Source organism: Cygnus olor, chromosome 2, assembly GCF_009769625.2.
Source record: "Cygnus olor isolate bCygOlo1 chromosome 2, bCygOlo1.pri.v2, whole genome shotgun sequence".
Taxonomy (NCBI): domain Eukaryota; kingdom Metazoa; phylum Chordata; class Aves; order Anseriformes; family Anatidae; genus Cygnus; species Cygnus olor.
In genome coordinates this window covers 146,673,320-146,961,677 of record NC_049170.1, presented here as the reverse complement: position 1 = coordinate 146,961,677, position 288,358 = coordinate 146,673,320, and the positions used below count along the sequence as shown (strand labels likewise).

Here is a 288,358-nt window from a genome sequence, read left to right as displayed (position 1 = left end):
TTGTCCAAATACTTTGTGTAGAAAAGCAAAGTAGGAGAGTTGTGAGGTTTTACTTTCAACCCAATGCAAATAGTAGGAGTGATCTGACAAATGCTCTCAATGATTATTTATCAAGCAGGAAAATATGCTTAGGAATAGTTGTGGAATGCAAGACAGAAACAGATTTATCTTTCTCAGCAAATTAAACATTCTCCTTTGGTTTGCAACCCAAAACCACAAAACCAAGCTATATAATAATATTTTCATATGTTGAAAAACCACTTTATTTTCTCTCACAAAGCAGTGATTTAAGGGGATGATGCTTGAAAGATTTTTGCTTTATTGGCTTTGTCTTCCAGTTCATTTTAATTCAACAAGAAAAGGCAAGCAGCTCTTTGCCTTACATTTAAAGATGAAAGAAAAGGGCGTGTACTTTTTTCATGCCTGAGATCTGAAATGAAATTTTACTATCACACCATTTCTCTTTCAAAAGCAGCTTCTAAGGGCTCAAAGAAATGGACTGCACAGGCCTTTTATGTGAGGATTGACTGTTCTGTGTATGTTGACATAAGGATGGTATGGAAAAATATTGCTTTAGGCCTAATGTGTTGAGTGACAGAATCAAAGAATTGCTTTTGAGCCTTGGGTAGCTCATTTTTCGATAAAACATACTAAGTAACATTACACAAACATTGAACTATTAGAATATTTACAAATATTAGTCCAATTTTGCTATCATCCTCTAAGCTAAAGGCTTCAGTATGTTTATCAGCAAACCCTGCTTTCAGTTATTTCAGTATATACTTCATTGTCACTGGCTTACACTGAGTTTATACTTCAGTATTCGCAGTTCATCCCAAGTCCTTGCATGGAGATGGCTAATATTGAGGTGAACTCAGGGTCTGTCCCAGGGTGATGGAGGAGGACTGAGTTTTTCAGTCCTTTCAGAACTGGGGCCAGGGCTCTAGAGGCGAATTTCACGTGATAGGTTGATGGTTGTAGTTAATGATACTAGATTTTGTTTGTTTTGCTAATTATTCTATTACTGATAGCTTTTCATATTCATAGAACAAACAACAACAACAGAAAACAGGGATTGCTTTTTTAAGCTGAGCCTTGCGTTTCACTACCGGTAGGATCACCATTTACAACTGAGTGTATTCTGAATCAGAGTAACAGTTACTTTATTGAGATGAACAAGGTGCTGAGTATCATTGGCTTCCATTGGTTTGGGAAAGTGAAGGATTTGCTTAGGGATTAAAATTGTAGAGGACTGCCTATGTCTTTTGTGTGTATTCCCCAGCTCTTCCAGGAATCTGAGCAGCGTATTTGCTTTCAGAAATGTGTCAAGGGCTATACTTGAAGTACTTGGGTTTCTTGCACCTGCTTCTCGGTAAAAAGCTGTTCCCAAACTTCCTCTGACGAGAGAATCCCCTTTTCATTTGCCAGCATTATTCTTTAACTGAGAAAGTTATTCTCTTTCCATGTGTGTGCTGTCTCTACTGAATCTATAGGTATTGTTTTGACTTGTCAAGCTATTGCCTCTTCATAGCGAGGGTCTGCATTTCCTTCTCATCTTTCTTGACACCTCTTCTGGTCTGAATTAACCTCTCCTAAACAAAGATGAACAGAATTTTATGCAATCTACTGAATGACAAATCCGTAACTTTGGCCAAGTAGACTCCCAGTTCAGTTTCTTAAAGTTTAAAGGGTAAAATGAAGCCAGACTTCAAGTTCCTTAATTCTTTCAAACTGGAACGTGCCTTTTTCTCCACTAAGTGCAAAACAGTCCAATGACAGCATGATTTTGGGAGAAATCCTGCTTTCTGTGCAGCTCTTGGGAAGACTAACAATTCGGGATTAGGAAGTTCTGATGACTGCATTTACATGTGCTCCAGTGGTGCTATTCCTTACAGCAGAGAATCAGGAGTTTAGTCCACCTGTATGTACGGGCATCTAGCTCAGTCAGAGGCTTTACATGACTGAGAATTTGCTACCAACTTGGTCCTGGCATGGCTTAAGAGAAATGTCAGGAATGACATAAAATGCATTTAATTAGCATTTTAATTTGATTCAGGAACATGTTTTTGAAGAGCCTCTCCTGATCATCCTTGTTTGCTGTATTTCAGTTTGCACATCAGAGCAGACTTAGGAGCGCACAAGGTGGATTTACAAAAATAAACTGAATTGATGAAATTAAATCCAGAGACGGACTCCAGAGATGTACCAGATGTGCCATAACCACTAATGCATGCTCAGTCCGTGATAGCAGATTGAAGTTAGTCCCAATTAACCCCTGCCAAATCATGCATAATGTGGATGTCAGGTGCTCAGCACCATCTGTTTTGCTCTGCAAATCTGCTGTAACAGGTGACCCAACTTGCTAATCTAAGCACAACTAGGGGGATGTTTGTCAATGTGTTTTAGGCCAGGGGAAAAGACAATTTAGTGAAGTTCCCCTCTAGTTTATTTTGTGAAAAGAAGTCCCTCATTCTGTTTATGCCAAGTTGCTGCAGTAAAACTGTCAAAAATCCTGCTTACTCACCTTCCACCACCTTTCCTGCTTTTTTGCAAAACTTCTGAAAAACTGTTTTTACTTTGGCACTTGGTTCAAGGATAACTTCAGATTTTAAGGTTGTTTGTTAAAAACCAGAATAGTCACATGTGGTTTCTGCTTTCTGTCTGCATAGAAGACAATCTTGCAGATCTATTATCTGAGTGATATTAAGGGACTTACAGCAGTCTCATGAAGAAGGATGGTATTGGGGATTGTAGCCTAGAAATGTACTTAACAGCATACTAATGGCTGCACTGAGTCTAGGAAAAAAAATAACCAGGAAGAGTTAGAAAAGGGGCTAAAAAGCCCTATACGCTGTCTGCGGCTGGATCTGATGCACAGAGGAGATTTAAGAGAAAGGCAGAAATATAGTGATATTTTTCCAAAACGCTCTTCCAGACTCAAGCAATTTGTGGTTTGGGATTTCCTGATCAAGAGGCGATGTTTGTGTTTTATTGACCTTTATGTGAATTTTCTTCTTTTACTAAGTCCTGTTGCATTTTGCACCCAACCACTTAGGATGTCCTGTGGCAATGAGTTACAAATGTTAACAGTCAAACCATAACAGTGGTGGGTAATCTAGCTCTGTGTTGAAAATGGTGTATGAGATGTTTTGGTAAAATACCAAGACATTAATTACATTTATAACGTTAGTTTGACTGTAAAGGTCTTTAGTTATAATTGTTTACTTAGTAAGAGTTTGACCCAGCGTACATATGGCTCAGGCATGGATTATTGCAGCTATGTAACGTGTTTTTGGGAAGAAAGGGAAAGACAGGTGCGATGTGTTTTTCTATTAAAAACACAAAGAAAACAATGACATCCAAAGACTGATAGTCCTTCTAGTGACACTGATATATTAATCATATTATTATGTTTATTGGTTACATTCATTTAGATGAATAGTGTTCTGCTTGGCAGTAATAGTTCATAGCAGTTTGGTGTTCCAAAGTTAAAGCTTAGCATAGTCTCACTCACATATTGTTCAGGTATGGTTTTGCTCCTCTCAGTCCTTTGCCGTGTCATAATTTTTTTCTGAATGATACTATAATTAAAATTTGAATCAATTCCTCTCTGCAGCTGTGCTGAGTTGTTATTGACTTGCTTCACTTAGCAGTTGGGTCTTCAGGAAGGGAGTGCCTCCATTTTTCCCCACAAAACCCCATGCTCTCATACCCCGATTAAAGAAGTTGAATTATTTTAAGCCGTGAATCATCCCCTGCAGCTCAACCTCTCACTTGCCTCTTATATATGATTTCCAGAGTAAATTGTCACGTAAGAAAAATAGACGAATTATTGTCATTCTTACTCCTGCGTGTTACCAAGGGAAGTTGATCAGCCTTGAAACGGTCCACCTAACCGTTTGGCACCTGCCAGTGCATGAGCAAGAACAGCGTAGGCACAACCTGCGTATCTGGTTGCTGTCCCTAATCATTTTCACAGTTTCATATTTTCAACTGTGTGTGGTACTGTCTTGGGCTTCCGCAGACATCTGCATGAAATGTAGGTTTATCCTTGTCTTTGTGGCATTTGTGCCGCATGTTGCAGTCTGTTGTGATCTGTGAATGGAGTGCATGTGTCCATGAAAGCCTGGGACTCTGTGGGATATTACGATACCTATTCCTGAATAAAAAACAGAGAATAAAACCTGAATGTTCACATCAGTAATTGATGTGATTATCAAGACTTCCTTATTACTAGCGTAATAGCGGTAGATTTACCAAGGGTGGGTGCACTTTTCATCAATGGAAAGCCATTCACTTTCAAAAAATGTGCTGCACCCTCTTGTTAAATAGACTGCATGAAACAGATCCAGTCATTTAAGAAAAATGGAGCTGTACATCATCAGCAAACCTCAATGAGCAATGAGGAATTTCTTACAATGGAAGACACTGTGCATTGAAATCGCAAGAAAAAGTGGATTCCCTACATGTAGAAATAGACAAGTTACAGGGTGAAGGGTAACTAGAATAGACTGTGGGGAGTATCCATACTATCTCCATTTCATTCTCCAGCCTGTCTAGGCATAGCGATATCAAAAGTGGATTCACAGACAACATGAGAATGCAATTAAGAATATTTTGAATTCCTAATTTAGGCATCTCATATTGCTTGGTGCAAATGCTCTGACTTGTGTTAATGCAGGTGAATGATTTAATTATCTTTTCCTGCCTTAATAAGAATTTCATGTAATAAGTGCAATGCTGTGGCAAAAGTGAGGCTCTTAGGTGAAGCCTCTTCAGGAAATTTAGAGTCTAATTGAATAAAAAGAGTTAATTCCACTTATGCTTTGGGGACATCTACTTGGAAAAGAGGAAAATATATTCTTGAAATTGAATGTACAACTCTGTATTAGCAAACTGGGCTTAAAATAGCAGCAAAGACCTTCAAAGCTAGATCTTTAATTTGAATGGATACATAGATTTTTTTTTACTCAGGGATAGTTTACTTCACATTTATAAACCATACAAGTTTTAAAAGGGAGGCAGCACGTACATCCGTGTTCTCAGTGTGAAGCCTGAGCTCCTGGTGAACCCTGCAGAGTAGGGGCTGTACTTAGGGAGGTAAACGAGAGTCCTTTTTTTGGTGGAATCACATAACCAAAGTTTTTGTTACAAGACCAAAATGACGTGATATCAAGGCTGTCTCTACAGAGGGGCAGACCATTAGATCCTAAATCTCACAAGCTAAGCAGACTTGGAGGAAGCAAGAGGGGTTGCAGCTGACACCGGACCTGGTCCTAGGACAGTGTTAAGCATTCTCTACCTGTGGTTTTAGATAGGAATTGAAAGCATTAGCTTGATCTATTCCAGCTCATTCACTTAAGTTCTTAATGCACCTTTCATTAACTGTAGCTTTCTCTACCTTTGTCTGAAGCTGCCCCTTTATACTTGCAGTGACTGGCGTGTTTTACCCCCAGAGCTGCAGCATTTCAGGGAAAGATTAAATGGAAGTTGTTAAAAAGCCACCTATATTGTTCTAGCCATTTGTTGCTGGTAAAAATACATGTTTTAAGGAATCACCCTTTAAATGTATCTGTAGCAGTAGTGCACTATGTTTGTCAGGTTTGTATGCTCAGATACTTCCCATTTCTTTTGCATCCGAAGGGCTTGATACTCAAGAAGGCAAGCGTGGATAATCCCTGCCTTGCTGTACATCAACTATGATGCCAGTGAAACTAGTAGACTGTGTTTGCTGGTACCAGGGGGCAAAGATGATTGTCCAGTGATATTTAAAGGTTGTAAGTGGGAGAAGGATAGCTTCTGCAGTTCTGTAAGAACAAGGAAGTACTTATGTCAGGAAGCTTTGCTGGATAAGGCCCTAAAATTTTCCCATTCTAAGACAGACATGGGAGAATCTGGAAGCTGGATAATTTACAAATGTGAAACACAAACATTTTTTGAAAATAGCAATGTGGATAGACTCACAAAATCATTAAAACATAGGTTTCTTTGAGTCTGTGGTGCCCCAGCGTGACCAATGTTTTCTTTCCCTGTGGCTAGCTCCTGGACATCTCCGTCAAGTGGTCCATCCAGGATGTCTCTCCCCGCAAGTATCTCCATTACGACCCAGGGACATCTCGTCAAGTGATGTGTGACCAGTGCCCTCCTGGGAGCTATGTAAAGCAGCACTGTACAGCTACCAGCCCGACAGTGTGTGCCCCCTGCCCGGATCAGTACTACGCCGAAGACTGGAACAGCAACGATGAATGCCAGTACTGCAGTGCCGTTTGCAAGGAGCTGCAGTACGTCAAGCAGGAGTGCACGAGCAGGCAGGACCGCGTCTGCGAGTGCATCGAAGGCAGGTACCTGGAGCTGGAGTTTTGCTTAAAGCACACGGAGTGTCCTCCTGGATTCGGTGTCGCTCAGCCAGGTACGTTCCGCTACTCAATAAGCAGAGAAGGAATTAGCGCTCTACAGCATGTTGAAAGCTTGTGGTGCTTACAAGATTAGGAAACAAGCTTGTCCAGACGAAGGTGCAGGACAGTAAATTGTAAAGGCAATTGAACCTGTTCCTAGTCTGCTTCATTTGGACCGTAGCCAAAGGAACGTTTCTCAGTGGAATACCCTGCTCCTACTGTAATATATAACTTAATGGCAGTAGCAAATGTAGCAAATTGCACTCTAATGAGAAACATGATGGATTGCCTCTTTTAAAGGAACATTATCTGGAATGTAGTATTTGTGTGTGTGATAAATAATAATGTTTTTCATTGTGAAATCTGCTGTTTCAAGCAACTGTATATCTTGACAAACACCAGGAGCACTAAGTGTTTGACACCAAGTGTATAATTATAACAATATTAATATAGCTCTAGCAGCACAGCAATATGTGGTAATAATTAATTATCATTGTCCTAAGTGGAACTCTTTGGAAACTGTTGCTATTATCATACAAACAGCCATTTCTTTGTCAAGCGGACTGGCACTGTGCTGAATGTCTGATGGGGATATGGAGTGAAGCGGCGCTTTTCAGTGGAGTGTATTCTTCATTCGAGACAACATAAATTGTTAAACCAATAAGTTCTTCTCTCCAAACAAAATACATTATTTATCATTTGGCAAATGTCACGGCACAGTTTAGCTCCCATATTTAATACAGCCTGAAAGAATTGTAAACTGTCATTGTACTGGAGACTGATAACTGCCTGGAGGAGAGCCTTGAGGAAGGGAATACAGAAAATCAAGGCATCTTATACACAAACCTGTAGGCAGCCCATCTCCAGAGCTACAGAACTACTCCCTAATAGTTACACGTATAGAGCGAGAAATCCTAGGACCAGCTGTACATTTTAGAGCTGTGCTGAGTGATAGCTCAGGAGGCCTTTCTCTGGTTATAAACATCACACTGGAGAACATCTTTAATGTAGGGAGTAATGTCACTGCTCCCTGAGTAATTGGTTAAGAGAGCTCTACCCTGATGCCACATCTGCTCTTGCCACCATTAAACATTTCCATGCAGTTCCACTGGCAGCAGCCACATTTCCATGTTATAAACCTTCATTAACCTACGTCATTGTAGCTAGTGGCTTGGGTTAATGAGGTGCTGCTGCCGTATCTCAGCGGCAAGTCAAAAATTACAGAAACAAAGTGCTCAGAAAGCCCACCCAGGAGACAAAGAAAGAAGTAGAAACTGTCCAAGCAACCCTGCAAGCACAGTAAAACCATGCTGCATAAATTTGAATTCCTCAGTTCAAAATGAAACAAACTTTGGAAGAAGATCAATTGTTGAATCGTGTAATTTATTGGAAAGTCGGTTTCCAAAAGCCCATCAGAATGAACCAGCTAAACCTAAGCAGACCTCAAACAAGGAGCGAAAACATTGTAAAAATAATTGCGTCCCCCTGTTTCAACAGTCAGTTTTGGAGATGAGGCATCGACTAAGAATTTAATGGGCATAGACCACGTTGTCTTCCTGCTATACGATACTGTTGAACTTTGGACTGACGTAAGTTCAGATGAAATAAAACCTGAGCATAGAAAAATATGCTCTCACTGCCGCACAGTGTGATTCAGAGCCTCGTTCAGAGCATACAGCATTAGAAATGAAATCCGACCGTTTCCCCACTGCTGGTAGCTAGTGATTACATCGGGCAGATTGCTTGACTTTGGTCATCCCCACTTCTGCATGTAAGTGACTCAGGTTGTGTTCCCTGCTGCCACAGTCGGCCCCGTACCTGGCAGAGCTTTGGGTAGCAGCCCGCTTGGGAATCGGGGCTGCTGCAGGGCAGCGTTATCTCCCTGCCACGCTGCCGCTTCCCCACGGGAGTGGGGGATTCCAGCCAAACTGCAGGGAGAGGTGACACAGCAGACGGGCTGCGGCAGTTTGTGCCCTGAACAAGAGTGGGCAGATAAGCAGCGAAGCAGAAGCTGGCGAGGCGGGGAGATTACTTTGTGCTCAGCCCTGAGAAAGCTGGTGGATTACCCGTTTTATTTCCCTCTTGTGCCACGAAGGTTACAGGGGAAGCTCTGAACAGGCTGATGTACCGTTTGCAGGGACTGTCCTTTCTTCCCCTTCCTCGCTGATGAAACACGTGTCTGTAGTAGGGAAAGTTGCTAAAACTTCAGACTTCTCAGAAAAAACAATTGCTGCCTGCTCAGGTGCAGATGTTGGCTGGAGTTTTGTACAAACCAGAGCCGCCGGCAGTGCCTGCTGGGGAAGCAAACACCAGGGCAGGCGTGCACGCAGCCTTCCCCAGCCCCTCTGCTGTTGGCTGCAGAAATCAGAGGGTTTGGGAGGGTGGCAATGCACAGGGGCTGTGATTTCCAGGTGCACAACAGCTAAAAAATCCCCCTTTGTGTTCACTTACTGTCTGATGAAAGAAGTGGTAGATCAGGTGTATGCAAATACTGTTTATTTCATGGCTAGCTGAAAGCTCAAGACTCTTCTTCTCTGAGGAAATGTCCCAAATAAATAAAATCTACTTAATTGCTACCATTATAATAAGCATCCACATGCAAATACTACCAAAATACACTAGATGGAGGCACATTCATATTCAAATATAGTTTCCAATTATTTGCAAATAATTTTAAGCATGTGCTTAAGTCCATGTTCAATAATGCAGTATTAGATATTAGACCTCAGACACTTGCTTAAATGTTGGCTGAATAACTGTGAATTAAATGAAAAAATAAATGTATGTGTATTAAATATTTTTCCTATATTAGATGATGCTTTCTTTGCTTTAAAAATATTTCAAAGAGCTAAGATTCAAGCCCAGAAAAAAAGTTCAAAACTGTTGGTGAAATTATATTTTCCTGTATAATTTCATACTTCAGAAGTGGAAGTACTTATCAGAGGGTCTTTAGTTGATACTTAGTTGAGTTATTTTTGGCTAGAGCTAAAGTACTCCCTTTGAGTACGGTTCTATGCAGTTATTACAGAGTTCGATTTAGAGGAATGTCTTGTGCCATTGAATTATTTTACGGAGTATTTGTATGGATGAAGTGTGAAAGTCAGACATCATGTAATATCTGAATACACTCAAGTAATTACTGACTTAAAGACCCTTACAGAAGTTGATAACAAGTGCATTTAAGAGTACTGTTTATTCTATTACTTTAACAGTAACATTAATCTCTGAAAGAAGTTTTTTTTTTAAAAAAATTGAAGTGTTTTTTTCATTACTGTGATTCCTTCATAGACTAGATATGTGAAAAACAGAAGCCATCACAATTTTGGGAAGAATATATATGTATTTGTTTATTTTCTTTTTTTTAACCAGTTGAGGTTATATATGATTGGATGCATTGTTTTCCTGTTTCCACAGGTACCCCTGAGAGTGACACTGTATGTAAGAGATGTCCAGAGGGATTTTTCTCCAATGTAACATCATCCAAAGCAGCCTGCCAAAAGCACACAAACTGTAGTGCACTGGGTTTCAAAATAGCATTGAAGGGAAATGCAGTTCGTGACAACGTCTGTCAGGAAAATACAGATGCATCACCTCAGAAATGTGGCATAGGTATGTACCACGTTAAACAGGAGTGCTCTGAAAACATGCCTTTGAGTATTGTTATAATGACAGTATCAGCATTTATGATAAGGATACCTACTCATTTGCCTGCTACAGAACTGGATGTAGTCAATGGAACTTGAGCACAGAGAGCAACAGCACTGTAAAGACTACTTCCTAGTTTTAGTGTTTTTTAAACAGTTTTGCTTAACATCCTTGCTGCATGCCACTTACTCCAGAGACAAGCAGGGCAACAGACATTACAACAACTGACATATTCTTTTTTTTTTTTCTTTTCGTTTCAGATGTAACCCTGTGCGAGGAGGCTTTGTTTAGGTTTGCTGTTCCTACTTTACTCGTGCCTAACTGGCTGAACTTGCTAGCAGACAGTTTGCCTGGGACAAAGCTTAGCACAGAAAATGTCGAACGGATTAAACAAAGGCACGGTTCACAAGAGCAGACCTTCCAGCTTATGAAATTATGGAAGCAGCAGAACAAGGAACAGGATATAGCCAAGAAGATTAATCAAGGTACTGTCTATTGATAGCACTTATATTGTGAGCAACCTTCTAAAGAGGGTCAGATTCCTCCTGGTGAGGTGTTATGCTCTCGGGAGGACCCACAGGGCTTGACAGAGATTTATTGATGCAGTAAGCACAGTGAAGCTGAAGGGAAGCAGGAAGAACATTTTCCTCATCAGCCCAGAGGACTGACTTCTTCCCAGACTTGTAGGCCACTTGGGAGTATGTGGTGTCACAGCCCAGATCCCCCTGTAAGGCTGTGCAATGCATGAAGAATTTTGATCAGGTAGGGAAAATGTTTCCTGCAGTTGTATTTGAGCAGTGGCTGCTGAGGTTAGAGGGAGCAGGATGTATGCAACTGAAAGTACAATTTGCTGGGGTTTTTTTTGTAAAGTGGAGATTGATAGCTTGAACCAGGACATCTATTCGCAGAATGGGAATGCATGGGAATAAGGAATACACAGACATGCATTCCCTTCTTACTTTCTGGTATCTATTTGTTATGCCAATTGACTGCTTTGTTGGTGCTAAATCTGCCAAGACAGGTGTCAAAGCTGAAGTAGTGTTGCAATGTTAACACTGAGGTTATTATGAAAGTCAAGCTAACTTTTTCATGTAAGCCACCATCAACAACCACCACATTTGCATGACCTTTTGTCCATTGGGAATATCTTTGAAAAATGCTGCAGAAATGTATTTTTTTGCCTCTCCTTTTAAATATGTATGCTTATGTCAGATTGTGAAATGTCTAGAACGCTTCAAATGGAAAATAACTATTTTAGCAAAGGCTGTCTAGACATTTCTGAAGAAGAGCAAAGCTATCATTCACTGGAAACAAATATTAGGAGTCCTGTCATGTACACAGAACAGTTTACAAGATAAATTAAGCAAGCTTATGGAAATAAATACTTGCTAGTAACTTTGTATGTAATTTGGGGCTGTTTGTATTTGCGAAGTTAATTACCTTCTTAAGTGCTTTTCAAAATTGGAGCCTAAAAAAACAGTATTGCTGAGAGAATAATTTGAAATAAAGAAAAAATGGAGCAGGAATATTCACTGCAATATTTTGGAAGATTTTTACAGGCCATTGTACAGTTGTCATGCATTATACTTACCCGTCTTTTCTTTTTGCTTTCTATAGATATTGAACTTTGTGAAAGTAGTGTCTTAAGGCATATTGGCCACCCAAATCTCACCTTTGAGCATCTCAGCACACTGATGGCAAGCTTGCCAGGCAAGAAAGTGGGAAAAGAAGATATTGAGCGCACAATGAAACTGTGTCAACCTACGGAGCAAGTTCTGAAGCTTCTCAATCTGTGGAGAATAAAGAATGGAGACCAAGACACCATCAAAGGTTTAATGTATGGACTGAAGCACTTGAAAACATACCACTTTCCAAAAACAACCATACAAAGTCTGAAGAAGGTCATTAAGTTTCTTCAAAGATTTACAATGTATAGATTATACCAGAAACTCTTATTAGAAATGGTAGGAAACCAAATTAAATCAGTGAAAGTAAGATGTGTCTAATTCAAGATATTTTTCATTCTCCACTGACAATTTTTCTCTAATTACTGCCAGCAGTAATTAAACTGGAACGTTGTTTCCCTGCATTATGTCTTACTATTTATAGAAATGCCTGACTGGAATAGCTCTAAGTCTTTTGCAGTGTTCTTGGAGATTTTTTTTTATTTTTTTCTTGTTTGTTTGTATGTTTTTGTTTGTTTTTAAATCACTTTTGTAAAAGCTGTTAACCTGTTGATAACACTAAGAGCCTGATTCAGCATTTTTGCACATTCAGAGTTGAAAAGCCCCACTATAGTCACTAGAGGAGAAAAGAATGCTGGACCTGGCTCTAATACAGTATTTGCTATTTATATTCTTTGAGGTATAAACATTTTTGTTGTACATATTTATTAAGTTAAATGGAAATTGTATGAGACAGAATTTTGGGAAGAGAAATGAAAAGCACACTGTATATTTTCTAGTTAAACAAAAATGATCCCATATATTTTTCTGGCAAAATTTTGTAGCATGCTCTAAAAGTTCTTAATATCTTTACCTTTTGTATTTAAAGAAGTATTATTACTTAGTTTTATTTGTATAACTTGTGGTATCTTTGGGTAGGGATGTTTTAATTTATCCAACGATTTTAACTCAAATGTGGTGAAAATACAGCACGTGACCTGAATATTTAAATATTCTGTGAGGAAGTGAATGTACCATATTTAAGAAGCTGGATTTTTACATAGAATTTCATAATCTTATTTTATAAAACAATTAAATTTTTCAGTTTACTTTTTGACTGGTGTTTTACTTCTGACTCAGAAGTAGGAACTAATAACAAGGACATTCCACGTGGGTTTCGCTGCTTATCTTGGGTTTGGCTCTTCGCTAACTCCCTCCTTGGCCTAGTAGTTAATATGTGAGCCAAGTAAATATTGACCAGCACTAGCTTTTCATAGTCACTGTACAGGTGTAAAAAAAAAATGTAGAACATGTTAAAGTGTTCGAGTTCAGAGGGCCCGGTTGATTTGATGCAATCGGTTACAACTCCCATAGATGTATGTGGCCCAACATCACTCTTGGCCCGGCGTCATTCTTGGAGAGCTCACAACCTTTGCCCTAACCACAGCTTGTAATTTTATGGAGGAAAGATGATGCACAGGCCCTGCCGGGCTTGGAAAGCCTTACATTTTGCCACTATGTTTAAAGGAAGGGAGCACAGAGAGGTCACATTTTAAAAAAAAAAAAAATAAAAAAAAATCACTTACCATTGCCCTCAGTAGCAGAATGAGGCACCTGCACAGAGATGGACCCTCTCTGCAAAAAAAAGGACTCAAAAAAAAAAAAAAAAGGGAACAGACAGTGTATGAATGTTGTTATCAAAAGCTCAGATAATTTTAAGGGCTACTCATCATTCACAGTGCAAGGCAAAGGCTTTGGTGGCTGCAGAGAGAGACTGTACTGTGGTGTGTTTTTTTTTCTTCTTCAAACTACATGAACAGAGCTTACGTATGCAACATGTTCCTTTCCCTTGTGTAAAGGAAGGAAAAGCCATCAGACCTGAGTGAGAAATATTCCTGTATTACAGATGACAGGATTTTAAGCAAAGAATGAAAAAGAGAACCCTGGTAGATGTGATAGGTGCTCATCAAAAGTATTCTCTTACAGAGAGTACAAACACAGCTTTAAAGTATTCGGTTTCATTTTTCACTGAATTCTCACACTATTTTTTGTACCAGAGTGCAACTATTCAGCAATAAACTCCCTTTTATATTTCACATGCTATATATTAGCATTTAATTTATCATGTAACTGAAAAATGGTGCTGAACACAAGAAATCCTGCTTTTGTATTGATTCATTGAAATCAGTTTCATACTTTTACTGTTCTATCATTATATTAACATATAATTAAATAGGTTGAAAGTTGATAACAACAGACTCACAAATTGGAAAAGAGAGCTCAGGTATTTCCATGTCTCTACCAGGTGTGGAAGTTTGGGATGCTGCAGTTATTAAAAATAGAATAATCATGCTATTGCCAGCAAAATGAAGAGGAATCCTACACACCTCCTACAAACATTTCCATCCTAATCCTTCCTATATTAGATCTATTTAAGATAAGAATATAGTAATTGACAGTATACTTACAGTATTAAGTATCAATATGGTTAAAAAATAAATCAGTGGACTTAATCTAACAGCTAATAGGCCGGTGGAAAGCACAGTTGCCTCTCACTCAGTACTTCATACTGTTTTTACCTTTTAATGAAAACATTTAAACTACCATATTGTAACTAATTATGTATAACCCATTATAAATAACATTGTATACGTCTGTCGACCTTCACGAATAACGGTACTACAGGAGATGCTCAGAGCCACAGCATATAATGAGGTTATACTATAGCTACCATATGCTGTGCTTCAGTACAGCATAGCCTTTACTGGTTTTCCTTTGAGACTTTAGCATTAAACTGTTACCCGTGCCTTTTAAAATAGGATTTTTTTTTTTTTTTGCCTAAACATAAAGTAATGTGTTTAATGAATTACGCCTTTTAAAGCTGATGCAGCTAACCAGGTGCCCACGGTCAGGTAGACACTTCTCAGCCAGCTTATGCCTCATTTATCAATTCAGCTTCGCTCAGCTGGAAGGAATCGAACACTTTGTGTTGTGAGCAGGCGATGCTTAAACCATATTCCCTTCCCCAAAGAGCCTCCAGCCCAAAATAGCCAAGACAAACAAAAGCAAGACCCAGGATAATGAGGGAGAGATGAGGCAATCAGAAAGTGGGAGGGTTGCTTGGAAAAAAAATGTTTGTTTGGGGGGTGGTTTGTTTTTCAGGGAAGGTTGCAGGAGGAAAGAGGAGGTGTGTGGTGGGGAAGGAGGGAGAACTGAGGGCTGGGGGCAACCAGCAGCAGCCAGAGCTGGGCCTTGGGGTGATATGAAGAGAGATACTCTGCTCAGGGTGCCCTGACCAGGGTAGCAGTGCCTGCCCTCATCTCAGCCTCGCTTTGGGCCAGACTCAGATGAAGGCAACCATTTGGTCAGCCCCCCCGCTAGCGGTGAGGCTAAAAAAAATATGCTCCGGGTTTAAAGCAGAACCTCGCAATGCCAAAATCTTCTACAACCCTGTTTTACAATTATTTTTTTTAAGAGACTGTCCTGCAGTGAGGCAGTCTCCTGGGTCTCAGAAAATACAAGATGTTTTGGAGTAGGAGGGAAATAAGAGAAGAAACTAGATATTAAGCTCTTTAATCATCTGTGTTTTTGCACTGTGCACATCACCAAGCACAATAGATTCCTGGCCCCTGACTGTGCCTCGTGGATGCTCTCATTGTAAAATTACCAATCAACAATATAGCCTGCTATAGCCTGAACATTTAAAATAACACCTGATTAGATATCGTTTAAAAAATTAGGAGAGATGGATAACTAAGGCTCAAAGAATCAGCCAGGGATGCACATCTGTCTCTAAACAAACACTGCATACACACAAGCACATACGCTTGCACACACCAGCACAACTCGTACCAGGGCTTTGAAGGCTGTGGTGATGAATTCCATTCAACCAACACCCTTCGACACCTATCCTACATGTCCCGGTATAGGTTCATGTTGCCATCTCCGAGGCAGCAGCATCAGATTTGCTTGTAAATCACCTTCAATGTGTCTGAATTTTGAGCCTTAAAATAATTCCAAACTGTGGCTCAGAAATAAGCAAGTATTTATAGAAAAAAAAGGAAAGCAGAAATTTCTGCAGACTACCAGAAACTATTCAATTTTGGCCAAATGTGAAATATAGGCAATACCCACCCTATAAAATATTTCTTTGTTGATACAATGCAGGGAAGCGTAGCTAGCTAGCTAGCTAGACAGATAGGTAGGTAGATAGATAAAAAATAAAATAAAATAAAAATGGGGGGAATATAACTGAAAAAAAATAGAGTTGTACATTTTTTTCCTTCTCCTTAATTAGGTTGTAAAACCAATACTGGCAATAAGCTCAGTAGTGAGGAGGGATAATAAAAATATCAACAAACCTAAGGCCATAGCTGTTGTGGAAGTGACTGTTCCCAGTCGAGTCAAAGGACAAATCTAAGGGCAAGGGCTATTGGAATGGGCTCAGAATTGCAATAAATTCTGTAATTCTATTTCGATATTAATGTTTTGAACTGAACAAAACTTGAGAAAAAGTAGAGCAGGTGAATGCAACATTAACGTAGTTTATTCCACTCATCCTCATCCTCATCCCTTGTATTTATGGCAAGTTTGTGTAGGATTCCTGTTTGTCTTTTCACATTTAAAAAAAGTTCTTTCATACTACCAGGTTATTTTTTTTTAAATCATCCTGACCTTTAGTACCTAGGAAGTTATTTAAAAGGAACCACATGATGAACGATTGTGGCTTTGGCAATATTTTGTATATGAAGAGGGCTGGGTGGGGTTCAATAATGCTGAACAAAGAAAGTTCTGGAGAATACTTTTCTCTTTTTTCTCTTAATCTAAGAAGGGAATCCTTCATCCACCTCTAAATAACTAAGACTGGCAACTAAGACATATATCATTCTGCTTGTGCAGAACTTTGTCAGCACACAAAGCAAGATTTCTTTCTATTGATAGCATATTGATGGGCTGGTATTTGTATTGTGCCTCAGCTCTGTATATGGCACCTAAAGTTAGTGAAATGGTGAGTCCTAAGGGATGAGTAGTCCCACCTAATGCAGTGGAAACTCAGTGTTGGTAAGAGATGGATCAGATCCTTGTGCCGAAGAAGAGAGGCAGAGATGTCAAAGATCAAGGTGCCTGAATACCACAAGGCTTGCAGAGTGAGGGAAGACGAACATAGACCCACATTTTCGGGAAGGGCGTCCACGCTCAGGAGATGTGTCAGTGCTTGAAGAAGGGTGTGTTTTTTGGATTGCAACAAACTAAGTTGAGAGTGGCTGGCAGCAGGTGAAACCCGTCGGGAAGCTGGGCTATTCCGGTCTCCGGGAGGTAGAGAAGAGCAGCTTGGTTTTACGCCGCGTGGGCTGGGAGACAGCACGGGGATTCAAGGAATGGGCAGTTACTGCTGTTGAGAAGTGTTTTGAAAGTCTAACACGACTGACGCGCTGAAACCTCAAGGAGCTGGAGGAACGATGCAGGAAAGTTCCTCTGTGCCTCCAAAGCTGACTCTCCTTCTTGAAATAATCACAGAAAAAGCAAGTAATGAGAAACCAAATATACCTTCATTGAAAGAAAGAGATTACTTTGACAGCTAATGGCCAAGACCCCATGGTGGTATTAGCGTGATTTGGGGCTGACAAAGCGTGCTCACAGGCAAACAGTGGCAGCACCAAGGCAATCTGATGTCGACCTGTAGAAGTGGGGACCCAGCAGTGCCCCCGGGCTCTCCATACCCTGCAAGGGTTCAGACACCCTAAACTTGTCCCGAGGATGCTCAGCCCCGCAGAAAGGCCTGCAGATCTCTGTGCATGGACTCGTAGCCTGGCTCTCCTTCGTGGTACGGTGCTCCCAAGTCACCCCTTTGGGTGCAGGCTGTTGCTCCATGTCCCTGCCACACCTGGTGTTGCTGATGCCACCTCTCCTTGCTCAACAGCGGGTTCGGGCAGGGAGGAGGCAGTCAGGCTTCCTTCCCTCCTCCCCAGCCTCGTGGAGGCTGCTGAGAAGGGGCCCTACCTCAGCCTGGAACAGGGAAAACACCCCAGCCTCCAGCCTTCGCCTGGGCTTGGGCCATGCCAGAGGCTGGGTTCCTATTAAACAGTCGTACAAAAATGTGCTTGCAGGGGCTGTTTCTGTGTTACACAGGCATAGAACAAAGAGCAGGCAGAGGCTGCATTTTTTTTAAGAAGTCATGCAAAAGAGTGCCTGCTAGTGCAGACAGTGAGGACCAGGCCCCACAATGCTCTCCTGCCTCTTCCTCAGCCCTTGAGGAAAGCAACCACATCTGCAGGCTACAAGATGTCCCTCCCCACGTAACCCACCGCTCTACCACCAGTGTGGAAGCTCAGCTTCCAAAAAGAGGACAGGAGGGCTGTGGTGGCTGGCCCTGGTGGCGAGGACAGGGCTTTCAATCCTGAGGATGGAGCTGGTGGGTGCCATCAGGAAGGGTGGGCGCATGGGGTGACACGTGGTCCCCAAAACGTTGTGAGCCTCCAGGACAACCTCAGCGGTCCTCCATGAGCCGCCAGAGGTGGTGAGCCTGGTTTCCCTGCAGTTTGTGTCCACACAGATCTGGAGTGACTCCGCAGAAGTCAACCGCCCCTTGGCACGAGGTCAACGAGAAGAGAAAAGCATGTAAAGCAGAAATCTTATCCCGGAGAGCCCAGGCAGACATCAGTTCTTCAGAGACTGGAAAGATATCTGTTACCCAAGGAGTTCTGGATTCATTTATCAGCCAGAGTAAACAGTCAATTCTGTAGCTAATTTTGTAGCCCTAATATGACAGTAAAGCTGAGACTAGCCCACATATTCCATTTTTATTAATGATACCCTGATGTACAGCATATCCTGATCAGGGGAGCCTAGAAAGTTTTAATCAGCACACAGAGGAGCTCTTATATTGCTAACTTAAGAGTTTGCAGCACAGGACTGAATTTTATTTTATTTTGCCCAGCTGCATGGATCTGGAAGAATTATAAAGCCTACATATTTGCCCTTTTATTTCAAAGATGGAAAAAAAAAGAATCTCTCTTTTTATTTTAACTGCAATAGCCTCAGAATAAATCCAGAAATCCTGTAGAAGCAGCAGATCTCTCCCTGTAGTGATGCTGGGTTGTGGCACATCGCACCCAGTGCCAGCAGCTCTATGTGGGCCTGCAGTGGGTCTGAGGTGCAGCCGCAGCAGTTCTGCCTGAGGATGTACCAACCCCCTTGTTCAGCATGGCACATTCAAATTCAGAACCAGCTACCACTAGCTTGGGGTTTTCTTCAGTTAAACTAGTTGTAAGACATTTCTACATACACACAGAGAAGCATTTAAAAAAGAGTGATTGGTGGGAGACACAGAGGTCTGACTGTCCACGTCACAGCCTCCTTGTTCCTTTAAAGCCACCCTGGTGACACAACGCTCCTATTACTGCTGTTCCCGCTTTCTTGCTGCTCGCAGTTTATTGATGCAATTCCTTCTCCACTCTGGAGAGTAAATGGCTCTGCTGCTACACTGCATTTCACCCTCCTCCAGTCCATGCCATCCTCTTATTGCCATGCAGAAAATCTGCAGAGCATTTATAGAGACTGCAAGGAGCAGCGTTAGCCCCAGAGCCACCACACCTTGAACAACTGAACCTACTAAGTATATTTGGCCACACAAAGCTCCATCAATGCCTCAGGGAGGGTGGAAGTGCCCTCCTATTGCCCTGTGCTACGCTATATTTACAAGCAGCTTTCGAAACTGCAGAAATTGCACCTATTCCCACACAAATCTCCCTGCTCCCTCTGACACCACGGTGAGAGGGTGGTGACTGCAACGTCCCGCAGTGCAATCCCGAAGGGTATAGGGCAAACATGAACACCCACAGACTGCGGAATAAAAAGAGACAGCAACCAAAATGCCTGGGTTATATGAAGGGTAATGACTAGGAAAACCCTTAAGCTAGGAAAATACAGTCCTGTGAAAGATCGTCATTGCTCCCACGGTGCAGGTACTATAAGAGATATTATATGCTCCAGCAAAACTGGAGCAGCAATAAATCTGACACACAAAAAAGGGTCCATTCTGCTGGCTGGTTAGCCCTGCTTAAGGCTAAAATACCACCAAGCCTGTTCAGCACTGGAATTACTTAATCAGCAATTTCCTGGGCTTGCTGTCATGCCTCAGAGATGCCATTCCCATGGAAAGTTTGATGGTAGAAATAAATGTGTACTTCAGGAGTTGGCTAATTAAGCAGTAAATAAAAAGGATTACAATAATAAGAATAAAAATGCCTACAATTCTTCTATAGTCACCTGTGTTCCTCTTTTGCAGGGGAACATTGAGTTTAAAATTCTTGCTCCAGAGAGGTTTTGTTCAACAGGCAGGGTTCAGAGATGCCTGGCGGGAGGCTTGGAGAAATTTCCCCACCTCCTGAGCAGTTCACTACCTTCTTGGAAAGGTGTTCCTTGGGGAGATAATGGGTCCTTGGTCGTCATCTACATATTGCTCAGTCGTGTTTTTTTTAATCTTCCAAATGCAAGGTGTTTTCCAAAAAAAAAAAAAAAAAAAAAAAAAGGCATAACAAGCTGGCAGTGTTTCCCTGAAAAATCCCAAGTACTGAATCTTGTGGGAAAGGATGATGCTGACTCACTGATCCTGATGGCTCAATACCCAGCCCTGGTATAGAGCAGCAGGAGAGCTGCACTTCTCCGGAAGGAAGAAGAAAGCTGTAGAAACAGGAAAGCAAGAGGGAGGGAAAGGCCTTTATGTTTACTTGTGATTAAAGGCACGCTGTAAAACAGGTGAGTTTAAACTCATTTGTCATATAGGTTTTTAGCTGATCTGCATGAATGCATTTTATTCAGGTTCTCCGTGTTGTGCCTCAGGAATACACATTCATTATTAAATTTTTAATTGTGGGTCCTGAGCCATGAACAAAGTCTTCCTCTCCTTTCTGTCCCACCATACTTTAAAAACCATGTAAATCTTCCTTCTCTGAGTAAAAGTGGATGGGAAAACCGTTATTAGAAATGCACATGTTAGTACTGCCCTCTGTGGGAGGTCTTGTGATGCGTGGTGCGGCATCACTCGTGGTGGTGCCCGTCAAATGGCTCATGCACAAAAGTATATCTTCAGCCCCATGCCAATCATGAGAAACAGTGTTTTACTTCTTAAATTTCTTGTTAATTATGATTTAAGGTTTATGCTCAGTGTTACTTGCTTCTGCTGGATTTGTGAGTACTTTAAAGAAAAGAGCTAGCAAAAGAAAATTGTCGCAGGCAAGTAAAGTAGAGCCAGTCTGCACCACAGCCAGCACAGATACCCATCGCTGCTAGAGGAAATGCTTTCAGTATGACAGTTGCTGTCTTCAGATGAAGAATTATAAGGGAAAACGCTACTTCAGTGTTTATTCAGAGTAAGAAAATCCTCTTGCCTCTGGAAAGATGAGCTGAGGAAAGAAGACTGCAATTTTGTCCAGCGCAGACATGCTGAGCGGGGTGACCCAAGATACAACCGCAGCCACTGGGAGTGCTCCCAGCCACCCCACTCCCTGCCTTGCAGCCATTTTCATCCCCGAACACAGCAACAACCAGAGAAATTCCTGCGGAAGCTCAGATTTCAGCTCCACTGGCTTTTCACTTCTCCCTCCCAGGCGAGTGTTTGCTGGTTGTGCTGAAGGGGAATTTTGAGCCCGCAGAGACCGGCACCTGATTGCCCAAAGACTTTCTGGGTGATGTTGATGTGTCTGGTTTCAGTCTGGTCTCACAGATTTTCTGCAAGCCCTGTTTTGGTTCCTCTTTTCTTGTGAATTTCACTGTGAAGAGAAATGTAGCCTTTCAGTGGACGCTGCTCCAACCAGTGTTGCATGGCGGTGTCTCTTGATTTGGGGTTTTATTTCATTAACTGAAAACATAAGAGAGTGGCTGGGCTCTGCAGCCTGCCCTGGACCGACCTGTCTCCTCGTGCTGCTGCAGCTCCACCACTGGTGAGGGGCCCTGGAATGAAAAAGCAGCAAATGAACTGCCAGGTTGCTGGGGATGCAGTTGGCTAGAGGAGAAGAAACCAGGAGGGTTGCCACCAGGAAAAGTGATTTGGGAACTCCTATTGCCAAGGCTTCGTCACTAGTGGAAGCAGCAGGAAGGGAATGCTTGGTGCCTGCTGGCTGATGGCAAGAGCAGAGAAAAAAATCTGAGGTTAGGTCCATGGGTGCCAGTGCTACCTTGAGACCACAGTCTGGTTTCCTTTTAAATGCTGATCAAATTATTGATGTGATAGAAGAAGAGAAGCAATGTATTTCATGTTCTCTACATCAACGACAGTTAACCCTTCTTGCTGCCCAGTCCAATACCTTTGTGCTCAGAAAGATTTGGCACCATGGTTTGCTCGATCATGGCAGGAGAGGAAGCTTTGCCTCGGCTGCGATGCTCTGCTCCTCTCCCATGGGCCTGCAGAGCCCGCTGCAGCCAGGGAGGCAGAGCCTCGAGGGCTTTCAGCATTTCACCCGTGCATAACTTCCCCTTACTCTGTCAGGAAGGGCTGAGGGGATGCCCGTCGAGAAAGCCAAAGGGTTTACATCGTTCACGTGGGAAAATCTGAGAGCACTCTTGGATGCAAAGCCAGGGGTTAAACAAAGCTTTCCCTTCTGAAGGGACTCATCTATGTTAAGTTAAGCAGGCAGTTCTGTTCCCCCCACCCCAACCAACCAAAGGAAATTTTAATATGTTCAACTTAACGGATTTTAAGTAGAAAAAAAAAAAAAAGAGAGAGAAAAATTGATCATTTTCATAATCACATTTTTATTTTCTAAACATAAAAGAGCTGAACTCAGCTAAAATGGAAGGCAACCCACTTGACTGCAGGGAGTGGAAAGGTTCCAGTTCACACAAAAGCTGTCTACGTCTGTAAAATCAGGAAAAAATGAAATGAAGTGTATTTAAACCTTCAGAAATAATTAAATCATGTGTTTATGGTTATACAATGAATGGATAGATTGGATTGCTTAGAAGATGGGGACAGAAATTAAAGTGTTATCTTACACTGTGTATATATCTTGTGGATACATTTTCTGAGATTAAAGCGATGCAGAAAACATTTCCTTTAGCAGGCACTGTCAGGCAATTTGAGGGGCAAGGGCAGAACTGCTTAATTCCTCTGTGTAAAAAGGACAAAATGTGCTGGCCTAAAACTTCCTGCTATGGAGAAAAGCGAGAAAAAACGGGGCCTGAAAGCATGTCTAGGTCGCTGGCTGCAGCAGCTCTCTTCTGTCGACTGCCTCCATCTCCTGCCAGAGAGGAAGGTACGGAGCAAAATGGGGAGAAAGTGGCTTATTTAAGCCAGGCACACAATTCTGCTTTTCCTCGTTTTCTCCTTGGCTTAGATCCCCTTTTTAAAAGGTCCCCAGTTTTTTGCATTATGGCATATTTGACTCGTACAGGTCCTCGCCCTGCTTTCTGCCCCAGCACGTCCCTGTCTTTCTGTGCCGTGCACGCTGCTCTGCGTGGGACAGCTGCGTGCAGCCCCTGCACCGAGGCAGGCTGGTAAATCAAACCCACTAATCGTGACGTCCAAAACAAACAGGGCCCAAAGTTGCCAAGTAAGAAGGATTTTGCCTGCACTTCTGCATCCCTTCAGAAGAGAAGCCAAACTTTTAAGAGAGTTGGCAGAAGGTATTGAAAAGAGCTTTTCTGCCAAGCAAGAGCAACAACGGGGTGTTGGAGTGATTACCTTCAAAAGAGCTCAAAGACAGACATACTTTGCTATTTTTTATTTATTTTTTCTTCACCTGAGTTGCGTTATCCATCAGTTTCTTTCAGACAAAAATTACTTGATTCGTATTCAATCTACAGTGAAAGCAGCTTTTATTTGACATTGTATAAGATTGTCTGTTCCTCAGAAGTGTGGCTCTTTTATGAGGCACAAATGAATGACTGTGACTTCTGTGGAAATTCTGGAAAGAGCATTCGTGAGGAAATCAGTTATTTAGCCTCTTCCGGAAGAAAGGCCTTCATTGCTTAATAACTGCTGATATTCCTGCTTAGCAGCCTATGTGCTTTCATATGGCCTTGAATAAAAAAGGACCTTTACACTTGGACAGTGCAACTCGTCCTTCTTTTTTGCAATAGGAGGAATAGATGGCAAGGAATTATGTAAGGAGGAACGACTTCAGAAGGCTTCATATTAAAAAGAGCTGGGCCCAGACCTATATCCCAAATCTGAGCTACCTTTTGATTCTGGTGCAACTTTGGGGTCCAGGCTTTCAGATCTGCCTCAGTGCCTATAAGGGAGACCAAACTTTCTCTCTTTGCTCTCCCACCCACCCTTGGGTGGGAGAAGAAACAAAACCTGGATTGCTAGTCTGAAGCCTCACCGGGTTCCCAGACAGGGAGAAGCAGTGTGAGCTGTGCCTCCTGCAGGCAGCTCATCCAGCTGCCCACGTGGAGCAGCGGCTCCATGGTTAATAACTCAGAAAATGAAGGAAAGGCAAACAATGTCTGACAGAGGTGAGCAGGATTGCAGAAAAAGGGATTCAGAAAGAGGGGCAGGCAGTGGTGAAGGATTATGTAGGATGAAATGAAATATGGTATAATTAAAGGACAGTGATGTTATAGTATGCTGTGTCCTAGCTTTCACAAGACACATCTCAGGCATATCAGATGCATTTCTGATGTCTGGTTTTATGTTGGTTGAAAAAGAGACGTTCCTAAGAAGGCTAAATGCTTAGAGGTGAAGATCACAACTGCCCCTGGAGAAGGAAAACCTGGAAGAAAGCAGAAGTGAGACATACTAACAAATTGAACCAGAATCCAAGCACAGGAAGGAAAGCAGAACATTTCACCTTCTTTCACCAAAAATAAACAAGCTGAATATGCACTGACTTGGTACTCACTAAATTATACGAATCCTGGTCTGAAGTTTTGACATCCACTTATGAAGGCAGAAAGGCTGCCTATTGCCCTACAGTGTGTCAAAAATCAGGAATCACCTTTCATTAGTAGCTGAGATTGCTCAGTCTCTGCAATAGGACAATACCATACAGATTGTCTCAGTGGGCAGTGGGCACAAAGTGGCACACAGGAGGTTCCCTTGAACATCAGGAAGCACTTCTGTGCTGTGTGGGTGATGGAGCACAGGCTGCCCAGAGAGGTCGTGGAACCTCCTCCTTGGAGACCTCAAAAGCCGCCTGGACGTGGTGCTGGGCACCCTGCTCTGGGTGTCGCTGCTTGAGCTGGGGTTGGGCCAGGGGACTTGCAGAGGGCCCTGCTAACCTCAGCCGTTCTGAGATTCTGTGAAAGCCACTGAGTATGTCCATGCCATGAAACCTGTTGGACCTTGGCCAGAAGGAGCACATACGCCACAAAATGGATAGAGCTATGTCACTGAGGCCCATATCACCTGGGACTATCTCCAGAGAGATTATGGCATGTGTCTGAGAGCCCTCATCCACCGGTGGAAGCAATAATACAACAAGGAGTTGAAGGCAGCTGGACTCCCTTTTCCTCAGCATCTCTGGGACTGGTTTTCTCTTCCTCAGGAGAGTCGCTTGTATTTGCTTTTCAAGCCTGTTCTTGAAGAAAAATTCATCTGTTTATTATAACAAAGTGGACTTGAAAATAGATGGTGTGCATGTATGCTTAGGTCAGAAGTGCACTTGCCTCAGCTGATAATTATTCTGGTTTTTTTTAGCATCAGGGTGGACAAATCTTTCTATTTTCTCCATTGGACAAAAAAAAATAAAAAATAAAAAAAAAATATTTCCTTCCTGTTACACACCCAGAACTCCCAATGGTTGTTATTCTGACAGCACTGCCTACTTCGTTAACACATGCACAAAAGCTTCTTGAAAGCAGACGGATAAATACAGCCAGGCTTTATTTTAAGCTTTTCACATTTTACGAATGTAAAATTTCAGCTTGGTTGTAGCGATCTCTAAACTTTGCAGTCCGTAATTCTTCAGTTCAAATGCTGCCATTCTGATGTAGATCTAATGCGGTCTGTATTCAGCTCAGCACTCAGAGAAGACTTGAAGAGGAGCTATAGATACATGCAGAATAATATCATTGTTTGTCTTGATTCTGCTGTTAAATAATCCTCAATTTTTCAGTTTCAGTGGGCATGTTTTACAAGAAAATCCCTCATTTACTTGTATAAAACACATTTAAATAAATATCTTTAAGCTACTTTCATGTTTTCTTTATTTTACTGAGATGAAGTAGTGATAAAAATGAATTAAGAAAGAAATAATTCCTCACAAAAGCCTTTTTTTCCAGAAAGCAGAAGCTTCCAGAGATTTAAGATGAAGGGATTCTACCTCATTAGGAGGCTAAGTCTTGCCAATCTGTTTACATGGAGAACAACTGAAATACAAGCATTAAGATAGGTTAAGACATCGAGTGAAACAGCTCTTTAAGATGTTACGGAAAGCAATGCCGTGGAGCTTTTGTTCAGATTTCTCTTTATTACCATGTGTCTAATCCTGCCTTCCGGCAAAAGGACCCAAAGCCCAAGTGCTCCAATGTGTTAGAAGGCATTGCTCCCATTTGCCCGGCCATGGTAGGTGCGACCTTGGCTGGACTGCAGCCCCGTGGGACAGGACAGAGCAACCGGGTGGCTCTTGACAACTCTTTGGTCAGCACATGAAATTTAGTTGGATGTGAGGAGCCTGCAGCTCTGTCCTGTCCTGCCTCCAGGCTCAGATATTGGAAGAAAATTAGATCACTTTCCCCATCCCTTCTGCATATTAGTCTTTCCTCCATTTCTCACCAGCTCCTTTTATGAGCTGTATTTAATAACACCGGTGGATGGTTTTTTTAAAACATGCTGTTTTAATGTTTCTTTAACAAAACACAAATTCCCATCAGACATAATTTTACAGTCTTATTACTCATACAAATGTTGAATTCCCCTCATTATTCCTATTGACCTTGGCTTTACTTAAATCCTGGAGCTGTGCATTAGTGCTTCTGCATAATATAAAATCATTTCCCTTCAGTAGGATTTACACTACACTGCTTTAAATATGATTGAATATCTCCTTGTTCTTGCAGGAAAGCAAATAAGGTGTCCTTTGCCTGGCTGTCCATTTGTATTTGTTTCCAAATTAAACAGTCCTCTGATTATTTGCCCTCATGCTGTAGTGCTTTGCATAGCCCATGAAGATCATTTGCAGATTAGAACAGTGAAGTCTGGCAAAAGAAGAGGAAAATGGACTGCAGAGAGCTACAGTATGGAGGGCAAAGGCCACGGACATTTCTTGAAAGTATTTTTCCCCATATGTTCTTCCAACGTAAAATTTATCCTCAGAGGTCAGTGCATGGATGCCCACAGTGTGAGCAGTAGATAGCCTCTGATGAGGTAAGCAGAGAAGAAGAGCAAAGAAAATTGGATTAGAAATGGGAAAATTGGGAAAAGAAGAAGAAAGGGGAGAAAGACCTGCTGCCAGTCTTGTGCAGAAGGATCTGAAGGTCACCAAATGGTTGCAAGAGGACCCCTGACAAATCAGGGTGGGAACAGACCAATACTGTGATTTTGTTCATCAGAGGTGAGGATGGAGCTCAGACAGAAGTGTGACTTGTAACCTTGTCTTACTGCTTGACCACAATACTATTGACTCTGCGTGCTATAAATGCTGCTTCTGCATTTCATTTTCGTGTTTCTCCATACATATATATATATATATATGTATATATACATTATTTTCTGAAGGTTCCAGGCACTACTGCCCTGTCTACTCCAGCAAACTGCACTTAAATGGCAAATCTGCAAATACAGGACAGGCATGGAATTTTCCATTTTGTTAGAAAGTGTGTATTTGTCAAAACCAGCCCATTTCAGTGGGAGCATGCATGCCAGTTTCCTCAGGAAGAATTTTGCTGAGCCTACCTGGAATTTCCAATGAAAACAGCCTGCTCAGTCTCCAAAACAGCCTGTTTGTCAAGGCACGTATCTGGGGTGTGAGAGAGACAGAGTCAAGTTCTTGGCTCCCGAAGGGATACTCCATGTGATATAAAGCAAAATAGCTCCAAAAGGAGAAACTGAGAGCCCTAATTGAGGAAAGCCAATAATGTGGCATGAAGGCACTTACAACGGGGAAGAACAGGCTTTGAGTCCATGTTCTGAATACAAAATACAGACTGCCAAAGTCTGCCACATCCCACATGAGCTCCCTAGGCTCCAAGGTGTTGAATTATGGTAGTCCCTTTCAGAAAAGAACATTAAAAAAACTTCAGTAGCCCCTATAATTCTGAATTAACTGACTTCCATGGGAATGACCAGCATGCAAAATAAAGTTTGAGCTGTGCTGTTAACACATCTCTATCCTACCCATATAACCTTCCCCAATATTCATTGACGGTGCCCACCATGCACTACCACTTTGGGATTTAACACCTTTTTCACATCTGCAAGAACTGAACTCAAGTCAGCAACAAAACTGAGACTACAGATTAAATTACTCTTGCCTAAGAAGACAAGACTTCAGAAACAGCATACACTGAGAGCCAAAAGCTAGGTATATTTGTGATGACAAAACTTTTATGTCATCCTTGATGTTACTAACATCATCTTTTTAGTTAGTGAATCTTTAAACTGTGTTTCACAAATAACTGATTCAAATTTGATTGAACTTAATGGCATAGCTGGCAATTAGTAGTGATGTTCATTTGTTTTCTATTGAGAAGCCCTCAAGAAATGTAGTACAGCTTAATATTTTGTGCCTGTCTGAGACTGAGTTGGCTGTATCTGCATGTTTCTCAGCTCCTTCCAAAATTCAGTCATTTTTTTGACAACAAAACCATCCAGAGGACATCATACTACATTTAGCACTTGCACTATTGTACTCAGCTCCTGGTAAAGTACTGATTGCTATTGTTAAACTCCACATGCCTGCACATCAATGCAAAAAGCTTGTTGCAGAACCATTTTTTTTTCAACAGCAAATCAGAAGTTTATTAATTTTTCTTCACATGCAATTGACAATCCATCTATTCACCATCACAAAATCTTTCTTTCACTGGAAAACCTAGACTTTCCATCGACTCCACCATATTGTCCAATGCATTATCTCCTTATAATATCCATAGCTGAATGTTCAGAGAAGCAGCTGGGTTCTGCAACCAACTGTTAAGCAGAAGGTAGACATCAAGCTTTGTTTCCTTAGAAGATCCAAAACAGTGATTTAGTTTTTCACAGTTTCCTTCTTTCACTCATTTGTCTCACGCTCGCTTTGCTGTTTCTGTTTATCTCATCCACTTTTGTCTGACTTGTTGAAAGAACAGAACTATTGCAGCAAGAAGGAAACAAAACCATTTTCTGATCTGCGGACATCTCTGTTACTTCCCTGGACCTGTAAAAATCAAGATCTCCACATATTCTTTTTTCCCCTCTTTGCAGTCAAAACGTGGTCACAGTCTGTATAGACTATGCCAATTAAAGAAATAAAGTCATGTTTTGAGCCGTCTTGCAAAACAAATATCCATTTCCACAGGAAGAAAGTATTTATTTTTTCTTCCATCTGATTCCTCTCAGATGGAAGAAAAGATGGATTTTCTTCCATCTGACTCTCACAGCATGCCAAAAATTTCCTTTTCAAAAGATACACAAGGTGCATCTTTCTGTGGGCATTTGGACCACACTGGAATCAAGAGATTCACCTAGCACTGGCTGACAATTTCTCCCTTTCTGTGTCTCTGTCAGGAATAAGATGCTAGTCAGAACACCAATCTAAACTGTGTTCCAGAACTATTAAGGAGAATAATGATAGTTTTCTTAGTGGCAGGTCATACTCACTCTTGCAAGAAGACGGAATGATTTTCCTTGAAGCTGTGTACCCAAAGTATAACTAACTAAATACACTCCATCACCATGTGTGTCCTGAAATACAATATGGGCTTTGTTATGTTCTCATTGTAGGTCACCAGTAATGCTACTGAAATCACTGGGATAAGACCCTAAAGGAGAAGGAGGTGCTATGTTAATAATGGATGTGACCTGTCTCATCCTTTTTTTTTTTTCAGAATGCTCTTATTTAGAAAAGCAAACCACTGTATTAACATAGTCTCTTACTCATATCATTTCCTTTGCCTACAGCACAGTATGCCTGGATTTAACAATGGCAGAAAAGGATATGGCAGGCTTTTAACCTTACTGAACCTAGCTCAGGCTGAAGCACTGATTTACTTGGCTTAGCCATTTAATGAGAAATATTCAAAAGCATATGTTTTTATTGTACAGTAACGCTGAATGCAACTGAAGGAGTAAAATACCCCAGAAAGGGAAGTTATTTTCATGGTTTTCCATGTTTTAGGCAGTGTAGCATGGCTCCCAGCTTCACACTTCCTCTCTTTTCCAGAGAGGCTGAAGGGACTAAACATTTCTCATGACCTTTATGTGTTCAGTCTGTTGGCAATAACTGTGGACAGGTGCAACTACCAAGGGGTTCTGTTATAATTAACAAACACACTGGCCCAAGTCTCCACCCAGAAACCTGGGAAAATTAAATATTTTCCCTAGACACCTTAACAAGCAATACTTCCCTTCCCACTAGCTCTTGAAACAAAAGGAATGTTATTGAGGAGAAAAGGGAACCCAGAATTAATTTGGGAGAATATAGTGATCATAAACAGATATTTCTACCAATCTTATGCATACATTCCTGTCCTCCAGCAACTTTGGCAGTCGGCTACCCCCCAACCCAGACTGAACAAATCCCCATTAGACAAATGTACTCTTGCAGATTCTGTTTCTCCCCTTTCCACATACCATTCAGTTTCTCATCAGATCCAAAGATATTTATCTTTTATGGAAACGGTGTCTAATCCATGACGGGTCCTTCACACCCTCTCCTGTCAAGCAATTGCTGCCCAACCACACTTGGGACTATGTGGGTTGGTCTTCAGGGACCTCATAATCCAGGTGAGAATTCAGTCTAAGAAGCTAGCTTGAAGGTGACACCTCAGCTGCTGCTGCTGGCTGCAATGCCTGGACCTGTCCTAGCATGATTAAAGCTGTAGGCTGTGAAGGAAGTTCATCATTTCTGTCCTGTTTCTCACCATGCTATCATACTCAAGCCATCTGGTTCCTCACCTGGGAAAAACTGTAAGAACCCATGTCCCCGCTGGCATTCCTACAGGCATCATCACGTTGTAAAGACAGCAGGCAAGGAGAACCATTGTGTCCCTGCATCCAAATTGCAACTATACAGGTCTAATAAAGCTAAATAGTTAAAATATTTGTGTTGACAGTAAGCGAGGTCTCCTGTTAAATGAAGGATTATTCATTGTCCAGGGCACCAACAGAGAACAACAAAGAATCCATTTTCCTCCAGGATCAAAACAGGTCACTAAAGACGCTTATCTTTTGCCTGATAAGGTACATTTCCTGGCCTTGGCAGAAACGGACATGGCTCCACATCAAACCCAAGAGGCTGGCAGCTCTTTGGAGGCATTTTTCTTTGATAGCGGCTGCTGCATTTCCCTTTCACTCCTACATCCCTTTGACACAAATTCAGCAGCAAAAGCCCAAATGAAAAAGAGAAGCAATGAAAACAGCCAGAACAATGAAGATCACGTGCTTAAAAAGCAAAGTCCATACCCTGCCCCTCTGGGCCATTCTCAGCCCTCCTGCTGTTGCCGTTGCTGGTGGCCCAGCCACAGGTCTCAGGCTCCATGCAGGTGGGTGCTGACTGCATGCCACCCACAGGGCACACAGGCGATGGCACTTCTCATGAGTTGAGCTGAAGAGGCTGCTAGCTTTGAGGAAAGTGATTTATGTAATAATTAGTCATTTAGGACTTCAGCGGGCAAGTAAAGGTGCATGTCCCTTGCTTGCACGCCAACACCGCAGCAGGCATGGTGGTGCCCACTCCAGCTAATAGAACAAACTGTCTTCATGCTTTGAACTTCACCCACCAGCAAACAGGCTCCCCCCAGGAGGGATGAATTATCAGGATGTGAGAAGAGGACTAAGTAAATGTCCCCCCAGATACCTGGTGCTGTGGTGGTTGCATGCCAGTGTGGTTTTTGCTGTTTTTTGTGAAGATCTCCTGCCCAGAGCAAGGAAGTGTGTGGCTCAGCATGCACAGCTGTTGTTCTAACAGACCAGGAACAAAAGGCTGTGAGGGCATTCAGCAGCTTCCATCCCCAGAGCTAACCTCTCTCGCCAGCTGGCCTTGGCTAACCCCATGGGGACACCATGAGTGGTGGCAACAACCACCTACCAGTGTCCAAGCCCTACAAATTTACTCACTCAGCCTGATTGTGCAAACCCTGGCCTTCTTCCCATTTGCACCCCCACACCCTTGTCCCACCCACATACTGCCATTTCTTCCTCCTGGGCCTGTAGCCCAGGTGTTTGTTTCCAGAGTTGGTTCCAAAGCTGAGATGATCCCTACGTACCTTGCTCCTCTCTCTTCTTTCATTTTTCCCTTCCTACACACTGGCTGTCAACCAAATCCCTAGGCCTAACACTCTGAATAAACTAATCTGAGTTTGTGGTAGTAGTGGTAAATCAGATAGACCAATCCAAATTTCCCATAAAACTGTCTTTCCACAACATTTCTTATGTCCCAGCTGCCTCATCTACCACTGGCCCTCCCTGCACAACAGAAAGGGCTGCACGCTGCATCACTGGAGATCCTGTCCCCTGTGCAGCCTCCCCTGGCATCAATCTGAGGACAAGCAGTCAGACGCCACCCAAGCAAGTTGCCTTTTCAACACTTATTTCTCAGTCTAGCTGAAATAGCCCCACAGTGCTCAGCGAGTGCCACGCTTAGTCAAACTGGGATGGGGCTGATGGTTGGCCCTGCTTGAGCCTGCAGCTCTGCAGCCCATCATGAACATCCTAGGGAACACAAATGTGGGATCAAGGTGAACATGGACAGATGTTTAGGCTGGGCATAGGCTCAGGCTGCAGTTGGCCGTGCCATCAGCACCGCCAAAATCAGCCCTTTCTGCAGAGACCTGCTTACAGAGGCGCTGGTCACCACAGTGGGATGCTCACCTGTGCAAACTCTGTAGGCCAAAATTCAGATGTTCCCCCTACCTACAGCTGTGAAACCACTCTCTTGTTTCTTTTTTACAAGGGACTGAACAATTGCTATTCAGGCCAAAATTTAATCCCAGTGCTGCAACAATGGACCATAATGACCTGAAGGTGGTTTGGATTTGCTTTTTGCTGTGGCAAGTCACATGGACAGAGAATAGTGATTTTTCCTTGAGGATCTCAAAGGAAAAATCAAATTTTATTAAAGATACCACGGAGAATGATTGCTACTTTCACATTTTATTGCTCCACTCCACAACAGAAAAATATATGAAACTCATTCAACCACATATCTAGTCATACAAAGGCAATCAAAAGCACATTACAAATAATATATGATTCAACACAGTGCAATATAATTCATAATACAATTCTAATAATCCTAGAAAAAATGGAATTCCACAACCTATCAGATTTTTTCTGACCTGTGTGTAACAAAGATTGGATTAGTTTTTATCCAGCACTTGTTTCTACGAGGCTGGAACAAAACCATATTAAGTTAGTGGGGGGAGGAAGCAGAACTTATAGCATGTGTCTCTGTTTCTACTGTTGCTGTTCTAAATGGAGTACAATAAACCAAAGAAAAGTAAATTTTAAAACAAAAGAAAATTAGAAGAATAAGGAGGCCTGACAATAAATGAACAAGTTAGTAATTTTGTGTGATACTTTTGTAAATTCCAGTGTGTATAGCCCAACAAAATTAAAATCTGAAAGTGGTGGAAAGTGTTCGTGTTTGCCATCTGGCAAGTCTGGGGTCCAAAGACAATCCTAGACCTTATTAAAGTCAGTGGTCTGGCTGGATGTTCTTCCAGGCACAGCAGAACAGATTGGGTAAAAAACAGTAGAAATGGATCACAACAGTTACAGATCCATAAATAAGTATTAATCCACGAGTTATTGAAGAAATTCTTTAGAAATTAGAATCTCTGAAATGCTTAATGTTTTCTTTGAACCAAGCCATAAATTGAGACAAGTCTTTACTTGACAAGTCTATGCTGCTCATTTCCCATGCTGGCAAAGAAATCATTAGGAGGCACAATTTCATGGCTACGGGCCTATGGCCACATTTCAGAAACATCATATATAACTTGTTGGTTACATGGGCCTGTATAGAAGTGGCTTTAAAAATCAGAAAGTGCATGGCAGAGAACAGTCGTTCAATAAGATGTGCAGACATCACGAACACACATTTGAACAGATTTGTGTTTTATGCCTGGTTCTACCCTGTGTGGTGAACTGGTGGAAGGGATACTCAAGCAACTTGCCATGTGCTCTACCAGGAGTGTGCAGATCCCCAGGTCGGAAGGTATTGTGATATTTTTCACTGTTTTGTTGCCAAACTGACTTCTGCCACCCAGCCCTTCTCTGGTGGTGTAATGACTCAGAGGGACTAGTGCTGGTACAGACCGTGAGATGGTCTGTTTGAAAGTCACGTCCTTCATGCAGGGGGAAAAACCTGCAAGACAGATGCTCCTACACTGGAGAGATGGAGGGAAAATAATAGCAGAAGGCAATAGCTCCAGGGAAAGTTAAAACATAGCGACCTTGGTTGGAAGATAGATCAGTGATCCCTGTAGCCTCTAAAAACATCCCAGCATGTTGCTCCAGGGTGGATCCAGCAGAATAAGCACCGTCTGTGTGAGTGACGCAGCTGGACAGAGGCCCATGTGCCAGGGTGTGTGGGTGCCAAGCTGGGAAGAGTAAGGAGGGGTGGGTGGGGGTGACATTTATGGCTGGCGGGCCCAAGGGCACCATTTCATTCCTCACACCCAGGCCCATGCCAATCATGCCGTGGTGGTACCCAGAAAATTATGTTCTGAAGCAAGAATAGAGCCAGCTTAATCCTGGTTAATGCAAAGCCTCTGGTTGAAATGATGTGCACATTTTTAAGACTTTGTTTCAAGCTGCCTAAACCACAGAAAGGGGACATTCTTTATTACCACTTCTCTTAAAGAAAATTAATTTCCATTCCCCCTGAAGCGAACCTTAGGGAGTGAGGAAGAATCACAAGAGCTGATGGGGAAGGCGTTGCCTATGTAACACCACCAAAAATATTCAGTTACTCTGTCCCCACAAAGCCACTGGGTAATTTAAAATAATAAAACATCAGAAAACAGGGCAGCTTACTTCTCTGTAATTTAGAAGCATAAAAGGGAACTGATGTTGTAATTACAGACTGGAATACCAAAAGCCCCATTTTTTAAAGTTGTTTCAGTAAACTTTTAAAATTTCTATTAGACCCTCCAAAGGGGACATAAATGACTTTTTGCTCAAATTTTAAAACTCTGAGGAAAAGATATATATCTGGAGGGGTGGCAGGGGACCTGGCATACCAGAATTGGTTAGTGTGCTACAAGACAGGTATCCATGCTGAGACTAGAATTTGCTTTAGGCAGAGGTAAGCAAAACAAGGAGAGCTTTAGCATGTCTATAGCATTTTCCATCAGGCCAGATCAGTATCTTTACTTTGCAGATCAGCCACTTGAGGCACAGATATAATAAGATCGATAGGAAAAGGGCTGCTGAAGAGCCAGAAACAAAGCTAAGTTAACAAACCTCCTATATTTTTCTTAAAACTACTAATCCTTTGGGTTCTGATACACATAATGATAACCATTCTCCAAAATTAGCCAATATAACCTCAAATATTGCAGGACCATCTCAGCCAGGTGACAGATAGTGTACCATTTCTTTAAACAAATGGAAGGAAACCCAAAGGAGAAGAGGCTTTTCCAGTGAACCTTTTCAGGGAAATGAGAAAGGGAGAACAACAGAAATGAGAAAGGGAGACAACATAACTTTCCAATGAAGTTCTTTGTTCTGAGGTAAGAGAAAGCCACTTCCAGCAGCTGTGTCCTTCCTTGGCAATTCAAGCTGATGGTGTTGGTCATTGTCCATTCCACTTGGAAGGTCAAAAGAGATGGTCTCCTCCCTCGTCTCGGGAACGCGCTGTCTCCCGCATATGCCAGAACACATTTGCGGGCAAGGCTTCTGATTTTCTCATTTCCTTTCCTGTTTTGTTGTGCAGGGATTTTAAGCTCTTGGCTTTGGAGTTCTCTTTTATAGGCCTTTTGCCTTTGTTTATTGTCATTTACTTTTTAGCTGTTTTTGTTAAGACGCCCAGTATCGTTCAGGCATGGATGCCCGTAAATTAACATGCATTATTATTATAATAAAATTGCGTCACTGCTGAAAGCCAAACTGTCCAACATAGATCTCTAAATAGAGGGGTAAGTGAGAGGTTGGATGGTGTTGTTCTCTACAACAAGGAACACAGAAGAAAGTATATAATCTGGGAGGTAGAAAATGTGACGAGGAGATCTACTAAGGGGTGCTCACATAAGCTTTTGGTGGCCTGCAAAGTTCATCAAAAGACCTTGAAAACTCAGATGGCCATGAAAATTCTTAAAACTTTCATAGGAAACTAAGATGAATTATATGCTTAAAAGACTGTGGTTGTCCTAAACTATTGGGATTAAATGCTAAAACAGGCAGCATGTTTTGACTCCCATTTTAAATGAGCCAACCAGCTTGAGAGAGCAAAGACTGTGCACTACCACAATTATAGGGAGAGTTTGCTTATTGCAGCATCTACCTATGAAGTGAAGAGTTCAATGATCAAATAAAACAGGCTGCTCTTTTTTAAAGCTTTTTCTTTAAATATTCAAATGAAATGTTTTCACTTTGGGGCTTTGAATACAGAAAAAAAAATACCCTAGGTGTTATTGCTTGTCATATCTCTGCTGCGATCAACCCAACTCACTGGTGAACATTCAAAGACTTAGCAGTTCTCTTCATAAGTGTGAAAACACTAGGTAGGATCCATCCTGCCCTACTAGTAAACCTCGACATTGTGCCCCAGTTTCAGTACCTGGCAAAGCTATCCCTTAAGTGCCTAATTGTCCGTGAAGTAAAGGAGATGCCTTATAAGGCTTTCAGAAGAATATTTTGAAAATTCTTCCATCTAATATCAAAGCATAATGCTAAGCAAGGAAGATCTCCATCCAAGGGGCCTTCAGAAACCTGCTTCTCTACAAGCCGAGACTTTGACTACACAGGCAATACTGTCATTTTAAAGGTGTTAGATCCCAACATTTATCCCCAAGTTAATTGCCAAAATTATGTAAACTGGGTGCAACTAATGAACTCTTATTACAATTACAAACACTTTCACTTTCAAGGGCCCCCCAGGTGAAGATCCGTATAAAGACTCACCATACTCCTATGAAAAATGCAAACATTATTTCTATTTCCCCATAAGAAAACTTACACACCGAAAAGGGACAAAATGACTTAGGTTAGGTATGCATCACATACTTATGAACTCAAGGTTGTACCTTGTCTTTCATTTCCAGGACTGTCTGCCAAGGAATAAATCCACACCCATAGTCAAATACCAACTGAAAAAGGCTGAAAACACAACTGCTATAATACATTATCCAGGTTAATACCGAACTCTATTTTAGCAAAAAAAAGCCCAAACCAAACCAACCAAACCAAAAAAAAAACACCCTTCACCTCCTGAGCCTTAAGTTCCACTGCCCACAATTTCTTGTGTTAATGTATCTTTTTAATTTATGGTGTATTAATTTTATCCATGGTCCTCTACTTTGTGTAAAAATCCATGAACTGCCAGCAAATTCTACCTCTGGTTGCCTGTAAGTCTGATTTTTTTTCTTACAATTTCTTGGCTGGTTTGATTTTCTATTACAAGTTCTGGTTTTGTTTTATTCTGTTTTTCTTTTTCTCTTCTGTAAAATATCTGATGGTCTAACAAACAGAAATCCTTACAGGAAAAATCTTCCCTTGGAAAGAAGGTCTAAAAGTCAGGTCTGATTTTCATAGGTTTCCCCCCAGATATAGGTAACATTTATTTTTCACATTTATTTTAGCAATTAGGAAGTTATACAGCAGGTATCAGATGGCTGATCTAAAACTATATAATAATGACATTCAGACTCTTTTTGTCATTACTTCAATGGAAAGTCCTAGTTTCAGTTTTGCTAACCAGGAATCACACAGAACTAGATGCTTCTTTAAAAGCCGTGGCTGCAAATTTCTACATGAAGATGTACTTTTTCTGTTTTAACTCGTGAAAAGGTGCACTGTCCTTTACACATGCCCAGATGCCTTACATCACCATATTACAGGAAAAGATGGTTGTGAGCATTGCTTTTTGCTGAGATGGGAAAAGTTGGAGCACCACCAATACAGATTTTAAATATAACATATAAAAGTAACAGTGAAACACATAAATTATTATGGTATTAATAAAACAGATATTGAAGGTGACTGAAAAATAGCAGTAGCTTTTTCAAGAGAAATTAAAATCATGGCTGATTTTACTGTTGCTCATTCCCTGTACGTGCAGCTCTCAGGAGTTTCCATGTAGGTTTCTGTCCGAATCTGTCCAGAAGTCAACCTCAAAGGTCTGTTTTTCTTGTTACTATTAACTTTGATGCAAATCTCTCCCAGCCTCCCTCATTGCTGGGATCTGAAATGGGCAGTAGATTCTGCACTTGGATAATTCCTTCCCTCTGGACCACTGCTTTTGTGTAGGCCATGCTGAAGTGTAGCTAGAAGGTGGAAGAACTGGAGGTCTCTGGCTCTGATCTGGTTAAACCCACATCAAGTTTATAAATACATAAATATTTTTGAGTATGATAATTTGGGTCACATTAACTGAATCATCTGCCATGATATTTTTCCCTTCTACTGAAGTACAATTCAGTTATTCATTTGTGCTAATTAATAATCCCGCAAGAGCCAAAGCATTAGTACATCATTTATTCTTTGCTGCCAGGAAAATTATATGAAGGACTTTGTATTTATTGCTCTATTGCCAGAGGAACTATACTCAAGAAATGGAAAAACAGGGAAAGACAGACTGCCCATTCTGTAAAAGCATTGGAGAATCTTTATTTGTCCTATTTTCATTGTACAAGGCATACATCAGATTTCACTTATCATCTCTTTGAACAAAAACACAGAGCCTTGATGACCAAATGGGAGACTTCAACAAACAAATCTCCTATAAACTGCCAACTCATCTGGAAAAAGAGAAGTCCCTTCCAGGGCTCTTTTCTTTCTTATCTGATATCAGAGTTGTATAACTGCTCTGTTCCTCTAACCACAAGACTTGTTAATGGGGACTACTCAGCAATGGCTTTATCGCAGCTTTGAGATAATGTCCCCAGCTGTGATTTAACGAGGGAAAATACATCCCTCCTGCAAAGATAAACAACGTGAAACTTTCCCGGCAGTGTCCGTTCCAGTCTGGTGGAGAGGACATAGTTCAGTGCTGATTGAACTGCCCTGCTGCAAGCACCTTCTCAGATGCAGCAGCTGAGCTGGGGTGCTGGGTGCTTAGAAACCTTTAGTTTTATACACATGAACGAGTAACTAACATTCAGGTCTGTGGTGGTTTTACAATGATGTGAAGCTGAGCTCCACCATGCCGCTCTCTCGTTCCCCCTCCTCAAAAGTACAAGAGGAGAAAATACGATGAAAAAAGGCTCTCGGGTTGAGATAAAAACAGGAAGATCACTCACCAATTATTGTCATGAGCAAAACAGACTCAGCGTAAGGGTGATTAATATAATTTATTGCCTACTAATAACACACTAGAGCAGCGAGGACTAAAAGCAAACTAAAACCACCTTCCTCCCATTCACCCTCTACTATCCCCTCTCCCTGAGTGGCGCAGGGGAATGGGGAACGGGGGCCGCGGTCAGTCCCTGACACTTTGTCTCCTCCGCGCCCTCACGGTCCCTCTCTGCCCCTGCTCCACGTGGGGTCCCTCCCACGGGATGCCGTCCTTCCCGAACTGAGCCTGCGGGGGCTGCCCACAGGCAGCAGCTCTTCAAGAACTGCTCCCACATGGCTTCGTACCACGGGGTCCATCGCCCAGGAGCAAACTGCTCCAGCACGGGTCCCCCACGGGCGGCAGCTCCCCCCAGACCCCCTGCTCCTGCGGGGGCTCCTCTCCACGGGCTGCAGCTCCGGCCCGGGGCCTGCTCCTGCGGGGGCTCTCCATGGGCCGCAGCCTCCTCCAGGCCACATCCACCTGCTCCACCGGGGGCTCCTCCACGGGCTGCAGCGTGGAGATCTGCTCCATGTGGGACCCATGGGCTGCAGGGGGACAGCCTGCTCCACCAGGGGCCTCTCCACAGGCCGCAGGGGAACTGCTGCTGTGTGCCTGGAGCATCTCCTGCCCTCCTGCTGCACTCACCTTGGGGGCTGCAGGGCTGCTTCTCACTCCTTGCTCTCCCAGCTGCTGCTGTGCAGCAGTTTTTTTTCCCTTTCTTAAATCTGCTCTCCCAGAGGCCCAACCAGCATCGCTTATTGGCTTGGCTCTGGCCAGCAGTGGGTCGTTTTGGAGCAGCTGGAGCTGGCTCTGCTCTGACATGGGGCAGCTGCTGGGCTCTGCTCACAGAGGCCACCCCTGCAGCCCCTCACTACCAAAACTTTGCCACAGTAACCTAACACAGCTCAGTTCATTTAATTGTTCTCGTCTAACTGTTCTTGGATAGTGGTTGGCTGTATTATTATATTACTCTAAACTGCCTGCTTGTTTTATGTACACCTCTTTTACCCATTTGTCACAGCAAAATTAATCAAACTGAAAACTTGCCTAAACATTTATTGAAATGTTCATTCTTATTCAGCAAAGCTATCTATCTATCAAAGTAATCTATTTTCTCGTAAGGAATGATCTTATCCATCCACATGAGGAGCCCTAAGAGATAATGAAACATAATTAATGTAGAGGTTTATGAATTCATTATATAAAATTCTGGCCTGTCAATGGAGAAGAATAGCTCATCCCCACCCCCCAGTGTGTATTTCTGTCTCCCTTGTCTCCACATAAGGCACAAAGATAGCATTCGGGTTGAAAATGTTTTACTTCAATGTCCAAATAATACTTGAATATATAAATATGCGGGTCATTCCTCAAGAAAACAATTTCTTCTACAAGATTATGTAGTATTTGGAAGGCACCCAACTAAGATCTTCATAAAACCGTCTGGTTTTCTGGTGGTTTTGTCCTCAAACGAAACAGATGTGCTCAGGTTTTGCTGCCCTCTGCCAGTGCAGGCACAAGTACTGTGGTAAAGAAAAAAAAAATCTGGTAACCAAACCTTTGATATAGAAAAACCACACGGAGTTGAGTCATAAACTGTGGACACGAGACAACTAATTATGGGTTATGTTAGGCATGGGGAACAGGTTAACTGCTACATAATTACAATTGAGATCGCTGTGGACACAGTCAAGGAAACCCAGTTAATAGAAAGAAGTAAATGAAAATATATCGGTATCTATGAAAGAAAACAAGTCCTGTCTGTTTTCTTTAGTTTCTTCGGTGATTCCAAATGTTCTTGATCTCTTACCACTGCATAAGCATTATACTTATGAAGACTAAACAGGGGTTTATGTTTCACGTTCTGCTATTTTTCACGAGAATAGCAGGGAAGGAGTCACTAAAAGTTTCTTTAATAAGTACCCTGCGTGGGCCACGCTGCCAGTTGAGCGAAACTCCAGATACAAGTGACACAATGCAAACTGGAAATTTGTGAAATGGAAACTTCTGTGAAATGGATTGTCGAGAGGTGGAAAGATGGGTGGTCATACCAAGAGGGATGGTGGTCAAAGGGCTATGGGAAAAGGAAGGGCAGTGGGAGTGGGACTTGTTGGAGGACGACATGGGTGGCAGAGGCCTGTGGCTGTCCCGGTCATCCTGCTGGCTTGGGCAGAGCTGTCTGCTCCAGGGCTACCTCATGTGGAGAAAAACCTTCTGACACCAACAACAGAGCGAGAAAAGTGAGGTGAGCGTCCAGACAGGCTGCATCCCTGAGGCTTCCCTGAAGGCCTGACTCAGACCGGTTTGCAGGCTTCCCCATTTCCTCCTAGGAGGGTGGAAACTTTCATCTTGGTTCCTTTAACTTGCCCTCCAAAAGTACATAGTATTTCTGAGCACACACCTATATATAGCCTCCTTCTTCAATGTCACCTCACTGTCAGAGGCTGTTTCCCGTTGACACCAGCTAAATGTGGCCGTGAAGCTTGAGGTTGAGGTGATGGGTCCCTACCTGGGTGAGTGGGCAGGCAGCCAAATGGACGTCCAGTTTCCTGACCTTACTGTGGCGTCACAGCTTGCACAGTGAGCGCTGCAGGTAAACACTGTGGCTCTTGGGGTTTCTCTGTTTGCTGTGCTGATTCCACTTTCAGTCCCTTTGCAGGGATGCAGTGGGTAAGCCCACAGCACATGCCGAGCACCAGCAGCCGCCAATGCAGGGTATCCCTCTGTCCCACCAGGCATTTCCTTCCAGTTGCAGGCCCAGATCTGTGGCTGGGGACGTCCTCTTGTGCAAGAGACATAGAGGTGCTCCTGGTCTTTCAGGCAGTCACTCATTTTAGGGTTTGATCTGCAGCTGTAAAACCACAGGTCTCCTCTTCAGGTCATCAGTGAGGATATCACAATATCCTTCATCTTTTCCATACAAATTTCTGGCAGTTTCTGGGTCTTATATTCACTGGAGAAGGTGTGCCTGTGTAAAGCACATTGACATCAATATATATTTACCCATTTTAATCATGTCATCCAGTGTGCACGAATCCGTCTGGTGTCTCGCAAGCCTCCATAGCTTTCATTACTGAAAACAACTTAGTCACCAGAAGACTAACTAGCTGATTGCCCACTTCTATCTCAGGCCAATGCCTGAGATAGCACCAGTCCCAGCACTGATCCCTGCCTTTACACTGCAGTTCATTCCCTTTCTGTGCTAAGAAACAGGCTTTCCCCCATGTAACCACTTCTAAGTATATGTCAAGACTTTGCTTCTTGCACTATATCTACTTATGCTCCAACCATTTGTACTGTGGATATTTAGAGTGTGTATTCAAAAAATCAGGGAGTGCTTTTTTGAACACTTATGCAAATTGTGTTTTCCAGATCACCTTTTCAGCAACTAGACTGCAGGCTGTACTATTCCAGTCACTAACAAATTGCTGCTCACCACTCACCAAACCTGTGATTTAGAAAAACAGAAGCACTTGTGATTCCCCTCCACGCAAAGAAATGTCCTGTCTCAAGACCTCAGCCCTCAGTTATGAGCATGTAGAGTTTCGCAGCCACTGCATATTAGAAATAACAACTAATTACAAAACTGCAGAAAGTGAAACATAATTACTAAGGAAGAGTATTTAAATGCCACGATAGTTTATTTTGACAGATGAGCTTGTCTTGAAGATGAAGAATTCCCCGTGGGAGAATCAGCTGGAGAAATAAAGATTCTCAAGTTGCTTTTTGATCTAAAGGCAATTTCTATACTTTTCTTTTCGTCACCCCCTTTGAAGAGAATCATGACTCAGAGAGGCACAGGGTTAAGAGTGGAATGAACATTAAAGGCTCTTGTCACCGCAGCTAGTCTCTGAAAAAGATTTTCAGAGATGCCAAACCTATGATATTTTTGCTGTTTCTCCTGGCAGTGGTGTGATAGGATTTAAAGCAAATTTGGGCCCTGATGGATGGCAAGTGCTGCTCCAAGGGAAAAAATAGAAGAGATGATTTCAGAAAACTTTTATTTATCGTCAAGCAAGGACCATATACATCAAAGTTCAGGGATCCATTTCCAAGCAATCTGACTACACCATGTCAGTAAAAAAATAAAAATAAAAATAAAAATAAAAAATAAAAAAAGGAAAGAAAAAGAAACGGAGAATGCCAGCACTGTGGGGCACATGGGAGATTACAGATTAGCCAGGTTACCTACTGTATAAGAAGAGAAAAGCACCAGTGTATCTTTGGTGATTGCTCTAGTCATTTTATAGTCATTTCCATAGCTAAAGTGCTTGCTTTTGTACCTTATCTTGGCTGGTAAGTTATTCAAATTTTTGTTGGTTCAGCATGTGATAGGCACATGGTCACTGCCAGCTGTATGCTGAGCCCCTAGCTTCATTGCTCTTCTTCTAGGAAAAGATTTTGAAACGACACTCAGCTGCGAATCCATCATTGTGACTCCATTAACATGAGGTAGTTCATAGGCCTTTCCATTTCTTGGTTGTGAACAAGTGCAAGTTAACACATTGGAATCAACTGACTTAGACACACACTGTTAACCTTCCATCAAACCCGAACTCAGTGTGTATCACTGCTAGATTTATGCCATGGGCCACATCTCCCCCTGACAGTTCACAAAACAGCTTAGAACTGGAAGTTTCACATCCACTTCAGAAATCCTCTTATATTTGCTGCTCAAATATTTCAAAAATACATCAGACATCATCTAATCCACAAGCATTGTCCATTTTTTAAGTGTCAAGTTTCTCTCCTTTTACGGTCTTTTTTTAGTTGCAGGCACCCATTTCCTTCATGTCCAATTTAGGTGTGGGCCACTTTCCCAGAACTAAAATGAAGGCATGAGTAAGGAAAATGCTATGCAGAGTATGAGCACTGGTGAGGAGTAGGTGCCCTCCATTACCACCAATGAAGCCTGATTATCAACATAGCAGTCCAGAGCTGCTGTTAAAGCAGATTTATTTTGGCATAGGAGGAAATTATCAATCACTTCTAAAATTGAGTTTCAACTTCAGGGACTCACAGCAAGGAGTAAAAAATACACCTTTATTTATTTGGGCTGGACACACTGAAGGACCTGTGTAACACAGATCTCTCACAGAGGACTGTATGACCATGAGGCCTCCTCCAAAACCTCCTGAAATCACCAGGAGTCATCCCATTAACTTCAGTGGGGCTTTTGGCTGCAACTCAGTGTGCCCGTGTGACTGGCAATGCCACAACAATAGTTCTTACCTTTTATATTTGAGTGGCGCAGCATCACATTATATTCATCTGTGTTGCTCAGACGAGCAAGTTTAGCACGTTGCCCCCAAAGCCACAATGGCACAGAAGCAGCCACCCTTATTTCAAAAGCCTGGATGGAAAATAGAGAATTTGGACCCTTACAGAAAGTACTGCTGGTTCTGCATCCTATTGGCATCTTCTCATGGTGTTTTGTTTTCTCTGGGTAATACTTTTAATTTTCTCCGTATTAGCCATATCATCAGGCCCCACACATGCCTAATGGCTATTTCTGTAAAATAAAATATTGGCAAATGTCAAAGTGATTTTGGAGAAGCTAAACCGTGCAGTTTCTAAGGAAGCATAAAACTTGGTGCATACAAGTGCTTATAGGCTGAACTGCTTTTTTTTCCCATCTAGCAGTAATATGTATCATGCTGAAATTTGAAAACAAGACGTGAACATGGATTAAAAAAAGGTCCTGATTCTTTTTCCAAACGTATTTTCTTATTTACTAAAACAAATGGGTAAAACTATCGTCAGGAAAACATTGTTATATGACCATCGCCCGAATTGTATTCTTACCACTGGATCATAATTCCCTTTTTTTCCATTCCTTAAAAGTTCATTCAGTTCTAACTTCTACAGTAATGTTTATCTAGAGTACCTAATTATATAGTGCAACCTGCATCTGGACTGCTGGTTCAAGGTTATTATAGTTCTCCACAGACATAACAAAAATATTGTTTTAAACTTATCCATTGAGGAAAAATGGCTGCCTTTTACCACTGATAGAAGTATCTGGATGTAAAATAAATTATTAGAACTTTAGGAACACACGACTATCCTCTATTCAGAAGGCTGAATTTCCTCCATGACTCTTGCTGCCACAGAAGTACCAGTTTTTTGCTTCTGCAACAGACATAAAATCTGACAGATTTAAACTAAATGTGTAAGATGCATAAAATGTCAGATTGCAGCGATAGGCAAATAAGAAAGGTGAATTTTATGTATGCTGCCAGTACATGTTTCAAACAATATGCAATGGGAAGATGTGATAAGACTAATGAAATATTAATAATGGATGGAGTAGGAATAATTATTTAATATTTTTTCAGTACTCAATATCTGAAAAAGAAGCTTCTACTTAATCTATACCATAGTGATTAAATGCAGAGCACCATTACTTTTACTACAAAGAGAAAAACTTTTTCTCTGGCAGCAGTAAAAGGAAAGTGGGTAGATAAAACAAACTCTTTAATTCATATGTCCTTACTCATAGGTTTCCCGTCAAGCATGGTTTCTTCTTTATTTAGAATCAATACTAAGTAAGGAAAGGATAAATATATAAATCGCAAAACTCTTTCTGTGGGTGTACTGGTAGCCAAAGTAAATTGTCTGAGGTTTGGAGAGACCTTGTGCTTGTTCTGTATTTGCTCTAAAATGCAGAAGTGATGAAGAAATATTTTGTTTAAATCCCTAGAATGAGGGCTGTAAGGACTGCCTGGAGCGCTGGCCGTGTTTATGACACACAGCATTCCTGATAGATCCCTTGCTGCTTATTTCTGTAGTATTCCCATTCTCTGTGGAGAGGGTGAGGTCTCGCACACAGCCAAAAATGGGAAGTCAAGGGCCTCTGGCTGGGCTCCAGCTCTTGTTTTTGCCATGCCAGGCAAGCAAGGCAATAACTCTGTAGGACTTTCTCCTAGGGGATTTATACTGTGGAGGCCTGATCCTGGTAACAGCTCAGGCAGTTACTCGAGTGCAAAGATAGGAGTACTCCCTTTATAGTTAGCAACAACTTTAAGATAGAGAATGTGATTAATTGTTTTACCACCAGTGGAATAAATTAACTGTACTTTTAACACCACCCCCCAACAGATTTCACTTTTACCCAGGAAGTCACTTACACTCTCTCTGTGCCGGTGCCCTTTTGTGAAATGGATGCAGTAAAATACCTGGGTGGTGGTGTGATAGTGTTGTGGATGTTCACCTTTGTGGCACATCCTAAAAAATTTTGAAAAAGATGAGTCAGAAGTGCAGAAGCTCTGATTTTTTATAATGCTTCTGGCTGGTTGCTCAGGTAGGGCAGACCTCAGATAATGAAGTCATCTGGGAGAAATCACAAGTTTATTAAAGGTATGGTTTAACATTACTTTAAAGCTACTGGGATTTTATACGTGTGCCAATATTTTTTATTCTTCTTAATGATCAGAAACAGCCTTCACTTTTATCTAGGTAAAAAATAGTATCAATATTAAAATAAGTTGGGGAACATGGGAATTGCTCCTCTTAAGTATTTGAAGTATGGTGTGTTTAGCAAAGAGGAAGGTATGAAATACATGTGTATGACATAGGTACTTCTATGCAGCAGACTTCATCAAAGCTGTGAGCTTCTTAAATTCACAGCCACATAAGCCTTACCTTCAAAATCAGGCATGTGCGCCCTCAACACTACCTGGGCAGATAAGCCTGGTCAAGTCACTGTAGAAAACTCCTTCATCCTTCATGAAAGATTTCAACCTATGAGAGGTTAAACATCACCTCAAAACAGCTGGGTGCAGCCAGCTGGCAGGGTCTGACACTTGCTCAGTAAAGAATTGCCAGAAGTGTATCAATAACCTGAAGAGTTATTGTTTGCACTATGTTAATGAATAGTTTGGTTGAAATCTTCCTACCCTTCCTTCCTTCCTGCCTGCCTTCCTTCCTTCCTTCCTTCCTTCCTTCCTTCCTTCCTTCCCCTGCCCATTCTCACAGGAAATGGCAGGAAAATGATCTGAGAGCTCAAGATGAGCATGACAAATGAGGATGACAAACAGAGGGAGAGGCTTTATTGGCTCGGCTCCAAAGGAAATGAAATTACTTTGAGGAATTTTCAAATTTTGCATAAAATTAGCTGGATGCCAACCCACATGTTTAGATGTGGGTCGGATGAAAATTGCTGCCACAGGAGATGTGGAAGGTCAAATGATGAGACAACCCGCTCCTTGTGCTTGTGTCCAACAATGACAAAAATCTGGAAGGAAGTGGTAACGTGAAGGGGGCTATCTGGGATTGCAGGCTGCCAGCACTGGTGCAGTGTTTTTGTTGCACATATATTCAGAACAGAAAGATATAGCAAAAAAATGTCGTAAGATTGATCCTTATGCATGTACAAATGGTTCAAATAAATAGTTCTGGAGTCATTGGGTTTCAAGGGGACTAAACACCAAGTTTGCAAGGCAATTCTTCCTGTAGGAGATAGAAAGCTGTACAGGAGCAGAGATGACATGAAAGCAGTGCCAGAAGAAGCTGGGATGGTGGTGAGGGTGGCACAGTTCTTAGATGACATGGCTCCTGCATTTGATTGAGAGGTGTTAGGAGAAGGCTGCGGCAAATCTCTGCCCAAACTGCTTGGGGAATAAGCACAAGAAACAATTCATCACTCTTGTGTGGAAAGTCTGGGAGAGGATGATAACCTTTCCTACCTTGTTTTAATTAATTATTTCAAACTTTAGAAACAGCAGGAAAGGTATTTGCATTCCACACTGCAGCTCACTGTACACAGAAGAGGGTAAATAAAGGGTATGATGATATTTTAGGATGAAACAATAATAAAGACTGTCTCTTGATTGACAGACAAGACCCCATGTGGACACTACAAGACTTAAAAGCCCCACAGGTCAAAGGGAGCAAAAAAAGAAAGGAAAGCAGAAAGATCTCTGGCAAGTGAGACTGACAGCCAAAGTGAAGCTGGGGCAGTTGATCTGTTCAGGCCTGGGGCACAGGCCTGACGGAACTGAGGAAGGACTTGATTAGAAATGGAATTAGGAATTAGGAAAGAGGGAAACTTGGGATTATGGTTTGCAGATGTGGGCCAGGCTGGAGCAAGCAGGATGCAGGAGCTAGGGACTACTTCATCGGTGTAAGCGGATTCATGAAAGAAAACATTTCAGACCGCTAGTCCATAGGAGGTATACGAATTTCACTCCCACCAAATAAATCATAGGAGACAGACCTAGGGTTGAGATTGTTGTTCACCAACGGGGTGGGTAGGGAGCTTGGGGCTCCATCCACAACACAATCACCATGAAACTAAGTGGGGAAAGCAAAGAGCAGCAGAGCTGAGGCCATACAGGTCCGAATCTCATACGAGTACTTACGTCCAGAGATATCCCACATTTAGAATTCTAGAATTTCATCAATCCTGTTATCGACAGGATTGTGAGAACTGGAAATTGCTTCTGTGAGATGATTCTGTTGCTGAGCCCAAGTTTAAGGAAAATAGCAATTAAAAATTTTTGAACAGCCTTTGTTCCACTCACAGTACAGAACTAATGTAAAACTGAAGCAATCGATCTGACGCAGAGCAGTATTGGGAGCTCCTTGTAGTCTGAGTGAAACCTCTACAGTTCATACACTGAAATAGTTATCAATATTTTTTCATCTCAAGGAAAATGATATTTCATCTGAGATTTTTGTGTGAGATGAATGCTCACGTGACAGCAAGGCAGTCACAAGTACACAGGGAAGGACATATTCATAAATAAAGTAGCGTATTGTCTCACAACTAAGAGCTCTTCCAGGCCACCCTGACAAGCTGGCAGAGTGCAATGGATGTGACATTCCTTTGAGAGTTGCACTTCAGTGTGTACCTGGCTGTTTTTCATGTGTATTCCCTGCTGTACCCTTCAAATCCATGCTCAAAAGCTCCTGAGGACCATTATTGAATTCCCCTGAGAGCAAAGCTGTAAAAAAAAAGAGGAAAGGGATGAAACACCTGCCCCTTGTTTTCCATGTTTTTCTACTTCCAATGTTATTAAAGAATGTGAGAATCATTGGTCCCAAAGAAGAACCAATGTACATGATACATTTTGTTCTTCAAGATAGGAAACAATAGGTTTACTGAAGGAAATTGTCCCCACTTTGTTTTTTCTTGAGTTCCACTACAGAAAAAAAATAAAATAAAAATTTGGAATTTGTTCTTTCATTTTCAAGTGCTCATGAAGTTTTCACGAGGAAAACACAACGCAAACCCTAAAGCATGTGGGTGCGTTGGCAACCCCTTTGGGTTTTAATGAGCATCATGTATATTTTTACTGGGGAGAAAGAAGTTCCTGTGTTTTTTTTCCAATATACCATTGCTTTAGTGGGAGTCAAAAGTGAAGTGAAACCATCGTGTTAACCAAGAGGATACCAAGATGATAGTGTTCTTCGGTTGTTCCCAGCACTAATACCCACTTGAAAGCAGTAAGGAGACCTTATTTCCTTTTTGGGGGGTTTATTTTAGCATTTGAAATATGGCAGATAGCATAATTGGATTTTAAATATCTGATCCAAATTTATTTCAGGGGATTGAGTCAAAACAAATACAAATTCAAGTTTGCCTAGTGCATTTAAAAACTGGCAGCACACGCGTTTCAGGACCTCACCAATTACAGCACTTTACTTATTTCTGCAACAGTTGGCTGCATGTTATTTCTATCTAAAACCGTGTCCCACACTTTCAGGCTTAGTTGCGGGTTCGTAAGTGTTTGTTCTATTATTCAATCATATTATAAAATGAACCACATTTTCCAATAGCTACTTCATGTTCCTTATTTCATTTTTAATTGTGGCATTTCTTCAAACATCAGTTGTCCCACAGGATTTCATTTTTGGACCACTTTTGCAAGCCACTAAAAATGATGAATTCTTGAAGCTTGCAATCTGAGCTCAGTTTAAGCTCACATACCAAAATCTTATCCAAAACCATGTCAAAGAAGCCAAAACCAACCCATACCACTTCCTAGGTCTAAGTTGCATAACGAATAGGTCTGCACCCTCCCATAAAAAATAAACACCCCAGCCTGCTGTATTTTTCATGGACAGAGAGTTACCTCAATATACATGAGGCATCAATATTGTCTTGCACCATGTAAACATGAGCCTTGTGTCTTCTGTATCTGCTTTTAACTCTTGCATTTTAAACCCTCTCATTTCCTGTGGTCTGGTGGTATTGTTTATCACTCAGATACAGGGAAAAAGCATTTGTGATTACTGACAAGTGAGTTTTCATCAGCTAAAACACCTTTTTGACATTTATTTTAATTTTTGAATTTCTAAAGCTGTCCAGGTGCTGCTCATGCTTGTTGCATCATATCCTCACTTGAATGTTAAGGACTCCTTTCTGTCCTACGTTATAACTGTTAGGACATCCCACATTCCCAGATAAGTTTCAGTGTGGCCCTAAAGAATTTACAGAACAATCTCAGGTGAGTAATCCAGTTTTGTGATGAAAAAGACAGACCATTATTACCAAGTCCACATGTGACAGAAACAACCTTCTAGTGAAAGGAGAAAAAGAATGCTGGTGAGGATGGAGGTTGCTGTCCTGTGAGTTATAGTGGCTGGGATCTGAGCGATCATTGCTCTCAAAAAGGTGAAAGAGGACAAACAACCTCATCTACATTTCCTGCCACCACTCTTGTTGTAAATTCTTTTCACACCACCAAAATTAACATATTTTAAATGTTCACATACTGTGACCTGCAAAGCACTTTCAGTGGAATTACTTCTTTTTTCCTAAACTCTCCTGCAATGTTTTTGCTCTGGAACCACAGTAGTGAGTTTGTCATTGGGATGCGTTTGAAAATAGACTCCAGAATAAGACACCCAGCCAGACTCGCTCACTGCCAGAGATGCAGCAGCCAGGTACGTGCGGTGCAGAGCTGCAGCCTCTTCCAGGTGTCACCAGCCACTGCGGAGCTCTGGTGCTGCAAGCTGCCAAGCAGCACACAGGGTCATATCACAGACAAAAAGCAAGCCCAGTTTATGTTTAGCAAGCTGAGTTTGCCGGTCAGGTTTCCGTATAATATTTGAAATCCTTAGCCCACGACTCCACCACGTTTCCATGTCTATATTTTTCTTAAATTTCCCTTCTAGAACACAGTTGCTCACAGAGCTTAAATCCTTATTTCACAGATGATTCACTCTCCTTTTAGGACAAGACACTTCAGCTCTTTCATGAAGGCCAACCAGAGCAAGAGGAGGCTGTGTGTTTTGCTTTCACATCCAGTGAGAAACCATAAATATTTCTTCCCAGACTGTAATGAAGAATATATCATTGCTAAAAGCAAGGCCTGGGCTAGATCCTCCTTTCTGCCTGTTCTGAAATGCCTGTGAGGCATGAAAGAAATGCCCCAGAATATGAAAAGGTCTCTGTGCTCCTGAGTCTAAGAAGGAAGCAGATCCACAGGCATGCACTGATCCCTTTCTAAGGAATCAGTAGAATCCCTCAGCTTAGGAGTGTCTTGGGAAATATCTGTAAATGGAAGATGCAGAAAGAAAAACTAAGAAAAATGCAGAATACAGAGGGATACTGTGCACCTACACTCTGGTTCAGTACTTAGGTCACAGCCCTTTAATATATAGCTTCTTTCAAAGGACTTCAGTGTTCTTTATGATCCTGCATCAGAGAAGTGGCATGGGTGGACGGTCTTCATTTTGGGTGGACAAAATGTTGATGACTGTGACAGGTTTGCATCTGGCAGAAAAGGTCACATTTGCCTTGACATGAGCATAAAAAATTTTCTTGGCCGGAGTTGTTGCTGGAGCATCCAGGTACACACTGAAATGTGTTGAATACTGTGTTACTCCGTCCTACAAGTGGCAGTCATGCTTTCTCCAGAAGTGCTGGCATATATTGTCAGCTCTTCTTGCTCCAGCCCCTACCCAATCCTGTTTGACATGAGTGGTGAGATCTTAGCCAGGGCATAAGCTCATGAAAGTGGTCCCATCACTCGGCATCCAGATCAGAAATGACAGCTGAATGAAGCTGAGAGTCTTCACCAAATTGTATGCACTGAAGTCAATGTTCCTCCCTAATCTTTCCAGTGTCTTCATTCAAAAGCTAAGCCAGAATCAATGGGATATAAATTAATAGGGGAATACAAATTGATTCTAGACTATAGATCCCTTTAATCCCCTCTCCCAAAAGAAAGACTGGTACCAAAAGTCAATAGTCTACATGGTCTTTTTTGAGGCTTTCTGAAGAGCAAAGCTTTGTAACAGCAAGCCTACAAAATCTCTTGTTCAGATGTATCAAGCACTGGTGATGGTTCCATAATGGTACTTTAATCATCAAGTAAGCAAAACATCAGCTAGAGCAAGTACTACAAATTGTACTCCATATCTACACTTACCATAAGCCTGCCCAGGCTTAGAGGAAGCTGAGGATTCAAGGCATCTGACACCAATTCCTTCCTCCTCTGGAAGTTAGAGCTTTCCAATGGTAATTGCTTTGAGATGGCTGAATGGTGGAGTCCTCACTGAGAAATGGGTTCTGGAGGAAAAAAAAGTAAAATAAAATAAAATTGTCATATTGATACTATGGTAAGCTGTTATATTTTTCTATAGCAATATAGCATTTGGTATGCAACTTCGGTTTATAAACCAAGTAAGTTGGCTGAAAATCTCTAAGAAACAGGAAGAGTTATCACAGGCATTTATTTAAGATTACTTTACTCTTCCAGAGACACAGTTACTTGTGAACTTCTAAATCCAGGTAGAACACCACACACTATTGTGTTCTGTAATGAATAGTAAAAATGAGTGCTCAGTAAAATTATTCTTCCATGCTTATTCTTTTTTAATTATTTACAGTCCAAACTTCCTTTTATGTATCTGTGTCTGGTTGAGTGTCTTGCTTATGAAAGTGAATTCCAAACTGAGCCATTCTGTGTGCAGCTGTGCAGAAGAACGATAAATTAAGATTCCAGTAGGCATCTGTAATTTTGATGTTTCTTAACATGTGAGAGCCTGATCTTCAGCTAGCTGTGAAGAGGGTTTTGTCTGAAATTGTAAAGTTTTTTTTGAAAAGTCAACAAAATGCTCTCAGCAATTCCACTGTGTGGAATCATATTGACAGTATGGGCGGGTCATTGACAGGGCTGGAATTTCTACCCAGAGAAAGCAAGACCTGACTGTCACCTTCTGCATGGACAGGCTTTCCAAGGGAACACAAGATGCAGTCTGCAAGCAAACTTCACAGAAATATTTTCGATGCAGGCAAATGGCAGCTGGGTACAATGTCAAGCCTTGATGGTCACGGATCATACGTATTGATTCACTAGTCTCTCTCTCTTTTTTTTTTCTTCTCTCTCTCTTTTCTTTTTTTTTCCCTCACATGTTCCTGAGCTTTTTTTGCCTTATTTCCTCTAGTTCTTTCTTGTCTCAAAGCTTCTCTTTCCTGTTTGTTTGCCTACGAATTCCCATACTGCAACATTATTCAACATAACTTATACTTTCTGTTCCCATTCCACATCTTCCCTGTTTCTGCTCTTTGTCTTCAGTTTCCTTTTTGTTCTTTTCTGCCATGTACATGATCCTTGCTCTGCTCTCATCCTCTCAAAATCAGCTCTGGATCCAGCAAGCCTACATTTCATCATCTTTCTCATCTTGGGGTCTTGTTTCTCCTTCCTCAGTTTTTCTTCTTCCAGACTGACTTCTCATCCAATCTATTCTCTTTTATAATTAACTCCTCATCCCAACAGTGTCTAAAGGTCACTTTAGATCTCAAGATCTATGTCCTTACCCTCATTCTTCCTTGTGACTTTTCATCTAGCAAATATGGGTTTCTTCATCCCTGATTTTGTTTTACCCTGATCTTGCCGGTCTCACTTTTTTTTTTTTTTCATATTGCCATTGTTCTTCTTTACCAATTTTAGGTTCATGTCTCCTTGTCCAAACAGTTTCTCTCTCCTATTTTCTTTTTGATAAAATCCACCAGCTTCCATGCTTTTTCAGCTCAGCTTCTTGGTTCTCTCTGGCCACACATCCAAGACCTTGGTCTTCTCTTGCCCGGATTCAAGTTAAATGGTTTCTTGCTCTCTGTTGATCTGGCAGTGTGTAGGCTAGGATGCAAAAGTCATGTGCCAGCTTGATGCTACTTTTAAAAGCATCTGCAATTAAACCCTTGGTCGGTAAGGCTGCAGAAAACTCAAGATAATGCATTTGGCATGCAAAAGGTAGCACATGCTCAGGACAGACAGGAATTTTGAATAATTTATCTGCCAAAGTCTACCATACTAATAATGAATAGGGCTTAAAACCCACCCAAATATGGGCAAATGCTTATGTGTCTGGCACCAGGATGCCTCCAGCCTGCCAACCTTCAAGTCAAAGCATGGAGAAGCTAGCATTTCCAAAAAAGAATTCTTACAACCAATTCATTAACATTGGCAAAACAATGTCTTTTTTTCATAATCTTTTTTCTGGGAAATAGCATAACCATTTTTGCTGAAACTTTCCAAAAAAAATTTAAGCAGCGGCAGACACCCAGCATAAAAATTTACAAAGTTATAAATAACTAGAATAGGGATTTATAATTAGAAGCATCAGGCAAACTTACACTATGGAGTAGCATAGTATTGATAACAACCATTTTTATTACTGTAGCCCCAAAAATGCTACTCAGGGACCACAACTCCATGTGTAAGAACATGGGATAAGGATATGTCTAAAATATTGTTGTCCCAAAGAACTTATAACTCAAATTTCAGACAACAGAAAACAGATGGGTCCAGACAGATGGGGAATGCGAGGAAACAAAACAAAAACACTGGACAGCATGACTGGCAAATCATCTCAAGGAACCGTCAGTCTAGGTATTGTCACACCTTTTATAGTTCTTTGGAAAAGCAAGAACTTTAGGGGAAATGGGAATTGATCAGAGGATAATGAGGTAGTTTTGCAGATGCTTGCAGAAGCATGGGGTCAGAATAAAAAAAAAAAAAAAAAAAAAAGCATGGATGCATATAAATGAAACTAATCAGCCGTACTGTGGACACCTGGGCAGATGTCATTCAGCAGTGAGAAAGGGCCAACACGTAGATGGTGCGCAGACTGGAAAGCAAGCATCCAAGATGTTACCCTAACTGTTGGGATTGTCATGTATGCCCATCTCTGTGCTCAGAGGGGACTGTGTGACTTCAGGACCCCTATACCTCTTTCCTTTTACATTTTTGCTACCACAAAAAGGAGAAAACACAGACAGTCGGCTTCACTGCTACCTGCATGTCAAGGTTATTATCTTCTGAGGACCCTGTTTCTTTGTCCCACGGGGGATTGGTTGGAGGTAAAATAAAGCTATGAAGAATGTTTTTTATTGATGTGGGATAGAAGTGACTTTGTCGGCTTGCTTTTGAAGCCTGAAACACTCCACCACCCCTAGTATTGTGCTTCAGCCTCCTCCTCTGCAGCATGGAAGGTGGCTGCAGCCCTGGGCTGTTCTGTGAAGGTGAGTGGGGTGTTCAAGGCCCTGAAGGTGTGCTCCCCTTTCCCAGAAAGAAAGCTCCCCTTTCCCATCACCCACAATGGGGGGGGTACTCCCTTGAGACAACCCTCCTGGAGCCTGTCCTGCCAGGTTGGCCATACCTACACCCAGGTGTTGCAGCCATGGGTGTAGCTCAGGCTGTCCTATGGGGCTCTGAGTGCAGAGACTGATATTTCTGAGTGCAGAGACTGATACTTCGGCAGCTGCTGCAAGAGCTGAGATGCCTGCAAGAAGGTCGATAATCCAGGTAAAGCCGCAAACAGCCCTGTTTCTCAGCACAGGTGGATGAAAAGGACTGGAGGGCAGTCTGGCTCGCTCGCAGGCCCAGTGGAGACCAGGGTGCTTTGCTGGCCAGAGCCAGGCAGGGCGATGGGGATTTCTGTGGGATTTGTCCCATGGCGTAGGACGGTGGGCGGCGGGATCGTGCAATGTGAGTGCCATCTGCTGGGCCTGCAAACTGTGCACATAGCTGCACAGTGTCCAGCTCGCCCGCCATCGCCCCTCGCCTGGCCCTGCCATCGCCCCACATCTGCTGTAGCTTCAGCTACACCCGGGCATCTGACACGGTGGCTCCAGGCCCTGGGGGAGCAGGCGAGGGTCTGCTGAGCTCTTCTCAACATGGCCAGCGGCGTCCTCTGCTGCGAGGGCCGCCCTGGTCCCCCTGGCAGTGCCCTCGGGCCTAGCTCAGTATTCCCTTCCCACCCACTGGTGTGCCTGGCGTTTATCCTGTTCAGGGCTTTCAGGTGGCTTCAAGCTGGTTGCAGAGCTTTGCCTGCAAACCTGCAGCATCTTAAGCACCAGTAATTTAGATATGAGTGAGATATCTGTAGTGGACACTGAAGTTTGCCTCTCCTCACATAAAGCATCCCTTGCTCTTTCTGTTGGGTTTATCATTTTTGGCAAGAGGGTAAGTTCTTCCAGAAGCCTAAATCTCCTCTTCAGCAGTGAGGGAGTTTATTGTCCCAAAGCGGTCATTCAGCAGTCCCTGGATTGTGATATTCGGTCTCTCGCTAGCCCTACAAAGTTGTTTCAGTGGGTTATATATATTCCCTCTTAACAGCAACCAGCATCTGGGACCCAAGAGGCTGGCCAAGGCAAGCATGGATCATTGGAGGGGATGGAGCAGTATGAGATAATCTCAGCATTTTGTTCGCATCGGAAAACTGCTGAAGAAATAACATCACCATTCCACTGCCAGTGGCCTGGTGTGACCTGCTTAGCTGCAAATGCTCATCTTTGGCTCGTACTTTCAGCTTCTCTCCACCACACATTCATAAAGTTTCAGCAGAAAAAGATTCAGACCATTTTCTGATGGATTTTACCATTATCCTCATACTGAGTTCACTGGGACAAAAAAGCCCTTCAAGAAAGATTGAGGTGAATAATCCATAACTTTCCTTGGCAATTTGTTCCGAAGACTAATTGCCCTTCCAGTTAAAATTTTATTACTGATTTCTAATTTGCATATGTCTGGCTTTATCTGCAATTCTGCCTTTCTTTCTTTTCTTTTTTTCCTTTTTTTTTTTTTTTTTATAGTAGTTGGTAGAAACTCAATCATATTTTCCCAGTCTTCTTTTTGATTAGCTAAACCGCTTGAGCCCATTACAGTTGTCAGGGTAAGGAATATCTCTTTGACTTTGGCAATTTTTTATTCCTTCCAATATCTTCTCTAATTTTTCAGCATCCATTCTGAAATGTGAAGAGTTGATCTGTACGGGTATTCAAGTTTCAGTCTGATCAGGAAGGCTACAAACAGAGAAAAACCCAAGACCCATGGCTCACCCATTGACATATGTATGACCCCATATCCTTTTCTTGAATAATCACAATGAAAGCTTACACTTGTCTCTTTTCTTGCTTTTCAGCAGTCTTGCTGTTTTTCTGCAAACATTGTCTACATTTCTTCTTCTTGACATATGACTTTCACTTGATTTTAATAAAAGTCAATTAATTTGAAAGGTGTGGCTTAAGAAACGATCTTTTTTTTTTGCCCTATAAGCATTACTTTTACTACAAGAAACACCCCATTTGATTGTAATTCCCAATGACAGCTACTTTATGAGATTTGTGGTGGTAATATGTGAAGTCAATATGTGTACATTCCAGGTAGACATGAGCATATCTTCTTTCCTAATTGTCAGAGGCTGAGTGCTGAGGCACAGCAGTGGTCTAACAATTTACAGCATATGAGCTTTGATGACTAGTTGTGTGAATGCCCTTAGCCCATAGCAAATATAAGACAAAGCACTTCAATGTACACCTCAGTAGAAGATGTGCACGATAGTTTGCACATGTGCTTTTAAACCATTGGGAATTTGTTCAGTATTTCCTTAACCCATGACAAGTCACTGATTTGTCTGAGTCCTGAGTTAGTGATGTGGTTTCAGAAGCTGTTCCCATAGCACCTCTCCAGGACTCTGTTTTCCCTGGAACCAACAAAGTGCAATAACTAAATGGCACAAGAGTTATTAAAATTAGAGAGAGAATATATTTGAAAAGGGGAAAAAAGAATACTTTGATAACATTCGCATCCACATTTCAAGAGAAATGAATTGCATCTGTCTCTTTGGCCATTTTTTTGGTTATGTCTGCCAATAACTCCCATTATCTAGGCAGAGAACATATCTGTATTATGGCCAGAGATCTTGCTTTTCAAATCCATCCTATCCAGGGAGGCTGCTTGTGCTTTTCAAGCCAGTTTTCGCCAATTTTTGTCTATCGGTGTATTATTTATACACTGATGGAGGTCTGAGCTTTTCTCACATGCTGGATCACACTGAAAATTTGTGACAAAGCTTAACTATTTCCAAAAGAAGTATGTAAAACTGCCGTAGACCAGTAGAGGTGACTTACTTTGTTGGAGTAATGGTGCATACCTCTGGGAATCACACTGCTTCAACTAGGTTGATTTCAGATTAAATTAATTAAAGTTGCACCAAAAAAAAAAAATAGATGAGTGCTGAAATATCCCAATGAGACTTTAAAGACTCTTAACAATGATTAACTGCTATTTTAAAACCACTTAACTACTCACCTCTGAGACCTTATCGCACAGATCCTTCTCCATACAGAAGATCCAAACCTCCAGTTTCAATCCCTCCTTTTTATTAATGTTTCTTCCAAGCACCTTTTGGACAATCCATCAATGGTTGTTTCAGACTGTCTGTAATAACTTTGCTCTTCAACAGAGTTCCCGTATGCATCTTTCCACTGTACTTCGAGACAAAAATCTGCTACAAATCACATACGAATAAATGAACCAGGGGAAGTAAAACTGAGAACTTGGTGCAAAGGATACACTCTGTTACTCACCTTGTTAGGACATTCCTTCCCAGCAATAGAAATGTACATTTATTTATTTATTTTTACTTTTCCTTTCTCTCTCTCTCTCTCTCTTTTTTTTTTTTTTTTTTAGAAATAGCTAAGTGTCAGCCATTATTATTGTTACAGCTAACACAATATTATTGTTACAGCTAACACAATAATGAGCTAGGGATGGCAGGGCATGAAGACAGTTGCTAACTAACTACATATTCCCAGTTTGCACCTTTCCAACTTTAAAAATGACTGTTTCTGGTCTATGCTCTAGTCATATCAGTCATTTCCCCACCTCCAGCAGATCTGCACAACTCAGAATATGAAAATGGGAAACTTTCCAAATAGATGTAAAAAAGATTGAAGTTAAAAGGTTATTATTCTCTCTCAAAACATATCATTCTGAAATATTAAACCCAAGTGATAAGCAGGGTGAATTAAGTTAGACTTTCTCCTTAGAGAGTACTAGATCAATTATTTCCTGTTATGAATAGTTTTTCAGCTGCTTGGCAGTTTTGTCAACTTCACTACAGGCAGCCCAAGGCTATGGACATAGGTGAGAGTAAAGGCAGCAATATATTGCTTTCTTCTGTTGAGTCTGCCCTAACTTCATTGCTAGGCACAGGAAGACTCTCAGCAGCTGCAAATAAGACTGATTTTAAGGAGAAAATACCACTCTACCTAGGAAAGTAACAAAACTGCCACTGACCTCTGGGAAACCAAGTCTTGTTTCTTGACAAGTGTGCCACCAGCTAATTCAAATTTCTTCATTTTTAAGGATCTTTTGATGTTGTCCTGCAGGGACAAGGACATTTCTGCGTTACATACTGGTTGCTTTTTTCCTCAAGAAATCATATATCTTCCTCTTCTCTTTCTTCCCTCATGTGTGTGCATTGGGTTAGATTATTGTGAATGGCTATAAACAGCAGCACTTTAACTCTTCTAAATTCTGATTACCAGGAGTCCCTGTATTTTAATCTGAGTTTAATCTAGATTGGACATACATCTTTCCATACTTTTTGATAAAGCTGACCACAAGCTGTTGTGGCCCATGTCTGGAGGTGCCACAGGTAGGGCAGTTTTGGGTGGTAATTCCTACTGGGGTGAGGGGATGATGCTGGAGGAAGGAGCCATCCTGATCTGAACAATCTGTATTTTTGACTCCTTGGAAAGCATTAAGCAATCTGACAGTTCATCCATAATTAAAAGCCTTACAAAGCCAGATCTGTGATAGAGCGACTGCAACACTGAGACATGGCAGCACTTTTTTTGCTGCTATCATTTATATTAACTCCCAGAGGAAAATCAGTTACTCTAATTAGGACTTGTGAGTTTAAATGTCAACTTGTAACTACAGAATACAAAGAAAAGCTCTTCAAGAATAACATCTTTGCTGTACAGAAGAAACCACAGCAAAAGCTTTATGCAATAGGTTAGCCTGAAGCCAGTGGAAGGGCAGGAACCAACCCTTTTAGAAATACCTTTGCTAACATCTGTCTGTTGTAGAATGAATTTGGGACATTGTCTTCTCTTGAACAAACACTCATTATTTGTTCCTAATTTCAAAATATTCTGCATTAAATCTGAGCCTGTGTTCTTCATGTCAATGGAGAAGAGAAAAAGAGAGAGGTAAAAGACATTTCCACTAATTCAACTCTTAAAGGTTAGACATTCAAGAACACAGATATTGGCCTTTTTTTTCTCCCTGAACTCTTCACCTTTCAATGCAATTGAGATATAAAATAAATTACTTAAGAATAATAAGATAAAAATAACTTCTGGTAAACTGCATTTTCATGAAGTGGATGGTTAGAAAAATATTGATGTTTAAACAACTGTAGAAAGAAAATCAATAATGAATGCAGGACTTTGGAGGAAATTCTTTTAAAACAGTATTTTTTTTAATGTCCATTGTGAGGCCAAAAAATCAGTGATATTATTACCTATCCAAAGAGCCAACCGATAGCTGATGTCTTTTGTTTGATTAAATATGATCCTGAAAAAGTTATTAGTCCTTTATTTGATCTGACACTACTTGAAATCAGTATGTGTGGAGTGTAACACTTCAGCCAAATGTGGGGCACACCTTAAAACCAGCAGCAACTAAGACTCAGGAAAGAGGGTGAACTACAATACGCATAGATCTCCCCAAAGCTCTGCAGTTCTATATTCACTTAGCTGAAAAATTGCCATAACGTGCAAATTGTTTGAAACATTTTACTGTAAAGGCTCAGGTAACTATGAGATCAAATTATCCTTTAGTGTTATGAGATTTGGGATATGGATTTCTTGAAACATGCCTCATAGCCATGAGTATGCTACTAATGTACGCCCTTCACTGCTCTCTGAATCTGGGCTCTCACCTGTGTTGACCTGAGCCATTAATTTCCTGTGGTCAAGCATACAAAAACTGCTTCCCCCAGTTTGAATTCAAGATAGATTTACCACTCTGAGACCTTCTCAGTTAACTGGGAAAATCCTAGAGTGTCTCAGCAGATAGCACACCCAGTTATTCAAGGAATGCAAACCAGAGGGTTACGGTAATATACGTTGTACTTGTCCATCCTAATCTGGGTTAACCTAGACATTCAAAACTAGCTATCTGTCACAGAAACTAAAGCTGAAGTATTGCTCACTTTTATTTTCCACCTGAAAATTGTATGCATTGTCAAACACTGTAGGAAAGGACTGCTTTAGAGGATTTGATTCTCAAGAAGAATACCATATTGAAATCTGTATTTTTTTGCAGCTGTGACCTACCAATTCTTTAACCTGGAAGACGGAAGTTTGTTATAACAATTTGGGCCTTAGCAGGGTGGGAACTTCCAGTTGGAATGGTCTAATAGCAAATACTTTCTTGGCAATATAGAAGCATTTTATGGTGAATATGACAACTTTCTTAAAAAATAGAATTGTTTTTCTACAGAAAAAAAAAGAGAAAAGAAAAAGAAAAAGAAAATGAAATATAGAGTTTCAGGTTGGCTTTGGCAAACTTGTTTTTATAACCAACAGCATGTTCCAGCATCTGTGCCCAGGACCCAGAGCTGCCGATGTGCAGGCAGCAGTTCTGGCCCAGGATGACAGCAGTCTGTCCCACGGCAGAAGGGAGGTGTTTAATTCCACAAAGAAAGTGCGGTGTCAGACATAATGTTCTCTTTGTTGTTCCTGTTGGCTAGTTTGTGGTCTGTCCACCTCCTCCCTCCTCTCTCCAATGCTTTCAATCCTATTCTGGGCTGCTGGGCTCTTCCCAGCCATGTATTCAGTGCCCAAGCAACTCCCTGGGGTTTCTGAATTCCACACTCCGAACTGGGCTTTCCTTGCCAACCTACATCCAAATCTCAAGATCTTTCCACCCTGTTTATTTACCCCAAGTTTTAACCTATAATTTTTCCTCTTGCTCAATTTCTTGCTTGTGCTACTGCTCTTCTCTTGGCTTGTAGTTTATTCAGAGCCTTCTGGGATAGTCATTTCCGTATTTGTATTGACAGTCCTGCAGCCAGCTCTGTACCATCGGAAAGCTTTATCCCCTGTGTGCACATACCTTCTTCCAGGTCATTGGTAAGCAATGGGGGCAGTTGAGCCAGCTGTACTAATCCCCAGGTAGCCGAAGCTCGTATTCAGTTTGTCAGAACTTAAAGGACAGAAGACTCTTGAGGAAAGAGCTGACAACAGCAGAAAGAGGAAGGCTGGAGAACTAAAACATCTGTTGAAAATCAGGGGAGAGAAAAATGGAAAAACAAGATTGAGAGAATCAGCAGTTTCAAAGAGACTTTGATACCATGGCATGAAAATCTAAAATAAATAATAATAATAATTAAAAAAAGAAAAAAAGAAAAAGAAAGAAAGAAAAACCAGGCTTAACCTTCCAACTTTCCTGACATGGAGGATCAAAATGGTGAGACATTTCCTACTGAGGTGGTACTCAGTCTTTTGGATATATGCCTCTTCAATCAGCTTGAGACTCCCTAGTTTAGGAACATATTAGAGGTTTCTGATGATCTTTCTAGGCTCAGACATCATCACTGTTGCCAAAATGGTCTCTCAGATTCACAAATGCTGCCAGTACACAGGCTTTCAGCCTGAAGCAAATGTGTGAAAATTTAGGTTGGTTTAACCCTCTGCAGTAAGGCTGACCCAATTCTCATGGCTTTGCATTTGCACTGGGTTAAAATGCCCACGCATCTCCTGTGGTGAGGATGACGCGGAGTGCATTACCCCATGGCATGCCATTTCTGTGGGTGTACTTGCTGTCTTTCAAAGGCTCTATAGGCACCTGGCCCTGGCTGTCTAGACCCAATGGGAACTTTTTACTTGATGTAAATGGTCCTCAGGATCAGTCTTGGAATGACAAAAGAGGCTGCCTTCTGGCTAATTATCTTCTTGCCAAAATACTTATCATCTTCCAGCTCCAAATACAAAATCACTGGGATGAGAGACTGCTTCAGATGCTAGCACGATTAATAGCACTAAACGACTTCTGCACACTTCTGCCATGCAAGCACTGTGCTGCCAATACTGGTCAATAATCACAAAATAAATAAACTATATTTGCACGTGGTAAGATCCAGGTCCAGCCTAAGGAATGTAAATAATTACAGAGGAAAAAAATTTCTCCTTCAGCTGGTTTTCAGGCACATGAGGGGCAAATCTTCTCTGGCAGCACTGAACTGGCAGAAATCTGGTGGACCTTGGTAGAGGCAGGTTTATTATCCTTCACACCTCTGGTCTGGTGGCAGAATTTTAGCAAGGGGTTCCTAAGAGACCCCTCAAAGAATATCCCTGCACGCAGTTCATTAGCTCAGCTGCACCTGAGGTCTTCAATTTTCTGGACAGGGTATGCAAAGTGACTATAAAAACCAAAGGCCATGCCCAAGCTCAGATCTCTGGAGGAAGCCCAGATGGCTCTTCTAAAAATGAAATCAAAAAAGGCCCCTGGCCTAGATGGTATGTAGGCTGATTTTAATAAGAATTACTAGAGCATTTTCTCTCTCAAATTGTGAGAGGATTTTTCAGAACTGAAATAACAATCTGTCACTCAGTTTAAATTTGTTTTTGTCACAAACCACGTGGAACTCAGATGGGAAATGATAGAAATTGACACTGACAACCCAACTTGCCAATTTTCAGGTTTGGTTTTAGTTTAACCTCATATCTTTGGTCTAACCTGTTTTTAAAATCCTGAATAAATGTTACAATTGTTGCAGGAAGGTCAGAGGGAGAATAATTTTAACTGGTTTTGAGAAAGTCAAGATCTGAGCCAAGGCTGCCTGAAGATATAATTCCAAAAAGCATAGCAGGTGTAAAGAGATGCTACATGGGGAGGCGGTTTGTTGTCTCTGCTCTGATACAATGCTGTCTAAACACTTTCTAATGAATGCAAAGGTGAAATCTGGAGAAAAGGAAGTAACAAGTGTTGGCATAAATTTTGAGAAATGGCTGCACAAGAGGTTGTTTTCTAATGTTCATGCACACTCAGGCCAGCAATGAACACTTTCAACCAAAAGAAAAATAGTAAAAATGAATGTGGTGTCTTTCATAATGTATAAGTAAGCTGTGAAACTCATTTTTAAAACATATTGAGGTCAAGAGTTTAGTGACATTAAAAGAGAGATTACATACCATAAAGATAATACTAAATCAAATGGGGTAGAAAAGAATTGCAGGTAATGCACAACCTCCCTGCTGTAGTCACTGACAATTCCTAATTACTAAGGAGAATAATTTTCCCCTCCAGCAGGTCGTTGTGCAAGCGTTCACTAAGGGGTTTCTTGAGGGTCCTGCTCTCTGCCAGGAGTGAATTCCTTGCAACAATGAAAACAAAAGTTATGGTGACTTTAAGTGAAAATGCATGACCTCCCATTCTTGTTCCACCCATTTGTCTTAAGGATTAGTATTTTCTTCTGAAAAGGGATAGGTAGGTAACCCAAACTAGGTGGGTAACCACCGGTAGGGAATGGGACAAACAGTGGAGGTGGATCCTGTCTGTATAAGGTGGATGGTAAAGGGAGAAAGAGATTATTCAGGGCTCAGAATTGTTGTCTGATGGATGCAAAAAAAAATAAATTGTTCTTTAGCTTCTTCCACTGCCTCCCATAAGCAATTCAAGGTCATTAGAAAGGACAACGCTATGCTTCCACATTATCATAAAATATGATTTCTTTCTATGGGAACACATATTAAAGCAATTATCTGCTGAATTTACATACAGAAAGAACTGTGTGGAGGTGGATTACAACAAAAAGTGGCATGGAGGAGATGAAAAGATTCTAAAAAGTAAAATAAAATTTTGTTAAAAGCATCTTCTTCCAAAAAAAAAAAAAAAAAAAAAACAAATCATAGAATCTTTAGACATGAAAAATGAAAACAATTTTTAAATAGAGAATTCCAGTGAAATATTTCCATTACCTCTGTGTACAATTATCCTTCCAGGCAGAGAGGCTAGTAATGAAGATCACAAATGGAAGAAACTGCTGAATGGGGAGCAACGATTCAGTCTGTGAGATCTGGTCTCATTCGTAACTGTTGACTTCACACAAAGATACAACCCCTTGCCAGTGCCCAGGATCCTAACAGTCACGCTTCTAATTAACTTGAACTTCAGTTTCATATTTCTCCTATGATAACAGCATTAACATAAATCCAAGAGATTATATATTTTTTTAACACAAGGCTCGCTGTAGAACTGTCTGGGAGATGAAATTGCGGTAAGTAGTTCAGGAAGTTTCAGTGAAAGATGAGACACTCTACGTGAGAATAAAAGCAAGGCCAGCAGCTCCAAGGAGGAAATTCAATGGGCCACAAAACATTATATTTGAGGGTGTTAAATTGATTGCTAAGTGGGTTAAGAGTGAAATTCCCCTCTTGCATTCAGCACAGCAGAGGTGGAAGATTGAAGCAGCTGCCTAACAAAGGCTGTACTTTTCTCTGAAGCCACCAGCACTGCCTGCAAGAAAGACAAGGGGTGGACTTGCTGCACTTGCACACACAAGGGTGTCTGGTGCCATTTTAGAAGCTCAGAGAAAACCCATCTGCCTCTGCAGTGTACAGGCTTTGGGTGACATCCAGCAACCTCATGCAGGTATCTCAGATGTCCCTAGACCCTTATGTTCAAGCACCTGAGCTGAGCCCCAGAGGTCCATTGACCAAAATGGGAGCAGATGCCTAAATTCAGATGTAGATGATATTGTATGGAGCTGAACCTGGCCCCTGTAATGTGTTATCAGCATTAACTGCTCCATAAGTAAAGGATATCCTAGTAACAGAGTAAGTCGTTGCAAAACAGATTGCGGGATCTCAAATGTCCTCAAATTTTTATGAGGAGGAGCAGTAAATATTTGTTCTGTAAATGAGGTTGTAAAAGAAATTACAGTGTGGATAAATATATCATTTGAATCTGAACCTGTGAATCTCAAAAGGCCTGAGCCTGCAACCTTTCCTCAGTCAAAATTCCTATTGCTGCACGCAGGATGGACTGTGGCTGTAAGTACCACATGGATTGTGGCTGTAAGTACGTCTCGGACTGTGGCTGTAAGTAAGAGCAGAGCTGAGCTCTTCCCGCAGGCACGGAGCAAACCCAGTGAGCACGGTGCTCCGTCTACACAAGGAGCTGGGCCACTGTGCTCCTGTCGGTCAATAAGAATCAGCTCTCACCTCCCCCACGCTGCAGAGCTGCCTCTTTTCTGTCTCCACCATTTACTGGAGCACAAGGAATTGGATTACTTAACCTCTGTGCTCATGCAAGGGAAGAGGAAAGACTTCTCATTCCTCTTCCACTGCTGCGCAGGTCCAATGACATCCTCGCCCCAGGGTGCCAGCCTTGCTTCACTAACTCCTGAATAAGCACAGCCAGATTTGACTCAAAGCTCTCACTACTTGAAACAATTTTCTGGAAGGGGTTAATAAACAGTTTCAAAATTCTATTTCAGAGATATATAACTGTATACCTGGAATAATGCAGAATGTTTTATTTTCAGATGGGTTTGCTCCATTCTCTTTCAATTCTGTAACCTTCAGGGAATAAGGTTTGTTCTAGCTTTTAGCTTATAGATTTTGCGTTTCGTATTCAAGGTTAACTTCTTGCTTGATTAGACACAAGCAAATGCTAGCAGCTGCAGTACCAATGTGGAAATGAAATCCTGCACTGTGTCTGGTCAGAAATGTCAAGCACCTGGTAGTTAATTACAAAGAACTCATTTTGTCTTCCATTAGCAGCACTAAGGTGAGTTAGGTGCTCTTTTGTTTTCATGTTGCAAAATATAAAATGTCATAATGTAGGACATATGCAATAATTTGAAGAAGACTCTTCTTACTTTAAACAGGGTGTGCTACTCTGTTTTTAATTCTTTATCAGCATCATCACAGAACCAGTAGATGAAAGTTCAAGCACTTTGGAAAAATATTTGTATGTAACACTGCAAATGCATGCTAAAAATTCAACAGGATTGGGCAATGTAAAATCTGTATTATGTGGCACACAAGGCCAAAAGAAAATAGAGTACATGCTCATGACCAAGATAAGTGCATATAGAACAACAGTGTTGTGTTTGCCCCAGATTAGGAGCATGATGTGCACTGGTACTGTTGGTACAAGTTGGTACCAACTTGCTGGTACCAATACTACCAACCAATACTACAAGTTGGTCTCCTGTCTAGCCAGCTGCTTGTGATAGTCTCTACATCCTCTTGTTTTCATAGCCCTGAGTTTTTAGAGCCTGTAGGGACATGGTGCATGCCCTGACCACCTAAAAAGTACTGTGGGTTGTGAGACTGACTGATCATTTCCTTCATACTGCACAGGAGATCACCCAACACCTGTGTGAATGGTGTGTCAGAAGCACGGAACAAGTCTGCAGCTCCTAAGAAACCTGAGGTGCTCTGGCTGTGACCTGCTGAACCTGAAGCTGGCTGGTCCCAGAGACTGCCAAAGCTGGGGGTGTTCACAGATCCAGCCCAAGGAAGACTGCTTTCAAGACTGATTTCAGGCTGCTCAGCAGCAGGCTGTCAGGGTTCTCTCTTTTAGGAGCAGGCCATGGAGGGGTGCCACGAAGCCAGGCCAGAAGGGGCAGGTGAAGGCACCAGGCCAGGCACTGGGTGCCAGCTGTCGCGCACAGGCAGGCAGGGCAACCCTTGAAGAGGCTCTAGTGTTGCCCTGGGAGGTATCGTTGGCTTGCACCAGAGACATTTCCCAAGGTCCTGCCTCTGAACTGAGCCTTCATCACATAGTCATGGCCAGCATCTCCAGGGAAATACCACAGTTATGCAGCTGTTTCATGCTCCCAGCTCCAACATAAGCATCAGCTTCAAGTCAGACCTTTGCCTTGTGATGTTTGGTTTACAAATATCGTAGACTTTATCTCCGACTGAAGAGGGACAAACTTAGACTGCAGTCAAAGTAAACACCTTTGAAATGACCTTGTCTAGTACACAGCTGTTATGCATCAGTTTGGAATGAGCTTGACAAGAGGATATACATCGGCTGTGTCTTTTGATGCATGATTCAAGTGCAGACTTGAGAGCCTGTTGGTTGGGAACATTCAGATACAGATCAGGGAAAGAATGTTTTCTCACACAGTTTCCTCCTCCACCTTTTTTCTTTTCTTCCCTTCCCTTCCCTTCCCTTCCCTTCCCTTCCCTTCCCTTCCCTTCCCTTCCCTTCCCTTCCCTTCCCTTCCCTTCCCTTCCCTTCCCTTCCCTTCCCTTCCCTTCCCTTCCCTTCCCTTCCCTTCCCTTCCCTTCCCTTCCCTTCCCTTCCCTTCCCTTCCCTTCCCGTCCCTTCGCTTCCCTTCCCTTCCCTTCCCTTCACTTCCCTTCCCGTCCCTTCCCTTCCCTTCCCTTCCCCTCCCTTCCCTTCCCCTCCCTTCCCTTCCCTTCCCTTCCCTTCCCTTCCCTTCCCTTCCCTTCCCTTCCCTTCCCTTCCCTCCCTTCCCTTCCCTTCCCTTCCCTTCCCTTCCCTTCCCTTCCCTTCCCTTCCCTTCCCTTCCCTTCCCTTCCCTTCCCTTCCCTTCCCTTCCCTTCCCTTCCCTTCCCTTCCCTTCCCTTCCCTTCCCTTCCCTTCCCTTCCCGTTATTCCTTTTTTCCTTTAATATAATTTCCAGATATTTCTGCAAGACATCAGCAATAGCAGTTGCTATGTGGCCAAGAAACTCTGTTAAGAGTCTTTACAAGTCATTCTAGACAAACAGTCAAAAAACATTTTTGGTGCAAAAGGAACATGTGGCAATTTTTTTCACTTAGTAAGTCAGAGTTCAGTTCAACATTTCTTTTTAGCAGTTACCAGTTCAAATCAGAATGAAGAAATACAAATTAATGTTCTAAGTATTTGCCTTTGTATTTGAAGAGAGCTGGTCTTTTAGCAGTTCTACTACAGCACACAGTGCCTTGACCTTTCAGTGAGATGCACAGCTATATACCTCCTCAGCTGGTTGTATAGTGAGGTCCGAAAAGCTCTCATCAGAATTACAGCAGCTCTCAGAGGTCTCCTCAGTGTTGGGAATGCTTCGGACCCCTTCTTTTCCTCGGGAAAATGATGAAGGAAAGATTTAGCTGGGATTCCACTGCAGCGTGGCTGTTCAGGATAGAATGGTAACTCAAAATTGTCTGTGTGTATCAGGGAGCCCAAAGGACAGATTTGCTTTTTGTACCAGAGCTGACATGATCAGCGGGATCGTGTGGGCTGCAGGCTCCGACACGCGGAGCACATGGCTCTCCTGAGACTTGTTCTGCTATTGTGGAGACAGCCTGGTGAAATGTTACTTCTTTTCATATTACTTTGTCCACCAACGCTTTTCCCATCTCCAGAGATCAGAATCTCTCTCCGCTGTTGTGATCCAGATGTCTTCCCCGTCCTGGGGACCAAAGGCCTGCCAGCTCAGTGCCACCTCTGCAGGAGCTGTGGTACAAATGTGTCCTGGTAGTGCTGTACCCTTGAAAGGGTTTACCATGGGTAATGGGGGACAGATGTGACTTTGTGTCACTTCTGGGCTGCTCTAACAGAATCGGCATCCTCACAACCCCCAGGAAAGATGCAACCTGCCTGTATCGCCATGCTGCTCTTGGTGAGGGAGTCAGTCGTTTGTGCTCTGTTGAAAGCAACACTGTCACCCTAACCATGAACTCACCCAAAACCTCTTACACAACCCTTCACTTCCTGATGAAAAGAAATTAAAGCCTTCTCACGCCCCAGCTGCAGATGACAGCTGCTGATGGTGATGTGGGCACCCAGCCCAGCTGGTGGCATGGCCTCCGGGGGTCCCAGGAGGGAGCGCTAGGCCCAACTCCTCTGGGGCCAGCTGGGGCCTGTGGCACTATGTTTGCTGTGCAAAATATACAGCCCTGCTGCAGGACTGATGTTCAGATGATGGTGGAAGTGTAGCACCATCATCTAGAGCTCCATGTAAACCCAGGGAAGGAAATATACAAGAAGACTGTGGTCTGGAGGCTTCTCCCACTGGCGCATGCCTTTCATTGCCCACGGTGGGGAGTTGGCTTCACCCCTGGGCAGCTGCCAGACGCAAGGAGCAGCTGCCTTCCTCCTGCCTGCCCTTTACTCCCTCCTAAAGCAGCATCATACACAGTAGTCTGCAAACAAATAAAGCAAACAACGCTTTCATTCTCATCTGAAACAACTGTGCTGAACGTGACAGCACTGCAGGTAAAGCAAAACAATGGCTTCCTTTCTTAGAGTCGTCTTCGATGACAAACAAGTTTTTTGACTTTCATTATCAGCATCCACACACACTCTTGCCATCATTCAAACCAGATGTCTATTCAGAACACGAACAATGCATGTATTGGTGGTTTCGCAGGAGAATTGTCTGAAGTAAAGTGAGGAGTGGGAGAAAAGAGAATGACCCAGCACACAAGAAGCCCAGGGCTAAATGCTTGGTTTTGTGAAAAGCCTGAAGAAGGGGGAAGATCTGGGGCTAAAAGCTGGGGCAGGGGGGAGGGGGGGGGAAGAGCAGGAGGAAAAGAAGAGCTATGCCATTTCATTTAATCCTTCTGTGCAAAAAAGATGGGATCCAATATCAACAGATGAAACGTCCTAATGAAAATATTTCATGGGACCTAGCATTGCCTAATCCATTGACCAAAACTTTTTGGAGTATCGGCTTGTGGTTGGTGACCTATCACGCGTGTTTCCTGGATGGCCTAATCTACTGGCTTTGGGCCCTGGAGTTCAACTGCATCTTGTTTAAAGCACAGCATACAGCTCTTAGATCCAAGTGATTATTGGCTGATTTATATAAATGTTAATATGAATACAGAGGTAAGGGATTTTCTTTCGCCCACAGAAGACATCAAAATAAATCATAGATGCAAATATTGATGTCTTGGAAAATAAAGCTAAAGTAAACTGTCAATGAGACTTACGTAAATGACTCTAATAATTTATTTATTTATTTATTTTTAAGAGATCTCAAACTCTCAGCATCAGCCAGCTGGCATGTTCAAAGTCTGTCTGTAAATATTAAAAGCTTTTCCCTGGCAAGAGTACCAAAATATTACTGGTATCTCTGGCATGTAATTCAAATAAAGATGAAGTAAACTGTAAATGTTACCACAAAGCTTAAATAGTCCTGATATCTACTAAATGTAGAGCTTCATTCTGCCAGGCTGACATAACCTCAAGTAGTGCTTGAACAACAAAGACTGTGTTGGGTGATTTCCTGTTAAGTACATGAAGTGTTTTCATAAGAGGCATGTTTTTGTAATGTAACTTGGTACTTTTTCTGTGTTGTTGCTGATAACCCACTCCTCTCTTGCTCTTTATGCAGCAAGCCTCAGGCTGGACTGATGTATTACCTAGTTAGGTTTTCCTAAGACTCATCCATGAAGTTTGTGACCTCCTGAGCCTTTTGCATATGAGCAAACAGCACATATGCCAAATATCCCTCGCCTTTTGGAGAAGGTTGACCTGGCAGCACACGTGCTGAAGGACACACTGAGGATTTCTGGTTATGAGGTGGACCTGGATGGACACATCCAGCCAGTGTGAGTACTTTCATTGACTGCCCAAGGCACAGGCAGGGGCGCAGACACTCAGGAGAGGACTACCGTACATTTGGAAATCCTGGAGAAATAAAGCAGCTGCCCAAAGTACATTCAGAGAAGAGTGAGGAAGATAATTCTGGGAGAAGCTGGCTGTCAGCAGCCTTAGCTGTTTCTGGTTCCTGGAAAATGTGTCTTTTACAGCCAAAGGTGAGAATGCCCTGCTTCTTACTCTTGCCGTTGTTGATTAAGCCTGGTACGTTTGCAAAGATGGCAGTTTTCTCATGAATATACTGGTGATGTAGGAAAAGGGTAGGAAAAGCTGGAAAGCTGCTGGCTGCTGGACATGCCTGTCCCCCACCAGCACCAACCCTGTCTGAACTGTGTGAACGAGAGCCTGGCTCCTCGCTGAGGCACCGCGTGTGCCTGGGCTCCTCTGCCACCCCTCGGCTCTCCCAGATCAGCCTGTGTCCGTGCCTCAAGCACAAGCATGCTTGCTTACATTTATGTGGCGAGTCTGGAACTGAGAACCATCAAATTAATCAAGGAGTGGAGTTGCCCACTCTGTTAGTCCAGTGGCTGCGGCAGTGCAGCTAATTGCACACACTCGAGCCTTGGGAGCCCCACTTGAGCAACTGCATCTGAGCAGCAACCTGGCAAACCCCAGCAGAGCTCTCCACTGTGCAGCACTCGACCTGGGTAGACTGAGGCCCGCAGGATTTGTAATTAAATTTTTACAGCTCTGTGATACGGCATAATGAATCAAGCAAAAATTACATTTTTTTTAATTGTTGAAATATCAAAAAATGGTGCCGGTGATGTGGAAAGAATACATTGCCAGGCACAATTATTTTTAGATAAAAAGCAATAGGAGTTGTTGTAAGATTCAGAAGTTTGTTTTTCCTGCCTTTCCAAGCATCGGTTTGGCAGGGTTAGGTATACTTAACACAATATTCCACGGTTAGGCAGAAGGCTAACTTGAGCAATATGGCATCATATTTTTTCAAGGCTACTCAATGAAAGAGCCCAAAAATGTGTCTAGTTTTTTTTTTTTTTTTTCTTCTGCACATCACTAATGTGGAAGATAATAAAATATTTATGTTACATAACAGGAACCCTCCGGTTATGCTTTATTTTTGGAAATGTTAAAAAAAAATGTGCAAGGGCTTCTCTGAAATGAGCGTTTGCTAACTTAATGGGAAATGCGATGTGGATTTAGCAGAAGTGATGAACAAAAGCAGCAGACTGAGGTAGCAAGTGGAGTGCTCTGGAGTTTTGATGTATCGTGCCTTCTGCAAGGCACCATCACGTGGAGGATTATGTGCTTACTGCATTTGCCAGGAGGGCAGTTTTTCTTTTTCCCCACACAAATGTGTGTCTTGTGTATGCTTCTAAGGCTTTTAACTGAGATGGAGTGTGTTTCTGAACTGAATTACCCATGGGTAGTTAATGCTCTGCCAGGGAGTGATACAAGAGATGGAAACAGAGCTCGGTCTGAGCATATTGGTGATGTCCACACTTCCCAAACGAGGCTGGAGGCTGGTTTTGCTGAACTATGGCAGACGAGGAGGTGCAGGATTACCCACTTTTGGTGGTGTTAGAGTTAAGGTGCTTGCTGGCTTTTCTCTCCTGCTGTTAATCCTCTGAGTGCAAAATAGGTGTTGAAATATTCTCTGATAACATCACACCACCGTAGGCATACTTGGCCTTTCCCAGAATGGTGCAAAAATACCACAGAAAGATAAATACAATGTTCCTTGACATTCTGCCTAGATATTTCATCATAGCATTGCTACAAAACAACATTATACTGCACCATGCCATTACCTACCTTCTGACAGGGCATTATCCCAGGTAAGGGCTCAGGTATCCTGCAGATAAATTGGATAAGTGAACAGATAAGGGAAAAAAAAAAAATGAACACTTAGTGGACAAAAGGCTGGCAGAGAGCCTGAATCTCAAAATTGCAGCTGTCAGTGCTCAGGTCAGGCAGAATAGACTCCTGCACACAGTTCTGTGCCATGGTACTGATCTTATTTATTCAATTAACAGCCCTGCAATCAAAACAGCCTCATTATTTGTTATAATTGTGCTTGTACAAAAAGACTACGCAAGACTAAGTGGTTTTTAGCACTAGCAGATTTTTTTTTTTCCTGTTTTAGCATCTGTTCATCTGAGGGCTGCTTGCAGCACACTGCAACTGGACAAACTGGCGGTGGTCAACGGGAAACTCAGATTTTGCATTTTCTCTGGCCAAGGATATCATGCTGGGTACTGATAGCCAGGCTGTGCAGAGCTGCTTTTAGGGATCAAACTGGAAAGCAATGAAGAGAAAGGGATTGTTAGTGACTGCTCTAGATCTATTTATTTATTTATTTTGCCTTCCTCGTCTGTGAAGTATGTTCCCTGAAGCTGCTGGGGCCAGTGTGGTTCCTTCCATGGTTCCTGTGTTGGGATTCAGTCAGCAAAGTATGAGGAAGGTGAGTGGGTGGAGACAGGAGGTTTAAGCTGGGCCTGCTGTTGTACATGCTTCACAGTACTTGGAGAAAATGCTGTAGATTTTCTGCTTATTATTTGAGATCCTGAAGTCTGAAAAATGCCTGCTGTATCCCAGTGTTATGCAAGCAACAAAATACAAAGCCTCAGCTCTGATCAAAGTGTTAGCTTCCCTGCGTCCATAAGGAGCAGTTAGCTCCTAGTTGTTAATATCTGCCAAATATATTAATAGAGAAAACTCAGAAAACTTGCCAAGAGCAGAGTCATCAATCACTGCCCCTGGGTATTGGCAGATGGAGGGTGCGTGGCAGCATGGGACAAGGAGAAGCCAGTGACTGCTTTGCTGCTGGAAACCACCTCCCCATGTGCACTTGCTTCTGTATGGTCATTAAACGGGCTGCCCGTGGTGGCCCTTGCAGATGGTTCAAAGGCAGGTGAAACAAAATGCACAGCTGCATTTGCCCAGCACAGAGGTACAGTGACAAAGGTGAAGTCCTTAGTAACATGCATGGATGCCACAAAGCATGCAACTATTGAAAAGTTGGGGGGCGTGCTGGAAAAGTGACTCATAAAACTGAAAGCGGGAGGATATTCAGCTGTGAATTCAGCCCCTCATACAATATGAAGGCCGCTAGGCATACACGTGGCCATGGATATGCTGTTTTCTGATGAGGATAGCAGTGTTTGAAAAAATATTAAGGAAATGTGTGATGCAAGGCCCTGCTTTGCACCTGCTACTAGAGTACTGGGCAGCAAAGGACAGAAGAGAGCCCCACTCCCCTTATACAGAGTGCACCACGTGGAAGAAATAGAGAGTTAATTGGTGCACAAGAGACAGCTTGAAAAATTCCCAGGCAGCTGAATTTGCTTCTAAAATTTCCAGATGCTGCAAAACTGGAGGAGCCCAAGCATGCTCTGCCCTCTCCCCAGCTTTCTGTCAGTCACCAGCATTTCCCATTTAAAAATATTCACCTCCCTGCTCAGCCAGTGCTATCTGCATTCCTACTATCATCAGCACGCCAGTGTGTGGCTTCAGCCTTGTATACAATTAAAACTTTAAGAAGCTTGTGATACAGAAGGCAAGTTCCTAAATCAAATAAAAATGTTCTCGATTTGCTTCAGACTCGACAATAATTTGTTCCAAATTTCATGCTCTCCATTGGTTCAATTTCCACAAACTCACACTAATTAGCTGCAGAGCTTCTTTTAAATTTACAAAAGCAATCATTCTCCGTGATAGCTCTATGCTATGCCCAACTCCCTCTGAATAGACTTTAATGACATGGTAACCATGGTTACAGTATATAAAATAGGCAGCCACGAAACGTGGAAATGTAACAGTGTAATATAATTTTCTCTGGAAAATAAAGGTTTTTGGCATATTTGCGTTAATTAGGACATCACATTAAATATTTCATATCTGCATTCTTTACGAAAATAAAAGTCACAACTGACAAAATGATTCTTTTCAAAGCAGCAAACAGCACCAATGGAAAAGCATTTCCCCTGATAAAACATTATAACTGGACATCTATAAGTGCCATTCTGGTAATTCGGAGTTAGAGCGTGTTGGAACCGAGCCCAGAGAGCCGCTGCGAGTGGAGCTGCCATATGTCACCGAGCTCAGGCTTTTCATCGAGGAGTGGGGATGGGGAGGAAACAGCAAAATCTCTCGTCTGCAGGATTGAGCGGATAACGGGGGAGGTCTGTGAGCCAGCACAGCAAACCAAGACTCTCACCTTTGCGTTTTCAGGGTTTTTATTTTTTATTTTTTTGCTGTTTTTTATAGCAACTGTTTAACAGGTATAAAACAACTTATTGCACGTAAATCAAGAATTCTGATAAGCGACACTCAGCATCTTTTGTGAATGTTGCTGTCCCCTTCATCAAAGTTTCATACATCACAAAACTCTTTTGGGTGAGGGTTGACGATCCTCAGATCTATCCTCACTTGATCTGCCTCTCCGTGGCAGATCTACTTATGCTGGTGGGCTGGGACATGAACTAGAGCATTTTATCCCTCCAACTTACACCTTTAGCACCTCCGCTCTGGCAATTTGTTGGGAGAAGGGAGGAGGGCAGCCATCCCAGGGGAAAGGAGAGGCAAAATGCAACCCTGCTGTAACTTTTGCCCTAACTGTATCACGTGCTGCCATATAGATGCAAATACAACATGTTGGGTGTATTGTCCACAGCTAGTTTGGAGCTGTAGAGAGAACCTGAACCAGTTTGTCTGCAGTGACCAAACTCAAAAGCTTACTTCCATATGAGATGCTGCTTGCTGCTCTGTCCCGTCCAGGGGACAGCTGCAGAGTGGTCCTGACAAACCTCTCTGCTTATCCTTATTTGCAGCAGTGATGCCATAACGACTGACAAGCATCCTCGGAGTGACAGTTTTCAAGCAATACAAAGGCGGTTACTTTATTTTCTCTTAAAGCATTCATCAAATGACATTAGATAAGGAATGCATTTATATAAACTGGTCTCTCCATGACGAACTGATGCACAAGAGAAAAGATTAAATTAATTGAAAAAATGTTTATTATGAATAGGTCATTTAGCTCTAGCCTCAAGCAAACCGCCTCCTTATCGACTGGACATGGACGGATACTCCGAGTTCAGCTGTACCTCTTGTTCCCTCATCTGTAGCCCAGTGAGAGCAACACAAAGGAAGGAAGATTAACCTTAGAGAATACAAAAGGATGAAAGGTTGGAGAAAATCCTTCAGTTCCATTTAGGTCAGGCTGGCATTCAGCAACAACTCTGTCCAATTAGACAACTGGAGCGGATTTGTGCTTTGTCCCTGTGTCTTGGGCACTCTTGTTGCAGAACCAGAAGTGAAGGATAACATTTTTTCTTCCAGCTCCAAAGCACAGATATAACAATATTGCATTTAGGGAAAAGATACTGGAGTTCGTCTTATTCCTCTTTTTTAATTTCCTGGAGACTGATCCTTGTTTTTTTGTTTTTGACTTTTTTCCACCATGCGACAAGATCAGATTTGGAATCTCAGTTTTGCTTAGCTAGATCTTGTTTTCCTTAATACAATCCTCTGATAAGGACTTTCAAATCCAGGAAAAGATAACAGAGAAAATGTAATTAAGATTGTCATGCATGTGTTCTTGATGACCTTGGATTCAATTTCTGAGATATATTCTGTTTGTGCAGAAGGGACAAAAAGAGCAGGACTCCTTTCTGAATCTTGTGCATTTTGAAACTATTTCTCCTCACAGCACAGAGCATCTCTCTCAGATATTTACAAAGCACCTGTCACCATGGGAACAAAATTAAATAACAGAAAAGCAAAGGTAAAAAAAAAAAAAAAATATTTTCTACTCTTCTATGTGCTTTCAAAGAAAAATGGGACTGAGTAGAGCACCAGCTCCAAACTGCAGTCCCGGTTTGAGTTCAGCCTAAGGGTTTCCAGCAAAAGTATCAATGACAACACGATCTCCCCTTGTCCCTTCCTTTGAAGAGCATACCACCACCCAAGAAATGAAGAAACATATTTGAGAAGGCAATGACATGTCCCAGACTACAAAGTGTCATTCAGAAAAAAAACATGGGGTAAAATCCTAGTCCTTGTAGTCAATGCAAAAGCTAGCATGGATTTATTTATTTATTTTTCCTTTAAAATGAAGTGCAGGCTCAACGTGCTCTCCAATACTCAGACATGAAGTAGATACATGGTGACTGCCAGCTAGCAGCTGGGATTTTCTGGCCCAGCATCACCCCGCTGAAGTCCCAAGGACTGACTGATGTCGGTCCCTGCCCTGTCAGTACGGCTGTGCCCACCTGGCCCAGCTCTGCAGCCCACTGAGAGAGATGGCAAAGGTGTCTCTTACCCAGACGCCCAGCACTGACATGCCTGCTCACTGAATAATGTGTGTCCTCAAACCATTCTGGTGCTCTGAATAATTCAAACCTACTAAAAATATGTCACTTTTAAGCATAATTAGACTGCTATTATCCTTTGAAACTGAGTAACTATATCCAAATTATAATAAAAAAGGACAAAGATATAGAACTGTGATATCCTTCCTAGTTTTTACTGCTGTGTTTTTGAGCTATACACTTCCACAAGCAGTGTGTTCTGCACTCAGTATCATATACTGTGATTTCTTCTCCACTCCCACTGGCAGAAGTGTCAGCAAGGCACATCGTTGGGGCTGGCTGTCTAAAGGTTAATACACATTATTCAATATTATTAACACACAATACTTGTGCTTTATGGTCAAAACCTGTGCTGACCTGATCAGGAGCATTTCCTGAGTGAGGACAACACCGCAGAATTTGATCCACAGAATTTCTGAGGAGACCTTGAGAAGTTCAGTCCACACGGTAAACATCACATCCAGGTCTGTAGTTGTGTTTAAGTTCTCTCTCTTCCCCTGCCAATGTAAAGCTGTATTTTTTATTTTATTTATTTATTTATTTATTTTAAGTAGCTCTGCTGGCAGATATTTTGCAGTTGCTTGGAAAGAAGAAAGATCTTTTTTTAAAAACTGCTGCATTGCAACATTGCTCCTCTCTGGTATTCAACATCCCATGACATGACACAGAAAGCCGTGTCAACAGACCTACCTTAGCGAGCAACCTAGCTAAGCACAACGTGAGTCATCTTCTGAGCTCCAGCTGGCTGATTTGGGAAGAATTTGCAGGTGTGTGTTTGTTTGGATTAAAAGGAGACTATTTCAAGTGAGGACAATGTTTCGTTCCTGCTCCTTACTCCCATATGCACATTTTATTTGTCACTCCTGTCAACAAACATTTGTAAACTAAAAATAATGTGTTAACTATACACACTACATTGCAGTGCTCTGGAAGACATTGAGCTCTCTCTGCTTGCAGCATGAATTTCGTCTCTTGGCTGCCTCCCTCCTTTGGTAGACAGCTCTCTTGCTGCGCCAGTTGGAAAGGAAGACACGTCTCACCCCTCACCCCTTCTCCGTTACTCACCATTACTTTCGTAGTTAGCATTCAGAGAAGAGCAACAGCTTCTGAAAGCCCAAATGTTTTGGAGACAGCCTTGGGAAACCTGGCTTGAATCATCTTTCAGGGCAAATTTGTGAGACCCCATTTTTCACCAACGGAAGTTATGTGCAAGCAAACAACAGCCTAACTGGGAGCCCCTCGGGTTAAACAAACTTGGTCTTCATTTCCAGCACAGGTTTTCTGTGTCAGTTCTGCCGGATAGCTCAGACTCTTCTGGAATAATGGCTTCATTACATATACAGGATACAAATTGTAAACTGCATTTTGTCATCTCAAGAATAAATTACACCCAAAGAGCTACAAAACAGTGAGTGAGAATAAAGTCCAGCACATGTATTTTGTATGGCTTTAGAACGAGCAATATATATATGAAATCATAACCATCCAGGCAGTAAGGTCAAGGTCAACTCTTTCGCATTGTTTGAGCTCTTGAGGTCATGTGAAAAGAAGCGTGATCATTATCCAGCATCACCTCATATTGCATCCAAATATTTTAGTAAAAATCTGATCCGATTATTCACAACGTCTTCCCACTGATCTTCCACAGGCATATGTGAGACGAGCAAAAACAGAGGAGGAAGGAGGAGAGAAAGAAAAGTCTAAAAAAAAACAAGGGAAAATGAATGGGAAAAAAAAAAAAAAGAGAGAAAACTATATTGATGCCAAATTATAATTAAAATGGGATAAATAAAGAAAAATCAGGACAAAAAAAAAGAGAAAGAAAAAACTAAGCAAACAGGAGTGCAAAAATTGTAAACATAATAATAAGAGATGATCATTATTATAGACAGCTGTCTTCTGTTCAGCACAGACACTAAAAATCCTCACTTCTGAAATTGTCTGACCTCTATTTAATTGTACTTTAAGCTTCCAACAAGGTGTCCAAAGTGGAATTAGAATACACAATTATATTCATTTTTCATAATTAGAGCAAAATGACATTCCATTTATATTCTGTTTCTTTTTCTATTAACAAAAGAAAAATAATAATAATAAATAATAATAATAATAATAATAAAGATAACCAAAATGATTGGACCTCTTTGTCCTTGATTGCATCTTCCTTTCTCAAATATAATTTGTTCTTAGGTGGTTTAAGTGCTTGATTAGTTGGGGACCCCAGATGTAGAAACACACAGGATCCTCATTAGCAGAACAGAAAGAGAATTAAGGAATTTAGCAAAGGTTTGCCTGAAATGGGCAGTGCTAGCAAAAGCATCATTGGCTGTAACAGGAATGCTGCATCTTTAATAAGCGAGTAGTGTTGGCAGTTGCAGGACTCGTACAGTGAGAGATACATCGTTGTGCTCTGAGCACTGCTTCCACCTATCCCATTTCCTTAATGGTTCTGATAAGCCATTAGGACCTTCTCTGCTATTCCTGCTTGTCCAAAAATGTCCCTGAGCTCCAACGGGGTTAAGTCACACACTAAGACACAGGGAGATGGGTGGGCACACTCAGCTCTCCTCTCACGGTGCCTAAGACAACTGTACCCTGACTCTGTGACTTGCCACCAGCTCAATGTACGTGTTACACTGGCCTAATAGCAACATTTTCCCATTAAACTAGAGCAGAGATGTCACTTGCTTATTTTCCCAAGGGAAAGAATTTGTTTGTTTGTTTGTTTCCTCTTGACTTTTCACTTGCTCTTTTAACACCTTTTTTTTGGTGGGATATGTTATTTTGGGACAGCGCTAATGGGTCCTTGATTGCAGTTATGCCACTGCTGTTGAAGATAGTGCCCCAAGGTTTTTTTAAAGGCACGTAAAACTGGCACTAATTTTTAAGGCTTCGTAAAATCATACTTGGATGCTAATGTAGTTTCCTGATCTTGTAATTGGATATATGTTGGCAAACCCAAAGGATGGGATGAAGCTCCCCCAATACTTTGAAGGGTGTGCACATTGCAAAGACAGGGTTAGAGTGGTCTGGCTCCTACAAGTAGTGTCAATGAGAGCAACATGCAGTTTCAGAGATGCTTACGTGATGCTCTTCATGTGAGCTTAATTGCACAAGAGCCTGTACACCAAAATCTGGGCTCCTGTTGTTGAATCTATTGGCCATGGAGCTATTATGCTTAATGATAAGGGGGATTTTCCCTCTGGCTGATATCTTTTCACCTTCCTAAGATTTTTCTCATTGAGGATGACATGTGGGAGAAGTCTGGAGGAGAAGGCTCACGAAATCCATCTGAAACCCAAACATTAGAAAAACACTTGCAAAAGATCATTTATTCCAGTAGATGATGCATAATTTAGAAATAATGATTTACAATGCAGACAGCTCACATAGTTACACAGAAAGAAAGAGAATTTTGCAAATGAAAGGAATGAAACTGTACTGCTGTGGGATTAATGGAAAGCACTAAGGAAACATTAACACTGCCTGCAAGAGATAGCAGACAGTTATCATGCTGAAAAGCATTTCTATATTATTTTAAAGGTGCAGCAAAGCATATCAAAAAAAATAAGCAAAGAGGATTGAAGATTATCTTTCACATGTAACATTTAGAGCCGGAGAAAATAGCTATTATTATTTATGTAGCAAAGATAGACATTACAAGATACTTGTGGACATCCAGCAATATTGTTTAATAATAAGAAGTAATTTCAATCTTGCTCCACTCACAGACAAATTAATTTCAAGTATTTCTAGCACTCAGATAAAAAATAATGAACAAACTAACAACAGAATAACCTAACATCCCCTACCCCCCAAACATACACACACGCACTCCTTCATCCTAATCTCCAAGGACTGAAAAGGTGTTGGTTTGTGGCCCAGTGCTCCAGCTGTATTTGGAGATGGTCCTGGACACAGGCTGAGCATGCAGGGGCCTGGGCTGAGTGCTCCCTCCTGCCAGCGTCCCCAAATGTGCTACGGGGCTCAGTGGGAAGATCACTGCCAGAGGGCAAACACAGTTTAGCCAAGGAGCCTGGCTCACAGGGAAGCATCAGAAAGAAGATGGAGGATTAGCTCCTTGGGCGACCATGTTTTGTTTTGTTTTCTTCTCTTTTCTTAAAGAATTTGGAGTTGATTCTTGGCCAAAAACATTCATTTTTGTCTTTTTTTTTTTTTTTTTTCCTTTACGTAAAGTCAGTATTTTCATTCAGAGAGATTTTTAATATTTTTTTTTCTGGTGAGCTCTAATTATATGAAATAGTTACTTTAGGTGAATGAGAAATCAATATTGATACCACTGTAAGAATGTGGTAAAGTTGCGGGTGTCCATACCATGAGGCAACTTCAATAACACCAACCATTCTGGATGATGCAATTTTAGACTAGAGCTTACCTTGTGATCAGCATTTCAAACCTTTGTGCAATTCTTGTGTTTCCAGAAGTAAATATTGTCCTTCCCTTTTTCCTTGAGGTAGAAAAGCTTGGTAGATGGTCAAAAGGCCAGGAGGTGTAGGGTGGTTTGCAGCTGGTGAGTGGACATGATGTATGAGTTCAGTATTTGGTTGAGCAAAAATATGTCAAAGGGGCAAAAAGCAAGGGCTGGATGAATTCCTACAGGAGAGGTGAGTAGTACCTGCAATAATGTTTCCCACTTTTCCAATGAAACATTCAATGACAATCATGCTTAGGACAGCAGATGGAATTCATAACGTCAAGAGAACAGAGACCTATCAATAGCTAAATATATGTGTCATATACCATGAACTGAAGTCCACTGGAACTGGAATGTGAAATGGGAGGTCCAGTAGAAAGGACTCCAGTGAAACCATAAATGTTATCTGGAAAGCTGCAAATGTAGGACCTGTCTTCAGAGGATGAGGAATACATAATTCATAGAATCATAGAATGGCTTGAGTTGGAAAGGACCTCAAAGATCTCCCAGTTTCAACCCCCCTGCCATAGGCAGGGACACCTCCCACCAGACCAGGCTGCCCAAAGCCCCATCCAGCCTGGCCTTAAGCACCTCCAGGGACGGGGCATCCACAGCTTCTCTGGGCAGCCTGTGCCAGCACCTCACCACCCTCTGAGTGAAAAATTTCCTCCTAACCTGTAAGCAGCACTAGGCTTTTAAACTTGACTTCGACCCTCTGCAAAAATGTAGAACAAATTTTGTAGGAATGCATAAATAAGAGTAGAAAGGCAGTAGAAGGTAGGCTAAATTGTAGCATGGTTTTATCAAAGATATATCATGCCAGACTAATCTAATATATTTTTTTGATAAAAACAGTGATTTCCTACAGAGAGGTAATGGAGCAAATATAACCTGGATAGATTATAGTTAAGCATTTTTTACAGCACTTTATAGGGAATTAGTATTTAAGTTGAAGATATTAGGGATTAATGTAAAGTGGATAAAGAGCTGTTTAAGGGAAAATTTGCCCTATGTCATATTTAAAGGAGTATGAGGATGGCAGATGTTCCTGCCTCAACCATCAGTATTGGGATCTATGCTGGTTAATATATTAAGTGGCCAAGGAGGTAGAATCAAATTATTTACTAATGAAATTTGCATATGACATGAAGCTGAGGATTTTATCAACAGCAAGAAAGTAGAGGGTCACCACAAGAACATTTTGCACAAGACACTGAAGTAATTTGGAATATCTTGTTCCCTTCTGCTCAACTATGCTCAAGAAAAAGAAAAAAAAAAAGAAAAGAAAAAGAACCTAAATACCTAAATTGTAATAAGAACACAGAGGGCTTCAAGAAATTGAGTAGCCATTTTATGAAGAAAAATTAAAAGATTATGGTTTATGAAGGTTCAGAGGGGATTCACCGTTCCTGGTTTTCAGGGGCAATTGTTAAAAAGGAAGAAGAATCATTTAGTTGAAATGACAATACTGGCCTAATATCAAACTCTATAAATCACTAATGGGTATTTATTTATTAGACTAAAAGTTCTGGGGAAAAAAGAAAGAAAAAGAAAAAGAAAAAGAAAAAGAAAAAGAAAAAGAAAAAGAAAAAGAAAAAGAAAAAGAAAAAGAAAAAGAAAGAAAAAAGAAAAAGAAAGAAAAAAGAAAAAAGAAAAGAAGAAAAAGAAGAAAAAGAAAAAAAAAAAGAAAGAAAAAGAAAAATAAAAAGAAAAAGAAAAATAAAAAGAAAAAGAAAAAGAAAAAGAAAAAGAAAAAGAAAAAGAAAAAGAAAAAGAAAGAAAAAGAAAAAAAAGAAAGAAAAAGAAGAAAAAAAAGAAAAAGAAAAAGAAAAAGAAAAAGAAGAAAAAGAAAAAGAAAAAGAAAAAGAAAAAGAAAAAGAAAAAGAAAAATAAAAAGAAAAAGAAAAAGAAAGAAAAAGAAAAAGAAAAAAAAGAAAAAGAAAAAGAAAGAAAAAGAAAAAGAAAAAGAAAAAGAAAAAGAAAAAGAAAAAGAAAAGAAAAAAGAAAAAGAAAAAGAAAAAAGAAAAAGAAAAAGAAAAAGAAAAAGAAAAAGAAAGAAAAAGAAAAAGAAAAAAAGAAAAAAAAAGAAAAGGAAAAGGAAAAGGAAAAGAAAAAGAAAAAAAGAAAAAAGGAAAAGGGAAAAGGAAAAGGAATAGGAAAAGGAAAAGGAAAAGGAAAAAAGAAAAAGAAAAAGAAAAAGAAAAAGAAAAAGAAACAGAAAAAGAAAAAGAAAAAGAAAAAAAAAAAGAAAAAGAAAAAGAAAAAGAAAGAAAAAGAAAAAGAAAACTTAAGCATCTCAGGAATTAAATTTAGGAACAGAGATTTAAAAAAAAAAAAAGTGATGAGATTCAGAGTCTGAGCTTACTTTAAGATGGAACCTGGTAAGTTCAGGGAACTGAACTTTTAGTTTTGCAAACTAAAATGCCACAAGCTGGAAAATGAAACCTGTGATACTAGTCTTTGGTACTTGATATTTTGGGATCTCCAAGAAACTGACAGATGAATTGCTGTTTGTTTGCAGCATATTTATATTATATATTTGTACAAGATATAAATAATAATGCATATATCATATTTAATTTTATACTATATTTGAGAATTATTCTTAGTAGGAGACTGGAAAATGTTGCTATCTTCGATAAATACAATTTAATACAAAATAAATACAATTTAAAAAATTGTACAATTTAAAAAATTTACAATTTAAAAAATAAATACAATTTAAATACAAAGCTTCTGAGGTGGAGTAAGTGAAAAAGGAGAATATTTCATATTTCATGAAATTCTGGAGGTTGCCCAGCCTAAGAGAATGTAAATGGAAAACACTGGTGGTTCTAGGATCATTGTAGTATCATTATAGTCTTGGGTGATTGATTGGTATACTCTGTCTTAATGCTCATGGTAGAACAACTAACTGATTTGGTATCACATCGGTGGTTTGGGGAAACTGGGATATTGTTCTTCTGTCCTCTCTGTAACATGAGGTGGTAGACCCCTTCCTAGCATAACTTAAGAGTTTTATTTAATAAACTTCCAGATACATGGAGGAGGTCTTTGAATTCTTCTACTTTTCCTATAGCCCATTATAATATAACTTTACTTTTATCTAATGCAGACCTTAAGTTGGTTCTAAGATGCTGGAATGCATACTTATACTTCAGGATAAAGCCTGGTGTAGATTCAAAACTTTACAAATTGTCTGCAGTTGCATGGTTTCTCAAATTGGAGGAAACAGAACTGAGCAACCCATGTAGGTCTTTATGATTCTTTATTTCTTTGTTCCTAACTTCTGCAATTGCACTGATGTACAGTCATTAGCAAGGAGAATGGGTGGGTGGCTTGGCTGCCATCCCAGAAATTGCTCAGGTTGTCTTTCTGAAATACCTTTTCTTTTCACATAACTGTTCAAGAGCCATTTGACAATGAGAGCTTCTAAGAGACATTGTGTGAAAGACATTTAATACTTGTCCTAAGCTCAGAACTGATCCTACAAGGCCAAAGCAACTCATCAGGGAGGATCTACATTCTTGAAGAATGCCAAAGACATCATGGAAGAACTTCATATGGACAGAAGCCTCCTTCCTTAGAAAGAGCACTAGTCCCATCCACTTCTATAGACAACCCACACACATGTATAGAAGACTTTTTTGTTCTGTTTTTGTTTGTTTGTTTGTTTTTAGGAGAAACATAATTTGTGGCAGTGCTGGAGTATGTAGGAATGACATTAGATTTTCCAAACCTCATGTTCTCTTCTACAGGCTTTGAGACTTTGTAGGATAAGGAATACATCCTAAAGCAGTAGTAATTCCTGATCTCAGAAAAATCGGATGTGACAAAGAAAGAAGCTAAGATACCGCATTCAGACTCCCCTCTTACTGGCACGTGGAGAAAGAACAGACTGGTCAGTCATGTCAAACCATGCAGATGGCTTTTGTATCCTGAAAAGCTACTCATATTTTAATATGGAAGTTTTTGCTTGGTGGATGGTAGCCAACCTTTTTTATACTATGAAGATAAATAAAGAATAGCCAAAAGAGATTATAGTGCATCGTAAGAGGATATAGTAGAAGCACTTGCTTCTTCCATTCTGCATTTTTGGATAAACTCCAGTTGTTCTTTGTTCCCAAACCTGTAATTATCAATACTCTTAGCATGAACCCCACAGTCGTATGCCAGATGGGTGTTTTGAGGTAGGTACCGGTTAGGCTAGTTGCATGCCAAGCGGCTTCACAGCTGTAATTACTACTGTAGGCTATATCTATGCACATACTTGATGATATGATTAGTGAGAGAAACAATATTAGAAAGGTTAACAAAGCTGGTCACAAGGCTCAGAGAATTATTCCTGAGGTGGACAATTGAAGGGACAGATGTCCCAGTCTACTTATCTTAGAAATTGCTAATATGTGTTGGCAATATTTCAGGACCAACCAGCTGGACAAAATTTTGTATCTTTGCCCTGTAATACTTTATACTCATAAATATTCCTTCCAGTAAATGAATGCTTGGGTTTGAATGTCCTTACAAACACCTGGTCTATTGTATAGGTCTTCTTCTACCCACAGTGGAAGGAGGTGAACTCCCATTTCCCTAACAGTCCAGGCGTATTTCAGCTACAGAATTCAGGAGCACAGAGTTTCTCTGAATCATGCATTCCTGTTATCAGCAGGAGGTCTTATGCTCTGCCAATCCCATATTCACGTAAATCCATAAGCCTAAAGGGGGAGATTTACAGAGGAGTCCGTGGAAGCAACTTTGCAATACTTGCCTGGTTCTGTATCTTATTAGCTTCTGCAGGCAATGGGCCAACACAGCTCATAGTTACTGCAGTATTAAACTAAATAACGGTCTTAATAACATACTGAAATATATTCAGAGCCCTATGGTGTAAAATATATTAGATTATTTCAAAGACAGGACAATCTGGGTCTCTGGGGAAAAGCAAATGTAATTAAAATTATTTCTACTCCAAAAATTCGCTTCTCATTACAAACGTTGCCACGGAGTATTCCCAATGCAATTTTTATTCAGAGTTATAGAAAGAGATATTAGCCTTCCTGAAAACTGTGTTATCTTGAATAAGATACTGTATACCTTGCCTTGAGTGAAAGAGGAATGGAGATTAGATGCTAGATTGTGTCAGGTGACTTTCAGTCTTAAATTTATATGGTCGAGGCAGGAAAACGTAGTATTTGCTGAGGCAGAGATGGAAGACTTAATCACATGTGACTTCAGAGTACAATTATATGGTATAAAATGCGGTTATTAAACAGTTGTTCAAAACACTGTGTAGGACACAAAGAAGTATAGACATGAGAAATAATGAACATTAAATAAAATCCTCAGGTTACTTACCTAACTGAGACTACCTTATTATGTGGAATCAGGGCCATCAGCAGCAGGTCATCTCATCTGACTTATCTTTAATTCATTTACATTTTACTTTCTTAATTGAAATGTTCAGGGAAAACTAGAATGAATTAACTAGATTCACACAGACTGTGAATGCAAAACGTATGCTTTTCACTGAGTTATAACAAAGGAGAGTTTGCTGAGGAAGAAATGTGTTTATGCCTTTTACTTGGGCAGGATATTTTTACAGCAGTAGAGAGAAGCACCACTTGAAAAAAACAGCTTTGCAAACACTTGGGTTTGCTCCTCAGCAAATAATACATGGAGAGTTCTTCCTCTGGGTGACAGGAATGAGATCATGATTTCTCTAAAAAGAAACTAGAAAAGGGGACGTTGATACAGCAGGGAAAAGCTACAGGGCAGTAATTACAGAACAGTTGATACAACCATAATTGAAATAGTTAAAAATACTTTGCCTGTGGGAACTCTGAACAGGCTTGAGATAGACAGATGGCTGTCTTTAAAAAAGCAAAACAAAAAAGGCAATTCTGTCATTTCTAGATAAGGCCAACAAGCTTATATTTTTGATGCATAACTGAAACAGTGAACTATATGCAAACATGCTAAAAATAGCATATAATGATGCAGTGATGTCATACAGCTTCTGGATGGCAGCTTGCTGAGGGACTGTAGACAATCCAGTGATAAACATAAATATAGACATTAGCAAAAAGAATTGCCAGAGGTCAAACAGTGGATTTATATTTTCCTGTTCCCCAGACAATGTTCTCCAGTCAATCACACTTGCTTTCAAATTCTACAGTCCTATCTCTGCATTTCTTGACCTTTACCATCTCTCTGCTAAGCAATAAGTCAGCATTTGCTTCACTCTCCCATATAAATGTTCAAGGAAATCCATCCCCATTTTCCACTTCTCCCTCCTTCAAGTAGCAAGGTGAAAGGACACCCCATCACAGAATGGTTTGAATTGAAAGGGATGTCTGGAGATCATCTGGTCCAAACCCCAGCTCAAGGAGGGTCACCTAGAGCCACCATGTCCAGACAGCTTTTGAGTGTATCCGAGGAGGGAGACTCCACAACCTCCCTGGGCAACCTGTGCCAGTGCTCGCACAGCTGCGTAGCACAGGAGTGCTTCCCAATGTTCAGAGGGAACCTCCTGTGTTCCTGTTTGTGCACATTGCCTTTTGTCCTGGCACTGGACATCACCAACAAGAGACTGGCTCCAGCCTCTTTGCACCCTCACTTCAGGTATTTATACACACTGATGAGATCCCCGCTGAGCCTCCTCTTCTCCAGGCTGAATAGTCCCAGCTCTCCTCATATGAGAGATGCTCCAGTTCCTTGATCATCTTGGTAGATGATACATCCATTGGACTCTCCAGTATGTCCATGTCTCTCCTGTACTAGGCAGCCCAGAACTGGATGCACTACTCCAGGTGTGGCCTCACCAGTGCTGGGTAGATGGGAAGGATCACCTCCCTCAACCTGCTGGCAATACTTTGCCTAATGCAGCCAAGCACTCTTAGCAGCAAGGACATGCTGCTGGCTTATGGTCAACTTGGTGTCCACCAGTACCCCCAGATCCTTTTCTGCCCCCCAGCATGTACTGGTGCCTGGGGTTGTTCCTCCCCAGTTGCAGGACTTTGCACTTCACCTTGTTGAACCACATGAGACTGAAACTCTTGGAAAACGCCTCTCACAGATATTGCAGCCTAGGAAGTGCTCTGCAGTTCTACACTCACAGTATTCTCATCCTCTCTTCCTTTCTGGATGAAAAGACTGGATGTGACAGAACAGCAAATGAGAGCCTTGCACTGTGGTTAGAAAAAGCTGTCTTCACTAATGAGCAGTGCCTTCAGATCAATAGGATGGAAGGAAACATAGCACAGGCTCATCCAGCTTCTCTGTCTCCCCTTGCAAGAGGATTAAATCCTACGTTACCTCATGTTTTGCTGCAACTTTCTAATTGCTGCCATTGGACACATAAATATACAAGAAGATAGCCCAGAAGTTCCTATTTTATGTGATAGAAGATACTCATCTAGCATCCCTTGAAAAGTTGCACTTGGTGCTTTTGCCCTGCTGTGGAGGGCACTGATCTGGCACTCCTGGGCAGAGGAGTAGGGGCCTTTTCTCCCAACTGCCCTCCTATTGTGTGCTTGGTGTCAAATGCTTTCTGTCTTGTGAGGAGAGTTGGATGGGGACACTGCAGAAAAAAAAATATATATACATTTTGCTGACGTGTCACAGGTGCTCCACCCGAGCAATAGTTCCCCGAAGTGCTCACAGTTACTGTTTGGAGTTTAGATAGAAACAACCTCAAATACAACGAAGGTACAACCACGTTGTTGGTTGACAATGTTTTTGTTGTGTCATCAGAGAGACAAACATTTTATTTAACTAATGTTGGATGCAGATTTTTTACACTCCATAACATGAGGCTCAGTTTTAAGACTTGCCCAGCTTATGTGCAGTTTGCTACCTGAAGATGAAACTCCTGACAGTGTCTGCAGGTTGTTTGCATGTAGGTATGACTATGTGTATGGCCTGTGTAGCTGCTGAATTCTCTACCAGGAAAGCAAAGGTCCAGTACTGATACAATAAACACACAAATAAGTAATGAGGCTTGGGCTTCAGTGCCATGCAGAGTCCAGACTCATTTATTATGACAGTCACTGATGGAGGAAATTCTGCCGAAGGAAATTTGTTCACAGAGATAAAATTCGGCTTAATCTGATCCCATGTAGCAGAATTTATTCCAGCTAGCATTTATAGCAAGAAATGATGAATCACAGAAACATAAAAATTAGGCTTGAGTGATGTGAAAGGAGAAAATGAATCTTGTGAATGGCAAATTATGAACTGCAGTGACAATGTTCACAAACCCAATGGCAACAAAGTCATAGAGCACCAGATAAGGCCATTGTGACCAACAAGATTCAAGTCCATAGGACTCATAGGAATAGAGCTAGCAGGACTAGGAGGAGTATTTGTGAAATAGTATGGTGCAAAAATATGTCCTAGACTGGATGAGTAACACCAATTTATATTTCCTGGGGATAAGAGAGCTCTCTCAGCATTTATTATAGTGGATAAACTTTTCTATTTTTAAATATGTCTATATGAGTGTGCATTAACACAGCCTCACAGAGCTATTTGGGCTGGAAAAGACCTTGGGGGTTCCTATTCTGACCTCCTGCACAAAGCAGAGTCAGCAATGAAGACAGACCACGTTGTTCAGGGTCTTGTAGGTTCCTGAAAACCTCCAAGGATGGAACTTTATAACTCCAGAGAGAAGTAATACAGCATTACTGTTGCTAGCAACAGGCTTCAGGCTTTCTACAAAATTTGCAGGACTTCAGGAGAGAGGCTTGTCAGACCTGCCCTGCCTGATCTTGTCTTGCTGTGCCTGGAGCTTTGTTTTCACCTGGTTAAGCTGCAACAGCAATTTTTCTTCTAACCAGATGGCTACTTGAGATTTGTTTTACTTTTCCTTATCTCTGTGTGGTACAGCAATAATTTCATACAGACAGTTGTAACAAGCAGTAATTCTGTGTAGAACAAGATATTTATGACTAACATAATGATGTAGTTCAGAGAAATACAGGCCTGGAATGGCAGCAGATGCCTTGAGCAGTGGGGAAACAGGGTGCTATGATGTGGAGACAGGTAGGGGATGAGAAGGGATGGGGCACAGGCTGGTGTTGGAGATCCGAATGCTATGAACAATTTGCCCTTAGCCCTTCATTAAAGAAATGTGGACCTGGATCTGGACAAGAGCAGTTTTAGGGGACGTAACAGACGTAACAAAAGAGCAAGTATCCAACATACATACAGCACAAACTTGGACTTAAGATGGACTTGCAAACCAATGAGAAAGAGCATATATATAATTGTGTTAGAAAACACATACAGATGATCCCCAAGCAGATCCTAGAGTGAGAAAGAAAAATAAATCAATATCATACTCCTCCTGGCAAAGTATTGCAGATGCTGACGTTTCACCCTAACACTTCCACAAGCCCCAGACTGAGCCCAGGGATGTGAGGACCCAGAGGGACAGTGGAAGGGTGAGCATAACACCAGGGGAAGGGGTAGGAACTGGGAAATGTCTAAATAACAATTTTCTCCGTATTATTATTACCACTGAGACTTTTTTCTATATAAGATATTCAATTTTTACTGTTCTTTCTTTCTTTCTGTCTTTCTTTCTTTCTTTTTCTGCAATACTTACATCTGGACCAAAAATGATTTTTGGAATAATCTATTAAGATTTCAGTCATAAAAATGATAAATTCTTGACTTTAAATATAAAGTGTGTTTCCTCTTTGTCCACAGAGAAGATTTTGAATCTGACTAATTGCACAGCCTTTTGGAGCAACCGTTTGAATGCTTCTCAGAACTGTTGTCTGTGATTCCCAATAATCACTCCAAAATTCAGTATTACTTGGATGATATTTTATTTATTTTATTATTTTACTTTATTTAATTTTACTGCTTTATTTTGTTCAAAAAGAATACAAAAGCACAACCAGTAGAGACACAGGTCATCTTATACTGCATCAACTCTGCAGGACAGAAGCTGAACTTTGTGAGATGACACTTCAGATTGAATCATGTTTTTCTTAGGAATATAATTTTTCCAGCAGGACTGGAATCTACTCCTGACATAACAAAGAAGTAGCTTGCAGGTATCAAAGTTTAGCACTGCTAGAAAAAAGGCAGGCATAATGCTTGTTTCATAGGCTTATTTCTTGCATGTTGTTAAAGAAACTTTATCCTTGTCTCTGCTTGAGGTGTAGATAAGCATCACTTCAGAGAATCTCAAGCCTGCCCTGGGCAGACCTTGCAGAAACCTGCCCTGAAACAGCGAAATTCTGGATCATAAGTTGCTCAACACCTACCTCATTTCATCTTGTGCTACTGCAGCTTTGATTCCCAATGCCTCAGACTATGAAGTTAGAGCGCTGCTTACCTAAGCCCTCTGGGATAATAGTAAGGCCACTACATTTGAGGCAAGAACACTTAATAAAACCCAGAGAAAGTATTTCACTATTGAAATATTCTTGTACATAAAAATAGAGAAACTACCCTTCAAGCCATAAATGCAAACAGCATACAGATTATTTTGCTATCAAAGGATTGTGAACAATGGAAGGATTCATATGAGCAAGATATAAAATGCCTAATAGACAGTGAGATAACTTGAACTTGCAGGCACAAATTCAGATTTTTTACTGACATAAAAAGCAGATCAGAAGCTGAACACAGGACACTCTACCTTCACTAGGTTTTTGCACAATAACGAGTAATTGTAGGGAATACTAGAATGGTTAGTGCAATTATTTGAATCTGATTCAACACAAATTAACTGGCTTTCTGGCAACAAGGTGGCCTAGTCATCCTAAGCATCTTAATCTGAGAGTGCAAATGAATTTTCCCAAATGCAGCTGCATGGTGTAAGTTACTCACTACCTTGTTATTGCATTAAAGCTATATGCAAAATATACACAACTGATTCATACTAAAACAGAACTGTTTTTCAGAAGAAAATCCTGACAGGTGAGTGTGTATTGGATGCTCTAGTCCAAACGTGTGTGAAATACTGCTTTACTTACAGAATTCCTGAGAAGATAACAGTGATCAATACGCTGCTCTCTCAGCCTGACTTACATGGTTCAGCATGGCACAGTTGATGTGACAGGCCTGTCGGCTCACGCACCACTTAGCTGCTGCTCTGCTCTGCTCTTCTCCTGATAAGAAATGGCCAGAAATAGCACTTATGTCAGAAGCTGCACTTGCTACTATGGCTCATGTTTCTTTCTACTGTTTTCAGCCAAGAAGAAAACCTGAGAGAATCAATACCTGACCAAGGATCACCATTTGCAACCTTGGATTTGGGAACTTCTTATGGGTGAAAAGCATGATACAGGAACATCACTGACAGCTTACCTTCAGGCAAACCAGACAACCTTAAAACACCAGCAGAATTTTGAAAGAAACTGTAAACTGAAGGAAAGCAGGAAAATCCTCACTGGCAACTTTCTATAAAGTCTTTTATGGCATAACAGTAAGAGGCATGTTAAGATGTGGCTTGCCAAACATTTCTGAAAGGCCTATTCAGCCCTCAGCCCGTCAGAGATTCCTTGCTTCTGACACGGGGTGAATTCACCACTGGACAGAAGGCCACCACAAAGCAGTATTGATGGCTCATTTAGAGGCCTTGATTAAAGGCATGACTTTGTGCAGGCCCTCAGCAAAGGGGTAAACTTCACGTTGCAGAAGATATCATGTATTTCCTTGTTTGTGAGATTTGTATTACTTTTCTCACATAATATTGCTGCGTACTGCTTTGCCTTTCTGGTATAGTGTCATCGGATAACAGAAGATATGATTATAAAACACACTGGCAAGCAATGTCAGTGCTGTGGTAGGAAGCTTGTGTCTGAATTCTGCAGCTAATATGTATTTAGCTCTAAAGGCTAGCATAGTTCTCAAATAGTCAAAGGTGAAACAGAATAAAGAACTAAAAACTTATGCTAGGAAGACTTAAGGATTCACTCAGGGCACAAACAGCAGCAGCGACAGCAGAGCAGTTCAGAGCACAAAGGAAAAATGCAGCAGTCTTAAGAGAAACTGAAGGAGGCACATGGCAATTAGGTGTCAGTAAGTTCTCATTAAAAGTGGATGATTTCCAGACTCAATTAGAAGAAAACTCTTTGAAAAGATCTTCTGGAGCAGTAGAGAGGGAAAAGAAGCATTAAAACCTTTACAAGGCTGTTGTATATTACAAAATGTTGTCTTTTCACTGCTGTTTGGGAAAAGTGTGGAAAAGTCATATTTGGGGTCTGTAGTTCTGTCACATAATAATTGAGATTTCTGATGTTAAACGCTTGCAAAACAGATGTGATCAAACTCACAGAGAAAAGGGAATACAAGTGGAAAAATAGAACCGTAACTAAAAGATAGTGCTTTGTTTTCTTTGTGTGTTAAAAAAAATGAAAACTCATTTCAACTTACTTTCGCAAAAATAATCTGAGGTAGGAATCTTAGAAGAACGTACAGCTTTCTTACATGCAAGTCACACAGTGAAAGAACATACTTGCCTATTGTCTTGGAGAAATAATGCTCTGAAAGGCTCCGAGTATGGTTGCTCACTGCATTCAGTAGTCACACCAGCCTGGGCTACAGCTCCGAGGGTCGAGTGGGCTGAACGCCCCAGTCCCAGGGCTGACCTCAGCCCACTTCTGGTCTTCACACCTGAGCTCCTAATGTTTTTATCAAGGCTGAAGGCGGGTCAGAGTTGTGCAGGACCATGCTGGGTGAATGCGTTGCATTGCCTCGGTGCTGGGGACGAGCACGGCCCGCAGCTGCCCCATGGTGTATGTGGTGCACGCAGACTAACAAGGAGATGGTTACCGGCACCCTCCCCAGCAGGAGGAGCAGGCCGAGCTGTTCCCGGGGCTCTGTTACTCCTGGCAGGCATTTCCGTGCAGCTGGGACAACAAACGATAAGTACACAACTGCTGAGCACGGCCTCTGTCCCAGGGCCCAAGAGGACGGTCACACCAGCTCCTGCTGCTCTGAAGGAAGCCCGACTGTGGTGGGAAAGGCCACCACTGGGTCTGTCAGAAATGTCACTGAAAGCACCAGGAACTTCCACTCAGTTCCTATAGGAACACAAAATTAGGCTTAGAGATTAAGACACCCAAACGTTTGTTCCTGTGTGCTGTTTAAGCACTTACTGCACTCAGCAGTTACTAAACATCATCCCTCTCTGATATCTGAGCTGCAATAAGACATCCAGGACATCCATATACAGTTTGCAGACAAAACACAGAGCCTCTAAGAACCCCTTAGCTTTCTGTAGCAGCAGTTATATGCTAGAGGGGAGACCCTTGGACATCTCAAAGGGCACCAAACACTTGTGTTTAGACAGCCGAACTGACTCTGGAACATCTATACACCAGGGTCACAAACACCGCTTGCATCTCTGGGCTTCCTGCACATTTCAGAACTTCTCCATTGCAATTTCTGAGAACAGGGCACTTGGAGATGCCTTCATCCAGTTTGGTACAGCTCCATAATGTCAGTAGGGCATCTAAGTAACGTATTCAGCCTGCAGGGCTGTCTGGCATTGCTGTCTTCCAACATTTCCTTCTTCTCTCATCTCTTCTTTTTCCCAAGGCTTCTCAACAGCTCAAGCAAAGCTACTTGCAAAAATGACCCTAAAATAACTTATAACTTATTTTGTACTTATCTTTCAGGTGGCAAAATCCAACTTTCCAGCGGAGAGGGGTTTTGGGTTAAGAAAGCAAAATGTCAAGTGGTCAGAGGAGGTTTCACAGTCATGCAGATGGAAAGGGAAGAATTTCATGTTCTTCTCTTACTATCATTACTCCATCTGACCGAGAATCAATTTAAAAACCTCCCCCCATCCCCAGATAGATCACATTCATCTCATGGGGAGGGAGAGACAGCAGGCTGCTTTGGCCACAGGAAATGAAGAAGAGGCCAGAGAGGCAGCGTGACAGCTCAGAAGAACCTTGGTGAGCTGGGGTTGTTCCTTCTGCTGCTGGGTGACACTAGGAAAGGTGCACTTCCTCCCTCCAAAACCAGGACCTCTCGCATCCCGATCCCCTCCTGTGCAGCAGTAGTGACTAAGCTGTCCATGTATCTACTTGATGCTCCCCAAACTGGACTTTTCTCCTGCTAGGACAGGCAGGTAAGTATCACAGGCCACTTGGGGGTTATTTACTTGCCCCCAGCAGTCTGTAACCTACCCCTGGTCCTGACAGCAAGACCTTTGTACAGTCACTTCAGCGAGTGCAGAGATTTCTGCTGTTCCAATCTGTAGGCCAACTGAACCACGCTAAATATTGCAGCCAGATCCTCCTTGTGCTTCAACCCCAACATAACCCAAAATAACTCCATCCACTTTCCTGGAATGACGCTTGTGGGTGTGAGAAAGGAGGAAATAACTTGGCAATCCTAGAGCTTGTCTTCATTAGAAGACAATCATTAGTTTAAGTTAATACACCTGAATGATTTCATTTGTACTTAGATTCGTTTTAATGAGCACTGGCATTCAGGGGAACACCACTCCAGCTACTGGAGTGATTTGATTAGCAGAGCTGAGTGATTAGATTAGCAGAGTGGCTGGACAGAGCTGTTGATTACTTGCAGCCATTCCAGCTGATGTATCCCTGTTGCAGAAGTAGCTTGAGCTACGCATTTGCATAGATAAAACCTGTGCATGCTTATATCCTGTTTTTTATTTGCAGTTTGCAACCTTGCCTCCTGTCAGCGCTTCTAGTCCCTTAGCTTACTTAGTGGAGGTCTATAATGGCTGTGAACTGCTGTTAGCCTGTACTGGAGATCATTATATGTTACTGAAAATGTCAGGGAGAGAAAATATTGGTTCTTTGTCATAACTCCAGCAGAGAGATATTTCAGGTGCTCTGGGTAATGCTCTTTCTGGAGTGGTGTTTCTTGGCATACAACAGTTCCTCATTGCAGAAATACTGTAGTTTGGTGATGCTGTTGCAAATAGCAGTAGTTTTCACTCTCTCTTAATATCTCCAGAGTTCCACATAGTGGTAAGAGCTTCCTAGGAAATAACCCTAGCTTTAAGGCTGAAGCTCCAGAGGTAGATGCCCACTTGCTGTTTGTGAGCAGTTCTGCCTGAGAACAAATGAAAATAAAGCAAGTAGACAGTGAGAGTAGAATTTCTCTTTATAAACATAGTCTTCTCTGGGTTACACATTAAGCTAGCTGGTCATCCAGACTACAGCTGTTGTCAGGAGAGAAGATGACAAGCACCTTCAGTAAATGCTGCTTTTTCTCCCCTTGGTGACTTCGAGGAAATGCAGTGTTACTGAGTGTTTGATGCTTCGATAGATAAAGTTCAGAGAGATGAATCCTACCCTTCCTGCTCCCTGCCAAGAGGAAGCAGACCTGTGCTGCTGCTTCTCTGCCAAGAAACAGCAGACATTATGCTTGCCCATATGGAGCAGTGCTCTGAATTCCTGTGCTTGGAATACAAGTGGAATTCCCTTCTTATTAAAAAGCAAAACAAAGCAACCTCCTCAGAAATAAGTGAAATGTTCTTAGGAATGTGGAATAGGTGATCTTTTCTGGATTGTAAGGACAATTTCACATTCTGTTAGATCATTGTACATTTCTTTGTCTTTCTAGGTAGCAAAAGCATGCAAAGTAGTAACTCTATATACATGATCTCAAAATATAACACTGATTAAGAAAAGTAGCATAAGAAATAGTATAGGGCGGTGATATTTTGCATGGCTGTTAACAGTTGGTATTTGCATAGTAACAGTGATAAATCCTTCTATACTGGGCCTACGTCTCCTCTGCACTGGAAATTTCACTATATGAGGTGTGAGGTAATGAAAAATCAGGGCTATAATATCCCACTGAGTTTCTGAGTCATCTTATTGCACTGAAATAAAAGCACTTTAGAAAATAAAAGCCATCTGTGATGTTAAATGCAGTTATCTGATTTGCCTTAATAAATGCTCACAAATCACACCAACTGCTTGAATTTTTCAACACTACTGAGCCATTCCTGAGCAGGTAAAGGTCATCATGCTAAGACGTTATCAGCTCTGATCATTATCAAGTTATTATTATCTCCAATAACACAACTGCTTCCACCCAAATCCAGCACATAAAAGAATTTTAAAGAAAGAGGCAGGTCATTTTTCTTTAGCTCTGACCTTCAGAGGATCACATGAGTTATGTTACTATACTGAAGTCTATGCAGTATTGATTATTACTTATCACTGTATTCTACGGGTGCTGAGGAAAGTGACAAACATTACTAGTTTTTAAAGGTCATCTCCCAAGCTCTATGTTACAGGTTCCCCGTGGTAAGACTTCTGTATATTGGGAATTCCCCATATATGTCCTTTTTTCTCATTGTCTAGTAATTTTGCCCAAGTGTAAGTGGGCCACTGTGATTGTAGGCATTAAATATTCTGGTTGTAAGTGCACTATGCTTAGGATGTATCAGCCCTCATGCACATGCTTTTCTCACTCTATATGGGCTGTGTATAGATGTCCCACAGTGCACAGGTTCAGGTATTTCTCTATGGGGAGACCTAGGAGAGGTATGCTAATGCTACCTAAAACTTTGTTTCTAAGATGTTGTTTACACCTGTGCTAAAACCTACCAATATGAATTTAAAATCTGTTTTGCATAAGTGTAAATGTTTCCAGATGTCTGTTAGGAAGAGCTGCATGTGTGTGTTGTACCCAAACGTGAGCATGGAGAGGCTCCACAGCAAAAACATCAGTGTACACACCAACCAATGTCTAACATGATTGTAATAGGACTGGTCTGAATGCTCAGCCAGTAAAAATCAACATAGAGTCAGCAAAATAAGGACCTTACAGAAGCAGAACTGACTTAGCTCCACAGCAGACATGGCTCAGCATCCTCAAATCAGTGAAAAGCAAGATACAGAGACACGGTCCAAGCATGCAGGAATGGTGTTAGGAAAGCCAAAGCCCACCTGAAGATGTATCTGGTGAGGGACAGGAAGGGGAACAAGAATTTCTACAGGTAAGGAAGACTAGGGAAAATGCAGGTCTGCTGCTGAATGGGACAGGGGCCCTAGTGACAAAGGAAATGGAAAAGGCCAAGGTACTCAATGCTTTCTTCACTTCATCTTTGCTGGTAAGACCAGCCTTCAGGAATCTCAGGCCCCTGCGAGTAGTGGAGAAGTCTGAATGGAGCAAGGAAGACATCCCCTTGGTGGATGAGCATCAGGTTAGGGAACATTTAAACAAACTGGGCGAATATAAGCCCACAGGACCTGATGGGATGCACACAAAAAGTGATAAGGGAGCTGCCTGATGTCATTGCAAGGCCACTCTCAATTGCCTTTAAAAGGTCATTGTAATTTGGGAAATTTCCTGATGACTGGAACAGAACAAATGCCACTCCTATCCTCAAGAGGGCCAAGCGTGATCTAGAAACTACAGGCCGGTCACCTCTGCCTCGATCCCTGAGAAGGTGATGGAGCAACTAATGCTAGAAACCATTTCCAACCATATTTAGGATGGGAATGCCATTGGGATGGAATCCATGGTAAAATTGGATTTTCACAGGGGAAATCATACCTGACTAATCTGATAGCCTTCTATGATGAATTGACTAACCTGACGGACAAGGAGAGAGAGAGTTTATCTCGAATTTAGCAAGGTTTTCAACCCTGTGTCCTGTAACACCTTCTTAGAAAAATTGATGAAGTACAGACTGCACAAGTAGATGAGGAGGAGGACTGAAAACTGGCTGATCTGCTGGGCTCAAAAGGTTGTGATCAGCAAAACAAAGTCCAATTAGAAGCCAGTCTCTCATGGTATACCCCAGCAGTTGACACTGTTCTGTTATCTTCATTAATGACCTACTGGGAATGATGGGATGGTGTGCATCCTCAGCAATGTGCTGGTGATACAAAACCAAGATGAGTGGCTGACGTACCAGATGGTTGTGCTGCCATTCAGAGGAACCTGGACAAGCTGGAGAATATGGATGTAATGGAGAATATGTCCATCAAAGGGCCACAAAGATGATTAAAGGATTGGAATGTCTCTCACACAAGGAGAGGCTGAGAGATCTGGGCCTCTTCACCTTGGAGAAGAGAAGGCTCGGGGAGGATCTCATTAATGTGTATAAACACCTGATGGTGGGCAGTAAAGAAGATGCAGCCAGACTCTTCTCAGCAGTGCTCAGTGAAAAGATACAGGCCAATGGCCGCAAACTGAAATACACATAATTCTGTTTATACTTAAAAAGAAACCGTGAGGAGTGATCAAGCACTAAAGCAGGTTGCCCAAAGAGGATGTGGAGTCTTCAGCCTTGGAGATACTCAAACCTGACTGGACGTGACCCTGAACAACCTACTCTGAGCAGCGGGTTGGACTGGACGATCTCCAGAGCTGCCATCCAGCCCCAGGGACTGCATGGTTCTGTGACTGCAGGTTACAGAGAGCACCGAATTGTTCCTGCCCACATCGAGTTGCAATCTGTCAAATAATAGCAGAACCTGGGGTTGTTTAAACAAGTTATCCAGCTGTATTGACTCAGTCTGCCAGTCAGTCATGTGGACCTGCTACGGTAGACTGTTTTCCTATTAGGTTTGGCTCTTTCATCTTCTTTGAGGAATGTTGATGTGGTAAGGCTCAGCAATTCACACTCTCCAACAGAGAGCAAGGAGGACACTCAATGTTTTATTTTTCTCTGAAGAAAATGGACACAAGCATTTTTTCTAGAAACCGTAAATCTCCATCAGTACTCTCACATCTCCAGTACAAACCCAGCTGTGGCTATCTCTGAAACTGCCCAGTTCTGTGTTGGTGTGAGGAGCATTCCTTTGCCTTGTCTCTGATGGAGAACGCTAGAGATGCAATATAGTCTTCTAGTCCTTAAATGCCTAGTAGAGAAACCTGCTTCTGTTCTTGCTGAATATTAAACTTTCTTTGGGCCAGCTGCCATTTATGCAGAGAAGGTAAAGAAAAGGAGATATGGATGATGCTTCTTGTCTGGAGCCCCAAAGTAAGCAGGTCATAAATCCCAGAAGATAGAAATAAGTCTCAATATGTGCATACAGCTCCTCTTCACAGCTTTTTCATTCTTATCTGTGATGTTTGCAATCCCAGACATGAGGACAGACTGGGAGAAGAACTCATTGGGAGCAGCCCTGCAGAGAAGGACTTGGGGGTCCTGGTGGACAAAAAGCTCGACATGAGCCAGCAGTGTGTGCTTGCAGCCCAAAAGGCCAACTGCGTCCTGGGCTGCATCACCAGAGGGGTGGCCAGCAGAGGAGGGAGGTGATTGTGCCCCTCTGCTCTGCCCCTGTGAGGCCCCACCTGGAGTGCTGCGTCCTGGTCTGGGGCCCCCAGCACAAGAAAGATGTGGGGCTGTTAGAGCAGGTCCAGAGGAGGGCCACGAAGTTGATCAGAGGGCTGGAGCGCCTCTCCTATGGAGACAGGCTGAGAGAGCTGGGGCTGTTCAGCCTGGAGAAGAGAAGGCTCTGGGGAGACCTCATTGCAGCTTTTCAATGCTTAAAGGGGTCTTATAAAAAGGATGGAGAAGGACTCTTTACACCACTATTTGTCTTCAGCCATTTTGTATCTTCTCTTGAAAATATAGGCACGAGTGATTTACATAGGTCTTTGTAAGGGTTGCACACTCAGGTCAGCCAGAATATAGCTATAATGTGTGCCCTGTTGAAAGGGAAGAGCAGTTTATGAATATATCTTCCTCCAGCTGTAGCTCTCCCATCCAAAAACATCACTCTGCTCAGCTCCTCATCACTAGCACTGCTAGTGATTGCTGACCCTCAGTACATGCAGTCAAACTCTCATCTGCTTCAGTCAAAATGAGCTGGGTTGGCCACAGTCTTTTGTAGAAGCTGCACAAGTTGACACAGCTCCTTTCAACCAAAGAGATTAGGAAGCAGTGAATGCACAGTAAGGAAAGAGAGTGGCAATGTCTAAGTGGATGGTGACAAGCAGATCTGGGCAGAAGTGGCTGACAACTTGTTCCACAAGCACAGCTGTCGATAGAACGTGTAAATCAGCTGGGTTCAGTCACGGCAGTATGCTCTGCACTTCTCGAAAGGCTGGAGCTGGGATAGCAGATGTGACAACCTTACACTGAGCCTCTCACGACATCAATGAGAGGATGACCACCTGCCCCTGATGATGCAAAGTTCGTTTAAAATGGGTTGCACCTCTAAAAGCATACAGGCCCATCAAGCCAGTAGCAGCAGAAACTACCCTCACTTTCTTGTTGCCACACCATGCTGCCCAATTCCTTGTGCTCGCACACGGATTGGGGCAGTCACGCAGTGAATGACAGAAGGTAACTAATGGGGATGACACTCAACAGGTTTTGTACCAGGTTAGTTTTCAAGTAGAGAGGAAGGCTATTGCAGGCTGAAGTTAGCAACAGAGGGCAGGAAGGTAAATCGCTGCTTTTGATAGCAATGCTAGATCAGCGTAGCTACAAGTGTTGATAAGATCACAGGATACTTCTGAGTGGAAGGGACCTCTGGAGGTTTCTAGTCCAAAATTCTGCTCCAAGCAGGGTCAGCTGTGAGATCAGAGCAGGTTGCTCAGGGCTTCATCCAGCTGGGGCTTGGATATCTCCAAGGATGGAGAATGGAGCAGGTTGCTCAGAGAATTTTTGCAATGCATGACTCTCTCAAGGTTTTCATTATACTCAGCCCGAACCCGATGTATTTCAATTCATGCATTATTTATCCCACCCACCCACCATACAACACTGTGGAAAGCCTGACTCAAAATGCTGTTGTTCCTTGTAGCCACAGCTGGGATCCAAATATGAAGCCTCACTGCTGATTTTGGTCTGTCCTGCTGGGCAAATTGTCACAAATTTGCTTCAGGATGAAAATGGTGTAGCATGTTTCCATGTTAGCATAAAATTTCACTTTATTTGACCACGAAACAATGAATGAATTAAGCAGAACATCAGATCATTTGATGATGGCAACAGTCAGTACCACTCTCCGTGCATGACGTAAAACATAGATGTTACTGGTGGGTGGAAGTAACCATGTGCTTATAACAGGATAGACCCTCTGCGTACAAATACTACTGTTACCCCAGACATAAAAAGGTCGTATTAACCCATACATTTCCCTTCCCCAGTTTTCTATCATAAGTGATAAAACATAATAAATTCAACAGATCTTCAGAGCATTTTAACAATCAAATTCCATTTTTTCCTTGCAAATAAAAGAAGACATTAGTTATTCACAAATCTCATTTTTGTCTATATTTTTAAAAAGAAATCAATTACTTTACAGATAAAATAATAGAAAACACCAGAAACAGCAAAAATAAGGATAAAATATGCTCTGAAGACATCCAGGGATCTTTTCTGAGTCTCCCACAGACTTCCAAACGCACTTCCTGTAGCATTATAGATCACAGATTATCGTGCAAGGTATTTTTGAGAATAAGGGAATATAGGTGTGCAATACAAACAACACTAAGAATATGTTTCAACAATAGAAAATACAAAGAATATTAATTATACAATTACACTCCTACACTATTAAAACCTGCTTTACAGAGTCTTAATGACATAAAATTGAAATAATACTACAAATATTTTAAACTTCTTTATTATATTTTGGGCAGCTCCCAAAAATACAATCCTACAGTGATTAAAGAGTTAATAGTGCCTCCAAAGTCATTTTCAGACCCCATAAAACTGCTTCTGAATATTGCTGTTTACATTTTAACTTGGTTCATTCTATGATGGTAGGATTGGATCCATGCAAGCATAAAAATCTGTTTCCCACAGATTATAGAATGGGAGTTCAGTCTTTAGTTCAGTACTAAAGTTCATGCTTTAGTTCAGCAACAGCCTTTGAATAGTTTTTATTTCACCACTGCAGCCTAGGCCCATTCAGCTAAGAAAATCTTGGCTATAAGCATTCACTCGTGGCTGTGAAGCTGTTCACTGCTGGAGATACATGGTGTCTGACTTGAGGTCCTTGATTTTCAGATGTTTGTTCAGCTGTTCATGAACAATGGCTCTGTGGCTTTGGATGTTTGGGCCCCCAAAATAATTAATCACACTTAAAAATCCTGGATCATACATACCTATATGGCAGAAGTACCTCACTAACAAGGTCATCAGATGAAGATGATAAAATCATGGAATGGTTTGGGTTGGAAGGGACCCTTAAAGACCACCCAGTGAAACTCCCCTGCCATGGGCAGGGACACCTCCCACCAGACCAAGCTGCCCAAAGCCCCATCCAGCCTGGCCTTGAACACATCCGTGGATGGGGCATCCACAGCTTCTCTGGGCAACCTGGTCCAGCACCTCACCACCCTCCGAGTGAAGAATTTCCTCCTAATATCTAATCTAAATCTCCCCTCTTTTAGTTTAAAACCATTCCCCCTTGTCCTGTCATTATCTGCCCAATTAAAGAGTCATTCTCCATCTTTTTTATAAGACCCCTTTAAGTATTGACAGGCTGCAATGAGGTCACCCCTGAGCCTTCTCTTCTCCAGCCTGAACATCCCCAGTTCTCTCAGCCTTCCTTCACAGGAGAGGTGCTCCAGCCCTCTGATCATCTTTGTGGCCTTCCTCTGGACCTGCTCTAACAGCCCCACGTCCTTTTTGTGCTGGGGGCCCCAGACCAGGACGCAGCACTCCAGGTGGAGCCTCACGAGAGCAGAGCAGAGGGGCACAATCACCTCCCTCCTCTGCTGGCCTCCCCTCTGGTGATGCAGCCCAGGATGCAGTTGGCCTTCTGGGCTGCAAGCACACACTGCTGGCTCATGTCGAGCTTTTCATCCACCAGAACCCCCAAGTCTTTCTCCACAGGGCTGCTCCCAGTGAGTTCTTCTCCCAGTCTGTCCTTATGTCTGGGATTGCCCCAACCCAGGTGCAGCACCTTGCACTTGGACTTGTTGAACCTCATTAGGTTCACATGGTCCCATTTATTTAGCTTGTCCAGGCCCCTTTGGATAGCATCCCTTCCTTCTGTTGTATCGACTGCACCACTCAGCTTGGTGTCATCTGCAAACTTGCTGAGGGTGCACTTGATCCCACTGTCTATGTCAGTGATAAACATATGAAACAGTGCCAGTCCCAAAACTGACCCCTGAGGGACACCAGCCATCACCAGCCTCCACCTGGACATTGAGCCATTGAACACCACTCTGGGTGCAGCCTTCAAGCCAATTTCTTATCCACTGAATGGTCCACCCTTCAAATCCATCTTTCTCCAATTTGGAGATCAGGATGTCATGTGGGATTGTGTTTAAGGCCTTACAGAATCACCTCCCTCGACCTGCTGACCACACTTCTTTTGATGCAGTCCAGGATACGGTTGGCTTTCTGGGCTGCAAGTGCACATTGTTGGCTCAGGTTGAGCCTGTCAAGGTCCCTCTGGATGGCATCCCTTCCATCCAGCGTGTCAACTGCAGCAACCAGCTTAGTGTCATTGACAAACTCACTGAGGATGTATTTAATCTCACTGTCCATGTCACCAACAGAGATGTTAAACAGCACCGGTCCGCATACTTATTTTTTTTAAGGTGAAAGGGGGAAAAAAGGGGGAAAATGATGATTGATGATAGTGTAGTGATGTATTCAAGCCCTGCATGTAGGTTAGCCCTCTTCTTCTAGGAGAGCTGTGTTGTTGATGGATGTACTTTCATCTAATTTTAGCTGGCACAAGTCCTGCCTAGAAATGTTTTGAATGGCTAAGGAGATTTTGGTCAGTACTGCTTACTTCATCTGGAGACCTAGAGCAAAGTACACAGGAAGTGGACTTCTGCTGCATCAAACCAAGTGTGTTTTAAGGAAGTTTGCTATACTTTTAAGAGAAAGTTTAGAAGAAATATATCTGGAGACAGACAAGGTAAAAAAAGAAGCAAGGAAGAGTGATGAGATAGCTCTCTGAGCTGAGAAAGCTGGTCTTTTTCTACTCTATAATTTAGTAGGGTGTTTTTAGAAAGTTAGCTAGCTCTCACTGATGTTTTTGAAAGCTACGCTCAAAACAGATTGTGCTTTACCCATATATTAATTGAATCAATTTGCAGCCTCTTTTCTCTAATGAGTGACATACATTAAATTACAATTTGCCTAGTCTTGACCAGAATTGTAGATGTTTTTGATGCTTTTAGATTTTGTTAAATACTAGGTTTCACTAGCTATCATGTAACATTAAATATAAAAAAACTATACCTTTTAACATCTGTCATGCCCTATTTGCTGTCTAGTCACAGCCATAATTTTGCTGTTCTTCATCAGGCAAAAAGCTGTAATTAAAAATTACAGGGCTTTTAAAGGGCTTAGTAAAATTGTACTCACTTGGGATGTCCTCAGGGCCCACAGCTGAAAAGTCAGAAATTCAGCATACTAATGGAGATAGGCTCCAGCTCTCCACATCCATACCGTCCGAACTCTGAGCCTTGATTTATTCACGCCATGGCTTCTAACTCATTCTAACCGAGAAAGCAATGCTTCACATGTACACCAGTCAGATAATTGCACTAACTTACCTCCAAATACTCTCATGATTAAATAAATAAAGAATGATGAGTCGAATACATAAGCTTAACACAAAACGTCATTAAAATCACAAAAGTTTATGTAGCGAAGAAGAAATTTCTGAAGGTTGTGTGTGTTACGTATTTGAAAACAATGAAACCTAGGAACACCGCATTATCTTGACAGAAAGTATGGGAGTATCAGCCCATTTCACACAACAGCTGGGATCAGGTGTGTGGTTGTGTCGTCTTCTGTAGTCTCTGCATATCCTCTCAATTATAATCACTTATAATGCATTGTGAGTATGCCTACTGCTTTGCAGATACATGAAAGACAAGGCTGCTGCTCGAGGGAGCTTGTATCTTGATTCATATACAACACAAAGGCTAATAGTTCAAATGCATATGAGAGCAAAGAACAAGTGAGATCTTCAGGGCAAAGTTGGTAATAGAAGGCTTCAGGCCAGACTGGAGCTTTTAGGCTGTCCTGTATAGGCTCTGGTTTCTTCATAAAATAAATAATGAAGACCCAGTATTATTTTAATCACTTCAGATACTTCAGGAATGTCAAAATTCCTGGCATTTATGAACACCTTACTCATTTGCACACGTTATATTCTTGTACTCTAATTTGAACTCGTGGAGGTTTGTTTTGCAAAAACAACCTGTCCTGAATAATGCTCATTAGTTGCAATAACCAGTGCTAAAAAATAAAAAGAACATGTGCAAATGTTTTCATGCCCCACCTGTACATGCCCTTGAATACTCTGTCCCTCTGCTCTTGTCCTCTCAATTTCATTAATGACTTAACTTGGGTGGGTGAAGGAACTCAAAGACTCTTTCCCTGTTGGTTACTATTTGCTGATACATTTAAAACCAAAGAAGACAGGTACTTTTGAGAGAGAAAAATCTTTCAAAACCTTTTTGATATCTCAAAATGAAACTTAAAAAGGGTATAAATGCATCGGTTTTCAGACAGCAAACATCTCAGGGCAGGTCATGAGGGTGAGAAATGTTTGGTGTAAGACTTGCGAGGAGTCAAAGTAAAGACTTGGTTAGGATGTTGCTAATCTCCTTCCATTTTTGGATTTTTTGGCTGACCTGTCAGAGTGGGACAGGATGCACTCTACAGATACCTTAAAGGAGGCTGTAGAGAGGTGGGGGTTGGTCTGTTCTCCCACATGCCTGGTGACAGGACGAGGGGGAATGGGCTAAAGTTGCGCCAGGGGAGGTTTAGGTTGGATATTAGGAAGAACTTCTTTACTGAAAGGGTTGTTAGGCATTGGAATGGGCTGCCCAGGGAAGTGGTTGAGTCACCATCCCTGGAGGTCTTTAAACAACGTTTAGATGTAGAGCTTAGTGATATGGTTTAGTGGAGGACTTGTTAGTGTTAGGTCAGAGGTTGGACTCGGTGATCTTGGAGGTCTCTTCCAACCTAGATGATTCTGTGATTCTGGATAAAGATGGTGAACAGAGGAAGACTGAGGACCTCACGCTGTGGCGTGACTGTACCCAGAGGTGACGACGGCACGCTCCTGATGCTTTTTGTGCTTTTCTCCCATGGAAAACCCCCTTTGGCCAGTTAGGGATAGCAATGCGATGGAGGTCGACACCTAAAGGTCTGCACCCTCCAGCAGCACCCCCACCAAACCAAGCTACCGCAAGCACCCCGTGCTCCCCTCCTCATTCTGGGGCCAACAACCCCCCAGGGGCCAAGGGGGGCGGCCATTTCGCCACCAGACGGCGGCGGCAGGGGCTCTGCCGGGGACTACATTTCCCATGAAGCCGCGGGGGAGGCGCGGCCCCGCCCGGCTGTCAGCGGCCGCGCTGCAGGTTGATCGCGGCGGCTGCAGATGAGCCGAGCCCGTGCGCGGGCGGGGCGGGGGGGGGCGGCCGGGGCAGCGCCGCCGGGACCGGGACCGGGGCCGGGGCCGGGGCCGGGGCCGGGGCCGGGGTCGGGACCGGGACCGGGACCGGGCTCGGCGCACTATGCGAGGCCGGGAGGATGGCGGTGGAAGGTAAGGAGGGCTCCGCGTCCCTTCGCCCGCCGCCCCCGGGGGCCCTCCCGTGTCTCCTCCCCTCCGGGCTCTCACCTGCGGCGGGGACGGAGCGGGTTTGGGGGGCGGCACCGGGGTTGCGCGGCCATGCCCGGCCCCGAAACGGGGGTCTAGGAGGGGGGCAGGTGAGGGGGAGGGGGCGGGCTGCGGGCGGCCCGGGGTATGCAGAGCCCTGGGGGTCGGCCCCGAGGTGCCGCCCCGTCGGGTGGGGGCGGCGGGTCTGCGCCTCCCTCCCTCCCTCTCTCCTTCCCTCCCTCTCTCCATTTCCTTCCCTCCTTCCCAAATGCCCCCCAAGGCCCTGAGCTCCCCCCCGGGCTTCTGCCCCCCGCTGCCGACCCTCGGTGCCTCCCCCACCGCCGAGGTCGTGAGCCCCAGACAGCCCCTGGCCCGGGGATGTGTGCCCCTTTTCCCCCCTTGCCCCCCTGCCTTCCCCCCTTGCCCCCTCTTCCTTCCCCAAGCAGGAGGTGCCCAAATTCAAGGGGAGAAAGCTCGGTGAGCAGCCCGGCTCCTGGGGCAGGTGGCTGCTTCATGGAGGTCTTCTGGTAGGTGCCACGCTGGTGGGTGCGTGGTCCCTCTCCGTGGAGCTTTTTGGGGGGTTAAGGGAGAGATGTGGGTCGGTGTGTGGGGAAAGGTGCATCTTCCTGCTTGCTGTCTGCCTCTGAACTTCGTTGTTTTCTAGCACTTAAGAGCAAGGCGTTGGGAATTCCTGCTTTCAGGGCCCATCTTGCTCTCCTCTGTGCCCACAGGAGAGCTGTAGGAGTCCACGGTATGAAAACCAGCCCCACGGCCTCCCCCTGTGCCTAGCTTGGGGTATGTCGCTGTTTTGGGGGATGCTCAGCTTCAGGCAGCCCTCGTTCAGCTCTTGTTTCTCAGGTATGCTGAGATCTGTGGGTCCGTCTGAGGCCACCTGTGTCCATGAGGATCATGCTGAAGCTCTTTTAAGTACCCGAGTGAGCAGCACAAATTAGTGCCAAGCCAAAATTTGGCCAGTGGACACCTTAGCATCCCTGCGAACCAACTTCCCAGGTAAACTTACATTAAGGTAAATAAAACCACTATGTGTCAAAAGGTGTCTGTCCTGAGCTTTCAGCCTTTCCTTAAGTCAAACAGATGCTTTATGCCCAGGCTGCTTTGTTGAATAGCGGTTTTGGAGACTGTAACAGTGGAAGGAAGGTAGTGGTCCTGGATAAAAGCATTCCTTCTGTGGCAAAAACTTAGCAATGTGAACTGCGCATGCGTGCCTGGTCGTGGGTAAGTAAATGAAATGGACTGCCATGCACCAGATGGTTCATACGCCAGCAGCAACCCCTCTTTCTGTGTGTCATCCTCCTTTATTCACTTGAAGTCCTTCTCAGTCTGTTTGCTAGATTTTTTCAGGTCTGTAATAATTCCTGTCATATCTGCAGTGCCTTCCATCTGAGAATCCCTAAAAGCTTTGTAAATATTAATGAAGGCAAGCTCTGCTAAACCTTTGGGAAGCAGTGCCTCTCCTTTCTCTCGAGCTGATTTGGGATTTGTTTCCTCTTTAACCCCTTCTTCCCATTTCCTCTCCCCAGGATGCACCCCTGCTGTGGGCTCTCAAAACAGGCCTTCTTGTCTGTATGTCCCACTTTCCCCTCGCTTTGTTTTCTTCCTCCCTCGACTTCTCTTGCCTTTGTGCTGCTGCACAATTCCGTCCCCCTCCCTAGCACAGCGAGGTGACTCTTTACTTCTCCAGCACAAGGAGCCTTGTGGCTGTGACTACTTTCTGTCAATGCAGTGCGTGCACGTTTAAGCCCTTTTCTTACCCTTAATTTTCTTTTGGGACTGGGCTTCTTTGTGCGAATGCGCTTAAAAGCGTGCTTTTATCTTAATGCATGTTCCACAATATTGGAGCCCTGGGTGTGGGCCGTGTGCTTTTCATGACCTGTGCCTCTTGGCAGGTAACACATGGCCCTTTTGTTAGGGAAGCTGAGCTTACCCTGTGTCCCTCATGGCTCCTGTCACCACAGCATGTGGATTGTACTCTAGTCAAAAGTGAAGCTGCTGTGGAATTTTCCAAATTCAAAGAGTTTTGGAGAAAAAATGCCAATTTGCTGAACTCAATGTCTTGGACTTAGGAAGCACAAACTGCTTTTTTTTTTTTTTGTAGTTGATTTGTTTGTTTTTTTTGGAAAAAAAATGTTTTCCTGCTTTGCTGCTTGGGATCTTGAGAGCGTAACCTTCTGTACGTCAGCTCTGGAAGCTTGGTAATAAGGAAAGCCCTGAAAACCTGGCTTAAGTGGAATTTGTCTGGCCTCTCAGGCTCAGCTGGGAGCTTGGCTAGCGTGGACTTCCTGGGCCTTCAGAGCTTTTTTTTTTAATTTTTTTTTTAGTGTCACGAGGCTTCTGGACTGCCGGGCCTGCTAGCTTCTCATGCGGGCTCACAAGCGGCTGGCTCTAGGACACAAGTGGCAGGGAGTGGGGGGGTCCCTGGGGGCACGAGGGAACCACAGGTCCTGGAGCATGGGAGTTCCTGGCGGGAGCCAACATCCGCTGCCTGACCAGCTCTGCCACTGCTATTGTTCTGGGGAAAACGCCTGGTCGGCAGCCTCAGCCACGAACCCAGAGACTTTTTTTTTTAATTTTTTTAACCCTCTTTTATTTCAGAAATGCTCCATGTGGCCGAAATGAAAGCGTTTTGTAACATATAGTTTGCGGAGAATCTTTGGGGGAAAAAAAAAATCTGACTTTATTTTAACAACCTGTTGAAATCTTCCCTGGCCTTGATTATTTCTAATGCTGTCTTAGGATGGATTGCTGGAGTTTAGTTATGGTAACAAATGTCCAGCAGTTTACTTAAAGAAAACATCCCAATTTTTTTACCGGAATAGCTGACAGAGATGGATTTGCAAATATGAAATAGGAATTTGGAGGATACCAGAGTTCTTTGGCAGTTGCATAACACATACCTGAGCAGGGGTTCAGAGGGACTCAGCCAGAATAGAGTTGGATCTTGGTTCACTCTACTTGTCCCGAAAGAGATCTCGTGGACTGGGTGGTCCTTCAGGCTCGTAGTATCGGTGCTTGGGATGGATGAACATATCGGTGTCTGTGTGGGGAGAGAGAGTTTGCTCTCCTTAACACGAGCCCATCTAGATGGGAGCACTGCCAAGGTAAGTCTAATTTTAGACCTAGCAGTTTTGACAATGTTCCTTTAAGTGTTTTCCTCCTCCCTCTAGTAAGAATGAAAGAACTAGGTCAGAGCCAGTCGAAAAAGGCTTTTGATCCCTGCAACAGTGTTCTCAAAAATATGTTATTTTTTTTGCTCTTGTGCAGCAGAGGAAAAGGGGAAGAGAGAATGGTGACTTCCCCCCACAATGCTTCTTGCACAGGGAAGCAAGAGACTGATAACAGCCAGCAGATAATGTATGTGTGCAGGTAATCCCACACAGTTCTGTCAGCTCCCCTGCAGCTCTGACCTGCAGTATCTTGCAGATTTCTGAGCAAAAAAAAAAAAAAAAAAAAAGTGCTAATTATGTCATGGAATTATTTCCTAGCAAGTGTTTAGTGAACCTTGGTCTAATGCCTTCTCTTCCATGCGTGTGCTTTGGAAAGTATATGCGTATGTTCATTGCTAGTCTCCTGAAAGCTGATGGAAAAATAAATTCTTTCCTGTCCTATGGCTCTTCTGCAGTGGTGGATCTGCCTGCTGGAGAACATTTTTCACTAAGAAGCAGAGACTTGCTGACATAAAATGACAGAAAGGCTCTGGCCTTGCCCCTTGGCAGTCCTGAAGGAGACTGGAGGCTCGGAGGAGTTGGGAGCGTTATGGGGTCTGGAGCCAAGGCTAACTGCTGCAAGACTTGAAGTTTTTTGTAGCCTGTAACTGATCTCTGTCAAAGCAGTCCTGAATTTCAGCAGTGTGATACACCTGGGTGGAAAGCTTGCAGTGCTCAGCCAGCTCTGGCGGATATTGAGTGCTGCCACGTGTTTCCTCAGAGCCTTGAGATACGGTGAGCTCGTAACTTGTAGTGCCACCTCTGCCAAGAATGTTAAAGCAAGTTCAGGACCATCAGAAAGAGAGCTTTTAGTGAGTTTTAGTGTAGGTACCCATCGCGCTGTTCCACAGTGCGCTCAGAAGTACAACTGTCTTAACAAGTTCTCAGTTATTTAGCATTTCCTTGCACCTAAACCCACTCCAGGCTCAGACTAGATGTCTACACACCTAGGATTTAATGGAATCTGATCTAATGCATGTTTTTTCAGCACACTTAATTCCTTGCCTAGCAAAGAAGTCACAAACCCTGCCATTCAAAAATAGTCTGTGCTTCCCTCAGTGCTCTTGTTTTCTTTAATAGTTTCCAACCACTCCTTAGCTTGAGGGGCTCAGGCACGTGGCTTGGAAGGAGCTGCCAGAGCCGATGTGTGTGTCTGCCTCTCCAGCTCAAAGGGTCCCATCAGATTATAGCAGAGGAGATTGATAGGACCAGTGGTGGCAAGGCAAGAGGAAGACCTGAACTGCAGCCTTTGATCTTCGTGCTGCTTCTGTATGTTACTTGGTGACCATTTATTGTAAAAATGCCTCAGCAGTTATGGGATTCCAGGCTGGAACATAGCTCTTCTTCCACCCCCTTTCACGTGGCAGTCTTCCTGTTGGGCAGTAACATCTGTGCTCCTCTTTCTTGCTCAGCAGCAGCCTGACTTTGGAGGATAAGGCTTCCCTTCGTGCCCCCACCTCAGTATGCACACAGCTTGGTGGCAGCGTGCTCCTCGGTGCTGAACCACTCCTTAGCAACTCAGAGAGGAAGGATCTACCTTTGAAAAGTCAGCTCTGTTGCAGTTCCTTGCATCTTTCAAAAGATAGATAGTTAACGATCCCTCTCCAGGGGAATACTGTAACTATCTAAAGCCAGAAGTCTGTTTTGGACTGCAGGCTCTCATTTTCAACAGGTACGCTGCTCTTCTCAGGCATCGTAGAGGGAAGCTGCAAGCTGAAGTTCAGGAGGTGCATTGTGGCAATCAGACACCCCAAAATTAAGCTGGTTCAATAAAGAACGGCACTACGCTGAAGTTTCCTTGGGTGAGTTTAGACTGAATGGCAAGGGGATATGATTTCAGGTTGTGTGGTCATTTTCCTCCACCTGCTTTTAGAAATGAACTCGCATTAGGCAGGAATCAGACAGTTTAGGCTTGGCATATCACTGCATTTTCCTTGGAGGAGATTTTGTTGTAGCACAAGAGTGTACCTGAAAACTCAGAAGTGTTTTCAGGTCAACCAATTCCATGACTGTTTGTTCTTACCCTTTAAAACACCTGGAAGACTCCAAAGCTCCAGGAGGACATTGACTGATATAAATTGGCTGTTCTGATGCAATGGAATCCCATCCCAAGGATCAAACTTGTCTGGTGGTGGCGGTGATGTATGGGCAAAGGAAAGAATGGTGCTTTGAAAGTTCATGTACTTTCTCTACCAAGAAGAGAAAGCGAGAGTGCGAATGACAGAAGATAGATGTTATTTGCATTTCCTAACATGCTGCTGGAAAGCCCTGGCAAAGCCTGTAGTGACACCGTAGGATCCCAAAATTCTTGCTTAAATGGAAGTTATGAAACAGAATTTTTCTTTTTTTTTTTTTCCCCAGATGTCCAAGCAAGGTAGGTAACGTAAAGGAGACTGTGTAGCTTTGTTCCTCCCACAGCTCAGTTTATGAGGGCAGGGCAGGCTGTTTGGAGCCAGTCTTTTGGACTTTGCAGGACTGCTTTGTCGCAAGGTTACGACAGGAGAGCAGCAGTGGGAAGCACTGTGGGTGAGGCGCTGCAGCCAGGTGGTAAGTGTCAGAGTTGCAGATTGGTGCAGGGTTTTCGGCTGATAGCCCTGGGGAGGATTCTGTCCAAAATATCTTCTCAAGGCTAGCCAGTGAGTGCAGATGTAGGTGTCTGGGTAGCACTGGGAGTCGCTGTTTTGCCAGCTGGACTTTCAAAGTGCTACAGCTAGCTAGTAGAGCTGTTGGAGGGCTACTGCTCAGTGCCCAATTGAGTTTTGGGGTTAGGGGTGCTGTGTTTGGTTCTGGTGCTAACTTTCTCTGCTGTCATGGCTGAGACAGCTTTAGCCTCCGAGCTTGTGCCCTGTCCCATCTCTCTGGTCTCTCTCTTTTTGCTCAGAGGATATGATCTTTGAGGCAAGGACTCCTGTTTCTGTGAACAAGAGGTACTCAAAGGTTGGGCTGAGCAATCCTATGGTGAGTTATTTCTCGTGAAAGCCGTTGCCTTTGACTGGATACAGGTGTTTAGCCTTGAAGATTGAGAGTTGAACTACTCATCGCTAAATTATGTGCTCAAAGCATGCAGAGAATGTAGAGGGAGTAGTTCTGGAAGGTGCCAAAGGCAAAGGTGGAGAAAAGGGCCAGAAAATGGAGTAATTTTGAAGTCTTCTGGAACCGTCTGGTTGGTCATGGTCAAAATAGCAAATAGAATTTAGGAACTATGAGGAAGAGCTCAAAAAAAAGAAGCAAGGAACATTTTTTACTATTTCTTTGGATATTGCTCTTCTATTCTCAATGCTCCATTCGATTTTTCTTGCCACACCCCAAAAAAGACACAGGGCTGGAAGGACTACAGAAAAGGGCGATCAGCTGGTTAGCGATACGGTCTGTTTTCTGAGGGAAGGTTCTGGTTCTTTAACCTGGAAAAGAGATGACCATGAAGAGAATCCTTAGACATTGAGCGGTTTGGAGAAGGTGAAAAAGGAACTGGTTCACAAGGCAGAACAATGAAGGTATAGGCTTTTGTGCTTAAAAAAAATAATAGTTTTTCAAATTACATGATTTCTAAGTTCAACCTTGGGTCATTCCTAACATGCGAAGGCAAGTTTAATTCATGTACGTGCTGTTCTCGCACTGTTCCCTTAAGTGGTGGCATATGGGGCTGGACTTTGTCAGACCCATCCTGATGACTTCTATGAGAAAATCTGACTTGTGTGCATTTGGAACAACCCCACCCACCACAAAAGCCCGATTTGGATCGAGGCTGTACAGTCCCTCCCCTTTGCTCAGGGTCCTTGTTCTCTCTCCAGAAGTGTCCTGTGGCAGAAGGACAACAGAGAGGATGGTGAAGGAGGTGCTCTCGGTAGCTGCATGTTACCCGTCCGTGAGCTCAACCTGGCTTAAAAGAGCAGGTTCATCACGCTGGACAGCAGGAGAGCGCTGTAACGTGTGCTGCTCCTGGGTGAGGCAAGCAGGTGGGCAGCAGGACTGAATGTGGGCTGAAGTGAGCTCTGCGCTCACCTATGGGATCTAAAATGTTTGCAGGGAATATGTGGCTGAGTAGGAAAAGGGCTTGAGGATGAAATTTGGGGTGGATTGTAGCCTGTCTTCAGTGCAGTCCTATCCACCTCTGTCTACCTTGCTTGGTTTTCTTTTGGTAGAGGGCATTTTAGCTGAGCTGATTTGCTTCTCTGCAAATATCCTAGTAAAAGCAAGAAACAGACTTTAATAATGCTGTTTCAGAAATAAAAGGACTTTTAATGTGGGTAAATAGAAGCTTTCTCCTGGATTTTCCTCCAGCAAAATAATTGCGTGCTCTCAGCTAATGGTTTGTCACTACAAGAGTCAGCTGTGGTACTGGAGGGAGTGGGACGCAGTGGTATGAGTAAGCTGTAGGAGGAAAAGAATTTTGCCGGGGGAAGGCACGAAGGCATTTCCAGGCTCCTTCGTTAAATGCGCAAGGGAAGGGATAGTCTTGAGGACCGACAAGAGGTAACTTAACAGGCGGTTGAGAGAAAGCCAGGACTGGAAACAGAAGTCAGCTGCCAGATTGCGACTAGTTACGCTAGTGGGAATGGGTAACTGTTTCTTCCTTTGCATTTTGATGACTTTGTGCATCGTACGTGGGACAGGGAATAAAGCCTGGGTTCACAGCTGAATTGCAGCCGTTTCTGTTGCACGTGCTCAGCAGACACCAGCTTTCATTCGGTGCAGTAGGGCAAAGGCAAGAGATCTGTGGTGCGTGTGGGACAGCGCACCGCCGATGCTGTAATGCCTGTGTGCATCTGGGCTGGGCTTGGTACGTGCCGATGGGCTCGCTGGGCTGTACCACTGGTTGGCTGTAGAATTGAGTAGTAGTGCGGTTAGGATTGGAAGCTTTCTTAGAAATACAGGCCGTGGTTGACCATGACTGGCTAATCTCTACAGCAAAAATATTTAGGAGCTCATCTGATGACCACAAGACAAGTTTGCTCCAGGAGTAGTGGAACCAATGAAGACTTGTTTCTCACCCAGTTGAATCATAGCATCATTAAGGTTGGAAGAGACCTCCAAGATCCTCTGGTCCAACCACCCCCCTACCACCAATGCCACCCACTAAACCCTGTCCCTAAGCACCACGTCCAACCTTCCCTTGAACACCCCCAGGGACGGTGACTCCACCACCTCCCTGGGCAACCCGTCCCAATGCCTGACTGCTCTTTCTGAGAATAAATGTCTCCTCATTTCCAACCTGACCCTCCCCTGGCACAACTTGAGGCCATTCCCTCTAGTCCTATCACCAGTTCCCTGTGAGAAGAGGCCGACCCCCAGCTCCCCACACCTTCCTTTCAGGCAGTTGCAGAGAGCAATGAGGTCTCCCCTGAGCCGCCTCCTCTCCAGACTAAATAACCCCAGTGCCCTCAGCCGCTCCTCACAGGACTTGTGCTCCAGGCCCTTTTCTATCTAATTCTCTGTGTTCACTCTGAAATCCTCAGTGGGCAGCAACCAGTGGTAGCTAGTCGGGAGTTTGCACAGGTTGTTTGGTATTGACTGCAATGTGTGGTGGATTCTTTTCCTCCGGTGAGAGCATTAATTCAGCTCTCTTCCGCTCTGTCTACCTCCTGATTTGTGTTTTTCATACTCAGGCCTCTTACCTCCTGTAACATCCTCTTCGACTGCACGGCTGTGCATCTCACAAACCTGTCTGAAATCCAGAGGAATTACTCAATTTTCAGGAGTTACTTTGCAGTACTGACATAAGCCTTCTTATTAACAAAGGATAAAATCACTTTGCAAAACATTCTTCAAACAACAGATTACAGCACAAAAGAGTTGGTAGTGTGTTCTTGTATATATGTGATGCATGTTACTTATTGACCTTTATTACTTTTTGTCCCCACTGAGATCCATTTTACTGTGAGCTAATTGCATAGCTCGCTAGTTCCCTTTGTCACCATCTTCTTCCTGTATACCTGCACAGGATTTGTGGTAGACTTGCCTTACTCACTGAACTGGCCCATTTTTCAATGATCCTCTCTGTTGCCAATGTGAATTCAAGAGCTGCTTGCACCAATTGTACATTTATTAAAATAGAACGAAAAAATGCTTCAGAAATAATTTGGCTACCCAGCCCTTGTCTCTGCTTTTCATCACGCGATCCTGTTGCTGTTACAGAAGGCAGATCTTGCATTGCCGAGGCTCCAGGGCCTGTCTAGCCCAGCGATAGCCAGTGCAGGCTGTGTCCTGAAGAGCAGGTGGAACAGAAACCTTTTGGTTTACAGCATTACTACAGTCTGTGAAATAAGAGATGGAAAGTGGGTATTGCCTTACATAAAATAAATGGGTAGTTTCCAGTAGGAGAATTGTCAAAAATGCAAGAGTAAATTTAACCGAGTAGACGTAAGTGAATACAAATCCTGGTGGGACAAGGGTTTTTAAAGGCAAACTTGACATATACAAAAAGAAGATTTCTCATTTTGGACTTGGCGTTTCTGTTCAGTGGACAAGTAGGGAGTATTTCTCCTCTTTATACACCTAAGATTTGCATGGGCTTCAACCAAATTACAGAATTATTTGCTCAGTTTGATTAAGACTGAAACTCTGAAGATACTTGTTCTGGTTGTGTGATACATTTCTGATGCTATACACGACTCGTTGCTATCAGCTGCCTCTTACAACTGAGGTGTAAGAGAGGTATGTGGAGTGTAGGCAGCCCTTTTTGCGTTCGGCTTTCATTTTGGGCATTCTTTCTTTGTTTTTTGGAGAGAGTGAATGGCTTGTAGTATTAATTTCCTTGGCACCGTGGTGTAACCACTCAGTTGCCCAGCTAGAGAGGTTCAGAGCTAGCTGCATCAGGAGCGTGGGTACTGTAGGCTTTGTCTTGCTGTCCCTGCCTGAGCTCTGAACCCAAACTGCCTGGTGCAGCTCGTCGGTAGGACTGCTTTGCAAAACTCCCCGCAGCTCAGCCCTGGGTTTTGGCACAGCCTGTTTGTATTTGTTTAACGCTCGTTTCTGATGCTGACCAGCAGAAACAGGTAACTTGGCAGCGGTATTACTTCAGCAAAGTACTATAGGGCTTCACCCTTCAAGGAGGTTTCTGGGAAGTCCCCGTTGTCTGTACTGAGCAGAAGAGATCCTGATGGGCTTGGGGCTTCTTGGCCTGTGTGAATGCTGCTGAGCCCATTAGACAGGCAGGTTGCAGAAACAGATCTAGGCGAGATCTTGAAGGTTGCCGGCAACCTGGATGGCAACATAAGCAGTAGGATGGATTCATGTGAGGCTTTGACGACCGCTTCAGCTGGCCCAAAGTGAAGAATTGGTGGGACTGTGTGGGTTTACGTTAGCTGGAGGTTGCACTGCATGGAGAGGTAATTCCTGCAGGCAAAAGCCAGACGGTTTCTCAAACTAGGAACAGACTGATGAGGTGGATGGACCGACCAGGAGTTACAGAAACAGATTACTGTGGGAAAACTTCCTGCTGGATAAAATAGTCAAAATATTCCTATATTTTACGGCACTAATTAAGGTCATTAGTGGTATTAGTGGTTTTAGTAATTTTTTTTTCTTTTAAAAAACTCAGGTTTGACAATCTTGGGAATAATCCCATGTTTTCTAGGGATGTTCAGAATTACTAATGCACTACAAGCTTCTGGAAGTTTGGGAAGGGCTTTGTGATGCAGCTCCTTCTTGCTTGTTTGGTCAATGCGAGCAGCCATCTGTCTGGAACAAGATCTGTTCTCTACGTCAATGTCTCCCTGATTCTGATCAATGCAATCGAAGTGGATTGTGAATGATACCAACCAAAAAGCCCAGTGGAAGCTGTTTGACCACTCAGTATTGAAATGCAGCACCTGGAAGTGTGCAGGAGCCTGGCTGAAAGAGCTGTCTGCAGAATTTTGTATGGCTGGGGATTTGATCGGCCTTTGATGAAGAACCAAGCCAAGATGGAAAGGTGGACTGTATGGACACAGCTCCTAGCATTTCAGAGCTAAGTCTGTGGCATGAATACATGAAAGGGAGCTTGCATGTTAGCAAGTATTTTACATTTGAAAGTTTTCTAACAGTTTAGAGGTTGGATGGGTGTCTCCTGTACGCGCTTTTTGTCTCCAAAGAGCAAAAGCTAGCACATGACTGTGATGCACGCAGAACAGGGCAGATGAGTAAGAAGATGCTATTTTTACTCGATTGCTTTTCAGAATAGAGCAATTGTTATTGCATGCAACTCAAGCGCTTGCCAAGTATGCTTTAATGCAGTCTTAATTGATCTCCTTAAAATTTTGAGCAGCCAGCAGTGTTCCCACTGAAACAAGTAGCTCAGAAACGTTTGACGCGGTAGGCAGTGGAGCGCACAGAGGTAGCGATTGATCCTGGGTTTGATCTGCTATGCCTTGAGCCCCCAGATGGAGAGACTGACTCCCCATCTGGCCACGCAAAACTTTGGATGTATCAAGGCTGACTTCTGAAGAGTGCCTTCAGGCTCGTCTCAAGATTTTCAGAGTATCCTCTAGTCAAATGCCGGGCCTCCTCCCAGATGCCAGTAGCTTGCTGTGGCTCTTGGTGACTGCTGTGCGCCATCAGGCGTGCTCAGACAAGCTGTTTCCTGGCCGTTTGCTGTCCGTGAGGCAGACATGGATGGGAGGAAGGCAGCTAGGGGAGCAGAGCCTTCGCATTGCCCTGCGAGCTCCTTCGGAGCTGTGTACACGTGCCGGAGGGGAGCTGCGTGGCTGCAGGGCTCTGCTCCCCATCAGCTTCTGGAGGGTAACAAATTCTCCTGCTCTGTCTGCTCAGAAAGGAGCTGGGTTTGCATTCTAGCGTATGGGAAAAATACCCTGCGTTGCATTAGTTTTTTTTTCCTTCCCTAGTCTTTTAGGGCAGATGTGGTCATTTTTCCATTTTGGGTGCTCATTTTACTATTTTCTCACGGTTTCTGACTCTCCTAACTTGGCAGATCTAAGCAGCCTTTCCTTTAAAGTTCCGGAGAAGGGGATATTTTCCTGTAGATTCAGCTCTGCCATTGAGGTAGGAGTACAAGAGCACTCGAGTACCTTTGTTTTTAAATAATGGTTGGTTTTCTAAATGTAATCTGTGGATCTCTGTCATCGTGTCTGCCAGCACCATTTGTCACGCGCTTGTTGCTCCGTGGTCGGTGCTGTACAGAGCACCCAGCCTCCCTCCCCAAAAGGAGAACGTTCCCACCGCAGAAAGCTTTCAATCCAAGCAAAATAACAATTGTTGGGAAGCACGAAGACAGACACGGCATTAATCAGCTGTTAGGTGGGGTTTTCAGCACGCCGTCCAGCTGGTAGGCATGAGGGGAAAGGAGAATTTCAGCAGTCTGGAACGGGATGGAGACTTGTTACTGCGATATAGGGATGATGTATGGAATAAGATTAGGAGAGGTTCTGCTTCAAAATCTAACGATGCTACTGATATGTGTGTCATTAGGCTCGTACTGTCAACTGGTATGAAGCGGGGTTTGGAGGCCTGATGAGCTTTTAAAGTCTACGAGTGCTGAGATGGAGTCGATCTGGCAGAACGGAGAAGTGCTGGGACTGTTGTCAAAACAGTGGCATGGGGAAATGGCAGAGGGTGGGGGAAGGTAGTGGTAGCCAAGGGCAGGGTAGAGAGAGGTAGGAGCCTGGACGAGTATTTTAGCAAGAAGCTCCTGTGTCTGTAGTTAGAGAGAAGAACCTTTGTCAGACATCCTGGAAGTCCTGGAAGAGATGAGCTTTGCAATTCAGAGTCAGCTGGGAGGATCAGAGAAGTTGGGCTGTGATAAAGTCGGTGATTTGAGATCTCTTGGAAGAGCTGCTTAGATCAGTTCTAGAGAACTTCGATCCTGGAAGCTGTCAGCCCCTTGGCCCCTTGAGCTTTGCATAGTCAGTCCTGAAGTTTTGAGCTGGTCTTATCTGGCTGAAATTATGCAAGGTGCTGATTTGAGAAGAGGGTATGCTGTTACTGAGCAGACCTTCACCTTTTATCAAATCTTGAAAGGGAGCACTTATGGTTTGTAATGACACTTTTTAAAAAAGCGAGAGCTCTGCCTGCTCTAGAAATGAAAATAAGGGATTTCTGTCTGCTAACCGAAAGTAACAGAGAACGCAGGAGAATGCTTTTTCCTTCTTTGTCTCTGTGTAGCTGAGAGCTGGAGGCAGCACTGGAGAAAGGCAATAGAGCTGGCCACCTGACAGAGATATTAGCTTTGCCGATTGACCGAGGTGATACTTATTCTCACTTCTGCATATTTTCCTCCAGTCTGCCTTCTCCCCGTGCTGAGGCTCTTGCTCTGGGTTTGCCTTCCTGAAGGAATGCTGACAGTCCCAAGCTTAGTGGTAAGCCAAGACCATGATTGGGGGGGAAGGAGGAGAGATGAACTCTTTCCTTCTCCCTCTCCTCCTAGAAAATAAATTAAAAAGTTGTTTCTTTCTCCCACCCTAACACTGGCAACTTCAGAGAAGTCTTTTCTGAGGCAGTCCCTGTTTCTCTTGAACAGTCACATCTTTTCAATGAAGAGGTAATGGGAGCGTATGTTGTTGCCAGCAGCCTCTCCAATTTATTTTTCCTTCTGTATCCTAAAGGAGCCCTAAATAAAGCATTGCTGAAGCAGCGCTACCATTCTTTACTCTTGAAAGAATGATGGGCTAAGAGTCGAGCAGCGCCTTGCCACGTGATTCATCTTTTTCTTAAGCCATTCAGGTGATGATTATGCTACCACCTTACCAGAAAGCTGGGTCGCTTGCTCCCTGTGCTGCACAGCAGATTGGTGCTGTAGCCTAGAAGGCTTTCCTTGTCGGCTTTTGTTGTGCATCCCATCCTCCTCCCGAATCTGTATTGTTCGGGGCCACTGGGAAGGGAGGGGTTGCAATCCACAGGAAGCTTGCTGCTGGCAGCCTTCTTCCAGCCAGCTCGAGTCCCACCGGGCTTTGTGATTTCTCTCTGGTGAGCACTGAGAGGAGGCTGGCAGCCACAAGCTGCACGTTTCTGGATGCTGCTGTGGTGTGTTAGTGTTTGGAAGGTGTGCTCAGGAGTCCTCCTGTTGGGCTAGGCGAGATACTTGCAGGAAAGACAGTCTGAGAGGTATTTTATGGCCCCCATTCCTTACCAGGCGGCTTTCACTGCTAGTTTCCAGCCTCTGCTTGAGCAGGGTGTGCTGGAAGGGAGTGCTTTTACAGGGTGGTTAGGGTATCTCCTTTTTTTGTGTGTGTGAAGGAGGGGAATTGCAGTCTTAAATCTGGCTGCTAACAGAACAGTTTCCATATGTATACTTTCATATGTATTGGGATGTGGAAGCCTGTCTTGGTGCATCACATCTATTTTTTTCTGTTGTCTGGAGGGTAAAGTAGTCATTAGTAATTACTTTTTTTTCTTTCAGGTAGGCAAATATGATCTAGAAGAGAGAGATCATGACAGGTGAGTATGATCTAGGAGACAGGGATTTTTTTGGTGTCCTTACACACGCACTGGAATGTAAATATAAACCACACAACAGTCTTCGAAACCTCCCTTGGGAGCTTAAAAGTGTTAAAGACTCCATCGTAACAGCTCGGCAGGTTCGTGGTATGGGAACATAATGGCCACGCAGCCAGAGCAGGTGAAGCCTGTAAGCTTTGCTGCAGAAGTAAAAGGGTTTTGATATTTTTTTCTGTTGCAGAAAGAGGTTCTCTAAGGGAGAAATCAAGCAGCTGTGTTCAAGTTTAGCTCCACTGTGGTCTTGTAGTCATGATAAAAGCAAAATCCAGGAAGAGGTAGGCATGGTGTATATCCAGAAATAAAGGACTCAAAAGTTAGGAAGTGCTCCTACTGAGATTAAGGTTTAAGCATTTATGTTTTGGGCTGACACAGTGGTGTGGCTGGGAGAAGCAGTAGGAGGAGAGGAGTGCCTTGCAGACAGTCGTCTGTTTTCCCTCCTCAGCGGTGAGAGGCAACGTCAGCACGAGGAGACTTGGGTTTTGCTTTGCCCGCAGCCAAGCTCCAGAATTGGTTTGAATGAAGGAAGAGAGACTTTCAAATCAAAGAGCTGCAGCTAGGCTTGGGGAAGAACTCTTTAGAGCTGGCTTGGTGAAACTGGGCTCTGTAACAGCTCTCTAGGAAGGAATTGCGGATGCCTGGCCTGCTAAAATGAGACAAGAAGATGGCAGATAGGAGCAACAGCCATGCAGACTGCTGCAGACCTCCTTTCCTTTACATGCCTTTAGGTACCCTTACGGCCGCTCACAGTAAGAGTGAAATTTAGTTCCCTTCCAATTTTGACTTTTACTGGTTTTGCGTGGGCCAGTGACGGATTTTTTCATTCTTCTGTAGGTAATGGGGAGAGAATGCAATTTGTAATAAAACGTGGCAATTCTGTACTTCTTTCCATCGCTCAGTGTTGTTAATGAATTACCCTTCATAATGTTCTCTTGACTTGAACATAGAATAAGTTTCCATCCCTAACTTGCAGATGTAGTTGTTGTAGTCCTTGTACAAATCACTCATTGTTCACAGGTATTTGGGTGTTTTTGAAATCCCAAGGGGAAAAGGCAAAATTTTTGTCTTCTGCGTTTGCTTTAATTCTTCACCAAGGAATTTCTGTCATTTAGGCTCAAAGTTTTCAGTTGGATTTCAGGTGTATGGGTATTCAAAAGGTGCTGCAGCCGAAGGACCCTTTGCTTTCTGAGCCTGCTGGGGCCTGTTTTCCGTGAGAGGCTTTTGGGGCCGTTCACGTAGCTGCTAAAACTGGCAGTTCTCATTCCTTCCCCTGCTCCCCACCCTTCGCATCTAAGCCAAGCACGAGTAAAAGGGCAGCTTTTATTTCGGTTTCACATTGTTTTTTGGGTTTCTATTTGGGGCTGTCAAAAATTGCACCACAGCACAAGCACAAGGAAGCTCGGGCCATTAACTGAGCTGCGCTAGAGGTAGCACAGTTACCCGTGAGCAGGAATACAAAAACCTGATCCTTGCACCAAGGGAAGTCGCCTCAGGATCCATACGTTTTAAAATCTCTGTGTGTGCCAAGAAGGTTGTTAAGGCTGCTTCTCTGAGCGCTGGAACTGTGAAATTTCAGGCAGAAAACAATAAACCACCACCATAGTTCTAAATGTGCGTTTCTGTGGGATGGTTTGCATTTGTTTCCTTTTTTTTTTTTTCCCCTCTGGCTGCTTTCCTTATTCTGCTATCATTAGTCCACACCTCATTATATGCTCCTAGAGAGTACATCCCTCTTGCTTGTTAGGATGCTGTGGGTGGTGATTTGCAGCGGCACAAAATGCTGAAGGGAGATAAGCAGCTGGGTGAGGCATTACTCTATGCAAAGACCGACTTGCTGTGCACAGCTTACTTATCCCACGTTGTTTAGAACCTTACATGTTATAGGTAATGGAAAATGCAATAGAAAAACTTCAGCTAACTTGCCTGGAAAGGAGAAAAAAGGTATGACTGAAGGATAAATACATGGGATAGATTGTCGTACGCTAGTAAAAGTTGTAAGCTGGGGGACTCTGTAGTGATGCCAGGAGAATGTAGTTTGACACAGAAACCTGCACAAAATAGCCTTATACAGTGTTGCATTCCCCTTCGTTTTCTTCCTCAAATATCTTATCCTGGATCCGTGTCAAGCTACGGACAATTCTTTTGCCATTATCTGTCATAACTCTGTTACTGTATGGCGTTCCTTAGTACTTTCTGATAAATGTTTGCAACATTTGGGTTCTTTCCTCAGCAGTGTTTTTTCTTTTTCTTTTTTTCCCCAGCTATCCATTGCAATCTGAATCCGAATGGTATTGATCACCCTGTCCCCACAGAAGGTATTAGTCTGCAACTTGAAGGTGAAGGAGTTGAATCGCCCTCTGCGAAGAACACCAGTGCTCCAAAAGGGCCTGAGTCAAAAGAGACACCCAAAAAGCAACAAGTGGAACCAGAAATATCTAAGGTAAGAAGAGCTGGATCCTTACTTATTTTGGTGAGTCTTTAAGAATCCAGGCATTTTGAAATCTTGACTACTGCTTAAAAAGCACTCATCCTGTTAAAGACGTACAAAGGTGCAAAAATAAGTCTAAGGAAGTGGGTGTTACGGAAGGGAGGTATTGCTGTGGAATTTTTGCACGCACACCGTGGATACTGCACTATTTTATTTCTCTCTATGTGAAGATAATGATAAATAATGAAATTGCTCTTTTTCAGGCTGTATGAAGACCTGTTTTCAGAATGACTTGAGTAGCAACCAGAATGGCAATAGATAGTTATTTTTTTATTTTATTTTGTTTTTCCTGGAGCAGGTAAAGGAAGAGAGAGGTTTGAATGTATGGATTTTTATATGGATAACTGAATTCAATAAACTTTTAACTAATTTTGAGTAAAATACCCTGTCAGTTCTTCTGTATCTTGTATGTCAGTGAACAAACACACTTCACAGGTGAATCATAAAGACAAATGAAGCGTCTGCACTCGTTCATAAGCTGATGAGAGTTCTGCTATTTCTTGTTTGTGTGCAATAGACATGACTGTGAAGTGCAGGTGAATATGTGTGCTCCAGACCCTTCAGGTATAGAACAATAATTTGTCGTATGTCGTTCTAGTTAAGAATGTATCTAATATAAGAGAATATTTTTTAAAAAATACTAGTAGTTTGGGAGAGATTCTTTAAAAGCCCTATCAGTCTTATTGACCTGCCTAAAAGCAATTTTTTTGAGGGGATGAAAAGTTTCGCTGTTACTGAATCTGACACTTTGGGAGCTAGTAGAGCAAATAAAATGAGTGTTGTCATCTCTTTTTTTTAAAGACCAAAAAAGGCTAGGTACAATAACAATTCATTCAATGAAAGAAAAAATAAGAGTATTTGCTACTGTCATCAATACAGTAAATCTTACAAATAATATGCATACAGTTACAAGGTATTTCACTTTTAGAATAAAATAGCATTAAATGTTTTGAGCAGTAGCCTTAACAATAAAGGCTTGGTATGAATTCTCCGTTTGGATATTTGTCTAAAATACCTAGTTATGAATGAGAACACCTTACACTCTTTTCATTCTGTCTTTTGTCAACTTGATTCAGCTGTCAGCTTTGTTAACTAGATCCAGTTCAAGCTGGCATTGATTAAAGTCTGTCTCTCTTTGGGCTCTGATCCGTGTGGGTCCTTTCCATCTTGGGATATTCTGTGAAACAGGATATTCAATTTCATAGAGTATTCTGTTTCATATTGGGATATTCTATGAAACACTTGTTACTTGTAGTCTGTTTGGGGGCTGGTGATCAAGCACCTTGCTGATTTCTCTTGAGCCCTTGGCAAACAGGCTTGTGCTTAGTTGGAATCATCCATTTGGTGTAAAGACCACCAAATTTTGGATGGGCTTTGAGACAAAGCTTAGCTAATAATGTGTTTACCCAGCCTTTCACGTACAAAAACAATCTGACTCTGCCCTGTTTTGACCTCACCAGATGCCGATCTGCCCTGTATTGAAAACTCAAGTACGTTAAATTCGGAAGAGATCTTACAAGCTTAGGCATGAACGAGCTTAGTGATGCAATGGGGCTTCCAGATGAGAATGGGCTCATGTAGCTGACATGGAACACAGGCAGATCAGGCTTGTCTTTGCTTGCAGAAGACTTATTCTAGTGGAAAACTGGAATGAGATACATTGGTGATTTAATATAATGGAGCCTATTTCTACTATGTGAGCTGTACCTGTTGGATTGATGGATGGGAAGCCATTTCCAAGGCTGTCTGTGCAAGGGGATAGCCAGGAAAGAGAGGAAGTTTACTGCTCTGAAGGTAGTGAAATCAGCCATTGGTTTCCTCAGTCTGATTACAGTAGCTTTATTTAGCGTGACTTGGGCATGCTTCAGATTTAACACAAGACCAGCAAAATAACCCCACCCCAAACTAAGCATTTTGCTTGATGGAATAAGTTTGGCATAATAATATCAAGCTAACGAAGTCGTCTACTTTTTGAGAGTGCCTTGTTTGTAACTTTTTTTTTGTGGTGTGTGTGGTATTAACTTTGTGACGTTTCTCATCTGGATTCATGTTATAGCCTGCGGTGGCCTGCCTTTTCAGGCTTGTTCTCCGTAAATGTCAAAACCATGTTGCTTTATCCTCTAAAATGTGAATATAGAGTTGGGATTGTCACTTGTGTGGCTTTAGGAGTTGAAGCAAGCTGTCATTATGAAACTTGATACATGCAATCATATCCGTACAGTGGAAAGATGAGAAGGAATAGAGGCAAGTATTGTAAATAAAACATTTGGGCAGATCCATTTGTTCTATATTTCCTCATTGCTCAGTTATTTTTAAAAAGGTTTCTTTGCAATCCTGTACATACAGATAATATTTACACATGCTCCATATCCATAGTGGTGAGACATACATTGCACAAAGCATCGCAATGTATCGAATGCAATTTAGGCTGCCTTTATAGACTGTCTTCTCTGCTTTCAGCTTTCTAATTTGTCTTCATTGGGACCAATTCCAGCACTTTAAACCCCTGGCAGCTCTAATGTTTTGCTGTCCAAAGAAACAAACAGTCTCCTTTCTAATAGAGCGTGTCCTTCTTTTTCTGTCTTCAGCTATGGTTTTGCAGAACAGTAATAATTCATGGGCTACAGATAGATTTAAAGTTCTTCTTCTGCAGCTACTGAGTTGCAAATAGGGGAATACAAGTACTTGTTTCTATATCCGGGATGTAGACAGTAGAAAGTGTAGTTTCATTGAAGGAGCTCTCATTTAGAATGTTCCTGATGAGTGTGGGATCTAATTTTCATGGACAGAGGTGTGATTTTAAAGAAAATGGAGTCATCATCTCAGACTCTGCTAAGGAACCAGCTTGTTATGTATAAAAAATATGAGAAAGTCTGAAAAAGGCCACGATTACTCATATTTAAACTGACATGCTTAATTCATTGAGACTCTGATAATGTACAGGAGATAATACAAATTAAGGAAATTATTGAAGTGTTAAAATAACTTTATATATTTAAAAATGTGTACTTACGGATATGAATATGTATATTTCCCTGGTCAGTAACTGTTTTTCAGTATTCAGAGTGTATAAAATAATCAGTCTGAGTGGACAGTCTTACAGAGCAGAAAACTTCATTGGAGAAAGCAAGGATGCTTCATGTATATATATTTATGTAGATAGATATAAAAAAAACGTGTATGAAACTTATTTAACTACCACCTTCTGCCTATCATATGTGTTTTCTGGAATTCTTTATTTTATTAAAATGCTGCTTCTGGTTGCTATGGTCTGTTTGGTTTTATTTTTTTTTAATAGACCTCTACTCAGTAGCTCTCAATGGCCTGTGTTTATCCAGCGATAATTTAGGGTACTGAGAGTTTTACTATACTTTTCAAGTCCCATATTTCTCTCAGTGTAGGCTTTAACAGAGGAAGCCTTTCCTAACAAGGTTCAGAAAGGCCTCTCTTACAGAAATGCTAAGTTTATCAAGGCTGCCCACGTACTGCACTCATGAAGTGCTGTTCAGTGTGAGCGTGACCCCCCAAATCTGGTCCGTCACTTGTTAAAAGATTGTTTCTTCAGGGAGTTTTGTTTCTTAAGTATGGTGCATTATATCTGATGACACACTTTATCTCGTGTGGGAGCAGCAGTAGCAAATAATAAAGACTTTTTAATGTTAACCACTACAGTTAGACTTTTGTGTTGGTAATAGCAGATTTTTATCTGACTTAGAGACAAATTAACAGTCCTTTAAAATGCTCGTGAAAACTCTGGAAGGAAACTGGTAAATAGAGAGGTGTTTTATCTTGCCTTCTGTTGATGACTGCTGTGTAGACACCAGTAAAGTGTACTTTTTGTTAGAGTGTGGCTCTAATTCTTTCGGTTGCTTTTGCTTTCTTTAAAAAAAAAAAAAAAAAAAAAGCTTTTTTCAGAGTGACACTGAACAACACTGAAGGGCTGACTGACCTCTCTACCAAGAAGATGAGCATTTATCACAGCTTTCTGGGCCCAGCTCAGGGTTGATGGGGGTGGAAGCAGCTCCTCTGGCTTCCTGAAGAGCTCTGCTCTGCCATGGGAGTACTTGGGGTGTGCATCGTTGACATTTTGTCAGTTACTCAAAAAAAAAAAAATTATTCTCTAGCAGAAGAACAAAAAAAATATTTTCCTGAAAAAGAAAATCCTCCAGGTTTTTTAATCAGTGGCTTCTGTTTCACAGTATTATCCTTTGTAGTCAAACTTATAAAATGAGTAGGATGGAAGAGAGGGTTTTTGCCAAGCTGCAGTCCTAGTGATATGTGTAACGTCACATACATACTCATAATAGCTGCTCAACCATTTTTTATTTTTTTTTTTGTAATTGGTTGAGAAACATCAACAGCCACCGAGTGGGTTGGTTGGTGAAGTTTTACCATTTTGCTTTGTTTTCCAACTATTCCCCTCTTCTTTGTGGTGGCCATGGGGTATGTAACCAAGCACCCAGATGGACTGTCTGAAACCCAAAAGTGTTTTCACCTGGCTAAGTGGAGGTTCAGCGTGACCCCGCGTGGTCTGTTCCACTCAGGTGGTGAAACATCTGGGGACACCTTTCTTCCTCTCTCAGGTTATCATTTGTTTGTGACCTCTGCTGTCTGAAGTCTCAAAACTCTGCAGTGAACTCTACTTGTATCCTGAGCGGTGAGACAGGAATGCTGGGTGACCCTGTATGTTTCCAGCAGCCGAGGCTGATGTTTTTATCCCTCGCTGGATGGAATGAAGTGCTGGAGGAACCCTACCTGTAGGGCAGGGTTTAACGGCTTGGTTCAGAATTTAAATTGTAATTAGCCAGGGAGACAAGAAACAGATCTGTCTGCTGCGGTCCTCTAAGTCGGCTTGTTGTAGGACAAATGCCTGATTTGAAGTCCGCATGTATTCTCAATCCAGTGTGTTTTTCCCCCATTCTCTGTCTTCTATTCTTGTTATGAGTAGCGTACTGTGATGACCCATGTTTTTTGCAGCAAGATTTCTGCATTCATCATAAAAGATCTGTCTTCTCCAGTTCGTCGTGACTGCATACCTGGGGATTCTGAAATATCATCTGCCCTGACAGCAGCTGCATATAAGTGGGAGATCTTGCCTGACCTCATTTGTTGTGCTCTGCCCAGGACAGCGAAGAGGAAAGAAGGGCATCTGCAAAGGACCATTATTCTTTTCCTTCCCTGTCTGAAGATGAGATTACTCTCCTACTGCTTCTCTTTTTCTTCTTTCTTCCCACAGGAATTCAGAATAACTAGCTCAGACTAATACTTAGCTCTTTAGATGGCTGTAAGTAGAGCAGATGAAATTTACTCACAGAAGACAAGACCACTATTGACCTTCCGAACTATTTGAAGAGATCCTTTACGGCATTCATCTGTACAAGTAAGGTCTATTGCTGCATCGGGATCACTGATACCAGGAAGAGAAAATCCTGTTTTTCAGGCCTCTTACAGTTGGACTTTCACCAAAAAAAATCAATGAAACATTTTCGGTGCCTGAAAGCGCACAGTGTACGCACGTGAAGGAAGGCAGGGTGCTGGCCCAAGGGAAACCTGTGACCCTGCGGTGGGCTGGGGGCTGCACAAATCGCCAGCAAAATGGTGGTTTCTGCTGCAGGGAGTGAATGCCTCCATGTGTAGGTTAGGCAAGAGCAGATGGTTACAAAGAGGCAGCTGAGGGAGCATAAGGAGGGAAATGTCGTCTCTTCAGGCTTCTATTGTCCCGTGAAAGCTATCAATGTGAAATTTGTGTGCTTTTCCGTTACAGTAGTGTGAAAAGGAGCAGCGATTGCAGGATGTATTAGCAAACAAGTAGTAAAAAGACGGCGTAGTACTCTAGAAATAAGTGGGATGCCTGATGCTATAGGCACATGTGGGCACAGACGCATTGTTTAAAAGAACTTCTCTTCAGGGAAAAAGAAATACAGATAAAAAGATGGAGCGGCTTTTAGAGGAAAAAAGCAATTCCATACAGCGTGCAGATGCATAATGTACTTACACTGCCTGTTCTGCTTGCCTTGTTCTGACGCTGCTCCACAAAGCCATCCAAAACCTCTGCTTTCATTTTGAAGCTACTTGAAGGGCTTCCCGGAGATTGCTTTAAAAATAAATCAGTATTTTAATGACACAGCTGCCTTGGTGGAGAAGAAAAAGTATAGAATTGTCCTTTAAAGAAAACAATAGAATACTGATTAGAGGGATTACAAAATGTATTATGGAACCAATTTAGCATTTAAAATAGGAAAGCAGTTTAATGCTTCACTGCTGGCACTGTGAGTTCTGCAAATAGTGCATCTCATCTGAGTTATAACAATAATTTCATTAATCTGCCACATGTGTTTGCTGGACACTTGTGACAGAACTGATTAGCAGTTGCTATAGTCCACCTTTCTCTCTACAAGTGGGAATTTTTTTTCTTTACCATTTTGAAAAAAATGACATAATTGCTTAGCACTGCAAGTGAAATGTGTCACAATCACAAAAGGGGTGTGTGAGCGTAATAGCCCTGATAGTGTCTGAAGGGCATTTCTTGTGTTATCAACTTGTCAAGCTTTCACTCAGTGCAGAGGTGCGCTAAGGAAGGAAGTGATTTCATTAAGGGTCTGGAAAAGGATGGCTGGGGGCAGAATGGAGTCCGTCTTTCCCTCGGTTACGATGAGTGGAACTGAGCTTGTTGATGATGAGGGCAACTTAATTTAAGTGTCCGTGTGTAAGCTAGGTATCTAAACTCCTATTATTTTTTGCTGGAGATCCAGTCAACATACTCAGAAGAGCTTAGAGAGGGTTTAGGTTTGATCTGAAGTGAGCAGTGCTCATCAGAGTCTGTCTACACTTTATGGACTACGTTGACATGTGAATTTAGGTATCCTCATCTCAGACTGAGTTCCGTACTCAATTTTACTAATTAATGAGCCTTTGTTTGATACTGAAATGGTTACTAATGTCTAGCGGAGGTGAAATGTGTTAGAAGGCCGTGTTTCAGAAATTGTGTTTATCTCAAAAATCATACATTGAACACTTAGGATGGACTAGACATGTGAATACAGCTATGTTCAGTATGATCTTCTAGCAAGCAAATGCTGCCTAATCTGGAAAAAGTCTGTCCTTTGGATTAAAAGGGAAAGATTGGAGTGTGTATTCTGCCCCACCCCCCCCCCCCCCCTTGGACTTTAGAATCTGTTACTCTTCCCTAGAAGTGAAATTCCTAATGTGTGGATCAGTTTTTCCAGCTGTAGAAAGAAGATGATTAGGATGAGCTAAAACTGATGGTTTTACTAGAATACTAAGACTTGCAATAAACTTGCTACCAATCTTTTCTTGTGCATGCGTGCATGTGTAACGTTGGTTCTCCAAACGCTTTGCCGTGTGTGCCTGAAACCTGGGAAACATTGACTTGGGCAGGATGCTCCAGAATAATAAATGCTGTAGTGCATTTTCTGCATGTTCTCATTCTCCTCCGTGGAATAGATTCTCCAGCTGTTTTCCATGGTGGGTAATGGTGAAGGCCTCCTCTGGTGCTTTGTCTGCTGTACATCCAATTAAAAGAGGGGTTGATGTAGGACATTGTTCCACCACAGTTCCCAAAAAGCACAGTGGGGTTTGGTATATGCTGCCTTCTGCAAGCCTTAATTAATTTTTGATGGATGGTGTAGATGGGATTTTCCATTTTTGTAAGGACTTTACTTTGGGGAGGATTTTGGAGAACTTCCTGTGGCTTGCCTATGATTTCGATTGGAAGTACTTGGTGGCTGGGGACTTACCAGCACGTGCCTGGTGTTTGGTGCAGGGGGATACCTTGTCTCACTGAGGGCCTCTAAGCATTGTAAAAATGCTGACAAAAACACCTGAAATCAAGGAGGCTTTCTAGTATGCTTTGATTTCACATTTTGCAAATACTGTTTTTGGCTGTTTCTGGATGTGGATGGCAGTCAGAAGAGTTTCTGTTTTATCTCTGCTCCATGGTCAGCTGCAGATTACTGTGTAGCTGTTGTGCCAGCGCAGGCAGTGGAAAGATAACTCCCAAATGTCCAAAACAATATCTTCTGTGATGCTTTGTATTATCAGTGAAGCAAGCAGAAGGTAAGGAGAACATCATGTTTAGTGAGAGACAATTCTTCCCTTTCCTTCTCTAATATTTTAACCAATTAGTAAGTAGCATGGGGTTCCTGTGACTGATTAAGAGTGATGTAGCCCTCACTCTTGCTTTGCCTGAAATGGGAGATGCTGATCCTGATTCTTGTGGAGCATCGCTACCAGAACCCACCTAAGCATGATTATGTCTGAATAACCAGCAGGATCTGCTCAGGGCTTCCTGGCAGTCTGACTGTGAGTTTGCAGCAAAAGCTCAGCATGGCTTTTGGGAGACATCTACACCCATTTTGTATCTCACAGCAGCTAACAGATGTGATCTTTCTTCTTGCAACCTCAAGAGCTCTACCAGCAGAAGCAGCAGCAGCAAACTACCGGGGAGAGGGAGCAAGGCCGCTGCGTTGGGTAGTAGCACGCTGTTAAATTGACCATTTCTCACAACAAAAACATTGTGTTTCCAGCTTGCCTAGAGGTTAACCATACAGCAGTCATCAACCCTTTCTGAAGTAAGAATTCCTGTCTCCTTTACCCCCTAATTCCTCACCCAGGGTTCATAGACATTACTGGTAGGGACTGTTCTCAGAAGATGTAGTTGGTAGAGTGAATATTTCTAATTTTATCAGTGTCTAGGAATGAATAATGTTATGACGCATCAAGCTGCAACTCTAGGGTTAAATGTGTCCTTGACATGCATATTTAAAAATAGAAAACCTTCAGCTCTGAACAAGGTAGAGTTACTGCTCATCTTGAGGCCTTTTTTCCTACCCTTTACATATGGCATCTTGTAAGTGGGTATTATGTTCTGCCTATTTCCCTTTTTTCTCTAATGTCTGTAAGTGCATCCATCAACTACTGATGACTTTGTTGACCTAGACACCCTCGACTTTTTTTCCTTGCTTTAAACAAAAGCGTGATAATAGAGTCTGTATCTAATGGTTTTGGAATCACTATTAATTCATCTTTCATTCAAGGCTGATTGCTTTCAATCTTTGCAGTACACTTCAGATTGCCAAGGATTTTGTGAATGTTTTCATTATGAAAAAGTAGATGTGACTGAACTTCAGCATACCTTTGCTGATACACCATCCTTTCTGTAAATACAGCTTGTGTCTAAGTTTGAAGATTATTTTAACTAATTGCTGTCCCTGCTGATTAAGTAGAAAAACATTTTCTGGTACAATTTCTATCACAATTACATCTTTTCCTTCAGACGCGACTGTCTCAAACATTTCTCTTCTGGTGACTCAGACATTTTGCTCTTCTTTTGGTTTGTGCTAAAGGAAAAAATGATTTTATTGTCAATATTTCATCTTTAAATGTGATTGGTGATATTCATAGACCCAATGAGGAAAACTGAGACTGTTATTCCATGTAGTAAGGTTTCCCAAAACTTTTACTGCTGATTGTAGAAGAAGATTCTGAAAATGAAGTGCTTGTTAAGGTTCATGCTTACTCAACTGTCACTGCTGTTTTCTTTTTCTGTAGGGAAGGCTACTTTATGGCTTGCAAACTGTAGCTAGTTGTTCATAGTAACTGGTAGCTGAATGATTATTTGGAAAAAGGGGTTTTGGCCTAATAATTATCAGTGTTTTCCTTAGCTGTTATTTAATTTTCCCGTAATATCTGGTGAAATAACTTTGGTATTTGAAGCATTTCATTTTTAAACAGTATTTCTGAAGAAGAACAGTGCCAAATGAGGTGCTCAGATCAGTGTTCAGCATGGTGATAAAATCTCAAATTCAGATGAAATTCAGTTACTCGTGTGTGTCCATTAGAATGTGTTGCCTGTTTTGCTGGAAGGGAGACAGTAAAAGACATTAACTTTTTTTTTCCTGTTAACTTTTTCTCCCCACGCTGGTTGCCAGGTTGCAAAGGACACAAAAATGCTGATAAAATCCAGAAAGAATAATAACAGAGAAGGCAGTCGCATTAACTTTTGATTCCACAAAGAACACTGTAGAATGCAGTCAAGTTAAATGGATAGGCCTGACACTTGGTGGGGTAAAAAAAAAAAAAACAAAAAACAAAAAAAACAATACAGAGCGCATCTTATTGTGCTATAAAATAATTTACACAAACTGCAAGTGATGCTTTAAACTGAAAATAAAATGAGAGGATGGAACTGGACTTGAAAATAAGATCAGCACTTCTATACATGGCGTGATGATGGCAAATAAGGCGAGGTCATTGTTGATGAGATTTTTATTCAGCTCTCTTTTCTGCATGATCATCTTGATCTTCCTCCCTAAACTGCTCTCCCATGGTTAGACTTTTGTTTTGGGTTTGTAGGTTTTGTTTTTGTTTTTGTTTGATTGTGTTGTGGTGTGGTTTTTTTCCATTGACAAATGTGGTGCACTTCAGGATCATACAGAGCTTTGTACCAGGGCATCTCTGAGGAAGAGAGGGCAAAATGGAGCTGAAATGCAAGTATGTTCCAGCTGATGTGAGCTGATGATGGAGCACCTAATTTAGTGGTGTGCTTCGTGCAGCACATTTCAGCACCCAGCCCTTACTTTCTCTCATTTTATTGAGTTGACTGCTCAGTTCTTTGACTTCAGTGAGTTGCTGATCAATTTGTCATCCACCTGAATTGTCTCATTTTGGCTTTTGTTAGTTATAGACTACTCTATACTAGATGGTCAAAAATAACCAGTGAGAACTGTCCCCTTTGGCAGCACTCCCTTGTTAATTTGGCTTATTTTAATCACCTGGCCATAGTGGCAGCAGGTAGGGAGAGTATTGCTTTGCTGCTGAGAGAAGAGTCCGTTGAACTGCAGCCTAAATAGGTTTGGAGGGGAGACTGAGAGGAGGATGAGGAACTGGAGGTATCAACCTAAAGGAGTAGTAACCTTATTAACCAAATGAGTTTTGATTTTTATACCACCTCACCAGCTTTACCAAATGCTTTAGTTTGTCCTGGTGAATGAGAGATGAGAATTGGATGTTCTTTCAGTGAAACAGGTGCAAATTTTTCTGTTCAGAGAAGTGTAGCTGCTGTCTGTCTCCAGAGCTATAATTATATGAGAAGTAGAGTGGGGAGCAGTGAAATTACCCATCTCATCACCTGGGACATCTCAAAGGGTCAAAATAAAAAGCTGAGGAAGGCACAGGTTAGAGGGATAGTAGGTGGATGAAGGAGATCAGGTAAAGAACATAGGCAGCAAAAGGGAATTGGACTGCAAAGGATGAAATAAAGTGTAATGGAAGAAAAATTTCTAGAGCAGAGAAAGGCTAAAAGAAAAAAAAAAAAAGGAAAATTGTTGCTTCTGCATGCAAATAGTCTAGAAAAATAAAGCTTCTGTGCTGACCCCAGCAAGTGGAACTATGAATCATGGTGGAATTTGGAACTTCCCTACCTATTAGAAAATTACTCTCATAATGTTATTAATGGGTATTAATTTGCTACATACATGAGCAGATTGACTATAACATCTCTGCTAGCAAAACGTATCAGGTGTTTCTTTTTCAGTCCTGTCCTAAACAGATTGACAAGGTTTATTGTATAAAAACAGTAAATTGAATGTCTTGCAGTGACTCTTCAGCAATAATAAATTTTAATCATTATGGAAATTAAATAATCTCAGTATGGCAGGCTGGAGAAATGAGCTGACAGGAACATCGTGCAGTTCAGCAAAAGCAAATGCTGAGATCTGTACCTGGAGAGGAGAAATCTCATGTACTAGTAGATGCTGGAAGCCAGATGGCTGGAAGTGATGTTTGCAGAAAAGGTATTGGGGATCATGGTAGACACCGTCCCTGGGGTTGTTCAAGGAAAGGTTGGACGTGGTGCTTAGGGACATGGTTTAGTGGGTGACATTGGTGGTAGGGGGATGGTTGGACCAGGTGATCTTGGAGGTCTTTTCCAACCTGAATGTTTCTATGATTCTGTGTTACGCTGATGAGAGGCTGAAGCCTGAGCTGGAAAACGTCATGTGGAACACATGGAACAAGGTAGATAAGGCTGCAATTTGCAAGGTTCTGCAGTTTTGCCATCTAACCTAGCCCATAAAAGTGGCCTAAAAGAAAGCTGGAGGGGGGACTCTGTCAGGGAGTGTAGCGATGGAACAAGGAATAATGGCTTTGAACAAATGGAGCGGAGATTTAGATTAGATGTGATGTGAAGAAGAAATTCTTCACTCAGAGCACAAAGCGCACATGGGTATTAGGGCTGAAGATACACCTTGCTTTTGTTCTTTTCCGTAAATTAATTTTAATTGCTTAAAAACCAGTGTTAAAAATAAACTCGGGGCACAGGATGGGAGGTGGGGGCAGTCCCTGTGGCCGAGGGGCAGTCTTTCTCTCTGGCAAGCCAAATGGCCCGGGGGATCCAGCCCCAGAAAAAGGGCCCTCAGCCCCCCCAACCCTCTTCCTTGTCCACGTGAGGGCATCTTCCAGGCCGCTCCCAACACAGCCACCTTTGGCCACGCATGGGCCACTCCATCACAGAGGCTTGCTGAGGTCACAGTGGCCACCACTGCCCCGCCTTTGCTCCGGGCCCTATAAAACAGGACCCCTGCAGTTGGCCCGCCATTCGCTGAGCTTCTAGGTGCTCTGACGGCCAACTTGTGTGGCGGGAAGACAACTAGAAACAGCAAGGCGAGCGGCAGGCCTCCTCGGTGTGAGGACAGCAATGCAGTCTGAGGAAGCACCGAGCAGGAATGCACCTAAGGAGAAGTGTCATGGGCAGAGGGATAGAGCCCGCAGCACAACTGACACCAGTGCTCGAGGGACCTCTGGCGCCCAGCCCACAGACACTTACAGGCGGTACCATTGGCACCACAGCGACGCAGGGAACAGGCCGCCCCCTCAGCCATACAGCGACAGGGGGCATGGACCTTCCCATTGGCGCACTGGTGGTGTGGAGTGAAGGCAGGAGCACCAGGCAGACAGCCACGTGGAGCAGAGGCATGCCAATCGTCCGGAACGGAGCATGGGACCAAGCCAGGGCCGTAAACCAGATGGCAGCATTGAACCCGTGCAGGGAAATCAGCCGGACAGTGGCATGGGACCTAGGGTTGGAACTGGACGACCTCCTGGTTCAGCACCCTGGCCTAAAAACATTCCAGACGGAAGGCATCCCGTTTGGGCAGTCCCGGGCAAGGACTGGCTTGTCCTTCTGCCAAACACCATGGAGCCCATGGAGCTGGATCCACGAGATGTGGAGGAGCCGATGGAAGTGGATCCACCTCGGCCAGAGCAGACCTGGGACTATCCTGGCATGTCTTTGCTCTCAGCCATCCGAGCACACAAACAGCGTTGCAGCAGTGCCCGGCGAGCTCCCTACTCGTCGCGCAGGCTCCATCCCAAGCATTAGCTTGGAGCCACCAAACACCATGGACATCCTGCAGGCTCACCTGCAAGATGTCCCGGCAATAAAGAACTGTGTTGCCGATTCTCAGGGGTTGTATGAGTGCTTCTTTCCCATCCCCCAGCCCTTGTGTGAGAGGTGGCATCCCTTCTGCACAGAGCCTCGAGGAAGAGCACAAGAGAGGACCCAGCTTCCTTTGGGCTGCTGTGCTGGGGTGACGAGGAGTCCCCGCGGGCCACCATGCACCTTTCACAATTGTGAAAATAGACTGAGGGGTGAAAATAGTGTGTAAGTGATTATAGGTGGCTAATTTCTTGTGTTAGGAGTGAGTTTCTATATCTGAGTAATTGGTAATGACAGACATGGAGAAAGCTGAGGTACTCAGCAACTACTTTGCCTCCGTCTGCACTGGTAGATGGGCTTCCCAAGTTTTTAATTTCCCTGAACCCATAGATGGAGGTTGGGGGAGCAAAGTCCCACCCACTGTAAGTGAAGAGCAGGTTCGAGACCACCTGATGAATCCAAACAGGTACAAGTCTATGGGACCTGATGACATAAATCCCAGGGTCCTGAGGGAACTGGCTGATGGAGTTGCCAAGCCTCTCTCCATCATAGTTGAAAAGTCCTGGCATTTGGGCGATGTCCCTGGTGAGTGGAAAAATGGAAACGTCATGCCCCTACTCTTCAACAATTAAAGAATTGAACAAAGAGCACTACTCTTCAACAATTAAAACAATTAGGAGACATTTATTCTCAGAAAGAGTGGTCAGGCATTGGAACGGGTTGCCCAGGGAACTGGTGGAGTCATCGTCCCTGGGGGTGTTCAGGGAAAGGCTGGATGTGGTGCTTAGGGACATGGTTTAGTGGGTGACAGTGGTGGTAGAGGGGTGGTTGAACCAGGTGATCTTGGAGGTCTTTTCCAACCTTAATTTTTCTATGATTCTATGACTCTTGGAGTCTGGATGAAATATAAAAATGGAACTGAGCTTTAAATGCATTATTGATGTTTTAATCAGTAAAGCAACGCAATCTGTATTTGAATATTTCTTTTCTACTTTCACTTTCAAGTTTAATTATCAGAAGTGATTCTTATGTTTGCTAGTGAAGGCCTGTACAACTAGGGAATTTTGACCATTTTGTTAGAAAATTTATTATCATTTACTTTTTTAAAATCCTTTTCCATATATAAATATATATAAATAAATTTAGCTCCTACTATGCTGCAACACAAATCATTCACAGTAACTGCAATAGTGCTAGCAAGTATTTAAAGCAATGTGCCATAATAGCTCCTTGCATTTCTACTGTATATTATGCCTGAGGTATGAAGCGATCAAGATGTTAAATAGCATTCCTAAAGGTTATTTCTGATTATACTAACCGAGAGTTGCATCAGAACCGTTTGTGGATATCGATAATACTTTCTTGTCTTGTCTTGTAAAATAATAAAAAAGTTATAATACTTCGTTCAAAGAAATAGAGGAGAAATAGGTTAAGTGTGGAAGCCTTCACCTTCACATCTCCTCTGTAAGAACATGGAAAGATATTTCATCTCATCAAGGAAACCTTGAAGCTTCCAGTAATCTTGAGGCTAGATGCCTCTCATCTAGGGACAGTCTGAAGGTAGTTGGCTTCAATGGAAAATTGCTGTTGGCTCAGGAGGTTTGGGAAACGTGTCCTCATAAGCAAGTGGTAATAAAATGTTAATTTATAATTGTAAAATAGTAGTATAACAGGTAGGTACTAGGGGAGAGTAGTTCAAAGTGGGAAACTTCAATGAGAAAGTGAAATGAGAGAAATGGAAAGAGAAAGGGGGGACTGATTGTTAAAAGCTGCTGCAGCTGCTCCTTGGAGCATGTGGGCTGTCTCGTGAGAGTTGAGCAGAAGAGGTTAAACAGCACAGAAGAGACAAGGCAAGCGAGAGAGAAAATGTGAAAAGTACCGTACATTGCTAGGAGAAAGCTGAATTCTGTAAAAGTTGCATTATCTGGAAGCCACACACAGTGCCTTGCAAAACTGGGTCTGTCAAAATGCTGCCTGTCAGTAGATGGTGCTCTTTATATCAACTGTTTACTCATGTTCCTTATGCTTGGCTGTGTTTTTGTGTAAAAGGTCTGGTGACATTCCTTAACAGTTCATTTCTCTGAATTCTGATGTCTAGGAGATTAGAAAACTTGGAGGCTTTGGCAGGACTGCCAAAAAAAAAAAAAAAGAAAAAAAAGTGTTGACTAGATTCCTTTGAAACATCTTCCATCCTTGAATTTTTTTCAACTTCTTTTGCTTGAGAACATGCATTGTTTTGAACTTCAGTGAACTCAGAAGCTTTCAGCATGAAAACCTTGAACAAACATTGTGGATTGGAAGGTGTTTAAGAGTAGAATTCAGTTATGCATCTGACCTGAGAGACGCTGCGACAATGTGATCTAGAATAAAGCTGCAGAGCAGATTTGGCAAGTCATCTGCAGATCTAAAGTTCCCTTTTGCATACCAACTTTGCAGTTTTACCTGCTCTTTCTGGATAGATAGCAACTAGCATATTTTTAAATCTAATGCTTCTTAGAAATGACTTAAATGAATCAATGCAATTGTGAGTTTTACCTCGAGTCATTTATTCATCTGTAGTTGGACTGATATAAAAAGCTGCATAAAAATGAAGATTTCCTTATTAATGTGATTGAAGTATTATTGGAACTGCCTGCATTTTTCATTATTCAGAAAATATGCCAGCTCTTGAGTATTAATTGTGTAAAAATATCGCTTGCTGAAGGCTGCTGTTGAGACGAAAGCCCTGATCAAAACAGCAGAACAGCATGGCAGACCTGATGTGGGATTTGAGATGCTTAAAGTTACTTGAGTCTTTATGCAGTCATCTGCATATAGAACATCAGCTACTTAACCAAGGGGTAAGTTTTGACTTGTGAGCTGAATTTGCCCCTAGAGTGGATCTTGAGTTGTCTGCTGTTCGCTGCCTGACAGTATTGTTCTGCCTGCTCACAGAAAGTGAATGATTAGCGTGAATTATTTGTGTAATCTTAAACTGCAAGCAAATGACCCAAGAACGAGAAGTTGACTGAGTTCCTTTCAGAAATATAATTAAAATATTTTCAGTTCTTATTCAGGGCCAGTTTGTTTTTCTAGCACACTGGTTTAGATGGCCCTTCACAGCTCTCTTTCCAGGAAGGATTTATATTGTGTGCGCTCAGCACATCATAGCAGATAAATGTTGTTCCTCTCAATGCTGAATTTACCTCTCTGAGCCCTTTCACAACATTCATCTCCTTAAGACCTAAATTCCTTACTTTGAGGTCAGGTGGACGTAACATTTGCAGCAGGTCTTTTTTTGTTGCTGTTGACAATATCAACTCCATGTTTCTAGGGACATCTCGTAGCTGCCTTCCTTGGGAAAGGTGTTGCTGGCACATTTAAGGCTAGATTTTCAAAGGTTACGTGGAGCCAAAGGCAAAATCTTCATGTAAGTGGCATTCTTCTGCTAAACCTTCCTGTGGAGCCAGGATGCTCCTGGGAAAGTCCTATTTTCCCATGAATGGCTCGATCTAGGAAATAGGTTTGGAGTATGGCAGTAATATTACCCTCCACCTTTTTTTTTTTTTTCCCCTCTTGTCTCTGAATCTGATTTGCCAAATTCCACGTATGCGGGCTTTATAGCTCCAAATATTTAGGCTCATGAGCGGAGACAGTGATGCTGGCACATGCCTCTGTTTCCTTTTAAAATAAGGACAAGCTCCTGACCTTTCTTTTGCAGCTGAGTTCATTTGCCTCGCTGCAAGGAGTGCTTCCTGTGAGTAAGAGGGGATGTCTCCCCTAGGCCTGGGTTGGCCTTTATGTGAGCGTGGGCCTTGTGCTCTGTGGCTTTCTCTGTGTTTTCTTGTTGGCTAACTTGGGCAGCTTCCTAGCCAGAGGGGCTGGCCTTCGTGAATCTCAGTTTTGATGCTATATGCTTTCTCTAATAAAGGGGATAAAAGGGCATTGTAAAGCTTAAGGTCTTTTTGTGAATATAGGACTTCGTAGGGAAGATAAGAGAATATAAGCATTTGCCTCATTAGGGAGACAACGCTAGTTTTTCAAAAGTAATTAGCAGGAAATTAAATTGACATCAGAAGTGCCCTGCATGTTTGGAAAAATAGGTAGTGTATCTGCCTTCTAGATATTTATTTAAGTAGAGAAAGCCATTGGGACCTTCTACACAGACATTGCGGCACTATCACATGAATCAGACGGCTGGGCTGATCTGCTTCTTCTATCAACATTTACCTTTCCTTCTCCTTCCTTTGCTGCAATTGTAACATCACTGGGAAAAAGAGGTTGACCTGTCAGCTGGGGCTTGGGGACCTTTTCTTATTAATACTCATATACATGTCTGGCCTATAAAGTTGTTCTGCTCAAAATGTGTTTGGCTCAAGACAATGTAGTTAAGAGTCAACTGGCAAAAGATATCCAGAAAACTTTGATTGCTGTTGGGCTATAAAATGCCTTGGCTGCCGCACTTGTCTTCTGCATATGAATGAGCCTACCCATAAAGACTGAAAGTTGGCATGGAAAGGTTATGCTGCTTCATACGGTACAATCCTCTTAATTGGCACATCTGCTGGAAACAAAGGTGCCAAAAATGTGATTCACTCAGAAGGGGTAAACCTCGTAAGAAAGCAACCTGTAATTATTTAATAGGGATTAAGATCCTCTCAGGATGTTAAATGTTGTCCTCGTACAAATGTACTATTGTTGAGCTAATGACAGAACTAACCTCACTACCTGCTAACGTTGAGGTAACAATTTGGTTTGTAGCTCTTCTCATCCAGAAATCCTGCTCTGTAACTTTAGAATGAAAAAAGGAGTGTCACATTCACCTCTGACATACGGCAGCTATTAGAAAACTTACACAGCTACTTCTCAAACCCTAGGTTATGACATGTCAAGCATCTTCTCTGAAAACACTATAATTAGAAGGATGTAGGTGTGGTCTGTGCTGCCCAGATTTGCTGTCAGATTAACAGCAAATCCCAAGAATAAAAAAAAATCTTCCAATATCATTGATGAAAACACTTCCAGAGAAAGGTACACTGCACTGGCAAAAGTAATATTATGCCATAGGTGTGTTTTTTTAAATAGGTCACCAAAAAGCACAAATTTCTGACCCTATTAGGTGACTGTTTCTGAGATACACTTAGCCTGCATTTGAACAACTTTTTGTAAGAATATCCTGAATATTTTGAAGCATAAGGACTTTATTTTTTAATTATTTTTATAAATGAAAGGCATTGGGACTTCAGATACATTATGTTTTTTTACTAGAGTTACATGAAATCTCTGGAAATACAGAGTGCTGCTCTGTACAACCTCCTTTTTCAGGAAATAAAGACCTATTTGTATTAAAGTAGTATTTTTAGTAAAGGCATTAATTTTATAAGCCTTAGAAAATTCTCCCATTAAGCTATACTTCATAATTTTGAATTGCCACATTTCAGTTCATATCCGTGTTACTATAGATAATGTGAATATGAAACAGGTACATTTAAAAGTCATAGCCCTGTCTAGCTCTTCTCGTTTCGGAGCAGCCTGTTTTGTAATTCCCCTTGCTAACTATTGGTAATTCAGCTATTTTTTGAAAGAGTCCAATTAAGTGACTGAAGAATTGCAGATAAGGCATTGCCAGACATACATGCTTCTGACAGAAGCATTTTTGTGATCTACAAAACAAACGCAAACTGACCAACCTCCTTTAATTCTTATTATGGAATTGACAAGTGTGAAGTCAAAATTTTGTGCTGTCTTTCAGATCTTTACATGTTTAGCTCTCCTCTCGTACTGTTTATTGTTCTGTAATTAAAGAGCAACAATATTTCAGTACATTATTGACAGTTTTGCGCAAATTAAATATTTCTGCAGTGTTTTGGCTGATGGATTTTGTTGCAGCTCCGGGCTGTATTTTTGCTAAATTCTTTTACATCACTATCTTTAAATCTGTGAGAAATTCCAAGAAAATCAGTGGACCTACTTATATGCCTTGTCAGCAGTTCCATTAAAATAAATACAAGGAGTCTCAGTTTAGTTTGATCTTAAATTGTCTAGAATGTAACTTGCTGAGGTGCCAGGACTGATTTAAAAAAAAAAAAAGTGGGAATGGAGACTCCTTTGTAATTGTCACTTTTGTAATATAGGTAGCTTTGTGGTGGTGTTATTTTTTATTTTAATGCAGACCTGGAGAAAGTATTTTTGACAAATAGTAAATTTCCCCAGAAGTGGAATTGCAGTTTGCCTGGCAGTACTTCTGAGTTCAGGACAAACTATTGGAAAAGGGAGGGGGACTACATTTCATCGCTGTCTTTAGTTATTAGGTAACTCCTGCTCACTTTCATGCTTTTGCCTGAATGGGTTTGAACTCAGTGCTTTCACCAAGATGGGGTACTTTTCTGTGCCTCCTGCCAGTCCGAGCGGAGGAGTATTCTGTGATGAAGACTCATGCCATAAATCTCCTTTGCGGTGGGTGTAGCATTTAGTTCTTAAGACACGATAAAAGATGAGCCAGCCCTCAAGTTATGTGTGCCATGTCAAGGGTGAGCGTGTCTCGAATTTCTATTCTCGCTGTAGCGGATGGCTAAGTGCAATAACAAACATGTGCTTGTAATAAACCTTAGTTAATTACTTGATATGGTTGTTAATACTGGGCTGTTAATTGAAATTAATTATGTTTCCTCTTTGACTCAAGTAACAGTAGCAAGCGGGTTGGAGAAGTTTGAGGAGGAGCCTTTTATCTTCATAGCTGCCCAAGGCATGCTAGTAGGGCACCTGCTGTGTGAACAGAAATGGTCCACTCTCCAGATCTGTGCAGGATCCAGAATAGGTTTCTATGTAGAAAAGCAGAAGGGCTTGTACTTACTTTATGAAGACTGTCATCTGTGTTGCAAGATGCTGATGGTTAGAGCCCCGACTGTGAGAGGGAATATGTGGTTTGAATTGTCTCAGCAGAAGGAGAATCAAATACACATCAGTGAAGAGGTACTGAACAACTGGTGTGTTTTGTGAAGTTAAAATCCCTATCCTGACAGAGCAACTTTCCTTTTCTGATTTTCTCTGCAAATATCCAAAAGCAAGTATGTATTTTTGGACTGAAAGGAATCTTCTCTACTGAGTGAAATTAATCTTTAGTTTGGCAAGATAAAAATGCACAGTGTTTTTAGATGAAGTGAATTTTAAAACATTACACACGCACTTAATTTAGATTTAGCTGTCAACCCCCCAAAATTGGTTGTCCTCCTGGTCCTGCTGGTGATTTTATTTTAAGCATTTTTGGCCTGTCATGGTAGTGGTTTTCTGGATTTTGATAGCAATCAGAATAGTGTCAGGCAAGTTTCTTGATGACGTTGAGGAGTGCTCTGTCTTCACCTTTCTCATCCTGACACTTGAGTTCTTCAGAGTCTGTTGATAATGCTACAACAATTTAACTCAACACCAGCATCTGCCAGTTGTGATTCTTGCTTTCAGTGCAATATCTCTGCAATGAAAGAGAATACTCTTACAGAAAATGTATCACCTTATTTATTCTCGCTTGTTGTTTCAATACTGTATTTATCCCTATCAGGATAATGCCCAGTGATAGTTTATTTGGCAGCACAGTTCATTCTTTCCTGTTGATAGATATACTTGTGACAGCCTTAAGATAGAGTTAACTTCCCTCTAACATGTTGTTACTTTCCAGACTGATCTCATTATTTATCATAATTGGTTTCCTTTTTCTGTTGGTAGTGCACTGAACCTTGTGGTGCAGGTACAGAAGGTAATGGATAGGGTTGATACAGGTGTTGCTTGAAAGCTAGATAAACGCCTGTCTCATAGTGTGTGCTGAAGTGCTGGTGGTGCACTGATTTGGGACGCTAGGGGAGCAGTTTCCCCTTGTGCAGAGCTGGCTTTAAGCACTGCTGGAGCAATCCTTGGTTAGGGGCAGCAATCCCCAGCAGTCTGCTGGAGGCAACAAAAAGAAGCCAGTGGTTGACTTTGCCCTTGGGACTGTGGAAAGGCAAAGTAAGTACGGGGAGGCACCACTGGTAGCATAGGAGGGAGGCCCTGATAGAAGTGCATTTGTTCCTACCTCTCCTTTTCCTCTTGGAAGCATGAGGGTAGGAGTAGCAAATCAACTTTTCAGGGCCTTATCCACTTCTCCTGCATCTTGGAGGGCTTCCCCACCTATTTTCAGTCTTTTTCCTTGTATTGGGTTTACGTGGCAAGGTTTTGGTAGCGAGGTGCTGCAGGAGTGGCTTCTGTGAGAAGAATCCAGAAGCTGCCCCATGTTAGATAAGGGCCAGTTTCAGCGGTCTCCAAAAGGAACCGGCTGCTGGCCAGAGCTGAGCAAATAAGCGATATTGTTTGCTCCTCTGGGAGGTAAAAAAAAAAAAAAAAACACCTTGCTGTGACACAGCATCTGGGAGTGTGAGGAGTGAGAGGCAGCCCTCTTGGCCCCAGCATGCAGCAGCAGTTCCCCTGCAGCCTGTGGAGAGGCCCCTGGTGGAGCAGGCTGTCCCCCTGCAGCCCATGGGTCCTACATGGAGCAGATCTCCACGCTGCAGCCCGTGGAGGAGCCCCCGGTGGAGGAGGTGGATGTGGCCTGGAGGGGGCTGCGGCCCATGGAGAGCCCCCGCAGGAGCAGGCCCCGGGCCGGAGCTGCAGCCCGTGGAGAGGAGCCCACGCAGGAGCAGGGGGTCTGGGGGGAGCTGCCGCCCATGGGGGACCCGTGCTGGAGCAGTTTGCTCCTGGGGGATGGACCCCATGGTACGGAGCCGTGTGGGAGCAGTTGTTGAAGAGTACCTGCAGCTGGTGCTGCCCTGGTGTCCTCATCTCCCTCTTTAACTGTGCTCCCTCTCTGCCCCCACAATGGCAGATGACTGTCCCCACCTCTTCAGGGGCAGTAATCTCTCTGCAAGTCCAGTTTGCATCTGTCCATGAACTTCAGGTGTGTTTAACTCAGAGTTGCTGAGGATGTGGTTCTCCTGGGACCTTGGGTACCCTGGCTGAAAGTCATTGTGCTACTGCCAGGCACAGCGAGCTGGCTGTGAAGTTACTTCTGAAAACAAACAAATAAACACGTGCACACAAAACAACCCAATGTATTCTGACAGTGTGGATTTAGGGAAATCTGATGGCATTATGGCTTTACTCCAATCTGTCTGCTGACCGGTGGTGGGAAGTAATTCCTTCCTGCATGCACTTGAGTCTTGTCTTTTGTGGGATCCCAAATGTGGACCCTGATGTCAGGCATGTGGTGTGTCCAGACTGGACCAGGCAAGGAGGGACTGCATGAAGGACAACATGCATGTGAGTGATGGGGGATCAGCTGAGTTGTGGTCTGTGTGCTTCTGCCAGTGGCATGCTTTTGAGCATCAGGCTGAGTTAATAGATGTGAGTTCCCTGGGAACTGCACAGCCTGCAAGTCAAGCTCTTGCCATCATTATAAGACTGCCTCTGTCGTGCTCTGGTGGTCATGAATTAGGGTAGCCAGTGCCTTGCTGTGTGGAGCAAGCAAGTTTGGTACAGGTCTGCAAATGTGAGAGATCAGCTTGCAGCTAACTCAAAGAATGCATGGTGCTGGCTGACCACATTTTCAGAAGATCTGGGAGACTTCGTAGGTCTGCCATGTCTCTGTCTCATTCAAAGTGGACGTTGTGTGTTGATCGGTCATAGGTGTATGACTGGAATAATAGCTGCTGTAGTCTGTCTACTTTAATCCTCCTTGGGTGGCATTTAGCAATGGTTTAATTCATGTTTAAAGCAAAAGTTGGTGCAAAGTAGGTCTTTAAAGTGTCCTCTAAACTAAATTGAAATAATTTTAAATATATATATATATATATTATTTACTATACTGACTTTGCTTTTCTACAGTTACTTAAGTAAGAAATTACAATGTAACTCAGAATTTCTGATCCAATTAGTTTTAAACGTTCATTTTTTTATCAGTATAAAAGGGAAGGCATGTTACAGTATTTTCCTTTGTTTCTTTTTAAGTAAAGAAACACATTTCCTTTGGTTTGTTGTTTTCGTCTCTTCTTAGTATTAAAATTCTAAATAACACAGACAAGAACCTAGCACAATGGAGGTATCAGTATTTTATGGATTGTCTGCTTATTACTGTTATTTTCTTTGGTCTTTGCTAGAAAAATCCGTAAGTATGATTGAGAAGGTATGTTTCTAAACTAAAATGTTTCCTTCGACGTTCTTCAATATTTTAAGATAACATATAAAAATATATTCATAACCCATGCTCACTTCATCACAGCTTTTATGTTAGCCATTGGTACTGAATTTTACATAGTATTAGAGAAGTAATTTGGAATATATGAAAAAGATTCTTATTTTCTTGGATTTAGAAATACAACCCAAGCATATTAAAAAGAAAATACAATTTTGAATGTCTTCCTGGACATAGCTGCTCCTGCATCTTTGTGTCATAAACTATGAAGATGATACCGTTAGTCTTGCTTCCTCAACAGCCTGACAGATTTGACAGTAACAGAAATAGCAGCTTTTTTAGAGCTGTGAAGTTTAAGTTCACTGCTATATATATATATCAAATACAAATAAAATTTCATTTTTCTAATTTAAAAATATTTCATAGTTTGCTTGCAGAGGGTATTTGTTTTGATTTAACAAATATTTCATTCTCAGCATCCTGCATGACGTGATCCCTGTTCTTTCCTCCCATTCTCTCTGATCACAAACACATGAGCTGACTCTGCATTATTCTGGGGGTGACAGCCACCCATCGTGCTCTCTGTCCTTTTTAGATGGCAGTGACCGTGTTCTTTCCTTTGCTCTTCCCATGCCATCCCTCACAGCTAACGGCCTCCTTTTCTTTCGAACTGGGTTAATGAAATGGTTCAACACAGAGCAGTTGTATTTGGTGTGAAGATTTCTCCATGCCTGAAGTGCAGCTGGCAGAGCCCAGTGTGCTGCTTTGAGAAGTGATGGTCCTTCTTGCAGCCTTGCCTTGCTTCTGTCCTTTGACCAATGCAGTGCTAACAAGATTGCTGCTGCTTTGACTTTTTTGGTTAAAATGTAAACTGCAGAGCAGAGAATGAGTCGTGATGTTGGAGCACAATCTGTCTTAGTGCTTTGAGTGGTGCCTCTTTTACCAATCTGTTTTATGTGAGCATTCTTTTAGGCAGAAGTTGTGAGGTCTGACTTCAGATAAATGTGTGTAAATATGCATTGACTTTGCTGATAGGTCAGAATTAGTATGTTGATGAATTGGATGTTGCAGGTGGTATCATGCTGCATTCTTCCAGCAGACCTGCAGGCTTGTTTCAATGAGGACCCTGATCCCAGATTTCCTGGATTTTGTAATGCAAACATACTCATAAATGCCAAACCAAAAATATTTGGTTTTGGGATGCTCTTTACAATAAATCGGAATATCGGATGTGAAGTGTTTTTAACAGTAAGATTGAATCCTCTGTCACTCAAAAATACAAGAGCCTTTCTTTCTGTTCCAAAGTAAAATATGATAGAGACAAAGAAATTCTGGTGAATAAATTGACCTTGGAAACTGGCAGACTTGGTAAACTGCACCTGTAAGAGGGAACATGTGTGTCGCTGCGTGTCGCTGCTCAGGAAGAACAGGAGTCGGTTGCTAATGCTATTCTGAACACTGAAATACACTCTAATAATGCACTGTGTATACCTTTGATTTATCTATTTATTCTTGAGTTGTTGATTTTAGGTACTATATTCTCTGTACTGTGGAACAAACAGAGCATAAAATTGTCACGTATTAAATATGCTGATTCTTTTTTTTCTCTTGGGACAGCCATTTTTATAGTTGGAGATACACATAACAAAAACTGTGTTTAGGCAGTTTAAAAGAAAGACTTTGACACAAAATCCCAGCGAAACAGATTTTCCTTCAAATCTGCAAGACAAGACCTGAATACTGAGAACTTTTGTGCTCATTAGACCTGTATGTGGCCCAAGCCAGACTGACATAGTGTTGTACAGGATTAAGACTATTAAAATGTTGCCAGTAAAGGGCAATTTTAGGATAAATTTGTCAGGAAAATGGAAGGCTAGACCAAGGTTTTGTATTTTATCAGTTTGGGCTTATTTGACCGAGCTGATAAACAGATATAAAATAAAACATAATGTGTTTTCTAGCTATCTAGATAGTTTGTATATAGTTAATGGCAGGGGACTCATTTTGTAGCTATGTTTATGGTGAGGGTCATTTTCCTTGGCGTACTGGGAGATTTTTAGTATAAGATCTAGCTTTAGAACAGGAAAGAAACTAACAAATGAGTTCTGTGGGAGGGAAGTATATTTTTAATAACCTTACATCTACAGCATCTGGTTGGAAAATGTTTTGGGTATGATGTTCCAAAAATGAAAGTACCTACAATATACTGTTTATAACCATTGCTTTAAAAAACCTACATTCCTCTAACTCAGCAAGTCTGTACAAATTAGAAAATTAAACATAATGCTTGATGGTGCCAATGTAGGAATATCCTCTTAGGGCGGGTTATAAGTTTAAGTCAGTAGTATTTCAATCATAATTCTGAATGCTGGACAGTAAAGGATTAGCATATGAGTTTGGGCAGTGATCTGTATGTTGCATGGCATAATAGCTACATTTGGAAGCATCTTTCACTTCTACAGGCAGAGAAGGAAGTGTTAAATTTGTACCGTAACTGCTGATAAACTTGTTCTTCAGATAATTTAACGTAACTGTGTTTAAAGCTCGTAAGAGGAGAATAGCTACTGAACTGAAAACAGCATCCTCTTAGTCAAAACCAACTTTGTCACTGCTTGTGTACTTTCTGCTAGGAATAAATAGCTTATAAGTCTATAGCCAGCTACTTATATTTGCAAATATTTGTAATTTAAGGATTTTTATGATGTACAAGAAAAACCATTAACAATTTATTTTTCAAGGGCTGACAGATTTTCCTCTCATCTTCAGAAATTCTAATGCTTGAGAAGTATCTTTAAATTTAAGCAGCAGCTTGTATAAAGATACACATGTTAATGTCTAGATCCTGTTGTTGGAGAATTTCTGTGGAATCAGAGAGATTACTCCTATTATATGGCTATTTTTACTTGTATTTTTCTTTGATGTATTTGAGAAGGAAATGCATTGTGTGTGTGTATATATATATATATATATGTAATAAAAGTCAGCTAACCAATACTATAATATCGGGCTCTTCATTGAAATTCAGCTTCTTCGGTCTTCCTAGTTGCACAAGGAACAGTTACAGGGCGCTTGCTCTTTCTACAGAGGCCATCCCTTCTTGAGATGTGTGCAGTGTCCAGAACATTCTTCTATACGTGTGTGAGACGGACGTGCTTCCCAGAAGGGTTAATGGTAAAGCAAGCACTGTCCTGGTTATAGTGCATCATAAACAGCTCTGGAATTTTCTTTGTGGATGCAAGTCTGTCAATCAGGCTTCTACCCGCTGTAGCTTGGTGGGTGACAGCACAAGATGAGAATCGATTATTTGGGGTGGGTTTGCATTAATGGATTACCTCTAAATGCAGGTGATGTATATTCATGTGTTTGAAAGGATTCGTATTTCCAGTGAGTGTATTTTTGTTTAAAACAAAAAAGGCTAAGTTAAGGGACGGGCATTGTATTGTATATTCAACAATATTTTTTCTGCTGCTTATTTAGGCAATGAAAAGAGAGAGGGAAAATTGGACATGAGAAATTCAAGGCGTTTGCCTGTCAGAATTTTAGCTCTGCCATATTCCCTGGACCTTAGTTGGTATCTTTGTGTGATGTCCTTTATGGACTTAATAAGACATGCAAAGCACTAGCTTAAAACTGCTGTTGTCCTTTGGGCTTCTGGTAATGAAAAAATTCAAAGCGACTTTGAAAACGGCTGTCTGACAAAATATATCTGCCTAAATGCTGGAAGAAAACCAGGCTGGCAACATCGAGAAAATCTACCCTAAGACCTGATGGAGAAGAACGGTTGAGGTGACATTCTCTTTCACCTCAAATTTGTGCAGAAAAACTTCTCTTGAACCTTCTACAACACCCAGGGAGCTGGAGGGATCGGTATTTTGCATGCACAACAAGGGAGCAAAGATACTTTGAAACTCGGCATTTTTGTATGTTTAAAAGAAAATATCTGCAAAGGTGAATTGTTTGATTAAATGATATGTGACGTGAAAATGCAATTGACTTAATTTATACGTAGAACATTCATAAATTATTACTCTATTTGTCCAGATATCTGTTACACATTTAGGTCTCACTTGTGAATTTGAAGGCTTCAAAGGCTGCAGCTGTTACCGTTTGCGTGCAGAGTTTCACCCTTACGTTACGGCTGGTTCAGGCTGCTCTTTGACCTAAATAGCCACAGACTTTAGCTGAGAAGTCTCATCTACTGGTGATGCTTCTTGGTTGTTGGTGACCTGTGCTGATGTGACTAATTTGTCATGTTTGTGTAGGTGAGAGCTCCGGTTGTCTGGGTCCCTCTTGCTTTAGGAGTGCTGGAGATGGATGAGGAGGAGACTGTCTGTGTATATAGTAGTAAGAGAGAACTGAGATTTAGGTTAGGGTAATTGAAAGTTGATAATTGCAAATTGACAGTTGGAAGGGAGAGCAGTTATTCCATACTGCCTTTTTCTGTCTTGTAATACTGTCTGTAGCCATGTAGCTCTCTGTAATTTTTCTTCTATATACATTGGATAACTTTCTTCTAGACTAGCCAGCCCTGCACCTGCTAGTTACCATGGCTAACCTTGCGGTGTGTGAGAATAGCTGTAGTCTGGGAAAGGTCTGACCGAGGCTCTAACGTGGTTCTGCTGTGAAAAGTGAGAGCCTGAACCTGGCCCCGCATGGGGATCAGTTGTTCAGGGGTGCTGGATTGCACTGGCTTTGAACTTTTCACAGGGCTGCAACCGCTGTCTGTTAAACAGTTAGTAAGGAAGACATTGTTCCCCAAGCCAGGACCTGAAGTTCAAGCTGGCTTTGTGTTAGGACTTTTTCAGTTCTGTTATCTGTCAGTTGTACATAATCTGGACCTTTTATGACAGTGGAAATCACACAGGTCTGATGAAGAGCAAAAACAGGCTTAATTTTTTTCAGTCTGTTTTTCATCTTGAAACTCACTGTATTAAAAAAAAAAAAAAAAAAAAGCAAAGTCTGGACCCTTCTTACACCAAATGTAGTATTGTTATTTAGAGCAAAATGTCGCTTTGATATGTCTAGCTCAGCAGTGTTTGTAGATAACAGATTCTCTACCCCTAATTACACTCAGTAGTTCCAAGCTAACTTCAAATACAAGACCACGACAAAACTTAAGAAAAACTGTACCCTGGTAGGTTGCAGTTGAGATGAAGAGCTACAGAGAGACAAAAGGAGCTCTCAGTGGAGTTGGAAGAGGACAGTCCTTAAAGTGATTCACAGCAACAATTAAACCTCTGTTTGTGGATATAAGTAATATGGACAAAAAATAAAGGGTTATTGTAATGAAAATATGTTTACTGTGTTTACCATGTTAATAAACAATAATGGGAACTTTAAGTACTGAAATTAGACCTTTTATCTTTTAAAAGGTAGCCTTGACCTGTTAGCCATAAATGTTGGCTTTCTGGTGATTTTTGCAAAGCATGGGGAAGAATCTGATCCTGTATGATCAAAATCTTTTGAGAAAGAGTTTTAAACTGTTGCTCAAGGAAGACATGGCACAGTATGTTTTTGTGATGCAATGTGTAACACTGTTAAAACACTTTAATTTTGTGTGATACGTGCTATGATGCCTTTGAGTAGTTGGGTCTTGTGTAATGCGCTGGTGACTTGGATATCTGCCAGCAACAGCAGCTCCCGTCTAGCATTTATTATTTTAATACTGTATATGGGATATTAGCGTAAAATTTCTGAAGCTAGTGTGTGCACTAAACATCATTCCTCTTTTGCATTCTGCTTTTCTAGTCCGGGACTGTGAAGCTGACCAAGCCTGTGGCATTATGGACCCAGCAGGATGTCTGCAAATGGCTGAAGAAACATTGCCCTAATCAGTATCAAATCTACAGTGAGTCATTCAAACAGCATGACATAACTGGTAAAGTATGCACTATCGGAAATATTTTACTTAGTTAAAATGTCATAAATTGTTTTACGTTGTTGTTAATAGATTGTGACTGTACACTGAGGGCTTTTTGTTGACTGTATGACTCAAGAGCTGCAAGATCTAGAGCAGGGGGACTGTAACAGTGTCCACTGGCTGTGGTGTATAGCTGATTTTCCCCAGCTTTCTTAAATACAAATTTCAATTATTCAAGGTTAATACAATAAGAAAAGAAGTCAGTGTGCATGTGGGTAAAGGCCACACCCTGTTCATTCCAAATCAAGCCCCCTAAACATTAAGAAATGCCTTATGAGGAAAAACATAAATGATTTTTTTCATTGAGGTGTACTACCTTAAGAAGTTCATATCTTTTTGGCCTTTTTTTTTTTTTTATTACATTTAGATTTGTTAATGTGTAGGCTGGGAAGTGAGCCCAAGTGATCCCCACCCTAGGACTGAATCAGGATCAACACAGAAAGTTTGTTTCTGATGCATTTCTTTAACTTTGTTCTAGAAAATTTGCGATCAGAGGAGACTTTTACATCTATTCCAGAACTTTGTGGTTACTTAACTTAAAGTTAGTAGTTTTCTAGTATCAATCTGAACTATTATTTGCTGCTAGTGAAGCTGTTTTCTGCCCGAAGTCTGTAGCTGGAGTGCACAGTTGTTCTTTTTCTTGTGTTATTTCCTTTATTGGATAGAGGGCTTCCCACTTTCACATATTTTCTTTAGCCAGTCTAAAAAATACTTGTTTTGTCATAGTTTCTCCTCCAAATACCCGCAAGACCTCCAAATCCTCAATACTTGGTGTTTTGTGTGCAAACAATATATTAAAAAGCATCATTGTATTTTTATTTTCCAGTTTACCTTAGAAGTTGATATTGATTTTCTTGATCTGCTTGATTTTTTAACTCCTTTTCAGATTCTGGTAGTAGTATTTTACTTGGCCACTTTGAACTGACATCCGTTTAGCTGAGTAGCTGGATTAATACAAATACAAATGCAACTGGGGAGTTAAATAACATTTTTGCTTGTATCCCAGGAAGTAATTAGTCTGTAAAAAGTCTAATGTGGAACACTAATTTGTTCTCTGAAGTGGTACTATACAAAACTTGGAAATGGCATTCAGCCATTTAATATAAATAAGCAATTTCAGTTCCACATGCAAACCTCAGTCTAACAATAACGTATTGTTAACTTATACATGTTTTAATCTGTGCCTCTTTGTATATGTGCACTTGTGGTGTTTAATTTTTTCCATTAATTCCCATTTTTGTTACTTCCTTTTTGATAATGAGTGATTGCAAACATGGCAAACTCAACTACTCATCTTCGATTGTTGTGTAGCCATGAATACACACATGGGGTAATATGTGAGAGGTGGTTTGTGTCACCTTGGTAAATGTTGAGATTTAGTACGTAATCACTGCCTATTTCCTCTAAGTCATCATCTGATTCTCAGTATCTTAAATGCAGTCCTTAGAAGTGTAGTCTATCTCCACCCATGTATACATGCGTGGCTGCTTCCAGAGAGCTGCCAGAAAATTTTGAAATGAAGTATTTTTTTTCATTTTTTCTTCTACTGTTTTACTATTACAGTGTCTCTTTTTAGAATTTAGGCACTGTGAGACAAAGTTGAAGAAAAAATTGTTTTCATTTCAATTTAAACGTACATGGAAATCGTGTAGTTTCACTGTAGATGGTTGAAACTTTAAACTTTATAGACCTCTATGAAAAAGGAGAATCAAGATCAATCTTTCTTACTGTACTCAAAAGAGGTATAAGGAAAATATTAGTACAAGTGTTAGAAAGTTAGTCTGCAATAAAGAAAAGAGCTGCATTTGATCGTCATGGGTCCCTTCCAACTCGGGATATTTGTGATAACAGAAGAAATGTGGTCATATTTGTATGGATTTTACAAATTATTGTGATAATATTATGAGTGAAAACAGTAACTCAGGAGGATACTTCCAGTGTTGTTGGTCCCATGCCTCAAAGTACTTGACATATTTTAATAAAGGGGCAGAACACTAGATTTTTGGCTCAAGAAAAGCAGAATGTGAAATGAGCATGAAAACAGCTGTGAAGATTAAGCCAAGACAGTGTAACTGTTTCCAGATATGGCTATGGAAAAGTAATGTGATTGTTGAAAATCTCTCAGGAATTAAGTTGACTTTACAGGCTTCTTTGATATGGAAAAATATGATGAAAGGGACTCGAAGAAAATGACAAGAAAAGGATTTTTAAGCTTTATTTGAAGATAAAATCTAAGGCATGGTTGTAAGCCAGGAAAAAAACTCTTGGACAAACATATCTAGATGTTGTCACCTTAACCATAGGTGTTGAAAAGTGTGGCATTTTGAGTACCTGGGGACTGTTAGTTAACGATTATAGTTTATTGGTTTGGGGGCAAAAATTTGAAACAAAATGTCCTTTGTAGAGGATTTATGTTTATAGCACTCTTGACAAAAAGCAGCTGCAGATGTATGAGGAAAAAAAAATAATGTTAGTATACCTAGCAAGGAAAAAGAAAACGGTATTTATATTAACATTTATATTGACATAATGTCATGGGACAGTGTACCAAATTGCACCAAATTGGGGGTAACAGTTGATGCATTCAAGACTAAGGCTGCCACTGACAGGGACTTAGGCTGGAGGAATGAGCCAACAGGAGCCGTATGAAATTCAACAAGGACAAATGTGGAGTTTTGTATCTGGGAAGGCAGAGCCCCTAGCACCCCATAAAGGCTGGGGCTGACTGGCTGGGGAAGCTTTGTTGAAGAGGACCTGTGGTCCTGATGGACAGGGAAAAAAAAAACAATAAACTAACTGAATCCTGGACAGTATTAACAGGTGCATAGCCAGCAGATCAAGGACAGTGGTTATTGTACTTTACACGTTTTAGACTCCAGTTCTTGGACCTCCAGTGCTGGAAAGACATGGACGAAATGGAGTGAGCTCAGGTGAGGACCACCAAGATGCTCAGGGCTGAAGCACTTGCAACATGAGCAGGGCCTTGAGGGAGCTGGGCTTGTTCAGGCTGAGGAGGCAGCTCGCCAGGGGTAGGATGAGGGGACTAGCAGCAGCCCCCAGCGTGTGGAAGGATGTTATCATAAAGATGGGGCCAGGCTTATCACAGAGATGTATGACAGTCACTATACTTAAGTTGAAGTGAGAGGTTAAGGCTGAATATATTAAGAAACTTTTCCCCTATAGCTGGGCATTGGAACAGGTTGCTCAAAGAGGTTGTGCAGTCTCTGCCCTGCGAGGGTTTCAAGCCCCAGCTGGAAAAAGTCTTGAGCAACGTGATCTGATCTCATATCTGTCCCTGCTCAGAGCAGGAGGCTGGGCTACAAATCTCCTGAGGTCTCTTCCAACCTGAGTTCTCTGGTGATGCTACAATTTGCTGAGTGCATATGGATCACCTCAGAACCAATTAAATGCATTTTGCAGGCAGTTAGGGAGGATTAAATATAGAAAGGTCCAATAAGAAGTTGGGAGATGTTTTTAATACACAAAAACTGATCTGGTGAGTGGAGCATCTGGTTGACATATTCAGCAAAAGGTCAGAGGTCAATTATATTGTGTTTGACCCAAGACAGGACCAAAACAATGCGAAAGACTAACTCTGAGGAAGATCTAAGGCACGTGTTAAGAATTACCAGTGGTAGGAAAAAAATAAGACAATAAAAAGAGCAAAACAAAGATGCCACTGGCCTGTACAACCAAGAAAAGAATGTAATAGTATGACCTTGACAGTAGGGGCTCTGCAACTGGTGATGACTTTTACAGCAGCATGAGAGAGCATAAAAAGTTGTTCTGACTGCACAGCCCTTTATTCCTGCATTATACAAATATAACCCATGGAGCAAAACTGAGAAATGTACCTTGTTTTTTGGTGTTTGGATGCGGCTTTTATTTGCCAGGCAGCAGTGCTTTTAAATGACTAGGGAGTTCTTGAGAGGTGAATTGTTCTTTGACAGTCTTATCCTGTACCATTGAAACAAATGAAGATTTTTGCCATGTCTCAAAATTAATAGGAGCAAGACTGGGCATAGAATGACTAAGGAATAACCATTTGGGGGAAAATGGTTCATTGACAAAATAATAAAGATGATGTCTAATTAACTACTTATTCATGTGTGATTTGTTGAAAGAAAGGAAGGAAGGAAAGAAACCCTGCTTCACCTCTTGTTTTTACACCCTGTTCCCCAGTGTGCTAATGCATGTCTTCAGAGCATGAGGTTTTAATGCTATGATCATTAAACAAACCTCATTCTGTCAAAGTAATACCCAAGAGGTACCTTGGTCCAAGGAAAGGAATTTGATAGGAGGTACTTGAAAGGACTCAAGCCTTTTTAAATTAAACTTTTAAGGAGGAAAGGAACAGGACTCAAGAAAACCTCTTTTTAGTTTTAGAAGGGACCAGAATTTATGAATATTCATTAAATACCAAATGGCACCTCAGAAAATGAAATATGAACTGCTAGTGAAAACCTACAAATGGCCTTAGAATCTGGCTAATTCTATAACCTCTAAAGGTGCTTTCATTAAATCAACTACATTGCCTTATATTTTTATGAAATTCATATAAAAATACTGCTTTTAAAATCTGAAATGTTTTTTTTCATTTGAATAATATGTTTGCAAAACATAATGGGTTTATCGTAACGGCTGGAATACTTAGGTTATGAGCACGTTGGTAAAAGGATGGTCTTGTGGTTTAAAATACTACACTGGAATTCAGAGAAGTCTTGGCTCCATTTCACGTTATTCTGATATTAGGCAGCATACTGAATCCTAAGGATCTAAGTTATTCTATTCTTACAGAGAAAGAACCTCCTTTTTATTACCACAGTGCTGCCAGATATGTTTCCAGGATATATAGTTATACTATACTCTGTTTCACACAACTCAGTTAAGTTTTGGGCTGCAACCAGTGAAATGTCATAGGGGCGAGAGATCTGAAGTGGGATGCAGAAGGCCTGGGTCTCATTCCTATCTCAGTTTCAAGGCTCAGTGGGTATGAAGGGTGATGACAAACAGGTGGTTTTATTCACCATGTTGCGATCTCCTAAAAAAGATTCCCATACATATTTTGGTGTCTACACAACTGGGATAAAGGTATTGGTGTTTTTAATTAAATGTATTGTGGTATATGATTAAAAAACGTTTAAGAGCTACCTGAGTCTTCCTGTTAACAGGTTCTTTTATCATGGAAAAAACAGAACAGTTTGGGTTGGAAGGGACCTTAAAGATCACCCAGTTCCAGCCCCCTGCCATGGGCAGGGACACCTCCCACCAGACCAGGTTGCCCAAAGCCCCATCCAGCCTGGCCTTGAACACCTCCAGTGATGGGGCATCCACAGCTTCACTGGGCAACCTGGTCCAGTGTCTCACCACCCTCAGAGTACAGAATTTCTTCCTCAAGTCTAATCTAAATCTCCCTCCTCTTAGTTTGAAGCCATTACTCCTTGCCCTATCCCTACACTCCCCGACAGAGTCCCTCCCCAGCTTTTCTGTAGGCCCTCCTTAGGTGCTGGAAGGCCGCTGTAAAGTCTCCCCGAAGCCTTCTCTTCTCCAGGCTCAACAACCCCAGCTCCCTCAGCCTCTCTTCGTAGGAGAGGTGCTCCAGCCCCTTGATCATCTTTGTGGCCTTTCTCTGGACTCAGTCCAACAGGTCCATGTCCTTCTTGTGCTGGGGGCCCCAGAGCTGAATGCAGTACTCCAGTTGGAAGTACTTTTCATTTGAAATCACTTCTCTATTGCTGTTCCCTCCCTTGAGAAATGATTGCAACTCTGCCATCCTTCATCCTTCCATGATTGATAAGTATCACATCGACTCAAAATATCTTTTGTGCTGATTGCACAGTGTACCTAATGTGAGGCCTAGCGCACGAAGCAAAATAACAGCCTCTGTAAGGTGACCTCAGTAGGATTTCACCCCTGATGCTTCCCTGTCTGTGGTACCTGACACCTGGCCCTCCAGAATCTTCTCACAAATCCTACTATAGTTTCAGTGCAGAAGATGACACAAACTGGCACCTTTTCTTGGCTTCTTTTATTGTACATTGTTTTACTTTCCTGTATAAAATGGTTATAACCTACCCTCTGGGTTGTTATTGGTTGAGGGTTGGTTTTATGATCAGATGTAGGACTGGTTCCAAGTAAAGAAGGTCCTGGGTCACAGCAAGGGGTTGTTGGAAGTACTTTGACCTATTGTAAAATATTATTTGGGTTTTGTTTACTATGGTTTTCTGGTTGGTTCCAAATGCGTGGCAAGTTTTGAGTATTCCTTAGTGCTCTCATGTATCTCAGAAAGCACCTAGTTTATTCCCAGAAGAAGAAAATAAAGTGTTTTCTAACAGAAACAGAAAAAGGACCTTCATTGTGTCTAAACGTGGGGTATTTCCAATAAACATTAATTATCTTCCTTGTTTTGTATGTGGCAGTTCTCTTCAGCACAGTAGACCTCTTCTCCCAAGCAGTGTCCTGATAGTGATTCGTAAAGCAGCTTCCATCTCCAGCCATCTCTGCAAAGCTTTTCTCTTCTCTGTGATGCAAGGGGTAAGCCAGCCTTGCCCACAGCCCTTTCTGCCACTTTTCCATGCTCTGTGAAGTCTTAGCAGCACTGTTGACTGGCAGGCTGTCAGATCAATCCAGACTGCTTCCATCTGCAGTTTAAAAAATAAAATGAAATTGCTGCTTCACAGTGGAGAAAGCTTTTATTCTGTTCTCCCTCTATAAGGTCAGTCTTATTTGCAACATGCTTCATGGAGCTGTGATGCTAGTGTTGGAAAATCTGAGGGACTAAAGAGTTTTTTCCTATTTCATACTTGGCTGCTTTCAAACTTTTAACATGTGGAACACATCAAAGAGTGACGGCTTTGGGATAAGGCTCCTGTTTGCATAGTATGTGGCAAAAGTCTAACTGTGCTTTTTGCGTGGAGAATAGTATTGGAAGTATTTTAATGCACCCCTGTGTTTATATAGCTTTATATGTATTTAATTGGAAAGAAATTGGGATGGGCCAGATAGTTGGAAAGTGGGAGTCTTTTTTTTTTTTTTTTCTCTGTGTTTTTTTTTTACCTGTTATTGATAAAAGAAAGGTTTGCATGGAAGTAATCTTTTCTCATGTCTCAACGGTGATGCCTGGGTCAGGCTTTTCAGTTAGATTATAGCTCATGCAATGTGTAAGGAACTCCCAGAAGACAAAATTGTAGTGGCTCATTAAAGACCTAGTACGACCAGGAAAGCTTTCTGCAGTTGAGATGGGGGTGGAGGGCACCTAAGTTACAACTTCCTGGAAGTGTTCAAGTAATGCTCTGATTTTAAAATACTTAATTCTTTGCTGAGAAATTGTTTTTTCTGCGTGCAAAATGGTCTGTGGAGTACTATGGCAGAAAGTCTTCTCTCTTGAGATTAAAAATAAAAAAAAAAAAGAGGCTGAAGCAGGAGACCATTTTCTAAGTAGCTGCCATGACAAAATCTTTATTGCTAAGCCAACTTGCTGCTGGTGCACAGGGGAACCAGCCCCTGTTTGTGTACGCAGCACTTGAGTCGATTAGTCATGAAGTGGAGCTATCTTCTCTTCGTGCACAAAGCAGTGGGGAGTGTCTAATTCCATTATTTGTTACATGAAATCATGTGTAGAGGAAGTTGTATTACCGTGTTATGTTTAATAGGAAAGAGAACTTGCCGAAGGGCTACTGAGGCATTTTTGGCCTTTCTTGCCAATTACATATTAATGTTACTGCTTCTTTATCTGCTAAATTTGGAATGAACGATTTCCATACTCCTCACCCATTATCAGATGTGAGAACTGCTGGGCAAGTAGTTGATGAATGTTTTACACTGTTTCCTGTCTTACTTGATATTTCTTGGATCTGGTTACTTTGCTAGGGTATGTTCACTCTGCTTGTAACTACCTTGGAAGATTTCTTATGGTTTCAATAAATGATTCCTCTACAGCATATTCAGAATTGAATTGCACTCTAGCTGCCTCTTTTTCTTTATTCTGCTACTCTATAAGAATTCACTAAAAGCCATGGCAGCTCCATTTGCTGTAGTTTTTACTCCTACCTGACGTATAACAGAATCCAAATAATGTTTGAATTCTGGTCCTTGAGCTTCAGATTCGAAATTCTCTGACAACTTAGCTTTAAAGAAGTTGTTCTGTACCTTTAGAGTATGAGTATTTAGGTGACAGGAGCAAAAAGTATATTGCTCTTCATCTGAAGTAGTGTTTACTTGTACTTGCTCCTCAGTACTTAGTTCTCAAGTGCTGTCAGATGTTGGGGAATTAACATTTCATAATTACATGCAAAAATAATTGGATTATTTCGTCCCTCTAACACTATTTTTTTTCATTTTTAATTTAATCTTGTTCTATTTGTTTTAGTCAACTTCTGCTAACTAGAGATCATACCATCTTTTACCTTTCTTCTTAAAAAGACCTTTGTTACCTTGTAAATTGGATCCACTCTATCCCCTAAGGAAACACTGATTCACATCAGTATCATGTAAAACTTGCTGACAGAACCTCTCACCTTGGCAGCCAGTTTCAAAATCAATTTCTGTTTCTTACTCAGAGGGGAGCTAAAAATCTGAATTAGGTAAGATACGGACAGCTGTATCAAATGTCTTAGCAAAACCTATTTCAGGAATTCTTGAACCATATTGTAAAGCCTTGTGATATTTCCCAGCTTGCCGATAAGGCTGCACGGTGTGTCTGCAAGAACTAAACACTGATTGTGATCCACTGACAGAACCAAAAAGCTTAGAAGCTGGTGATTTAGCCTGTGGGTGCTTACCCTATCTATCTTAGGTGACTCAGACATCCAACTTAAGTGTGATTCAGAAGACCAAGGGTGAGTGAGTAAATTGCTCAAGTAATCACTGGTGGAGAGGTAAGGCATGCCTCCAAACAGAATAATTTAGTGGGCTTAGAGAAAGGGGTAATGAAAACACCCCTTTTATATTCCTCCTGTTTCCTTTGTGCGCTTTCACTTGTTTTGGGAGAAAAAAAAAGACACCACCGCAATACCCTTGACAAGTTCTTGACAAAGCATGTTTATCAACTGTTTTTTCTTTAGGTGCCTTAGATAAGCATTGACTACTTTATTAATATCTTTAACGCTTTGCCAAATATTGAAGCTCTACCCTTTCATTTTATTTGTCAGGAAGTTCTCTTTCTACAGGTTTTTGGAGCTATCACCAATTGTTAGTGATCAGATTATTACTTTACCGTGTCCCTTGATCACTAGGCTGTGCGATCCCATTATCTAGAAGCTAGGCAGGGTGAAGCACTGTTATTACCTAGAGATCTCCAAGGAGCAGTGTGAAACCATAGGAAGTAACATTGTTAACTTTCAGTGCGCTTCTTTATTTCCTTCTTGTATTTCCCCACTTGGTTAATACTAATGAACTGCTTCAATATGGTGCATAACAGCTTGGAGTCGTCCACTGAAACAAAGGATGGAGTCCTTAGTTTGCAACTGGTCATGAAATATTTAGGCCTTCCTATGAATTGTGCTGATTCCAAGTATTTTGCCTATTTTGCCCTGACCAAAGTCTCATTAAGTTGTAATTCTTTAGTGCTTTTAAAAATTTCTGCTGTATCTGTTGAGCTTGGAACTTACTTTCTCAGCTAGGTTAAACTGCTGGTCAGTACCTCTGGGTTCTCGTTTACTGCAAAGTTATTTTTTTTTTCTGCAGCATTTTGGAAGTTCAGATTCCCATTCTGTTCGGAATTGGGACAAAAATGGGAGGTATTGGATGATCTTCTTTCAGATTACTTGTGCTATTGCCTGGGAAGGAGTATTTATCTTCTTGCTGCGCAGACATGAAGTCAATTTTATGGCTCAGTTGTAGGCAAGGAAAACTTAGAGGGGGAAAACTTCAGTGATTAAGTGGAGGAGTTGTTAGAGGACCTTACAATTCTTCACTCTGAAGAAGGGAATTAATTTGCTGCTTAGTGGGTGTGTGTTTGTGATATCAGTGAGCAGCTAGAGCTGATTCGTTTTATTTTAGTTTGTTACTTGCCAGCATGTGCTATTCATGATACGGGGATTTAGTCTTAACGTAATCTTATAATTATTTGGCAGTGTTCCCTGGTCTAATAACAAAGCTAACCTAATGATGAAACACAGAAGAAAGCTTTCCTGAAATCCCAAACCTGGAGGAAGCCGCATCCAAGAGTTTGGCTTCTGTTTTGTGACACAATCAAGCGAGTGCATAGTTAATCTCACACATCCGATCTGTCTGTAATTTGTGGTATTCCTCCTTTCACCTCAGACTTCGACCATTAGCTAATCCCCCGTGACTATTCCCTAGACAGGAGCCCTCAGACAATGATGCTGTGATTCCAGGTTCTCTGCTGTCTCTATCTCTTTTTTTATATGTATATGTAGCCAACAAATCTGCTCATCCACTGTATCTCTCACAAACAGATTAATTCTTATCCTAAATTTTGCTCTCTATTGTGCTTCCCCATGTTGTCAACTACCTTAGGCTTTTTTTCCTCTGGACTTTTTGTCAGGATCCTCATGGAATTGCTAACAAGAGCTGGACTCATCCTGTGTAGGCTTTTTCTGCCCAGAATTCCCCCAGTGTTACTGGGTGAAGGGAAATAGCCATATGTAATCTTCAGTACATCGCAAGTGCATCTAGGTTGATGCTTAGAAAGAAGTGGAAATGCACTTGGGAAAGCAGTGGTTTTTTTTGCCTTGTTTTTTACTTCGTTCTTTTGCAAAACTTGAATAAAAGCTTTAAAACAGCTTGGAGAGACCCGATTCTTTCTCTCCCACTGTGAAATGTAGTAGAAACGTTTTTTTTTTTCCTGTAGTTCAGTAAAGACCTCAGCAGTTTATTGATATGTAGTGCAATAATTCTTAGTTCCTCAGGGGGGAGCTTGCACACCAGCTAAATAACTGATTTCCAGCCTCTGGTTCAGGCTTCCGGTAGGCTATATTTACAGCAACTTTATGATGCTGTATTGGGAACCTGCTATCCAGTCTGAGGCAAAATTACAGCTGCAGCTCTAAGTAACTACAGTAGGCTTTATCCCTACAGAATATCAGCATTCGGGTAAGTTGGTGACAACTACACCCTGTCTATGCAGGACATGCCAGCCCTTACCCCCAGTTTTCAGTCTCTTCTGATTAATGTGTAGACTGTTGCTCGTCAGATGCTAATTTTTTCATGTCCCTTTTTGAAAACGATTCAGTTTTTGGAAATATCAGCCCAGGCAGCTGAGCCTTTTACAGAGAACAAAGAGAGTGAAGGAAAAAGCACTCTTCTCTTCTCTACCTCCCCCATATTCTACTCAAAGTAAAATCCAAAGCTGCTTTTTTTGAACAGCTCAAGTGCAGAAGCAGCTGGCCTCTGAAAGTCAAGATTTGCCAAGGGAATAGCCTTCAGTAAAAAGAAGTGCCTCCCAGCGGTCCAGTGAAAATTATTGTTTGATTTGATATAGTTAATTGAACAGGTTGAAAAGTCTGACAGGGTCTGGTACGGTGCATTTGACACTGAGCTTTATCCTCATTATTGCAGAATACACAGCAGAGGGAGGTCACAAATACCTGGCTCCTTCAGCAAAGATGTAAGGACCCAGCGTTTTCCTCTTGAATTCAGTTGAAGGAGCTCTCGGAACAGGGAAAAAAAAAAAAAAAGAGGCTGGATCCCGTCCAAGCCTTTACTGCATTTAGGAATTGACTTTCAGCCCTTTGCTCAACAAGGATCTGTGCACCCTGTGAAGTGTTTATCCGAGTCCTCAGGTCTCAGCAGTGATCAACACTTACCCGATGCAGGAGCAGGCTTACTGTCCTCCTGCGTGCGGCTGGTAGGACTGCTTGCTTCTGAAGAAGAGGAATCCAGCGTGAGAAACTTGAGCCTTTTTATTGATCTTTTTGTTATCTGTGACCGGGAGCCCTGCAGGTATAAATGTGAGCCTAGACACACACAAAGTAGGTTCTTAATAAGCCATTTTGGTCTGCAGCATGAGCATCTAGATTAATCTATGGACCTTCTTAAGTTGTCATACCTTCAGTGCATCTTCTTAAAGTAATAATAATAGTTCCTTCCCTCCCCCCAGGTTTCATTAACCTTACTGAGCCCAAAAGTACTTATCAGAGGCCAACTCTGTTAAACAGCAATCAGCATTAAGTGGTTAACCTCAGATAAAACTTGGGAACTCCTGTTCTAATGGCTTGCTATTAATTGCAACTACTATCTAACATGGTCCTGTATGTGAGTGCATGTATTTGAAGGCTGTGTTGCTGCTGAAAATCAGGTCACGGAAGTACATTCTGCTGTGGATTTTAGTTGTTTAGGATTACCTTGCTGCATATTTACAGCAGAAGCAGGGTTAAAGGATGGCACACAGAAATGAAGTCAGAATGTGAGCTATCCCACAGAAGTCTGGAGAATCCCAGGAGCCTGCAATGCAGCAGGCTGTACAGACCTCACCCAGTACTCCAACAGCTCTGCTTGAAGCACAGAGGAATTCCTGCACACCAGCTTGGTAAGAGAAGCCTCCAACTTCCACAGACTAAAAAAGTCGCTTCTTAATCACTGACTGAAAAAAAACCAAATGCTCCCCAAAGGGGAATTCGAGGGTCTGTTCAGTGAAATGCAGAACCATGATACACTTGAGGAAATGTGTATCTTTTGTCACCGCGCCATGTATTTAAGACAGGCCGTCAACGTAATCCCTGTCCTGTCAATTGTTCTGACAGGGCACCTGCATTTCCCTCTGCTGTGATTAGAGGAAGATCTTCTGCCGAACTGTTTGGTAGTCCAAACAAGTTTATGTATATAAACCTCAGTCGCTATCCCTGTGGGTTTTGTTGGGTGCAGCGAATCGCAGAATTGAGATGACTTTGTTCACAGGTCAAAATAATGAAATCCTGGAGTTATTTAGGTTGGAAGGGTCCACTTGAAATCATCTAGTCCACTCTCTGGCTCAAGCAGGGTCAGCTGGAGTAGATTGTCCAGGACTGTGTCCAGTAGGGTTTAGAATCACCTGCACAGATGGTCTATTTAGTCAAGGTTTTCCTTGACTATAATTTTCAGCATACACTTTTTAATGTTTATTTTGCATAGGCTGCATAGATTTTATCTCTTAGCACATGTTCTTGACCTAAATATAACAGCTCAGAACCTGAAGATGGATTAGTAGGGTTATTCAAAAAACAGTGCCAAATGTGGAACAATCCCAAGTGGCTTATAAGGAAATGTTTGTTACGTGTTCTAATTTTTTGTTGCTGTTGTTAAGTATAAACACCGTCTGGAGAAATGCCAGGAATGTGACGATCTGTTGTGAGCAAATCTATAAAGTGCTGCGATCCAATCTGTTGTCAGGCACTAGTTAAACTGCAGTGCTGAAATGCCTGTGTCCATCGGTTTATGAATGTTAGACGCATGTAGATAAAGCTTGTCATATACTGGCTTATCAAAAACAAACAAAAGACAGCTTGACAGTGATGAATGTCACCTGTAACCTTTATCCTAAGCTAATCTACTTCTGAATTTGCCATTCACAGACATGTACAATCCTTTTTTATGTCACATTAAAGCCACATTCAGACCCATACCATACTGACTCGCTCCAAGTCCATCTCGTGGAGAAAGCTTCTTTCTTTTCAAAAATGATGTTCTGGGATTTTTTTTTCTTTTTGTTACACTCAGCACAAGGAGCTACAGACCTGTTAGCCTCTTGCCAGTTCTGCCAAAATAATGGAACAGTTAATTTGGGTTTCTGTCAACAAAGAATTGCATTGTATAGTTAACACCAGTCGTCTTGATGTCCAACCTGTCAAACTAACCTGATACTCTTTTCTTTCTAATTTCTTTTCCACTGGCAGGGTTACAAGTTTAGTTGTTAACGGCCACCATGTGGAATACAGTATACTTCCCCTCCCAAAGTATACAGCTTAGGATCACATGGCATCTTCATTAAACATTTGCCTTTTAATACGTACGCTGTGCACTGGACTCAGACTGGTTCATTGACAGATGCCTCTCTGCCCCGGCGTGAGGAGATGCTAATGAAGAGGGACATTCCTGGTGTTCCCTTGTCACGCAGCATCACTCAGACTGTCTGTGTCGGTGGCCTAAGCGTTGTGGTGAGGTGCAGCAGCAAACAATTAGGTTGGTGATATATAACTGTGGTATGAACAATCTAGCTAAACGGTCCTCATAAAATATGTTTAGCTGTAGCCAAATGTATTGCAGTATATGAGAAGTCCCTCGGCTTTGCACGGATGGCCTCCCCCCTGTTGGAAAGCAGCCTGTCAAAGAAGAAAATGAATTAGGAGTTTTGTAGGTAGCCGCGTGACATGTACTCTAAACGCAAAGCTAATGGGACTAATGTAATCTCTGGTTATAGAAGTCGTATTGAATAGCAGGGACTGTTGTAACATACACAGGTCAGGTCACCTAGGACTCCTGCCAGGATCCTGTGTCCAGATGTGATGTTTCAACTCTAAGAATAGCCAAGAAATAGATGGAAGGCAGAGCCCAGCCTTTTCCCAAGCCTGGAAGATGAGCCTTGTGTTGTCGTGTTACAGGAGATGAAGCTGCTGAAAGGCAGCTTGATAGGTGACTCGATAACCGGGTATAGGGGCTTAGCAGGACAACAGCGTACGTTCAAAAGCTGAAATTGGAAGCCTGAGTGATTCAGTAATCAGAAAATGAATCCTGTCTTTGCAGGTCATTCAGCAGAGGAGCTGCTTACTAGGAAAAAAAGGTAGATACTGACAGAATCGAGTTTGTAAAAGCTGAGATGGATGGGTGGAAAAATACCTGGTAGGCATGTGTACACGCAACACCCAAGGCTGCATGCTCACAGGGATCCTTTAGCAGAAATACCTGCAATCTCTAGGCTCCAGTGCACTCTACAGCTTCTGTGGGTTTGTTTTTTTTTCCATTTCATGACAGTCTAGGCCTCCAGAAGCAAGGGTCCCTAGGAAGCTCAAATGAGCCTTGAACAAGGCACCCCACATTGTGTGACTAATTAGCAAAAACTCCAGATGAAATAATCTGCAAGTTACCCAGCTGGTTTTGTGGTCTACAAGTGATTTTTCTTATTCAATCAGTACATCAGACTATGTCTAGGGTAAAACTTCTGACAGAAGGGCAACTTATTTTGTGTTCCCACTTAGAGGAATCCTGCATGCTACTAGGTGCATCACTTTAGTAAAAATTTGGGGTAAGTATCTATACTCAGGGAACAATGTGGTAAAACCAATCAGTACTTTATATGTGTAATGCTTGCTCTCCTAGGGCTTGAATCCATTGCGTTTTTTCTGTGTTTGACCAAAGAGTGTGTTAGACTAGATTGATACAGTATAGAAAAGCTAATCTGAGATTTCAGGATGTCCTCTATCTTTTTTTAGAAATCCCTTGTGATTTGAATTTTGCAAATGTACCAAATGGTTTAATATGCAAAGATGACATCTGTAAACAATCTATTATACATTTGTTGTGAGTCCGGTGTGGAGCTAATACATGCTCACGTACCTGCCGTTCCTTTAGTTCTGTTCTTAGGTCTCACTTCTGCACAAGATTCCCCCTATAGCCTATTAATACCATCTGGATTCCGTGTTTATTTACACATTCTTCTAGATCAAGGAAACATTTGTTGCTGAAGCTGATTTGATGTGCTTATTGGGGAGGATAGCAGAACCTACAGCCTGCTAGGAGACTCTGACTTCTAGAGCCGTTGCCTGGGAATTGCTGTAAAAAGCACCGTAGGGCAGGTAGATAGTTCTTCTGTCCTACTGTGCATTTCCTTACATTTGCAACATCAGAAGTGGCTATCCCGCTGTCTTAACACTGATAACAAAAATAACTATTTGAAGACCATTTATTCCAAAAGCATAACACTTCAAGTATTTTTTTTCCCAATTCAGAAATCTGTGGCCATCAGCTGATACAGCCTGGATCAGATCAATAGAAGGATTTGAACTGTCTATCTTTGGCCTGCATATGCTACATAAAGCAGTGCCATAGAGATTCCTGATCCATCTCTGTGTTGCTGGGATGGGACCTACGGATGCAAAGTGTGGACATCAAATCAATCTAAAGGAAAGGAAGTTTCAGGCAGGTTGTGTTTGTTCCATTTTTTAGGCAAAAGTACATTCTGCTTGTGCAAATGCCATTGCTCTTTTTTTTTTCTGTGCTCGAGGCTTTCATCATTTCCTAGTCTTAGTTTTCTTAAAAATCTTTTCTTCTGTGTTCAACAGAAGGACCAAAAGTCTGAACAGTCTTCTTTCTGCTACCCAAACCAGCAGTGGAAACTTTTAGGAGTTCAGGAGAGGCAGTTTTCTTCTCTTACTGTTCCTGGCTCCACTAAGGCTCTACCTGGTTTGGATGACTCTGTCCCATAGTCTTAGGTTGGAGCACGCACAATCTCTTGAAATGACTTTTTGAGTGAGTCTTGAGTGGTTGTAAACTGAAATGCTTAAAAGGTTCTAACAGGAACAAATTCAGATAGATTTTAATGGAGACAGCATGTTGGCACAAAGGCTTATTTTCAGGTTGTGCTTTCACACTAGAAGCTGTGGGGTTGTTTTCTTCCTCCCAGTTGCTATTTAATTCTTTTAAAAGAACTGCAAATATTTTCCCCGACTTTGTATTGAAATACGTTGAAATTTTGGCAAAAACAATTAAGCCTACCAAAAATCAGTCTGATGCAGAATAACTCATGGAAATTTTCGGCCTCAGTGGTTGTGGTTCAGCAACACTTGATGATTATGAAAGGTGTCAAGCGGCTATAATCATAGTCATCAGCACCTGTGCTGTATGTGTGTACCCAAACATGCATTTGGTCTCCTTTGTTAGGAATGTATGCAATCCCTAATTGCTATGAGACTGGATCAGCTGCGGTGCACCTTTCTCTGTGTAAAGGGAATGCCTGTCTAGAGGGGCTGCTCCTGTGCTGTAAATCAAGTATACACTGTTATGGAAGCTTTCATTTTCTTCTCTTATTTCATTACTGTATCTAGATATGAATTTTTCAAACTAGAAGTATGTCATCATTCGCTCTTTAGAAAATAATTATTGGTAAGTTTAATTTCTTACAACTAATCTATTGTGTATGCAGTTTCTATGTGCTGTAATCATTCCCGTGCATTTTCTCTCACCCCTCAGTACACATGGTAGTCAAACAGATTCTACAAACCCCTTTAAAGCAGCAAAATAGGTGTGATTCTGAGTATCATGGTGCATCTAGCTTAGAGTCTTACCTTTGTCCAAATGAAGTGCTTAGGGAGGAGTATGAGAACAGGACAAGCATATGTCATACATATTTCTAACGCCCTCCTGCCCTCCAACACTTTGTGGTTCAGTCTTCCAGAAAGCAGGATAAATCATGGTTTTGAGCAGCCACTATATGAACCACAGATAAAATCTCTGTGGTACTATGTGTGAGTAAAGGACAAAGATAAGAGTGCTCATGCTGCCCAAAAGCTGGCATTCCCTGATTTCTAAGATTTGAACAGTGCAGCTTTAATATTGACTTTTCATGTGCTCAGTGGTACTGGTATGTTTTATACTAGAAGAGATGAACATTTTAAGATGTGAGGGAGTAATAAGGGTATTAAACAAACAAAAAAGCCCACAATGACAACAAAATAGGCTGATGGAGTAGAAAAGCGTGCCTTCTGAGCTTGTAGTTTTTATTGATGCTTATTTAATGTTTTAGTTGCAAAATGATTATTTGGTGGCATGAATATTTTTACGTCCAAAAATGCAACCTCAATGAGCACTGTATAAGCCCATGTGGGTCTGTTTCAGTTCGTACACGTGATTCGGGTTTGCATTGTTTGAGATATTTCTATCAACATTGGAAGTCTGCTTGGAAAAACTTGCAACATTTCCTTACAGATCCGTACTGTTGCATACAGTTCTGACCTTCAGAGGCACCACTTCGCAAGAACTCGGCGAGTCTTTTTATTTTCTTGAATTCGCTGGATGATGCCTGGCTTTCATTTCCCTGACAGATTGTTTATTTTCACCAGGTGTGCTTCAGGACTGACTCTTTGTTTGTTTGTTTTTCCCCTTTAAGAGAGAGCTAGTTGTCAGTAAAATAACAATTACAGTGTTTGAGCATTTACTGCGTGCTCTAGAATGCCAGGTGTCAGAATACAATTTAAGGAAAAGATGGAAACTTCTTCTCTTCTTAGAGTAATCTTAAAAATTTAAGGCGAAGTAGAATGTGGTTCTCCACATCCCATCTGAGTGAATCCTTTAGTAGTGAGCAAGTATTTGCATACTCTGTATGTAAGCAAACTGTAGCTAAACAGCATCCACTAAATCTTGTACAGTCTATTGCTGACTTGCAAAAATTGCTGGGAACTGTTACACCAATATGATCATCCATCTGGCAGGAAAAAAAATGCTGTAAACTGCAGTGCCATTAACACTTCTGTATGGAAAAAGCTCTGATGTGCTGGATCTGTTCTATACCTCAATGAATTGCCTACAGTAAAAGAATGATATAAACAACCAGTCTGAAACACTCACTTGCACAAACCTGCGATTATAATTGATAGTAAGAGTCTATGGGAAGCGGTGTCTTTTGATAATATCTCTCAAAAATATATCAAAATGATTAAATGGCTTTCCCAAAGCATTTGGGGACTTGCTAATTCTAGTCTGATACATGATTATATTAAAAAAAAAAAGAAAAAAGAAAGGCAGCTTGCTTTGTTTCAACAATTAATGGCTTTCTCTGAGTGCAGAGAAGTGAAGTTGCCAAATATGACCTTGGACCAGAATCATAGCTGGAATATTGAACTTCTTTTGTTTGATGTGAACCACAGTGACCAGTCGTGTAATTCTCCTCTGCAGGAGGTTATTGAAAAGTGCTGGAGCTGATTGCAACTGCAGTGGCCCAACATGGACAACAAATTAGTTTGACTCAACTTTGAATTGTTTTGTACTTCCACGCCTTGTGTCCAGAAACTTTGTATGTCATCTGGTTGTCAAACCGCATTGGAAGTGGGTTCACTTAAAAGTGGGTTGGATTTGCCCTCAACAAAGTAGGCATGGATGTTGTAATTCTTGTAAGCCAACTAAGTTTTTTAGGTAGTTTCTTACACCTCATACAGCCAGTGAAGCAGTATCTATTTGCAGACTGTGTTCTGCCCTGCTCCAGGGACATCCAGGCAGGATTTCATCTCTGGTTTTAAATACTGGTGTGTGGCTGTTACCATCCTCTGCGATTTTAACTTGTGGGAGATCACATATCTTTGTCTGGATTACTCCCCAGTCACGCCTCAGGCGAGTGTATTGTGGTCATGTACTGGAAATGCTCAGTGTAATTGACCCCTGGAGAGGGGAGCTTTATCTTTGCCAGCTGTCAGGCAGTAGTTTTAACGGAGGTATAAAAGCAGGAGTCAGGGCAGGTGCTAAGTAAGGGCACAACCAGGGCTCTCTCCAGTGCCTTTGTAAAATGGAATTACTGTGGTTAAACTGTATTGCATTGACAATTGCTGCTTAATGATATGATGAGAGGTGTGGTGCTGTAAACTAGGCATCCTGCATATCCTTCTTACATGTGCCGTATTGCTTCCAGAGCTTGTCGTGATGTCAGTAAGATAACTTGTGCCCAAACCCAGGGGCTGCAAACCCACTGCACTAGGTCGAGTCATAGAAATCTTCAGCGATTCCAAGGCAGAGCAAGAGCAGAAATCTTGACCGTCTCCACTGAGACGTTTCCAATTCCTGTGTGTATGTAGGACTATGGAGAAATAGAACTTAAGGGGAGGAGAAATAACGTATGAGTACTGCCTTCCTGCCACACTGCCACTGGACTGGGTGTAACAGCTATGCTAGAGATGATGCACATTTTTTATTCCTTTTTTAGAGTAAGAAGAAAGCTCAGGAAAAGTTGTGTGTCTTTCCACTTGTGTGTTTTTTCCCCACAATCTTAAAATAATAATAAAGGATAAAAAAATAACAATATCACCTAACTAAAAGAATTTTAAGAAGGGCACTAGAGATAACCTGTGTGTTTTGTTTTTTATTGCTGTATCAGTGTGAGGAGAAGACAGAAACTTTGCTGATGGAGAAGCAATTTGGCCTCCTTAAGCAAATGCTGTTCTAGGTTTGCACAACCTTATGACTCTTCAGTAAAAATGTTTTAATGTGAACAACTTTCATCTTGATATACATTTTTTTTATTAGAAATAATAAATATTATCCTGAAACTTCATTGCATTTGTCATGTGATGGCTTCATACTCCTCTCTTTTTGTTTTGAAGCACTCCTGCAGTAAGATCCAAATCTTGTAGCAGGTTTGGAACTAGGCCTGTGTGAAAACTTTGTTACAAACAGCTTATTAAAACTGAAGATATAAAATATGAATGAGAGCTTGAATGCCTCTTATGACTAACACTTCGCATGAGTTCACACACAAGTAGGTGAGCGTATGTGAGGCTCTGAAGCGTGCAATATTTTACTTTATCACACAAGTAAAATTTCTTATCTAAGAACATGCATTTCCCACAAGCTGCTCCTGGATTTGAAATAAGAGACTCCTCTCTGTTCAGTCACTTCACTTCCACAGAGGCTATTTTGTGTAACTGAGATTACCTGATACTCCATGTAGAAGTGCAGTTCTCTCTCACTTGCAGGAAACCCTTGGTCGCGTTGCAGAAGTTGGTTGTAGCAAGAAGTGTTTCTGTCTTAAGAGCCTGGTTAGCTGATCTAACCTTTAGCACTCTAAAAGCCGTTTTCCCCAATCATTCTGGGACTCCCTGAGACAGACTTGGATTGATTCTCTTTTCTAGGTAGGTGTTTAGTGAATGGTTTTGCAAGATCAGTATATTCAAGAGTTTGCAGTTCCCAAACACTGCAAGTCCTGAATTTCTGTCTCTGTAGATGCAACTGTTCCAGTTGTCAGCGTGTATGTGGTATAAGCCAGGACCTTTCAAAAACCTGGCATTTTGTTTTCTTCTAATCTTTTCCAGCAGCCCCTTGAGTAAACCTTTTACAATGGTCAGTGTGGTGCTCTAATGCCTGATGAAAATACCTAGGGTGAATTTCAAAAGTTAGAGTGGGAAGTGACAGTAAGTGTGTTTCTTATTAACAGCTCCGTACCATTCAGGAACCCTAGCAGTAAAAACTATTAGCAACTGTCTTCATACAGCCCACTTTTGTGACAGCAGATTAGTTTTCTTGGTGTCTGTGCATGCTTTTGTTGCAGCAGTCCCAAAGCAGCTCTGCTTCTACACAGCCACTCTGCAACAGCAGGAGGCTCTTGGTGAGCAACAAGCAGGTGCTTTTCCATACTTTGCAGAAGGTGGTTTACTTTTATCACGTGGTGTTTATACTGAGCCTGGAGTGATATCTTATCCTACTAATTACTGTGGTTACGTCAAGATCAAAACCTGTAAATTACCTTTAGAAGTATCCTAGTGTCGACACTCTTCCTTTTTTTCTCAGCTGCTCTTGCTGCCCTTGCTTTAAAGCTGTTCCTGTGGAGGCTGGGCCAGCAGTCTAGCTGTTCTTGCAGGTGGGAGGAGACCAGTATTCATTAGCATTTTTTGCTGTGACCTGACAGGGCTTCAGAAGCAACAGCGACTTGCAGAGGTCAGGGTTGCAGAACACATTAAAGGTATGCCCAAGAAATGCAGGTGAGTTAGCTGGCACAGACATACCCTACAACTGTAATTAGTGCTTCCTATGAAGCAGGCAGAATATGCACATGAAAATCCTTGATAGCTCTTCTGACTTGTGCAATGTGATACGCAGCACATCGCCCTTCAGAAGTAGTCCAGAACTGGACTTGAGATACTGTTGTTTGGGCTCTTTCACACGCTATCTCTTACAGGACTTCACAGAAACAATGTTCCCAGAAGAACTGTGTTGTTCCTTTCTTCAAACACAGTGTCCCAATAATTTACACCTTTTTCCTTCCTCATTTCCAGTGTTTGAAAATTTTGGAATATCTTTCTCTTGTTGGCTACGTAAGAGCTGAGACAGGCCTGAAAACAGACAGGATCTTTCAGATGCTTGGAAATTAAATACTATAGCAGAATTAAATCTAAATAAAACCACTGTAATCAGTAAAAGCATGCCCAAATGTCTCTTTCCTGTTGCTTTTCCTCATTTCCAGTGTTGAGAGAACTGAATTATTTAATAGTTTGGTACAGGTAAGAAGTAGAGGAGGAAATCCCTTCCAGCTGCTGACTTGTGCCAGTGGACACGCCAGGACTCCCAAGGGAGGAAATATTAACGTCTCACCTCTGGACCCCTGATTTCTTAGAAGCCAGTTTATGTTTTGCTGTGTTAGTAGAGCTGGTTGGGTTTTACCGACAGAACTGATGGCTCTGTAATATTGCTATGTTGATGTCAGTGGCATTTCCACAAACATCTCCTGGCACCAAGGCTAATTGGCGTGGAATGGCTCACGCCCATACTGCTACGGGCTTTTGCTCTTCAGAGCAGGATGGCTGCGTCCACACTCTGTGGAGAAGGGCCCCTAATTTGTGCTTCTTCCTGAACCATATCTGGAAGTTTCTGCGAAAGCGTTAATTGGCCCAGGCCAGAATCATACCAGGAACCCCTGGAGCAATATGATAATGGAAATGACCGAGTTCCAGTGCCTGGACAACTGTGGCACTGGCTAATTTACTGGGATGTAGATTCTGGGAACCAGCTGTGCCCTGGTTTTCAGTGTGTGTAACATCAGGTGAATGGGCTGAAAAAAAGCCCTGTTTTACATGCTTAATGGCCCCCATCCTTCTGCATCTGTAACCTTGCTAGTTGTAGTGTTTCCTTTATAGAAATCTGATGTCTGGATGTGTTCCTACTGAGGGATGCTGTAGGTCATGTGCACTAGTATACGAACAATTTTAAGTGAGGTTCCAACCACATAGGTATTTTTTCACCTGTCTCCATGGTTTGCACACTTCAATCGAATATATTGATACACAAATTATGTAAGAATCTTGTGTTCGGTCGCTGCTAATTGTGACCTTGCTAACTCTGCTGAAATTCAGACAACTGGATTTTCACTGCTACTATGTAGAATCAGAGAGTCACTGAGGCTGGAAGGCAAATCTGGAGGTCATTTTGCTCAACCCCCCTGCTCAAAGCAGGGTCAGCCGGAGCAGCTTGCCTGGGTCTGTACCAGTTTGACTATCTCCAAGAATGGAAACTCTGCAGCTTTTCCAGACACCTGTTCTAGTGTTCAACCACATTCACAATAAAAAGTTCATTCTTACATTTAAATGGAACTTCCTGTGATTGAGTTGTACCCACTGTCTTTTTATTCTTCCCATCAGCTATTTATATGTGTTGAAAAACTCCCCCAGAGCCTTCTCCCAGCTCTCTCAGCCTCTCTATGTGCAACGGATGCTCAAGTCCATAATCGTCTTCATGGCTCTTTGCTGGACTTTCTCAGATATGTCCATGTCTCTCTCATACTGGGGAGCCAGCACTGGACACAGCACTCCAGGGGTGGCCTCACCAGGCTGAACAGAGGGGAAGGATCACCTCTCTTGCCCTGCTGGCAGTGTTCTGCTTCATGCAGCCCAGGAGAGCATTGGCCTTCTTTGCTGCAACACTGCTGGCTCATGTTCCACTTGGTGTCCACCAGGACCCCAGGTCCTTTTCCTGTTAGTTTAATAACAACAAAAAAAAATGTTTCCCACAACTCTGTAAGTGGACCTTATGTGATCTCCTCCATATCATTTACGTAGAACCTGGTTGCTGAGCAGATACAAGGGCATGAGGATAAGAAAGGGAGTGCCCATGGCTCTGTGTTGCAGACAGGATCTTGGCCTGCCCATCTTCAAAGGTCATCAGAAAATTGCTTGGGAGCAGGCTAGAAATAACTTGATTTAGATCAGCTTCTCAAGTAACTGGGCTGAAGGATTTGTAGCTGATACTTCAATCTATAGACAGCTGTGATCCTGCTTACCATCCAGCTGATTTACTTTTGGGGTATTGACAGGATTTCACGCTGTCAGTGCTCACGTGGCCAGTCCATGGTACACAGCATATTCCTTAACCACGGAAGCTTTGCAGTCCGAGAAAACTGTAGAAAATAGCATATTCCAGTGGGAAGCAAACAGAAAAACACTGGTGAGGAGAACGGAACATAAAGTGTATTGTGAAGAGGACTCTGAGGAGAACATTGCAGAGAAAATAAAAGTGAATTGAGTAAAGAGTATTTACAGATATGGACGTTTGCTTTAGAATTTTAATTATACGCTGGAAAATGAAGTAAATAATTTCTTTGTACCTGTTGTTGCTTCTTAGGTTTCTGTTGCTGCTATTCAGATCTTGCTGTGGGAATACTGATACTTGCTAGAGTTTCATGTGCATGCGTCTCCAACCCAGGAAAGAGTGTTGAGCCTAAATGTTCATTTATCATGTATAAACAAGAAATTGTTTTGTACATAACCAAAACTGGTTTTCAAGCTTATCCTAAAATGATTTGGCTTTTGTACTGAAGCCTGAGCGCAAGCTAATGAGTGGAGATGAAGATAAATAAGCAATTTTGTACTTGACTAAGGGTTCAATTTGTGGCTCAATGTTATTACTCAGAAAATATGCTCTAGACTCTTACAGTTTAGGAAAATTTTGCCAGGCTGAAAATGTATTTCTTTCTTTTGTGTAAAACAGCAGAAAAAAAGGGTTTTCTATATTTGTATCTGAGCTCTGCTGTGAGTGGATGCATCCTCATTGAACTTGTCAGAATAGTCATTCTTTCAGCCAGGACAGTCTCTGGCCATAGATTTAACCAGTGTGTTGTCACTGATACCTAATGCATATTCTGTAAGTAAAAACACTGCTTAAACAGTCATCTGTTCTTTTGCTTGGGTACTTAGACATAGACTGCTTAGTTAGCTAGTCTTCAGTATTATTATTGGAATCTTCTGTGCTGATAGTTTCCAATTTTATTCCTCTATATAAATTGTTCTTTGCAAATTGTCCATATGGGCTTTAGTACATCCACTAGTCGCAGTTGCTTTTTCTCTAATCTGATGTTATTGGTTGATCCGTGTTTGTTGAACTCAGTGCCTGCCTCTTTTTAAAAAGTCTTGAAGGTAGATGATGTCATATGTTCAAATGTTTCTTCTCCATATACTCCTTTATTAAAAACAAAGTGCAACTGAAGATTCGTACATAATGCAGTGCTTTAATGTTTGCTGATCTGAAGCAATGAAAGCTGTCTCTAAAAGAGAAGAATTTAACTTATAGTAGAAAGCCCACTGAAATTATCAGAAAAGAAAGTTCTAGAGTTTTGGGAGTTGGCTAGTACTTGTTTGGTTTATAGACATTTCTTTTTCTTTCCCTTACTCTTTCCCACACTTTTTTCTAAGACGTTTTGGTCTGCTGGATTTCACACAGAGGTAAACAGCCCCCCAGTAGTGCAACCTGTACAGACTGCAGTAACCTAAACTCCTCTGAATTGTCTCTTCCAAAGGCTTCATTTGAAGGCTGAAAGGAGTTGAGATTCACCCATTTCACTGCTAGTTTACGTCTTACTGTGCATTAGCTTCATTATTGAACTCTTATGCCTGTTTTCACATTTTAATTAGTTTAGGTTTACCTTGCAGCACTTGGTTTTTGTTTTGCCTCATCCTGCTAGATTAAATCACCTTGGGAATGGGAGAATTATTCTGTCATTTTAAAGTCATTGGTGAGGTTCCTCTCACAAGCGGCTCTAGGTATGGCTAAAATCACTGGAAGCCATCCACTGACCTTAGGTTCAGCTGAAGCTCAAATAGGCCAACTCTATTTATGCTAATTAGTCCCTAAATGACAAGTTTGGGAGACTGAGATTTTGGGGAAAGCGGTGTCACGTTCTTGATTTGCTCCCAAGCCTTTCTAGACATCAGCTACTGGGCAGCCAGCTAGAGGGTGACAGGCACAGAGACGGCTATGGGCTTTGGCATTGAACACAGGACCTAGGTGAGATGCTCTAGAGTGAAAAAATAAAAAAATAATAAATCCCGAATTGTTATCTAAAACAGTCCCAAGCTTGTGTGGCTGCTGCAAAAGCCTAGAGGTACCTGAACTCCGTATTTCCCTTTTCCATTTTAGCTGTAAATTTACCTCGGTGCCTGGAGCTGCGTTTTTATGCATGTCTAAAATCATCTGGCTCTGAGCAGAAGAGCACATCGCTCATATTTACACCTGGTGGTGACTCAGAAACAAGGTCTTTGGGTGCATAAGCTCACTGAAAAAGCATGCTCGGTTGGTGTGCCTGGCCCAGGACCAGCCTCCAGGCAGCGTGCAGTTGTGCTCGCTGCTCCTGGTGAGGGAGGAGGATAGGCTTTGTGGAACTGAAGCGTTTGTCCAGGAACCAAGAGAAGTATGTGTGGCTTCCTCTTCAGCTTGGGGGATTTCATACCCTGCTTCCGAGCTCTCAGCCTGCCCAGCAGCCGGTGGTTTCGCTGGTGGGCAGGGAACGGAGCACCTGCTTCTGTAACGCAGCCACAGAGGCCTGGACTTCGGTGTCTGGTCTTGGAAAGAGTCTGGGAGCTAGCAGTGACACCCAGGAGACCTTCCTGCTTGGTGTACAGCAGCCAAGAGGTTTTGTCCTTTGGTCTCGCATACAGCTCCCCAAGTGTGTTACTGGCAAGGCCTCCTTTCCTCAGGGGTCTTGGGGGCCCTGTCTTGGGGTAGCGCTGGGGTTCAGCATGTTCCCCAGGGTCTTAGGGCATGAGGCATCCCCCTCCTTTCCAGAAAGCTCCATTGCTCCTAACTGTAGTAATTTTTATTTAAAATATCACACATCACGTCGTCTTCCTGTCCCTTGTAGGGAAAATGAGCTTTTATTTTTCCTAAGGATCACAATACCTGAAGCCTGGCGCCGGGCTGCAGCCTTTGGTAGCGTTCCTGTACCTTAGTGTATTATTATTATCATTACCATTATAATAATTGTTGGGTTTGGTCCTGTTTCTGTATGCCTGGTGGAATGCCTTTCTGAGTCACAGGGTATATATAGGAAGGAGAATTTCCAAAAATAAGGGCTGGACTCATAGGACCCAGTTGCTTACAGATTAGATAGAATAAATCATTGCTCAGGTATCTGCTTTATTTCTGATCCAAAATTAATGTGGTCCCACAGTCTTCTGTAGGTCAAGTACTAAATAGAAGGAGTAGGCCAGCAGAATAAAATCCTTATGTCCCAATTGACCTCACAGCTACAGTAATAAAAGCTGGAAGAAATGCAAAGGAGCTGTACAAAGTTTATCATGCTACTGAACCAGCAACGCAGCAAGAGATTAGTATCTGTATCTGCAAGGCTGTGTACATAATTGACTAGAGGTGACTCGTACAATAGGAAAATTATACTCCTGGAGGTTATAAAATGGTCAACTGTAAATTAAGGGTCCACGAAAGGTGGTGCATGCAGCTTGGCAGGTGCCAGGCTTCTGGTTAGAAGCCCACGCAGAGACCTGGTAGTGCAGTGGGAGGGAGGGATGTGCCTGATTCTTCAGGTTAGGAGAGTTGAGCAGTCTACAGTGCTTAACCTATGAGCATGCTGCTTTTAATTTTCCATTTTTATTAACATTAATTATTAACATCATGAATATTAACACAAAACCTTTCTCAATTTCATTTTTTATTAAAAAATGGCGGGGAAAGCCAAAACAGGCATGGAAGAAAGCACCACTGAAAGCTGCTTGGTGATAACAGCATGGAACAGAGGAGAGCTAGGGATACAGATCAGGAAATGTAGCAATACTGTATGTTCCTTGGCATTGGGATAACAAAAGTTTATTTTAATATTTAATAAAATTTTAATTTTACTCTTTTTTAAAAACAAAAACAGTGATTGGAAAGTATTACTAGAAAATCTAAGTTCTTAAATTCTGGTCCACTGCAACTCATGATGACCAACAGAGCTTTCTTTTTGCAGTACAGAAAGCTGTCTGGTCACATTATGTAGGTCCTCCTTGCTTCCCACAAGTTTGGCATTAAAAGAAACTCAGCAAATGAATGAAACATTTTCCAGTGTTTAGATTTTTACATGAAAGCTGTGTGACAGAGTAATCAGAAGGAAGCAGGGCAGCCTCTCTTTAGCATCACAGAAGGAGTGAGATGGTGCCCACGATTGCCCACCAAGCCATGACCGAAAAAAGGAAGATATTGCATAGAAATGGGTTGTCTTTCCTTGTCCTTCCATATGCTGCATGCTGAAGAATTGTGAGTTTGGTGTGTATTTTGTGGCCTAGCATCTTTGAGTTATTGGTTGGACTGATCACTAGCAAATTAGAGCAAGCAACAATATTTACTGACAATTTTGATCCCTTGGGTTGCAGAAGCACCCTCCCAGAGCCTGGTCTTCAGCCACGTTAGTGTTTCCTACTATAGTGCAATTCAAAGAGCTCAGTGGTATATCTGCATGTGATGAGAGCAGGTGTTCTTCCTCACTTAATTAAACGGCAGCTTTTCTTAATTCATGTGTGTACTCCGGGGGGCTTGCCCCCTTTGCTGCATGCACGCACCAATTTATTTCTAGGCAGAACTGCAGAACCACTTTTGCTTTGGAAATGCCAAAAGGTAAGACAGTCTTCTGCGTGCTTCCAAGAATTTCCCAATTCCAGTTCAGTTGGGCACCTCAAGAATAACCGTTGTTTTGTGTGTGCGTGTCATTATTTTTCTTGTGGTATTAAATTATCTTTCTTCTGGAAGAAAAATGATTTTTGTAAGGTCCGCCATTAGGACTTACAGGAAAGCCTCTTGCCTGAGTTTGCTGTAAAGACTTCAGTCAATTCTAATGCTTCCCAAATTGGCTTGCCCTTTCATAATCTGCTCTGTGTAGAAGCCGTGCATTATAATATATGAATGTGTGTTTACTCCTGAATAAATTAACATGAGTTTTGCCAGCGGGCATGATCTAATGTGATTTTTTGCAATTAATAAAGAAATGTGATATCTAATGCATAATGGGTTGCACACTGAGCAACATTAGATTAACAAGGAATGGAAGAACTGTGTGTCCTGCTGATGGTAGACGAAATCAAAGGTGTTGACAGATTCACTCACTTCATCACAAACAAAAAAGACCTTGAGGTTGTTTATTTGTATAGGGGGACCATAAATCTACCACACTGATACCAGCAAACAATAGTCCTGGATTGTGTTTCTTAAAAATATGATGTGCAATATAGTAGAAGTGCATTATTACATGTCTTTACGTCTTTATATATAGCCGTAGATAATATATAATTTTGTATGGCCAGGAAGTAGGTTGGCAAATGTATATACAACAAGCAATGTGGATTTATAGACTGCCTGCTAAAGGTTTACATTTATCCTTAATTTACTTTGTGGGTCCTATCGGGTCCTTCCTGAGAGTACTAAAAATGGTTGTCTCACATTTTACAGTATATTTGCAAAGCGGTGTAATATGATTTGTGCCTGAATTTATATTTCGGAGGGGAATTCAAGTTATTACTATTTCCTCCTATTAAAATCATCAGGTCCCAAATATGTACAACTGGAAAACAGGTCTGTCTAACAGTCTTTTACCCAAGACTTGTAAGGAATCAATATAGTTCCCATCAGTACAGTAAATTACTTACTGAACCACTTCCAGTAATCACGACGCACAATTTCTCATTAACCCCTTCCTTTCTCTATATAGAATCATTATTTTCCTCCAGTAAAGTTATTTTGGAATATTTTTGTAATTCTTTACAAACTAGGGCAATTCATTCAACATGTAATAACTAAGGCTGTTACATATACGGATGTGTGATGCTCCCCACTAGGTAGTACACGATTAAAATAGTTTCTTGAAGATGTGTGGATGAGTCAGGGAGCAGGAATTTCTTTTATTTATTTATATTTTTTTTTATGGAAGGACGTGGGAGTCGGGAGACTCCTATTTCTGTAGAGGGAATTTTGCCTTTAGCATGACTTTTCAAGATACCTGGACTGTTCTGAGCTGTCTGGCTGGAAAGAAATGTCTACCAGGGAGAGAGCAAGGGTATAGTACTGACTTCAAGAAGTTTTTGTTCTGAAATTAATATCCCTAAAGTTAAGTCCCTAAAATTAATATCCATGACCCATGTTCTCTTAATTCAAGAGGTGTTCAAGGAAAGGTTGGACCTGGTGCTTAGGGACATGGTTTAGTGGGTGGCATTGGTGGTAGGGGGATGGTTGGACCAGATGATCTTGGAGGGCTTTTCCAGCCTTAATGATTCTGTGATTCAATGACTCTACGATGGCTCATTTTCAGAGAACCTTGGGGACCAGAAGGTACGTAGCTCACAGGACTAGCTCAGAATAGAAAAGAACAGCATTACTGGATGGAACATGGAGGGAACTGGGAAGGCAATGCTAACGTGAGAGGGATTTAGGCCACACTAAGAAATCTGAGTTAAATAGCTTCACAGATTTATTACTGACTGCTAAATAAGCTTGTCAGAAACAGAGAAATTTAGAAACAAAGTCATGTCTTGGCTGCTGCTATTTTTGTATTTGAAAATATAGCTATGTTAAAGATTGTGTTATTTTTCATCCATATCCTGTTCATGCTTTTAGCTCAGAAATGCAGGAAAGGGGCGGAAAGGTGCAAGAGAACTGCAACTTGAGAGGGCTTTTATGGAAATAAACTGGTTTGATGGTAGACTTAATGGCAGCAGTAACAATAGTCATCTCTTCCTCTTTTCAGAACTGTAAACAGAGATGATGTGAAAACAAAGGATGCAGATAATATTCAAAAAGCGCCTTTGTTTACATAGCTGCTTTTTTGAGATTAATCAGACATTAATTGACCAGTTATGACAGTGTTTGCTTTCATAAAGTTTACTGTAGAGCTGGCCTCATCCACAGCCAGCAAATAATGAGTGATAAAGAGCCAGAAAGTCATCTTATTCATGTATGATGATATTAACAAATAAAGGCGAGTCCAAAGCTAATTTGATACATAAGCAAATCTAAAATGTCTTCCTGTGCTTTCCTGATCTTCCACTGGAGGAATGCTGGAGATGTGAGCCTCTCCCTTTCCTATGACTTACCAGGAAGTAATTCCTTCTGCTCCATGGAGGTTTTCTGCATTTGCTAACAGGATGAGAAAGCACAAGAATACTGTCACGGATGTTAGAGAACTTCCTTAGCTGGAGATCTTGTATTCATCAAGGTCGAAGGGTCTTCTTTGCTCCTTCTGTTCCATATCATTTGAAACAATTCTTCCCTCTGCTTTATTTCCATACCAGTATTCCTTATGTCTCCTGTCTAAGTGGGTCCCCAGCTGAGAAGTGTTCATCATATCAGAAGCACCAGGCAGCTACCAATAGCAATTCTGGGAGAAAGTTGTCCTTTGCCTATGCTGGCATTTGCCACTATGCTAGTAGGTATCGATGAAGTGTTTGCTGCAGTGGTAAGTCTGACATTTTTGCTTTTGAAGCAACTGAGTCTTGCCTCATTAGTGAGATGTTAGAAAGTTGAAGTGGGGCAAAGAGAGTGGCAATGCAACTGCCGTTTGCCAACAGAATGTACTGGTCTTAGGGCTAAATAATGAGTAAGGTGAGCCAAATCTAACTGCTTTGGCAGGAAAAGCTGTAGATTTGCCCCAGGGCATTGATGATGAAGTGACTGATGTGTCTCGTTGACTAGTGATGAGACTGGCATGAGAAAGAGACATGCTCTTAAATTCTTATATGGAAAGCAGAAAATCTAGGACTGTATAAGATCTGATGGGTTATCACGAACACCATTAAGTCATATCAAGTTTGTTCTGAAAATATGCATGATTGCTGGTTTGTACTACTTCTTTTACAAAAGTTTCCTGAACCCAGCTTCCTCAATCGTGTTCATATCCATCTTTCCTCTTTTTAACTTAGCTCTTTGGTTTAATAATTCTTCTCTTTCCCTGGTACTCATCTCTCTCCACTGCCGTTGTGAGGCTGTTTTCATTCTGTAGGTGGGTTTACATTTATCTAGCATCCTCACATGAAATAATTGCACCATTCCTCACTATAAAGTCATAGCCTCTCTCTGCCTGTTCTTGTCTGAATTCCTCCTTCCTGAGCGTGTGATGAGGATTTTATACTTCTGTCTCACCAGCACCCGAACAATGATATTAATGTCTCTATCTCTGTCACAGAAATTTCTTACCTGGTAAGTCCTAGGAGGCTTGTTTTCAAGCACTGAAGTGAAGAGAAGCAAACATCAGCCCGTATAAAAAAGAGGAAAGCTGTGATCAGACTATTTCAAGTAGAAAAAAGCAGTGAACTAGAATTATGAATATGTTAATGGAACTAAAGAGATAAATACAAAAGCAATATGTCTGAAATTGGTCTATACAAAAACCAGAGAGGCACGTTATTATCAATTAATTAAGAATATACAATCATTTCAACAACAATTTAAAATGGTCTTTCTAGCATGGAAATATTTTTTCAGGTTTTCAGCTTGGATAATTTAGGGGTTTAATGAATTCTGTGTTCCTGTTTTTCTAAGTTTGTCATCCAGAAATATGATCAAAAGGCAAATGATGGAGGTTTACAAATCATGAAGGCAACAGATAAGCTGATTGTGGGATTGTTCACCAAATACTGCAATGCAAGAGCTAGGGAACACTTGAAGCAGTTAGTAAGAAATCAATATAAAACAGGCAAAAATGGGCAGTGAGCTTCTGGAATTTGCTACCCCAGGAGGCTGCAGAGGCAGACAGTATCAGCAGGATTAAGAAGACAAATTTATGGACATCAGGACAATATGTAGGTGCTAAAAATGATGTACTCTCTAGTATCCCTAGTGTAGCAGGCACAGTTCAAGGGGAATGACTTCAGAAAGTAACCCTTTCAGTAGCTCTCCCTAAATACATCTCTGAATATAAAGCTGGATGAACTGCTGGTCTGATAGTAGGGCATTTTTCATGTCCTTGTGTTCTCTGTCCTGTTCTTTCTTTCTCAGTTAGATTCTGTGCTCCATGGTAAGTAAATTGAATATTTTGTCTTGATATTCATGTGTGCCTATCAGGTTGCACTCAGAAGACAAGATCACCTTTCTTGGCCATGTTTCACACACGTTGTTTGTTCCCACCCTTGGTTCATTATCTTATCAACTTTAAATTAGCCATAGTTCTCTTCAAGGTTTTGCATGAGATCAACCTCCTACTATTTGCTCTTGCTTTCCTGCATTTCTTCAGTTCTTTCTACACTTAATAAATCCTTTCTTCCTTAAGCATTCACCTCCTTTACAAGTATACTATCAGGGCTTCTAGCATGGTCTCCCTCTAGATGTCTGTGAACTGTCAGCTTCACAGGCTCAGGGAAAAGAAGAGGAGCAGTAGGCTGTACCCATGAGGGGAGGTATGAGCATTTTTGATTAGGTACAGCCGACCGTGCCACATTCCTTGCTCTAGGGCCAATGCCAACCTCATTGGACCAATGCTTATACTCATATTAATGTTCTGTGGCATGCAATGTTTCTCCCTCCACTTAAATTTTCATCTAATCCCAGCTTGATCAGATGAGATCTGCAACAGCTAAGTCATATTAGAAGAAATTAGGCCATCAATCCATTATTAAGCTGGAAAGTGTTTTATATTCTGTGTCTGCCCTCGGGGTGTCTCAGAATGTTCCATGGCTGTTCCTTCCTGAGTATGTGAGGGCTGGGTTTTAGGTGCTAAAAGATGCATAGAGATACTGAGGGTTGTTGTGGGTTTTTTTTAAAGCATTTGGTTCCCTGCCGTGCAAATAACTTGAGCCAAGGCCTATGTGTTTGTGACTACAATCTTTATTGTTCTGTTGGCCAAGATACTTTAGAAAAAAAATGTAGTGTCTTTTATGCATGTAGCTGCTACTTCTACATATATATAAAACAGCCTTTAAAGAGGTAGCAGCCATTCTTTAGTTTGAGGAACTTTTCCTGAGATGTAAGTAAAGTTCCTTACTTGCGTCCTAGCAGAGATCAGTGTACACTCTTTAAAAACCTTATGCTTGTTACGTGTTCTGCTCTTGATAATATATTCTGTCCAACATGCTCTGAGAATTAAAAATCTAGCCCCAATGGTTTCTGCATAGCTGTCTCTTTTATCTTTGATGCTTGCCAAAATGACCATCTTTTGGGTATGCTTATTAATTTTCTTCATTAATCCTCTCTTTTTCAATGAAAATAGATCTTAATCTTGAGATCCTTCATGAAGGTTGAGCCACAGCAGCACAGAATAGCAGAGGTTGGAGGGCACCTCTGGCAATCGTCTAGCCCTGTCCCCGTGCTCAAAGCAGGGCCAACTAAAGCCAGTTGTTCAGGACCTTGTTAGTCAGGTTTTTAGTATTTCCAAAAAATGGAGACTCCACAACCTCTCTGGACATCTAAGCTCAGTGTTCAATAACCTTTACAGAGTCCTTAGCACTTTTCAGGTATGTACCGTACAGGAAGCAATACAGTGAAGCATCTGAAATCATTAGCTGATTATTAGGACCTTGGTCTTAGCAACTAACTGGCTTTGGCGACTCCAGTTATTAGCTCTATCTTTTCAAAGTCGTGACTTAGTACCAGTATAATAAGTTATTCCAGTTCTGACTTGAATTTTGTTGTTTTGAGTGTTGAGAGGGAAGAAAGATAGTATGGGGAGGATTGGATTTGATTGTTTTAGTTCAGGTCACTTCCTGCATTCTGGAATGCCAACTTCTGCCTATGGATGTTTACCTTCTTGCCTCATCACTGCCTCAACAGGTCACCTTGCATTTGGTGCAGGAAAGAGTTAATTTAAGGCAGCTTGTAAAAGCTGCTGCAAATAGTATGAGTCAAAGACATTTTTTTCCGATGGGATTGTGCTTTGAGCCAAAGCCACAGAGGAACTGGCATGCCAGGAGTTGAAAAGAGATGTCTCTGTGTTGTGCACACTCAACTTCCAAAGGCAGCGACTGGGGTAGAAAACTGACTTGAATATGAAATAAAGAGGTGCCCTGAGGAAGTAAAGAGTGGTGACTATATCCATGGCCAAAAAGAGGTGGAGGACACTGGATGAGATACATGGCCTGTGTCTGTCCTTTCATATTACTGTTGCTGACTCCCTGCCCTAAGATGACATGGATGTTGGCACTCTTTAAACTGACGGTTTGTTTATTTTTTTGTTTGCTTTCAGTTGCTAGATTGACATTACAGACCATACTGTTAGGCTGCTGTACATCCTTTGTAAATTGCTTTAAGATGTTTTAGTGTGATAAGGCGACATAAAAATTGAAGTCATTATTACTATCTCTATCACCAAGGGAATTGGACAGCTGGCATTGATCTGCAAGGAACTAATTTCCATAGTTTGTTATTACATTAACCCGTAGAATTCTTCTTGTTTATGATTTCAAAGAAACTTCTCCTAATCAAAAGGTCATCCTCCATGGTATTGAGTGCTTGAGAGACAGGGAAGGGCAGGAAATGAATGAACCCTGTCATTTTTCATTTGATCAATGAGATCTTGCATTGTTAATAATAATATCCCAGCACTTTACATTACATTTACGTCATATCAAGATCCCACCAACCACTTCACCAAACTTTTTATGAGTGAAATGTAGCAGTTATTGAAGGGGATGCTGCTAACTACTTGGTTTGGGGCAAATTTTATGTGTCCCCTTGAATTATTGGTAGTTAACTTATCTCAAATTCTTTAATTAAAATAATCATAAAAATTCTGTACCCATATTGCTGTTTTGTAAAGAAAGAGATTGAATAAGGGCCTTATCTTGCTGTGTTGAGTAATGCTTTATGATGAGCTAAATTGCACCATTCATCCAAAAGCCCCACTAATGGCAGCACAGAGGCTGCTGTGTTGTGGAGAGAGTAACTTGTTCTTCACCATCCTCTTCTGCTTTCAGAATAAAGCCTGAGAAATCAAAGAAGGGACTTTTAATAATTAAAAGTGCTTGCCATTAGAACTAGAGGAAGTAAAAAGTTCAGTCTGTTTAAAAAATTGAACCAAGCGTCATGCCGTTTTCCAAGGTGGTATCGATGTAGCTCCAGTGTGCTTTACCAGTGTCAGCCAGGGCACCTGTGGCCAGGCAAACATAGACATTGGGAAATAAGGGGCAGTAGAGGGCCACAGGACTCTCCTCCCTGTATTAGCTCACAAAACTGGTGAAAACGAAAGAGAGTAAGGTTTGTTTGTTTTCCTCCTAATATAAAGCTCTGCTTGATGCTTTGGTTCTCTGCTTGGTCCAAATACTTCTCTAGTGTTGGCTCCGCCAATGTGCCGCCTTCCTCCTGTTTGCTCATGGCGTGAAGGTGCCCAAAAGATGGAGTCAGAGTTCCACTAGCAGAATGTGGGGAGTGGGGGTTGTTTTTAGTATCTACAGTCTGCATGGGACCGTGGTGCAGCATTACCCTAATGGAGAAGATAAGTCGTGAACAGAGAGTTCAAAGCCTGCAAAGGCTGTAATAGGGCAATCTTTATAGCTGGGCAAACAGCTTTTTCAGGAATGACTTAGATACAAATGATTGTGTATGGGGATATGTAAGGGAAGTCTCTGGCTCATTTTTTCTGTTTTGCTGTGATAGGTTACTGCTTAGAGGGATTTGGAAGGCTGGGTCTCCAAGTATAGGGCTCTCCTGAGAGGTGTTGCTATTACACTATAAACATGTCTGAATTGCAACAACGTTCATCCTCAGCATATATAAAAATTGATTAAATTGGTCGAATTTCACTTTCACTGGTGGTTTCTTGACAGTAATTTACATGCTTGATAATAGGTGAGGGCCTATTTAGACACCTGGACCAATTGTAGACTTCTGGGGGAGACCAGCTGGCACTCAGCTACAGCAATTGGTCATCTAAAATGGCACCAGATACCAATTTTCCATGTCCAAATGGCTCGCAAAATATCAAAACAATATATAAAGTCAAGAGAAAAGGGAAGAGTGGAACATAGATCTCTGACAGTAAAACAGTACCTAACTGAGGAGACTCTGTCATCTCAGACTGAAGTATTTCAGGGCTGGGAGCTTTTGCTGTAGGAAATTAGCCTGTCAGAGTGAGAATATTACATTAATGGAAATCCTTGTGTGATTTTTCTTTCTGACTTTTGCATCCAGGCCGTGCTTTGCTGAGACTTACTGACAAAAAGCTTGAACGAATGGGCATTGCCCAGGAAAGCCTGCGACAGCACATTCTGCAGCAAGTCCTTCAGCTGAAGGTGAGAGAAGAAGTCCGAAACCTCCAGCTGCTTACACAAGGTATGAAAAATAATTTCGTTGTGGGCAGCTCTTGAGATCAGGTAGGAGAAGTTTGCCTGAGGGAATAAAAGGTGACTTGACATTCTGCAGCAAGAAATGATGCGTGAAAATGCCTCATAGATTCCACATGCTTTCCAAGTTGGGAACAAAAGGTAAAATAATGCACAAATAAACAGAGATGTTCAGTTGCCTGTTTTGCATGATGAGTAGGCTCCATCTAGCACTGATGGCGGTCTTACTTAAATGTCTGCTTACTAACATGAAAATAATTACATATAAAGGGAACAAGAAGAGAACATGCTGTCTTCATAGACGCTGTACATTTTGCATTAATTGTTTACTTTCAATGTGAGATAAAAGAGTAATCTCTATAACCTGTTTTATGGTAAGAGCTGTCAGTGGAAAATTACCTGTTAGACTCAGCTTTTTGCAGATGGCTGATTCCTTTTTCATGTTGGAGTAATTTTATTGACTTGAATAGAGTTGCTTCTAATTTATGCTGCTAAAAAAAAGCAAAACCGGGCTCAATATGGAGATCTTGATTAGGAGACAGGGAAGCAGGAGTAACAAAAAAGCTTGTACATATTTTCAAAATGAGGTTAAGATGTTTTATAATGACTTGCATTATTAGTTTTCTATTAGGGCTTTTTAACAGCTGTGGTAACACAGAAGAAAAGCAGTCATTGTGGTAACAGTGTAAAGTAACATTTATACATCTTTTGATACATATCTGCAGTACTTTCTCAATGCTAAACATTGTTTGGTGGTCCAGTGAGATAGCATAAACCGCACACTTCTGTGGCGTTTTGGTTCAGTGCCTGTAATATGTCACATCGTATGAAAAAAATAGAGTTCTTCAGTACATGCAGTATATTTTTAACAAAACGTCCTTCACACATGACATTATGTTCCCGATTAAGCCTTTCTCACTGTGTTTGGGGAAAAACTCTCTGATTAGTTGAGTAAGCTGCATTTTATCTGAAAGAGCTGAATAGTTCCTTCAGGCTCGGTGTCTTGTGGATTGCGATGAGGAGCTTTAAGGGCTCCTTTATATCACCATGATCTGTGAATATGACTTCACCTCGTCTTTTGTCATGTCAAAGGCAGTGCTCATGCTGAAGCATCAGGGCTCGCCAGATGTGTAGAGCCCTCTTCCCTTCATCCGTTCATCTTCTCATCCATTATTCCTACATCCTTTTCTCTGGTATTGTCTGGGTTCTCTCTTCCCCTACATAAGAAGTGTTATTGGAGAGTTTACAGGCTGTGAAGTTCTGGTTGTCAACCATCACTGCCGCAGGCTGGTTTATGGAAGTAAACTCTACTGATATGGGACAGTGAAGATCCAGGAGCTGTAAATGTGGGTCAGTCGGTCACTGTAGATAGATTTCTGCATGAACCTGTTTTTAGTATTGAGGACTATGTGTTTCCAGGCTTCTCCTTTTCTGTTTCTCTCTGGCTTCCCTCCGGACACATCAACTATGAGTCATGATCAGTCAGACAGCGGTGACTGCTATTTCAAGGAATTTAGTGAAGCATCCTTTGAGATTTAATCCTTGTCTGTGCAGCTGAAGATACAAATTTGGACTTTGGTAAGGGCATGAATAAACACATACTGAACTATGAAAGAAAGTTCAGCAATTGATGTATGGGTGTGTGTTTAATGTAGTCTCTCTCTGCCTTGTAGAGAGAACAGTGTTGCTTAGTCTGATCATATAAAGGCATGCCATCGTGTGCTTTATGAAAAACAGCACAAGCTGACAAAAAGCTGATGGTCTGCAGCTCCTGCTGTCTTCCCCCAGAGTGGCACTAGCCATTGTGCTGCACTGAGCTCCATTTTAGCCTCCTTAAATAGAGCAAGAGTTACGGGGCTGTACAGCTGTCCACTGAATGTTCCCTTGTGCAGCAGGTCTGTGCTAATCGTGTGATCCCAGAGCAGGGGACGATGAGTGATAGGTTGACAGCAGTGTTCCTATCCCTTATCACTTCATTTACACCAAGCTGGAGTGTGTCTGCTGAGAGTGCCTGTTTGCAAGTACTAAGGTTAAGATACATTTTCTCAAATAAGTGCAGTCTGTAAAACTGGATGTCAGTTTTTCTCTGAAACTGGTTCTGTCCCCTTGCCCAGTTTCTTCAAACAGTGTCCACACTTGCTATGGCTTATACATTTCTTATTGAGGTTGTTACTGGAATAGCTTGCTCTAAGTGTTTTTCTGTTTTGGAGATCTTTTTTTCTCTGAAGAGTAACAGATTTGCATGCCAGCAGTTTCTGCTTTTTGAAAATTCAACTTGCAAAATGCAGCCCTCAGTGCAGCAGTAGCTATACTGTCCTCTGCTGTCCTCCAAAATGTCCTCCAAAAACGTGAAAAAGCCCTCTGTCTCTCAATGCAGAGCTCAAGAGATCTTTAGGTAAAAGAAGCCACTAAAAATCCTTTCTGAATTCATTTAACACACCAGCAGGATTACAAGCAGTGAGGTCCTAATTCAGAGCCCATTGATGTCAGCAAAACGACTTCCACTGACTTTTCTTCGTATCCTGATTGAAGCTGGAGGGGACAGGGAAAGTTTCAAAAAAAGCATTATGAAGTATTTATCAGATATTTTAAGTGTTTTTGTGTTCTGTTGTCCACAGAGAAAGTTAACCTCATTTTAAAAACTCAATAGAGAACTAGCATTCTTTTCCACTCCTGTTTTAGAAAATTGCTTAAAACTCCTTCATTCTTCTTCATTCAGGACACACCATCCAGTCAGTTCTGGGGATCTTAAAGCCAGAATAGTATGTGGTTGTGTAATTGAAGACTTGTCTCGAGTTTTAGGAAGACTTTTCTTTGGAGTAAGGACTGCCTGATTGAGGCTATTATCTGCAGAAATGCTATTCCAACCTGCGCTAGGATAGAAGGGTACAGGCCCAACTACTGATCTCTGCTTTTTTCCTAGACTTAGTGATGTTGAGGAACTAATTTGACAAAATATCTTCCAGTGTCTCTTAGGAGGGAGAGCTGCACACTGCTGGAAACACCATTATTGTACTGTTTCCACTCTAAACCTGAGCTGAAAGATCATTTAAAAAAAAAAAAAAGCCTTACATAACTACACAAAGAAGTTATTTTGAGATTTTTCAATGTGAGTCCTGGTTTTGGCTAGCATAGAAGAGACTGTCCTCAAAATGGTAGAACAATGCTGTGTGTGATTCTCAGCAAAGTATACACAGCCAGCCAGCCATCTGCTAATAGGGTTGAGTTTATGAGGCACTTTTGGATTTAGATTAAAATTCAGATACCTGCATTTAAGATGACATTGGAGCCTCTCCTATGCTTCTCTCTGAGTTTCATATAGGGCAAAGCGCAACTTGAATATGCTGCCTGGCCACAGGATGTGCCATTTTCTTAAAAAAAAAATAAAATAAAATAAAAATAAAAAGTCTCCTGCTAGAAAAATGTGTTAGAATAAGGGTTTATGCTTCATTGAAAAGCATCACAGCTGTTGATACCTGTTGACATTATTTCTTCAGTAAGTTTTATACTCATCCTGCCCCAGTGCTAAGCTACTGAAAAACGTATGTGCCCATTGGTAACCACAATAAGACCAATTTTTTTTCTTCCTTCAATTTCCAGAATAGTCCCATTCAAAATGTATTATAATGCCCTAGCATTTTATTCTTCCAGGAAAGGAACTGGAGGGCCTTCAAAGGTGCATCTCATCTTCTGAGGAAAGATGAAGTAGGAGCCACATATTCCAGCGAAGGATTGTTCACTGGGCATTAGAGGAAACTGGTAACAGAAATACTGCTTTCAGGGTCAGTGTGGTGAATAAACCAGGACTATGAACCCCACCCCACTGAATCCTGTTTTAAGGATTTTTGTAGTATTAGCAGCCTTTTAGTACTAGAGTAAAGTCAGGCATGATCAAGCAGAGGAAGTTTGAGCTGTTTGGCACCAAACCCTCTCAGCCTGTCGGAAACATTACCCTAATTCCTGTTCACCTTGTCTGCTTCTTCCTTGTGAATATTGAAGGTGGGAGGAATTTGAACACTGCCTTTCCAGCTTGCGCGACCGTGTCTGAGGACGTTCGTTGTCATTTTCCATAATCAAAGCCTTGAAGTGCTAGGCTTACTCCCATTGTCTGAATTCCCACATAGGAAGACCTCCCCTGTTGTGATGGGTCTGGTACACAGCATGAATGGTTGGGAATTACACACCTGCCTGAAAGGGGCTCGAGCAGCGAGAAGATCTGAGAACACAGGGCCTTCTGAAGTGCAGGACTGGAAAGTCTTTTGGAATCAAGAGAAGATTGCAGCTTGCCATCGCCCTGCTGTGTAGGCTTTATGGATACAGCAGTATGTGAACTGTTGTTGTCTACTGTCTTTTATGTCTCTTAAAGAACCGTGGCTTGGGGTCAGGACAACTCTTTGTCATCCTTGTAAAGAAGTCAGAACAACTGAAGTTCGTGATACAGGGTGATCCTGTTACACTTCCTTGATGTACTGTTTTCTTTCCTGGGTACATTCTGGACTCAAGGTTTTGGCACCTAAGGAATCAAGAGTTCCTTCCGCCAGAAATACTCTTTTTCATGTCTGTAAAAAACAGCAGATGTTGCCTCTGTGTGCGCTCAAGGTAGGCAGTGCATTTGCCTTCCCAGGCAGCTGATGGGAGGAAGTGTGTAACACTTGTGGAATTTGGGTTTCGTGTCCCTGTGGTGGTGTTCTGAGCCATGAGGCATTTGAAATGTTGACTGTCCTCTTACCAGGCACCCGTTTTCTTTTGTTTTCATTATCTTGACCTCACCTTTTTTCTTTTGCCTAAGTGGAAGCTTCCAGCTAGTCAGGAAGAGCCTTTCTTCTTCTAGCACAAATTACTATGCAAATGTTTCTTGCATATGCTGCATACATGGCATCTATCCAATGCACAGAAAAAAACACTTGATAGTTCAGAAAAGCTTCAGCAAACTTAATTCCCAGCTGAGTTCCTTTGCTTTGTGCTCCAGTTGTGCTCCAAAATCTCTGAGAGACCTCATAAATCTAAAATAAAGAACAGCATGGAAATATTGGCAGAATTTGTCCAAAAGTCCAGGGATAAACTACTGTATTCCAGGACTCAACATGGTAAATTGCCTGGTTACAGAAAAAGAAGTTTTAATCTTCTCTACTGGTTTATTTTCTCTATATGTCCTTACCCCTCTCACTTCCTTCTGTTGTATATTCTCTCTCCTGTGCCGCTGTAGGAATCTTAGCACTTGTGCTAAGTGCTTAACACTTCTCTTCCAAGACCATAAAATGACTTTGTTGCCATCCTAGAGTACAAAAGAGCAGTCTTTGTTGTATTTTTCTCCTGGTCAAGGACATATGCAGCACTTAAAGCGGACATAGTCTTGGTAGTCAGAAGCTGTGGTTGTTTCTGAGAGGTTTTTCAGACTTTAGGCACTGTTAAGGTTTCTGAAAATCAATTTTTTCAGGTTACAAGTATGCACTGAGGCTTTCTCTATCGTTTTCATTTGTTTTAGCTGAAGTAGAATATTGTATGTGGAGTGTCTATTTGAGCACAGATAAAAATGTTTAAAATACATGCATCGGTGATGATGAATATCAAGTTCCATCTATGGCATCAGTTATTTGAATTGCACATTTCTGGTTTCTAACCTGAAGAATAGACTTCACAGTGCAATCAACAGTCCCTGATAGACCAATGAATTGCCGTGGTTCTAATAGTTACCTTTTAGCTGTTGCTGTGATGCTAATATATATATATTCATATCAAACAACCAAGTGAGCCAGCTGACAGAGTAAGTTCCAGAACACTGGACGATACCTTGTAGTGCACTCTGGATGTGCTTAGTACAGAATTGCATAGCATATTATTTTGGAGTTTGAATAAGGAAACATGTAAGCAGCTATGAAATTTGTATTGATGAACTTCTACGGCAAGATTTTAGCTGTATAATACTATTAGATGCTTGCATTTTTATATGTTTCTATAAATGATATTGCAACTTAGTCTAGCAGGAATGCAGTTTTATCCATTTTATACGATTGATTGCAGTTGTCTCATTTTCTTATCGTTTTATTAATGTTGTGTTTTTTTCTTTCTCATTCCTGCTTTTCAAATTTCTTAGAAGTCAGTATGCTGGAAAATTAGGTGTGGAGAGTTTGGCCCTTCTAAGCTAATCCATACCCAAAATTGTCTTACATGTTGAATGAATAAATCTTACGTATTTATTTTTATATATATGCATATTTCCCCACTCTTGTGTAAATTGGAAAGAGAAGAAACAATTTTGCTAAAAGGTTTAAGAAAAAATTTAAATATTGCTGTTTGTGCTGTGACCAGTCATGAAAGACTTTCAACCAAATAGGAAAGTTTTGAACAGTCAGAGGCTGTGATTTAACAGCAGCTGTTTGTGATCAATGCCAGCAGAAATCACTTGTTTTCACCCAGCTGAAAGGAACAGGCTGTTAAAAGGGATTCCAGCAATAGGTACAGTTGTTCACACAGAATTCAAATAAATCACGTCTACATATTGTAAGATGGTGCCATTTACAATGTAACATACTTGTCATTTCTAATGAGGTTTTCCAGAAATCGGGCCTAGAATAAAATTAGGATTGATAGTTGTTTTGTGAAATAAATGAAGAATCAGAGCTCTAACTATACCTTCCTACCCCTTGGAAAACGCATAGGAATTTACACTGCTGGGCTTCTGGTTGATGTAGTCTTCATCAGCTAACACCTTTATGGACAATCTGAATGAGCAGAGCTGGAAATAAGAGGATAGGAAATGTCCTTCTGGATCAGAACGCTATCCCACTTCCAAATGCTCTGTCTCTGACAGAGCCAAGAACCCTGGACTCTCTCTGTGGTCTCATCCCCTTGTGCTCCCCAGCATCCAGAAGTACTGCATTAGGAAGAATCCCTGCCTAGTTCTTTTGCTATCCATTTAGTATCTGTCTTATTTTGTCATCAACCAAGTTCTTCACAAGAAATCTTTTTACAAACAGAAATATGGCATCCTCAGTGGAGCCAAAACTTCCAAAGCCTACCTTTGTGTGCCTTCGGTTGGGACTCTTCTGCCTTCTACAGAGACGAAGCAATCCCACTGTTATGTGCGTGCAGTAGTAGCCATGCATCCTCTGTATTTCACGTACAGACCAGTCACATCTCAGACACATCAGAGGAATTGTTCCTGTTGCTCTCCATTGATTATTGTAGAAGATCAGGATGTCTGTCAGGTATATTTGTCTACAGGGCAGACGACTAATATTAGGTGAGATCAATTCCCACTCGCTATGCCTAGATGTAAACTCCCAAGCAGCAAAATGCGGTTCTGAAGGCTGGATGAATTGCCCTCTTCACTCAGATAACACAGTATTTCTGATTTTATGAAACCAGTGCTACTGACGCCTGCATAAATGTGTTCTGTTAGCAAAGTGTTTCACCATATTGGTACTTGTAACAAACACGAAAGTCACTTAAACCCTTTTTGAAAATATAAAGTTTTGCTGTTTTCAATCCACGTAGGTGGACTTTGCCAAATAGTTCAAAAGCATTTTTTCTTCCTGTTGTTGCTAGCATTTATGGCCTGTGCAATAAAGATTTATAATTACTGGAAAGAATCAATGGAGGTGGGAGAAAATCCCTCCCCTTTTTATACTTTTGTAAACTTGCTTTTCTAAGTTATATAAAAAGTATGTGTTTTGTTTAAAACTTTCTCTTTTTTCACTCAATTTCTTTAAAAGCATTTCTGAATGTAATTTTAAAAATGAATGTGGTTCTATTCAAATAAAAGTTTTCTCTTAATGGCTTTTATGCTACCTGTGATAGAGCACCTTCATTTACTCAGTCATACAGTCATTCAGCAGTGTTATGATCTGTTTTTTTTATTACTAAGCAGTATGCAGATCTCCAGCATCTTCCACAAAGGAAAGGGTTGATTTTTTTAACCTTTTTATTTGACATGATTATAAAACATGGGTACTAGACCAGTGTTTTATGACATGTTCAGGTATGATTAATAATTTTAGCTATGCTAGTTCCCCCTGAAGATCAATATTATAGAATTTTTCCAGTCACTATTTGAATGGATTTTAATTGAAATTGATTCCCTATAAAGTAATATATTGAAGTGTTTAACAATGATCTTGTGGTCCTTGACATTAAGGAGTTCTGAATTCTAACAAAATTCTGAACAGCTGTCAACAAATACTTAATTTTCCTCTATGCAGCCTGAGGATAGTACTCATGAGACACCTGTAATTTTTTTTATTTAAGTGCTAATTCCAGCAGATGACAACATCAATACAGCAGCCACGGTTTTCAATGTGAATATTAATGGAAGTAAGTGGCCAGATAAATGTTTTTTTTAAATAAACCTATTATTCTGTTTGCAGTTCAGTTACAGCTGTGTTGTGTGATCATAACATATAAGAAGGATGTGGACCTATTAGAACAAGTCCAGAAGAGGGCCACGAGGATGATCAGAGAGCTGGAGCACCTCTCCTATGAAGACAGGCTGGGAGAGTTGGGGTTGTACAGCCTGGAGAAGAGAAGGCTCCGGGGAGACCTTACAGCGGCCTTCCAGTACCTAAAGGGGGCCTACAGGAAAGCTGGGGAGGGACTCTTTGTCAGGGGCTGTAGGGATAGGACAAGGGTAATGGCCTTAAACTGAAACAGGCTACATTCAGATTAGATATAAGGAAGAAATTCTTCACTCAGAGGGTGGCGAGGCACTGGCACAGGCTGCCCAGAGAAGCTGTGGATGCCCCATCCCTGGAGGTGCTCAAGGCCAGGCTGGATGGGGCTTTGGGCAACCTGGTCTGGTGGGAGGTGTCCCTGCCCATGGCAGGGGGCTGGAACTGGGTGATCTTTAAGGTCCCTTCCAACCCGAGCCATTCTATGAATATTGAAATGTGTACTGTTATGCATAGTTTTACATTCACAGAATTTTCAAAGTTTTTACCAGTAAAAAAATGACTCCCAGTCACCTGTCTTATTAAAAATTACCTGTGTGAAGAAAGGACACATTGTGAAAATCTGCAGTTCCTTACAGAACTCAGGTGTCATCTCTAAGGCCATTGAGTAAGTCTTCGTTTTTCTCAGTATATGAGTAAAGGGTTGAGTTTTAGGCTGTGCATGCATGGCAATGCCATACAGTTCTGAAGCTCCTCAACCGCACTAAGGTTTCACCCACATCCTACAGCTTATTCTCAGTTATCCACATAGTTAGAAAATGAGTTAGTTTACATACTCTTGGCTTGTACCACTGATGTCCACCTGAAGACAACCTCATTAGAAAACATCTGGGCTTAGGAGTGCTCACTTGGTTTTATATCCAGACAGCCCGATACGAAATGTCAGGACTCTGACCAGGCACACTCATTATACAAGAGAGCTGGAGCTCATCCTCAGGAACTATAGGGAAAGCATGGTAAAGGCTTTCGTATGTGAACAAGAAAGCACGTCAAGGTTCCCCTTCAAGCTTGAGAGCAGTCTGAAGGCATATACATTGACATGGTTGTAGAGCTTTGAGCCCTCTCCACTAGAAATAGGATTCAGGTCTTCCCAGTCAGTTCATCTGGGACACCCAGCTGCCATCAGCTGGCCTTTGATGCCGTGAGGTGCATTTGAAGCCACTTCAACACTGTGTCTTGAAACAAATAATTTTGCCTTATCCTTTACTGAGACCAGTTAGGAAGCTTTGCTGGCAATAACATCAGTCAACAGACTCCAAAGTTCAGTTCGTGTTTTCTGTGTTGAGGGAGCACTGTTGTGTAGGATTTTCAGGAGATGGGTTTTGAGAGAAAGACCAGGAAAAAAAAAGGTTTTGCAAAGCAAAAAGGAAGGGGTTCTTTCTAACTGATTATGTCTTTGTTCAGGGAGCAGTAATGCAAAACTTGTGTTATTAAAATGTGTTCTCCAAAGTCCTCTAAACAGTATGTTTTTTTCTTTTATTTTCTCTTCAGCATATGTCAGAGGTAGAGATGGAGGGGGAATAGTAATCACATTTCCTTCTTTCTTTAAAGTGTTAGCTCACTCCAGCCTTTTCAAGAAACAAAGAGGAAAGGCTTCTTTCTAATGCTATTTCTTTTCGTTTTTCATTCCTTTACGATCTCCTGAGTAACTGAGGATTGTTGTTAAAGTTGTGCCAAGAGATTAATATCTACTGTTCTAGTTTTCTTTCGCTGGTTTCCCCTCAGCCTAAGTGTTTAAAGGGCTGATTAGACTGCAGTTGATTGGTGAGGAATTTCTTCAGCTTGTTCCAGAGAGCGTAGTTATGTGAAATGCTATTCAGCCATGCCTTGTGATTTTCTGTCATAAGGTGCCAAGATGGTCCAGCCGCATTTAAAGACTCCTGGATGCCGGAAGAAGCAATCAGCGTTATCTTAGACAATGGACTGGCTTTTAAAAGTGTCAGGCAATTAAGGATGCAGATAGACCTTTGCAAATTCCCTAAGCTCATCACTCCCCCGGTGTCACGGCGGTTACAATTCTTGGTCCAAACTTGAAAGACTTTTTGAAGCAAACCATTTTTCACATGAAAGGGACGGGAAAAGGAAGGGAGGGATAGTCCTACCTCCACAGCTCCACTGACAAATCTGCTGTCACCTGCGGAGTTTCTGAATGCATCTTTCTCTAGGCTCATGAATTACCTTAATGTGTCCAGCATTGCAGCTGCCATCCGTTCTGGTGGAGCTGTTGGCTGTGACACTAATCACCGATACTGTTGACTTTTGTAGATCTCTACTTAAACCTGGATCATAGTTTTTGAGGATCATGGAAAATAGCCAGCCCTTACAGCCCATCAAGGTAACAAATGTCTTTTTGCTGGGTTGTATCTTCTTAAAATGAGATATCTATGAGTTTTTTTGTCTTTTTTTCTAGAAATCTGTCTTTTAGGTGTAGAGGGTTTTTTAGCTGTTGCTGTGAAAATAGCATTTTATTTTCTTCTAATCCTAATAAGCTCTTTTTTAGAGTGAATTATTGTTGTTTACTGATACTTGCTTGCTAGAACTCTTTGTTGATAAGTTCTCTTTCTCCCTTCTTAAATATCAGCTGCTGTGTTAAGCACTAAAACGTGTGATTGTTGCTTTGTCAGCAACTCATGTTTTCCTTTATTATACTGTTACTGCTGTTCTTGAGATCTCTTTGGTTCTCTCTAATAATGGGACCTGTCACTGTGGGAATTTTACTTCTACATGGTTTAACTGATCACATGATAATTCTAGTATAACAATTTGTTTTACAAGTTTATTCCATGTTTTCTCTTGATTCAAATGATCAGAACCCAGGGTGTTTAGATGAGGAACATTAAACAGATGCTGGGACCAGATAAAATGAATCCTTTTATCATGGATATCTCTAAGAATTAGGAGCACCTGATGCTAGTGTCTTCTTTAAGTTTCTGCTGCTTATAATTAACGTGGATAAGGTCTTTGAGAAAGTCTTCAGATGATTCAAAACTTGGTCCATACTCTTCATGCACACAATCTGTATCAATTCTAATGCAGTGAGCATATAGCAAGAGTAGTTACTGAGAAGAATACAAATCTATGTCTACCACCAGCTCCAGGTTGGTTTTATCCAAATAATCTCCCTTTGAAAATATGAGACCTCAACTTTGCTCTTGGTTCTATGAGGGCAAATGAAGCAGTAATGCTCCATTGATTTTGGTGAAATGTGAAACTAGTTAAAATGAGAAGAAGATCAACCCCATTTTTCCTCTGCAGCATGAGACTATAAAGCCCATTCAGATCAATGAAGGGTACCGATGACTCTGCTGACCTCTGGATCAAATCCATAACCCTTTTTAGTAACTTAATTAAAACCACAAATACAGAAGCATAAGTGTTCTGTTCTTTAAGTCAGCATAGGTCTTTCTAAAATTGAAAAATATCATGATCCCTTGCCAATTTTATTATATCAAAAATACAGTTTTGATGTGTTGTTCTCTTTATAAACTTTTTCTTAGCTATTTCCTACCTGGTCTCAAATTTTCTTTTGATGATGCTCACTACCTATGTCATTTGAAATCCTAATTTCATAATCACCGATGAAAATAAAAACCACAAAACCTGTTTTGTATCTTATTTTTCTAGCCAAAAGTTAGGTGTCTATTTGAAGTCATTGCTCACATTTCTCAAGTAATCAATGAAGAGTGATAGCCACCTCCAGAGATAATCTGTGCCTTTCTAAAACAGATGCCCATGATAGGTACAATGCATTGCCCTCTGGAGGCTCTTTCCTTCGTCAGCTGGAGGCCTAGCCATCTAATTTGGGTTAGCTAAAAATGAATAGAGGAAAAGCAAGGCAGTAGATTTTGCCATTTTTTGCTTCTCAGTGTGAAGTATATAACAAGTGACGTTACCTACTTTTAATTTGCCACCGATCTTCCACTACCTTAGTATATTAATTTTTCTGCCGTTATCTGTACCTGTTAGCAGCATTTGGTTATGCTATACCCTTAAATTGATTTTTATTTTTTTTTGCTACAATTCATAGCGTCATCTTTCACATCCTATTACTTTCTGTGAAGAATTTTTCACCTGAGCTAACTGCTGCTCGCTGGTAGTAGAATTAAAGCGCCAACCAAAAAGGCTAAAATAAATAAATTACAAGTTCTGGGTTAAGGGGTTTCGGTGTGGTTTTCTTACTTGTAATTTAAATGTTCCTTTAGTATGAATCAGTGATGGACTCATTTTATAAACTGTCCTGGGTTGTAAATTACCTGTGCTTTGGCAATTTTTCTTGACTGTGAGTTCTTTAATTACTAGGGTTAGACAGGTCCTGTCCTCTGAGCTCCTCCTCTTATCTGGATGTGGTTGAGCCTGATACAAACAGTAAACCATTAGTATTATTTTAGGATTGTGGCTTTTCTTGCCTCTCTGAAGGTGGTTCGAGTCGTGCACATGAAGGCCAGGACCAGGCTGAGAGCTCCAGCCGAAGTGCTCATTGGGAACTTAACTTTTTGCTTTGTAATTCACAAAAGTTGCTGAAAACTTTTTCCTTTCATGTAATTCATATGGGCAATGAAGGTGTAAGTCTCTTGAAAGCCGTGAACTGCATAGTTTGAATTAAATAGAAAGGCTGGTAAAACCTATCCAAAAACGACTCAAAATAATAACACAAAAGAATGACTGGAAAACCAAGCTTTTTCATACTTCTTTTGTTTGTGCTTTCTGTGTCTCCCTTGAAGCTCTTTTGCATTCTCATGCAGCTTGTTCATTTTATTGAATGCTAAAGCCTTTTACCATCTGCCAAAAGGTTTTATTTTGGGGTTTCCTCTCATGTGGGAGGGTGGTTTCCTCCTTCCCTTCGTGCTAGTTTCATTGCTATCTTTAGGACTCCGAGCCTACTGGAGACCTTCCTGTCTCCCTTTTATTACATATTCTCATCCTTCCTTGCTGAAAGTTCCTGCCCCCGGGGGCAAAGAATAAAACGAGAACTGAAGCTGCCTTTTTGAGCTGCCTGGCTGATGCGGGCGGCTTTTGTTTTAAAGGCAGGAGTCCGGTTCCTGGAGTGCAGGTCTGAGTGCACTCGGTAGAAAAACTCCCTGGTGGGGGTGTTTTGAGGAACGGTCCCTGCACAAAGGTGTGTGCAACTGCCCAGTGCTTCGGCTGCAGGTTTAATGGGCTTCTGAAAAAGAACAATGTAACTGCAGCATTTTCTCTAAAAGCAGTTTACTCATCTCTATTTATTAGGCTTTTAGCTCCACACAGGAACCCAACCTGCTCTGCCACTGTTAGGACATCCGCAGCCTTTTCGTTTCTCCCTTATGTGGGAACTTCCAGATGTTTATTTTCTTCTATGAACATATTGATCTCCTATCTTTACTTTTCTTCTGCTGTAGAGAAAAAGAAATTTGAGGTGTTATATTTGGAGTGATAGAACTGCCTTATTTATTTATTTATTTTTTTTAATCCTGGGAACAAAATAAAGTAGATGGCAGCCTGGACTTTTTCAGCATGAGGTAGTAATAGGACTGTAATGTCATTTTATTTGTGATTAGCTCATCTCTTGGACGCTGAGATTTTCTAATCTCTCTCCTTCCGTCATCACCCAGCTCTCTTTAAAGCTCTATCCTCCTTCAGTTTATTTACTCTCCTTCTGTAATTGAGAACTTTATTGTTGATCACCGTGAAAAATTGTCAGTGCTTAAAAATAAATGATCCATCTCCCATCTCCTCAGCGCGTCTAGTTTTTGTGGCTGGAGGAATCTATTGAAAGCTTGAGCTGGGGATGAGGATGTCCCAGAGCGTTACCTAAATGTCTGATCTACAAATGAAAAGGGATGCTGGGATTTCTGTTCAGGAAAGTGCCAATAAAGCTGCCCATTTTTAGGCACTGGGCATTTTAATGACATTCACTTCAAAACTCCAGCTACAGCATTGTACAGAGAGGTCAGCGGGGCCCATTTCTAACAGCAGAATTGTGCAAACTTAGCACAGCAGACTGGGATGGCATCCTCCTGAAAATAAGAGGGCTGTGTGAAAAAAAAAAAAAAATCAAGCAGGAGGAGACACATACTTCTACATTTAGAAAGCAAGATTTTTAAATCTTTTTATATTTGGAAAGGACAGCAGTCTCACTGAATTTGATAAGGGAAGAGGAAAAAAATGTTTCCAATGGACATACATCACCCAGGGTTTGTATGTCCGAGCAAAGACAGCTTTCCATGTTCTCTCTGTCACACGCATGCACACACACTTTAATTGGATAAGAACGTAAACAGTAAATTAAGGATATGATTAAAAATTTAACAGCCACTGCAGAAACCATCAATAGTAAGTGCTTATTAACTTACGTATAACAGCGTGCTGGTGTGATAGCTTCAAATTGGCTGCTGAAACTGATTTGCAGCAAATAGGGCTGGCTTTCCAAAAGGATATTTCTGGGTTTCACTAATCAGACCCTCAGCTTTAATTACATGTTTTGTTCCTTCACGATTTTTGTCGGCCTTTTTAAGAAACTGATAATATGCATGAGTTCCTTGAACTACAGTGGGCGATATGCTTAATCCATCACCTTTGATGCTTAGCAGACTGAGACAGTAAAGGTCCAATCCCTCTTTGCTTGACCTCGTACATTGCAAGACTTCTGTAATTTACCCCCCATCTCCATCCCCTTTTTCTGCAGGGCTTCACCAGAGCCTCTACGCATTCTGCAGCCCACTGTGCTGGCTGTTTGTTTATGTACGTGCTGAATGATAAGCTGAAGGTCGAAGCTGCTTTACACATCTGAGATCTGCGTTTACACCTGTGATGTGCAGAGCAGCTCCGTCTGGCACTGCACGGCAGAAGCTGCGGTTTTTGGATCGGGAACTCCTCCCGCCCCACAACCCCTTCCCAGCCCATCTCCTCATATTTATGCCCTACTGTCTTGCATGACCTGCATGTGGAGTCAGAGGACAAGGTGTTTGGTCATTTGCTTCATTACAGTCAGTGTGGTTTTGACCTAGACCAAGTCATTCTCAGTAGGACTGTTACAGCCAGAATTCAATGCTGAGAGCTCGATGTTAGCCGTAAATATTTAGGGAAAAGTTGAAACAAGGTTAAAGACCTCTCAACATTGGGACTAATCTGACAGGGCTGAGCAAAGCAGGATCTTTTCCAGTGAGCTCTGCCTTCTTGGAGGTTTGATTTTCAGATGGGTTGGATAATATCTATGTGTGACCGATATGTGGGACAAAAGAGCTTTCCTGTTCTTGTTTCCTGCCTGCATGTGGCTAACACTGTGTGCTGCTCGCTACAGAACACAACTGAGCTTTGTGCTTGTTACGTGGGTCTCCTAGGTTCATTTAGGCTGGGCATGTTCTTCCCTCTTTTCTCCTGCCAGTCAAAAGTGAGAAATGAATGGACATTACTTGAGTTAAAGATCTATACAGCCAGCTCGACATCAGTGTGTTGTATATATCCTGCAAGAAACCTTTATTTTAATTCTTCCTTCAGGTGTGTCCCCTGAACATCTGCCAAAATCCTTGTATGTGGCTGAAGGTGGCTAAAACATGGCTTTTGTTAAAACACGGCTGGGAGATGATTTTTCTAAGAAAGTAGTGGAGGACATGAATACACCAGGTCTGAGATGCAGCTGCTGAAAGCCATGGCAGAAGCCAGGATGTGAGGTTACATGCACCCAGGATGTGTTCCACTCTTGCTTTCTGTGCTTTGTTTCCTGACTTTGCTGCAGCCATTCTCATGTAGTTGCATCCTTTTCCAAACTACTGATTCTCAGACTGCGGAGAGCAGGGAGTAGAAGCCAAGGGCACACAACATGCCCAGCTGGAGCACAGGAAACAAGGTTGGAAACCCTCTGGCTTAAAGTGGTAGAGCTGAATTGCTGTCAGCAGCAGAGGGAAGCCTCTCCAAAATGGTCTCGAGTGTACAAAATACTGCAGGGAGCAATTCCTTTTCTTCTCTGTGTCCCGAAGAACAGATGGATCTGACACGTTTATTGCCTTAAGCTGTCTTGTTGTATCAGCACATCAGATCTAGGTGCTTGACAGATGTGCCAAACAAAAAACAAAATTCATCCATGCCCACTTCTGTGGGTTTTAAACATCTCTAATTCTTATTTAGAACTATTGTCTTTATTGCTCAACTTACCCCGTGTATAAATAAGGAGGTATTTTCATTTAAAATAAAGGGAAAACAGAGACAAATAAACTGTTACAATCACAAACTGATCTTGTGAGCTTTAAAAGCAACATTAGGCATCTTCAGCTTTTTGGTTCAGAGGTGTGTCTGAAGTAGGAAGAATGTCAAACTCAATGCAGAGAGCCAGGATGAACCATACTGGTAGCAGTGAAGCAAGATTTTGTACAAGTTACAGCTTGAATAGCCTGAATTTTCAAAAACTGTGTTACAATTGCAAAAGCATGAAATGAAAACTATACGAAACCAGTGATGTGTTTGCTCAGAAGTTCTTGCAACAGAGCCCTATACCAAAAGTTGATTAATTCACATCTAACCCTCTATTACTTCTTCCCCTCAGCACACACTTGGACTCTATGGAGGATGAAGCAATGACTGTTTTCTGGGTGGTTTTATGCAGCAAGGACTCTTGCAGTTTTTAATCCTTTCTCTTTTTTAAAAAAGTCAAAGAACTAAAAACTGTGATCAAACACTGCAGTATTTCCAACAGTTGCAAATTGTGTAGTGCAAAGTGGGTATAAAATATTTACTGTGATTTTTAAATTAAAACTGTGCTGCATATTTACTTTTTTAAAGAGAAGTACATTGGATTTATTTGAACTTCAGACAGCAGAGTAACCTTAGACCTTACAGGTTCCTGTAGTTACTTCAATTCGTATTTTTCAGCGTCTAGCAGGGAATATTTGCTGCTGAAATACAAAGGAAGTCGAGACAACCGAACTGGTGAAAGTTGCTGGTTAAACACCTGTTGTTGAAGTGCTAAGCTCTTTTTTGACTTCTGCAGGTGCAAAGATAATATCTTTTTCATGTTTATTCAGCTATTTCAATTCAGTGACTAGTTCATTCAAAGGTAAGAAACCACTTGGGATGAAAAAAAAAAGCTGAAAAGCTTATTTTGCTTTTAAACTTTAAACAAAACCTATGCAGTGGAGATAGCATCTACCAGTTCTGAGATGTTGAGAAATATGGTAACCAGAAGTAAGACATTCAGTTCACCAAGTGAAGATAATGTTCCTTGCTTAATAAGACTGCTTACTTAAAGTGTAATGATAAGCTTAGTTTTGCCTTGATTATGTAGTGTATTTAGAAAATACTGTTCTTCAGCATTTTCACTGAACTTCACTTTTACACCCTAAGATCTATTTTACAACTAGAGGTTAAAATGAATCCAAAATAATAAAAAACAAAAGCAAAACCAAACCAAACAAACAACCCAAAACCTTAGTGTTGCCTATCATTACTAATGACCAAGTATAACAAGAATGTAAGCAATGAAAATCAATCAAGAGTCGTGTATAGAAGTGCTAATCATGTGAATAAATATGTGTAGGTTGTGTTAACTGAAAAAGAAATGCCATGTTTACTTATTGATACATGCTATGTTCAAATTTAGATCAACATCCTGACAAGCTCAGTGTTACTTTGCTGCCCACAAGCTTAGGACGAGTAGTTTCTGCATTTTTCTACTTAACAGAAATATTGATAGGAAAGGCCCAAGGGGTAAGGAGCGTTTTAACTATCAAGGAGTATTAATAGAACACAGTTTTATGGGGAACACGGAGGAGACAAGTCAACTCTTGTGGTTTAGAAGCCCAGGCACATGAAGGACAAGGAGGAGCCAACGTGGGTTTACTGAGGGCAAACCAGCCCTGTTTACTTCTGTGATGAGGAGTTACGAGGAGCAGTGCATGTTGTAGAACTTGACTTTAGCAAGGCTTTTGACATGATCTCCCACAGAGGCCTTATACCCAAATTGCTGAGATATGGACAGGATAATTAGTAACGTAGATGGAGAATCATCTATACTGTTAGGCTCATAGAGTTGTAATCAGTGGCATAAAGTGAGGATGAAACAGGGTGCTCGCTTAGAGAGTTGTAGGGTGATGCCACATTTGGGGGCGTACTCGGTGTGCTGGAGGGCAGCACTGCCACTCAGTGGGACGTGGGCACTCTGGAGAAGCGTGCTGACATAGACCTTAGGAAGTTCAGCCAACACAAAGAGTGCTGCCTCCGGAGGCAACAACCCCCTGCACCAGTACAAGCTGAGGGCCAATGTCCAGGGAGCCAGCTAAAGAAGACCCTGGGCATTGGAAAACAACTTGAATATGAAGCAGCAGTGTGCCCTTGTTGCAAAGGACAGCAACATACTGGGCTGTACAAGCAGCAGTGAGGCCAGCAGGTCAACGGAACCGATTGTTCCCTTCCCTTTGGTGCTGGTGAGACTAAATCTTGAAGATTCTGTGCAGTTTGGGGCTCTCCAGTACAAGAAAAACGTTGACGGGTTGGAGCAAGTCAATGGACAGTCAGTGGATGGTGGAGCAGGCCCAGAGAAGATGTGGATGTCCATCCTTGTAGATAACCCAGACTTGACTGGACACAGCCCTGCGCAACCTACTTTAACACTAACCCTGCTCTAAGCAAGACTTCCAGAGGTACCGTCCATGCTGCGTGGCTCTGTGCTTTGAGAGAAGCCAATGTGTGAGCGAATAGTCCGATTTCCCTTTATGGGTCGCTGTAGGAAAAGTAGGAGCCATGAGAGGTGTTTTGTGTAACTTGCTTTAGGCATTTACCGTGGAGTAATTTGAACCTGGCTGTGGGAGGTCCTGATCTCTTCCCCAGAATGACATGCTGGGTAGATGCCTGCCCTTGGTCAAGTGAGTCTTGTCTAGGCTGTCTAGTAGGAATTAACATCTAAAGAGGGTTGCTTTTGTTTCTGAGGGCAAAGTAATTTACTTTATGCTATTTTCTTAGTCATCAGAAAGAAGTGGTTAAGAATTCGAAGGCAGAAAGCAAAGTGAGTGAAAATGATCACAAAACAAAAGGGTTTCTGATCTGAAGGAAAGAAAAAATGAGTAAAAGCAGCAGAATAATGTCAAAGGACTTTAAAAGAGCTGGTTTCTTTGAACCTTGGAATAGATAGGTGAGGGTTGGAAGGGAGGGAAAAGAAAGTTCAAGGTAACTGATGGGTTTTTGAAGGAAAAGATGCTACAGACGTGGCAGCATGGCAGCCCATTGAAGGAGGCAGACACAAAATATCACAACTGCTTCAGGACCTCAGCAATTACTTGAAAATCAGGAATGGGAGTAGGAGAATGCTTTACAAAGCGGAAACAAAATAAAAGATGGCACAAACACCTGGTTTAATGAGTTGCATAAGGGAAATATGAAGGAAATGATTAGAGTTCTGTTACTCTAAGACAGGGAAGGGAAAGCTGATCACAAAGAGGAGGATGAACATTTCAGCTTTTCTTGGATTCAGTTTTCCAAAATGGGTTAATCATGATGGGGTGCTTGGGACTGTTTACTAGAGGGAAAAGAACACAAGCTGGAATAGGGAAAGAGATGTTAAATATATATGGAGGTAAGTTAGATGCAGGCATCGGTGTCTGAGGAAATTGACCCTGAGTACCTGGGAGTCAGATGAAACCATCCCAGAGCTGTTGGCTTTTATCTTTAAAACTTGTGAAGGTTGAGGAAGGGCAAACTTAAACATTTGAACTGAGGAAGCCTGTCAGCTTAACTTTGATACATGGTGAAATGCTGCAGCAAATTATTAATCAATCTCTAAACACCTAGAGGATAATAAGCTGATAGAAAAACAGCCAGTGTGGATTTGTTTAAAAAAAAAGTGTCAAACCTCTCTAATTTCCTTTCTGAATGGAATAAGAGGTGTATAAAAAAGGGAAGTAGTAAGTATGTCCTTACTTTAGCAAGGCTTTTGACAGTATTGCGGATAGCCATGTGGCCTTCTTACAAGTAAACAGGGAAAAATCATCTGGGTGAAATGACTGTGAGGTAGGTGAAGAGCTGGTTGAAGTGCTGTGTTCAAAGACTAGTTACTGTTTTCTTGTTAAATGGGGAAAGGAGCCTGAAGTGCAGTTCTGCTATATTCTGCCCTCGGTCGGGTGCTGGTCATTATTTGCAATAATATCTCAGACAATGGACTGGAGAACACAGTGGTAAGGGACTATCAGCTCTAACAGGCTTTGGGCATTTCGGAGGGCAGGTTTAGAGTCCAAAGTAATTCTGATGAAATGCAGAAATGGCTGAAATGAGTGAGATGAGTATTAAGCAAATAGCAAGTACTGAGGACTGCGGCAAGGAAGGGAAAGCAAGTGTATGAATGCAGATGAGGGATATCTGAGTAAGTAACAGTACCGTGAGAGAGCACGCGGGGCTGGGATATCACACGCTGAACATGAGTAAGCAGCCCAAAACTGCTGGGGAAGAGAATGAGAATGGGGAAGAGCTCAGACTTCAGTCTAAGTGGGAGCCTTGCGTTTAAGCTGTAGGATGTCATTAACTCTTCTCTGTTGGCTCGCCGTCTCTCTGCTGGGGTAGTATCCGGAGTGGGCTCCAGGCTGTGAAGCAGTATAGACAAACTGGAAAAGGCCAGACGAGAGTGAGCTGTGGGGGTGAGAAGAGATTTAGAAAAGACCGGTGAGGAAATATTAAAAGAATTGGTTTCGGGATGGAAGGACAAAGTTGGGAAGAGACACAAACATTCAGGTATATTAAAGGATTTGTGATATAAAAGTGATGCTTATCCATGCCCTCTCTCCCTGCCCAAAGGTAAGATGGGAAGTAATTGGTTTAGTTTGCACCTAAGGAGATTTGGGTATTAGAAACTTAGCATAAACATATCACAGAGTGGAGTACTTGGGGGCGTGAGAGTAGAGGTGGGTTATAGGTATGAGGTGTAGGAGTTAGCTGTGAGGATATCCATCTTTGCGTTGGAGTAGAGGGGTAGACTAGATGATCTTTTTGAAATCCACTTCAGTTCAACCGGTGGTTCTGCCCACCAAAGGAAAATGCAAATTAAAAATGCAAAACAAAAATAAAAGTGATTTAAACCAAGGATTTCTGTTTGTTAATTTCAGTGGTGATTACATTCAGCATTCTAAACATCCCTGGTTTAAATTAATCCCTCATGTTGCAGTGTTAGCATCTTCTATTTATGGAGGTCTTTTACAATACCTTTTTATTTATTAAAAAATAAATAAATCAGTGTACGCTCCTTGGTGTGATAATCTTTTTGAGCATGAGTTATACAAGTAATGATGAAGAGACTAAGATGTTTTTTCTTAAAACTGTTCTGAGGTATTTGCTTTAATGCCTTAGGTTTTCAGTAAATTGGCTGAAACCATAATGTAAAAACTAGACATCTCTTGAGACAACAATGTTGGAATAAATACAAATTTCTTAAATAGGTAACACTTGCATAAAGAAATATCTCCCCTCTAAAAATAAACTACTCTCCAAAGACACAGCTCATCCATACAGTAACCGTATGCATCTTATTTTATCTGATGCCGTACTGGTGACATTAATTCAATGAGGAGACCAGAATAGGAGCCTGCTAGTTATTTTTCATGTTTGATTTTCTTCTCTATGAATTTAATATAAAGATGGTTATGTTAAGCTAATTATACATTGGCTTTTTATTTTCTGCTGCTGAGTGAAATCATGTAGAAGGATTTTTTTTCCCTTTTCCCTGAAGAATTGAACATTTGACCACAATTACCATTTTTTGCATTAGATAGAACACCTTGCTGTCTGTTACCAGAAGTGATTTACTAGGACATAGGGCGCAGTGTTTGATGAACAGTGTCTGACTGGCCAATGGGACATAAGTAATCACACAATGCAATGCCTGCAGAATCACATTATGTTTGACATTTATTATAAACCCGAACACCTAACTGCAAAATATGACTTAAAAAACAAAAACAAAAAGCACAGATCTTCAAAAGAGAAAAGCCCATAAGGAAACAGAAGTGATTGCTGGGATAAATTTGCTTCTTACAGGAAATCTGTGCTGAACTGAATGACCAAGGGGAAAGCTGCTTTCTCGCCTTTTGCATTCTGCTGTCCCCAGCCCGGCTGCTTCCTGCATGTCTCTCTGCACATATGTGCCACCCACCTGAGGAGGCAAATGGAAATGACTGGTCTCAGGGTGGCACTTTGATCCTTCGAGTTGATTCTGACCAGGAAGATTTCTTGTGTGTAAGAACAGGTTATCCATGCACTCGAGGCTTGTGCCTCGAGTCAGTGTGGGGGGCACACACTCACCCACTGGCACAGAAGCACTATCAGCCACTGAGCACCATTCAACTAGGTGCCAAGCACCTTTCATCTGAGCAAAAAAGATTCTTAACAGCCACTGTTAAAGATGGTTCTGACTGGTGTAATGTATTAACTGTGGGGATGAAAGAGTTAATTCTTTTTCCATCCATAATTTTTTTCTTTGTAGAACCGATTTGACACAGTCTAGCAGGGTGCTGTTATTGAAAAATTGAAGCACCAGGTGTGATTAAATAAGATCACACGTTTCATTCCCTCTTTAATTTCACATCACCCTTCAGCAGCTGTATCCCTTTGCTTTCCTATAGCTGGAGAACGCATTGCATTTATAGCAGGCAGCTTGCTGCATTAGTAACGTGCACCATTGGGCTGTTGTGAATCAAATCTGTTTGTGCACACAAATTATTTATTGTTTGATGGACCGAGTTTATTAATCTGTTTATTTCTCAAGAGTACAAAATACAGGGTGCGTTTGGGTAATGGAGGCAAACCCGGACTGGCTCCCTGGTAGTTCTGGAAGTCCATGCATACAGCAGAACGGGTTTCATTTCACTCTTTGCAGTCGCAAAAAGGTAAAGTGTGATGGACTTGGGATCCTGTTTGTGTTCTTACCAGGCATAGGATCTGACCGAGTCTCCTGCTTTGCTGAGATTTCATGGCCTGCCACCAGCACAAGGAGACCACACCACTGCCCCTCTGGTCACAGCGGAGCAGCAATGCTGTCCCTTCATTGCTGGGCCAGAAAGGTGGCACCAGGACCACAATCGCTATTTATAGGTAGAACATGGTGGCAGAAAAAGAAAATGATCACCAGTGGGCTTTTGACTACCCATTGCATTATAATAGTGTTCCTATTAAATATGGTTTGGATTCCTGTAATACTGCTGTTAGTTATTCCAGGCCACATTTCCACTTCCAAACTCTGGTTAGCCTTACTTCTCTGAGGACAAAAGCAAATCAAGAACAAAGACATTTTCCTTTTCTTTATTTCTTTTTCAAGTCCTCAGAGGAAGGAGGACCCCTCAGAGGGTTTGTTTGCCGTATTCTTAGACTGTTACCTGCTGCACAAATTTGTGTGCATAAGACAAGACCCTGACGCGAGGTGTTCCTGTGCACCTCACCTGTAATTAACCCAAAGAATGGAAGTCTGTTCTGTTGTGCATCAGCGTACGATGTTATGGATTACTGTTGGCATGCAGTTCCTGGAAGCACAGTTTTGGGGTTTCTGAAGAGGCCTGCTGTTGTGGTTTTGGCTTTGTTTCCTTTTCCTGCACCTCTGGGGCTGTGCTCTACTGGTTTCCTGCTGTACCCAGTGGTGATACCACACGTTTATACAGCTATCACGTGTCGTGGTACAATATGGTAATACTTCTCAGCAATTTTGAGCACTATTTGAGCATGAAAATGATTAGAGGATTGTAACACCTGTCCTATGAAGACAGGCCAAGAGAATTGGGGTTGTTTTGCTTGGAGAAGAGAAGGCTCTGGGGAGATCTCATTGCAGTCTTTCAGTAAAGGGGGCGTATAAGAGAGATGGAGAGAGACTTTCTGCCAGGGCCTGTTGTGGTAGGACCGGGGTTAACAGTTTTAACCTAAAAGAGGGGAGAATTATATTAGATATTTGGAATAAATTCTTTACTATGAAGGTGGTGAGGCGCTGGGCCAGGTTGCCCAGAGAAGCTGTGGATGCCCCATCCCTGGAGGTGTTCAAGGCCAGGCTGGATGGGGCTTTGGGCAGCCTGGGCTGGTGGGAGGTGTCCCTGCCCATGGCAGGGGGTTGAAACTGGGTGATTGTTAGATGTCCCTTCCTAACCAAACCATTCTGTGATTTTCCTGTCACCTATTTGTACATGTGGGTATATGAGCAGTCTGGCCTGTCCTCCAGCACCCCATCCCTTGTGTAAACAGGCAGTTTTCCTCACCGAGGACTTGTCAAAAATGGATACATCAAATTTAAACAGATGAACTAAACAAGTAAAATAGTACCTGAGTACCACAGTGCTCTCATTCCCAAGGGAACAGGCTTTGGTTTGCTTTAGCATTATTCCCACATAAAAGAAAAAAGATGCCAGGGAAAGGCCACAGAGGAGGTTAACAGGTTCTAGGAGGCATCTGGGCCTGCATTTGGGTATAAATAATGCCTGTGAACACCTGTCTCTTCTTAAATTCGATCCTGGAACCAGCACTGGGACCAGCTCCTATGTCTCCTTTTTTAAATCAAGCTCTGCAGATAAAACTGTCAGCCTGTAGTGCAAGGCTGGCCTTAAAACTGAGCTGACATTTATGCAAACATGGCTTAGTTCATGCAGGAAAGGATACTCTTTGATCTGCAGGAGGACAGAAAATAAAACTCCATAAAACTCCAAAGGAAACCATTTTTCTTTTCTTTTCGTTGGTGGAACAGTCTCTGCTGAGATGGAGGAAGCTGCTCTGACCTTTCTCTCCCTGTGTGATACTGACCGAGCGTGACTGTTTCATCAAAAGTGAGGCCAATATCAAATCAATGGTCTGAACTAACTATGCCATTTTTGTGTGTAATTATTGCCATACGCATAAGCAATTCTGTTAATGCAAACAGGATTATTTCTTAGCTACATATTCACATATACACAGAGGAAGTGTTTCAAAAGGTGAAGTTGTATTTAGGTAATTGTTTCATATTATGCTGGGGATTTTCTTTAATTATCTTTTGGGGTTGCAACAGAAGACTTAGGAAATGTTTTGGGTTCTGAAAGTTATTCAGTAATGTCAGCCTACAGTATTAAAAATGTGGTGTTGACCCCTTCAGAAAAGATGAGGTTTCAAAGGAACCCACATTTTGCTCTCTGTGTTTTGGGATTTTGAGTCTTCTTGCTATTCTTGGTTTCAGGCTGAAGCGTTAAACCTTTTAAAAAAACAAAGTAGAAATTTTCATGCCATTCCCTGGTTTGTGGAGCTGTTGCCATATGGGAAACACTCGATTAATATTGGGAAGGTTGGTAGTAGTGGTTATTCCTCCTGACAATGCAAAGCAAGGTGTTACTTTCCCTATTATTTTCCTGGTACCCCTTCTTTTCTTTAGGTGGGTGAACTTACCTTTCTTGCTCAAAACCCAAATGTTTTTGCCATTGGTTCTGCTTTTCCAACAAGGTCCTTTAATGCTGCTCTTTTCCTCTCCACGTGCAAACCAGCCTTTGCTCACACCTGGTACGGGATAGGATCCTTCTCCCTGAAGAGAGCACAACATCTGTTTTGCTTCCTAAATGTAGAAAGAGAAAGACATTCTCAAAAAAAAAACAAAACTCCTCCTTTCCTTTCCTGCTTGCTAACAACAAAAGAGATTTTAAAGCATTTGGTGTTTCTAGAGAGAGAAAAAACAGTGGAGCCCTAGACAGGAAAAAAACAACCATGGAAAAATAAATTGAACATAATTTGAGCTATAATTAAAGGTCTTAAAAAGAAGCCAAACTTTCAAGTTGGAAAGGAAAATGTGCATCTTTAAATAAAGTACCTTTATGGACGGATGTGCTTGGGGTTACAGTATAGGACTGCCATTCAGGACATCTTGGTTGTATTTCTTCTCTGAGCTTCCTGGGTGATACCAGACCAGAAACTTAACCCTTATTTGCCCTGCTGGTCCATATGTAAAATATGGTGGTTTTGTGAGTCTTGGCACTTCATAGTGCTTGTAAGCACGGGGAGATGGAAGTTATTTAAGCAGAAGCTGCTGTGACATTGTGGTGATGGCAGCTTTTTCTTTACTGTATTAGCAAGAGCTCACACCCTTTAAAGTACCGAGAGCATTGTGAAACTGCATAACTGCATCTCTGGGGAATCTGAGCACAGTGGAGCCTGCAGCTGCAGTAAGGGGCACCGCTTCAGAACAAGTTAAAAGGTAAAGTAAAAAAAGTGCTTCGCAGAGAAGGACCTGATGGTTTGCCTGCTGATGGCCTCTGTGCCCATCACATGTGGCTTTCAAAGCAGGGGATTTTGTTACGTGCAATCTGCTTGCTGCTAGAAGCCAAACTGAAACCAAAGGCTGCGGGTTGAGCTGTCTGTGATCTGGATGGGGAAGGATTTCACACCTGTGAGGTTGCTTCTGCTGTGACATATAATAGGAAGCTCGCAGGCAGCGTGATGTGATCAGTGGGAGAATAGGGCACTCCTGCTGCTGCCTGGAGAATCCACACGTGCAGCTTTCAGCTACTGAATAAGCATTGCAACCTACCAGCACTCCCACTTATGATATGGTTAGAGCTGGTGTATTAGAGATGGCTAGTTCCATCATTTGCTACTTCTTAAACCCAGGTGAATAGATCCAATGATTTTTATCTTTTAAAGGTGACCCACAACTCTTTAACCTCCTGTTTTACATTTATGGTTGAATACCTTGGCCACTGGCAACGCTTCCAATTTGCACTCAGCAGATCTGTATTTTATGAAACAAATTAAAATCTAGAATATGCTCTGACTTCCTTCTGCATTGCAAATCAAAATCAAAGTTATTCTCTGCTGCTCCCACTACTGGTATCAAAACTGTCTCCAAATCCACATGGAAATGTGCTAAGAGGTAAAGTAAGACATGGATGTTGGTGGCATGTTGGCTTTATCTTTCTATAGCTGTATTTGCAAAAATGCAAATTCCTTGGTTTGTTATTGTGTGTTTGAAGGGCAGGTAAAAATTACATTTTTGGTGGTGGTAAAGTAGGAGATAGCTGTTAGCAGTATTTCAGGCATCTTTTAATTCACCATGCATATTCTTTGTGTATGTTTCTGCAGATGAGAGTGATCTTCTGTATTTAAAAGTTCAGCTAACCATTTCACAACTTGGTAGCAATCTCACAACATGGTATTTATCCTAGTCTGATGAATTCGGGACACCTGCTGCGGTTTACAACTGAATAGTCGGGCATTTGGGTCCGTTGGCTGTAACTTTTCTGTCAGTCTGACCTTTGAGCTGCCAGTAACAATTCCGTCCCAGCACCCAATATGACGCCCATATACATTTCCAAAACCTACTCTTTGCTTCCGTTGCCCTCTGCATTCGTTACTAGAGGAACCCCCGAGACTTCTGCCATCGCTATCCACCTGTCCTTTACTGAGGACGGGAGAGCTTGTGGATAAGCAGCAAAGAACTGTGAAACAGAAATGCTTTGAAGAAAGTAATAAACAAAGAAATCCTGACTACTGGAAACAGAAAATTCAGAGCTTAACACTGGTTGAGTTGCAGCAGAAGTAATGAAGTGTGAAATGTGCTATTCCCAACCAGTACACCATGCTGCTTTAATTTACTGAATATATAATTATATAACATTAACATTCTGGTACATCGGTCTTTGACAAAAAATGAAATGAAAACAGACAGACGCATGAATCTATTTATAAGGCAATTATTGTAATAGCACTGGATAAGAATACAAACTTTAACCATTTTCGTTTTTTTTAAATTGTGCCCTTAAGATCCTTTGATTTTGTGCCCTAGTAAATACTCAGTTACTGTTGCAAACCAATTTAGTTTAGTAAACCCTTACTAAACACTTGTAGAAGCCCTTCCAGCATATTTTTTCCAGCCTCTGAATCCTGTAACACCAGAGATCTGCTTAGAGATCTGCTTTTGAACTTCAGGGATAAATTACACGTGCTATTGGCTTCCCCAGTCGGACCAGGATCCTTTCAGACCAACACTCTGCCTTTGGCAGTGGCCCGAATGAGCTGGTTAACCAAATGTGCAATGCTACAGCAATTACAATGAAAAGCACCACATCCCGTCACTCCAGGCATCGGTGTTAACCACAGAGTTCTCAGAATAGGAGATGCCCTTTTATTTCATTTGCAGAGAGATGACAAATGTTTATTATTAATGGTTCCCACTGTATGATTATTGAGGAAGGGGAGAGAATCCTTTCCTAATCTCTGCAGGCAAATTGCTCCTCTGAGACTCTGCTAGGTCCTAAATTGCCCCGCTGTGCTTGTGGTGCAGTCCAAGTATCTGTTAGTTAAACTATTTTTGAGAAAATCTGCTGAGAGACTGGACTGCTCACGAGACTCTTAGTGGTCTGCGTTGTCATTCGCCTCCATGTAGCAGAGGTCAGAAGTAAACGGAAGATTAAAGTCAGATCGGACAGTTTAGGAAATGAATATGCTTTTCCAACGTGCCCACTAATAAACGAATCTCCTCGTTACAAAGCTGCCACCAGGGCATCCGCTCTCCTCAGAAAGGCCAAGTAACACATCCAAGGCTGGTCAGCCTCCCCTCCTTCTTGGATATGATGGATATGATGGATACCCCTCTTAGGGTTAGGGTCAACATTTGAGGCTGGGAATTGCATTACACTTCATTACATTTCTTTTTTTTTTTTTTTGGCTCGTACCTTAAAGTTTTTTGGCTAAGTCAGTCCTCGGGCTTTGTTTTGTTTTGTTTTGAGAAGAGATGAATTAAAAATCAGAAAACAGCATTCAGCTTTCTACTACTTGATAATGATTTACACTGAGTCCACAGACAGCCTAGGGGATGAGGAGTGCATATGCATGGTTCTAGCTGGGTCAGAAGATGGCCTTTCTGAGTTCCTGTCTCCAGAGGAAATAGAGTTGTTTAGTCTCTGGGATGCTAACAGGACGATGCTGAGACAACGTAATTTTGGTAGCTTCATGCAGGAAAAACAAAACAAAACAAACAAACAAAAAAAAAAAACAGCTCAAACTTAATGACCTTCTGTAGGGGTAAAAGGCTTTAGGCATGAAGCTACTGGCAGAAGTCAACAAGATTGTCATCTGGGGAGTAGAGAGAATACAGAAAAAGAAACAACTGAAATACGCTGCATGTTTGAGTTAACTAAAAGGTGTTATTTTGACATGGAAGCACAGTTGACAGAGCAGGGGAGGTATGATTTTCAGCATGCCACATCACTGTTTAAAACACAGCTCTTGATACTTCACAAGGAATGTAGTGAGGTTTTTATTAAGGATTACCTAATGGCTGGATGTATTGTCTGTCATCGAAGGCATTGAATCAATGCAGCATTAAATGCTGAGGGTCTTCAAATGGCATGCTATAAGCAGGAGAAAACTGGGGAGCATAACAGGAGGCTGTACTGAATTTGGGGAAGAGGGGTACATTTGTGACAGGAACAAGAAACTCATGTCATTGAGATTATGCTGAAGAAGATCATCAGCCCTGTGTACTTCTGTGGGTAGAATATTTGAAGAGGTGGATCTGATTTAAAGCAACAAAATAAAGGTACTGTTTAGAATATTGTTTGTGAATGGGTGGTGTACTTTATGTACAGGTTATGTCAGTGTCCACACAAGAGCATGGAGTGAGGATGTTTGTGAACAGACTTGTCCTCTCTCACCTTGGGCCACAAAGTTCCCTAGGAAAGAAAGTCTAGGTTGAAAAGTAGTGGAAACCAGATATAAGAAGTTTCCCTGATCATGTAGTCCATCCCTTTGCAATGAAACAAGATCAATGCACAGGGTTTATAGCTGCACCTGGAAAATGGCTGGAGTTATTTTTAATTGGCAATATTCATGGTTTGGTAGCATACCACAAATGTCAATTATGCGATGACCTCTTACAGTACTAATTGGACATATCATGTATCAGCCATACGATTGCTGTTAATGGGATGGTAACTTATTCAAATTTATTTGTATGTCGTCCCCTCCCGTGCACTTTGGTGGTGACCAAGAGAAATAAGTTTATTCTTACAGAGTTGGTAAGGCTGCAGATTTGCAAGAATGCAAGCCCATGTACTGGTCCTGAATATTTGATTCATCGCAGAGAAGAGGAGATGACATTGGTCCTGTGTCACTTCAGGGGCTCAGATATTGGAGGCTGTCTTAATGCAGGGATGGGGACGTTGTGCCAAAGAAGCTAGCTGGAGAATGAGTTGCTGTGGAGCTTCTCTAGTTGGTATTCCACACTAGGCAGGCGGTGCTAGGTCTCGCTGAAACTCCCACTGTGCAAAAGGGTGACAGATGCTTTGGACTGACACAATAATACCAACTTTTTATGATGTATGCGCCAGAGGAATTCAACATATCCCTGAGCCAGCTCAAGTCTCGCTATGTTCCATTTAAGAAATATTGACAAAATGGGTCACATTATCACTCAAGTCATTAATACATAACCTATAAAAGGACCTGGGCAAAAAAATAAATAAAGGAAAAAAAACTCTAAACCAAACCTATTTTCTGCTCCTATGCTCCTTCTGCTGGTTATGCAGAAGCAGTAAACAAACCCTATTCCCAGAGCTGTGCTGACAACACTGATGATGGTGGTGCACAAATTAGGAGGTAAACAAAAAGCCGTGTTAATTTCAAGCTCCATTAGAAACACAGGCGGTAAAAAAAAATCAATGTCTCCCAAACAGAAAAGGTCAAAATTGGTAGGGAAGGAAAGTTGGTTTTTCAGTTGGTATAAGACTTTTTAATTATTATTATTTATTATTATTTCTTTTTAATTGGGTGTAAGCAAGAAGAAGCTACTGGTCAGTGTCATCAATGCCTAATAAACCAAAAAATAACTACCAAAAATTGTTTTTTAAAGAAAAATAACCTCAGCTTTGGCTCAGGTTGAAATACTTGTATTTAAAGGCTGGCTTCTATTTTAAATTTTGCCTGTAGGTTCTGTGGATATTCAGTTACATTTATAATCTTGGCATGACACATTTGAGGGATCATTCTTTTGAAAAGTGTAATCATCAGATTTCACTGTTTTCTCTTGGTATAGTGTATTCTTGGATCAGAATCCTTGGGGCCTGTTAGTTTAAATTTTAGGCTTTGTTGTGCATCCAGATTAAGTCTGGAAATACATGTGTGTCATTTTGTTATCAAGTCGTCTAGCAGAGGCTGACAGGAAGAACAAATACCGCTTTATATGTTTTCATTTTATGGTAGTGTGTCACCTTCATCTCCACCAGCATTAAATGTTTATCACTTTGTGTGATCTTTGCTTTGCATATTAAACTAAATTTCGCGTGGCCACGTTAAATTATGTATGGCGATGGCATTCCGAGGAACCAGCTCTTCTGATGTGAATGCACATGCAAAAGCAGGCACGTAAACATCACGCAAGTCAGTTTGACCATACAAGAGCAAAGGTACTCACTTTCTAAGTGTTTGAAAAAGTGGTGCTCTTAGCACAGGTGTTCTGAAAATTATTATTCTCACTCTCCTAACACCACTGTAGTTATACATATTTAGTGCAACCTCCTTTTAGCAAGAGCAGCGTTTGGAACAAGGCTGTTAACACATCTTCGTTCTCCAGCACCAGCTAGTCGTAGCATTTTGCTATAATTTGTCCTTGTCCCCTTGTGTTAGGCAGTATGCCCCTCCACAGGACCAAGGCACAGGGAATTCAAATACAATATTTTATGTATAAAAAAGTCTTCACATGGTGTTTAGCTTGGTTGGAAACCATCTTCCTCAACAGCATGATCAGTATCTTTGTAGCAAAATCAAGATCGTTGTGGTGGAGAGCACAGACGAGACATGCAGAGTGCTCCTACCTCTGCGCATTTCCTTCCGAACAGCTGCATCTCCTCATTGTCACTTCAGCTCATCCCTAAGACACAGCTTGGGCTTCTAATTGCCATTCCCTTCAGCGGACATTAGCATGCTTGTTAAATTGGCCATTTGTGTCCCACAGCTGCCGTGCCCGTCCGGTGACTCACTCGGACCTGCGTTTTGCACGCCCCGTGGGAGCAGGGAACAAGTTATCTCTGTACCTTCAGCTTCTGGTCCTAAAACTGTTGTGCATCAAATTCAGTCCTGTATTGCTTCATTAACCTCTTAAAGCTGCAGTTATTTGGAGAAGAAAAAAAAAGAAGAAAAAAATTTTAAAGACAAAGGAGCCTAAAGGAATGTGTCATCTCCTAAGGAATTCAACATCTTCCACCAACAAAAGAGACTTACTCTACCTAGAGGTGTTGCAGTTAAGGTGTAAAGTAGCATGTGGAGGTCAGTCTGCCCATCCATAGTAGCGCTGGGAGTGTGTTAGTAACAGCAGCCAAATCTTGTTTGGTCAGGAAAGTAAGTGGTAATGGCTTGAGGATATGTAGAAAGCTGATATACGGAGGGCAGGTTTCCAGAAGTTCCCCTGATGTGCTTAGTTCCACGTTAAAGCTTCAGCACTCCGTGTTAATGATTGCCTGTGCTGAGAACATGACGTTTGTTTTTCTTTCAGAAAATGATACCTTTTGTCTCTCTAAAGTAGACAATTTTGTGTTCTGTCAAAACTTAAGCTAAGAACAGTTTCCCTTTTGCAAGTGTGAGACCAAATACTGTCCCTTGAAATCATGAGAAGCCAACATCATCGATTCTCGGGCTCTGCCTAGCTGGTGCCCGCCCAATAATAAATTATGAACATCATGTTGAAAAATACTTTTGAAAGTAGCCTTCCTGACATACAAGTAATAATGACTTCAGTGAAGCTTGAGGGCATACAAAGTGCTCACCGTTTACTACTACAGTGAATTCTTTCATAAGGCTTTCCTCTTCTGCAGTACAATTAATTTTACGTTTCATTTACTGACACTGGCATGCACTTAGCCTTAGAATACTAGTTAAAATTGGTTTATGATGTCAGTCCTATTTTTAGCACACTGAAAGCAGAGGAATAATTGAAGTGTGCTGTTGTACAATTTAGGGTTTGTGGTGGACTTGGAGAATTTCAGATGGAGAGATGAGGATGTGCCATTCCCGCTTCTGTCAGCCTGCAGGGAATAGCTTTTCTCTTTAACATTTCATTGTAATCTTTCTGATGATACCTCAAAATGTCAGCTTGTGCCTCATAGCTTAAGTTCTTCCTAAAATAACTTCTGATGTACCTCCGAAGTTTAAAAACTAAATCGCAGCAATATATACCAATAACATTCAAACCCGAAAGGCTGTTGAAATTCAGTATATCATTTATTTCGGTTTAGCTGCATTTTCAGGTCTAAGTTGTCTCCTGTACATTGCTACCAACAAGCTGGCTTTAGAGACGGCCACAGAGTACTTTGTACTAGTCCTGCCGAAAACCTTTGCCAAGGTATGGAGTTATATTCTAGCGAAGTGTTAGGAACTTTTCAGGATGAAAAAGAATTAAGAATAATTCAGTGTGGAGTGTTTTTGGTTTCCTTTATACAGTAGCATTTTGGTTCTGAAATGTTCAATATTTAGCTTTTCTGGGAAGAAATGAATGCATTAGGAGGTCAATGAAGCATTGCTTAAAATCTGCTTTGGGGCTCTCACGGACTTCCACAAGCTTTACTTAAGTCTTGTGATGACTTGGAGAAAGGGACATTTGTAAATGCTTCCTATCGAAGGAGGAAGAACAGTCTGAGACATCCACACGTGAATGCCATCCTGCTTGACTTGTCTTCGGGAAAAATAACGTGTATGAATCACAAGGTTGGCTCTGTCTTGAGAGGTTATGGAACATTTTCTCATCAGGGAACATTTGCCTCTGAGTTTGCTTTTCCCTGTGAGATAAAACAACCACTGGGAAGCACTGAAACTTGGTGTGTTAGGATACCCAACACACGGAGCTGAGAGAGCAGTCAGGCCTTCATCAGCTGAACGTGTCAGTCCACGTTCTGACCTGACCCTACCCACACCTTTCCATCAGAAGTGGAGGCTATTTGCCAGAGTCATTCTGAACCCTCCCTCTGAAACATGGGTTTTCGGCTGTGCTCTTATCTATGTTATCTATTTATATGGCTGTCCCCATCTGAGATGTTTCAGGCTAATGAAACAATGTGATTGTTTTTATCTCCAAAGTATTTTATTTCTACTGAAGAGTATAATACAGTGGAATGCAAATGTAAATCTGAGCAGAAATCTCTGCTGAGATGCTTTTAAAAACGAATTAGCTTAGTAAAGAACTGGCAAATACATGCTGAACACTCTGTGAGGATCGCTGATTGTGAAGTTTTGTTAAACTGCACTTTCTCCAAGCATGTACAAAAATAGCAACTTTGGAAATCATGAAGCTCTGTCTTTTTCACAACCGAAACTATTATGGGGCTGCATGCAGCATTCTCGTTCCCTGTTCTCCCCTTCGAAAGCTGAACTTCTTCTTGGAAACATGAGGAAGCAGTAAGCATGGTACTTAACGTGATTGCTCAAGAAATAGGTACGTGATTGCTCAAGAAATAGGTACTATATGCACCTACAAGCATTAGCCAGCTATTTAGGGTTTGTACCACTGAGCTTCACTCTGTATTCATTAATGGAGTCATTAACAAAGATATGGTAGTCTTTTCCTACTGTTGCACATGCAGCTCAGATAAGTGAAGACTTCAGAAATGTTTGTGTTGTTGTCTGTCTGCACCTACCTCGGCGATGCCGGTAAGCACAAAGTGAACTTCTGCAGTCTTTGGTGAGCTGCCCCCACAAAGTGACTGGAAATCCTTTCCAGGCCTGACTCCTGTACACATGAAACCTCGGCAGCTTCTCTCGTCTTCCAGCCCTTCACAAGCTCCCTCCCTCCCTGGCACCTCCTGTGGGAAGCGTGGCCGTTCCCGTCGCTGCTTTTCCACCCTCCATCACCCACGGCAGTATCACCTGGGCTGCTCCTTGGGGAGAGCTCCCCGAGAGCTCCCATTCTCCTGCAGACCCCACCTGATAACTCTGCTGGCTGAAAATTTGGCAGCGTTTGAGCTGCCGAAGCGTGCTGACTGCTTGCTGTCTCGTGTTGTCTCACTGTTTCCTTGCATCTCTGCATCCGCTGCGTTTCTCTTTGGATGTGTCTGCACTGCCTTCTGCAGCGTGAAGCATAAACCAGGCAGGGAGCATGGAGAAGTCTACCTGTAGGAGCAAAAGCTTTGTGTGACTGCTGCCACTGCTCCTTTAGAGCCAGCCCATTGAAACCTGGATCCATACCTTTCACTTGAGCGCGCAGACTTCTGTTTTGTCTTGGGAACGCACCTGGCATGTGACGTAGGGGAACGTTTCCATCAGTAATTTGTTTCCATGTGAATTAGACAGGCAATATATCAGTGTACCTTTCAGAGCTGCCCTGTAATGACCAGAGCTCACCCGTTCCTCACCTGCATGCTGCTTGTGCCCGGTCTGGCTCGCCTCGCATGGCTCCAGGGCACACGTAGTGTACCGGGAGTGCCGGCTCCCTCCTGCTCTTGCAGGTCTTAGAATAATACACTTATTAAGAGTATAATGTCGGAATCTTAATTTCTCCACTGATGTTGCGTCACAAAGAGGATTAGAGGTTGATCTCTTAATGAAACTGCCAGTTTGCCATTGCCCCGTCTCCTGAGTATTTTGAGAAATGTATTATTTTACAGAGCATGTCTACATTTTTTTGCTTTATGCTGTTCACATTGGACCTTAGAAATGTCTAACTGCTCTGTGATTTATTTTTTTTTTTCTTATTAGCTTGCTGGAAAAATGCGAGGGAGGGACAGAATACAAAAACTTGACATTTGAAAATGTTTTCCTGCTATTTTAGTTATTGTTTTCTATTGCTGTTATACCTACTACCCCCTGGTGAGAATGGCTGCATATGCATAGTAAAAGGCAGTGGCTGTCCTAAAGAGCTTATCTACTAAACAAGACAAATGGTAGGAAGCATCATCTGAGGATTGCTCCTGGAGGAGGCACAGAAGCACTGAAGCTCAGGCTTCGGGCTGCACGGGAAATCTGTACTGGAACCAGAGCTGAACTCACACGGCCGCACCTGCTGTCCGGTGCCTTAGCTCTAAAGCCTGTTTTTACCCCCTCCAGCCTTTCTTCCTGAGCAAAATTGCTCCTCTTAATGCTTTTCAGAGTCCCACCAGCAATTGTCTGAGCATCCCATGTGGGCAAAAGCGGAGGAAACGCCGCGCCGCGTGGCTCCCTGGCAGCCCGGTGCTCTCGGGAGCCTACCTCCGTGCAGCACTAATGAGACCTACCAGCGTTTTTCCTCCAACCTATCAGCTGAAGACCGGGGAAGATGTGATTTATTAGCTAGGACCGGGATGGATGGCATCATAAATCTCCTCCAGACTGCCACAATTAAAGTTGCCAGGGCTCTGTACTTTGCCACGTGGAATCCACGCAAGCCTGATCAGATCTGACCGGCTTATTCTGCTAAATGCGAGTGTTGAAATGACCGCCCGGAGTTTATTAATAAGTGTATAAATCTGGACTATAAAGGGGAAAAAGATGAACTGGTACTAGTATATCTGTGACATATACTTAATAATAAAACTTAAACTCTTCTACAGCCTGATACAAATTACTTGCTCTGCCGCGCCGGTCCTGCCACAGATACACATTTCATTTTTGTGATATACTCTGCGACTGCTCGGCTAATAAGTGCTGAGAAGGGATAGTAATGGATAGATAGATGCATCTGGTATTTATAGAGGACTGTTTTAATGGTGCTAAAAAACTGATGTGCTCAGCGTTCCTCGCAGCTGCACTTGTGTTTGTGGCGGTAATCCTATCAGGAGGGCTGCTGGCTTCCAGAGTAATTAGAAGCCTGCAGCAAATAAACACCAAATGAGTTCCCTTTTTTGAAGTTATCTTTTCTCCCTCTTTTCAATAGCCCTTCTCTGGTATAATTATGTAGCAGTCATTATAACATTAAAAATCATTTTGAGTGAATGAATGCTATTTTTGTTGTTGTTGTTCCTTGCTAATTATTACGAACTAATTGTAATTTAGGCTAGTCTTCTAAAAATCTCGTTTCATTACAGCATGGCTACTGACTGAAGGCTCTTGCAGCCTTGATCCCAGGAGCTCGAAGTTCCCTTCGCCTGGGTCGGTCTGGTGGCTTCTGAGATACGGACGGAGGGCGAGCTGTTGCTTAAAGCCATTTTGATAAGCTCCTGCCCTTGTAGCATTCAGGCTGTGGGTTTCGTACAGGTTCACAGCGCCAGGTGCTTTGCCACCAGGGAAGTGGTGGCAGACTTACTGTATGATAATAGAGAGGTAACAGCCTTCCTCTCTGTCTTTTTGTGACTTTATCTAGGATAATACACGGAGCCCTGCACTGCTCCTTCTTGAAAAGACACTGGCGAGAGTTCAGAGGACAATACCAAAACATGCAGTAGTCCGGGGAGGGTTTGACTCTAATTTGTTGCATCTTCACCATCTATCTTGCTTACTAATCTTGCAACATTTGTGGCTTCAGTCAGATGTTTTGGATTTGTGCTCGTGTATGCTGAGTTGCAGTATATAGGCACTGGGTCAGCGCTGCATAAACCCTGTGTTCTGGTTTGCGTGTTTTGGCTCTTGTTTTCAAACTGGTTTCAAGATTTTTTTAAAAAAACAACAACAAAATAAGGATCGGTTATAGCTACATAAGCAATTATATATTAATTTACATTTACTGGTAATGAGGTATGAGAATGAAAAACCCACCCCACCTCTCAGATCCCAGCTTGAGTTTTTAAGATTGGCTGTTAGAAGAAAAATGTCTTTGTACTCACAAATTGAGCACATTCAGTCCAGAGTTACTAGCACATAATAAACATGGAAACATCTAGTGACACTTTCTTTAATGGAATCATTCTTTAGACTAGAACCACAGCTTTTATTACTTGGATTCTTAAAATGCCTTTTATAATGTAGCTCATAAACAGCCTGAGCTTCTGTTGTCCTATAATGGCAATTTCTTCATACCAGGACCGTTCCCGACCAAGACAGCACAGCCCCGTGGCTGTAACTTGGCATGTTCACAGAAATTCCACAGCAAGATGTTGGGGAGATACTGAAGCTTCAAGAGGTTCAAGTATTTCTAAATGCACTTCAACGTGGAGTTCAGTAGATACTTTCATAGCATTGGCTGTGCTCAGGACCTCTCTCTTTTCCTGACCTGTCCCGCAGTTATTTGGGGGTGAGAGAGATTTATACCAATAGGGCAAATTGCTGTGTTGAATCTGGGCTCAACTTTCAAATGAGTCATTACAGAGCAGGGCCATATATGCCCAAATACATGGAGGAAAGATAAGCCAAATCAGCTAATGCCTTAAATCAATGCATCTCTGATAAAGCACATAAAATCCTCTCAGGAGAATTACGGTGTAGTGAGTTATGACTACTTCATGCTTGAATGAAAGCATCCATTTGTAGGTTCAGGGCATGCAACCTCCTACACAGGGCCTTCATTGTTTAGGGTGATTTACCTTAATTTTCCTCAGTGTTTCCATATTTTGGATTTGAGCTCACGTATGCTGAATTATAGCGTACAGACCTTGGGTCATCTTTTTCTGAACCTTGTATTTTTCCCTGCCTTTTTTTACCTCTTGGCTTTGAAAGGCATCTCCTGAGGAAAGAATGTGGTTTTGTGCTGGTGATACATCTCAGAGGCTATTTAGATAATGGTTTCTTGACAAGGAGGTGCTTATGTTTTTTGCCAAGTCTTTTATTCCAATTGTGATAAATTTGCGCTGTATAACAGTGAGAATAAAAACCCCATAGTTTCATTGGAAATGAGATTGGGAGTTTACCATCCAAATGCCTCATGCTGTCAGAGAAGCCCTTAACATCTACTGTTGCACACACTTCTGCTGATCCAGGAGTTTTTAAGCACTGAAAGCACGATATGCTTCATAGATGTATAGCAGCCCCAAAAGGAAGAGGGAATCCATTTAGAAGAGAAAATTCTGATTCCAGGAAAAAATGGAATTACTGCAGAAGGTCCTAAAATCTTGCAGTGGTCTGCCAGACAGCAAATCCCTGAAAGATATCTGATCACAAATAGCACGAGGATGTCTGGTACAGGCTTCTGACTGATATTTCAGTCAAGTAGATAGAAGTGAAGATAGAAGGGAAGCAGAGGTAAGGAGTCTAATCACCCAGAAACACACACACTCGCACATACATTCTCTCTCATCCAAGAAAAAATGAACGTAGCAGTTCACTCAGAGTCATGGCAGGCATGAAGGACTAGTTTCCTAGTCCAGGGCAAAGTTAACAGTATAGAAATTATATATATATAATATATACATAGTTAACAATATAGAAAAGGATGCTCGCATTAATTTTTCCTCTCAACAACACATTGAAATTTGAACAATTTAGGTGCAACTAATGGGACAGGAAAAAAAGAAAGAAAGAAAAAAAAAAGCCAGACTGTGATACCATGCTCCTTGCAATTATTTCTTAATGCTCAATAAACACATTGGTGAGAAAATTGTAATTTGCAATTATTGGACAGTGCTAGAAAGAGCAGCGTGATAGCCAGTCCCAGGCAGGCCCTTGATGAATAGAAAGTTATTTATAGCGTTATGCAATGTTGCATTCTGCCAGCATATAAAAGGAGCAAATTTCAGCGGTGATGGAGGTTCGGTACAAGACCATCATGCCAACCTGTTCCGGATTGTTTTTTGGGAGATGAAGAAAGGAGAAGGGAGGGGTGGCAGTGTCTATCACAAAGAAGAAAGGCAATGAAACGCTACCCTCTTTTAATTAAAGGCTCCCACAAAGTAATTTCCCCCTTTAGCTTGTGATAATATGCTTTTGGCAGGAAGAGTAATGCGAACAAAACACTCTTCCTTATAAGCAAAATCAAGGAGGGGAGGCAAATTGTATTCAGCAGCAATTTATTGAAGGATTTGTCATTTGTTTTTGAACAGCCCTTTGAGTCGGGCAGTAGGAGCAGGGTGTTGTGCTTGTGTGTTTTGAATGGCAGTAGCAGTGGGGTTTGAGAACCTTTTAGAGGAGTCTGGGGATAGTCTCCCATGGGAAATTATGGAAAATACCTGTCAGTCTTAATGGAAACTCATCATTCCAAAAAGAAACTAATGTGCTCTTTGGAAGTATATTTTATCAGCGTTAAGTCCTCTTTGCGGTAACGTAAAATAGGGTGAATATGACAGGGGTAGTGAAATCTCATAAAAGTCTCCCCAGCTTGGGGAATTTTAAGAGCTATGCAGAGTTCCCTCTGGATATCTGAGCAGCCTGTAAATAAGTACAAAGGTTGTCACTTTTTCCCTATTTTGATCATTTCTGATACATTTCTTCCACATTATCTGCCCAATTGTGAATCCTCTGGACTTTGCAGATGGAGCCGCTATGAATTATTTTCATTTTCTTGCCTAACAGCACTTTCCTTATGAAAGGACCTTTTAAAGACACGTGGCCTGAAGAGTAGGGGCCCTTTTGTTTTGTGATGTTCGGATATCATTGTAGTCTGTATCCTTCAAGGTACTGGAGAAGTGCACTGCTCCTCTACATGCATTTACACGCACAAAGAGGGAAAATCACAGTTAGATCAACACCAAAAGTGTAATCCTGAATTAGCTTATTTCATTTTCATTTAAAAAAGACATGAGGCGGGAGAAAGTATACAGCGGATGTAATGTAATTTGTACATTGTACATCTCATTGTAGGGCCTTCAGCATAATGTGCCACGCGGAGCGTTTTTTTGTACTGGGGAAATGCAGCATCCTGTTGAGGAGATAGGCTGCTCAGCTGAATGACCCTGAAGTGGGTCTGCAATTAGTGAGCAATAGCCAGGAGAAGTCATGCTGCAGCTGACACACAAAGCAGTGCTTTCCAGCCAAAAGAGACACATGCACAGCGCTAGGGAACAGCTGATGGCAAGGCTTTCTGAAAGAACAAGCTGTAACACAGCAAAACTTAATCAGTGCTGTCCTCCCTCTTTCCTGTTCTGTATGTCTTCATTTCTTCCTCGTACATCTGCTGCTTCTATTAAAGACGTTATTTTAGACATTAATGTCTAAAACAGGGATCCTACCGAGGCGCCTTGCGGTGCGATGGGTTTAGGTAAAGGCGCTGAGCTTTAGGAAATTGCCGGGGGTTAGAGACACAATAGTTGTTGTTACTGCAAGTCTGTTAAAACTAGAGGGAAAGGGAAATGTGAAGATGTGAAGTGTAAGTGCCATGCTGTGACCAGCTTTTACTACCATAGGGGTAAGAGTAGGGTTAGGTCCAATATGAAAGACTACCTTGGAATAATTGGCAACAGCCCTTCCTTTGATTGATTTCTGCTCCCTTTACTTGAATAATCTCACCATAAAAATGTGTAATAAAATAAAATAACACAGGCTATCAGCGCAGCGATTCCAAAAGCAGGTGACTCACTGCCATCCTGTTTGTCCTCGGCTCAGCAGAGAAGCAGCACGCACTCAGACATGAGAAGCAGAGGGAAGGGAGGCTGGCTCCGGCAGCAACTGTAATAAACGACCTAATCTTTCTGAGCCGCACTTCTAACAAATAATTAAGCAGTGGATGCGTCCTACAATAATACCAGCTGGGCTTTTCTCTAAGGCTCTAGACAGATTTTCGGTGCAGAATTAGCTCAAGTGATTCTTCTCTAACTAGCATAGCTCAAGAGAGAGCGGCCACGGTGCAAATGAAGCCTGAGGTGGTTGTATCCGTATCATAACTTCTGGGGTCACCCAAAAGCATCCTTTAGTGCTGCTGGAAACACTCAGAAATCCCTGGTGGAAGGGACACGGCACTGCCTGGTTATTTGTATGTGTCACAAGGTGATAGTAGGGATCCCAACTCTATTTTTTGGGATTGCTGTAGTTCTCACCATGCCTTGGTGCTAAATTACTCTGTATGTGGACTCAGTGATATGCAGATTTCCATCTCACAAGCAATAAGCAGCAAGAGATTTAAGCAAACAGATGTTTACTGAGTGGGAAATGGAAACGAAATGAAACAGCAACGCAGGAAAAACAAATAAGGAAGCCAAGATTCAGCTGTGCTGGCAACAGAGCCAGACCTCTGCCCTGCCCAGGGGGTAGCCAGGGACTGCCCTTCGTGTTTCCAGATCACAATTCCTGACCGAACTGGGAAGCGTCTGGTGGTGGCAGAGGTTGACCTCCTTTGCAGGGGTTGTCCTCTGCCCCCCAAGATACGTGCAGCCTGGTGGTAAGGCAACTGCGTGTTTGGAGTAAACAGACCCTCGAGAACCTCTTCAAGCAACCACTGCGGCTGCTTTCGCTGCTGCCTGGTGATCCCTGTGTGAATCATTAACACAGGTCCGTGGTACTTTGTGATCTGTTTTTATTTTCCTTGGATCTCCTTTCCCTCTCGTGTGGCCAGGAAAGGCAAACACTGTCCCCTTAGTAGAACCGTTTTCCCATTTCTTGCCCATAGCGCTTTCACCCTACTACTGCAACTGCAATTCTGGCCTAGCACCATCAAATTCATAGTCATCTGACCATCTGAAGCTGTTTTCTGGTTCCAAGTCATTATCGTCACATTCATCAACTGGCATCTCTCAATTTTTCCACTTTTAAGGATGAGTGGCTTGCATATAATTCTGTGAAAGCTGATTCTGTTCTACCTTCAATTCATAATTCAAGTTTTCCTGAGTCTGCTTCTCTTCATAATTCCACTGGTACCTCTGATACTATGGCCATTGACCAGAAAGTCCAAAGCAGCAATATACAGGGTATCTCCTCCATCTGAAACGCATCTTGCAAATTCCAAAAGTCCTTCTAATCGCAGATTTTTTTTTTTTTAGTTTAATGAGCCTCATTATACTTTATTTGTTCAGCTTTTTGTGAGCAGCCATATGGCACCAGTGGAAACCTGGTGAAAATGTATTTATTATCTCACAAAATGTATGGAAGGATGTCAAACGTAATTAAAAGAGTTCTCTTTGAGATGTATTCTTACCAATTAGTCACTTGGAGCTTCTAGACAAGTCTTATCAGCTGGCTGGCAGAGGATATCTTAAAGATAGGTGTCATGGGTCAGGAGGAGATACAAAGCGAGTTTATCAGTAGTGCTATTTCAGGTATCACAAGCTACTTCTGAGTTCTTGAAATTCTTGAGTGAAACATTTTATTCTTATCTCTTTGGAAAATCTCTCTTGCCACAAAGTAGAAAATCAGACACAATGGAGAAGTGCTTAATTCCTCTGTGCTGGAAGCGTGCAGTCAGGAAATAGTACAACCTGGATTCTTCCCACCAAACTTGCGTTGGTTGCCTGAAGCTGGGAGACCAGAAGCCCCTTTCAAGCCACCAGTTCAGATAAGCATCCAGAGGGCAGTTCAAATTGGAGGCTGTATTTATACTTCGAATATGAAGTAATTAGATTCTAAGCTTATGAAGGCTTTTAAATGCTTTTGATTAGGTGGGATGGAGCCAGACTATAAGGCCTGACAGAATTTGTTTGGACAAGAATTTGGCTTTCAGGGAGTGAGGAATTACTTGGAGAACCCTGGCAGAGGATTTTTTTTTTTTTTTTTTCAGAAGAATTCCTTGCTGCACACATCTCACTTCGTAAAAACGTTTGATCGGGGCTGCTCCTTTGTCTAAGACTTAGGTCAAACACTAGTGGTTGAACACTCTTCCTAAAAATCAAGTACATCTCTCATCCTCCTCTCATTAAGTGAGGAAATTTGTGGATTTATTTTTCATTCCATTTGCTCTGAATTTTATGCAAATTCATCTGCAAGGCCAGGCTTGTGCTGAAGCCGGTCTAGTCAGCAGCTGCTTTGAAGTGCTCTGCACCAAGCAGATGTCTATAGAGGCGGCACAACTTTCCACCTAACGTGGTAATGGGATTGTTTAGTAGGCAGGCTTGAGTTTTCAGATGCTTCTGTAGCCGTTTCAGGCCATCGAAGTGGAGGCTGCTGCAGCTTCTCCTCCCCACCTTGTTGTAAACTCCTAACTCCTCTCTAGGGACTCAGGCAGTGGTGTGGAGAACTGACTGACTGAGTTGGTCTAGCCAGAAACAATGACTAACGACTACCAAAACTTTAGGATTTTTGTGCATTCAGACGTTCATTGTTCACATTAGCGTGTTTTGCATCATGAAAATGTGTTCTCCCGTTCTGCTTGCACACTCATGTCCCATTTGGGAGGACAGAACCGGAGCGTATTACTAAGGCCTGACTTTGTAGGCCCTGTTGCCACCTCCCTCTGAGCGATGTTACTGCAGAAAGGAGAAGGACCTGCATTTTTGAAAGGTTACATCTTCTGTATCCGGGCTTTCAGGAACAGGTACAAAAATCCCCTTTCGTCGATGCCTGTTTCCAGTTCTACCTCCTGCACGTGCAGGGTGTGGGTGCTGGGACGGTGCATGCTGGTCTGGGCCTCCTGGAAAAGCTGCACCAAATATTCCATGGTCTGAATTTCTGGGTAGACCTGTGTGGTGCCAGGAGTTGGACTTGATGATCCTTAAGGGTCCTTTCCAAGTCAGGATTTTCTATGATGATTCTATGATTTGCTGCGGGACTGACCTCGTTTGGGGTCCATGCCCCAGCTCAGAGGTGGAACTGCTTACCCGTGTACACTGGGAGCGCTCCCAGTGCAATTTGCCCCCCGAGGTGCTCCGTATCCCCAGCTGTTTGTGAGGCAGGCAGGGTAGATGAGCTGCAGCTCCTGTCCATGGAGGATCAGGTCTAGGCCTCTCCCCAGACGAAGCCTGGGGCAGCTCGGTGGTTCCCTCCATCCACAGGTGCTGCATGAGGTGCTGGGGCGGGAGAAGCAGAGGGAAGGGTTGTTCAGGCAGTGCCGGGTCCCCACCTTCCTGTGGGGTTCCCACTGCTGGGTTAGAAGATGAATAGATAAAATGCCTTTCCTTGTATATTTACCAGTCCTTTGCTGGTGCTAAGAACACAACATGGGGGGGGGGCCTGCTTTCCTGTACCCGTGTACCAGTGACTTCAGCGACTGGAGCTCCGTTAGAGAGTGCCTTCCCTCCTTGGCAATGTTATTTAGCACAGGCTTCAATTAAACAAGCAAGCCGGGGAAAATAGGGGGTGGTTGCCTGGTAACCAACTGCCTTGAGATCTGGAAAGATAGAGCAGAGTGAAGGGTTAATTTTTGCAGGTGAAAGTAGAATTGTCCGGGGATGTGGGTGGTGGAGGTTTTAAGCTGGAAAGATCTAGGACATGGTTCAGAGAAGTAGAGTTCCCACTGGGTTCCGTCTCCAAATAATAACACAACAAGAACGGTGTTTGCTTAGTTAAAATCCAAGCTGATGGAAATTTAGAGAGAACACAAATAAGATTACTGTTTGAGGGTACTTCCTTGTGAGTGATATTTACATAATTTGCCACAGCATTGCAACATTTTCTATCAGGGCATCTCACTCAGAGTTCAAAACTTGCCTTAAATAAGCAGTTGTACGTGGCTGCATATTCTACAAAAATAGGGACTGCTTTTCTGCATGTGTTCCCTGGGACAGCGTGATTTTTACAAGGTACCTGTGGGTGTCAAAAGATCTGTCTTAAATCTTTGTAAGTGTATTTGGAGAGAGCCGAAACCTGCACAGAGCTGGGGGGCTTCACACCTCTGAAAATCAAGCCGCAATCATGCTTCTTAAAAACTTCACCTTCTGCCTTATCAAGTATGTATTTTCCCTTCTTCAATACATTTTGAGTAGTTTTGCAATTAGATAAACAGAGAAGAGAGACAATTCATGTGAGAGTCCGTGCCACCTCTTGAAAATATGCTTAACATACACTGCTAAATCTTGACCCAAAGGACGTGAATCCAGATGTAGAGCTGGGTGGCCTTTCGGGAGACCTGTGTGCCCTTCCCCAGGCCAGGGACTGAAGGAGCCAGTAATGAGGCAAGTCCTACATGCAGGTGCCTAAGTGTGCGTCAGCCTGGCTTCTGTTTACAGTGTCATCGTGAAGAACGAAGCTAATCTGCAGATATGCAGATTGCTTCCCTGCGAAGGCAATCATGAGGCTTCCTGCGAGATCTGCACATTGACTGGCACGCGTAGCCTGTCTGCAATATGCCCTCGTTATTTTCTGCCTGCTTACTGGAGCCCTCTTTTCTTACTGATGAAAAGCAGAGGGTAAAGTCGATTCTTTCCACGAGCTGTTTTTATTTCTTTGTGCTTGTTTGTATTATGACAGCACTTCAGAAGCCCTCCTTGTGGGCCAACACCGCACGGCACTGGGTGCTTTATGAATATGGAGTGCAAAGATTGCAAAAGATTGCATGCGAAATATGTCAGAAAGCTGCAGATAAATCCAGCAAATTAGTATTGGAGAATAATAAGACAATAGCTCTCTTATAGTAAGCCACAACCCCAACAAATCTGTTAAAGTTTTGTGGACATCGTGGCAAAGGAAAATCTTTCCAGGTTAGGATTTTCGAAAAGACAGGAATGTGTGGCCTTGCAGATGTTTTGAACAAACTCTGCCCAGAAGCGAGAGCCTCTTGGGAGAAAATCTAATTGTCTTTGGAGATTTTTTTGACTGGGTAGTGGAGACTGGTGTCACTGGCAGAGTTAGGATCAATAGCTCAGTAACAAATAAGAAATGATAGGCAAAGATAGGATATGCTCGGAGGGACCTTGAAAGTCTTCAGGCATTTCTGAGTCTGCTGTTGCAAATATGAATCCATTATCATCAAGCAAGGAAACAGAGAACAGTCTTCGTGACAGCGTTTTGGATGGATGGGAAGCAGGGCCAGGAGTGCCTGTGAAGTGTTACACCCACAGCTGATGGACCCTGGCTCTAAAGATAGTCACGAGCTTGGACAAATTTTCATTTGGTGTTGGAGATGAAAAAATCTTATAACGGTAAAGGGGAAATTCTGCCAAGACTTAAGTATGTTTTTAATCTGTGCAGGATTGTCCAAGTCCTTGCTGGAGCACTGTCTGTACTGCCACATTTTAAAATAATGGCTGGAGTGTTGTGCATCAATTTTTACATGCTTTGGGCCAAGCATGAGTGCCCCAAAAATACTCTAAAGCTACCATTTTTTTGTTAGGTGCATCCTGGCAAAAAAAAAAAAAAAAAAAAGAATATTTATCTTTGGGAATTTTTCACTATTTTATAGAAAAATCCTTCTGAGTGGAATTTAAAATTCTTTAACCCCTGACTCCTGGTCCCACTCACCAAAGGATGTACACTGGTCTTGCAGTGCAGTATCCCACACACAGCAGGACAGCCCCTTTGTATGGAAGCATTTTCCTGTGGGTCAGTTGTATTTTGTGTTGGAATTTGCAAATCACAAAGCTCATATTTGTGTCTCATTTTCTGTTATAGAGGCTTCTAAATAATCAGCTTCTCCCTGAGCAAGGAAGAAACTTTGTCAGTGTTTGTATGATCTCGACATGCAAGGTGTGCTTAGCGCTGTTTGTGTAGGACCTACAGGCAGTACGTTTTTTAATTAAATTACTTTGACCTAGAATGCGGTTTAATTAAACACCGTATTAAACAAACTTAAACAAAAAGGCATTTAGTAAACCACTATGCAAATTTCAAGGTAATTAAAATTTGAGATCTGTCAACTTCACACTATCTCTATAATTGATGCTAAATGTGAACAGATCAAATAAGTACACTTTTCATTGTGTTTCAGTTTTTTTTTCTTGTACAAGCTAAGATTGCTAATCACTGCTTTGAATTATTTCTCTATCTGATCTGTTGATTCATCATTAGAGTGGGTGTCTTTGGGGTTGGTAGTTACTGGTTAGTTTGGATGCACCAAAGAAGCCTTGCATAATGCAGAGGTGACAGGGCACTCATTAAAGAAAATAAGATAAAGTGTTAACTGAAAACAATAAAGAAGAAAGGAGTCCTAACTGGAAACACTGACTACGGTTTTCCTAGTTAGTCTGAAAAGAAGTGCTCAAAGGGAAATGGACGTGGAACCAGTAAAATAGAAAAACGTCCTCCAAAAGTTTCTAGAATTGGAATTGGACCAAATCCAATACAGCAAGACTGTATTCAGTCCACCAGGGCAGCTGAATAACTTAATTTTCAAGTCTAAGGTCAAGAAAGCAGTGAGCAATATGCATCATTTTCTAGCCAAGAACGACCAACCCTTGTTCCAAGTGATAAATAATCACTATGCATACACAGAGAGCCTTTAATAAATGCTAACAGTTAGGCAAATATGGCCCTAAATGGTGATGAAACTGGCTCTGCTGTTTGAACCGGCCAATAAAATGGATAGCAGGGGGAGCCCCACTCCACCCAAGGTTCCACAGAGTTGAAAAGGAACCTGAAATTAATAAACTAGCCTATGTCTACCTCTGCAAAACCTGAGGTTTAGGAAAGCCAGCATATTTATGTATTGGTAGCATCTGTTACTACTGCTTATACTCTGCAGCAGCTGATGTGACCCAGCTGTGGATCAGCATTTATGAAGGAGCTGAGGATTATGTGCTCAATATCTTTTCAATACATCCTGCTGAGAACTCTGCTGATTTCCAGGGAAGGCCTCCAGAGAGCAATCTGAATGCTTTGAAAGCAGCCAGCTTCCCCTCTTGTTGTCCTCCGCATTGTCCTGCCTCTCCCGCTCCCCTGCCTGTCCCCCATTACTTTGGGAATTCATCCATCCCCAACCACCTCAAGAAATGATTGTGTTTTGTGCTTTCCGAGTTGCAGTCTGTGTCACAGCAAATTATAAAATAACCGCAGCCTGTTGAACAGATGGGATTTAAGATGACCTGTAGAAATATGGAGACAACAGAATATGTGTAGATAAAAATTACAATTAAACGTCTACTTTCCAAAAAAGAAAATATGTGTGACAACAGCAGGCTCTCCCATTTACCCTCCAGATTACAAAGGGACAGGATTCAGTTCTTAATGTATTGAATCCTTAAAAAAGATCAGCCTTTATCAGCATTTTTATAAATTAGGCTGACTTTGAAATTGTGGTTTGTGGATGGTTTCAGAGGTGAAGAGATGAGCATTATTTGCATAATAAAATCACAAAGGGAGTGAGTATGCAAAATTTAATTTATTTAAAATTCACCCATCCAACATGCTGGGCACAGGTACGGAAGATTAATAATAAAAATAGTCACCTACAGCATATAAATTAATGGCAATGTCCAGAGCTAAGAGCTTCCTTCCCCACATTCAGAAAAACCTTTGGAGAACGGATATGCGGCATGACCTGAATGTCATCAATTCTGTTCAACTAAAGAAGGTGAGGACAGCCAGCCTTGTGCTCCCTTGTGCCCGTGGCAGACTTGCTGTAACGCTCCATTTTGCTCTGAGCAGGACTTGATGAGCTGCTGTGGGGCAGGTTATCTGAATAAGCAGATCTGAGTAGGTCTGTTGAGTGAAGGACACTTTATGTGCCTTAAAGGATCTGCTCCTGTGTCCCAGAGACATACGTTTATAGCTTTTTTCTAAATCACTTCTCTGCAATCAGTTGACACAAAATGGATGACAGGAGGGTATTTGGTAATTCCAGGATCTTGTTAAAAGTAACTTTTTTTTCTATTACAAGCATCAGTGACTGTAATGTTAGCAACAATGCCACTACATTTCTGACAAAAACTTGATGAAGAGGTTGTGTTTTATTATAGCTTTTGTGTTACATGGTTAGTGATGTGTTACACTTAGAAAGTCCAAACTGAGACAGCCTAAAGTCTTCCTGCATTCACTGTATTTGTTAGTAGATGGTTTCTGAGGCATCAAAGCAATAGGGAATATTTGGCATAGGGAAAGTGAACGATGTTTGAGCTTGGATCTCACGAAGAGTAAGTTTGGGCTTCTAGCTGTCAACACTAATAATGTGACCTACATTTTGCCTGATTTAGATATCTACCTCCAGATGAGATGAGACGAGCTGCACACCAGAAATGTCTGCAGCTCTCCATTGTGGGAGAAAGGAGGGTAGCCATCGAACTCTCATCTGTTCCTCTCTGTAGACATCTGCTGTTGGCTAGATGAATCCTATCCTAAGGGGATTGAGTTATGGCCTGAAAACATTTAATAAATAACTGTGCTCATGGTATTGAAATTAAGTCTGTAAGGGGCTGTCCTAGGAGGCTTCATAACAGAGATTAAAGCATTTGAATATCAAAGTGTATGGGAAGAACAAAGACTACTGTTAGATTTTAAATGGTTTTATGGTTTGAATATATGATTTGCAAATATTAATGGGTTTTATTTTGGCTGATTTTTTTAATCAAGTCCATCCCAAAAATCATGTCTGAAAACTCCACAAGCAGCTTGGAATAGAGAGGGGTTTTCTGTTAATTACTTTTTTTTTTTTTTTTAAACTTCACTGCTATGTGATCCATCAATATGAACCTGTCTGCCCATGAACAATGTTGGTTGTGTCCATACTGTGGGATTCAGTACTGCTTCCCAGCTCCTGGCTCTGGCTACTTCTCAGCTCCACATGGTGCAAGACCGCATCTTGCCTCCTCTCAGTAGACCCTGGCTCCTCAGCTTCCAGACAGAGAAAGCCCAAGTAGCAGAGCACCACGGGATGCTCCAGCGGGTCCCCGAGGTGGGCAATCAGAGGGTCAGAATTGTGGGACAGGTGCATTTTATAGCATGCTCCTGCCCTACATTATAAACTGAGCCACAGCGATATAGTTCACCTCCGGCAGAGATTAACACACAGGCTGTTACAACTGTAATGCTTGGCTTTGCTCCCAAAGTCCATTGTTCAAAGGTTTATAGAGCAAATCAGGAAAAATTTGGATAGCATACTGGCTGATGATGGATTTTCTTCCAGCTTTACTTCCTTCACCTTTCCATTTCTTGTCCCTTTTCTGAACTGGCCCATATTCTGTCTCCTCCTCTACCTCCAGTTCTCCCCACAGCGCACAAATGTCACCTACCTGCTCTCCCTCTCCTTCGGTGGGGTTTGTTGCAGCACGTTGTGTGTGTCAGAGCAGTGTCTGAGAAGCCTACCAGACCAGGGGCTCCCCGCTTCCGTGTAGTTTACTACAGGTCTGTAGGAAATGGTGGCTGAAGAGGGCTCGAGGAAGCTGGTGAGCAAGTGGCTGGGGACAGGAGGGGGTGCTGGGCACGGGGTTGTTACAGGCTGTGGCCTACTCAGAAGCAGCAGTCAGAGGAACTGCAGTTACCATCCACTTGGCCGTTACCAAAGAGCAACTAACAAATAGTGTTATGGCTAATGCTAAAAAAAGAGGCCTGAAGCTTTAATTCTGGCTGTGACTCTCCTCATGGGGAAGAAGAAGCCGTGGTAAACCGAATGCTTCTATGTTGAATGATCTCATCAAGGCAAATTTCACAGGGTGGAAGGGCATCTTCACGGACCTCTTCTAAAGACGAGCGACTCGGGGGAAATCAGAGATGGGTTGAGATGCTCAGGGTACAAGCATGGAGCTGGCAGAGGTGTATGAGGATGGTGGCCACCACAGCAACATTGTGAGTGAGGTAGAGAATTGCTGGGCAGCAAGAGTGGATGAGGAACAGGTGGAAAGCAGAAAATGGATAATCTGATGAGAGATTGGGGGATAAATTTCAAAGTGTTGACAGCTATGGACTAACAGATCACCAAGAGCTAGTGATCTAGATGCAAATCTATAGTTCTGCATTGACAGAACTGAGACCAAACACTAAGACAGCTGCGTGGATGGACAGGAATTTAAGTGACCCAGCAGTTGAGCGGACTAGCAGGACAGCACACACAGTGGGAATGGGGAAGGTGGTGGGACAAAGCAGATGAAGAAATGAGGACCTTGATGACCAGGCTGCCAGCTCTCACTGGTAAAAGTAAACCACTGGGCCTGAGCAAACCCCATGCCAGTGGCACAATGGGAGGTCATCTCCGAGACCATTCCAGCTAGCAGCTTTTCAGAAGGTGAAGAACAGCTATAGTCACCGCGGAAGAGTTATGAAATCTGGCTAATACCATTTGCGGGGGAAAATTGTTTAGGGTGGATTTGTGGTTTAGTAGTGCTGAAAATATGTTGCATGCAATGCTGTCCAGATGTGGAGAACGCTTTATTATTTATTCCTGATCTGGAAAAAGTATGAATGAGAGTAAACATTGTCTGCTTCAGAAGAGATTTTGGCACAAGCTTCACATGGGCTTCTCAAGAAGGTATGGGAGGAGATTATAAAATGAAACATGGATGTTTATAATTGAAGAACATTCTCCCCAGGGAATCATATGACTTTTTTTTTTTTAATGAAAATTCAGTCAACTAGATATTTAGTTAGCCCAAGGAAATGTTTTCAGTTATCAATTAAAGACAGTATGTGTGTTCTGTTGCTTGAAGATGCCATATCTTAAAATGAATCAGGATGCTGGATAATTATCACTTTACTCTTTATTAAAGTGCTGCTTTTCCTCCAGCAGTGGCTGTAACAGCTGTTCAGCCACATTCATTAACTTGTAGAGTAAAACTTTTTGTTTTAACCACAAATACTAGGATTAAGGTTACTTTTTTAAAGTTAGTTTTTCAGCTGATGTCTAAATACTGGAATATGTAGGCGTCTAATGCATTTGCTGCTTAAATATGATTTCTTATAAAGACATTTCTAAATGTGAGTTTTGGATGAACTTAATTATAAAGTTGTAAAGCTGTTGTAAAGATCTGCATTTTTGAGAGTTCACATTAAAAAATACAAAATGGCTCGTTCACTGATTAAAGCAAGTGAATTAGAAAAAGCATTTATAAATGAAAAACTGATTTTTCCTCAATATTAGTAGGGCAGGGCTCAAAAAAAATATTTCATTTATTACACATTCATTTAAAATTTAAGCCAATGCACAGTTCTCCTACTGTAGATGAAAAGATGTTTAAATGTGCTGCTCAAGGTGGGTTTGCGATGCTTTTTGTAATTGTAGACTACAAAACTTGGTGGTCCTGGCGTGAATAGGAATAATGCTGCAGAAGCAACATATACACATAAAAAGTATTTAGCTGTAATATTTGCCAATATGAGAGATATGTGATAATGGCTATGATGAATTTGTAATTATAGTTTATCAGGGACTAGGTCTGGGCTGTAATTCTGGTCACTGTGTTCCACATTCACATGCTGACTCTTGGTCATCTTTTCACTCAGACCACTGGATCTCGTTCCAAGCCTCCCATGGGTCTGATAGGATCCAAAAGTTCTGTTCCTGAAGTTTCTGAGAAAACTGCTAAATAGTTTGAAATTGGTAAAATGAGGGCTTGATGCTAAACTGAATGCCTTTACACCACAGATGGTGAAGTTGAAGGATAATAGAACATTTTAAGAGTTGCATTAACGTTAAATGTATTTCTGCTTTATTGCTAAAGTTTAACACTGTTTAAAAAGTTTTTTTGTGCGTGTGTGTGTTTTTTTTTTTTTTTTACTTAGAAAAGTTAAGGCTATTTAGAAAAGTCCAAGGGTACAAATCTTAAATTAATTGACATTGCTGAAAGAAGCAATCATGGAAGAGAATAGCTGAGGTGGGAAGGGACCTCTTGAATCATCTAGTCCATGCCCTCAGATCAAAGCAGGGTCCTCTAGAGCAGGGTGCTCAGAGCTGTGTCCAGCAGGGATTTGAGTATCTCCGAGAATACAGACTCCATAACCACTTCAGACATCCTCTGCCAGTGTGTGACCACCATCACAGTAAAAAAAGAGTCCCTTCTTATGTTTAAGAGATATTGCCTGTTTGTCAAACTTGTGCCTGTTGCCTCTTGCCCTGTCACCAGGCACTGCTTAGAAGTGTCTGGTCCCATCTTCTTCACTCCCCAATCAGGTGTTTCCACACATTGGTACCATCCCTCTGAGCCTTCTGTTCTCCAGGCTGAACAGCCCCAGCTCTCCCAGCCCTTCCTCCTATGACAGATGCTCCAGTCCCTTCATCATCCTTGTGGTCCTTTGCTGGACCTGCTCCAAGTATGTACACATCCCTCTTGTACTGGGGAGCCCAGCACGGGATGCAGCACCCCAGAAGTGTCTCACCAATGCTGAGCAGGGGGAAAGATCACCTCTCTTGACCTGCTGGCAGTGTTCTGCTTAATGCAGCCCAGCGTAGCATTAGCCCTTTTTGCTGCAGGGACACATTTCTGGCTCATGGCCAGCCTGGGGTGCACCAGGAACCCCAGGGCCCTTTCTGCCAAGCTGCTTTGCAGGTGGTCAGCCTCAGCATGTACTGGTGCCTGGGGCTGTTCCTCCCTGGGAGCAGGACCTTGCGCTTCCCTTTGCTGAAGTTCATGAGAACAAGGACATTGAAGCAAGAAATTGTGGGACTCGCCAGAGCTCAAGTTTGTTTCTGATGTGGAAGTGGACAGAGTGTGTTGAATGTTAAAAGTAAAGGATCCACTTCTGTTTCCCCTGTTACAGTTAAGCCTCGTCATTCTGTAGACGGGCAAACTGGGAACTAGTCTGTTGAATTTCTAACCTTAGGCTTCCAAAATCAGATGTGGGTTTCTAAGCAAGAAGCTTAAGTCTGAAAGTGCTGGAAGTCCACGGGTCCTTTAGGACCTTTAGGTGGAATTTGGAGCCGACCCATATTTGTTACTGTTGGGTCATTTGTAGATGCAAAAGTAATCTGGTTTGGGTCCTAAATTTACACTCCTTTTTCTGCAAGCTTTTTCTTTTTTTTAAAAAAAAAAAAAAACTAACTGGCTTATATGTGTTTATACCCAGATAGGCCAAATATAGTACAGCTTTTTCAAAAGCTGAAGTCTCAACAATCCAGCTTCCCTGGCATTCACAGCCAGTGCTCGAAGGCAGTTTGACATGTTCAGTCCAAGCTAAGGTATTGTGCATGCAGTGAAAGGCCTCTCATTGTTCTTAACCTCAGTAGTGAAATAGCATCCAACAAGTGCAGGCAAGTTTTCCATTGTGTGTTTTCAGCTTAACTGAAGTTTGAAAACGGATAAACCTAATTGCAGCGTAGAAGAAAGGATTTTTAAAAAGAGAGAGAAAGAGTAAAAAGGGTTATGAATATTCATCTTCTCAAGATTTAAGATTTTTTTTTAAAGATATTGAGGCAGAAAATGCATGCTATTAAAAATTTATATTGATGTTGGATAATAGTAGGGCTAAGCTTTTTTTCTGAGAACGTGCATTTTCAGAGAAAACTGTTCAATAGGGCTAAAAGAGGTCCCCTTAGCAGACTGGCCAAATGCACTGGGACAGTTTTTGGTAGTGTGTAATGAAGGACTTCCTGCTACTAGAGAAACTCTCATGCTAAAATGGCACAAAATCGCTAACAATCCCCGCTGAGTTCAAAGTCAGCCCGGGATGATGTAGGAACATGACGCATCAAAGCGTTCCCTTTTGCCTGTTCCGAGTGATTTCAGTTAAAACCAAATTTCCTTCTTATGTCACAGTCTGTTTGCAAAAACAGCAGGTTTACAGACCGAGTCCAGTCAGCAGCGTTGCAAGCAAGTTGTATTTTCTGTCGTGTCTCCTTCAGACAAAATCCCTGGTAGATGTTTATGTATCAAAACTGCCATAGATTAAAAGATACACACGCGCCGAGCTACCCGAGGACCGCTGTTTCTGTACATTGTTTTGAAGGGCAACACAAAGCCCAGAGAACCAAGATATCTTGGCATGATCATATACACTCAAAAAATGTTGGCTGGAGTCAGAACTTGTTTTTAACTGTTGGGAAGTGGTGTAGGGAAGAAGATGGGGAGCATACGGGGGATGGCTATCTTGCACAGACATTTGACTGACGCTGTGAAAAACCAAGTTCACGCACAGGAGGCACGACTTCACAGCTCCGCGTTTCACGTGGTGCTGTCAGCAAATCCTTCAGAAGGACTCAGCACAGAAATAGGCAGGTTTGCTGCTCACCAGCAATCCCACCCTAACACCATCTGGCGAAAACAAGAAGCCCTGGGAGTCGTTTGTGCAAGTGGGTTCGGCAAACAGGCTGTACTCTCACCTGGAGTTTCTGCAAAACGCTTCCCGGTGTCATTTTGTCAAAAGAAAATGAGGAAGGGGGAAGTATCTGCAAGAACTTTGATACTATAAAAAGCATATTCTTATGCAAATATGCAGCCTCATATTTGAATCAGTCTCTTCTTACTCCATGAGTTTTTGCTTAAATGAGTTATACAATCCCTAGGCAAAGGCAACTGTCTATTTTCTTCAAGTTTTGCAATTGTATATTTTTTAGCATACATTTTGTTTAATTTTATTTTATTCTCTAAAAGCAGGGGTTATCCTAGATTTATCTTAGATTGAGATCAATATGATTCAGACATCTCGGGACCTTTTTGGCCACACCTGGCACAGGGTGCAGAAAACTGTATGGGTCTGAGGTTCTGTATCGAACGTTTTATTGTCTTTTAATTTCCCCAAAACTGCACTTTGTGGAACAGGTGAATGAATGCCTTGTTTTTGCATAAAATACCAAAAACCAGCTGATGCATTGCAGGGAACAGAGGGACTTCACTTCATCATAAAATAGATTTTAGCAAAGGATTTTTAATAGACTTTTAAAGACTTTTCATGTTGTCTAAAATTTCATGTCTTCCTTTTCTTAATTGAATTTGCCTACCAGAGTAAACTCCAGGGAATATATATTGAAACCCTTCTGTTTTTTTGATGACATGGGAAGTTCATCTCTGGCCAGTAGTTTTGTTTTTATTTTTCTGCTCCCAGATACACTGCTAGCAATTAAATCCAAGTTTAGCTGTAAACGAACACATGACTCATCCTCTAGATGAGAGTCGAGGAATCTTTACACGTCTCGCTTGTTATTGTTTTACTTGCTTTTTAATATTTCAAGATTTGTCTTGTATATGAAAATAGTCTGTAGGAGAAGCATGGTGCTTTTCCAGAATCGTCCAGCTTTTCATCAGTATTGACCATAAAAGTCACTGTTAACAGAAGTGGCTGCTGATCTTTGGAAAGTATTGAATTTTTTAGTGAATGTTGATTTGAATGCTTGTGGGAATTGCCTTTTTTTTTATTCTCATATTGCCAATATTTTGGAGCAGTTGCCAGTTTATGAGAGAAAATTTGAAAAAGTTTAAGAAAATCAGCAGGCTGGAAAACACTAGAAAAAGCAGTAGAGGACAAACAGTATGATGGGAGGGTTTGGATTTGTTTTAGATCTGACTACCCAGTATTGCTCTAATGTTTCTCTGAATCAGTCATTTTAATTGAATTCAGTGGCAGGAAAATTAAGCTAAGTGCTCTTGGAGATAACCCCGCTACTCTCCACGTATTTTAAGTTCTCTAATCAGAAGAGCAGCTTAAATATTTTTAAGTTTACTGACTTAATCGTACAGTGTTCCAATACAGTGTCAGATACAATCAAGAACAAGGAACTACATCTGATCCCGTATAAGAACCCGGGGATATCAGATGCATTACTTCCTCCAAGAGAAATCTCCTACCTGAAAATATTTCTGCATGTATTGGTTTACAGGTGAATTTATAAATAAAGTATGGTTGCTGAAATCCCTGTAGAAAAGTTTACAAAATACCAAATGCTCTATTGGAGTTCTTTATAGAAGTAGCAATGTTCTTTCTTTTCTTTCATAAAAAGATGATTTTCCAGATTTTATTGCAACTCATGTCTTGCTTAAAAGTCTATCTGCATGACTTGCTACCAAAGGTAGCACCTTTCAACCCTACAAATCTTAAAACTGTGGCTAATCAGAAGGTTTATTATGACTGTGACAACATTCAGCATTTATTGAAGAGCTGCAGCTTCTGAAGTCTTGTGAAATTATGAGTTTTCAGTTTGCATTAAGCAATAAAAGAAGAAATTTCTGCCCCTTCATGATCTGGAGAGAACAGCTTGGAAATGTGACTCTTAACAAGTGGAAAATCAGAAAGCAGATCAATCTCTCATACTGATTTTTCACCCAGTCTTATGATTTTGCGGAGGGGAGTCTGACTCTTGTCTGCTGCTGAGACTGACAATATTGTCAATATTCTCTGAGCTCTTGCAGTATATTTTATTGTCAAGATCAGGGTCTCAGATTTTATAGAAAAATAAAACTATTAATAGATAAAATCAGGGTAGAAATATGGGGAAAAAAAAGAGAATACTTCTAAAACTAATTGCATGTGTGTGCAAGAGCATCTATTTTTAAATATGCCCTGAAAGTCCCTTTTTTGCAGGATTATGAATATGCATATGTGTCTCTGTGTGTACATGTAAGCACATATATATGTGTGTGTGTGCGTGTTTGTGCTGATAAGTGGTCTTGCAGAAGAAGAGACAAACCTGCACGATCCTGCAGAAGGCTCTGTTAGATTTATCTCAAAGGCTTGGATAGCTCAGGCTGCTTAGTGCGTGTTTATGATTCCCGTCCTTTTGATTTTCAAGGCTTGGTTTCACATGATATATCCAAACTCCTCTCCTCCAGCCAGGAGAGAAAAGTACAGGGCAAAGTTTTTCTGTAATTATAGATGTAATAAACCACTTTTATATTTCTTCAGAAGCAGTTAGCTGAGAACACCCATAAGCTTAGATCCAGCAATCTACTATTTTAAGATTGCCCAGAGCAAGTTAATTTTAGGTTTAGTGCTTTGTAATTTAACTAGAGAACTGCACCTAAAATCTTAAAATTCAGTTTTGCAGACCTTAAGAAGATTTGCTTCTTCAAGTTTGTTATTATTTATAGTCAAAGTGTGTTTAATAATTTGCTGTGTGCAGAAAGCTAGCGCTGCAATCCCACTTTAGCTAATGGGGGTTGACAGCATTTTTGTTTTTTCTCCTGGGGTGTTTTAGAGACACTGTATTGTGATCTTGCTCTGATCTTAATGAGATCCAGCCGGGAGTTAGAGGAGTAATATCCCCTCCACACACACACACACACACACATGCGCGCGCATGCACACACCCCAGAAATGTCAGTGCAGTCGTTTTGTTGTTCAAAGCAGCGATTTTGGAAGTGGCCTGCAGCCTCTGGGAGTCTGGGGATTATTGCGAGGGGCTGGAGCGAGGCAACCGAGGAAAGACAGCTTTTGTCAGCAGGCTTTGGCTCATTATACAGGGCCCGCACCTCCAGAGGGCATGTGTTGGAGGTCTGCAAACCAGCACTGGAAAACGACGCGATGTGTGTTACGGAGAGCAGGAGCTAGGTGAGGGCAAGGGGAGCACGGGCAATCGTGGGTGTAGGTGGCAGGCAGGGGATGCCCATATTGCTCAGTAGATGATCCCAGCTGGCTGGGCTGCTTTTGTGCTTTGGGGAAGGAAGAACCGATATCCACCTCGCTAGCTTTGCAGCGATGGACGGCTACAGGTGACACAGCGAAATCCAGAGGAAAACATCCGTCCACAGCCTAAGAAAATGTCTGCACTACTCTGATACTGTGGTCCAAATGCTCCCTACAGCCCTGCTTCCAGCATCAGTCCCTTTTTTGGGAGCAGTCAGTTTCTAAGGGGTGCTTCTGGCTCCTACAGGAGTGAGACGTGGGGAAGCAAAGAGCTTTCCAGCTCTGAGACTGTTCCGGCCCATCTGGAATAGGTGCAAGTTATCTAAAAATTAGACGCCAATTTGCATTTTTTCAAGCACCTGAAGAGACTTGAGGAAGAGGCAGGGGAAGGATTAACCCTTGCGTTTCATGATTTAAATGGTGTAGAAATGTGAGTCGTGGCTGAGCAGCACATTAACGAGGCTGTTCCCAGCTTGATGTGGAAATCCGGCAGCTATGTACCACTGGCAGTGGGGATGTCGTGCCGTCGAATTCAGCTGTCCTTGGTCACTTGGAAGCCTGTTTATCTGAAAGTGATTTTCCAAACAAAAAGATTGCGCAGGACTGGCTCTGACACTTGCCCTGCGTGGCACAGGCTTGCTTCATCTGCCTGCGGTGCCTTTCAGACGGACAGCAGCCCAAAGGAAACTCTGGTTGGGTTTCCGTAGATCCAGGGAGACAGAAAAAAATGGGAGGAAAAAATGAGCAGGGTGAAGGCCTGAGTGTCTTTGACTGCATCTTACCATATTAAGTAGAGAAAAGTTTATGCCATTCAAGAAGAAAAAAAAAAAAAAAGGAAAATGTGTAAGGAAACACGTTTCAACAGCTAAAGATGAGTCAGCGTACAGGAAGCTAACTCACATGACTGGCGAGTACAGTGAGATTATCGGTAAATCTTTTTTCATACTTTTCCTCTCCCCCTCCTCCCCTAAATTACAGGTTAACGACTCTGCTTTTAAAGACATGCCCTGTGAGCTAAGCCTGAAGTGTGTCGCTTTCCTGGAACCGTGAATTTCCCTCGGTCCTGCAGCGAGGATGGCTCAAACCCCAGGAGTCGCTGAGACACAGAGCACCTCACCCGTGGGCTATGGTTTTTTTTAAGCCCCAAACACTTTCTGAAGCTCACTTGCTAATCGTGAGGTTCAGGATACCGCAACTTTGATTTCACAGGGAGCATTTTCAAGGCCATCTTTTAAGCGCTGCTCAGAAAGGATTTTCAGCCCTCTTGGTTGTGAGTAGATAAGCAAAAAAGCACGACTGTAGGGCCTGGATTCATGGCATCTGTTGAGGCACCTAATATCAAGGATAACCACGCTTCTAATTTAGAAGCACCATCATTAATTTAGGGATCTAATGTAATTAAGGGTAATTAATAGCCATCATTAATTAAGGTGTAAATTAGGTGGGGTGAATCCAATTGTAAGGTCAGACTCTGGTTGATCCGATTTCTATCTGTAGCGAAGGAAAGAGCTCTCAAGAAACTCTTCCAGCTCTCTTCCGAAGATCTCCTGTAATCTACCTTGCTTAGCTAGCGATGCCAAAAAGCAGCATCCCTACCTCTAGCCCTGCTTGCACCCGAGGTGAGTCGGAGAGAGCAGTTTGGTGTTTACCTGAGATGAAATGAGCTCACGTAGCGCCACAGAGCCAGCCTCCAGCTCGGAATACCCGGCTGCGCGGAGAGCCAGGCTGATCAGCCCCGGGGGCTGAGCTGCACGATCCCACAAGAAGTGGTTCTGCCTCTCTTCGCCCCAGCCCAGAAGCCATGCAGATTTCAGCTCAGATGGAAGGGGAGGGTTTGTGCTGCTTTGTGGAAGCTGTTGTGAAGACAGTAGGAAAATGTTGGGCTCCCAGGCTGTCGGTCTGGCATCTTTCACAAGAGCTGATCTTTTACTGGGGAGGTGGGGAGCTGTTTTGGTTCGTGTTTTTTTTGCGTGTGGTTTTTTTTTTTCTGTCCTTCTTCAGGGTTGCAATATACTTGATAGAACGGATGGAGGCACATGCACTGGCAAGCCTCAGCGCTAATCCTCATGGGATGCCCAACTGCCTCGCTTCCTGAGTACACCGCGTTCATCGGCGTAGGTTGACAGTGATGCAACGCCAGCCAACACCCCGAGTGGTTAATATGCTTGACATAACTTGACTCCAGGAATGACTAAAGCCAAATCTGCTTTAACTTTTCTCCTTCCTCATTTGCACTTATTCACCTGGATTTCGTGCCCGTGATGCAAGGTTGTAGAGTCAGAGCACAGCTCAGGCAGGGAAGGTGCGCCTTCCTCCTTTGTTCCTCCAGACAGACCTGAAGTGGGAACATGGAGAAGGCAAAACTTCTCCTCCTTTAAAGGAGATGCATCAATGCAGAGCAGTAGATACACAATAATGTCTGTCAGGCTGCTCAAGCAAAGCTCCCAGTGACTTTGAGTTCAGGCTCAGAATCTTTTTAATGTTCACTGATGGGGATTTCCAAGGGGGGGATCCTAATACCACAGCGTTAAGCCCTTAATAGGCACTTATTTAAGTGGCCCGACTTTCAAGGTAACAACGCTCAGCTCTTTCCACTCAAGTTTCTCTGCAGATACTTGAATCTGGTAGGAGCTGTTGTGGGTTCAGCATTCTTTAAAAAAGAATGGGGGGAAAAAATTCTGTTTTGCATTGGCAAAGCACAAAATGATGATTTCTACTCCCCTCCAAGCAAAGGGTAATAGCGGATGTTATGTTCCTCTAATCTCGCTGATGACTATTTTTACAAAACAGACTACAGGACATTTACTAGTACGTGATGAAGGGGCATAAATAATTTAAACAACAGTTGTCAAAATAAATGAGCAAAGTGCATTTTGTGATAAATTACACTTGCTTTTTTAATGTGTTTCTCACTTAGTTGAAAAATTCAGTAATTTGCAATGGATCTCCCAATCATTAAAGTGAATTAGCAAGACTCTACTCCCTTAGCCATAATTCTAATCTTAACTGGAAAGGAAATATTTAGTATTATTTTGCAAGGGTTCCTCCTTAATATTCTTTTACAGCCACAATCTTACAGCGTAATGTAAGTTATGTATGTGTCCTGGTGACTTGGATTTTAGAGCGGAAAGCTGATTATGAGCAGTAAAGAATTTCGGCTCGCACAGAGGATATAATTGTTTTACAGAGGGTTGAATGACAATTCATATTGCTGGCTGCTTCAGCCTTTCCATTGGTATGCGGGTGCTAACAGAATTTGTACTTGCTTAAGGAGTATGTAATGGGAAGTTATTCTTCAAAAGTCTAACATCAACATTAATGTACACACAGAGCATTCATCTGCTTAATTTGTCTGTTTGCTTGTGTTTAGGTTATAAGTTACATGAAACTCCATTGTTGTGGGACTTTTATGTATATGTGTGTGTATATATATATATATTCACACACATCTAGGCTTGCTCTCCTTTATAGTTATGCAGAACTGTTTTTACACTTCTATTCTCCTGAAGACAAAGAGGCTGCCACAGTTGAGCATCCTTGCAAATCAGAAGTGAAGTCATTTTTCTGTACCACTCTGGGCACAGGAAAAAAAAAAAAAAAAAAAAAAAAAAGCAGAAAACTCACAGAAATTGGCAGCAGGCTTCAGGTGCCCTAGTAATAATTGAAAGCATTGTTTTAAAGCATTTGATTTGCAAGGAGTTATGGAGATGATGTTAAGTTTTTAAATAAATCATCCCTGATTAAGTATCAGTGCTTGTCCATTTCAGTCTTACCTTGAAAGCAAAGAGCAAATTTCCCATAAGCATTACTCAGAATACGGAGAGACAAAACAGAAACACTTAAACGCAGACTTTTAGGGGCAAGTCTGGCATGCATCGTGACACACAAAGGATGGACTGGAATAGTGAAAAATATTTTTGTTTGGAGCTGCTGGCAGTGTGGGTGTGTGCAGTAATAAGTGTCAACACAAAGAAACAAGAAAAATGATGATAGCCACATAAATAAATAAATAAATAAATGGCTTTGTTGATGAGGAGTGTTTTCCCGACTCATCCCCAATTGGCCAGATGTGACTATCGACGTGAGTGACAATGTCCATCTCATATGTACAGGTGACATCAGAAGGGCTGAAATTTTTTGTCCTGGTTCCAGCCATTTCATCTTGGACATCAGTGACTCAAATTGGGGCACATCATCAGGATTAGAAACACCTTTGTTTGGGGGAATAAACCTCAAAAAGTAGTCTTTAATTTAAAGATACAAATGGGATCTTCCCCAGTGTAAATATCCTACCTTGAAATTGAACTTCGTGTTTCTACTGGAGTGAGAGATTGGTTGTTTATATAATTCGATTTCATATTTGATATTAAAAGGTTGAAAGTTTGCGGACTGTTCTGAAAATGTGACGTGGGAGAAAGGCGTCTGATGACACTAGGAACCAGCTACTGGCTAACCCCTGATGCAGCAGGGTTACAGCTGTCACCCAAAGGTGATGCTCTCAGGTCCCCGGGAGGTGCTGGAGGATGCTCATTCCTCACTCATAGTCCATGTGTATACACAAACACATTGTCGTGCATAAGTTTTCACCCTTTCTTACATTAAGCAACTCCTGTAGGGTGGGGAGGCAGTACCATGAAGTCCCAAAGGCTATAGGGATTGGGAGCTACTTTCCATTTAGGATGAATGTTGCTTCTGGGTAATGAGAGCTTTGTTAGTCCCAGGGAGAACAGACCTAGGTGATTTGCTCTGCAGTCACGGAAGAGTACTTAGCAGTTCACAGATAGCTGGTATCAAACCTTCACAAGTTTTTATTTAGAGGAAGTAGAAGTCCAAGAATCACGGCAGCTATATGGAATTGACAAGGTTACTGGTCAACAGGGGACAAGTTACATTCCGGTCCGCCAGATCCTTTTTTCTGGTCCTTAAAATCTCTAATGAATGTTTTAATGTAATTTGCAGCCAGCACTAGAATTAGCAGTGATTTGTGGTGTCTCGGAGTTAAGTAAAGGGTCTTGGCTGTTCCCAGCAAAGTCAGTAATTCTGCTGCCGTGCAGAGAAGTGAGCACCAGCCAAGCTACAATCAGAAACCTCCGCAGAAATGACCCGGGGAGACTGTTTTTCACCTTTCTAGTGGTTGCCATGGTGCGTGATCTTCAAAAGGCAAAGTTTCCAAACTCTCTGTCTCTCACAATCAGATCCTTTAAAACATTTTTAGAGTGTGTTATTACTCATCAGTATGTAAAAATGGCACCACCTTGCTCAAAAAAAATCTGTTCCCTCTGCGTACTCAGATTTATGCTTGCAGCTTTGGTTAGCTAAAATAGTTTTGTTGCTTTTTTTTCCCTTTGGCTCTGTAGAAGCAGCACAGTTCACATTTCGTCTACCCACTTGTTAACCGAGGTCTGGATTCACCCCATCTACCTTCCGGTACCTCTTGGGTTTCCCTGAGCCCCGCTGTGATCAGCTGAGGCAGTGATGGGCTGGGGACAGGAGACCCGTGGCCACCTCCCTCCCCTGAATTAACCTACAGATTTAACCTAGGTGACAGCAGGAGGTGTCTGAAGGTGCTTGAATGAATTCAGGCCACGCTTCCATTTGCAAGTCCTTTGTTGGTACAGCGGCCAAGCATCGTGAGTCTGGTAGGCAGGCTGTGGGCTGAATGTAGTATAACTAATGTAACTAATTTTGTGTGGTGGGGAAATCGAGATTTTCAACGGTTTCTGTCACCTTCAGTGGTAGTTTTGGCTTAGGCTTTGGTAGATGACTCAGGAAGAGTCATCTGTGGTTGGTGGTTTCAGAAGAGATCCAGATCCTTACCACAGATTTTAAAGAACATTTGGAGAAATTCAGTTAAGTTCTGGGTGTCAGGAGTGCAGAAGACTGTATCCTAGCTTTTGGCTTTAACGAGGAAGGTTTTCAAGCTTCCCAAAACCCTCTTAGAGGCTGCTACAAAGGTTTTGGAAACCGAATCTCAGACATGGCGAGAAAGCGAGATCTCAGAACTGCCTTTCATGTTAGGTCAGGAAGGAGAACTGGAGTTGTGCAAAGATATTAGCCACTCAATCATGAGCTCCTGTCTTCGACACTTGTCCTGCAGGCAGGCTGCTCTCTGGGAATAGGGGTCATTTTCTTTAAAGGTCATTGCAAATGATATCTCAGCATGGCGGGATGGGTGAGTGCTGTTGGTAGTGCTGCTGGATCTGCACAATGTAGGTATCACAATAGATTTAGTGATATGTATATATGTGTTTCTCATTATATTTTAGCTGGGGTTGTTGGGAAACATATCCTGTCTAGATTCTAGGCACAGATGCCGTCTGTACTTTGCATTTATGGTATAGAAAGAGTTTAAAAAGTATTGTGCGCGTTTACGAGCACCGCCTGTTGTCGCAGCAGAGGTGATGGCTGTCTAGTGACAGACGTGGTGAGCTCCTTTGTTTGGGGGCAAATGTGTGTGCAAGTCTGCAGTTGGTTTGTAAAACAGGCTTGGATGAGCAGCGCTCTATAAAAGCAACGCAATCACTGTCCATTAAAATGTGTTTTAAAAGATCATATATATATATATCCAGGCTTTCACTTCTGTATGTTCTACTTTAACTCTAAATCAGTACCATTAATGAAACTGAATAGTCTGCTGTTAGCTGACAATGTGTTTATTGAGTATCTGAGTTTAAATACCAGGACTATAACTGCAGTGCATATTTTTCCCATGTAGTTTCTTTACAAATGGCCTCTGTCCCATTCATCTAATCCCCACCTCTGTGATTACAAAATAGCCAGGTTACATAAAAACAACTAAATTACATATTTGCATACAGTACTGCTGTGGCTCCGTGGAAGCCATTTTGGGCTGTTCAATGCTTGCATTTTATTTCATTGAAATGGCTTGTTATTTCACCAGCAGTGCTGCAGAGTTGTTCCAGGCTTTTGCTTGAAAACGTTTTTTTCATTATTCTACTCTAATTACTGCAAATGAAGTAAACAATATTTAGTTAAAAAAATAATAAAAAACAATAAAAGAAAGTACTGCTAATGTAGTTCTTCCTGCCATTTAGACCTCTGGAATTTTTTTTAAGTTGAATTTCAAAGTCTTTGGGGAGAAACCAGCCTTTAGTTAAGTGTTTGAATAGCACAGTGGGACCCTGATTCATGGCTGGGCACTGACAAAATAACACGACTGAAAATAGCTTCAGGATTGGGCCCTCCCTCCAGTAGCAAAAGAAAAGTCAGAGAATGCATAATTTGAACAAATGTTCTGGCTGTTGCCAGTGGGTCTGCTGTCCCTATTGTTATTTAAAAACAGAATTAGCCGTGCCTGTTATCTCTAGCGCTATCTCTCCATTCGCAGGCTACTGGCTTCATTCTTTATTACCTTTCTAAATCGAGTTAGACGTCAATGTTCTTTGGAAGACCACAGTCAGCATTCGGGGAGACACCAGATGTGACTCCATCTTACGAATCCTCCGGCTGCAAAGCTGGCTTAGGATGTTCCTGCGTTGCCTGCAGCCGTTCTTCCCCACTCCCTGCCAAGGCCGCTGTGGCTGTGGTGGAGCTCTAAAGCAGATCAGTGAAATGAGTTGGTTTAAAACAAGTATTGCTCTTTGGTCTTGTTTTCCACGCGGGCGTGTTTCACGGATCCATTGTACAGACATTGTGCAGCCAGCTGGGCCCAGCAGAGGGGCAGTGGTGCCTGCTGGAAGGAAAAGCTCAGGGACCGTGACTGTCTCCACTGTTGCGTGATTCATCTCATGGAATTGCACTCCCAGAGTTGTCTATGTGCTGGAAGCAGAGCCACGGTCTTCCCTTCACAGACAGAAGGGGAAAAACTTGCTTTCCAGAAACGTGCAAAACCATGGGATCACTTTTTTGTATAGCAGAATCAGAAGTTTTACCTTTCTACTGGAGATATCACTTATTTACTGGTTAAAATTTTGAGAATTTGAATCAAAAGCAAAAAGCTTTTTTAAAAAAAAAATCTTTTTAAAAAAAGATTTTTATTTTTTTTTGCTTTCTACATAAAGCCAGTAGTATCTGCAAGATGAAAATCCAAAATGGACAGATTTCCTTAGCTTCCAATGGATGATCAGGGTGGGTTTATAGCAGCGGATTTAGAAGTGCTCACTGGAGTGGCCTGGTCGGTGTAATAACTGAACAAATTCCATGTGCAATAAAGAAACACCTTTCAACTATATCAGAAGATGTAATTTCCTGAGATCATCCTGGTCCTACTTAGATTTGGAAAGAATTTCTAATCCTGAATGTGGGCCAAGAGGATGAAGGCAGAGTTCTTGTTGGCAGGCTGTGCTCCAGTGATCAGAGATGAATCTGGGATGCTCTATTAGGGCCACTGATACAGTAATCTCATGGGAGCCTCCACAAAGTTGGTAAAAGTGTGAGCTGTAGCAGCACGTTGTAGTTACGCCCTGATGAGGTGAGATCATTTCCCTTTGTAATCTCAGAATTGAAAGTAGAATTAAATGGCGGTGTCATTAAGAAGTTGATATTTAACATGTTTACAGCTCTCTCAGAGATCTCCAGTTCTCACACCCTTTGGACCAAAGTCCAGACTCCTGAAATACGGGACTCTTTCAGAGAAAACCCCTTTGTTAGTGTGGCGAACCAAGTAGCAGTTTCTGAAAGTCTTGCACCTGAATGAAACACTGACTTTCTGACAAGGGTGCTGTTTAGTTGTTTTGTGATCTCTGCAATGTCATAGCTTTTTTTTTTTTCTTTTTTTTTTTTTTTTTTTTACTTTGGCGTTTTATCGGTAAAATGGTTAAATACAACCTCTCAGGAACCTAGGTTCATCTTGCTAAAATACCAGGGTAAGGGTCCCCCTCGCTAACCAGCCTCCAGCCTCCGTTTCTTTACGTTGCACCCCGCCTGGTGCAGCCTAAGCAGGGATGAGCACTGAATACAAAATCCTCTAAGGGCGGGTTGGAGGTGACAGTGAACAGCCTAAAAAATGTCTTGGCGAAGGACATTTTGTGTTTATTCTTGGGCAGTGTGCGATGGGGGCTGGGCTTGTAAAAGAAATATGACAGCGTGGCTACCTGAGCAAGTTACTGCGAGGAAATGGGAAGATGGAGCGCGAATGCTGAATGTGTGTTGCGTGCTCTTACTCAATGACAGGGCGCTAAGCTGCCGTGTGTTTTCCACAGGGTAAGGGCATGCACATGGACAGTTATAGCAGAGCATCTGTTCTGCTGTAAATCCGGATGCTGGTTACCTCGTAGTAATGTGTTCACGGAGGCATGCCCTTAATTATCCTAAATAGACAAATGCATGATGCAAACTGAAGATTTCAGACATATGGACATGCCAGAAGTTTCGAATCTCTTGTGGGTGAGGCTTTAGAAATGTCTTGAGGGGTTACCAGAACTTGTTGCAGCCCCAGATCTGCTTCTGAATGATTCGTCAGCACTTGTTTAGGATAAATATTAAAAGACTGGTAGGAATCATCAGAGAAAATTTTCACAAGTGACTTAGAAACCAAAGTCTTGCTGACTTCTAATGAGACTTTGGTGTGCAAATCTTTTTTTTTTTTTTTTTTTTGAAAATCTGGTCCATCTTCTTTGTAGCCAAAATCTTTTTCATGTTCCAATGGCAGAAATTCCTCCTTCCTGCCTTCCTTGAAGCAAAAATGTAATTGGGATCTGTATTTTGCTGGCACTGGAAGAAAAATACCACATCCCATTAGATATTTTGAAGCACAGAAGTTTGTCTGTGCATGAATTGCGATAAACTGTTTGGCCTGAGATAAAACTTCTCAACCATTTGCAAATTCCTATCAACCTAATTGCCTACCTTAGCTAAAATATGAGAAGTGTTTAATAATAAACAAAATATCATTTTTGTTTACTCTTGTTTTATATGCCTGTGCAGATTCCTTGACTATGATGTCGATTTGTTCATATATTGCAAGTAGAAATGGAAAGCAAATCAGTGGCAAATCGAAACAATTTGGCAGCATGGACACAATAAATTATCCAGCTGCAAAATGATACCAGTAATGCTGAGTAAATAATTTCTCTAAAAAACTTCGGTACTTTGTGGATTGTTTGCAGGAAGCATCTCATTATCTCAGCTGTGCGTATCAATTTCTAAGAAGATTATTTAGTGTGTAATTTCCCTGTCATATTCCAATATCCAAGGCCTCAAAGGAATTTAGGGCTCTTATCCCTCCCTGGGATCTATATCATTCTTGATTTCAGTAGAAATGTAGGCATTAAACATGCTAATCCTGAACATTGTGGTACCTACATTTCACATGCTAATTGGAATTTGTAACAATCAAATTAAGCATTAAGTTGCAATTCCTGTCACCTCTCGTTTGCCATTTAATTGCTGGATTCCTACTCTGTGCTAATCATTTAGCTTTTCCGGATAATCAGTGAAGAGAGGACCTTCCAGAGGATCATTTATCCAAGATAACAAGTAAGTAAGGTGGATCACTCCTCCAAGGGCCCTGTCTTTCCCCGCCGCTTGTCAAAGAGGCCTCGATAATTAGCTTAGACTGGTTGCCCATCAAGAGGAGGTTAAAACGAATTTGTGCAAACACCAGGTGAACTTCAGAGCCAAGTGTGCTGGTGCTCTTACTTCTCATAGCTCAGCGAACACAGGGATGCATTCGCATGCCTCACTTCTGCCTGTGGTTTACATTTGGCCTGTGTTGCAGCCTGCAGTGTGGAAATACCCAGCTAGCTTCAGACTAACGCAGCTCAGCCAAATCATTGCCTCAGAAATCCATGCGTGCTTATTTATTTCCATCTCTAACCTTAAAGACCAGCTCCCAGGCAGGAAGGGGGTTGGCTTTTCTTGATGCTGTTCCACTTTGTGGAACAATTTTGGATTTACTCAGCTGGACAGCAGAGGGAAGTCTGCTGCTCCAGGACGTGGCAGGCAAGGCCTTCACCTTAACCACTTGGGCCGAGGCCCTGCTCCACTGCGTATTTCACTGACATGTACACGTCCATGCTTGGTGTGCCCCAGCAAAGAATCTGCATGATAAGAGAAAATCTTTTTTCCCAATATGACATTTAGTCCAAAACCCCTCTGTTTTAAGTGTGGAGATGCCCTTCTGTCTGACTTTTAAAGGTCAATTTCTACCTGGTATTGAATTATTTTCTGCCACAAAGTACGTTGGTCCTGTCCTTGATTTACACTGGGTATGTCTACGCTGCAGCACCTGAGAGCCCTTCCAAGGCCAAGTGTGAGATCTGGGAATGGCATGGGTTATCCTGGGAAGGAAAGCTGGGTTTGCAGGCAGCAAGGGGGACATGGAGTACTCCAACGCATCCTGTAATCTGCCCCAAAGGGCCCTCCTGAGGACCCCTTACAAACATAGACCCAAAGGACCCTTTAAGGACGTGGTTCGTATCGCTTAGTTTGGGAGGCAGGGGACATGACACAAATCTGAATAACGTTTTGCTTGGGGTTGGCAGCAACCAAATATAGCAGTCACCTCCACAGAATACAGAAAAGCCACCAGTCTGAAACCATTTCAATATATTTGTGTGATCATATTTTCAGAACGTACTTGTGCCTGATGCAAAAGGAGACAGAAAAGTATGCAAGTGCTATGGATAGCCTCCTCACTAAAATAATAGGAAAGGGGCAAATCAGCGTAAAGCAGATTTTTGCAACCGAGCAGTCAGTTCCTGTGTGGAGCTGATTATTTCTCCCCAAAACCTCAACAACTGAACTTCTCAAACCTTCTTGAACACTGGTGAGGTATTCTTTGTTTCATACCTACTATTTCATGAATGACTTCTTTACTTGTCTCTGTGATCAACACAGCCCATGTAATTTCAGGCCTGAGACTTCGGGCCTGACTTAAGAGCCTCTTTGATACGATCAGCCTATCCTTCATTTCTGCAGCCCTTCTGCAGAGGCAGTAACACTGGTATCTGGGGTCTCTGGTGGGTATACATCAAGATATAGTCTTAATAATCACCCAGGGACTCTTCAAAGGTGGTAAATCAGTCTGATCTCTGTAGTTCATTTTCCAGCCACCCAGACAGAAACATGAGCTTGATTTGCAGAGCAGCGAGCACGCTCCCTGTCACAGCATCAGCGACAGGCTGGAAGGAGACTTCTGCCTTAGGCAAGACCTGCCCCTGCTGCAGCACCTCCTTGAGCTTGGTCCTGCAGCTGGGAGAATTAGACATGGGGATTTTATTTGTTTTGTTTTGTTTTGTTTTATTTTTTATTTTATTTTATTTTATTTTATTATTTTATTTTATTTTATTTTATTTTATTTATTTCAAGTGCATGTTGAGGATTCAGTATAGACGGTCAAACCTAGACTTTCTTTTGCATCTTTAGGGTCTCGCTTGTACAGCAATGCTGCCATGAACACCCTTTATGCCTAGCTAGGAAATGTAAAATAAGGTGATGTCTTTTCATGGAGTATTTTGAAACTGAGGCATTTTGTTTGTGATGTGGTTGGACAGTGTGTCCACTAGAAGATTCCATGAATATAGCAATTATTCTCGGGGTTGAATGTTGCACGTTAAATGAGGTAGTGGGCCACGTGAACCACAAGGGTAAATAGAAGTACCAAATGGCACCGAAATCGTCTTTCTGTTCTTTCCCCTTTGGAGCTCAGAGCAATGCAAGGATTCTGGGGAAAACAATGATAATGTGATGTGATAATACAAGTAAAGGATGTATCATAATTCATTTCTCCAAAGAGGTAAATAAAGTTGCTTGTTCAATGTACTGGGGGAGAGGCTGATTTTGTAGGCTTCATGATCTTTGTTTTTTTTTGTTTTGTTTTGTGGTAAATGTGTGTGTGCGCACGTGCAATCTCTTTGGTGGTTTTAGTAGGTTTAATTTTCCTTTTCACTTGGTTAATCATTTGAGAGAATGAAAACTGAGTTAAAACTTTCATTTCAGGGAACCTTACAGTGAATATCTCCCCAAAGGTGGGTAGTTTGTTCCACCTATTAATCCTGCGTAAGCTCTGCAAAGGCAGTGTGGGATCTGTAGCTCCAGAGAGTTTCCAAACCCTTTTGCTATAACACTTTGATTTTTCTAGTGAAGTCTTTAGTTTCCTCTGATTATGCTTCATAACTTAGTACATATTTTGCTGAAGGTCCTCAGGCAAGTAATACAGCGACATAATGGACAGAACTATATTTCCAAATGCTGCCGCACAGTTTTTAATGGGATGGATTTGAAAGTGTCCTGCAGAAGCTGCAGAACAAATGCAAGGGCACGTTCCAGGTGATGATCAGAGCAGCCACCAAACCACTGCAGGCCACCGCAGACTGTGTGGCTGAGCACCTTATTTGCATGCTGAGGATACCACTTAAGGCCATATCTTTTTTTTTTTTTTTTTAAGTTCACTCAGTTTGCACAGTTCCTGGTGCTTTATATTAAAACCCAGTGTCTCGAGACAAAAGCAATGCAGATGCAGAGTTTCAAGATGTAGTGCAGATGGCTATTTCGAGCCACGGTGTGTGGAAGCTTATTCATCTGTGACAACCTTTTTCACTTCCTGCAGAGCACCCCACAAGGACTTGTGAGATCAGGAACTGATTACAGGCAGGCAGCGAGAGATGTGCATGATAGGGTATGAAGTCAGCAATCTCCTATGCACTTGCAGCTCCAGACAGCACCAGCTCAAACTTCCAGACTCCTTAGCAGCACGTTCCTTTAAATCTTTCTGTTTGCTATAATTTGAGTCTCTAGAGAAGGATGCTGGTGGACAGCCAGTTGACTGCTCACGTCGATGGGTAAGTTTGCAGTAGATCAAGAGAATTCTTTGAAAGTAGCTGTAAACACTAAGGAAGTGGTTGCTTGCACTTTTTCAAAATATTTTAGCTGCTTGTAAGTTCAAGGAAATCATCGTGTTCTGTTGAATGCAAAAACACACTTCTTTTTTCTTTGTGTGTTCGCAGCAGCAGGTAGATGGAGGGATGTATGAAGCATCCTGAGTAGGGATGAATGAGCCTCTTTGAAAGAAGAAAGTGTCTTCCAGGATTTTCCCAGCTTTTTGAACCTAACTTTTAAGCTTGGAAATTGTCACATTTTGTTTAGGCTCAGACGTGAAAAGGGCATACATTTTGAGGGGATGGTTTTTTCTTCTGAGGATTCCAGATTAACACTGTAAAATCAAGCTTTGTAGATGCTAAAACGCTTTCAGGATATTTTTCAGTACAAGGATGGAGTGTGAGCTCAAGCCTGTTAGAGAGCTCATCATGCCCTTCATGAACTCCGATTTCTGAAGGAAGAGGCAAGGAACAGAAATTACTGCATAAATCATCTGTGCACGGAATCGATCGTGTCCTCATTTGGTTTAACCTAGTAAAGTTGCTGAGAGATCTGCTTTAGTAGGGAAGCTGGAACTGTGCGTGACTCATGAAGAGACTTTTGGCTAATCCCACTATTTGAGGACATTGAATAGCTTAGTGAAACACGTTTTGGACAACTACATTTTCAGCCCATTCTGTGTGAACCAACTGTGTTTCACAGAGCAGCTGCGATAACCTCTGACTAATTGGCTTTTCAGAAGGTTACCTGCTGAGAGCATCTGCCATGACATCCATTCTCCCAGAAATGTTTCATCTCAAAATTGTCTGATACAGGCTACGGAGCCCTGCATCGCAAGCAAGAAGTGAGTTTTCTCTTTAGTCAGAATATAGGGAAAAGGATTTGCCCAACCTTGTTGAATGTTCATCATCTGTCTTGAAGCACCGAGCATCCTTTTCAAACCCGGATGTCCCCCAGCTGAGCTCCTTAGAATCTCAATATAAAATAGAGGATAGGAATTAAAATACGTCAGCATCAAGTGACAGGAGAGACGTCTGCTCTGGCTTTTGAAGGCCACCCGGAAGCCTTCCTTAAGACGAGATCCAGATTGTGAAGCTGTGAGCGAGCCAGGATCCGGCGTCCCCACGTGCTCGCGATGGCTGTTGCGGCGTTCACGCTGCGCTAGCGGCGTCCCACGCTGAGCCCTGCTGGGGCAGGCTGTGTGCAGGCTGCGTGCCAGCTGCCTCCTGGAAGCCCTGGTTTGGACCTGGGGCTGCTCGGGGTGAGCAGCGTAGAAATTACGCCCAGGAGTTTATTGCATGTAAAGTCATTCTCCTCCATATATCTCATACGAGAATATTTGTTCAGTGGCATGTTTATGGACTGATGTTAAAACTATACACAGGTAGATTTAGGGCACCTGGTTATGGGAGCGTGTTGTCCAGAAAAAGAAGTGTTTTCAAAAAAAGAAACCCTGAGTTCACATTTGCAGAAATAGCATTTCACGTGTCAGCTGCTGTTTGTTTTAAAGGCTCTGCTCCTGGAGTCTTGTGATGATACATCTCTGTCCCTGGCCGTTTGAACAAAACCATCTTGTTTCATGGTTGGGGGTGAAAATGAAAAATCTGTCATAACGGTATCCTAAAAAAGAGTAGAGCTGATGGGAAAGCAACATGTATTTTTAATTCCATGCTTTTGCAGCCATTATAATTATTTAGCATGGCCTTATTAATGGCCAATTTTACTTACTAATTTTAAATGCTTGGGATTAGGATTGCTGTGTTTGAAGCTCTAGATGCTTCTGCTATGCTCATAGATCCACCTTTGTTGTCTGCTCCAAAACTAAAATGTTGGTTTCCTGCTTGGCAAGCAAACTCAAAAATCAAAAGCTGGAAGAGACTTCTTTCCTCTTCCCTCTTGGCATTTTCCTACCATATTGACACTGCAGTTGACAAACAACATTAAATAACCTTCAAGCCTGTGTCAGCTTCCAGGTCTTAGTAATGAGGGGAAAATCAGACCAGCACATGAATAGTTGGGAATAAAAACAAAATTGTCAGGCTGATCAAAAATCATCCACGTCCCTGCTTTCCCTTTTGGCTGCTGGGTGTTGCGTTCAGTCCATTGATTAATGTGTCACTGCTTAGCATCATTTTAATACGGGCTGCGAGGCTGCGGCACAGCACCCAGGCAGCTTGCTGTCTTCCTGCAGCCCGGAGGCTTGTCCTGCTGTCTGTACAACACAGGGCTGCCCTGCCAGGAGGGGGAGGAGGGCAGAGAGGTGGGCACAGCAGGCTGGAGGGCTCTGCTTTGCCACCTCCTCCGTGCTGGCTCCAGCTAGGACAACTGTGCACACCCTGGGGTAACCTTTCATCTCTGGCACTGTTGACTCCGCTTATCAGGGACTGGTTAGGTAATAAGGATGTGTAGCAATAGCTGCTTTTACCTAGAGAATAAAAGATGAGAGATTCCTCCCACTCAGCCCAGAACAGAAAGAGGAAGATTTCAGGATGAAATGAAACCAAACTCAGTGTCAAGTGTCCTGGGGCAAATGATTGCAGTGGGGAACCATCCTCTTCTTGGCACAGCTCACCCTCAGCTGCATTTCCCAGCCCATGGTAATCCTCGTTCCTCCTCCTGTCACGGTGGTTGATCAGGATCAGCAGCTCCCCAAGTATTTTTTGGTGTGTTTTTTTTTTTTTCACATTAACTTCCATCAGCCTCATAGAGACACCTCATGCTCACACACCTCAGTGGTTATAATTCAGTAAGAAAGATAAAGGTAAATCTACAAATGGGCTGGCAACCGTTTCCTTTTGCCATTGTATGAAATTCTTCAAAGCTAGTAGTATCTCTAATTATTATGTAGCAAGATGCAACAAGTCTGCAGTAATCTGCAGAATATTGGAACGTCTCAAGTGATGTTAGAAGCATGAAGTGAGATACCCGTGACCTTTCTAACACAGGAAAAATACTAGTAGAAGTAGCTGAATGCAGTTTTTCACCAATCTGAAAGGAATAGTTGGTATATGGATGTTGGAAATAGGCATTTTTCACAATAATGCCATGTTTGAAATGTCCTGACCTTAGAAATGTAGTATAAAATTAGTTCTAGTAGAGAAGAAACATAGCAAACGAAACAGATGCTTGTTTTCTTTATCAGGATTCCTCAATTACAAAAAAAAAAAAAAAAAAAAAGACAAATAGTGATACTGCTAGGTTGAGCTGAATTAACGTGTTTAAAATGAATGAAAAAGATGTCCCTTTTTCATTTAGAAAGAAATCACAGGTGCTCAAAAATGAAATACATCTGTGGCTCTGAAATGATTGGAGTCCTTCTACAGCAGCTTCTCGAAAATGTCATGTGAGATTAGATCTGTATGCAGTTGAGTTGGTAAGCATACAAACCCCATGCAAAAAGCAGTTGTCATTCCAAGAGCTTGCAGTCTAAGGCAATGTTTTCAAATATGGCTGCTCATTTGTGAAGCCTTTTTAGAAGATCTTACTTTCCAAAAGCACTGGGTGCATGATCCTTAGTAAACCAGGATCCTTAGAGGAGTCTCTATCTGGACACCAAAAATGATAGGTTACAAGGGGGAGTAAGTGCTCCTGCATTCCTGGCCTCAAAAGATGAAGTGAGAAGAGAGGAGAGGTGCTAAATCACTACTAAGTCCTTGCTTTCGTATAAGTTCAGAGCTTAACAGACTGCTTTTCCCTTGGTCAGTGTCACTGCTTGTATCCAGACTGGCTCTGTTTGGTGTCCCACATGGCTTGAGATGGTTGCTGTCACGTGGCGCTGTGGACAGATCAGTCCCTGATTCTTCTTGCTCATGGGTTTCTCACGGGCCAGCTGACTCAGTTCAAACTTAAGCACAAGTACAGACCCATGGTTTAGACAAAGTGGATGGTGGAAATTCCAGCACGAGTGTAATCTTGAAGCCTGATCTGATACTGTTAGCCAGTTCACCCATTTAATTTTAGTCCTGTAACTGTGGATAGGCAAGGTATTTTCATTTGCTTGGGCGAGCTTTTCAGGTTTCCCCTTCCTTGCAGCAGGTGTGCTATTTAACCTCAAAAAAGTCTCGTTTCTCCTTTATGAGACAAGTACATCTCTGGCAATGCTACACAGAAGTGAGATAGCCTCCAGTTCACCTGGAATCCAGCATTTTTGAGGTTAGGTACCAATTTCCCTCTCTCCACATTTAAAACGTCCCCCCAGGTTTCTCCTTTATCTTCACACCTGCTTAATATCACCGCTGTGTCCTTTTCTGTCCTGGGGGATGCAGTCAGTTATCTGTCTAGACCAAAGGTCCCTGGATCGAAACCTTCCTGACAGTTCTTTCGTGGAATAAAACAGTTGCTGGGTCCCAAATGTGCATCTTTCTTGGGCCACTTTTGACATGGTCATATTATGGAGTCGATGACAGTAGATGCTAGTGCGATCATCACCCTAGAGAACCTGGAGAATAAAAACAGTGCAGCTGTGAAAACAAAAATGAAAACTAGCACCATAATTGGGTGAATGTGCCCACATAAGAAAGGAAATAGCTAGGGGACTGGGTTTTATTGTTCCTCTATTTAATAGGCCATATTTAAACTGAGGAACAAAGTGCTTATGGCAGGGTCTGTTGTTGTTGTTGTTGTTTTATATCTCACTCAGTACTCTTCCAGAACCTGATGGTTTAGCATCCCACCCTTTCCTCACTCGATCAGACCTCCATTTCCATAGCTGCAAGGGTTTGGGGGTGGGAGAGGCAAATACGGGCAAACTTGACGGGCTGGCAGAGCCCGTGAGTCCACACCCCGTAGAGAAGAGCCCTCCAGGCATGATTTTGAAGGGGTGAAGAGTAGAAGGCTACTGCCAGCCTGAGTTCCAGTTGACGTGTATACTGCCTTGGCAGCATCAGCATCCCATTAGCTTCTCAAATTGGAATCTGGCCAAAAAAAAAAAAAACAAAGATCCGTCTCGCTCCACACATACGGACATGTACGTTCATGCACGAGGAAGGACATCAACTGGAGAGGGTGCAAAGCACACCCTGATGAGGGCTGTCCCAGCACTGCCCTCGGGGTTCCCAAACTGCAATAGCAATATGTGAGATGTATTAAACACGATCTGTAAAACTGGGGGTGCTGAGGGCTCTGTGAGAAACAAAGCTGTGTCCAGAGCAGGCCTGTTGAAGTAACACAGGCGCTCGTCTCTGCATGGCTCCCTGCCTCCAGAGACCAGTGTAGGCCTGTGAGCAATTTGTGTGCGTTTTGGTGGCTAAATACTGAATAAATGAATGCGTTTCAGTGGGAGCTGGCCTGCAGAGGCACTCGTTTCCTGTTTACAAGGGCACAACAGGGAACACAAATCCCCATCCGAAATTTTATGATCACACAATAACTTAGGTTGGGAGGGACCTTTGGAGATCCTTCAATCCAACCCTGCTCAAAACGGGGCTGAGGTAGGTTGCTCAGGGCCTTCTCGGGTTGAGTGGTGAATATCTTCCGTAGGTGGAGGTTGCACAACCTCATCGGGGAACTTGTTCCAAAATTTGGCTATCCTCACTGGGCAAAATTTTTCCTTGTATCTACGTGGAATATCTCCTGTTGCATCTTGTGTCCATTACCTCTCGTCTTTTTGCTGTGCATCCCAAAGAAGACTTTTAGCAGGGATAGAGAAACCTTCTGCAATTCCCCAGTTATCTTAAGGAGTGCGAAGCAGAGAAGGAAGCGTGTGATCTGTTTTCACATCTCACGTGCAGCAGTGGCCAACTGTTATTGTCTTGGCTAGCAGAAATGGTGAGGGAACATCAGCCCCTACCTTGGCATTTGGAGGAGCCTTTCCAGGATTTGGCTATCAAGCCCTCAGTAAGTTAATGCAAGCCCAGCCAAGTCCTAAACTCTCTGGGACTCCGACTAGAGGAAGAGTGAGCAGTGCTTTAAGATGAAGCAATAAAATTCAAGTAGCATTTATCAAATCAGACAAATGATTGCTGTTCTGTGCTTTATATTTATCTAAGGAATTGATTAAGCACTGAAGTTTTTGGTTGATGAGTAAAACTGATTAAAGAAACTGCCAGGGTCACAATATATGTTCTAGGAGTAGTTTGTCTTTACATTATAAATGCATTTGCTCAGCACAAACTTGACTTTTTATTTTAGTTGAAATATATGGTAATTCCTTTGCTCTGTTCTGTACTACTCACTGTCTGGTTTTGGTTTTCTGTTTTGTTTCTTGCAGCCCCAGCAGAGAGCTCTCCGTAAACATTTCCAGCCTCTAAAGCTGCTGTCCTGCCACTTGATATGAAAGTGAACTTTCCTTTGTGAAACAAACATAATAAATGGCACTGCCAAGAGGTGACCATGGGGGACTGAAGGCAAACTTGAAGTGAAAGCAGCCCGCTCAAGATGGTGCATTCTGGGAAGAGCTGGTTTGCTGCGGAGTAAAGATGTGGTGCATAATATCCAGTGCTAATTTGTTCAAAATGGTCATTGACAGACCTTTAGCTGGAAAATTTCTTCCAGTTTTCATCACTGTGCATAACTTTGAGTTCCCTGTAGGGGACTGTCTATGCCCTTCACTAGAAGTCCTGTTTTAGCATGGCAACTACTGGATTCTTTTATTATGTATGCAGATGGCATGATGTTTTAGGAAAAACTTACGGCAATTCTCCAATCTCAGTGGATATGTTCACAATATTACACCCCTGATAGGAATGTAAACGTCTTGTATATGTTAGTTTTGCAGTCTAATGGTATTCTGTTAAATGATATCAGCACTTCATACGTGCTTTCCACACAGAAATAGCACAGCCCATATATATATAAAGGTCTTTTTAAAATACTGAGGATACGTTTCAGTCTTTGTGCTGAGACTGCATCCAAACTGAAGTCCACTACTAGCATACCTTCACTGATTCACAGTAGATTGTGTAGATAGATTTGCACGTGGCAGAAGTGTGACATTTTATTGAGACTTACAGAATGGCTGTCACAGAGGTAGCCAAGAACAGGGTAGGTTGAACGAGCTGTAGGACACTGTGTCTGCTCTCCCTCCCACCCACCAGATGTCAAAGGTTCTCGTTTCTAGCTTGCCAATGAGTTTTCTTACTCAGTGAGGGAGAGGAAAGGGAGAGCACCTTTCTCAGAGATGTGTCTGACCCTGGGTTTGGTCTACAATAAAAACAGAACAAACTGGAAGAATTCAGGTTCTTTATGCTGGCGGCCATTTACGTTTTGGGAAGGACTGGGGAATCACAGTCCAAACCAAACTCTCTGGAAAAGGTAAAGTGTAAGACTACACTTCTAAGGAGCAAGACACTCCCTCTGGAGAGGGCAGACTTCTTTGTTAACTTTTTCCACTTTCTATCCAAAACAGTACTTTGGTAGGAAATAGGAATAAGCAAATGGTTCTAATAAGCCTTTCAATATACTGTAGCAGGCTCAAGACTGTTGCATTCAATCTGAGCATTGTTTTTTGTTCAGTCTCTGAATGGCTGGCCTCATCACTGGCTGTATCACAGCTGGCTGTGGTACTGTTTTTTCCATGGGGACTTAGTGGAATTAACGTCTGTCCCTAACATCAGGACCTTCCTGACATATTCTTTATAATGAACTGATGTCATCGGCGTACGGAGGAGGCTTACCTATTTGTTCCTTCTTTCTTTAAAATCAAAGGTAGCTTTTTGTGTATTTAAAGACCATCATTCTCTCCAGCCTGATAGACAGGTACTGTAGAGTTGCCATTAGTGTGTATGCCAGACTGTGGGTGAGATGCCATAGGGGTTTGAAGATGCAGTGACCGAGAGAAGGTGCAACTATATCAAGGCCAAGGGACGTTTTTAGAGTAGGTTCCTGTGTTATAATATTTAGCTACTGTACAGTCCATTGCTAGAGAATGCAAGGTCAACCACTGAGGGTGCCTGTACAACCAAGAGATAAATGTATTTAGGGTGTAATTTTTTTCAGATGGGTGCGGGCTTTGGTTACGGCTCTCCACCCATCTCAGATTCAGCATGCTGAATGCTTCTTTACTATTCAATCCAGAAGGAAAATATTTTTATTGATGGCCAAGATTTTCAGAAGCTGCTAGTGATTTCTAATGGTTTGGGTCTTTCCATGGGTTTTCAATGGAGCTCCCAAAATTATAAAGCAGTGAGCTTTATATTTCTTTCTGAAAATCCTGGCGCCTAATTTTAAATTAATTGGTGTACAAGTTCTCCTTAAGGCATAAGAATCTTTGCCAATAGCAGCATTTGCACTTTTTAGAGCTTTTCGTAGCATTGCAGGTTGGAATCTGATCCTTATTAAGAGAAGTGGCCGTGAGCCTTGCGGAATTCCATTGTAAGCTTCAGTAAATTTTACAGCTCTTTCTGCTACAGATTTTAAAAATGCACTCTGGCAACTGACATCAATTTCATGTTGGTACAGCAATTAAAAAAGAAACAACTTGGATATAAATTATTTTTAAAAGGAGAATGCTATGCTTCTGCAGTAGGGATTCTCTTATTATATTACATCCAATGAAACAAATCTGTAATAATATGAATGATAAAAGAAGTGCTTATCTTTAAAAAAAGAAGAGTGTTATCTTAAAAGGGCGTATGAGACAAAGTTGAGTTAGGCAAAGAGCCACTAGAAGCATTTTTTGTATCAATGTTAGTTTTGAACATCTTCCAGTGTATGGGCATGAATTTAGATGTGTGCACTTCTCCTGTTAAAACAGTTTGTTTTAAAAGCTTCCCAGGATTTTAGCTACGGTGATCTAGAAAAGCAGTGTTATAGGCCCTGAGAAATGTGAAAACAAAGTCCAGACCCTTTGTGTAGCCAAACTCAGTGAGAACTCTGCTGTAGGTGCCCATCAGACAAAGCTCGTTGGACGGTGGTGTAGGTCTCCATCCTACAGACAGCCTGTGCATGTGGATAACTCCAAATGTGAGCAAGAATAGTTCCCCCGAGCCCCGCAACACTCCTCACGTGTCTAACTGTCTGAAGGAGCCATAAGGAAATAACTGTACTTTTTGGCTTGTATTTAACTATTCATCATGTTTGGATTTATTTTTTTTTTTAATCGCTGTTATTCTCCCAGAGTAGGCCATGCTTCCTCAGGGATATTTATGAAATTGTTCTGCATCTACTGAACAACTATCTGGATCCCAGCGTACTCTTCTGAAAAGTTTTTAATATAAATAAACATGTGGGAGAAATTTTTTGTTATTATGAATGGGGGCAGGTACTGTGTTCTCGGAAAGGCTATTGAGTGCAGACAATCAAGTCTATTGCATTTTTTATGCTGAACACCTTATTAATAGCAGACACATCCGCTTTTGCCTGGGTCGCAAGAACGGTTCTGTGGAAAGAATGCTTTATCTCTAGTCAATAAATCATTTATGTCGAGAGTGCCAAAGACCAAGTCAACATGAAAGGGAGTGAATAAGTTATTCCGGCCAAGGAAGTGAATTTAAATACGCTCAGAGCCATTAGTTCTGTGCAAAAGAGCTGGAGACTAATGCTATTTTAATAAAACAGCAATTATCAGCCCTGTGGAGATAGATATATTCACAAAGGCCAGTGCTCCCATTACGCTGATCGCTGGTTATTAGCTCCGAAACACGGGTGGCTCCCTGTGGTCAGGGCGCTGCTCCTGGCCGCGGACCTGCAGCCTTGCTGCCCCTGGGTGCCCATCCCAGCCACTTCTTGCCCGCTGTCTTTGTGCAGGGAAGGATGATGCAGCACCAGCCCCAACAAGAAACCCGGACGGAGACTCAGCCGTCCTCAGTGCTTCAAATTGTGTGAAGGCCAACACCAGAAACAGGAGGAATTGCTCACCCAAAAAAAAAAACGTGCTGCGGCTGAAAACATCCTTTGCACTGTTTCGTTCCCGGTTTGTTTGTTTTTTACATCTGCATGGCTTTCTCTGCCTGAATACCCCGTCATTTATTCTGTTAAGAAGCTTCAGGAGGGAAGTCTGCAACAGCTCTGCGAGCTCTTTGGCTTTGCCAACCCATCTGCATCGCCGTGCCCTGGTGGTGGGTTCATGCCTGGCTGCCTGCTTCTGTTACTCGACAGCCAGACCGAAAGCAGCTGCAGTGTCGTTAAGGAAATCAAACCATTAAAAATGACAAAATTCTTTTTTTGGTTTGTTCCGAATTTTCAGAAGACCTCAGGGCAGGCCCCCAGCAGACCTGCATTGGCACCGCTCCATCGCAGCCTCCGTAGATTTGTTGATTAATGCCAGCTGTGGAGCCCGTCCTGGGGTGATTTTTTTGCTATGACTAAAACTGACCTCCCTCCACCCTTCATGAAGCCACAAGATCTCAATTATTCAAAATTGTTTCAGGCAAGCAAGGTAAAAACCTGCATTTTTCACCCCGGTCCCCTTTTAACAAATAACATCTCTGCAATCTGAATCTCCTTGAAAGGCCCTGCTACAAGACTGTGGCGTGATTGACCCTGGTATAAATAGACTGGTCAATAAGATTTTAATTTAAAAAGAAAAGGCCCTCTGTTATAATTAAAATTGATGGTTGGGGGCGGGGGGGGGGGGAGTATTACCAGCATTACCTGCAATCTCCGATGGTAAAATTCAGGAAAGCACTCTGCAGTGCAAAAAAAAGCCACCAACGTAATGTATGGGTGATTAGGCAGGCTCATGAGTATAAATCAGCAAGCAAGCAAGTAAATGTTTGATGAGGAAAGCCAAAATGTATGGGAAGTCAGTGGCCAGTAGGTTAGGGCTAGTAAGACCAAACACTTTACATGCATCCTAATAAATACAGTCGTGGCAAAGCAGAGTCTGACGTGAGATACGGCATGGTGATTACTCACAGAACATGCAAAAAACAACAAAAATTCTTGTTTTGTGTTTGAAAGCAGTAGAATGAGGGAGTCAGATCGCACATTAAGATGTAATTCCTCCTACTCCATCAGTAATTATGGGTAATATTAAGCAACAACTATCCAAACATATTCTTAAATTTGCAGAACCAGATAAGTGAATCCAAAAGTGTAGGAAAACTTACCTAGGGTTTATCAGAACTCAAAAGCACAAAAGAAGCTTTAAATCACACACACACACACACACAAAACAATAATTGAAAAGAATGAGTGACCCGACCCAGAAAACTATAGGCTCATTAGCTTCCTATTTTCCTATTTTCCTTTTGGAAAGTCACGGAAAGGTTGATATGACACAATCATTGAAGCAATTAAAAATTGATAAACCCCTCCAAATGATTATTTATAGAAATGTATTGTGTCACATAAACTTACTATCATTTTCTCGTGATATCAAAGGTTTGTTGATAAAAGAAAACCTCTGCTGATGCACAATACGTGGCCTCATATAGGTCATTTGATTCTGATAGAGAATAAAATAGCACTATGCAAAATCAGTATAGCCCATATTAAGTGGATTAAAGTCGATTACATGCTAGATCACGAAAAATGGCTGTAAATATGAAATTATCATCAGCAAGACTATTTCTAATGAGCTCCTCCCAAAGTATGTTCTATTTTCAATATTCCTCCAAGGGAAATAGAAAGTTACTGGTGGCAACATCAAGAGATCACCAAAGAAAGGTGCATGGTACGGAATGATGATGAACCTGGAGTACTGCAAATGCAGAAATCCACGGGAGGAGAAGGAGAGTCACACCTTGGGGCATCTGGAATAGGATAGCTGTGAAGGTCTGGTAAATAATCCGTTCAATATCAACCCCACAGATGCACTTGCCAGCTGGGAAAATGTAATCTCGAAGGAAGAAAGTCAGTAGGACTTGGAGGAGGTTGAGGATCTGGCAACAGTGACACTGTAATGGAGCCAGTTTGTGCCCATCTTTCAAAAAGCATATTGACAACTCGGAAAGATTATTTTCTAAAGCTCCCAGTGTCATTCAAGGGCAGGAAAACAGGTCTTATTATAGTGCCAGACTAATGAAGCTCAAGCTATTAATTTATCAGAGACAATTTGAAGAGGTGACTTGATCTGTCTGCAATCACAATCTGCTACCTGTGTGGGGAAGCGCTGTCTGAAGGCAGGTAGCTCTTTTTTTTGGAGGGAAAGGGAGTGATGTGCTCTACTGGTTGGGAACCGATTTCAGGCTAGAAATTAAGTGCAAATGCTCGACAGGGAGGATAATTACCCATAGAGACAACTTACTTAGTTACCTGGCACGTTCTCCATCACATAAAGTCTTTAAATATATGCAGAGTATTTTTCTAAGTCAATAAGCTCTACCTCAAACAGGAATTTAGGCTCAGTTCAGCAGTCACTGGATGAGGTTATTAGGTGTGTGTTGTGCAAGAGATTAGGCTAGATCATCAGATGCAAACTTCTGAATTAAAATCTCTTAAAGTTTCCGATATTACATGAAGGCAGGCCCACCTATATTCATTTTTTTCACACAAAATTGACTTGAACAAAGAGCCCTGAGCTAAACTGAGCTTGCCAGCATTTGGTAGGAGCTGCATTAGATCTCCTCGCAGTTGCAAGGTTGTTCTGCCTGTAATTAAGGGAAGAGAACTGGACAAGAAAGGACAACAAAAACCCTTGAGCACACAGAATAAGCCCGACGTCTTTCATTAATAACAGCCTGGGACAAAATCACGCACTCAAGCGATCGGTGTGAGCAAGGAATGGGAGCCATGGCTTTGTCTCTTAACCAAGGAGGCGGCATTGTGGTGGCAAAAAGCAGCTTTTCCTGTGTTCAACAACGAGTAGAGAAGCCGAAGTGCTGATTGAGAATTACATCGTGTTGCTTTGCAGCTGGGCGAGGTGCGTGAGTTCCTTGCTTCAAAGCCAGCAAACTGTGCCTGCTCTCCCGACGGGCCCCGCTGGAGCCGGTTAATGAAGGCCTGGAAGTGAAACGACTTCGGTGGGACAACCCCAAGTAATAAGAGCTGGTTGCAGTTGGCGGTTTTGAATATTGCACCTTGGAAATAAGCAAAGGAGTGCTCGGGTTCTGACTCAGGTCTCACAAAGCTGCTGCCGGTAGGTACAAGGCAAGCATGAAGCCAAGAGCCACCTTCCAGAGTTGTGCTGTGGAAAATGGCACGAAATAGGATGCATGTTTTAAAGAGTAAACAGTTCGCGCAGGCAAAAGAAACCATAAAAGCAACACTTACTGCAAATTGGTATTGAATCAATATCACGAAGCTGAGACGAGAAGGGAGCTGGCTACAGACAGAGCTAAGAAGATAAAGATCTTCGGGGATTCTCGCTCTAATCCAGTGTGAAATCCTAAGAAAATGAGTTTGGGCTAGATTTATTGTTTAAAGATCACCGGTACATGCTGGCTGCCCGTCAAATGAGCTCCGTGGAGTCACTGGTTATGTGCACGGTGGCACGAGTGTCCCCTTGCAGCGGGGACGGACAGACAGCCCCCGGAGGCATGGCCGAGGTCAGGCTGGGCGGGGAAGGAAGCTGATCTTGCAGATGGCTGTATCATGTCCGCTTCTTCCGTAAAAGTGGGATTTCAGGCATTATTATAACACGTCCAGGCTTAGTCAGAATGAAATGAAAAGCTCCTTTCGGATTTGAATTCCAAATATATCTAAATACATTTGCTGAAAAGAAAAAAAAAAAAGTCCTCTGTAGCTGTTGTTACATCTCTAATCATATTACTTCTATTAAGCACTTGCCTTGAATTCATCTATTTAATATCATGTCACCAAATTAAATAGCGATATACAGTTGTTTTTTTTAAAGCAGGGAGATCAATATTGCAGCAAAACTGCATGTAAGCAATAAAAAGCTGCGCAGAGAAAAAAAAAATCTGCCCATCAGATGCCTAGGGGACTTGTTTGTTTTGTTTTGTTTATTGAGAGCTCGGTTTTACATCCAGACAGAGGTTTGCCCTACTGCAGCAGGCTCTGGCCTCAAGACTAGTCCAAACAAACGCTTGGATCCCTCTTACTGCTTCGTCCACATTCCTTGTGTGCAGGAGGCTCCTTCTCTGCCTTGCTCCTGAGAGAGGCAGAGAAGAGGCTGAGTGGCCTCCAGCGCAGTGGAGAAGCCACGGAGGGATATGAGCTTCCAGACTATGCAAAGCATCTCAGCCTGAGACACAGATCTCATCCTTCTCCCCGCTAAGCTCAGCTCCGCGGATGGAGGAGAGGAACCCAGAGCCCTGCACCAGGCTGTCCTGGGGCTGTGGCAGGTGGTAGGCAGACGGACGGACAGACAGACAGATCCCCTTGCAGGGAAAGCATCCTCGGGGCCAGGGAAGCTCACTGCCTTCAGAGGTCACTTCAGTCTGCTGGGCTTCCCCTACAATAATGATGAACTGCACAGGGCAAGAACCTAAAAATGTGAACTACCAGCATTTAAATCATGGAATGAGAGGGCGGCTGGGGTTGCAAGGGACTTTTAGAGATCATCACATCACCTATCCCCACCCCCAGCTGCCATGGGCAGGGGCATCTTTCACTGGGTCAGGTTGCTCAAAGCCACCTGGCAGGGGCTGCAGAGGTGCGGGGTTGGGATGCGCTTGGCTTTGTCCTCAGTTTCTTGTAGGGATTGAGATATACGGACCTGCCTCACAGTTATTCCTTTTCCACATCTAAGCATGGGTAAGATGAGGGTGATAGCTGCCTGACTCCGATCCGTCTCACGCTGTGTCAGACAGAAAAGTGGCCTCCAGCTTCGGGTTCCTCCATTCTGGGGAGCTGAATTTAAGGTTGATTGAACCTGTCCTTGAGGAGGGCAGCTAATTTACGGGTGGAGCTGTAGCCACATCTGCGTTGTCTCCAAAGGCTGCCCCAAATCCGTGGCCTGCATGCAGCTGGGGATGGACACGAGCTGCGGGAACCGAGGGGGAGGCTGGGGTCGAGCTCCTGGGGTTGAGTTCCTGGGAAATACGCCGGGGTGAGCCAGGAAAGTGCTGAGGAGCCTGGTGCAGAAAGGGACGAGTGCGGTGCCCTGGCCATGCTGCGTGGGCAGAAGGGTCCCACAGCCTCACAGGCTGTGTCTGAGACAGCTGCCCTTGGGTTCAGTTCTGAGTTACACTCACCAGGGAAATACTCTAAGGCCGTAACCTCCTTTTGATGTTAACTTGGTTGAAAATCTAGGAGAATGCCAGCACTCGAGTGGTTAAAACGCGACGCACTGTTACTCCCCGTCCATCTATGAGCGAGCATTTTAAAGACAGAGCCAAAGGAGGTGGTGTAAGACAAAAGCGTGCCTTTTTGTTTGATGTGCGCTGCGCTTCCCCAGGCATCCAAGGTGTTCATCTGTATAGCAGCGCTTTTTTTTCCCAAACCAGAAATTGTCATGCAATCTAATTTTTAGTATACGAAGCGGCCATCACTGTTAATTCCACCCTACGGTTTTTATATTTACTATTAAATTCCTTCTGTTTTCAAAAATCAACAGAAAATAAAACCCGGGTGGGAGGGAGGAATTCTTATAAACGATGAAATTAAAACCAATATCAAGTTTTTGGTATCTTTGGGCATGATCTCTGGAAGCTTTGGATATCTGCTTTATCATTTTGTATATTTGACAATTTTGTACTCTGCATTGTTTGACTTCATTTGTGCATGGCAATGTATTAAAACATGGAATTTTTATTATACGGTAAAAGGATCTTGTTTGATTTAAGGAGGTTCAGGGCTTGTTCCATCGCGTGAAGGGAAAAAAATGAAAAAAAAAAAAAAAATCGATGGGGAGCAGAGGCCCGCTGATGGCAGTTCTCAGCAGGAGGGGACCTGTGCTCTGGTGCAGCCCTTTCCATCGTATTTCCTCCCCCTTTCCCTTTGAGGAGGGGCAGTGAGAGAGCGGTTCTGCTGGAGCTCAGCCACGTAGCAGGGTAAACCCACCACCAAGACATCTCCTATGGGGACCAAAGCACAAAAGAGGCAGGTGCTAGACTTGATGGTGCATGTCGCTTCATCTCCATCCCACCCCCATTTATTCTCTGTATGGCTCAGCACTTACAGCACAGCAGCAATTTACAAGTCAGTGGCTGAGGCAGTTTTCAGAGATGCTAATGCTGAAATTCCAGCACAATACTGTGTTCTTCCCTGTATGTGGTGTTTGGTTTTTGTTTTTTTCCTTTCAGCCATAATTCTGAACATTCTCTTATTTGCAAGGGAGAGACTGATGACATGTTTTGGTCAAACAGAAAATAGTGGGCTTAATACAAAATAATAGAATGAAATTATGTAGTGTGCAATGTAACTGACAAAGTCAGGATAAATTGTCGTCTAAAAAAATCATATATCATATTTTTTTATTTTAGCAGCTTGTGATCGTGCTGCCATTTACTAAATTCTATTTACATCTTTAAAAAGCTTTCTACTCCATAAACTTTGTTAGTGAGAAGTATATGTTAGCAGAGAAAGCTCCGTTTTAGAACAAATCTGTGCACGTTACATCTTGGGCTGAAGGAAATCAGAAGAATCATAACGGTGAAGGAAGCAGTTTCCATGTCGCATGTTCTTTTCACCACAGTAGTCTCCACAGGGGTTACAGCAGCACCATATGACTGCTGTTCTGGGTGCTGCATGTGAAGATTATTTCCATTATAAACAATGGCACCTAAATCAGATCTGCTGTGGGATGAAACAGCAGCTGCCGTGACAATGAAACTCCTCCCTGGACATAGAGAAAGCTCCTGGTGCTTTGGGGCAAGGACCTGCCACGGTGCTCTGTGGGTTTTGCTTTCTTAGCAATGGGCAGTTTCCTAGTTCATAGCTCATTATTCCTAAATCATCGCTGGAGCAGCTGGTTGTGCAGTTTGGTCATTCCGTGGATTTCCTTTCCATGATGGATGGTCCTCAGAGTGACTTGCATGGTTCTGGGTCCTCCAGAGCTTGCTGTACCTCCGGGCAGCAGCCACAGGTCACAGTCCTGGCCATGCTGTTTGGCCTCTTGGCTCCAATGTCCCCTCCAAATGTTGGGTTCCTGAACTGAGACCCGATAAGCTGAGCCAATCTGTGCTCGGTTGGAGCAAAGTCTTACACGGTGAGAAAATGCCCTTAGACCACAGTGAATTCCAGTGAATGGAGTCCAACCCCAGAAAACACAGGTGATACCCCCAGCCCCACCACTAACGCGCTGTCTAAGAACAAATTCCCTCACTTCAGCTCTTCTCATCCCTCCTCCTGACTCGTAAAATGGGAACTGTATTGACCTTGAGGCTGAACAGAGAAACTGCAAGTCTTCCAAGAAGCTGCTGCTGCAAAGATTGTGTTGCAAGTGGGACTGATCTGAATGGACCAGGCATTTTGGTACAAATTTAACGCACTTTATTTGCGGAACAAGAATTTCCCATCCACACCCCACGCTTATCTGACATTCACGTCTCACTGCAACCATGCCATGGCCTGTCGGGGTCTCAGTGTGGGTCGTGATGCTCCAGCAGCATTTCTGTGGGTGAGGTTTCCTGTCAGTCCAGCCTTGATTTGTCTGAGGTTAATTTCTCCTCTGAATGCTCCTTCGCCTCATTCATGTCATCGCTTTGTCATTGCCCTCTCCTTGCTTTCTGCACCTAGCGTGATTCCTCGCCTTCCACTGCTGTTAGCATCGAGTGGGAAGTACACTGAATTGCTGCACATGGGAAACGTACTTTCAACTGAAGTGGTTTTGCTTTAACTAAATGGCACCAAGGTACTGGCCTTAGGAGGAGATTAAAAAGGAGACAAACTGCTACAGGTACATTATAGGGCAGCAAGGGGGTTCATCTCGTCCTCATACCCGTGTTGGAGCGATAGGCTGACATGGCAGCAAGAACGATTCCGGCTGGACGTGAGGCAAAGCTTTCCAGGAACAGGGATGCTGAAGCATTGGGAGAGAGCCTGGAGAGACGGAGAACTGCTCAGCCAAGGGGAATCCTGACCCTGTGCTGGCGCAGGAGGATGAACTAAGTGCTCTCCTGGAATTTCTTTCAGACCGATTTTTCTGCAGGTATGACTTGAATGGGAAGCAAAGAGTTAACTTTGTTAATTATCATTACTTTGCATTTCAGCTGGAACCGAATTTAGCTCTTCTTCTTTCTGCCTCTTGGAGGTAGAAACCTACTACGCTGTAGCTATGAGTAATTCCAGACATGCTCTGGCTCATTTAAGTCAATACATCAGGCTGTCAGCCGGGAAACTGGGACACGTCCACCGCTCCTGCCGCCCCGGGCACAGGGGCAGAGCACGGGGTGGCTGCGGGGAGCAGGGCTCCCATCCAGCGCGGGTTCGTCTTGGTAAAGGAGAGAAATTATTCACAGGGAGGACAATCAATCACCAGAACAACCTCCCCAGGGACGTGGTAGAGCCCCCCATCACTGGAGGTTTTCAAGATGCGATTGGACAGGGTGCTAGATAACCTCATCTAGGCACCCTTTTCCCGTGACGGTTTGGACCTGATCATCTTTTGAGGTCCTGTCCAACCTGGGCTGTTCTTTGGTTCTGGGATTTTGGCATCATGGTGAGGATCCTGCTTGAGACCACCTCCAAGATCCAGGCTTTCATCCGCTCTTTGCAGGGCATGGCCAGGGGATCTGGGGCAAGGTTGGCGAGAGGCTTGGGAAAAGAGGGTTGGATAGAAATGGAAAAAAAAAAAAAAAAAAGAAAGAAAAAAGGAAAAAAAGAAAAAAGAATAAAAAAAAAAGAATGTTTTAGCCCATATACAAGGCAGAAAAGGGGCAACACTTTATAGCCAATGGTCTAAAGCCTTGAGAGCTTCATCCATCGTTGGCAAAGGGCAGGCTGGAGTTGCGTGTGGTCACCTCCACCTCCACCGAAGGCTGTAGGTGTAGCCTCTCCTTCACTGGGAGTTTTAAGGCAGAGAAACGAAGCGCCCAAGGGCACGTGGCAGGTCTCAGCTCGAGCACCCCGCTCTGGCACTTTGCAGGGAGAGCCCAGGGGGAGTGTGGTCTGTGCTACGCGCCCGATGCGCAGCCCCAGGGGCACTTCAGCTCTCCCTGCTGCGGGAAGGGAAGGAGAGGCTGACAACGTGGGAGGCAAATTGTTTTATGGAAAATATCGGGAACCATTGTGCTAAGCTGATTAACTCATTTAAACAATTTTATTTAGCTGCAGAAGTTGCCCCGTATGAAAGTGCAGCTGTAAGTGTTTGCACAATGAAATGCTCCCACATGCAGGAAAGCCAGATAAGCCCCTGCCTGTCATTGTTATAGCCAGAAATTGTAGCACTTTGGGGAAAATGCAGGGGTTTTTTTTGTGTCTTTGTTTAAGTTTTAATGCAGAACATGAAGAACACAGTCCTGCTAACTGCATGTCCCTCGGTCCCAGCCTCAGCCTGGTGTTGGCAGTTCTTGGCCAGAAGCCTCAGCTCTTGGGAAAGCCTGGGGCTCCGAGCACCTAATTCCTCCTGGCGATAACAACTGCCCCTTACTGCCCTCTGCCTCCCTGAGATGTGTATCGAGGGTCGAGGAAAGGAGGGTAGAGGAAATGAGGCTTTCTTCATGCTTTCTCTTTCTCTTTTTTATTAGTCTTTGTTATTAGGCTGCCTCAAAATCCCAGAACATGGACCTTTTTGACAGTGTTCTGCTAATCCCAGGAGGGACAAGGCAACCGAGAGGAAAACCAAGATTGTCTGGAATATTACCCAAATGTGCTGGACCAAGGACCACCCTCAGTTTTTCTCTTGGGCCACCAGTCACAAAACCCTCCCCATTAGGCTTAAATTAAAACCACCATAAAAGCAGTATGGCTTCAAGCAGTCAGCAGGGCATTTATATGGGATCTTCAGCCTGATACTTCTCCACAGGCCGTGGTTTGGGACCCCCTAAGAGTAGGATATTGTCTCGAAATATTCTCCGAAAGCCAACGAGAGGCACTGATATCCAACCACAAAAAAAATTGCTCTCTGCTCTACCATCTCTGAAAGCATTAGCCGTAAGGCAGCGTTACCTCCTCTGTTTGCTCTGCTCATGGCCAGTGCTTGGCTCCCGTTTTCCTGGGTTCCCATCGCAGACTTGAAGAGGCAGCAGACCTTCATCACAAAGAGGTGGCCGTGCCTGCACGTGTCCCCTGCCACGGCGCGGACAGAAAACATGGTGAGCTGTGTCCGTGGCAATAGGTGCTTGGGAAGCATCCGAGAGATTCTGGGGGCTATGCTCTGCCGTTTGCCTTGTGTTGAGAGGCAGCACTGTTAAAAAAAAAAAAAAAAAATCAATACGGCCCATTTTAAATGGATTAGGAGGCAGTTAAACGACAGGTCTCAGAAGAGGAATTGCAAATGAAGAGTGATCCCATGGGAGTTTTCGTGAAGAGAATATTCAGGAAGCTCTCCATGGCTGTTTACTTTAGAGGTTGTGATGGATAAACAACCGAATACGAGGTCCCCATGTGACGCTCTTGCTAAAGGGGCTAATATGACCCTAGCATGTATAAATGGGAATATTGAGTGTAAGGAAATGTATTAGCTCTATATCTGCCATTAATGAGACAAAAATAGTCCAGTTCAGCTGTCAACACTTAAAAATCACGTTGAAAAACTGAGAAAGGTTGGGAGAAGAGCTATAAGACTGATCGAAAGCATATCTTACGATGACCCAAAGGAGCGCAATCCATTTATATTATCAAAGAGAAGCATGAGAGATGAATTGACCAAGATCTGTAAGTATCTGCACACGAAGGAGCAATGCTGCATCGGAGGATTACTTACTCTTGCAGACAATGGCATGCAAGCTGGGAAGACTGGAGCTAAAAAAAAATCAGGTTGAAAATGAGGCATATTTTTCTCCTTAATAGCCTTGTAATTAACCACTGGAGGAGCCGACGTGGGATATGGTAGATTCTCCATCACCCAAAAAGATCTTTAAATTAAGTGTGGATGTCTTTCTACATGATGTAGCTCATGTATTGGTGTGGGAATTGCTGGGCGAAGCTCCACGGTGTGCATTATGCAGGAGGGCAGAGGAAACCACCGCAGTGGTGCTTCCTGGCCATGAAAGCTCTGAAACTATCAAAGCCATGACATCTGCATCACACCCAGCAGCACACAGCCTGTTTATGCAACACATGGCAAGAAAAGACTCTTTTAGGGATATTTAAAGGGCTTTAAATATTTTATTAGGTAGGGTGGTTTGTTTTTTTTTTTGATAGCTGCTGCCTGTAAAACCAGGTAGATGAGGTAAACCTAAAAAAAAAAAAAAAAAAAAAACCTCCAACTCCAACTCCTGAAATAGATTTCCTATACCCCCAAATCCCAGTATTAAAGGCCAATATCTCAGGATACTCAGGGCTTTCAAAGTGATGCTCCAAGGACTCAGTTCTTCATCGTGGTTCAAAGCTCCTATTTCACAGATTTATAGATGCTGAAGTCGGAAGGGACCACAGTGATTATCTAATCTGACCTTGTGCATAACGGAGGCCATGGGGCAGCCCTCAATTACTTCCAGGCTCTGCTGAAGCCTTCCAGACCCTTCCTCCACACCACTGTCGAGACACAGCCTCTCCTCTCCATCCACACAGCTCAACTCGGCATCGCCTCACGTCTCACCGCAACATCCTTTCTTCCGCCCCGGACGCAAGCAATCCTCCCTGGCACATGTCCATTCAGACTGCTGCTGCAAAGATCATCCGCCGTTCCCACCTCACCCCTGGGACCCACCTCGCCACCTTTTGGGAAGAGAGAGAGGAACCGGGAGGGAAGCTTGTGGCAGATCGTCTTCCTGGCAGCCCGGTTTGGTTTTCTGGCTGTTGCAGGATTTATGAGTGCTAAGGTAGGTCCTGGGGAGGTGGAGCACTAGAAAGTGATAGTCATAGACATGTGAGACGTGTATTCGTGCTTCTTTAGCTTACTGCAGAGACATCACCTCCAGCCTTCAGCTGTTTGAGACCAAATCCTTGACTGGTGCATGTGACTGCTTCAAAATCAAGGGACTGCTGTGAGGTGCAGATCCTGGTGTGGGGGGAGAGCAGTCGTGAATTATTAAATGCCTGCACACATTCCAAGGCATATAACAGCATGGTACAGTTTGCATCCAGACAAAACCTGTATTTTAAGGCTCTTC

The 288,358-nt window shown here is 42.2% G+C and overlaps 2 protein-coding genes and 1 long non-coding RNA gene across 10 annotated transcripts in view; 2 read left to right on the top strand and 1 right to left on the bottom strand.

The window, feature by feature from the left end:
• Positions 1-12,813, top strand: part of TNFRSF11B (TNF receptor superfamily member 11b) — a 16,478-nt gene extending 3,665 nt beyond the window's left edge. For both annotated transcript variants that reach the window (XM_040546944.1, XM_040546945.1), the window contains exons 2-5: positions 6,040-6,409; positions 9,810-10,004; positions 10,301-10,525; positions 11,658-12,813. In XM_040546944.1, coding sequence (XP_040402878.1) covers positions 6,040-6,409; positions 9,810-10,004; positions 10,301-10,525; positions 11,658-12,046 — 1,179 coding nt within the window. In that variant the 3' untranslated portion in view covers positions 12,047-12,813. The remainder of the gene's footprint in view (positions 1-6,039; positions 6,410-9,809; positions 10,005-10,300; positions 10,526-11,657) is intronic.
• A 27,768-nt stretch (positions 12,814-40,581) lies between these two features.
• LOC121066229 lies at positions 40,582-42,241 on the bottom strand. The gene is made up of 2 exons (XR_005817602.1): positions 41,789-42,241; positions 40,582-40,802 (listed from the first exon to the last, which is right to left on the bottom strand). It is a non-coding gene; the product is annotated as an uncharacterized LOC121066229 (long non-coding RNA).
• A 66,959-nt stretch (positions 42,242-109,200) lies between these two features.
• On the top strand, positions 109,201-273,120 carry SAMD12 (sterile alpha motif domain containing 12). 7 transcript variants are annotated; one of them, XR_005816719.1, is made up of 6 exons: positions 115,471-116,612; positions 126,345-126,523; positions 155,908-156,037; positions 193,070-193,210; positions 266,149-266,380; positions 272,626-273,120. XR_005816719.1 is itself a non-coding variant. In XM_040546941.1 (5 exons), the coding sequence occupies exons 1-5, from the start codon at positions 109,366-109,368 to the stop codon at positions 208,398-208,400; spliced, it is 534 nt and encodes a 177-aa protein (XP_040402875.1). In that variant the 5' UTR covers positions 109,201-109,365; the 3' UTR covers positions 208,401-208,415. The 7 variants fall into 7 exon arrangements, 6 of the variants coding, with proteins under 6 accessions (XP_040402875.1, XP_040402874.1, XP_040402870.1 ...); XM_040546941.1 differs by lacking the exons at positions 115,471-116,612; positions 266,149-266,380; positions 272,626-273,120 and adding exons at positions 109,201-109,378; positions 208,330-208,415; XM_040546936.1 differs by lacking the exons at positions 266,149-266,380; positions 272,626-273,120 and adding an exon at positions 208,330-208,426 and having other exon boundaries at positions 115,468-116,612.
• The last annotated feature ends 15,238 nt before the right edge of the window (positions 273,121-288,358 follow it).

What these genes read in the sequence shown, in the direction of transcription:
- SAMD12 (XM_040546936.1), top strand. Translation starts at nt 116,252, where the DNA reads ATGTACGTGCTGTTCTCGCACTGTTCCCTTAAGTGGTGGCATATGGGG. An exon ending in TGGAACCAGAAATATCTAAG is followed by an intron (nt 126,524 to 155,907) that starts GTAAGAAGAGCT and finishes CTGCTTTTCTAG; the next exon opens with TCCGGGACTGTGAAGCTGAC. An exon ending in CCTCCAGCTGCTTACACAAG is followed by an intron (nt 193,211 to 208,329) that starts GTATGAAAAATA and finishes CTTTTTCTGCAG; the next exon opens with GGCTTCACCAGAGCCTCTAC.